At 42.9% G+C, this 243,793-nt stretch overlaps 3 protein-coding genes and 1 pseudogene across 7 annotated transcripts; 2 read left to right on the top strand and 2 right to left on the bottom strand.

Annotated features, from left to right (window-relative positions):
* Nucleotides 1–2,015: 2,015 nt before the first annotated feature.
* Nucleotides 2,016–39,816, bottom strand: slc15a4 (solute carrier family 15 member 4). 3 transcript variants are annotated; one of them, XM_046350547.1, is made up of 9 exons: nucleotides 39,699–39,816; nucleotides 37,702–38,308; nucleotides 36,247–36,539; nucleotides 35,280–35,421; nucleotides 35,044–35,130; nucleotides 32,006–32,186; nucleotides 19,045–19,203; nucleotides 10,097–10,255; nucleotides 2,016–2,560 (listed from the first exon to the last, which is right to left on the bottom strand). In XM_046350547.1, exons 2-9 carry the CDS (start codon nucleotides 38,275–38,277, stop codon nucleotides 2,406–2,408), a joined length of 1,752 nt encoding a protein of 583 aa, XP_046206503.1. In that variant the 5' UTR covers nucleotides 38,278–38,308; nucleotides 39,699–39,816; the 3' UTR covers nucleotides 2,016–2,405. The 3 variants fall into 3 exon arrangements, with proteins under 3 accessions (XP_046206503.1, XP_046206504.1, XP_046206502.1); XM_046350548.1 differs by lacking the exon at nucleotides 39,699–39,816 and adding an exon at nucleotides 38,708–38,796; XM_046350546.1 differs by lacking the exon at nucleotides 39,699–39,816 and adding an exon at nucleotides 38,557–38,701.
* On the top strand, nucleotides 39,043–82,751 carry glt1d1 (glycosyltransferase 1 domain containing 1). 3 transcript variants are annotated; one of them, XM_046350550.1, is made up of 12 exons: nucleotides 39,043–39,440; nucleotides 41,332–41,483; nucleotides 51,169–51,274; nucleotides 54,819–54,870; nucleotides 56,877–56,913; nucleotides 57,995–58,051; nucleotides 66,120–66,218; nucleotides 66,396–66,445; nucleotides 76,100–76,143; nucleotides 77,223–77,343; nucleotides 77,849–77,947; nucleotides 79,897–82,751. In XM_046350550.1, exons 1-12 carry the CDS (start codon nucleotides 39,373–39,375, stop codon nucleotides 80,041–80,043), a joined length of 1,032 nt encoding a protein of 343 aa, XP_046206506.1. In that variant the 5' UTR covers nucleotides 39,043–39,372; the 3' UTR covers nucleotides 80,044–82,751. The 3 variants fall into 3 exon arrangements, with proteins under 3 accessions (XP_046206506.1, XP_046206505.1, XP_046206507.1); XM_046350549.1 differs by having other exon boundaries at nucleotides 41,332–41,507; XM_046350551.1 differs by lacking the exon at nucleotides 57,995–58,051 and having other exon boundaries at nucleotides 41,332–41,507.
* A 5,241-nt stretch (nucleotides 82,752–87,992) lies between these two features.
* Nucleotides 87,993–146,603, bottom strand: LOC124036240 (transmembrane protein 132D-like). Its single transcript, XM_046350542.1, has 9 exons — nucleotides 146,066–146,603; nucleotides 136,956–137,841; nucleotides 112,225–112,362; nucleotides 99,876–100,065; nucleotides 96,691–96,834; nucleotides 91,430–91,635; nucleotides 90,834–91,101; nucleotides 90,514–90,705; nucleotides 87,993–90,411 (listed from the first exon to the last, which is right to left on the bottom strand). The coding sequence occupies exons 1-9, from the start codon at nucleotides 146,136–146,138 to the stop codon at nucleotides 89,029–89,031; spliced, it is 3,480 nt and encodes a 1,159-aa protein (XP_046206498.1). The 5' UTR covers nucleotides 146,139–146,603; the 3' UTR covers nucleotides 87,993–89,028.
* Nucleotides 146,604–170,975: 24,372 nt separating this feature from the next.
* LOC124035189 lies at nucleotides 170,976–173,589 on the top strand (annotated as a pseudogene).
* Nucleotides 173,590–243,793: the final 70,204 nt, after the last annotated feature.

Genomic DNA, 243,793 nt, shown 5'->3' with positions numbered 1-243,793 from the left:
ATATGCAATTGCTTTTTTTTCTGTAATCAGATTAAAATAGTGATTTAAAATCATTGCATAGTGAAAAGTCTAAGCCTTATTTATGGATTTAGCAGAGAAATGTAATTCAATAAATACCTTCAATATTTAAGCAACTCTAAATCTGAAAACAAAGTATGTATATGAGCAGCATGACATTGTATTCAGTCTCATAATTTTGAACATAGTACCATGGTTAGTAAAAGCCCGTTCTATTTAACCCATACATGTCAATCATAACCACAAGGTTAAAAAAAAGAAGCTGTATCGCAAATGTCAAACACCAAGGCCCTAATCACAATTTTGAGTAATGTTCAATACAGTCTGAACATGGCACAATTCCTCTACAAGAAGAAAGGCTTTAAGAGCAAACAAACAAGTACAAACCGGATCAGTCAATAACAAGTCAATGAAGCCTCTAAGGTTTTTGAAAGTGGTGTGTCTGGGAGAGTTTTAAATTGTTCATTGATCTATGATCAGAGTGAAAAGGCCACTCAGTTGTATAATGCCATACTTATCTGACAACAGGAGTGAGTTATTTGAGCAGCTTACATGAAATAATTGTTTTAAATGACTATAAATTACACCATTCGTATTTAAGGGCAACCAGACCTCTGCAGATAGAACAGGTTCAGACACAGTAATGATCACTTAAATAAAGGTTAATGTACAATAAATAAACATTAAGATGAACTTGATCTCATGTGAGGATGTGTGAGTGTACAGTAAATGTACAGTACCAGTCAAAAGTTTAGGTGTCCACTCATTCAAGGGTTTTTCTTCATGTTTTACATTGGATGTCTTCACTATAATTGTACAAACTATAAAGAAATAACACATAGAATCATGCAGTAACCCTACCAAAAAAGTGTTAAACAAACCAAATACATTTTATAAACAGATTCTTCAAAGTAGCCAAACATTGCCTTGATGACCGGTTTGCGCACTCTGGCATTCTCTCAACCAGCTTCAAGAGGTAGTCACCTGGAATGCATTTCAATTAAAAAGGTGTGCCTTGTTAGGTTCATTTGTCAAATTTATTTCCTTCTTAATCGGTTTCAGCCAATCAGTTGTGTTGTGACAAAGTATGTGTGGTATACAGAAGATAGCCACATTTGGTAAAAGATCTTGCCATTTTATGACAAGAACAGCTCAAATAAGCAAAGAGAAATGACAGTCCATCATTACTTTAAGACATGAAGGTCAGTCAATCCAGAACATTAAGAACTTTGAAAGATTCTTCAAGTACAGTCGCAAAAACCATTAAGCGCCACGATGAAACTGGCTCTCATGAGAACCACCACAGGAAAGGAAGACCCAAAATGACCTCTGCTGTTGAGGATAAGTTCATCAATTACCAGCCTCAGAAATTGCAGCCCAAATAAATGCTTCAGAGTTCAAGTAACAGACATCAACTGCGTGAATCAGGCCTTCATGGTCGAAGTGATGGAGAGAAAACACTACTGAAGGACGCCAATAAAAATAAGATACTTGCTTAGGCCAAGAAACACGAGCAATGGGCATTATATACCATTGGAAATCGGTCCTTTGGTCTGAGGAGTCCAAATTTGAGATGATTGATTCCAACCAGTGTCTTTATGTGACGCAGAGTAGGTGAACGGATGCTCTCCGCATGTGTGGTTCCCACCATGAAGCATGGAGGAGGTGGTGTGATGGTCTGTGATTTACTTAGAATTCAAGGCTCACTTAACCAGCATGGCTACCACAGCATTCTGCAGCGATTCGCCATCCCATCTGGTTTGCACTTAGTGAGACTATCATTTGTTCTACAACAGGACAATTAACCAACACACCTCCAGGCTGTGTAAATGCTATTTGACCAAGAAGAGGAGTGATTGAGTGCTGCATCAGATGACCTGGTCTCCACAATCACCCGACCTCAACCCAATTGAGATGGTTTGGGATGAGTTGGAACACAGAGTGAAGGAAAATCAGCCAACAGGTGCTCAGCAAATGTGGGAACTCCTTCAAGACTGTTGAAAAAGCATTCCAGGTGAAGCTGGTTGAGAGAATGCCAAGTGTGTGCAAAGCTGTCATCAAGGCGAAGGGTGGCTACTTTGAAGGATCTAAAATATTTGTTTAAACACTTGTTTGGTTACTCAATGAAATTATTTATTTGTAGTTTGGATGTCTTCACTATTCTATTCTACAAAGTTGAAAATAGTAAAAAATAAAGAAAAACCTTGAATGAGTAGGTGTGTCCAAACTTATTTTTTTTGCCTTAAAATGTAATAGTCTTAAAACTCATTGAGGAAAAATAAAATAAAAACTCTATCCCATACCAAATCACAGAGGTGTTTTGGCACGAACCACTATGCACTAAGGCAGGTAGGGTGAAGTCAGATGGACATGGGTCAGTCCTGGGGTCAAGAGGGAGTGATGCCCAGCCTTTGGCTTCCTGCTCTACTACTCTTCTGTTTGTCATATTTGACCGACACGATGAGGAAGACCAGCAGGGTGACACACTGGATCCCCGCTAGCAGGAAGAAGTAGTAGTTGAGCTGGGAGTCATTGATGTTACCTGGAAAGAGGGATGGAGAGAGGGAGGTGGTAGGAACAGTGCCATTGTTATGACAGAATTCAAGTGCAACACCTCAGAAAGAGACACCACAAGAAGCTGTAGGGAGGAAGAGATCAGGTCAAAATAAAGAGGCATATAGAAGTTATTAGAAAGGAAGGGTAAAAAAAGAAGAAGACAAACAGCAGTGGTTGATGCATCCTGCAGAGAGAAAAATAGGTAGAGGGGGATGGGAGCATGACACCAACATCACAAAGCAGCATTCCACATTAAAGGGATACATACAACTGTTCATTCGCATAACATGGCAGTGTCACATGGCAACGACAGTTGCTTTGTCTCCATGTTTAGCTCGTTCTTTTAAGAGAAATGAAATCTGTCTGAAGACAAGCTTATGCTTGAGAAAAAAAGACAGCTCTGTCAGTGCAACTGGAAGCATCTTATTTTCTTATTACTATGAGATGCTTAACGCAGTTTGACCCCACACTTCAATGATCATATGAATGGCATTATTGATAATCTGGGCATTATTGATAATCTCTTGAAGCATGAGAAAATAACAGATCATTCTGGACCCTCAGCTGTGAGGACAGGCAAGGAGTCTCAATACTATGAAAGGATTGTTTGTTTCCTTGGGGGAACGGATTCAATAAGAAGGCGTGAAAACACAATGATGCGCACTTAATTGTTTGCCTTAATTCTGGTTTAGCGGGATTGAAATAATGAGTGTGTGTCTCACGCTTGATATGGATTGGAGATACAGGCATCGTACGTCATAGAAAAGCTATTTGACCGTGTACAGTACAAGCATCATCTCCTTAACAAAGACCCGCATTAGAACAACTCCGTAACCTTAAGTCATATCACCACTTTATAATCTATAATACTGTACTGTGAAAAAAATCTATTCAAACTGTCCATGATTACCCTTCTGTCTTCATGAGATATAAAAATTGTCACCCTCCTTTCTCAGCTAACATCACCAGTCTCCGCAGTGCATTGTTACGAACAAGCCTCTTTCCGAGGTTTATGCTTGCACCCAGCTATTGCCATCTACATCTGAACGCTGGCACTGCTGATTGGAGTGGTTGTCCCTGTTCAAACACTGGAGGGCAATTCTAAACAAAATCTAGCCCCCCCCCGCTACAGTTTCGCATCAAGGGAAAAGCCGACAGCTGCACTAAATCAATGATTTTGCAAGGTAAAACAGTGCTTTGTCTGACAATTGTGTTGGCGTTAGAGAAGCCTTCCACCCCTGGCCATGTTAAGCAGTGGTTTACTGGCCTTAATGTTTAACCAGCAGCCCATCTGACACAAATCACAGCTATTCTTTTGAATTCCCAATTAGAGTACCCAGCATAGGGTTTCTCTCATGTTTATTACAAAAGGGTTTGAGTTTATACAATAGGCACACAGCATGGCACGGTTTCTTAGCCCGGAAGGATACATGGGAGAACGGACAGAGCTCAGCTAGCTAGCCTACATACTGTATCTTCAAATGAGGAAGTCCAAAGCTCCAGGACAGTGTGCTGTCAAAAGAATGCACCTATTAAGTTCTCCACGTTGGACTGTCACAGTGAATAACGACCTAGAGGAGCAGGCTTGATTTTAATTGGAGAAGGGGTTAATCCCACAGAGGTCTTGTCATTTCCCATGGTGAGGGCGGGCTGGGAGAGAGTGAACAGGGAGAGCGGTCTGACGGCCCTCCGGACCCTGGGGTTCAGAGACCGTCCAATTATACCGGTCCATCCAGAGCTGGGGGGAACACAAGGACTCACACAGCCACCATGTACACGACAGGGGGAATAGGTCAATCTCACACATGATACTGGTGCGGTCATCAACATGACCCCAATTAACCAAGTGCTTGAACTTTTGACTGGACACGCTTTGGAATTGGTTGAAATAATTTTGACAATCTGAGTCACGAGGCATGACCAAAATACAACACTAATACATATACCGTTGGATTGCATATATTTGTGTGCATAATTTTCACTAACAATTAAGTTATTGGTGACAATACGGCCAAATACGCGAACCAATCTATAAAAAGTTGTTCCTACCTGGTAGGGAAGACTCTGTATAGTCTACCATCTGACCAGAGCAGTAAAAAGGAGACACGATTTAAACAGTGCCAAGACCCCTGATATCTCATTCATTTCCAAAACACAAAACCTATAAACTATACTAAATCAAACCTGAAAATAAATCACACCTACAACTCAACGGATCGCTGCTAGCAGCACTTCACCAGGGGAGGCAGAAAATATGCAAGTTGGGATATTTTAACCATAAAGAACCTCCAAAACGTAAGGGAGGAGTCACTGTGCAGGCCGTCTAAATAGTGTCCTTTGCAGTTCATCATACGATTGTTTTCACCTTTATGAGTAGTGCAGTACTGTATATCCTGTCACTTGCACATCAGAATCCATATCATATTCAAACCCATAGATGTGTCTCACTGTGCTCTGTGCTCTTTATGGATAATTGGAAAAGGAGAAGACCGGCAGGATAATGTTCACATGGGGTGGGGGTTAATGCCGACAGAGTCTGCTGCTTGCGTTTCAAATCGATAATTCGCTTTAACCGACACGCAGACTGCAAGCACAGCCTTAATTAACACAGGGGAGTTGGCCTTAAGGAGAATGGGAGAGGAGAGAGGGCATGACAGAACTGCATGCTGAATAAATGCATATTGAGGGGAAAGAGCCACCGTTCATTGACCTTAATTGTGTAGTGTTTTATAGATTCAATAAACATCACCAGAGAATAAGTAATATAACTGGATCCTGAGAATTATCAGGGGACGACTGATGAAATCAAATCAAAACAAGTCTTTACATCTCAGTTTATGGGGTAGGTTTGAAAAACTGTGCAGGGTTGACATTTTTGTAATTTCATTATGTCTGCCTCTGCCTACCTCCTTCCCACTCATGCCTCCCCAGGGGTCACTTGGCTGGTAATTACAGCAGCAAAAACTAAACAAGGACTTGTTGTACAAACCATTAACGAACCCCATACATATTTGACAGGTATTTAGGGAATGCGATCGACACGGAGGAATGCAGCGCTATCCAGAGGTGGGACACTGAAGGGAACTACTATGTCTGTTTGCCTCTAACTGAATAATATTAGCCACCGTGATGCATTCATTTAGGCAGAGAGCTGCTGCAATAATTACAACAACAATTCTGAAACACACAGACCTCCAATGATCTTCAGCCCCAGCTGTGGACATTAACATACTTTGTCCGACTTCCCTTTCTTGTACTGTAAAACTTCTGGATGGACTAGAGACAAAATGGAAGCAGTTGATCAATAATGAGTGCAGGTAATTGTAAATACATTGATTACTGTATCTATCAATACCATTATTAACTTATCAATGGAGAAATCACAACCCTGAACTCTGACACAATTAAAAGGAAAGAACAAGCATCTGCTGTTAGCTAGATAGGCTGGAAATATCAGTCAGCCGAAAAGCTGCCGTTTACAGTATTTAAAATATATATCTCACATGGATTATTCTTTCACTTAAAGAAATACCTTCCCTTATACAGTGCATGTATTATATTAAGCAGGAAGACTTGAGCACCAATCTCAAGAAGAGCTCATGTGACCATTTGTCCTGCTTTGGCACCGTTGCCCTCTATTAAAAACAGTATTTTCATTGAGTATCATCAAATGAGTGTTGAGCAGGATATGTGGGTCTCAACCCAAACTGTGAATGTCTAAAATATCCCAACATCTGATCCTGGACCAGTCAGGACTTGAACCAATTAAAATAAAAAGGCCATTTCCTGGTCTGTGACTGCAGCTACCTACTCAGAGCTCAAGCATTGTGTTCCTTAAAGTCAATGGTGGATGAATACCTTGGGCAACAATTCAAAGGAGCACAGGTTTCAGCAGAACAAAACATATTTATGTATACAAGCCAACTCATGAGGCAGAAGGAAAGAAGGTTGACCTTTCATTGACTAACTGTGGGGTTAACTCAGCACAATGCAGTCTCTGTCAAAGCGGAGGTGAGATGGCCGCCTTTTCTAAGACCAAATAAAAGGATTGTGATGAATGACCAGTCAGATGTGATGTCAGCCTGACTGTGGAAAAAGCCCATTGGGATTTTAACCCTCCTGTTGTGTTCGTTTCATGTTAAATAATTCTGTGTTCCCGGTCCAAAATGACCGCCCCATTATAGCGGATTATAAATCCATAATAATACATATATGATCACCTAATGTTGTGTTAGATCTTTATATCAACTTAAGTTATTGTGGAAATCAAAAGTTTTGAACTTCTATTTGCTATTTATGGCCTGTAGGCTTCATTGACCTGAGCTCATACAACTTGTTTTTGAGTAAAAGCTTTTTTGTAAAAACATAATGTATGGATTATTTAGACTAACAAATACTCAAATGAAACATAGTGCTATTCATCACAGACTACTTTGTGTCAAAGTTTAACAAGGACTCTCTCCTCCTCACCAGTGTCATGATCAAAGATATGATCAAGAGCCTCACATACAGTATATCATTTGGTCATTGTGCTGCCACAGAATGAATTATGTGCAAGGCCTCAAAAAGCTTTATATACCAGAGCTGCAAGAAAAGTTGTATACATTGAAACAATGTTGTGATTTTTTTGTGAGAATGCCAAAAGGTGTGGTTCCCATGAGGGAAAGATTCTATTGGGGTAAGGTTCCTGTGGGGATTGCCATGGAAGCCAAGAAGGGGAGTGAGGCGTGTGTGTGCTCAAACACACATGCATGTGGGTGTCTGGGAGAGGTGTGCCCATCTGATGAATGGGCATGTGCCTGAACTCAATTTTATTACACTAAATTATAGTCTCACCCAGGGCGGCAGGGTAACCTAGTGGTTAGAGCGTTGGACTAGTAACCGGAAGGTTGCAAGTTCAAACCCTCGAGCTGACAAGGTACAAAATCTATCGTTCTGCCCCTGAACAGGCAGTTAACTCACTGTTCCTAGGCCGTCATTGAAAATAAGAATTTGTTCTTAACTGACTTGCCTAGTTAAATAAAAGGTCAAATATATATATATATTTGTAAAATTAATTTGTAATGACTGGTCATTTTTGACAGGGAACACCACAGGTGTACAAAAGTTAAAGAAAACAAGCAAAATGTATTGAAAATCATCAAAATGTATTTTGTGTGTTCAAATGCCCTGTGTGGACAAAGTCATGCAACCTTATGACAATCTGATTAAAGGAACTACATTTTTCAGAGAGAAAACTCAGTCCAATTTGACCGGAACACAGCAGGAGAGTTAAAAGTCACCAAGTCAAAAACATAATACAAATACAGTCACGACCAGAATAACTGACACCCTTGACAAAGATGAGCAAAAAAATACTGTATACAGTAAGATAATACAAATACTGAGCTATATTATATGCAAAATATATATTATACTGATACAATTGCCCAGAAAAAAAATGTTGTTTAACAAGTAATACTTATTTTAAAAATAATAATAATATTGGCACCAGTTTAATACTTCAGCACCCCTTGCGAGGAAAATGTCACAGACCTAAAACATTTTATGAGATTGGAGAACACATTGGGAGGGATGTTAGAATCTTCCCAGATCGTTGATATCCTTCGTTTGCGCTTATGGACTACCCTCTTCAATTCAAACCACAGGTTTTCAATGAGTTTTAAGTCCGGAGACAGATGGCCATTGCAAAGTGTTGATTTCTTGGTCAATTAACCATTTCTTTATGGATTTTGATATGTGTTTTGGGTCATTGTCTTGCTGGAAGATCCACAGCCAAGTTACAGCTTCCTGGTAGAGGCAACCAGGTTTTTGGCAAAAAAAGTCTTAAAAAGTATTACTTATTGTACTATTTTTCTTTTCTCATCTTTATCAAGGGTGCCAATAATTTTGGTTGCGACTGTACTACAGTTACCAAAGGCATATGTTTTTACATTTGGACAGATGGACTGTATCGTTGCATCCTACATTGCTTCTCTACCTGCGCATGCCTGCTGCTAGTTTGTGAGGACAAGACGAAGAGAGAAGGTGGTGTAGTGAGACAGAGAGGTGAGTAGTAGCCTCCAGCTGCCAAGGTAGGTAGCTAGCTAGCTGGCTGGCTGTGGCAGCTATATGGTGCACACTCCAGGGGCAGCTTTACTTAAGAGGAGAGAGCTGTGTAATCAGGCCCCCAGCTTGTCATTAATACTGGGTGTCTATCCCCAGGTCTGCACCACTCTGCTCACCAAACCTCCTGTTTACTCCACGCTTCGCTCTGCCTCCGCATCACACAGCCATGGAAATGAGGAGGATCCGCTTCCATCGCTCCTGCAGAGCGCTGAGCCAAGGGGGGTGGGGCAGATAGGTAAAGAAGCAATGTAGAGACAGGTAAAGCCCAGCAAAGTATGTGAAGGAAAGACAACAAGCAACTGCACAACAAACTGACAGGCTTTGAGGCAAAAGCTTTGGCCACCTGGATGTTTTATTCTGTTTGTTCGCCCACCTCTACTCGGTGTGTTTTTTCTTTAAAATTACTTTTTCAAAAAGCAGCACGAGATAGAGTGAGAGAAAGAAAGCTTGCAGGCAAACGAGGCTCTCGTTTAACAATCAAATTATGCTTACTAAACAAACGGCTCCTCGGGCGAGGCTAGGCAAGTCGCAGGATGGATTTATGAAGCCGTGCCAAGCATCTCCAAGTGCTAATGTCATCAAAAATACCTCCCAACCTGTCGGCACACTGTATTAATGAGCTATTAGGTGTTGGTGGTTAAACAATTTACAGTGCGGCGTATTTTCCGCATGCTCCCTGGAAAGTGCATCTGGGCCGGGGGGCTCCTTTCACCAGGGAACACATCCATCTGCTGCCACCGCCACACTATTTATTCTAGCACTACGACAGATTTACACAAACCTTTTGTCGTTAGTCTGACATCTCTATTTATTACAGGAAACACTTAAAATAAGACAATTGCACCAGGATAATTTTTTTCCTTCTTTGGTGCAACCAATTTGCAAACTTCTTAAGTGGATTTTTAAATCAGGACGACATTACAATTATTGTGACGCGTCCCCCCAGGAAATACATTTCTGTTGATGTGAAGGTAAATACTGCAGAGGGAATCCAAATGTCAATACTGTGTTCTTCTTTTCGAGGACAACAGTAAGCTATGACACACTGCTGATGTTTTTGTCACACCAATTTTACGGTAACATCTATAAAAACTCTAGACAGTGTGCATGAGTGGAGCCAGAACATTATACTATTCCTCATCCCTGGAAAACTGTGTTCATACAGATCAATGGCCAGGGAGTTGAAGGTAGTTTTCAGAGGCCATGTTTAAGGCTGATTGTGATGGCAGGCCTCCCTAGAGTCCATATACAGATCATTATGCAGGCTGAGGCAATACAATGCACCGTAATTCTCGCTCACATTTTTTCTCCCTGAAGAGCATGTCCAACTCCTATTATATGAGTAATGAACATTGTCTCAAAAGAAGAACCTACTTTAAGAACTTGTATTGGATGAGTGTTTTCTCGCTCTTACCAAAGTCCTTGTGGGAGGACATCCAGCCAATCCCCTTGAGGGAGACGATGGCCAGTAGGCCGGAGCCCACGAAGGAACCAATCCCAGAGAAGAAGAAGAACAGTCCCATGATGGCACTCTGCATGGACCTGGGGGCGGCTGAGTAGGCAAATTCCAGACCTTGGAGAGGAGACAGACACGGAACTCAGAGATCCATAGAATAAACAAGGAATAAACAAGAAATACTAACAAGTAAACAAACACAATCATGCAGTACATCCGGTCATACAGAGTAAACATTGACAGATGCTAACACTGATCCAAACACATTTCTAGACTCTGGGCAAACAATGCCCATGTTCCAACCATGGCACAACCGGCCTGGGGTGAGGAACAGTTCAAAGTGTTTTTAGATGCCTTTGGCAGAGGACAGTCCATTGGCTGTGTGGTGTGTGGATATGTAGTAGGCTTGGGAGTTATCCAGATTGTCTTAACGACCTTGTGCTATACCGGGGTATTCGATAATAACGGCACTGAAGAAAGGGTGCTGTTTTCAAACCCAATGATACTCTGAAATCCGAAGGTTAGCAATGCTAACAAGTACATGTAAAATCCCATGAGAATGCTAACTAAATACTAAGGAGCGCATTGCAAACATTTTGTACAGTTTGACCTAAACTATACAAGTAACTCAAAAATGCTACTCCCAGTTTGTTGCACGCACAAAACACATATTAGCCAGCAAAGGCTCTTGAACCAGCAGAAGATACGCTGCTGGTACCAAGCAAATGCTTGATTTTGGAAGAAGCTAACCACTTTTCTAGATAGCTAATTGGCTACTAAATTAGCAAACCAAATGCACAACTGCAGAGCAGTTAGCACATTTTGGACAGTTAACTTAGATATCTAGCTGGCAAACAGTTCCATACTGTAATTAGATCACCTGGCGTATGCTACACAACAGTGAGTGACTCACAAGGCTAACGGGTTCGTTGTGTGCTTTTAAACAAAGACCGCGTGACGGGGGACTTCCAGGTGAAATGAAGAAAGCAATTGTTCTTTATTTCCTAATGATTTGCACAAGTTAACTGCAGGTAACTATTTGTATCTACAAACATACAAATTGATTTAAAAACGTCAAACAAAATAGTTTCAACGGTATTGAAAAAACATCCCGTGGCTTTTTCCAAATACCCCGGTATATACGGTATATCGTCCAAGCCTAGTACGTAGCGCAGTGGTCAGCAGCAGACAGTGTGTTTTACAGTGAGGATGACTTATTACCCATGGGTCCCACCCAGATAAAGTAGCCAGGGGCGATCACTATGGAAACACCTCTCATGCGTCACTGTAGAACTCCACTTACAGGAGATTAGATTTGCATCAGAATAACAGGCCTTTCATCCATAACAACAATGTGATCAATTTATATACATGAGAGACTTGGCCTGCCGCTGCACTGTTTGACTGCTAAATATCAGTGAAACATAGGGCTGTTCTCCCCTCCTACACCCGCAGGCTACCTTACAGCAGCAGGGGACCATCTCAAGTACCTATTCAGCTGCAATTGTTTCTGGAAAAGGTCTCTCAATATTTTATGTGTCATGAGAGAGGATGGGGTTGAAGGGGGAAGGAGAACGGGAAAAAAAAGATAAAATCATTTTTATTTTGCCATAAGAGCTGCCTGCTAGCTGACATTGATAATTTCATGGTGCCTCAAACTTGTGATTTTTCAAATAAGGCCCTATAGCTGCAGCTGTCAGGAGAGATAAAGGAGCCTCTTAAGTACGGATGCCTTTTTAGGCATTCCTCCGAGGGGAACATTACAAGAAATCCATGTGACACACAACTCCTCGTACAGCTACCTGGTCTGAGACTAATGTAGCTTGTTATGATACAAAACACTTTCCTAAAAGAAAAAAATAATCTGCTGTGGAAACTTTATTACACTGTGTCAAACGCTCTGCCACAACACACCTGATCTTTCCATTTGTTTCCACCTGAAAACATTTAGTAATATCGTCAGGTAACCTTTTGACAGCAAATTAAAAAAGCCCTGCACAGCAGTACAATGGGACATGTCGTGAAGAGGAATTTGCAGGACTATTTTCAATAGGGGTGTGAACGTTTAAACAAAATCGGGATGGTTTAGAAAAAAATCCCTAACCATTGTATTTTTTAAAACTAAATGTACAATACCGTTCAAAAGTTTGTGGTTACTTAGAAATGTTGTTTCATTAAATAGTATCCGCAAAACACCAGTCTCAACGTCAACAGTGAAGAGGTGACTCCGGGATGCTGGCCTTCGAAGCAGAGTTCCTCTGTCCAGTGTCTGTGTTCTTTAGCCCATCTTAATATTTTCTTCTCATTGGCCAGTCTGAGATATGGCTTTTTCTTTGCATCCCGGAGTCAACTCTTCACTGTTGACGTTGAGACTGGTGTTTTGAGGGTACCATTTAATTAAGCTGCCAGTTGAGGACTTGTGAGGAGTCTGTCAAACTAGAACCTCGAATGTACTTGTCCTCTTGCTCAGTTGTGCACCGGGGATGCTCACTCCACTCTCTATCCTGGTTAGCGCCAGTTTGCACTGTTCTGTGAAGGGAGTAGTACACAGCGTTGTACGAGATCTTCAGTTTCTTGGCAATTTCTCGCATGGAATAGACTTCATTTCTCAGAACAAGAACAGACTGACGAGTTTCAGGAGAAAGTTATTTGTTTCTGGCCATTTTGAGCCTGCAATCGAACCCACAAATGCTGAAGCTCCAGATACTGAACTAGTCTAAAAAAGCACATAGTTTTATTGCTTCTGTTTTCAGCTGTGCTAATATAATTACAAAATGGTTTTCTAATGATCAATCAGCCTTTTAAAACGATCAACTTGGATTAGCTAACACAACGTGCCATTGGAACACAGGACTGATGGTCGCTGATAATAGGCGTCTGTACGCCTATGTAGACATTCCATTAAAATCAGCCGTTTCCAGCTACAATAGTCATTTACATTGTCTACACTGTATTTCTGATCAATCTGCTATTATTTTAAAAAGAGACATTTTCTTTGCTTTTCTTTCAAAAACAAGGACATTTCTTTCAAAAACAAGGACATTTCTAAGTGACCCCAAACTTTTGAATGGTAGTGTACATCGCAATACAGTTAACAAAGAAAAAAACGAATTCTACAAATACCTAAACGCAATAATTCCATAACGTTAGAAGATATCCTTTTTAAAAATGATTTGCCATGGATAAAGTGCTCTGAACGTCATCTTCATTAACAGTTGGGAAAATGGTGGAGAGTGAGACAGGAAAGTGACAGCAGCAAAGTCCAGTCTGCTTATATTTTGAGGTTAAAAGAGAAGGTGGTGACATGCAAACTTCACGAGGTGGAATTGAGCTACAGTGGCAGTACAGGTGCAATGCTTAACCATCTGAAAGGGAGGCACGGAGACCCCCAACCCGTTGCTGGCAACAGTGCAGTAAGGGACGGAGTGAGAAAATCACAGCGCTGACTACAAAAATGATTGCAGTTGATATGCAGCCATTGTCAATGGTAGAGGATGTTGGCTCGCTGCCCTGATGGCATATATAGAAGCAGACTACAGGATGCCATGTCGAAAAACCGTGACAGCCTGGATTAAGAAAATGTACAATGATCGCTCAAAAGTATAAAGCGCAAGCTCTCAAACACCATACGTAGCTTTATCAACTGATTGTCGGATGTCAAAGAACAGTCATACATCACTGCAAAGCGACATCACATTGATGAGAAGTGGGACATGAAGTCCCATGTACTGACAACTGAGAACATGCACACAGAGAACCTAAAAACGGCATTAACTACCATCATTGCTGAGTGGGTGGGGACAGCAGTAAGGTCAGCGCTGTCTGGTAGCCATGACTGCAGTAGATTGAACTGCATTGCCCCCTAGTGGTCATACGCAGGACCAAATCTGAAGTGTGAATTCACATGTCCTTATACAATTTTTTTTCTTAAAGTTTCAAAATAAACATTTTACATTTGTCACATCCCTAATTTTCAATCCCTTACTTGTCTATGTGGAGGTAGATAGAATGAGTTGAGATTTAATTATAATAATAATGTCCGCTTCCCAACCACACGCAAAACAAACAAAGTTAAAATAATTTATTTTGCCTTCTCCCGAGGGCTGTGTTGGAAGGGTAGATTTTTTTTTCTTGAAAAATAACATTAGCTTTAAAAAATTTCCAAAGATCAATCCCAGAGGGGATCATTTTGCATATCCTTAATGCCCAAAAGCAGGCAAACTGCAGGTGGTGCATAAGTAAAGAATTACCATAGTCCCTCCAAGGATAAAGGAATTGCAATATGGTAGGAGGTGGGCCCTAGACATATTAAAAAGGATGTATTCAAATAGAATAAGACCAGGGGAAAACTGTTTTTTCCAGACATATGTCACAATTCTGTCAACTAATTTTCATTGAAGATATCCCCAGTGGGGTGGTGTGGAAAAAGTGGAGGGGAAGTTTATTTAAGGGCTCCCCACAGCTTTATTCTGTCTGTATTTGAATTTCATGGGTGTACTAGTACAGTAATAAAGTATGACAGCCAGTTGTTTTTAATAGACACCTGGGCAAACCAGTGTGTACGCTGTTCCAAACATAACTTTATTATGTTCAATTGAACTGATAATGTGGATCTAAAAAAATTATTGTGAGTACATTACTTCACATGAATAAATGATCTGCCCTCAGCCACACAACAGCTACTGTACCTACAGTGTATTTTTCCCTGGTTAGGGGTTGTCCTGGTTGCAGTTGTTAGCAGTAATGCCTCCAGGGGCCATAGTGTGGAAGAGCTGCCATTGGTACCAATCCCTCCACAACAGTCAATATGGTTGGCTTGTGTCATGGTAGGGGATCCACAGAGATTATGACCATAACAAGACAGGGCACCTGATGAGAGGACATCAGCTGCAGACAGCCAGTCATATACACTTCCTTAGAATGAGTCAGTAGCTAAGAGTGCCAGGAGTGAGTGGCTAACTGGATGCTGGAGGTTTTACTCAAGACAGTCTTACATTTCAGTCTACTCGCCTAGGGACAATACAAAAGACTAAACACTAAGTTGCTAAGGGTCTCCTATGTGGCGACGCCATTGTTGGCCTGAGGAGGAGAAACACAATCTTCAGTAAGAACTAGCAATAACTTAGAGAAGTTACGCATGAAAGACATGTTGAAGAAAATGAGGATGCAATGTAAAATATAGTGAGGAAGTGACAGCAAGCCAAATAGACAGACGGGAGGATGGCTCAATCATGGGCCGAGGTCTCAACAACCCCAGTCATCCAGGTAATTGAAATCTTTCCAAAACAGAAGCCTTAGCATGGTAATGATCATGACTGCAGGAGAAATATAAATAAAATAATAATAATAATGAGGTAGGATTCTATTGATTTCAAATTGTGCTCTGCTCATAGAGCCAAGATGAACAGCTTATGTAATATCTCACAACAGCTTAACCTTGAAAGATTTGAGAGAGGAGAGATTATATGATAGACATGATTTGCTAATACTGGTCATGGTGCTACTACATACAGTATGTTGTTACAGCATAATCAGAGTGAGGACAATCAGCAAACTGCTGTATACTTATGCCCCATTGTAACACCTTTCCACTACTCCTCACAGCACCCCAAACTCTACCCTTACCATTAAAAAAAACAAGCTGTTTATCTATTAAAAATAATAATAATACAATTTTTTTTTAAATAGTGTCCAAAGAGAACAGATGAAATGGACATAGAAAGAAGCTGGCTCAATGAAAACTATGGTGCTACTCATTCCAAGGTTAGGACTAACCACCAGAGGACTTGAAAATGAGCCGAAGCTGAGAGGATCACCAAAACTAAAAAGGTATTTTGGTGCATTTAAAAAAATATATATATGGTATGGGTCTATGAATGTGTCGACAACCATCCGTGGAGATCAGTAGACAAATGGCTGGACAACGGGCTGCCCCGAAAAATGCATGGTCCCCAAGAAAGTGGATTCTTAAAAATACGTGTTTCTGTACGTAGCATGTGTGTTGGATTCACTTAATGGATCTACCGTTTCTATCATAGGCCACTGTAATGGATGGGGGCTCAGGACAGTACCATTCTGATCATCTGATGAAGGTGCACATGGATCAGAGTCAAACTTTGAAGACCGAGATAGAGTCATTGAAGGCAGACCAGCAGAAAGAAAAACATTCTCTGGGGGCAGAGATACAGGCGACAGCTGATGCATTGGTCCAGAGCCAGGCGGCATTGGCAGAGAGCCAGATGGCATTGGCAGAGAGCCAGGTGGAGAATGACGAGTTGAAGAGGGCGAGGAACGAGATGGAGTCACAATCCAGGCCAGTCTGGAATTCCACCTCCGACAGGCAGAGTCAACATACGTGGCAGGTTCGTCAGGTCGTCGGTTCACCTTGACATTTCCATTCCTCTTCTGACATTAGAACTTGATGAACTGCTCACCAGGCACAGAATGGGGACTGGTCTTGATAAAGAATTGAGATTTTTATTTTCACTGAATCTCAATCGGTTAGCCTACAATTAGGGTGTGGATTATTTTGCTCTTCACTTGCAGTCACTTAGTGTCCTAGGCCTATTCCCGACCAGCCATGTTATACAGCGCCATATTTTCCTAATATTAAAAACAGTCAAATGCATTCCTGAATTCAATCTCTTTATCCGACATGTTGACATTTATTCATTGTTTTAATAGTGAAGGCTCCCTTTGTTATTTAATTTTATAACTAAAATGCTTGAATGTATTTAGAAGACATGTACGACTTGTATGCTGTGTGATGACGTGCACAAATGAATGATTGAATGATTGATTTTCTGTAATTGAAGTAGGCCTGTATGCCAATAAGTAAATTAAACAGGACTCTTACTGTAGGTCTACAGATCCATGTCATTTCAATAACTTAACTTCTCAAAGATGCCCTCTGGTGGTCAAACTAGTATTAACGGCAACAATGGCTGACAAATAACCTGCCATATAATTATTTATTTTGAACCCTTCCTTAAACCGGACGATGCTGGGCCAATTGTGCACCACCCCATGGGTCTCCCAGTCTGCTGCGACAGAGCCTGGACATATAGTTGTGTAAATTGAAGTTCAAAGTTGGCATTTCACCACCAAAGTCCAATGCCGATGTTATCCCAATATCAAATCATTTCTGGGTAGCGATTACGTACCTTACTAACCACGTTTCCATCCACAGATTTTATGCAGGTAAAGTCATATCGTATATTTAAAAATAAATGACAGCTATAATTTTATACATTCCGATAGAAGATATTTTCATTCGACATGGTGGGATCTTTAAAAAAATATATTTTTAAAATATTAATGTTTTATACATTAAGTGTACAAATGCTTTCTGCACAACTGACAATTCATATCCACAATTCAAAGCATAATTTCCATTTACTTTCGATGAGCGGATCAGCATGAATTGGTTTAATTTCCAAACAACAAATATATGATTGTTGGCATAATAGTTATCTATAGATCCATATTGTTAGCTCTTATTTTAGCTTTGCCATGCCCATGCACAGAGCCCATGTATTTGTCTCATACTATTGTGTTACTGCTTTGACTCTTGTCATCAACCATATAATGGCTCTCTGCAATCACTGAGGGAGAGTAAAGACCTTATGCTAGAAATTGAGTGACACTTACCCGTTTACTATCAATCATCAAGATGAAAATGCTAACAGAAATCATAGGGTTCTATTTTCTCTCAGGGGGAAAAAAACACACAAAAAAATGGAAAATACAATTTGGACAGCATACCACAACAAGTTAAAACTATAACTTAATAATGTCCTTGGGAAGGGTAAAGAAAGGATAATTCACTGCAGGTCCAGTTCACTGTGTGAGGGTATGAACCACCTTCTGAGGAGAGCTCTTGCAGACATACAGAATTCTATGATTGCAGCCTACATGCTGTGTTCAAAATAGCAAAATCCTTGTTTAATACACAACGCATTCCATTCACTCAGAGAGCAATTCATGAGTGTATTTTTGCCATTTACTCAGACAGCACCATTCACTGCAGGTCCAATTCACTGTGTGAGGGTGTCAACTAGTGTGGGTGAACTTCTGAGAAGAGCTCTAGTAGCCTACATGCTGTGTGTTTAATGAAAAGACTTGAACCAAATGCACAATGTATTTTTGCCATTCACTTAGATGGCATTTCATGGACAAGGTCAATGTTATAGAATGTAATCTTACCCGTAGTATCTGTATAGGTACTAGATGTAGAACTAATGTAGCATGCCAGCACAGGCGGTGGTTACAGAGAACAATCAAACTATATGAATGTGGTTGTCCATTGTCTGTTGACGTACTGTACAGGCTGTATATCATGCTGCTCAGCAAAGTCCAATCCTAAATCTGACTTTAAAACCTGCGATAAAGTATCTCTTTGGCGCAAGCTCTATCCCTACTAAATGTATCCGTCCCTGGATTCCTTACCTAGCTATTACAACAATAGCACAGGCAACAGTTGTTATACATATGTAAGGATGCAGGAAGGGTTTTGTGTTTTAGAACAGAAAACCATTGATTAGGCATTAGGGCATAAGAATGAAGAGGAAAACAATGTCAGGTTGTTCAAAGGCTGGAGGAGAGGACTATTAATCACAACGCATACTAAAAGGTTACTTTACCATGACATAGACTACTTCCCCTTTAACAAAACATTATATAATTGGCTACTGGATAATAGTGGTGGTGCAATCAAGATACATTGTAACAATTAAATCAACATCTATTAGTACTGACTGTATGACCAAGACCAAATTATCACTTGTAACCAAATCTGTTAGACAAATCATTGTCATTATCAGATCTCTGCATCTCTTTATAATGATATATACGCTTCCTTTAGACATTTCTATATCCTCTGGGCAACAGAACATAATTCCACTCACCTGCGATGCTGGCAAAGATTTCGCTGATTCCGATGAGCACATACTGGGGCACCTGCCACCATATGGGCAGATCTGCTGCGTAGTAGATGACGTCGCCAAAGACCTGGTCGATGGTGCCATTAGATTTGATGATCTCAAGTCGTTTTGTCTCCAGTATACCTGTAGGGAAGGAGGCACAACATGTGTATATATGTTATTATGTGTATATATGTATATATGTTATTAGGCCTAGATGCTTGAATTATGTCAGTGCATGAACACCAATGGGAACAAAAACTTTAACAACTCTTGTTTTTATGGATTATGAAAATACGTAAATGGTTAATTTTGTCTGTAAACACTACAAGATAAAGCAATGGCTATCACCCATTGTTATTATTGATTGGCACCATCTAAAAGATGAGGACTTTCAACTTTTGAACTTTCTATGCCGAGATGCAACACCTTTTCCCTCAATATACAACAGTAATAAAAACATAATACTTGTAAAAGTCCATTAGGGCTTAAGTGTCAAGTCAAAGCCAGCGTTTAATTAAGATCACATCTGCATGCTCGCACTCAGACATTACAGCAGTTAGTAATGGAGGAGAGAGCCGACAACTCAACAATAACACCCCCAGCATTTGTCATGAGCAGCTGCTGCCGCTTCCTAAAAGCTTTAAATCGATAACCATTATCATGGAACCAGCAGCTATTTCCAGATAACACCCAGAGACAGCCTCCTATCATTGCCCCACACTTAATGCTGTATTTGAGAGGGGATGGGGCCATCTAATCCAGCTATCCTATAATACCTCGTCCATCCCAGACAAGGTGGTCGCGGACCTGCCCAGAGCAACTTCTTACACTCGCCATAAAACACACACATATATACTGCTTTTACAACATCATATCAGGCATTTAAGCTCTAGCCCTGGGTACTTAAAAAAAATATATTAAAAAATACAGCTAGAGCTACTTTTGCATATCTATTATAGAACACATTCAGCACTAGCTAAAGCAGATTAGAATTCAGTTTAACAGATTGTCAAAACTGATAAAAGGCAACGTCAATGGCCTTCAAAGGCAATGTCAACGCAGCTTTGCCATGTTTCCCACACCATGTGGTGAGGGCCAGCTTTGTGCTCCACCACTCAACAAGGGAAGGTCCGCATAGCCATAGATGTCAACCCTGTGAACTGAGGATAGCAGGCGTGCAAGACAGTGTTGATGCTAGCTGTGCCCGAGGCAACACTATGGCAGACGCACAGCTGCCAATCTGTGTCCTACAGGGTGTTCCCTATACACCATTAGGTCAGTTACTACGCAGCAGAGGATTAAGGCCTCTTTAATATAGTAGTTAGCAGGAGTAACAGAGTACAGACCATCAATTAACTATAAAGACACTCTCCAAAGTAGCCCATAGCACATTACATACACTGAAATGTATAGGACATAAAAGTGTTTCCAAAACAAATTATTATACTATAATAGCTGTGATTTGCTGCCTTACACATTAAAGAGAGCATTTCACAACTAAATCAGTGTGTGAAGAGGTGGGGACATGCAAGAGTAGAGTAAAGGAGTTATGCAGCATTCACCCCCTACCTGTCGTCTATGTGACCAATGGCCACAGTAGAGGCTGCTGTACTGCCATAAACCCTTTATCTTCATTACTGTGAATACAAATTGCTTAAAAAAATAAAATCAACCTTTTACCTCTCCCTACTTTCAAGTGCTGCAATTTTATTTTCAAATGTTCTTATGGTACATGGCAAATACATGGCAAGAAAAGTCTTTGACCATATGAAACAAACATACACTAAATACATTTCCTTTTGCAATAGTAGTGGCACGGTGAGCATCTAGACAGCACTGTCTGTGTCCAAAGAATAGCATCATTAGAGGTGGTTAATATAACGATACAATAGCAAAACATCTAGTGTATATAGGTTCTGTATCAGACAGATTTTTCATTTAGCCTTTCTTACACAAACACACATCTCCACCTACCTACAGTACCTAGTATAGATGCACACAAATACACACACACACCATGTTTAGACAGTAAGTTGGTAAGTAATTCCTTCTGCAGGGTGCCTGTGGTTGGCTGTGGTTTATTAATGACAGTGCTGCAGTAGTGAGCGGGATCCAGTCGAGCTGGTCTGTCCATGGGAGGGAGGGCTGTGTCTCTGGGGTCTTCGTTAGGCTCTGATGACATCCCCACACGGGGCACCAGCTAGCTAGAGCCTCTGGATCACTATCCCTCTATCACACAGTCATACGCCTCATACAGCAGAATGTAATACAATATCTATACACTGCATTCAGACCCCTTCACTTATTACACATTTTGTTACGTTGCAGCATTATCCTAAAATTGATTAAATAAAAAATTACAATCCTCATTAATCTACACACAATTATACACATTTCCACACAGAGGTTGGAATAATACTGTGAAAATGATAATGCCCTTTTAGTGTAAGATCGGTTTCAAAAGAACGCCTGCAATTTCAGCCTGTTTGGTGGGATGGAGTTTTGGCCTACCTTATGACATCAACAGGCGGTAAATTGGTTAATAAACCAATAAGAGTTCTAAACCTCTCTGCCAATAGTAGCTAATTTTCAGTTTTCTCCTCCCCAGTCATACCACTCCCAGACAGTCCAAACAAATGTCTTGCTTGAGAAATTGCTCTTTGCTTAGAAGCTATTTCTTTCTATATGTTTCAATTGGAAAAACATTTTTATGCAAATATACTATGCTATGAGCCTCGGAATTGAGCTCAGGTGCATCCCGTTTCCATTGATCCTCCTTGAGATGTTTCTACAACCTGATTGGAGTCCACTTGTGGTAAATTCAATTGATTGGACATGATTTGGAAAAGGCACATCTGTCTTATACAAGGTCCCACAGTTGACAGTGCATGTATGTCAGAGCAAAAACCAAGCCATTCCATTCTTAAAATGAAAGAAGTTTGGAAACATCAAGACTCTTCATAGAGCTGGCCGCACGGCAAATCTGAGCAATCGGGGGAGAAGGGCTTTGGTCAGGAAGGTGACCAAGAACCCAATGAACACTCTGAAAGAGGTCCAGAGTTCCTCTGTGGAGATGGGAGAACCTTCCAGAAGGACAACAATTTCTGCAGCATTCCACCAATCAGGCCTATATAGTAGAGTGGCCAGACGGAAGTCACACCTCAGTAAAAGGCACAACAGCTGACTTGGAGTTTGCTAAAAGGCATCTAAAGGACTCTCAAACCATGAGAAACAAGATTCTATGGTCTGATGAAACTAACATTGAACTCTTTGGCATAAATGCCAGGTGTCACGTCTGGAGGAAACCTCGCACCATCCCTAAGGTGAAGTATGGTGGAGGCAGCATCATGCTGTGGGGATGTTTTACAAGGGCAGGGACTGGGAGACCAAGGGAAAGATGAACAGAGCAAAGTACAGAGAGCAAGATCCTTGATGAAAACCTGCTCCAAAGCGCTCAGGACCTCTCCTAACAGAACAACAACTCCAAGCACACAACGACTCTAAGCATACAGCCAAGACAATGCAGGATTTGCTTCGGGACAAGTCTCTGAATGTCCTTGAGTGGCCCAGCCAGAGCCCGGACTTGAACCCGATCGAACATCACAGGGGAGACTCGAGGCTGTAATCACTGCCAAAGTTTTCAACAAAGTAGTGAGTAAAGAGTCTGAATACTTATGTAAAAAACATTTTTTTTTGTATATACACATTAGCAAAAATGTCTGAGCCTGTTTTTGCTTTGTCATTATGGTGTATTGTGTGTAGATCGATGAGGGGGAAAAAAAACAGTTATCAATTGTAGAATAAGGCTGTAACGTAACAAAATGTGAAAAGATTATAAGGGGTCTGAATATTTCAGAATGCACTAAGAATAAAGCAATGACTACTAGGACTGTGTGTGTGGGCATGTTTAAAGCAACTGTAAACAATATTTACGCCACACTAGATACGAATTATCCTCTACAAAAAGGCTGTTAACGGTGTTCAGCTGGGAATTAAAAAGCCATTGCCATCCAAGGTCATAGCGGACACCAGCACATTTAATGTGCTCATATGCTGGAGTGAAAATGTATGGAGGAAAGACATCCTGGTTGTGGTAAAAGTCTTAATCACATGAATTGTTATGATTGCGCCCGGAAGAGATGGCTGCTATTTTATGGGCTCCTAACCAATTGTGCCATTGTGTTTTCTTGCGATATTTCTAACTTATTTTGTACATAATGTTTCTGCCATTGTCTCTTATGATCGAAAACAGCTTCTGGAAATCAGGACAGTGATTACTCACATCATGCCGGGCAAAGATTTTTTCTTTAACGGGTCGGAGTCAGAGGATTTACTTCAGACACCTGACAAGGCCCAAATCCCTGTAATTCGCAGGAAGAAGAGATATTGGGGACCTAAATTGGGGTGCCTTTGTAACCCCCGAAGGCGAGTGAGTAATCCCCCTCTACCATCGGCCCCATTAGCCAGTGGAACCCAACAGTCATACTTGAGTAAAAATAAAGATACCTTAATAGAAAATCACTCCAGTAAAAGTCACCCAGTAATATTCTACTTAGTATATTTGGTCTAAAATAGCATCAAAAGTAATTGTAATTGCTAAAATATACAAGTATTAAAAATGAAAATCCTTATGTGATACGTTTCAGGAAACTAGGCGTATGTCACGGGTCACTACTTCACAGGAGAGCCATTAGAACAAACATTTTTAATTTTTTTAATCAAAATGTGTCTTTTGGCAGAAATGCCTTCTTGAACATGTGAACTTTCATGTGCCTTTAAAAACAAACTTGTATGCCTATATGTCTGTAAATATGAATAGAATTGTTCAATTACGAGCCTAGTTGGTTTAGCCAAAGAAAAATGGAGTAACCTTCCCACTTGCCATGATTGGCTGAGATGCCGAGAGATGAGTTTGGATTGGTCTACCACTTTGCACACTTGTCTATTTGAGCTGGTCAGTATGTCTAGGTAATCCTGTCTAACGCACAGAAAAACAAATGTATTGTGTATTAAAACTGCATAAGTGTTGCCCTCTTTCTCAGGTCTTTTTTCTGAAGGACTGAGTTTTGAAATCAGTGGAATTCGAGTATGATAGTTTACATTTACTTGGCCAGCTATAGTCTAATGTTAGCTAGCTAACATCGAACCTGGATGTTAGCTACCTGCAGATTCATGCAGGGTGTTAATCACATCTCATGGCGTTATGGTTCATTGTTTACCTAGCTAGCTCCACTATGCAAGCAACCATTTCGGGTGCATTCGTAAATTCAGTCTGGCCATCAACTCCGATTTCAGAGCACTCTCGTCCGAGTGTGCCAGAGAGCGCAGAATAACCAATGTATATACACTCAACACCGATTGAATATGGCCAGTGTCAGTAAACGTGAAACACTCTGAATTTACGAATGGCACAGTTGCAGTCACCAACGCTCTGGATAACATAGCAGCCTAACCAGCTCTGCTTGGGCGAGTAATGTTCAGTGAGCTGTTCTCTCTCATTTAGATGTCTGGAAGTAGCTAGCAAGTTAGCTTGGGCGCTTTACTGCTGCTGTTAGTACATTTGGATCAACTCTTAAAGAGTTGGGTGGGGCTAAAGCTTAAGAGGGTGTGAACGATGCTGAATGGATGTAGACAAAAGGCTCTCCAATAGTACCAAAACATTCAAAGGCCATTTCCTCAAAAGTGAATTTACCAAGTTTATCAACTTTCAAATCAAAATTACTTTCCCATTGTTCCTCAACTCTAGTGTATGATATACAATTTTGTAGCTAAGAGTCTCCACTTTTATCCAATGTAAAAAACACAATTTATAAAATGCTGCTACATAAGACCAATTTGAGCCGGTCGGTCACATATTAAGCAAACCAGATGGCACCATTTTATTGTTTTTTAAATTTATGGAAAGCCAGGGGCACACTCCAAAAGCATGCATGTTAAGTGAGTCCGTCAGATCTGAGGTAGTAGGGCTAACCAGGGATGTTCAGCTGATAAGTCTGTGAATTTGACTATTTTCCTGTCCTGCTAAGCATTCAAAGAAAATGTATGGAGTAAAAAGTAAAATATTTTCTTAAGGAATGTAGAAGTACAAGTAGTCAAATATAAATAGTAAAGTACAGCTAACCAAAACTACTTACGTAGTACTTGAAAGTATTTTTACTTAAGAACTTACACCACTGCTATTAGCCAATGTGCAATCATTGGATAACAAAATGGATGAGCTCTGATCAAGACTATCCTACCAACAGGACATTAAAAACTGTAATGTTATGTTTCACCAAGTCGTGGCTGAAACACAACATGGATAACATACAGCTGGGTTTTCAGTGCATCGGCAAGATAGAACAGCTGCCTCCGTTAAGACGAGGGGTGGTGGTCTGTGTCTATTTGTAAATAACAGCTGGTGCACAAAATCTAATACTCAGGCTGTCTCGAGGTTTGGCCCGCCTGAGGAAGAGCATCTCATGAGAAGCTGTAGACCACACTATTTACCAAGAGAGTTTATCCATTTCCCACCACAAACCGATGCCGGCACTAAGACACTCAACAAGCTGTATAACCCCATAACCCCATAAGCCAAGAAGAAAATGCTCATCCAAAGGCGGCGCTCCTAGTGGCCGGGGACTTCAATGCCCGGAAACGTATACATTTTGCCTCATTTCTACCACCATATTAACTTCTTAAGGTATAGGGGGCAGCATTTTCACTTTTGGATAAATAGCTTGCCCAAATTCAACTTCCTGATACTCATGCCAAGAATATAAGATATGCATATCATTAGTAGATTTAGATAGAAATCACTGAAGTTTCTAAAACTGCTTGAATCATGTCTGAGTATAACAGAACTTATGTAGCAGGCAAAACCCCGAGAACTAACCATTAGGATTTATTTTTTTGAGGTCTCTTGTCTGTTCAGTGTGTTCTCCTTGGGAAACGATATTTCTTAGGCACTTGTTTTCAGTTCGTACCGCTTCCACTGGATGTCACCAGTCTTTGGAATTTGGTTGAGGTTATTCCTTTGTGCAATGAAGAAGTAGTGCCAACTAGGAAATGGGTAACACTGTTGAGTGTTGCGCAAGACTTGAAAAGTAGAGTTAGTTTCCGCTCGTCCTCTATTGAAAACAGATAGACCAGTCTTCAATTTGATCGATTATTAACTTTTAAAAATACCTAAAGTTGTATTACAAAAGCAGTTTGAAATGTTTTGTCAAAGTTCACAGGTAACTCTTGAAATATTTTGTAGTTTCCCCAATTTGGAAGCATTTTTTTTCTCTGGATTAAACGCACCAAATAAATGGACATTTTGGATATATATGGAGGGAATTAATCGAACAAAAGGACCAATTGTGATGTTTATGGGACATATTGGAGTGCCAACAAAAGAAGCTTGTCAAACGTAAGGCATGTTTTATTTTTTATTTCTGCATTTTGTGTAGCACCTGCAGGGTTGAAATATGCTACTTTGTTTACTGTTGTGCCATCATCAGATAATAGCTTCTTATGCTTTCGCCGAAAAGCCTTTTTAAAATCTGACATGTTGGCTGGATTCACAACGAGTGTAGCTTTAATTTAGTATCTTACATGTGTGATTTAATGAATGTTTGATTTTATCATTTTATTTGAATTTGCCGCGCTGCATTTTCCCTGGCTTTTGGGCAAGTGGGACGCAAGTGTCCCCTATACCATAAGAAGTTAATGTGCAAACAGAGAAAAAATAACATTTAAATAAAAACTCTAGACCACCTTTACACAGAGATGCTTAGCGTAGAAGGCTCTCCCTCACCCTCCATTTGGCAAAAACACAACTAACTATCCTCCTGATGAAAAACTAAAGCAGGAAGTACCAGTGACTCGCTCAATAAGGAAGTGCCAGATGACGCAGATGCTAAGCTACAGGACTGTTTTGCTAGCACAGACTGGAACATGTTGAAGAGTACACCACATCAGTCACTGGCTTCATTGATAAGTGCATCGATGACATCATCCACAGTGACCATCCATACATCCAACAACCAGAAGCTATGGATTACAGGCAACATCTGCACTGAGCTAAAGGGTAGAGATGCGGCTTTCAAGGAGCGGGACTCTAACCTGGACGCTTATAAGAAGTCCTGCTATGCCCTCCGACAAACCATCACAGGCAAAGCGTCAATACAGGATGAAGATTGTAGTACGATTCACCAACTTTGACGCTTGTCGGATGTGGCAAACTATTACGGACTACAGAGGAAAGCGCAGCCGCAAGCTGCCCATTGACACAAGCCTACCAGACGAGTAAAATAACTTCTATGCTCGCATTGAGGCAAGCAACACTGAAGCATGCATGAGAGCGCATCAGCTGTTCCAGACAACTGTGATCATGCTCTCCATAGCCGATGTGAGTAAGACCTTAAAAAACAGGTCAACATTCACAAGGCCGCAGGGTCAGACAGATTACCAGGACGTGTACTCCGAGCATGCGCTGACCAACTGGTAAGTGTCTTCACTGACATTTTCAACCTCTCCCTGAACGAGTCTGTAATACCAACATGCTTCAAGCAGACCACCATGGTCCCTGTGCCCAAGAAAGCAAAGGTACCGTCCTGTAGCACTCACGTCAGTAGCCAAAAAGTGCTTTGAAAGGCTGGTCATGGCTCACAACACCATTATCCCAGAAACACTAGACCCACTCCAATTTGCATACCGCCCCAACAGATCCACAGATGATGCAATCTCTGTTGCACTCCACACTGCCCTTTCCCACCTGGACAAAAGGAACACCTATGTGAGAATGCTATTCGTTGACTACCGCTCAGCGTTCAACACCATAGTGCCATTAAAGCTCATTACTAAGCTAAGGACACTGGGACTTAACACCTCCCTCTGCAAGTGGATCCTGGACTTCCTGACGGGCCGCCCCCAGGTAGTAAGGGTAGGTGACAACACATCCACCATGCTGATCCTCAACACGGGGGGCCCCTCAGGGGTGTGTGCTCAGTCCCCTCCTGTACTCCCTGTTCACTCATGATTGCACGACTCCAACACCATCATTAAGATTGCCGGTGACACAAGTGGTAGGTCTGATCACCAACAACAGTGAGACAGCGTATAGGGCGGAGGTCAGATCAGAGACCTGGCAGTGTGGTGCCAGGATAACAACCTCTCCCTCACCGTGATCGAGACAAAAGGAGATGATTGTGGACTACAGAAAAAGGAGGAACGAGCACACTGCCATTCTCATTGACAGGGCTGTTGTGGAGCAGGTTGAGAGCTCAAGTTCCTTGGTGTCCACATCACCAACAAACTATAACGGTCCAAACACACCAAGACAGTCGTGAAGAGGGCACGACAATGCCTATTCCCCCTCAGGAGACAAAAAGATTTGGCAGATGTACCATCAAGAGCACTGGTTGCTTCATCGAGAGCACTGGTTGTTCTCTCTGCTACCACATGGCAAGCGTTACCGGAGAGCCAAGTCTAGGTCCAAAAGGCTTCTAAACAGCTTCTACCCCCAAGCCATAAGACTCCTGAACAGCACATCAAATGGCTACCCAGACTATTTGTCCCCACCCCCCAGTTTTACACTGTTGCTACTGTTTATTATCCATGCAGTCACTTTCGAACTACCTACATGTACATATTACCTCATCTAACCAGTTCCCCCGCACATTGACTCTGTACTGGTAGCCCCTGTATATAGCCTCGCTACCACTATTTTATTGCTACTACTTATTTTGTATTTTATTACTGTTATTTTAGTAAATAGTTAACTTTTTTTCTTTAACTGCATTGTTGGTTAAGGGCTTGTAAGTAAGCATTTCACTGTAAAGTTCTACACCTGTACTCTGCACATGTGACAAATAAAATTTGTGACATTAATACATGCATTGGTTCTCAAGTGTGCCACTGATTTGAGAAAAGGCTTGTCTCAAATCAAAATATTTTAGCCTGAATACATCAATGCAGCAGCCAGTGACAGACTAGGCTGGGTCTATTTCAAAGATAATCCACAGGCTGGAACTGGACTGAGCAGTGCTCTATGGGTGCAGTCAAACATGACCAGAGTAGAAGATGCATGGCATCCCATCTACTCCCTATGCTATATAAGGATGAGAAAACAAAGTACCTTTTTTTCTTCTCCCCCCCAAGTCTGTATGATACCATCTAACCATAGAGCTGTGTTTTGAGGCAAAGAATATGAATACCTTTGACAGACTGTTCTTCATGACACAGCAGGTAAACAGCCCTGTGAAGGTCAGGTCCCCTTTGTAGAGGACAGTGGGGCTGGTCAAATATACAATACCTTCAAAAAGTATTCAGACCCCTCAACTTTTTAAACATTTTGTTATGTTACAAAGTGAGAATAAAATGGATTTGTCCTATTGTCAACAATCCACACACAACTCTCAAAGTGGAAGAAAAATATTTATTAATGAAAAATTAACGCTCAAATCTTGATTAGATAAGTATTAAACACCGAGTCAATATGTGTTAATCACCTTTTGCAGCAATTACAGCTGTGAGTGTTTTTGGGTAAGTCTAACATGCTGACCAGACCGGACACATCGCGTGCGCGAGCGTTGCAAAATAAATGTAGAAATCCATGTTATTCAATTATTGCACCAACGATCGTCTGAGTTGCCAAGTGCTAAAATAGAAGTCATTCCCATTTCTGACGCAGATCGCGCTGCAAGTCCTGCCTCTTCCATCTCCTCATTGGTTTATAGAAGCAGGTACCCATGTGCCATCTCCTCATTGATTATACCCACGTGGGTGATTGAAAGACAATGGTTTTGCTGGCTGTTGTGGTAATACTATGAAAGTGTAGATACCAATCACAATATACTGTAAGTTCAAAGATGAAAAAGCCTGGAAGGAGGAGAGATGACTATTGTTCATTTGTCCATTTATTTCTTTTTTAAATTCTTCAAGCTCTGTCAAGTTGGTTGTCGATCATTGCTAGACAGCCATGTAAGTATTCCCATAGATTTAAGCTAATTTAAGTCAACTTTAACTAGGCCACTCAGGAACAATGTCTTAGTAAACTCCAGTGAAATTTGGCCTTGTGCTTTACGATATATTCCTGCTAAATGGTAAATATCTCCCAGTTTCCCCTCAAGGATTTTGCCTGTGCTTAGCTCTATTCTATATTTTTTTTTAATCCTAAACCCAAAACGTTTTCACTCAGGTCCCCCGTCCGGAATTGGGGAACATTGTACGCCGCCTTTTAAAAAAAACATTTAACCTTTAAGTCTGTTAAGAACAAATTCTTATTTACAATGATAGGTCTACCCCGGGCCAAACCCGGATGGCGCTGGGCAAATTGGGCCGCGCACAATCACGGCCGGCTGTGACGCCAGGGTAGTGGGTTCGATCCCCGGGACCACCCATCCGTAGAATGTATGCACACATGACTGTAAGTTGCTTTGGATAAAAGCGTCTGCTAAATGGCATATATTATTATTATTATTATATAGCCTGGATTCGAACCAGGGACTGTAGTGACACCTCTTGCACTGAGGTGCTGCGCCACCCGGGAGCAATATAGGAATACAAAGAGTGGTACTCAGTGATGTGTTGTATTCAGGACAAAAATATATTTTCTCTTTGCCACATTTTTGCAGTATTAGTTTAGTGGCTTATTGCAAACAAGATGCACATTTTGGATGATTTTATTCTGTTCTTTTATTATGTTTTTCCTCTGTCAGTTAGTATTGTGGAGTAACTACAATGTTGTTAATCCATCCTCAGTTCCCCTATCACAGCCATTCAACTCTGTTTTAAAGTCACCATTGGCCTCATGGTGAAATCTCTGAGCGGTTTCCTCCCAACAGAGTATTGATACATCATCCAAAGCATAATTGATAACTTCACCATGATCAGAGGGACATTCAGTGTCCTTTCAGCTTTTAATTTCAATTTAATGTTTTAACTAATCTACCAACAGGTCAAATCCAGTCTGGGAGGTATTGGAAAACATCCCTGGTCTTTGTGGTTGAATCTGTGTTTCAAATTCACTTCATGATTGAGGGACCTTACAATTATCTGTATGTGTAGGGTATAGAGATAGGGTAGTCATTCAAAATTCATGTTAATCACTATTGCACACAGTGAGTCCATGCAACTTATTTAGGCTTGCCATAATACAGTTGAATACTTGACTCAAGACATTTCAGCTTTAAATTGTTAAATAATTTGTACAAAAATAAATAATAATCTACATTATGGGCTATTGTGTGTAGATCAGTGACACAATCTCAATTTAATCCATTTTAAATTCAGGCTGCAAAAACAAAATGTGGAAAAAGTCAAGGGGTGTCAATCGTTCTTGAAGGATCGAATCCCCGAGCCAACAAGATAAAAATCTGTTGTTCTGCCCCTGAGCAGGGCATAATTAACCCCCAACAACAACTGCTCCCTGGGCACTGATGACATGGAGGTCGATTAAGGCAGCTCCGCGCACCACTCTGATTGAGGGGTTGGGTTTAATGCATTCAATTGTACAACTGACTAGGTATCCCACTTCCCTTTCACTCAAATTACATTTTAAAAAATTAAGTTGTACGAACGTTGAATTTTTACAAATGATCCCTGTCTTGCTATCCTTTCCCTTCTTAAAAGTCATTGAACATGTTAAACATGCGCGACATACTGCTTAAGCAAAGCAAAGCAACATTGGCTTGCTTGTCCTGTTTGCCTCGTGAGTCATGACTCCTCAGCGACAGAATAAGGAACAGCAACACATCTCATTGAGAGATGAGATCAAGGAGATGGGATTTTCCCTAACATGTGACATTTGAAATGTGTGACATTTATTAGGGTTAACAGTATGACTGTGACATTGTGAAACTGTGGGTTGAAGAGGATGCGGGGTGGTTTAAATGGAAGATTTACTAGCATGATCTACCATAACAGGCTCTCAAGACATGCCAGACACAGTAAGGATTAGCTGTTGCACTCCACTCACCAGCCGCCACAGCTGACCACATGACAAAGAACATCCCCACTGCGATCCTCTTGAGGGAGGAGGGCAGCAGGCCTCTGCGTTTGAGGATGGGGTCCACCACTTTGTCCTTAAGAGGGATCAGCATGAGAATAAGCACTGCGTCGAACATTGTCAGCCAGGCGGCAGGGAAGCGGAATGTGATCTGTCAGGAATCCAGAAGAAGACAAACATGAGAAACTATTTACAAGAAGTGCACAAGGCATGGAAAACAATAGAGAATGTCAGTGCACTCCTGTCCAGTTCCTCAGGTGTGAGGGAGTGATGTGCTGATGGCCTTGACACCGTGTTGGCGCCCTCAGCTGGACAGAACTAAAACTGAACCAAAACTCAAGTTAAATAAATATATTCAAATAAAAATGAAAGTATACTTTACATCTCAAATAAATGATAAACAATACTGTTGCAGTAGCAATTAGTGTTAGCAAAAGACCAGAGATGAAGAAATTATTATCATCATCATCAAAACATTCTATGAAATTATACATATGAATACACTGGATAACAAATTAATCAACATGGAAAACATGTTTTTTTAAATGTTTTATTTGAAACGTAGACACGACGTAAACAAGACGTACAATTGAAAGAAAATGCTACAGGAAACTGCAAGGCGTAGTCCTTATTTATTTTGCAATTCAAATGTTAAGTGCCTCCTGAACTCTCAAACCACCTAGTTTTAAAAACATTTGACGGTCCCGTTTATTCCCTGATTGAATTTACATTTCTTAGACTAACCTCTGGTAATTTATACATTGTGCGCGCCCCCTCATTATCATATCCAAAACATGAGTGTGCTAAGTATTTGCACCTGGGTGAGTCTAGTTTGATTGGCAGAGGTGCCCCAGTAGCGACCAGAGGGGAGCACATTAACATCGGTAAGTATTAATAAGCAGAAAAACTGCCCAGACAGTGGAATGGCTCTTCATCCTGCAGCTACTCTTCCCTTGGACTGAGTATGCAGAGAAGTGACCCTAAAAACACAGGTGGCCCAAACTTTTGAGAGTGTTGGTTTTTACTCAAGAAGTCTCTGCACTTTGGAAGACTAGGATTAATGAAATAATTACTTTACACTTTTGGACATTTCTGTCCATTACCTTACAATGTGCAATTGTCAAGAAAGTAATTGAACCAGAAGGAATACACAACTGCCTTTCTACTATACACATTTGGCCTTGCCTCAACACTTACACATTAAAACTAACTGGGAGGGGAAAAAAATACTATGAAACTAAATTATTGATTTATTATTCTGGCCAGTAATAGAAAACCTTCCATTTCCACTTTGATGTCTTCACTGCTTGCCTTTGCTTTGCCAAGCTTACCCTGGCTACCTGCTCTCAGCTATCATCAGAGTAGGATATGATTTAATGAAAAAAATATATTCTTTGTAAATTACAGCTCAAATGTATCTCCAGAATTAAAGGCGCACAACATCACTGTGGTAAAGATATCTGATCTCACTTCCATTTTCAATTTGATGACTGCTTAGAGTATGGTAAAAGCACTTCCTTTTTTTTGGAAACAAAATACTACATGCTAAGAATGAAAATAAACAACATTTCCTGTTTAAATGATACTTAAATGTAAAGACCATTTCATAAAATCACTTACTGAGAAATGGCCATGTCACCTGAAAGCTGTTTTGGCAGATAGTATTGAAATACAAATGAAAAACAGAATAAGTGGCATGTGTTGGCTCTTTTTAGATCTGTAAAAAAGAAAAAAAAGAAAGGGGGAAACCTGCAGTTGCTACATACATTGTTGGACATAAAAATGAATACGTACCCAGTGAATCTTGAAGAATATAACTTAGAAATGCCTCATGAGCTTAGTTCAACAGTCGTACCCAATCAGAACACAAAATATAGGACTATTTGTCTCCAATGTTTGTATACAAAGTCAAAGTAAACAAACACCATTGCCTCAAAACATGGTTAAAACTATAGTGTTTATCATGCACGGTCAATCCTTGCATCCATAGTTCTGTCTATGATTTTGAGAGTGGTTACATTTCTCAAGCCCCATCCCTCGACTTTTTATCGAAACAGTGGCAGGGACGGGTTTTGTTATTGTTTCAACTGGGGATTTCCCCCTTTAAGATGGTGGATGTTTTAACACCATAGAATGTGTGGTTAACGAGAAAGGGTTTCAGTTCACATTTTACTCTACATACTTCCCTTAACACCCTATGCATGTGTATGTTCAAATGCCTGACAGACTGAATCTAAAAGTAGAAACAAACGCAAACAGGTGCTAGTCTCTTAACCATTTCTAGTCAAAGTATGTGATGTGGATTAACCAAACACTTCACATAAGCTACTCCCTGGGAGATAATGGGACACACACTACAACAGAAGAGATATGGCCTAGTCTAGTTAGAGGCATCACCCAGGGGGAAAAAATGTCTGGACCGAAGCACGAGAGACAACGGAAAACCAGGGTGTTTATCTGTGATTAGGGAGTGGGTCAAACTTTTGATTTAATCCACAGGGGTTTAGCAACCTTGACTGCTTCCAGCTGTTGTCTATGATGCTTTATCACTGGCCTACTGACTCATCTCTACTCTATAGGGAAACTAATCCTACCCATTCTAAATCAGGTTAGACAGAGACAGCCAACTGGACCTGCGGGGCTGTCTGCCAACACACAAAACGTGATATTTAAACTTCAAGTTTGAGTAATGCCCAAAATGTGACAGACTATGCTTTCTAGCATTTGGTCAGAGCAACATTGCCTACCCACTGGGCAAAGACTGGTTGAATCAATGTTTTTCCACATTTCAACAAAACAATTAAATGTGATGCCGTTGAATCAACGTGGGAAAATGATTGGATTTGCAAAAAGTCGTCAACGGAAGGGATTCTGTCTTTTTTGATTTCACATTAGTTAACAATTCAACCAAGTGTAAATTAAAACTAGATTGAAATTACATCTCTGCCTAGTGGGAATAATCATAGCACACATGCAGGCAAATCAGCTGGGGTACAATTTGAGTTTACCTGGAGGGTGCCGTCACTGCTGTTGGTGCCTGTGCTGGTGTCAGGAATCCTTAGATGTAGGCTCTGGAGGAAATATGTTGTCTGCATCTACAGAACAGTGAAAAGAAAATTACTATTTCTTAACGGCCATTTTCCCTGCAAAAACACTGAAAAAAACATACTGTACTTGATCCTGATGTAATTCACGTTGCTTAGTTCTATGAAAACAAAAGGAGGGGAATAGATAAATCTCTCACCTGAAAGTAAACAGTCCAGTATGGGATAAGAGCAAAGAACACCGGGAGAACTTTAAGCATTGCTTTCACCTCCTCCACCTTCTCCTCAGGGAATCTCCCTCCATATGTCACCTTGGCACCGTCCAGTATAGTCGGTTTAGCCCTTTACAAGAGAAGAAATACAACACATTTTAACAACTTTAAAAGACATACAAAGTTGTTAGTCCATGTTTTGATAAGGGCCGTACAATTTAATAAATATCCCATAAACAAACTCAGCTACAATTCAACTAAATTCTGGAGTTAAGAGACTTAATTAAGACATTTTGTGAATGTCTCTCCTTTAAAATAACAGCACTTCTAGTGAAAGGGCAGAAACGATGTACTAAAGCCTATAATCCCCATCTCTGGATAAAAAGCCTTAACAAGGACTTCTTGAAAGGCTGCAGGATTGACCAACTTAAAATATTCAATGTCAAGCTTTTGGACTGATAGGTTCAAAGTCAAGCAACAGAACTTTGGAATAACTTTCCTCCACAACGAATGATGATGAATGCCAGGGGGAAAAAAAAACCTTCTACAGTACAGGCTGGGGATCAAAGACAAGTTTAACATGAAGGGCTACCAGCAAAACCTAGTGGTGAGATCTTGGACCAGAGAAGATACCATACACAGACACACATGCTTTTATCCAAAGCGACTTAGTCATTTTACATTTGGGGGGTGCTGGGAATCGAACCCACAACCCTGGCTTTGCAAGCGCAATACTCTACTAACTGAGCCAAACAGGAGCACATAGCCTTATTTTATTTTTTTATCCTAAAGAAGATTTGAAGATGTTTGCTATAAAGTTAAGAGTATTGGGTGTCCATTGAGATCAGAGAGAGCCCAGCCCTCATTCACACCCTTGATCTAGCCCACATCCAGCTACTGATATAGTACTACTAAGTAAGAGCAACACAATGGTGATATGGCTGGCCCCTCTTACCGTAGCAGGTTGGGCTCTTTGGGCTGTGCAGTGCAGAAGGCGTAACCCAGGATCTTGAACATATCAGTGAAGGCACTACCGTCAGCTGGCTTGTTGATGAAGACTGTACGCCCCAGCAGGAACACCAGGAAGGAGACACCCAGGCACACGGCTGGGATGATGTACCCCAACTGGAAGTTGATGTTCTGCTGGATGTAAGCCACGCCACCTAGGGACAAGATGGCCCCTAGGTTGATGCACCAGTAGAACCAGTTGAAGAACCTGCGAGTGGCCTCTGGGCCACGATCTTTTACCTGTGAGGCAAAAGGGCTTGTCATGGCAACCAATATCATCATTCAACCTCTGCAATCCATCAGCATCCTTTAGGAAAAAAACTGTATTGTAGTATAATCAAACTCAATAGGCTAGACCCAAAATGGGCATGCATGGCCATCTAAAACACAGTAGGCCTAATCATAGGAAACATGTTGTTGTAAATCTCATAATTCAATGGCTTTAAATAAGAATTTGTTCTTAACTGACTTGCCTAGTTAAATATAAATAAAATAAAATAAGAGTGTATAACTGCCATGTGATGCAGCATACAGTGCTAATATATTCCTTCTATTCCATGCTTCAAAAAAGGGGAAGTAACCTTGTGAAAAGCAATAAGACTGTCCACTAAACTCATGAATAGGTTAATCTAATAATGTTTTGAAGATGAACAACTAATTCTACTCAATGGCATGACCATTTTACCCCAGTATTACTTTTGTATCCCACATGAAACATTTAACAATCAAAATGAAAGTGTCTAAATCAATCAACCACTAAAAATGTGCCAAGCAAAAACAATTGAAAATCATATGACGATGGACTTGAAATCTGTGCTAATCAAAGTCACCACCTCTTTGAAAACGATTTTGGCCAGCCTGGTTTAGCTAGATTTGAATAACAATGACCCCTTTCAGAGATGTCCTACTGAAATGGGCTTTCCTCCTTCATGGCGGGTCTTATAGGTAGCCCTAATACTTAATTCCGATGAGAAAAAGAATGAGACACATGTGAGTTTCGCTTCCTATGTTGATGTAAAATTACTCATCTAGCATTCTTCTCAGCCTTAGAGGACTGGTGTGTTGACCTGATTGATGGCATTACCCAAATGTAAACCTCATGATGCAAATTGCCAATGGCTACAACTAGCAGGGGTCTTGCAAATTGAGTGATCGTGGTAAACCTAGAGAGATGACAGGCATAGTACATCAACATTTTTCCTATTCCACAATTACCCTTCCAGTCCATATACAAGGCTGACCAAAGTAAGATCATGTTAGAACCTTTCAGGTGTTATAAATTAGTCTGTGTTAGACGGGATCGCATTAGCAACATTGTTAAGCATAATACATTGAGCATTCATTAAGTTTCCATAACAGATCTTAGAGAGGTTGCTTTGTTCAGTCATAAGATATACTGTACCTGGTCTGCCCCAAATGGAGTGATGTTGGATTTCACTGTTCCCACACCAAGGGCAATGAGAACAAGGGCAGTGTAGATCACTGGCCCGCAGTAAGGTGCCCGTGTGGGGCAGGTCACATTGCTTGGAAGGGTACTGTTTGTGCTCAAACACTCAGCCGGTTGCACTGGAAATGCCATTTCATCACCACATAGGGTATTCTGGGAGTCTGTACTTGCGATAAATGGGAAAAACAGTATGCCAAGAAAGTACAGGATCAAACTGCCAGCAATTGTCCAGAACTTTCCCAGATATGCATCAGCCAGCCAGCCACCAAATGGTGAGATCAGGTATGTAACCCCCATGAACATCAGTGGTGCCTGGCTGGCCTGAGTTCCCTCCCAATAAAATGGGCTACTGTTGAGGAAAAGGACCAGGTTGGAAGTGATGCCATAGAATGCCACTCGTTCCAATGACTCTGCCAGCAGAATAGTCGCACATGCCAGTCTTCTGCCCTGGAACACTGACACAGGCCTGTTCACAGTCACAGAGCTGCTGTCCAAAAGAGGGGTGCTCTCACTGGCATTCCTGCTGGCCATCTTCAGCTGACTTGTTGACTTGAAATGTTCACTGGAAAAACAAAATGAACACGGGATGATAAAAATACAACAATACTAGGTGTTATGATGTCGTTAAGATGTTGGAGAGACTACAACGGGGTGGTCCAGTTCAGCTTAAGAGAGAATTGTTTTCTTAGATAGCTAAGTAAAGGCATGGAATATTAGCTAGCTTACAAAGTTTGGTGTGGTTCATGACATCGGCATGCTAGCTTTAGAAAGATGATTCGCATCATAACACTGAGAAGTAGCATACAGTACCTTTAATGAATGACACACGTTCCAACGTCTGCCATTTAGCCTCCTATCCTAAAAGTTTTCTTGCTCGACCTGACACTAAATCAATGTGTTCAGAAAAGAGAATATCTAGCAAGCTAACTACTCGCGTAACTGTAATGAAACTGACACTCACACTGCCTGTCACAGCACTGGCGCGTGACTGTAAGCTCCTTCAGCAGTCTAAATTGTGCTTTTTCTCGAATAACAGATTAAACGACTTCTGACAGTTTGAGCGACTGAGGCAGTCAATCCCTACATTTGACAAATTTGTGATTCGTGCAGTTGTTGCGCTGTTTTGATGCACATAGTTGAGTCATCTTAATTCCTCCCACTGTCGTATTTTAGCCTAGCTCCATTGGCTACAATGGTAACATGCTTATAATCTATTGGTCGAGAAGGAAGCCATTCAATGCTAACACTTCCTGCAGTGCTTGCAGTTCCTCTTTCTTTTGAGTAGAGTGTCATGAGTGAAGATCAGAGTACTCAAAATGGAATGAAACGAATTAATAAATATAGCCATATAAATAATTATATAGCTATATTGTTTTTTTTTAAAAGGTCGCTAGGCTTTTTCTGGAGGGGCCAGAGAGAGCGTTCCTCGTTTCCAGGGGAACATTACGAAAGACGGACTGTCATTTGTAAACAGTCCCACGTGTGCCAACGATGACGTAGCTCATGGTGTCAACAGGATGAGCTATAAACAGCCTGTAACTCAGGCATCTCTACACGAATTGAACATTCTTTTTACATCGAACCTCTATTCAAATTGTAAATATAGAGACAGCCCTGGGTGTAGCTATGAAATTGCTATTTCTTGCATGCCTCAGTCCAAAAACGGGAAACTGCACCACAGCCGAGAGAATAAGGTAACGTTAGCGAGGTAGTTTTTGGGTTGTCTTGAAAATAAGGAAGTAACGTTAACGTGCTAGCTAGCTCACTGTCAGGAAAATGTGGATCATTAAATATTGGAGACCGGAGCTCAATTTACCTAGCATACAATAAGGAATCATAGTATGTTGGATCTGCAATACATGCCCAGTATTGGCCAATGATTTCCATTCAATGGTCAGTGCCAGAGCCATGTATCTATCGAAATGCACGACTCTGGTTAGTACCCACCTCACCTGTCATTGGTTGTCAAATATATTGGCTAACATCTGCTGGATCAACACTCCCATCGGGGAATCAGTCGTGATCAATCAAAAACATTAACGCGTAGAGACTGATGTTAACATGAGGAGGTAGAGGGGGAGTCGTTTCCGGAGAAATGTCAGTGCCGAACTGCCGATGAAGCGAACATAACAGAATACAGGAATTAAAGTATTTTGTTAATATGAGATTGGAGGTGGAGTAAAATGGTGGAAGTAGATGCTGAGTTCAAATCAAACAGCGAGTCGAGTAAAGTTGGTGAAGATATTATTATTATATATTATGAATGTCCTGAATGGACAACCGTAGTTTTGAAAACTGTATCTAAAAGGAAATTCTCTCTAAAATGAGAGTGGGGGATACGTCTATGAATGATAATGATTAACATCTTCTTTGGATGCGTTTGTTGAGTAAGGATGCGTATGTGGGAAACCCGTTTGAGGTGTCAAATGGTGAAATATACGCTGGGAAAAGTGTCAGAGTGACTGTCAGAGTGACCAGGACTCTGTCAGAGTGACCAGGAGTGGTCTTATTTTGATTCATTGTATTTCTGAAGAACAGAGGAAGATTGCAGTGGGTCTCAAAATTATCACGACAACAGAAGTTTTGTGCTTTGAACTTCGGAGTAGAGCACCTGTCAAAGGAGTCATCTCAGGGGTGACCACAGATGTTCAGGTTGAATACCTGCAGAGAATTCCTGGTGTGGGTGTTGCCCGGCAACTGACCTGCTGGGTGACTGGAGAAAAAGAAGAAAGTCTCTGTTGGTCCTTATGTTTTTTGATAAAGAGCATCTACCTATGTATGTGAAGCTTGGTTATGTAAGATGCGTTGTAAGAGCTTTTGTTCCCAAACTACTGCAGTGTAAGAACTGTAAAGGTTTTGGCAATGTTTCAAGTGTGTGTAGACAGATGGAGTATACTGAAAACGTTGTGCAGAAGGACGAGTTGCAATTGTGGTGGGGATCATGATCCCGAGTTCCTGGGGTGAAGGAGTTTGAGGTGGCAAAAGTTAGAGTGACCAATCGAAATCTCCTATGCGGAGGCGATTAAAAGATTTGAGAAAACAAGTAATCCTAGTGAAGTAATCCTAGGTAGTGGATCCACCACAGCCTGTTGTAAATGTTTGCTGTCAGTCAAAAGATACCCTGTGTTAAAAAGGAAGATTTTTGTGGCATTCATTGCCACAGTTATAAACTGTATGGCTCAAGTCTCAAAGAAGTCTAAGAAACTGGACTTATTGTGGCTGTGGCGGAAATGTTTTTAGGACTTAAGAATTTTACATCTGAAGATTAGCAAGGGGTACTGGCGCCAGAATACGGCCTGCCCGCCCTTCCAGGCTCCCCTTGAGCCTCTAGGGAACAAATCTGTTTATTTTTATAACAGTGAAGTTGTTTTATTTATTTTAAGTCATTTTTTTGCTAGTATTTCTGTTTTTGGGGTGGGAATTCTGTTTCCATCCCGCACAGTAGGTGGCGGAATGCACATTTAAATGGTGCCAATATTCCATAGAAGAAGAAGTGCACCCACCTAGCTAGCTATCCAGTTAACCTACACATCGAGATATAGCTATAGTGCTAGCTAACTGTAAGCTACAATCTTTTCATTTCAGGGCACACATTGAATCAGCGGGTCACACCTGTGAGCTTCGAGATGCTGCGGATTTCAAGTCATCGGCGGAGGTGGCCAGTTTGATAGAACAGAAGCCACCCTTCGAGGGTGCTATTGCCATTCACCTGTTCAAAGGAGGCAGGCTCCTTCTAGGTGAAGCTACAGTACCTTCAGAAAGTATTCATTCCCATTGACTTATTCCACATTTTGTTGTGTTACAGCCTGAATTCAAACTTGATTAAATCTATTTTTTACACACAATACCCCATAATAACAGAGAGACAGCATGTTTTTAGAAATGTTTGCTTATTTATTGAAAATGAAATACAGAACCTTATTTACATCAGTATTCAAACCCCTTTGCTATGACACTTCAAATTGAGCTCAGATGCATCCCATGCATCCCATTTCCTTTGATCATCCTTGAGATATCACTACAATTTGATTGGAATCCACCTGTTACTAGGGATGCACATTTTGGGGAATATTCAGAGGTTGAAACTTTCTGTGGGAATATATGTGAATTAATGGAAATGTATGCAAATTAATGTTAATACCATTTTAAATGTAATGTTTTTTTTGCATTGGATACACAGTTGAAGTCAGAAGTTTACATACACCTTAGCCAATTACATTTAAACTCAGTTTTTCACAATTCCTGACATTTAATCCAAGTAAAAATTCCCTTTCTTGGGTCAGTTAGGATCACCACTTTATTTTAAGAATGCAAAATGTCAGAATAAAGTAGAATAAATTATTTATTTCAGCTTTTATTTCTTTCACCACATTCCCAGTGGGTCAGAAGTTTACATCCACTGAATTAGTATTTGGTAGCATTGCCTTTAAATTGTTTAACTTGTGTCAAATGTTTCGGGTAGCTTTCCACAAGGTTCCCACAATAAGTTGGGTGAATTTTGGCCCATTCCTCCTGACAGAGCTGGTGTAACTGAAACAGGTTGTAGGCCTCCTTGCTTGCACACACTTTTTCAGTTCTGCCCACAAATGTTCTATAGGATTGAGGTCAGGGCTTTGTGATGGCCACTCCAATACCTTGACTGTTGTCCTTAAGCCATGTTGCCACAACTTTGGAAGTATGCTTGGGGTCATTGTTCATTTGGAAGACCCATTTGCGACCAAGCTTTAACTTCCTGACTGATGTCTTGAGATGTTGCTTCAATATATCCACACAATTTTCTTTCCTCATGACGCCATCTATTTTGTGAAGTGCACCAGTCCCTCCTGCAGCAAAGCATCCCCAGAACATGATGCTGCCACCTCCGTGCTTCACGGTTGGTATGGTGTACTTCGGCTTGCAAGCCTCCCCCTTTTTCATTCAAACATTACAATGGTCTTTATGGCCAAACAGTTATATTTTTGTTTCATCAGACCAGAGGACATTTCTCCAAAAAGTACAATCTTTGTCCCCATGTGCAGTTGCAAACTGTAGTCTGACATTTTAATGGCGGTTTTGGAGCAGTGGCATCTTCCTTGCTGAGCATCCTTTTAAGTTATGTCGATATAGGACTTGTTTTACTGTGGATATAGATACTTTTGTGCCCGTTTCCTCCAGCATCTTCACAGGGTCCTTTGCTGTTGTTCAATGATTTGCACTTTTCGCAAGTATGTTAATCTCTAGGAGACAGGACGCGTCTCCATCCTGAGCGGTATGACGGCTGCGTGGTTCCATGGTGTTTATACTTGCGTATTATTGTTTGTACAGATTAACGTGGTACCTTCAGGCATTTGGAAATTGCTCCCAAGGATGAACCAGACTTGTGGGGGTCTACATTTTTTTTCTGAGGTCTTGGCTGATTTATTTTGATTTTCCCATTATATCAAGCCACAAGGCACTGAGTTTGAAGGTAGGCCTTGAAATACATCCACAGATACACCTCCAATTGACTCAAATTATGTCAGTTAGCCTATCAGAAGCTTCTAAAGCCATGACACAATTTTGGGGAATTTTCCAAGCTGTTTAAAGGCACAGTCAAGTTAGTGTATATAAACTTCTGACCTTCTGGATTGGTGATTTCAGTGAATTATAAGTGAAATCATCTGTAAACAATTGTTGGAAAAATTACTTGTGTCATGCACAAAGTAGATGTCAAAACTATAGTTTGTTAATAAGAAATGTGTGGAGTGGTTGAAACACTTAGGTTGGAGTCATTAAAACTAGTTTATGTAAACTTCCGACTTCAACTGTATTTACCATATCATATGGAGACAGAAACATAAACCTTTTACCTTATCATAAGTAGACATAATTGCAAATAACTATTTAGTTACGAATTGAACTTTAATTAAATGAGTTGACTCTTCACTGAACAACAAAAGTAAGGGAATATTGAATGATCCGCAATGATCCATTGCATCTCCCAAAAACGTTTTCAACATATATCTGTAAAATGATAGTCTAGAAACTAAAGCTTTGCTTGTCTTCCTCTCAGGCTTCCATGTCTTCTCCCTTGACCTCCTCAATGTCCACCTCTTGAACATCAGACTCTGAGGCCTCATCTTCACTATCACTTTCCAACCTTGTTGAGGATGGCTTGTTGTCAGGCTCCAAATGCCTCATTTGCCCAGCTGGCCACACGGTAGTGATGACACCATAGGCTTTGTTGATCTCTGCACCAGACAGGATGCTCTTTCCAGTGCCAGTTGTGGTCCAACACGTACGCTGTGGCATGTATGGACTTCAGGCAGAAGTTTTCACACTTTTCTATGTATTTCATAACTGCAGTTTCCTCTGCTTGGAGCAACAGTGAAGTGGGCAGGGCTATTCGGATTTCTTCTCTTACATCTGCAAGCAGAGTCTGAATATCAGACAGGATGGCATTGTCTCCCTCAATCCATGCAATGGCTACTGCTATAGGTTTCAGGGGGTTTTCAGGCTGCTTACCACTCTGTCCCAAAATCCATAATCCAGAAGGATCTTCTTGATGGAGCTGTCCATATCGGCAGACTGGGATATGGCCATTTCTTGGAGCGACTCCTACCCCTCCAGGAGACTGTCAAACATGACAACACCACCCCAATGGGTGTTGCTGGGCAGCTTCAATGTGGTGCTCTTATTCTTATCATTTTGCTTGGTGAGGTAAATTGCTGCTATAACTTGATGACCCTTCACATACCTAACCATTTCCTTGTCTATCTTGTAGAGTATATCCATTGTTTTCAGTGCCATGATGTCCTTGAGGAGCAGATTCAATGCATGAGCAGCACAGCCAATGGGTGTGATGTGAGGGTAGGACTCCCCACTTTAGTCCAAGCAGCCTTCATTTTTGCAGCATTGTCTGTCACCAGTGCAAATACCTTCTGTGGTCCAAGGTCATTGATAACTGCCTTCAGCTCATCTGCAATGGAGACCGGTGTGTCTGTTGTCCCTTTTGTCTTTGCTATTGTAGAATACTGTTTGAGGGGTGGAGATGATGTAGTTATTTTTTCCTTGCCCACAAACATTCGACCACCCATCAGAGATGATTGCAATAGTCTGCTTTCTCTATGATTTTCCTGACCTTCACTTGAACTCTGCATCCAGCAAATGAGTAGATAAAGCATGTCTGGTTGGAAGGGTGTATGCTGGGTGAAGAACATTCAGAAATCTCTTTCAATACACATTTCCTGTGAACATCAGAGGTGAACCAGTTGCATACACAGTTCGAGCAAGACATTCATCAGCATTTCTCTGACTACGTTCCTCCATTGAGTCAAAAAAACTTCTGATTCCAGGAGGACCATGAGCTGTTGCTATCGATAAGGTGTCTGATTCATCAGTTTCACTTCGAATAGAAGTAGAGGGACTTTTGTCCATAGTTGTTTGTTGTGTGCGCTGAGGGAACTTTATGCATTTTGCCAGATGATTCTGCATCTTTGTTGCATTCTTCACATATGATTTGGCACAGTATTTGCAAATGTACACCGCTTTTCATTCTACATTAGATGCAGTGAAATGTCTCCACACATCAGATAGTGGCCGTTGCATTTTCCTGTAAAGATTAGGAAAAAAACTACAATTCCAGGTACAGAAAAATAGTTAAGCGGTTAGATTATTATACAACTCCTTTGTAAGATAAATGTTTTAAAATGAAACATGTATGGAAACAGGTGAATTAACACTTATCAGTTAGCAGGCTCAAGCAAACTAAAATCCACATGGTAGCAAAAACTAAATTGTTAACAAGTTAGAAATGATTTAAACACACACACTGTAGGCTACTATTTACTAGTTAACAAAAAAAGAATGTATATCATTTAAAATATATTCACCCCACCCAGTATTCTATTCAAAACTTACCAGAAAGCATGTAGTCCTTGGCTCAGACAGTGTAGTAGTGTGGGCTCAATAGCATCTCACTAGTGTGCAAGATCTTGAGAATCAGCTGTGAAGTGAGAAATCTGAGGTTTGTAGTTTTTCCACTCTTTGCCTATCCAAGATGCAGTGTAAATTTGGTCCGATTACACTTCCTAAGGCTTCCATTAGATGTCAACAGTCTTTAGAACATTGTTTAGAACCACAGGCTTTAGAACCACAGGCTTTAGAACCACAGGCTTCTACTGTGAAAGGGGAGAGAATGAGAGCTGTTTCAATCAGGTCTCTAGCAGAAGGCCATGAACTGGTCACGCGCGTGGCCGTGAGAGCGACCTGCGTTCCATTGTATTTCTAAAGACAAAGGAATTGTCCAGTTGGAACATTATTGAAGATTTATGTTAAAAACATCCTAAAGATTGATTCTATACATCGTTTGACATGTTTCTACGAACTCTAACGGAACTTTTTACTTTTTGTGTGGACCTAGTACTCGCGCCTCATAAATTTGTAAACTAAACGTGCGAACAAAAAGGAGGTATTTGGACATGATGGACATTATCGAACAAAACAAACATTTATTATGGAACTGTGATTCCTGGGAGTGCATTCTGATGAATATCATCAAAGGTAAGTGAATATTTATAATGCTATTTCTGACTTCTGTTGTCTCCACAACATGGTGGGTATCTGTATGGCTTGTTCTGGTTCCTGAGCGCTGTACTCAGATTATTGCATGGTGTGCTTTTTCTGTAAAGCTTTTTTTGAAATCTGACACAGTGGTTGCATTAAGGAGAAGTGTATATATAATTCCATGCATAACACTTGTATCTTTTATCAATGTTTATTTTGAGTATTTCTGTAAATTGATGTGGCTCTCTGCAAAATCACCGGATGTTTTGGAATCAAAACATTACTGAACATAACGCACCAATGTAATCTGAGATTTTTGGATATAAATATGAACTGTATCGAACAAAACATACATGTCTTGTGTAACATGAAGTCCTATGAGTGTCATCTGATGAAGATCATCAAAGGTCAGTGATTAATTTTGTCTCTATTTCTGCTTTTTGTGACTCCTCACTTTGGCTGGATTTTTTTTTCTGTGACTAGGTGCTGACCTAACATAATCGCATGGTATGCTTTCGTCGTAAAGCCTTTTTGAAATCGGACACTGTGATGGGATTAACAAGTTTATCTTTAAAATGGTGTATAATACTTGTATGTTTGAGGAATTTTAATTATGAGATTTCTGTTGTTTGAATTTGGCGCCCTGCACTTTCACTGACTGTTATATCATATCGATCCCGATAACGGGATTCCAGCCGTAACTTCCCATGGAAAATTTCCGGACATTTCCAGGAAAGTTTCTGACCCTTTGTAACCCTATCTGTGATCAATTCAATTGTTTGGATATGATTTAGAAAGAAACACACCTGTCTATATAAGGTCCGACAGTTGACAGAGCCGAAACTAAACCAAACTATATCTCCATAAATCATCGAGATAGAATTGTGATGAAGGGTATAAAACCATTTCTAGAGTGTTGAAAGTTTCCAAGAGCACAGTGGTCTCCATCATTGGGAAATTGAAAAAATATGGAACTACACAGACTCTGCCTAAAGCTGGCCAACTAGGCAAGAAGGACCTTGGTCAGAGAACCCAATGACAACTCTGACAGAAATACAGAGTTCCTTGGCTGAGATGGGAGTACCTGCCAGAAGGATAACAGTCTCTACAGCACTTCACCAATCTGGATTTTATGGGAGAGTTACCAGACGGAAGCCATTCCTGAGAAAAAGGCACATGACGGCACAAGGGTGGTCCTTCTGTAGCTCAGTTGGTAGAGCATGGCGCTTGTAACGCCAGGGTAGTGGGTTCGATCCCCGGACCACCCATACGTAGAATGTATGCACACATGACTGTAAGTCGATTTGGATAAAAGCGTCTGCTAAATGGCATATATATATTATTATATATATTATATATTACCTGGACTTTGCAGAAAGACTCTGAGAGCATAAGGCAAAAGATTGCGTGGTCTGACGAGACATAAATTGAACTCTTTGTCCTGAATGCAAAGCACTATGTCTGGAGAACCAGGCACAGCTCATCACCCATCTAACACCATCCATACCTTGAATTATGGAGGTGGCAGCATCATGCTCAAATTAAATTTGTATTTGTCACCTTTGTAAGGTTGGAGCCGACCTTGTCACCTTTGTAAGGTTAGAGCCGAAATGACCTTACAGTGAAATGCTTACTTACAAGCCCTTAACCAACAATGCAGTTTTAAGAAAATCTCTAAAAAAGTAAGAGATAAGAATAACAAATTATTAAAGAGCAGCAGAAAATAACAGCAGTGGGGCTATATACAGGGAGTACCGACTGGTCTCCTGAGGGGGAATAGGTTTTGTCGGCCCTCTTCACGACAGTCTTGGTGTGCTTGGACCATGTTAGTTTGTTGGTGATGTGCACACCAAGGAACTTGAAGCTCTCAACCTGCTCCACTAAAGACTCCCTCAATGAGAATGGGGCCGTCCTCGGTCCTCCTTTTTCTGTAGTCCACAATTATCTCCTTTGTCTTGATCACATTGAGGGAGAGTTTGTTGTCCTTGCACCACATGGTCAGGCCTCTGACCTCCCTATAGGCTGTCTCGTAGTTGTCAGTAATCAAGCCAACCACTGTTGTGTCATCAGCAAATTTAATGATGGGGTTGGAGTCGTGCCTGGCCGTGCAGTCATGAGTGAACATGAAATACAGGAGGGGACTGAGCACGCACCCCTGAGGGGACCCCGTGTTGAGGATCAGCATGGCGGATGTGTTGTTACCTACCCTTACCACCTGGGGGTGGCCCGTCAGGAAGTCTAGGATCCAGATGCAGAGAGAGGTGTCTAGTCCCAGGGTCCTTAGCTTATTGATGAGCTTTGAGGGTACTATGGTGTTGAGCTGAGCTGTAGTCAATGAATAGCTTTCTCACATACAGTGGGGAGAACAAGTATTAGATACACTGCCGATTTTGCAGGTTTTCCTACTTACAAAGCATGTAGAGGTCTGTAATCTTTATCATAGGTACACTTCAAACATCAGAAAATCACATTTTATGATTTTTAAGTAATTAATTTGCATTTTATTGCACGACAAGTATTTGATTAATCAGAAAAGCAGAACTTAATATTTTGTACAGAAACCTTTGTTTGAAATTACAGAGATCATACGTTTCCTGTAGTTCTTGACCAGGTTTGCACACACTGCAGCAGGGATTTTGGCCCACTCCTCCATACAGACCTTCTCCAGATCCTTCAGGATTCGGGGCTATCCCTGGGCATTACGGACTTTCAGCTCCCTCCAAAGATGTTCTATTGGGTTCAGGTCTGGAGACTGGCTAGGCCACTCTAGGATCTTGAGATGCTTCTTACGGAGCCACTCCTTAGTTGCCCTGGCTGTGTGTTTCGGGCCATTGTCATGCTGGAAGACCCAGCCACGACCCATTTTCAATGCTCTTACTGAGGGAAGGAGGTTGTTGGTCAAGATCTCACGATACATGGCCCCATCCATCCTCCCCTCAATACGGTGCAGTCATCCTGTCCCCTTTGCAGAAAAGCATCCCCCCAAGAATGATGTTTCCACCTCCATGCTTCACGGTTGGGATGGTGTTCTTGGGGTTGTACTCATCGTTCTTCTTCCTCCAAACATGGCGAGTGGAGTTTAGACCAAAAAGCTCTATTTTTGTCTCATCAGACCACATGACTTTCTCCCATTCCTCCTCTGGATAATCCAGATGGTCATTGGCAAACTTCAGACAGGCCTGGACATGCGCTGGCTTGAGCAGGGGGACCTTGCGTGTGCTGCAGGATTTTAATCCATGATGGCGTAGTGTGTTACAAATGGTTGTCTTTGAGACTGTGGTCCCAGCTCTCTTCAGGTCATTGACCAGGTCCTGCCGTGTAGTTTTGGGCTGATCCCTCACCTTATGATCATTGATGCCCCACGAGGTGAGATCTTGCATGGAGCCCCAGACCCAGGGTGATTGACCGTCATCTTGAACTTCTTCCATTTTCTAATAATTGCGCCAACAGTTGTTGCCTTCTCACCAAGCTGCTTGCCTATTGTTCTGTAGCCCATCCCAGCCTTGTGCAGGTCGACAATTTTATCCCTGATGTCCTTACACAGCTCTCTGGTCTTGGCCATTGTGGAGAGGTTGGAGTCTGTTTGTTTGATTGAGTGTGTGGACATGTGTCGTTTATACAGGTAACAAGTTCAAACAGGTGCAGTTAATACAGGTAAAGAGTGGAGAACAGGAGGGCTTCTTAAAGAAAAACTAACAGGTCTATGAGAGCCGGAATTCTTACTGGTTGGTAGGTGATCAAATACTTATGTCATGCAATAAAATGTTAATGAATTAATAAAAAATCATACAATGTGATTTTCTGGATTTTTGTTTTAGATTCCGTCTCTCACAGTTGAAGTGTACCTATGATAAAAATGACAGACCTCTACATGCTTTGTAAGTAGGAAAACATGCAAAATCGGCAGTGTATCAAATACTTGTTCTCCCCACTGTAGGTGTTGCTTTTGTCCAGTTGGGAAAGGGCAGTGTGGAGTGCAATAGAGATTGCATCATCTGTGGATCTGTTGGTGCGGTATGCAAATTGGAGTGGGTCTAGGGTTTCTGGGATAATGGTGTTGATGTGAACCATGACCAGCCTTTCAAAACATTTCATGGCTACAGATGTGAGTGCTACGGGTCGGTAGTCTATGTGGATGCTTCTCAGCAGCAAGGTCTGGGAGACTGGTAAAGTTAGGGGAACAATGAATTAAGCCAAATACAGGCAAATCCTTGATGAGAACCTACTTCTGAGTGCAAACAACCTTAGACTGGGTGAAAATGTATGTTCCAACAGGACATTGACCCCAAGCATACAGCCAAAGCAATGCTGGAATGGCTTCAGAACAAGAATGGGAAAGTCCTTGAGTGGCCAAGTCAAAGCCTGGACTTGAATTCCATTGAAAATATTTGGAAAGATCGCTGTTCACCGCCGCTCCCCATCTAACTTATCAGAGCTTGAGAAAATCTGCAAGGACAAATGGGAGAAAATTCAAAATCCAGACATGCAAGGATGATACAGACATAGTCAATTTGGCTCAAAGCTCTAATCGTCGCCAAAGTTGCTTCTACAAAGTATGGACTCGGGTTTGAATGTAAATTAGATATTTATGTATTTCATTTGAAATACATTTGCAAAAATGTAAACAAAAACAAAAATATCTGTCATTATGGGGTATTGTGTGTGTTGAATGTTGAATTCTGTCTTTAACTACAAAATGTGGAATATGTCCGTGATGAATTCCTTCTGAAGCCACTGTATATTTGCATCTTATCACCTTTTCTTATTCCCTTTTTGATTCATCCTTTCTTTGAGGTGAATTGTACTGATCATGTCATTGATAGTAGCTTAACTAGCTAATAATAGAAGGATAAAGGTTCCAACTTGATCAACATCCCCCTTTTCTGCTCTTTATGCCAGATACTCAAGTGCCCTTTGGAGTCGTCTTTGGCGGAACAGACATTAATGAAGACGTGAAAGTGGAGCAGAAGCGTGCAGTTATGGAGCAGGTGTTGCTGAAAGCCAGGTGAAATCAAGCCTCTCAGACTCTAGATTTGGAAACCATTAATGTCCAGTTGAACCACAGACTTCAATCAAATCAAATGTATTTATAAAGCCCTTCTTACATCAGCTGATGTCACAAAGTGCTGTACTGAAACCCAGCCTAAAACCCAAACGGCAAGCAATGCAGGTGTAGAAGCACAGTGGCGAGGAAAAACTCCCTAGAAAGGCCAGAACCTAGGAAGAAACCTAGGGAGGAACCAGGCTATGAGGGGTGGCCAGTCCTCTTCTGGCTGTGCTGGGTGGAGATTATAACAGAAAATGGCCAAGATGTTCAAATGTTCATAGAGGACCAGCAGGGTCAAATAATAATAATCACAGTGGTTGTCGAGGGTGCAACAGGTCAGCATCTCAGGGGTAAATGTCAGTTTTCTTTTCATTGCCGATCATTCAGAGTATCTCTACCGCTCCTGCTTTCTCTAGAGAGTTGAAAACAGTAGGTCTGGGACAGGTAGCACGTCTGGTGAACAGGTCAAGGTTCCATAGCCGCAGGCAGAACAGTTGAAACTGGAGCAGTAGTACGGCCAGGTGACGGGACAGCAAGGAGTCATGAGGCCACGTAGTCCTGAGGCATTGTCCTAGGGCTCAGGTCCTCCGAGAAAAAAAGAGAAAGGTAGAATTAGAGAGAGCATACTTAAATTCTTGCTGGACACCAGATAAGACAGGAGAAATACTTCAGATATAACAGACGGACTCTAGCCCCCTGACACAAACTACTGCAGCATAAACACTGGAGGCTGAGACAGGGGTCAGGAGACACTGTGACCCCATCTCACGATACCTCCGGACAGGGCCAAACAGGCAGGATATAAACCCACCCACTTTGCCAAAGCACAGCCCCCACACCACTAGAGGGATATCTTCAACCACCAACTTACCATCCTGAGACAAGACTGAGTATAGCCCACAAAGATCTCCGCCACGGCACAACCCAAGGGGGGCCGCCAACCCAGACAGGAAGACCACGTCAGTGACTCAACCCACTCAAGTGATGCACCCCTCCTAGGGACGACATGGAAGAGCACCAGTAGGCCAGTGACTCAGCCCCTGTAATAGGGTTTAGAGGCAGAGAATCCTAGTGGAGAACCAGCCAGGCAGAGACAGCAAGGGCGGTTCGTTGCTCCAGTGCAATTCCGTTCACCTATACATTCCTGGGCCAGACTACACTCAATCATAGGACCTACTGAAGAGATGAGTCTTCAATAAAGACTTAAAGGTTGAGACCGAGTCTGCATCTCTCACATGGGTAGGCAGACCATTCCATAAAAATGGAGCTCTATAGGAGAAAGCTCTGCCTCCAGCTGTTTGGGACAGTAAGTAGGCCTGCGTCTTGTGACCGTAGGGTACGTGTAGATATGTACGGCAGGACCAAATCGGAAAGGTAGGTAGGAGCAAGCCCATGTAATGCTTTGTAGGTTAGCAGTAAAACCTTGAAATCAGCCCTTGCCTTAGCAGGAAGCCAGTGTAGAGAGACTAGCACTGGAGTAATATGATCAAATCTTTTGGTTCTAGTCAAGATTCTAGCAGCTGTCTTTAGCACTAACTGAAGTTTAATTTGTGCTTCATCCGGTGGCCGGAAAGTAGAGCATTGCAGTAGTCTAACCTAGAAGTGACAAAAGCGTGGATTAATTCTTCTGCATAACTTTTAGACAGAACGTTTCTGATTTTTGCAATGTTACGTAGATGGAAAAAAGCTGTCCTTGAAAATGTATTGATATGTTTGTCAAAAGAGAGATCAGGGTCCAGAGTAACGCCAAGGTCCTTCATAGTTTTCTTTGAGACGACTGTACAACCATCAAGATTAATTGTCAAATTCAACAGAAGATCTCTTTGTTTCTTGGGACCTAGAACAAGCATCTCTGTTTTGTCCGAGTTTAAAAGTAGAACATGTGCAGCCATCCACTTCCTTATGTCTGAAACACAGGCTTCCAGGGAGGGCAATTTTGGGGTTTCACCAAGTTTCATCGAAATGTACAGCTGTGTGTCATCCGAATAGCAGTGAAACTTAACATTATGTTTCCGAATGACATCACCAAGATGTAAAATATATAGTGAAAACAATAGTGGTCCTAAAACGGAACCTTGAGGAACACTGACATTTACAGTTGATTTGTCAGAGGACAAACCATCCACAGAGACAAACTGATATCTTTCCGATAGATAAGATCTAATCCAGGCCAGGACTTGACCATGCATACAGAATACATGCTAACACTTTTCAACTACTGTACTCTGGACAGTTCCCTTGCTTTTTTGCAATTTTAAATGTCTATCCCTGAACACATTACCAAAAAGCCCATGCAGATGATCTGAAAAATATAACACCAATAAACGTGCTATTGAATGAATACGTTATAATTTGCAGTATCACATTTTAAGACCACACACACACATGTAACAATTGTATAATTGCTGCCTTGACTGCACTATGTTTCTTTATATTGTCTCAGTAGTGGATAGTGCACCATAGAGGTTTGGCTGAAGTACAGTGAGAATGTGTGGGAAAATAAAGACAGGATTACTATGAGCTACCACTAGGAGAACTTCTGGGTCTGTATTACTGGCATGAAACAGTGAGGTTCAACTGTCTTACCAGTGAAGCTAACCCCAGCTGGGCTGGTTATGTGTTCTATCTTCGTGGGATCCTGCCCTGCCTCTAATGCTGCTGGCTAGTTGTGCATTGGCTCAGCATCTGAGCCTAGGCTATACGTCTTATTTCACAGAGAACTTTGTGTCTTTATTTTCAAGGGTGTTGTTTTGATTTTACAGCCTGTAAGACACCCATCTAGTATGAGTCTAAGGGATAATTGCTTCTGGGGAACACTGGTGTAATCTGGGTCACATGACTTCAAACGCCTCAGTCATGGCACCTCCTGCTGTTACCGCCTCTCCTCACAAACCTTGATCATGAAAATAATGTCACCCATAACTAGGCCTGTTGGCCCATTTCACAATCCTTACGAAATATAGCACATCACTGCCTTTTTGTTCAACATTTTCTTTGTATTCTTAGTAGGGCCCTACCGATATATTGTTTCACCGATGTTATCAGCCGATATTGGCCTTTTTAAAATCCTATTCCACGACATACATTAAATAGGGTGAGAAAAGGGAATGTCATGCTCCTCTGAACACTTGTGGGCATTCTCATATTGGACAATTGCTCCTTTGAAATGCTGTGTGGTAAATGTCACTTTTTCATGTCCCTGCTGTAAAACAGTATATCGGCAGATGTATCAGTTAGGTTTGTCTCCCCAAAAAATGTTAATTGCACAAATCCTTCCTCAAACCAGCAGCAGCAACTTCTCCACCCTTACCTACACATCCTCAGTTAGAAGGTTTGTGTGGAGTTCCTGTCATATGCCTTTGATTTCTGCTCTGATATTTTCTCAGCTGTTATTGTTTGGAAAGGAGTGACAGATGCTAACCCTGAAAGACTATTGTGTTATCATACTGTCCATGACCATTAACTGAAGTAATGGGTTTTCTTTTTATCTTTTTTTTTACAGATTTGCTGTTGCATTTACTGACAAACTGAAAGCAGAGGCTGAAGTATTTCTGGTAGCTATGATTCATTCATCAGTTTTAACTCTGCTTGTAGTAGTGCTCACATATGACCATTTTAAACCGAGCAAGCACACTTACTGTAAAGTGGGGGTTCAAAGATGCCTCATTCAAGTACATAGCCAGGTGTGTTTTATGTCTACCATAGTGTTTAATTATAGTATGTCTCTCAGTTATATAGTAACTGGTTCAATTAAATGTTCTTATGAAACCGTATTGAGAACATGGCAGTCGTAAAGGAAATTTCTGCTAATATTGTGCCAAATCATACGTGTGATATGTGTAATGATGGCAGTCTAAAGGGGCAAGCCATCTCAGATGGATTTACAGCACATCAAGAGACAGCATGCATCTGACAGCCACAGTAAATAAAACAGAATGGTTTTACTAACCAAAACACAATATCCTGGCCCGTCCCATAATAGTGTGGCAATATAACAATATCACAATGTTTTATTTCCAGATTAAGCGGAATGGCACGCTTTATCGCTGTCATCTATCAGTGACAGCATGCAATCAGGGCAGGCACAGGGAGACTGTGCTACGCTTTTTATTGAGACAGAAAACACACATGGGGGATAGATCAAGTCTAACTGTGTGATAGCATCCAGTCAATTACCTTTCCATCAACTGTGAATTATTGGCTTGGGCTCACCCCTTTCACTTGGTGATGACTGTTTATGCTTATTTTGCGGTGCTAATGCACAGTGCCTTCAGAAAGTTTTCACACCCCTTGACTTTTTCCATATTTTGTGTTACAACCTGAATTTAACATTTATCAAATTGATATTTTGTGTCACTGGCCTTTTAATACCCCATAATGTCAATATTTAGACATGTTTACTAATTAATAAAAAATGAAAAGCTTGTATCTTGATTCAATAAGTATTCAACCCCTTTGTTATGGCAAGCCTAAATACAGGAGTAAACATTTGCTTAACAAGTCAGGGCACATGTTGGTAGATGGGTAAAAAAATAAAAAATAAAGCAGACATTGAATATCCCTTTGAGCATGTTGAAGTTATTCATTACACTTTGGATGGTGTATCAATACACCCAGTCACTACAAAGATAAACGCGTCCTGACTAACTCAGTTTCCGGAGAGGAAAGAAACCGCTCAGGGATTTCACCATGAGACCAATGGTGACTTTAAAACAGTTACAATAACATTGTAGTTACTCCACAATACTAACCTAAATGACTTAGTGAAAAGAAGGAAGTCTGTACAGAATAAAGATATTCAAAAACATGCATCCTGTTTGCAATAGGTCACTAAAGTAAACCTGCAAAACATGTGGCAAATAAATGAACTTTATGTCCTGAATACAAAGCGTTATGTTTGGGGCAAATTGAAAAAAAAAAAAAACATCACTGAGTAGAAATTCACCTTTCAGCAGCACAATAACATAAAAAAGGACAAATATACACTGGAGTTGCTTACCAAGATAACATTCATTGAATGTTCCTGAGTGGCCTAGTTACAGTTTTGACTTAAATCGGCTTGAAAATCTATGGCAAGAGTTAAATGGCTGCCCAGCAATGATCAACAACAATTTAGGAAATTTGTTCCCAAATATTCCCACGCATAGAGCGGTATATGTGATCGTATCCCAATATAATCAAGGTTTGAAATTATTCTGTTTTTGTCAAATACTATATCTGTTTGTGATTATTGCGTTCAATTTTCAGTGAATAAATTATTAATAACTGCTGTATATTCCGGCCACCTGACCAGAACATACAGCACATAATTTGTACACTGCAAATTGACCGCAAAAAAAAAAATAAATAAAGATAACGTACACTTTATGTTAACACATTATTGCTTACAGTTATCTGTGGTAGAAAAAATATTCTGTTATGAAACTGCCTGTCACCATACTTGTTAGTTCTCCTTAATGGGGTGTGTCTTACCATGCAAATAATTTTGTATGTTTAAATTGCTGCATTAAACTTTCAGGATTTTTTTCCAATATCATATTCTCTGTTTTCATTCCCCCAGCTGTCCCAAAGCAGCAAAATCTACGTCCAGCCTCAAGGTAAGCTCTGTAGGATGAAATATTCACTGCCCGTAGTTGTGCTTCCCTGTGTGTCTGTGGCAGTATTTTCTGTTGCAATAAGCAGCTTTGGCAGTTCACCCACCACAACATGCTGCAGTAGAGTATTTTGAGTCGCTCTTGCCATTGGCTATCTGTCACACCACATGGGTCAGCACAAAGCAGCACAGAGAGGTGTACTGTAGGTCTCCAAGCCACATGTCTGCTGAGCCAATAGTGCCCAGCCCCAGCAAAACAGACCAGACTGCTGCCAGTGTCCTCAGCAAAGCCTGGTTACAGAGAGATGTGCTAACCAACTGTATTACCCACTAAACATGTCGGTGACAAAACCCCCCTGGAGAAGTACAGTAATGATGCATGTGAAAGATGTAACATGTCAGCATGTAGCATTCCCAGATGTGTAATCTTACCTCATATGTCACACAGTAGTGGCTCATTGTCATCACCCAATGTGGAGTATGTGTGATAAGTTGCACGGAGATGCAGAGCACATTAGCGTGTTCATATGGAGGAGGCCAGCCTAATGATAGATTTGACCTTTAAGAAAGTCAGGGTTGTCAGTAAATGATCATTAATCCTATGACCCCCGCACTTACCTCCCACAGATGACCTACTGTATGTACGTATTCGGTGCAGTGCAGTCAAAAAATATGATTTTTCTGTGTTTTATGTTTCTACACCATGAGGTTGGAATAATACTGTGAAATTGTGAAAATTATTATAATGCACTTTTAGTTTCTGAGCTATTTGAAATAACCGTGTGAGATTTCATCTTGTTTTGCTGGGTGGGGTTTTTGAACTGTCTGATCAAATCAAATTGTATTTGTCACATGCACCAAATAAAACCGGTGTAGACCTTACCGTGAAATGGTGTAAGAAAGTGAGTTTAGCCCTCTGTTTACATTCAAAATACTCACAGTAAGGTACTTAATTGTTACCCAGAAATGATTTGATATTGAGATAAAAAATGGCTGCATCGGACCATTAATATGACTTAACTCTTTCTTGGAAAATACAATGACCGATCTCACAGACACACTGTTTATTTTCTTTGGTTCTGAAGGGATCAAGACTGAGGCGGCTCAGAGTTTCTGCTGGAGTGAATTTCTAAGGCGCTCAGGTACTTTTTTACACAAAAGTTAACATGGAAAGAAATAAAGGAAATAAACCAGAGATTACAGGTTTTTAAGCAACAAACTGAAGAAGACCTGGAGGACATGCACATTAGCCCTTTTCTCTCTCTCGCTCTAACTCTCACCCTCTTCCCTCTCTCTTCGCTTGCTTGATCTACTCCTCTGTCCCTATCCCACCACCTCCATATTAAATGTATGTCATTACTCAAAGTAGCTTCCCCACACACAGCCCTGACTTGAAATGGAACATTGTAGGACGATTTCCATCCCAGGTACATCAGAGCTCAGGGCAGTTCAGGGATGCAACCCTATGATTAATAGCTCTCCCATACAGGGCCATTCCTAACCATGTTTCTACACTGGTGCCAGTAATACTGATTGCCAACATTCACTTCCCCATTCAGTATACATGAGATAAGAGTGACTGCTCAGCTGTTGTGTTTTCTATGTAATATAGCTTCTGTATGATTCTTTGTAGTTTACTACTTTCTATAATATAAAGACTGCCTGTGCTGTTTTTCTCTGCATGTCTGGGTGTGAGAAAGCATACAATAGCCTGGCTATCTGGATGTTGGACGGTGTATACTATGTGTATCCTGTACATCCATCTAGTACAACTTCAACTACCTTGTAACATGGAAACCAGAATTAATTAACAGTTACAAATTGTAGGCTCCTTTTTAGTATTTTAGAAAAATAATTTAATAATTTTCATGCAGTCTTACGGTTAATAGATTCTTGTTGGATGCCTTTGTTTCCATGTTGTTTACCAGATTAGTTGTTATATTCCCTCTTTTGTACTTTGACACATACTGAGGCCCTATTTCTACTCCCAGAATAATAATTATTCAATCTTCATAACTTTAATTCTCGGCTCTTCTCAGACACAACAAAACGCGCTGGCAGAATCAACGCCTCCAGCGTCAGAAAGAGATCAATCCTTTAGCCTTTCCTGTCAACACTTGTCCCCTCCATGTCTTCACACACACTCCGGCACAGTGGGGGACTCTTTCTCATCTGCCTGTTTTCCTTTTCAATATCACAGTCTTTTTCTTTCCTTTTGTTTTGTCTCAAAGTAAATCAGAACATGTTTGTTCTGCCAAACAAGGCTTGTTGTGCCCTCCCATGCAATTACACCATGACACACAGTGAGAATGGCAGATAACTAAAACTCTCCTCTTGTATGTAGGTTAGAGTAGGCCATTTTCAGCTCAAAATGTGTGTGTGGGGCTTTGAGGGTAGAATGTTAATCGAAGGGAGAGTCATGGCCCAGCGAGCGCACTCCAAGATACTTTTGTATATATAGTGTATGTGGACACCCCTTCAAATTAGTGGATTTGGCTATTTCAGCGACATCCGTTGCTGACCAGTATATAAAATCGAGCACACCGCCATGCAATCTCCATAGACAAACACTGGCAGAAGAATGGCCTTACTGAGGAGCTCTGACTTTCAACGTGGCACCGTCAAAGGATGCCACCTTTCCAGCAAGTCAGTTCGTGAAATGTCTGCCCTGCTAGAGCTTTCCCGGTCAACTGTAAGTGTTGTTGTTGTAAAATGGAAATGTCTAGGCGCAACAATAGCTCAGCCACAAAGTGGTAGGCCACACAATCTCACAGAATGGGCCCGCCGAATGCTGAAGTGTGTAGCATGTAAAAATTGTTTGTCCTCGGTTGCAACACTCACTACCGAGTTCTAAACTGCCTCTGGAAGCAATGTCCGTACAAGAACTGTTCGTTGGAAGCTTCACGAAATGTTTTGTTGACCGAGCAGCCGCACACAAGTCTAAGATCACCATGTGCAATGCCATGCCAAGTATCGGCTGGAGTGGTGTAAAGGTCATCACCGTTGAAAACTTGTTCTCTGGAGTGATTAATCACTTTTCTACATCTGGCAGTCTGACGGACTATCTGGATTTCGGGGATGCCAGGAGAACGCTACCTGCCCCAATGCATACTGCCAATTGTACATTTTGGTGGAGGAGGAATATTGGTCTGGAGCTGTTTTTATGGTTCGGGCTACGGAAATCTTAACGCTACAGCATACAATGACATTCTAGACCATTCTGTGCTTCCACCTTTGTGCCAACAGTTTGGGGAAGGCCCTTTCCTGTTCAGCATGACAATGCCCCCGTGCCCAAAGCATGGTCCATACAGAAATGGTTTATCGAGATAGGTGTGGAAGAACTTGACTGGTCTGCACAGAGCCCTGACCTCAACTCCATCGAACACCTTTGGGATGAATTGGAACACTGACTGTGAGCCAAGCCTAATCGCCCAACATCACTAATGCTCTTGTGGCTGAATGGAAGCAAGTCCCCACAGAAATGTTCCAACATCTAGTGGAAAGCATTTCCAGAGCCTGTTATAGCAGCAAAGGGGGGACCAACTCCATATTAATGCCCATGATTTTAGAATGAGATGTTCGCCGAGCATGACTTTTGGTCATGTAGTGTACCTCCTCAGTAGAACATGAGGCCCAGGCAACCCAGCTGCCTGATTGAAGTTGCTTCTCTCTCTGTATTACCCTTTGGTTGTGGTGAAACAGCCAAGGGCAGAGAGTGTAGTGTTAGGAAGATCCTGAGGCTGCAGCTCCATCAAAGGCAGAGTATCAGTAGAGTGTTGCCCCACTGCTGTGTGCGCTGTGGGGTTGAGGGTGTAGGCAGGTGCAGGGCAAATGACAGCAGGCTGGTGAGTGACAGACAGCCCTGGGGGATCACAGAGGGGGGATGGGGGCCGGGTATAGGCAGGGGTCTTCTGAGGAAGGGCAGGTTTTACACTGTAGGGAAGGGGGTTTCTGAGTCTGTCCAGGGGGAATACACTGGCACCAACCTCCTCTAGAGGCATAACTAAACTACACCGTCTCTTCTAGAAAGGCATGGGGTGTTAGTTAGTTAAGCTGAAAGGGGCCACAATTATAAACAATATTGTGTTTATTTTCTCTAGTGCTGCCAAAGTGTGTAGGAATAGTAGATTTCAATGCAGTCGTTAGGAATATTCTTGGTGGCAATGGCAGTCCCAAGTCTAACTCCCTATGGTTTTCCCTAAATTCCGTTTAAATTAAGTTAGAAAGCTGCAGTGTTTCAGAAGCTCTTATTTAGCCTCTGTGTTCAGTATGTTTTACACTGTGGCAGTCTCCAGACGTACTGACAGGAGCCACGGAACACACACACACAACAATGACAGGGAGCTATGCAATGTGCCCCTCAACATCAAAGGCAGAAGAACAAAAAAGTGTTTCTGCGATATAAGGGACAGGAGACAGGCAAAAAACAAATGCTGCTGGCAAAACAGACAATTTGTCCAATTCAGTTTCTCCCCTCAAGAAAGATGAATTGTTTCTAAGTCTCCAGAGGGTTTTATTTTCTCTATTTGTATTGGATCCTTTTGCCCACTTTGACAGGCCTGTGAACTATTTTTCCAGCACTCCTCCATTCTTCCTCTGTCTCCATTTAGATCTGAAGTCGTGATGAGGTTGTATCCTAAATGACACCCTTTGTCCGCCCCTGAATTGGTGCGAGGAAATTCAGTTTAAATTAAACATAATTGTATTATTTCTCTATTGCATCATAGACATGCGGACATTTCACAGGGCAGGTAAGGAAGTCACAAAAACAGGTTCCTTAGTTGGGGTGTTCCTCCAGGTCCCATAGGGCTGTTGGTAAAGAGAGGACGGAAGGGGAAATCAGGGAATGCTGAAGTATCAGGTTTCCATGGCTGCGCTGCAGAGTCTTATGCTGCATAGACTGTATGGGGTGGATGGGAGATTTTGCTGATCTCACAAAAGTAACCAATACCCCAAAGGGCTCCACATCTTTTTTACTGGTTTGTTTTATATTAATAGAAGCTGTGATACAGTCGGGCCCTGTTCCCTACCCCACCTGGTGCTGCTTATGTCTTTAATCATCCCTTTGTGAACAGTGCAGTGGTTTTGTATTTGATTTTGTATTGGTTTAGGCTGGGATTCAACAGTGCTTGCTTCCTCCCTACGCTCCAGCAGACCTGGGGTCAGTGGCCTGACTGTCACACACTCTGTGCGCTGTCATTTTAAGATGCCCTGTAATAGTATTAAAGGGCTGCCTTATCCTCCTGAGCTGGCCTTATCTGGCAGGAAGGGATTTCACTGTCTGTCACTGTAGCACAGTCACATGTTTACAGGCTCTGTGTGTGTGCAAGCAATTTTATTTGCTTGTGAGTGGGATTATATTTTCTTGTGAGTCCACGTCACGGGTGGGTATGTATAGTATGTGTAATTGAGGTAGAGATTTGTTCCCGAATTGATTGGTAGCTATTATTATCTAATATCCATATTATTATTATTATTATTTTCTAAATGACAAAATATAGACAAGTACATGATTTGAAGTCTTATTTACTGACCATGCCAATCAAACAATTAGACAATTAGACAATTAGACATAGGTAACAATAGTACACAACATTATCCTTCAGTGTGTAATGGCTGTCAGTCTGATTTTTCACGGTGTGCTGACCATACCTGTTAGGTCAATGACAATTTCACAAGTCAGAGACTAATGTGGATTTACAGACGCTTAAGTTAGAATTGCTGGCCGACCTAATGTGAGAAGGCTCTGGTTACTTTAATGCATCAGCTGCATGTTGGTCTAACATAGTCCTGGTTTGTTGACAACCTGTATTATTTCTTCCCTATGGTCAACACCTTTTATTTGCTGTAGTTGTCAGTTTACGAATGTATGTCATTTAATTGCTGGTTGGCCAGATTGCTAACACATCTCATAATTGTAGGCCTTTTTAAAGTAATTGTGTCACCCCTGTTTCATTCCAAAAGCTGTCTGTATATGTTATTGTTTACTTGAGCTCTTATATTAAGCAGCCATCATAGGATGAGTTTAAATCTGTGGTGCACAGCACATGAACCATCAGCTAAGGTAAGGGTCATTATTAAGCCTCCTATTCTTCTTAGAGGTTGGAAGGAGTTCAAGAATTCGAGAATAGTTTGACACAGACATGGAATTCTGTGAATTTCTATGGGTTGTCTCCGGTAAAGGCACTCTCAGTTGTATCCTGAGTCCCTGCAACAATAGATAGTGGTATAATCTTTCCACATGCCTCCATATTCGTTCACACCTTGACACAGCTGTAACCTCCTACCTACACCTTGACACAGCTGTAACCCCCTACCTACACCTTGACACAGCTGTAACCCCCTACCTACACCTTGACACAGCTGTAACCCCCTACCCACACCTTGACCCAGCTGTAGCCCCCTACCTACACCTTGACACAGCTGTAACCCATCTTGACAGAGCTGTAACCCCCTACCTACACACAGCTGAAACACACCTTGACACAGCTGTAACCCACCTTGACACAGCTGTAACTCCTTACTTACACCTTGACAGAGATGTAACCCCCTATCTACACCTTAACACAGCTGTAACTCCCTACTTACACCTTGACACAGCTGTAACCCCCTACCTACACCTTGACACAGCTGTAACCCCTTACCTACACCTTGACACAGCTGTAACCCCCTACCCACACCTTGACCCAGCTGTAGCCCCCTACCTACACCTTGACACAGCTGTAACCCCCTACCCACACCTTGACACAGCTGTAACCCCTACCTACACCTTGACACAGCTGTAACCCATCTTGACACAGCTGTAACCCCCTACCTACACACAGCTGAAACACACCTTGACACAGCTGTAACCCACCTTGACACAGCTGTAACTCCTTACTTACACCTTCACACAGCTGTAACCCCCTACCTACACCTTGACACAGCTGTAACCCCCTACCTACACCTTGACACAGCTGTAACCCCTACCTACACCTTGACACAGCTGTAACCCCCTACCTACACCTTGACACAGCTGTAACCCCCTACCTACACCCTGACACAGCTGTAACCCCCTACCTACAACTTGACACAGCTGTAACCCACCTTGACACAGCTGTAACTCCCTACTTACACCTTTACAGAGCTGTAACTCCCTACCTACACCTTGACACAGCTGTAACCCACCTTGACACAGCTGTAACTCCCTACTTACACCTTGACAGAGCTGTAACTCCCTACTTACACCTTGACACAGCTGTAACCCACCTTGACACAGCTGTAACCCCCTACCTACACACAGCTGTAACTCCCTACCTACACACAGCTGAATCCTACCTTGACACAGCTGTAACCCCCCTTGACACAGCTGTAACCCCCTACCTACACACAGCTGAAACCCAACTTGACACAGCTGTAACCCCTTACCTACACACAGCTGAAACCCACCTTGACACAGCTGTAACACCCTACCTACACACAGCTGAAACTCCCTACCCACACCTTGACACAGCTGTAACCCCCTACCTACACCTTGACACAGCTGTAACTCCCTACTTACACCTTGACACAGCTGTAACCCCCTACCTACACCTTGACACAGCTGTAACCCCCTACCTACACACAGTTGAAACTCCCTACCCACACCTTGACACAGCTGTAACCCCCTACCACGACACAGCTGTAACCCCCTACCTACACCTCGACACAGCTGAAACCCCCTACCTACACCTTGACACAGCTGTAACCCTCTACCTACACACAGCTGTAATCCACCTTGACACAGCTGTAACTCCCTACTTACACCTTGACAAAGCTGTAACTCCCTACCTACACACAGCTGTAACCCACCTTGACACAGCTGTAACTCCCTACTTACACCTTGACACAGCTGTAATTCCCTACCTACACACAGCTGTAACCCACCTTGACAAAACTGTAACTCCCTACCTACACACAGCTGTAACCCACCTTGACACAGCTGTAACTCCCTACTTACACCTTGACACAGCTGTAACCCACCTTGCCACAGCTGTAACTCCCTCCTTACACCTTGACAGAGCTGTAACTCCCTACTTACATCTTGACAGAGCTGTAACTCCCTACTTACACCTTGACAGAGCTGTAACTCCCTACTTACACCTTGACAGACCTGTAACTCCCTACTTACACCTTGACAGACCTGTAACTCCCTACTTACACCTTGACAGAGCTGTAACTCTCTACTTACACCTTGACAGAGCTGTAACTCCCTAACTAAACCTTGACAGACCTGTAACTCCCTACTTACACCTTGACAGACCTGTAACTCCCTGCTTACACCTTGACAGAGCTGTAACTCCCTACTTACACCTTGACAGACCTGTAACTCCCTACTTACACCTTGACAGAACTGTAACTCCCTACTTACACCTTGACAGAGCTGTCACTCCCTACTTACACCTTGACAGAGCTGTAACTCCCTAACTACACCTTGACAGACCTGTAACTCCCTACTTACACCTTGACAGAGCTGTAACTCCCTAACTACACCCCTGCAACCTTCTACTATCCTGCAGATCAGACTTACTGTAGCAGTATTTCCACCTCTGCTGGTCCCTTTTATTACGTTGAGTGACAGGTGGTTGATGCTACTAGGAGTGTCATACTGTTGACAGTGAGTCACACTGCTGTGCCTAGTAGGCCAAAGTGTGTTATTAGGGGCAGGGTTAGCTGGGGAGGTTGTGTTTTGATCTGCTTGGCAGGGCAGGTGTAGTTGTTGCTGGCAATGAGGTCCAGGCCCACTGCAGCCAGCCAGTTCCCCACTGATCTTGGGGGGGGGGGGCTTGGAAGGTGGATGATCTGAGAAAAGAACATATTTAGTTTGTCTGTCCCTTCAATTAATGTTGCTTCTACAGTATAAAAGCACCGATGTGGTTAGTCTGGTATGGAGTCAGTCAATTTCAATTTAGGAATGCACCCATGTGACTCCCAGCTGCTGTATTGCACATTTCTATGAAACTGATCTGTCTGTATGACATCTTCCCAATGCTCAATAAACCACTGCTTATGTTCTCTGTCAATGTTTCTGCTGTGATGTGAAAGATTTGTTAGAGCATTAGTCACTGCTGTATCTTCCTCATTCCCATTGGCTGATGAATGGCTGTCATTATCTGCTGTGGTAGTTTCGCTATTCATTATAATGGGTTGTGATGCACTGCTCTAGCTACCTGCCTATCTGTCTGTTCCCAGGTGTGAGTGGGGAGGATGTGGAGGACCTGCATGTGTTCCTACTAGTCTGTGGCCTGAGGAGAGTGAAGGATCCTCTCTATCTGCTGGAGGCATTCTCAGGTACAGGGATTACATCCTCTGCCATCACTTTCACTGGACACAAGCCCTGCTACAATTACATGCTCTGATCTTGTATTTGAGCTCATTTTACATTCGTATTGCCACACAGAAGCACTTGGAAAGTAAATTAAATTCTGGTTGGCTGTCAGTCACTGTCTCTGGTTTGATGTCTTTCAGAGTGGCACACTGAGAATCCCCTGGTAGTGCTCATCATCATCGGACCTAAGGTGAGTGACCATAATAGGATCAGGGTGATTGTACAGCTGAGAGGTCAAGCCTTCTTTACCTCCTTTACTGTCTGCATTTGTCTGTTAAAGCAGATCAGTGCATGGCAAGCAACCTGCCTCTGGAGGTAGGTCAAAGGTTGCTCTAATTGGATGTAGCAGAGATAACAGCATTAGCTGGCATAAGCTGGAATAACGAGCGGCTTGCGAGCCGCAGCCTTAGGAGCCAGGGGGAGTTACAGTTTCAGTGCTGGGCTGGCCCCACCCGCCTGACTCTCTGCCTTCCTGTTCTCTCAGAGCAGCCAGCCCACTGTGCTGCTGCAGTGCAGACGCTGGATGAGCCCCAGCACCAAGACATCTGCTGGGCTTGTCTGGGCCACCCAGGGGTTTCCACCCTGCCAGGTGTACGGTCACACTCCACTGGGCCCCGGTGTCATGGAGGGCAGCATGGGATCAGGCTACTGATGTCTCTCTCTCTGTCACATATTGTGTGTTAGCAGAGGGCAGTGGTTAGCTTGATTTCAAAACAATTATTAATTTCTATATTTTATTTACAATTATTATGACCAGCTTATGAAATAGCATTGATTTCAAAATGCACTTTCACTGTCGTGATTCTTTTGTTGCTATTTTTCCAAAGTCTCTGTGTTGCATTGACATGATAGTAAAACCTGGTCAAAAAGAGTAGTGACAGAATGCCCGATGACATCACCATTACTGCACAGTAGCAGGAGGTCTCACCTCTAGCACTAAAACACAAACGTTTTCCACTGATTTGATTGCAGTCTACTTTCCGTGGATGAGTATTGATCTTCTGAGAAGGGCTGCCAAACAGAGGCTGTATCTTAGCTGTCAATGGCCACCTTGTTGCTTTTACTCCTGCTCTCTTTTCCTGTGTGTTCTCCGCCATTGGCATTTTCCTATTGATTCTGTGTGGGCCTCCTCCCACAGACCGCTTTAATCACGCCATCAAATAATATCTTTTTTCTATTTTTTCTCTTACTCAAATGTTTTTTTTTTTAAATGATTAACTGTCTCTCAAACAGCAGTATCATAAAAAGGTATGTTGTGTTTTTGAGTGGAATTGGCCAGGGGCACACTGTCTCGACTGATGTTTCACATGTACTTCCTGCTCTGGTTTGTGTTGTTTGATAAGAAGATTCAGTGAAAGCAGAGCCTTTTAGTGATTTTAATGTAGACGACCTCAAAGGAAACAGTGGTGCCTGTGCTCAAATGGATTTGTGTTCGCTAAGATATGAAGGCAACAAAATATCCATCCTTCCTATGTTAAATGATGATGTATTGCTACTTATTAAATGCAAGATAATGTAGTTGTTTAAGGTCGATCGGGGAAGGTATGATGTTGTTAAATTGATTATATTACCAGTAATCCATTCATATATTGATCTCTGTATAAGTACTATATCAAGGACTAACAATCACTGATGTCATACTTATATTGTCTCCTTGACCCTTTTTTTTTATCTTTGTAAATCCTAGCTTTGTTTCTGGATGTTGAGTATTCTCAAGTAAGATTATTTGCATGTGAAACACAAATGCGCATTAAATATCACGTTTAAATTCTGAAAAGCGATAAGCATGACAATAAAACCCCAAAAAATGAAACCGCAACTTGCGTGCAGCATCTTTGACCTAAATTGCTATGATGCTAGGACTTTGCGGTGGGCCAGCTAATGCACGCAAATCCCACAGCGCAATTAATCAGATTGGGCACCCACCCCACCCTGACCCCAATCTCTGAAAATACAGGATTTTCAGATAATGATTTGGGCATGTTAGAAATGATAAGCTGTGACATTGTTGTATCTCTTATGGTCATGATTAAGGTATGGCTGCCGTGTGTCATGGAGGGTAGAGGTACAGAGCCGTCAGAAAATGTTCACACCACTTGAGAATTATCCCACATTTTGTTGTGTTACAGCCTGAATTCAAAATGGATTAAATAGATGTTCTCTCTCACCCATCTACACACACACACCGTAATGACAAAGTGAAAACGTGTTTTTAGACATTTTGACAAAGGTATTGAAATACATAAATATCTCATTTACATACAGTGCCTTCAGAAAGTGTTCACAGCCCTGGACTTTTTCCACATTTTGTTGTGTTAGGGATGGATCGAAATGTACAGAATGGTTACCTGGAGGAAAATGGGGGAGGGTCATGCTTTTTCAATTTCAGTCAAGGGGAGGGTTTAGTATTTTTTTTTATTTTTTTTAAATCTAGTTCAGTGGAAGGTCATGTAATTTGTAATTGATGAAATGTCTATATTTCTCCCTTTATAGCCTATATATCGATGTGTGCCCGATGCCACCCCTCATCTCTGATGCTCTGCTGGGGGTGCAATATCAAGTGCACCTATAGGCTATTTACCGTGGCAAGCAAAGGTATGTGAACCCTTTGGAATTACCTGGATGTCTGCATAAATTGGTCATCAAATTTGATCTGAATCTAAGTCACAACAATAAACAAACTTAGTGTTATTAAACTAATAACACACAAATGATTGTATTTTTCTTGTCTATATTGAATACATCATTTAAATATTCACAGTGTAGGTTGGGAAAAGTATGTGAACCCCTAGGCTAATGAACCCCTAGGCTACTTCTCCAAATGCTAATTGGAGTCAGGAGTCAGCTAATCTGGAGTCCAATCAATGAGACGAGATTGGAGATGTTGGTTAGAGCTGCCTTGCCCTATAAAAAAAACAGTCACAAAATTTGAGTTTGCTATTCACAAGAAGCATTGCCTGATGTGAACCATGCCTTGAGCAAGAGATCTCAGAAGACCTAAGATTAAGAATTGTTGACTTGCCTAAAGCTGGAAAGGGTTACAAAAGTATCTCTAAAAGCCTTGGTGTTCATCAGGCCACGGTAAGACAACTTGTCTATAATTGGAGAAAGTTCAGCACTGTTGCTACTCTCCCTAGGAGTGGCTGTCCTGCAACAATGACTGCAAGAGCACAGCGCAGAATGCACAATGAGGTTAAGAAGAATCCTAGAGTATCAGCTAAAGACTTACAGAAATCTCTGGAACATGCTAACATCTCTGTTGACGAGTCTACGATACGTAAAACACTAAACAAGAATGTTGTTCATGGGAGGACACCACGGAGGAAGCCACTGCTGCCCCAAAAAAAACATTGCTGCATGTCTGAAGTTCACAAAAGAGCACCTAGATGTTCCATAGCGCTTCTGGCAAAATATTCTGTGGACAGATTAAACTTAAGTTGAGTTGTTTGGAAGGAACACACAACACTATGTGTGGAGAAAAAAAGGCACAGCACACCAACATCAAAACCTCATCCCAACTGTAAAGTATGGTGGAGGGAGCATCATGGTTTGGGGCTGCTTTGCTGCCTCAGGGCCTGGACAGCTTGCTATCATCAATGGAAAAATTAATTCCCAAGTTTATCAAGACATTTTGCAGAAGAATGTAAGGCTATCTGTCCTCCAATTGAAGCTCAACAGAAGTTGGGTGATGCAACAGGACAACGACCCAAAACACAGAAGTAAATCAACAACAGAATGGCTTCAACAGAAGAAATTACGCCTTCTGGAGGGGCCCAGTCAGTCAATTTTAAAATGTTGTTGCATGACCTCGAGAGCTGTCCACACCAGTGATCCTAAGAATATTGCTGAACTGAAACAGTTTTTGTAAAGAGGAATGGTCCAAAATCCCTGCTGACCGTTGTGCAGGTCTGATCCAAACTACAGAAAACATTTGGTTGAAGTTATTGATGCCAAAGGAGGGTCAACGAGTTATTAAATCCAAGGGTTCACATACTTTTAACACCCTGCACTGTGAATGTTTACACGGTGTGTTCAATAAAGACATGAAAACGTAGAATTGTTTGTGTGTTATTAGTTTAAGCAGACTGTGTTTGTCTATTGTTATGACTTAGATGAAGATAAGATCAAATTGTATGACCAGTTTATGCAGAAAACAAGGTAATTCCAAAGGGTTCACATTTCTTGCCACTGTGGTGTGGTCTCAATCAATGCACTATAAAATATAGGCTACGAAGTGCATGCTCGGAGAAGCACACAGTAAAGTTATATTTCTAAGATAGCTGCTGGGATGGTGTAAATAAAACTAGGTTGCATTAAACACTGCAATGAATATTCGAATACTGAGCCCAGCCTGCTCTGCTCTTGCTGATCAAAAACGTTTGTTGCCTAACCAATGCTGTGTAGGCCTACAGTGGCATTTTCAGAAGGAGAGTCAAAGGTTTCTTCCGAATTATGTTTTGATTAGGCTTAGTCCCAAAAATTCACTATCTTGCACGCGGACGAGCCTATAGCCTATGTTCTGTTCCGTTTCCGCAGATGAAAAGGAGGACCGGAGGTCAACTTGGATAGCTTGCTATTACTATAATTGATTTGTTTACAAACCATGTTTCTTGCCCATGATGTGTATATATCAGAGTTTTTGACAATAAGCCAGATTCGAGTAACTTAAAATGTCATGCTGAAACTTGAAGCAGCAGCAATGCACCCACAATGCATCCTTTAAATAGCCTACCTCTGTGTCAGTGAATGTCTGTTAAGTTAAAACCAAGGCTCAAATTGAGGGAGCATGAGAGGGAATGCCATAGGCCTACCTTTTTATTGAAGAAAATTGCAAAAAGCACAGGTCTGCCCCTTGTAAGCTTAAGATTTGAAAGAAAATGAAAGGGATTCAATTATATAGAGTGATCTACAGTGTACCAGCGCTTTGGTCAGCGATGCTAGAAACAAGCTGTAAAATACCCAGGAAAATGTGACTCCGATATCCTTGTTTTTCTTCCTTGACTTTCAGAAGCTACAATCTTCTATAGCTGAGGATACTTTGCCTGGGAAGTAAATCAATTATATCAATTGAATAAGCTGTTCACTTTTGGAACAATAGAATATGTTTAAACCCAGACAGCTTTTAGGGAAACACTTGGGTTAAGCAACAGAAGAAGAGTAGCCAGCAGTTAAAGCTTACATTTCTTTGGGGGGGGGTGTTCAGGGGAGGTTTAGGTCCAATATATTTTGCTGGAAGGAGGGCCATCAATTTTCATTTCAGAAAGGTCTGATTTAAAAAATATATGTTTTTATTTGTTATTTAACTTGGCAAGTCAGTTAAGAACAAATTCTTATTTACAATGACTGCCTACTTCATGTAACCCTTATTGTAAATAATGTTCACTCCCTTACAGCCTGAATATTTTAAATATTTAGTCACTGGCCTACACACAATACCACTTAATGTCAAAGTGGAATAATGCTTTCAGAAATGTTTACAAATTAGTTTAAAAAAATCAAGAGTCAATGAGTGTTTGCCCCTTTGTTATGGCAAGCTCAAATAAATTCAGGAGTCAATACATTTTACAATCATGTAAAAGAATAAAGAACCCTGAGTCATTACATGTTACAAACACCTTTGGTAGTGAGTCTGTGAGTCTTTCTGGGTAAGTCTCCAAGAGCTTTGCACACCTAGATTGTACAATATTTGCCCATTTTATTCTTTAAATAATTATTCAAGCTCTGTCGAATTGGTTGTTAATCATTGCCATAGATTTTCAAGCATATTTAAGTCAACTGTAACTTGGCCACTTGGGAACAACTCCAGTGGAGATTTGGTCTTGTGTTTTGGGTTCTTGTCCTGCTGAAAGGTGAATTCATATCCCAGTGTAGATTTGGTCTTGTGTTTTGGGTTCTTGTCCTGCTGAAAGGTGAATTCATATCCCGGTGTAGATTTGGTCTTGTGTTTTGTGTTCTTGTCCTGCTGAAAGGTGAATTCATATCCCAGTGTAGATTTGGTCTTGTGTTTTGGGTTCTTGTCCTGCTGAAAGGTGAATTCATATCCCAGTGTAGATTTGGTCTTGTGTTTTGGGTTCTTGTCCTGCTGAAAGGTGAATTCATATCCCAGTGTAGATTTGGTCTTGTGTTTTGGGTTCTTGTCCTGCTGAAAGGTGAATTCATATCCCAGTGTCTGGTGGAAAGCAGACTGAACCAGGTTTTCCTCTAGGATTTTGCTTGTTCTTAGCTCCATTCTGTTTATTTTTACCCTGAAATTCACCAGACCATATCAATTACAAGCATAACAATAACATGATGCAGCCGCAACTCTGCTTGAATATATGAAGAGTGGGGCGGCAGGGTAGCCTAGTGGTTAGAGCGTTGGACTAGTAACCAGAAGGTTGCAAGTTCAAATCCCTGAGCTGACAAGGTACAAATCTGTCGTTCTGCCCCTGAACAGGCAGTTAACCCACTGTTCCTAGGCCGTCATTGAAAATAAGAATTTGTTTTTAACTGACTTGCTAGTTAAATAAAATAAAATAAAAAAGAGTGGTACTCAGTAATGCCCTTAACATAACCTTTTCATATTCAGGACATGTTTTGCAGTATTACTTTATTGCCTTGTTGCAAACAGGATGCATGTTTTGGAATATTTTTATTCTGTATATGATTTCTTCTTTTCAGTCTGTCAGTTAAGTTAGTATTGTGGAGTAACTACAGGACAATGTTCTTGATCCATCTTCAGTTTTCTCCTATCACAGCCATTAAACTCAGTTAAATCACATTAAACTGTTTTAAAATCACCATTGGCCTCATGGTGAAATCCCAGGGCAGTTTCCTTCCTCTCCAGCAACTAAGTTAGGAAGGTGACTATCTTTGTAGTGACTGTGTGTATTGATACACCATCTATAGTGTAATTAATAACTTCACCATGCTCAAAGGGATATTCAGTGTCTGCTTTATTTGTTTTTACCCATCTCCCAGTAGGTACCCTTCTTTGTGAGGCATGGGAAAAGGGAAAGGGGATACCTAGTCAGTTGTACAACTGAATGCCTTCAACTGAAATGTATATTCCACATTTAACCCAACCCCTCTGAATCAGAGAGGTGGGGAGTGCTGCCTTAATCGACAGCCACGTCTTCGGGACCCGGGGAACAGTGGATTAACTGTCTTGCTCAGGTGCAGAACGACAGATTTTTACCATGTCAGCTTGGGGATTCGAACCAGTAACCGAGCCAAAACCTCCCTGGTCTTTGTGGTTGAATATGTGTTTGAAATTTACTGCTCGACTGAGTGACCTTACAGATAATTGTATGTGTGGGGTAAAGAGATGAGGTAGTCATTCAAAATCATGTTAAACACTACTATTGCACACAGAGTGACAAATGGGTTGAATACTTATTTCAGCTTTTCATTATTTATTAATTTGTAAAATCTCTACTTTGACATTATGGGGTATTGTGTGTTGGCCAATTCAGGCTGTAACACAACACAATCTGGAAAAAGTCAAGGCGTGTGAATACTTTCTGGAAGCATTGTATATTTCAATACATTCTTGAAATAGAATCGAATGCTCAAGCTCATTAAATATACTGAACAAAAATATAAACACAACATGTAAAGGGTTGGTCCCATGTTTTATGAGCTGAAATAAAAGATCACAGAAATTGTCCATACGCACAAAAAGCTTATTTCTCTGAAATGTTGTGCACCAATATCCTTACATCCCTGTTGGTGAGCATTTCTCCTTTGCCAAGATAATCCATCCACCTGAAAGTTGTGGCATATCAAGAAGCATGATCATTAAACAGGTGCACCTTGAGCTGGGGACATAAAAGGCCACTCTAAAATGTGACGTTTTGTCACACAAAACAAAGCCACAGAGGGAGAGTGCAATTGACATGCTGACTGCAGGAATTTGGCAGTATGTCCAACCGGTCTCACAACCGCAGACCACGTGTAACCACGCCAGTACAGGACCTCTACATCCGGCTTCTTCACCTGCGGGATCAGCTGAGACCAGCCACCCGGACTCAGTAAAATCTTTTGTTGCATGTTGCGTTCATATTTTTGTTCAGTGTAGTTAAACAGCATAAAGTCTAATGCGCTTTGAGTGGAACAGACAGTTTTTACCAACAGATGTATATATTTTATATATGTATATATATTTGTGTATAAATTGATATTATATATGTATACAGTTGAACTCGGAAGGTTACAAACACTTAGGTTGGAGTCATTAAAACACGTTTTTCAACCACTCCACAAATTTCCTGATAACAAACTATAGTTTTGGCAAATCGGTTAGGACATCTACTTTGTGCATGATGCAAGTAATTTTTCCAATAGTTGTTTACAGACAGATTATTTCACTTATAATTTACAGTATCGCAATTTCAGTGGGTCAGAAGTTTACATACACTAAGTTTAAACAGCTTGGAAAATTCCCCAAAATTGTGTCATGGCTTTAGAAGCTTCTGATAGGCTAACTGACATAATTTGAGTAAATTGGAGGTGTATCTGTGGATGTATTTCAAGGCCTACCTTCAAACTCAGTGCCTTGTGGCTTGATATAATGGGAAAATCAAAATAAATCAGCCAAGACCTCAGAAAAAAAATGTAGACCCCCACAAGTCTGGTTCATCCTTGGGAGCAATTTCCAAATGCCTGAAGGTACCACGTTAATCTGTACAAACAATAGTATGCAAGTATAAACACCATGGGACCACGCAACCGTCATACCGCTCAGGAAGGAGACGCTTTCTGTCTCCTAGAGATGAACGTACATTAGTGCATTAAGTGCAACTCAATCCCAGAACAACAGCAAAGGACCTTGTGAAGATGCTGGAGGAAACAGCCACAAAAGTATATATCCACAGTAAAATGAGTCCTAAATCGACATAACCTGAAAGGCCGCTCAGCAAGGAAGAAGCCACTGCTCCAAAACCGCCATTAAAAAGCCAGACTACGGTTTGCAACTGCACATAGGGACAAAGATTGTACTTTTTGGAGAAATGTCCTCTTGTCTGATGAAACAAAAATAGAACTGTTTGGCCATAATGACCATCGTTATGTTTGGAGGAAAACGGGGGATGCTTGCAAGCCGAAGAACACCATCCCAACCGTGAAGCACGGGGGTGGCAGCATCATGTTATGGGGGTGGTTTGCTGCAAGAGGGACTGGTGAACTTCACAAAATAGATGGCAACATGAGGCAGGAAAAGCATTTGGATATATTGAAGCTAAATCTCAAGACATCCATCAGGAAGTTAAAGCTTGGATGCAAATGGGTCTTCCAAATGGACAATGACCCAAAGCATACTTCCAAAGTTGTGGCAAAATGGCTTAAGGACAACAAAGTCAAGGTATTGGAGTGGCCATCACAACGCCCTGACCTCAACCTTATAAAAAAATGTGTGGGCAGAACTGAAAAAGCATGTGCGAGCAAGGTTGCCTACAAACCTGACTCAGTCACACCAGCTCTATCTGGAGGAATGGGACAAAATTCACCCAACTTATTGTGGGAAGCTTGTGGAAAGCTACCTGAAACGTTTGACCCAAGTTAAACAATTTAAAGGCAATGCTACCAAATACTAATTGAGTGTTTTGTAAACTTCTGACCCACTTGGAATATGATGAAAGAAATAAAAACTGAAATCATTTATTCTAGTATTATTCTGGCATTTCACATTCTTAAAATAAAGTTGTGATCCTAACTGATCTAAGACAGGGAATATTTACTTGGATTAAATGTCAGGAATTGTGAAAAACTGAGTTTAAATATATTTGGCTAAGGTGTATGTAAACTTCCGACTTCAACTGTATGTGTGTGTATTTAAAGTAGTTGTTTTCACTGATTTTTCTCTTAGATTGATCCTGTGTTTACTGAAGAAGTAGAAGCAATCAGTAAAAGGTAAAACCTTTCAAACTTTTCTTTCATGGTTATCAGTTTAGTAGAACATTATCGCTGACTAAAGATCTGCCAAACTGATCTGGACCCTGCGTTATCGCTGACTAAAGATCTGCCAAACTGATCTGGACCCTGCGTTATCGCTGTCTGACTAAAGATCTGCCAAACTGATCTGGACCCTGCGTTATCGCTGACTAAAGATCTGCCAAACTGATCTGGACCCTGCGTTATCGCTGACTAAAGATCTGCCAAACTGATCTGGACCCTGCGTTATCGCTGACTAAAGATCTGCCAAACTGATCTGGACCCTGCGTTATCGCTGACTAAAGATCTGCCAAACTGATCTGGACCCTGCGTTATCGCTGACTAAAGATCTGCCCAACTGATCTGGACCCTGCGTTATCGCTGACTAAAGATCTGCCAAACTGATCTGGACCCTGCGTTATCGCTGACTAAAGATCTGCCAAACTGATCTGGACCCTGCGTTATCGCTGACTAAAGATCTGCCAAACTGATCTGGACCCTGCGTTATCGCTGACTAAAGATCTGCCCAACTGATCTGGACCCTGCGTTATCGCTGACTAAAGATCTGCCCAACTGATCTGGACCCTGCGTTATTGCTAATGAAAGCTCTGTCAAGCTGATCTGGACCCTGTCGCTCTTGTGAGAAATTCAACAGACACCCAGCTTATCTAACGCTTTATCCCATGTGGCTAAGAGAGCATGTAAACCAACTGTGCTTATATCTTCAGTAGAGTTAGCAGAATGTAAATTAAAAATTCATAGTCTAGCGTGTTATCTTTCCACCCCCAGATAGAGGCATGGCTCAGATCTGAGAGATAATAACCAAAGGGATTCACCTCCTGGTCAATGTGTTTTCAGACAGTCAGGAAACAGCCCTGTCTCTCTCTGTTTAGGACTTGTACTTTCAGAGCATGTCATGTCAATCATACTGCATCGTGGCGCCAGCGGACTGTGCATCATGCCCTGCACCTGTCACTCCTGCCCGTCATTCACAGCTGTGTGCGCCTTGTGGTGAGCCCTGTGTCACGCAGAGTGCTGCTACTGCTGTGTTTCTCAAGGTCAGCGGGGGTTTACCTGGCCCAGGAGAGAAGCCAAGAGGAGCTTCATGCTGCTATGAGGAGGTCAGCTGCCCTGGTGAACAGTTCAGTCTCCGAGGGGATGTCCGCTGCCATTTTAGAGGTGAGGGGTGAGGGATCACGAAATCTGGGCAAAGTCCGCAATCATCTTTTTATCATTACAGTCATCATTGTCATTATTTGCACTGGCATGCCCTGCCCACAAAATATATCACAATGTACATGTTTAATTCAGCTCAGAATATAGTATGTTGGTGTCACATGCAGCTCTTTCAAGGCACCAATATTCCACCCTGGGAACCTTTTTATTATTTGTACCAGAGCAATTATGAGAATGACTAGCTTGTCATACTATCTTTCCAGAATTGGGTGTAATCCTGTTAATCTGTTTTAAACACTGTAGATTAAAACAATCCACAGAAGGCTTAAACACTGATTAGCATGTTTCACTTCCACAACCTGCTGATGACGTATTACCTGAATGAATGACAATAAAGTCCCTAGGGGATACCAACAAGTAAAGTAAATTAAGGGCTAGAAGATGCCAGCTAGTCACATGTGTGTGTGGAGTTTGATGTAGCTATTTCTGTGTCATGTATTGTGTTCAGGCAATGGACCTGGAGGTACCGGTGGTGGCTCGTGACATCCCAGGCAACACAGCGGTGGTGCAACATGAGGTCACTGGTCTGCTCTACTCGAGCCCTCAGGTAAGAACCCTTCCTGTGGTTACCAGTCAAAGGTGTAAGATGGCTTTCATATGCACTGTGTAAGAGGTTGATGCAGAGGAAAGACAGCAACCAGCAGTAGCAACGTAACTGAGCCTACAACTGAGGTGTATTAGACCCACTTAAAATAATATAATAATATGCCATTTAGCAGACACTTTTATCTAAAGCAACGTAGTCGTGCGTGCATACATTTTACGTATGGGTGGTCCCGGGGATCAAACCCACTACCCTGGCACTGAAGGCGCCATAGAAGCACCATACTCTACCAACTGAGCTACAAAGGACCACGGAATGTGACTGTCTTTCCCCTGACACAGTCTGCTGTTTCTGAGTATTAACCTACTGTGCTAGACACACTCTTTATGCTATTGTTTTTTTGTAAGGCTTAAAATAACAACTGAAAATGACATAATAGTTTGGAGGTGCGTAAGTCGGTAAAAGGGATTCAACATGTCCTAGGGGCCTAGACTTTAGTGAGAATGTAGACCTCAGGGGAAGGAGTCAAGATACAACAGTATCCAGTGAACTGTATAATGGTACACGGCAGCAACCAGGCATGTGGAGAAAGCGAGAGGTCCTTGGAGGGTCACTTTAACTAACTGCTCAGAGAGGTTTTATGTGAGAGCAGCGGTAGGTGTTTGCCGGCAGGGGGTACGTCCTCGGCATGGTACGGTGGCAGGCAGGAGGGTGACATTAGCATAATGCTGCTATGATGCCAAGAGATAAGTCAGTCCTTTTCTCTCCAGGAGAGGTCGTGTCACGTGTGCTCAGCTGAGCCGTGGAAAAATCCCTCCAAGGGGGAACCTCACACAGTAGGCTGAAGAGACGAGGGTTAGCTAAACCATGGCTTCTAGCTAACAGCTTCAGCTGTTTCAACTGAAACTCTCTCTGGCTGACACAACTTTTTCACACAGGATAATGTACATGTTGCATAAGCCTTTCCCAGGGATGATAATGTGTTATTGGCCATTGATCTGTTTGTGGTGGTGACTTGTTCATTTGATACTGTACATAACTCCTCAAGAGTATTGAAAATTCAATGCAAAGGCTGTCAAACGATCAAGCACTTGAATGCCTGTAGCACTATAAACAGTATGGCATTTTCAGAACGACTGTAGTATATTTTTTATGGAGTCCATTGATTATAGAATAACTTGACTTTTAGTGGTTTTGCTGGGACTTCATGACTCTCTCATATGGCTTAATCTCAAATGAAGAGGCACTCCAAACATGGTCACATCACTTGAGTGAAGTGAAACGGCCTGATGCTCTGGCGTTGGCTGCGGCTCTGTTTACCCACAAGGCTCTCTGCTCCAGGAGATCTTGGATGCTGTGCTGGAGCCCTCACTGAAAGGCTGTGTGATTCTGCATTATTACAGCCCTGGTCACAGCCTCCCAGGACACTAAAAAAACTGCCAGAATTCAAGAAGGACCTTATGGGCTCCAAACATTTCCACCGGCGCTCAGGGAGAATGTCATTACTCATTTTGTAATTGCTTGATATATTTCTCCCCATCTCATCCTGACAGCTGGTGTGGCAGGGCCATTAAATAGCAGCAGACAGACACTGTTTGTGTTCCACTCCCTTCATAAGCAAATAGGAAGCAGCAGCCATCAGAGTAGGTTGGAAAGGGCCATTGCACCTGCCTATTTGAAACCGGTCACAGATGTCTCCATCAATTAGCAAGGCAGAGCACATTCAATGAGTGTTTACAAGTCAGAATAGCAACACTCCCTCATGTCATTCACTGCTGTGGTTGGTTACACCTCATTAACTCACTGCTTTAATGGGTTCTTAGAGGCTTGTTAAACGTCTAAAAAAAATGTTAACAAGTATAATTGTTCTTTTGGGGTAAAATACTAGTACAGATGTATGCTTCATTCAGTAACTTCTGAAGCATTGATTGTCCTTGCCCCACCTCTTCCAGGAATTTGTGCGTGTATCTCAGAGGCTGCTGGTAGACGGAGAGCTGCGGGAGCGTGTGGTGGTGAACGGGAAGCGCTATGTTGAGGAGCACCACAGCCTGGACCATGAGAGGGAGGCCTACCAGAGGCTGGTGGACACGCTTCGCTAAGGCTGTACAGAATAACCAGGTCCTCTGTCTCAACCTTACTTTCTCTCAGGAACAACTCCAAGGGCTCTATTCGATTCATCGATACAGATTCAATAGAGCCCTAAGTTAGTGACACAGGCGGAACTACACAAGCAGAAGATACAAATCCATATCCAGTTTGGGTTAGTGCTATCCTGGATCCTTGGGACATACAGTGGGGCAAAAAAGTATTTAGTCAGCCACCAATTGTGCAAGTTCTCCCACTTAAAAATATGAGAGAGGCCTGTAATTTTCATCATAGGTACACTTCAACTATGACAGACAAAATGGAGAAAAAAAAACAGAAAATCACATTGTAGGATTTTTTTATGAATTTATTTGCAAATTATGGTGGAAAATAAGTATTTGGTCAATAATGATCCTCATCCCTCATCATGAGACATTTCCTCAAAATCCCCAGAATGAATCTAAGATAACTCCAGAAATCTTTCATTAATTTTGATGTTTTTGCTGAGGAAGTTTTAGTTGTGCAATTTTACATTTAACTAAGGTGTTTGGTGCAGTCTAAAATCAAAAATCAAATGGGCACTGTGTTGTCTCATGCAAACAAAGTCGGAGCCGCTGGGCAGGTCTGCCTCACTGTCTATGCTATTGGATAGAGAGCGATCACCGCAGCTGTTCACCCCGTATTAATGGGAAAATGGGCATCGTCAAATCAAAACCCAACCTCCAACCGTTTTGACGGGCGGATGTTCCAGACTTTGTTTTAGACGAGACTGACTTAATGGCCAAAATGATCCAATTGATTATTTTTATTTGATTTTGACACTAGAATAACTGTTTCTGACTCATATCGATGCCATGTTTTTAAAGGGATTTGTTGCTTTTTAAAGGCAGTCGCTCTTTAACCATTTTACATTTCAACTTCAATGGAGTTGGGATGTTCCAAACATCCCGGATAGCAAAGACCATCCAGTTTGTCTACAAATTAATAATTGACATGTTGGCTTCACGTGTAGACATCAACAAAACATATATGTTTACAGAATGCTATTAAATCTAATCAAACTTGAAATGCACTTTAAACAAAATTTGATTTTATTTAGTCCTTTACATTTCAGTCATTTAGCAGATGCTCTTATCCAGAGTGACTTAGTTTGTGCATTCATCGTAAGATAGCTAGGTGGGACAACCATATTTCTCAGTCATAGTAAGTCGATTTTTGCTCAATAAAGTAGCTATCAGCAAAATAAGTGCTACTTTAAAATTTAAAAAAGGAAAACATTCAAACTTTTTAGTATTTTTGGTTGAGATGGAAGCGTGAATCCAAAATGTCAATGATTAACTTGAAGATTACTTTTGAAATCAACCAAAGCTTGAAACTCTAGGCCTTTATGTTTTGTCTATTTTTTGTTGAACCCTGAGTTGAATTGAAACAATATCTGTTGATGACTGCTGTACGTATTGGCCCAAATAGTATCATTGATGCATTTAATGTACTCTGTTAAACCTACCCTTTGGAAGGACTTTGATAACAACAGTGGATATATTTAATTATTAAGAGATCACAACAATCATTCTCACGATAGCATATTGGTAGTAGTCAGTGATACATTTACATTTAAGTCATTTAGCAGACGCTCTTATCCAGAGCGACTTACAAAGCTAAGCAGGGCTGAGCTTGGTTAAAACCCTGGATTGGAGACTAAATGAATAGCTATAGATAGATCAATTCTCCAGTAAGAGGTGCTGCCCAGCCTATAGTTATTTTTCTGATAGTTGATATAATGTTGAAGATCTGACGTTGTTTCAAAAAGACACAAATTCAACATATTTTATACATGGTTTTTGGATGTTGAAAATTGGTCACAATGATGACATAATCCTGTGGTTGAAATTCCACCCTCAAAACAACTGTTTACATATGACTTTTTTCAAATCTATTCCACACAGATTCCATGTCACAATACACATTACCTTGAAACAACATTGATGCAACCAGTTTGTGCCCAGTGGGAAAGGCCTAAAGAGGTGCTTGCATCCATAAAGGGATAAATAGCTTTAATGATCAGGTATCATTTCTGAAGTCTTTTCTGGCTCTCAAGCTTTAAAGGCAGACTCAGCGAAATGATGTTGCCACGAAAACACCGCAGATATTGAGATGAGCGATGCAAGACCTCGCTCTCACACAGTCACACCCCACTGGGCACACACTGGTTGAAATCAACGTTGTTTCCACGTACTTTAAATTAAATTACGTTATACAAACGTGGAATAGATGTTGAATTGACGTCTGTGCCCAGTGCGACACAGTATCTGCATGGGTGCGCTTCACGCTGTTGCACCTTGGTAGCTTAGTTGTTGAGGAAATTGACCCACTATGCTGTTTACTTTCGGCGTGTATGTCATATCGCTGAGTCTACCTTTAATTCTATGCGGACCAATCTACGCAGCACAATTGAACTTGATTAGCGAAATGTACTTTTAAGTGCTAGAGGTGGAGGTTACTTTATTTGAAAGCACATATGTAGTCTTATTGAATGAATGGTGAAATGGTGTCCAATAAAAGAAGTGCTGTGACTCTGTCATGTTTACTCTACTTATTATTTATTATTTCCAAACAGCCTACAGAAAACCTTTTTGAAATTGATTAATTACATTTTTGTAATGAAAGTTGATCAATGCTGTTTACTTATGTATCATTTTCAATAAAATATGGTTAAATGGTGTTTGGCTTCTGTTAAGGTTTCCTTCAAAATGAATCATCAAACAGAAAGTATACAACAGTACCGGAGAATCGCATGCTCCGATACACAACCCAACCAAGCCGCTATGCTTCTTAACACAGCACGCATCCAACCCGGAAGCCAACCGTGCACCTGGCAACCTTGGTTGGTGCACACTGTGCCCGGGCCCGCCACAGGAGTCGCTGGTGCGCAATGAGACAAGGATATCCCTACCGGCCAAACCCTCCCCAACCCGGACGACGCTAGGCCAATTGTGCGTCGCCCCACGGACCTATCGGTCAGGGCCGGTTACGACAGAGCCTGGGTGCGAATCCAGAGTCTCTGGTGGCACAGTTAGCCACTGCGCCACCCGGGAGGCACCCTAGGTACCCCAATTCTGACCTTTTTTTGTTGTTTTGACCAAATAGATCAGCTCTGAAAAAAGAGCTCTGCATGCGCTCTACTCATGGCTCTCTGAGCCTGAGTATCCATAGCAATGGCTCCACTTGGGCTACTCGGCTCAATGAAGAGACATGAGAGCAGTTAGCTAACTATATAACTGTAAAATCAAACAAAACTTAAGGAACACTTCTGACACCATGTTATGATCTTAGTCAGATATGACTGTACTGCGCAGCAGAACACGGGCAAATGGCTCAGCTTTAAAATGTAAATCAAGTTAGCAATAGCAGAGCCCTGCCCTTACAGTTATTGATAAAAAAAATAGGCCCTACCCATCCCTCAACTGATGTATAAGTTTGGGGCCTGTCATCTCCGGTTGTGTAGCAGAGCTCTATAACAGATTAGTCAAAATGTCTAGTCTAGAATCAAACATTTCACATGATCAGTACCATAGAACTACATATGCAACAGTGGAACTATTGAATACAAACATCATTCAGATGACAGTACCAGTCAAAATTTTGGACACCCCTACTTATTCAAGGGTTTTTCTTTATTTTTACTATTTTCTACATTGTAGAATAATAGTGAGGTCATCAAAACTATGAAATAACACATATGGAATCATGTACTAACCCAAAAAAAATATTCAGATTACAAATTTTCCAAATGTTCCTACTATAACTTTTCAGATATTTTCATATCTGATCAACAGTCTTCTGATTAATGAATTATTCTTTACCGCACATTAGTCTCATTCCAAACGTCATAAAATTGTTGGTTATCTGCACGAATCCAGTCTTCACTATGAGTCATCCATACATCAATTGATTTACTAACTAACTAATCACAGAAGTGCACACACAAACAAACAAAGTAAATATGGTTACAAGAAATGATAGGGGAATGTGCCCTAGTGGGCTAAACCGGCATGGCGGCTTGTTAGACAAAAGGGGAGTGGGGGTCAGCTGAGAAGTCACTACAGAGTTGCTAATTATAACAATTGAAATGCTAATCCTTTGCGCATGAACGCTCACTCATTCGGAAACAATTGCAATCAATATATTTACGCTCTGTGTGTCGTCGGGATCTCTGTTGAAAAGTTTGTTTCTCTCTGTCGTGGTTAGATTGGATCCTTCAGAGTGACATTCATTCATGTCGTTTCGGCGGTTGTCGGTCTTCGCGGTCAATGATACCGAATTCCTAGCTGTAGATTAATAATTAATATCAAAGACTTGTTCTTATTCTGTCGGTATCATTGACCGCGATGACCACGTGGGATGGTTAAAAGAATCAGCAGTCTGATCTCAAACATTGGCCCTCTCGTTATCGAGGTAAGCTGGTCTGCAACCTTTGTCCTCTCGTAATTGAGAGCAACATGGTCTGTTGAGAAATTCTCAAAGTGGGGGTTTTATTTGGGAGACTGTGCCCATGGGTGGTCCTCTGATTTAGTTCAACTCAAAGGGAATTGGAGTTTCCTTCATTAAACAGTCCAAAATCACATTACACAATTTTACAAACAGTATCATCTTCACTCATTCCTTATACAACAATTAGATGTAAACCTCATACCTGAGGCTATATAAACAGCGTTATGGTAATGTGGCCGTATTGTCTCCCATGAGTTTCACAAAATTTTACCAAACGGACCAGTTCGTAGCTGGATTCTTCACCGATCTTTTATACTTTCTCCAGAACATAAATGTTGTTAGCACCTCAAGTTCTGTGAGGTGGAAGAAATTCCTTTGTTCTCTTCTATGACAACTTTACTCTCTCTCTATACTGTGGCCATGAGGAGATAATCTCCTCCAGGAATGTATTACCTCTCTCTGACCACAGCAGCCTGGGTGTAGGAGACAGGGAGAGGGGGGTGGGGCTTGCTGTACCCAAAGAGGGCAACGTCATGACACACCCTTTCCCTTGATGACAGCTTTGCACACTCTTGGCATTCTCTCAACCAGCTTCATGAGGTAGCCTGGGATGCATTTAAATTATTTTGTGGAATTTCTTTCCTTCTTAATTCATTTGAGCCAGTCAGTTGTATTGTGACAAGATAGGGGTGGTAAACAGAAGTTAGCCCTATTTGGTAAAAGACCAAGTCTATATTATTGCAAGAACAGCTCAAATAAGCAAACGGACACGAGAGTCCATCATTACTTTAAGACATGAAGGTCAGTCACTACAAAACATTTCAAGAACTTGAAAGTTTCTTCAAATGCAGTTGCAAAAACCATCAAGCGCTATGATGAAACTGGATCTCAAGAGGACCGCCACAGGAAAGGAAGACCCAGAGTTACCTCTGCTGCAGAAGGTAAGTTCATTAGAGTTAACTGCACCTCTGATTGCAGCCCAAATAAATGCTCCGCAGAGTTCAAGTAACAGACACATCTCAACATTAACTGAAGGCTGGCCTTCATGGTCAAATTTATGCAAAGAAACCACTACTAAAGGACACCAATAAGAAGAAGATACTTGCTTGGGCCAAGGAACATGAGCAATGGACATTAGACCGATGGAAATCTGTCAATTTTAGATTCTTGGTTCCAACCGCTGTGTCTTTGTGAGACGCAGAGTAGGTGAATAGATGATCTCTGAATGTATGGTTCCCAACTTGAAGCATGGAGGAGGAGGTGTGGTTGATGCTTATTTATAAAACCCCTCTTAGGCCTCACTCCCCCCTATCTGAGATGTCTACTGCAGCCCCCATCCTCCATATACAACACCGTTCTGCCAGTCACATTCTGTTAAAGGTCCCCAAAGCACACACATCCCTGGGTCGCTCGTCTTTTCAGTTCAATTGCAGCTAGCGACTGGAACTAGCAGCAAAAACCACTGAAACTGGACAGTTTTATCTCAATCTCTTCATTCAAAGACTCAACCATGGACACTCTTACTGACAGTTGTGGCTGCTTTGCGTGATGTATTGTTGTCTCTACGTTCTTGCCCTTTGTGCTGTTGTCTGTGCCCAAAAATGTTTGTACCCTGTTTCGTGCTGCTACCATGTTGTGCTACTGCCATGTTATGTTGCTACCATGTTGTTGTCATGTTGTGTTGCTACCATGCTGTGTTGTCATGTGTTGCTGCCATGCTATGTTGTTGTCTTAGGTCTCGCTTCATGTCGTGTTGTGTTCTCTCTTGTTGTGATGTGTGTTTTGTCCTATATTTGATTTATTTTTAATCCCCATACCTGCAGTAGGCCTTTTGCCTTTTGGTAGGCCGTCATTGTAAATAAGAATTTGTTCTTAACTGACTTGCCTTGGTAAATTAAAAAAATGGTGTGGTGGTGCTTTGCTTGTGACACTGTCAGTAATTTATTTAGAATTCAAGGCACACTTAACCAGCATGGCTACCACAGCATTCTACAGCGATACACCATCCCATCTGGTTTTCGCTTAGTGGGATTATCATTTGTTTTTCAACAGTACAATGACCCAACACACCTCCAAGCTGTGTAAGTGCTATTTTACCAAGAAGGAGAGGAGTGCTGCATCAGATGACCTGGCCTCCACAATCACCCGACCTCAACCCAATTGAGATGGTTTGGGATGAGCTGGACTGATGGGTAAAGGGAAAGTAGCCAACAAGTTCTCAGCATATGTGGAGACTCCTTCAACTGTTGGAAAAGCATTCCTTATGAAGCTGGTTGAGAGAATGCAGAGTGTGCAAAGCTGTCATCAAGGCGAAGTGTGGCTTCTTTGAAGAATCTCAAATATAAAATATATTTATTTGTTTAACCCTTTTCGGTTACTGCATGACTCCATGTGTTATTTCATAGTTTTGATGTCTTCACTATTCTACAATGTAGAAAATAGTAAATAAATAAATAAGAAAAACCCTTGAATGAGTCCTGGTACTGTATGTTTAATGAAAAATCACATCCGACATTATAAAAAATCAAATCAAACAAATGTACACAATATAAAGACAAGCAGTGCATATACAAAAATTCCTTGTTGGGTTGCTTCGCTGTCGGATGAATCTCTCATATCCAACAGAAATGTTTCAGGAAATTGAAAAAAGTAATATTGTCCCATTAACAAACATACAGTCATGAAATGATAGAGGCTGTTTTGAATACATTTTATTGTTCATAGAGTATTTTCAGAATACATTGAAGGGAGTACTGCTTTCAATACATGTCAAATTGAGTTATGAGGTTTTCATCAGACAGCGATGTTATGTTTGTTTACTGGCAGCCCGCAGGGGATTTTTATTTCCAAAGTACTCCCACGCATTATAGATTGACACTATATATATACACAAAGGTATGTGGACACCCCTTAAAATTAGTGGTTTGGCTATTTCAGCCACACCCATTGCTGACAAGTGCATAAAATCGAGCACACAGCCATGCAATCTCCATAGATTTAACATTGGCAGTAGAATGGCCTTACTGAAGAGCTCAGTGAATTTCAAAGTGGCACCGTCATAGGATGCCACCTTTCCAACAAGTCAGTTCGTCTTTTTTCTGCCCTGCTAGAGCTGCCGCGGTCAACGGTAAGTGCAGTTATTGTGAAGTGGAAATGTCTAGGAGCAGGAACGACTCTGTTGCGAAGTGGTGGGCCACACAAGCTAACAGAATGGGCCCGCCGATTGCTGAAGCGAATAAAAATGGTCTGTCCTCAGTTGAAACACTCACTACCAAGTTCCAAACTGCCTCCGGAAGCAACGTCAGCACACAAACTGTTTGTTGGGATCTTCATGAAATGGGATTCCATGACCGAGCAGCTGCACACAAGCCTAAGATCACCATGTACAATGCCAAGCTGGAGTGGTGTAAAGCTCGCCGCCATTGGACTCTGGAGCAGTGAAAACACGTTCTCTGGAGTGATGAATCACGCTTCACCATCTGGCAGTCTGATGGACGAATCTGGGTTTGGCGGATGCCAGGAGAACGCTACCGGCCCCAATGCATAGTGCCAACTATAAAGTTTGATAGAGGTGGTCTGGGGCTGTTTTTCATGATTCGGGCTAGGCCCCAATGAAGGTAAATCTTAAGACTACAGCATACAATGACATTATAGACGATTCTGTGCTTCTTACAACTTTGTGGCAACAGTTTGGGGAAGGCCCTTTCATGTTTCCGCATGATAATGAATTAGAACGCCGACTGCGAGCCATGCATAATTGCCCAACATCAGTGCCTGACCTCACTAATGTTGTTGTGGCTGAATGGAAGCATGTCCCCACAGCAATGTTCCAACATCTAGTGGAAAGCCTTCCCAGAAGAGTGGAGGTTGTTATAGCAGCAAAAGGGGACCAACTCCATATTAATTCCCATGATTTTAGAATGAGATGTTCAACGAGTGGTCATGTAGTTTATGTGATTGTGTACAAATGTAAGCAAGGTTTGAAATGATTATTCTATAGTCAAATATTATATCCGTTTCGGCTTCTTGAAGTCAATTTGCATTCTACAAAGAAAAGAATTGGCCGGTGGCTGAATCTAGTTGAATATCCCTGCTTTAGGGGGTACCACCATGTGAGTGTAAAAGGTAAGACAATTACATTTTTCACATGCAACAAGACCCTCTGTTTTTTTGTTAAAAAAAAAGATATTTCAACTGGCCTGAGTCAAACGTTTTATCCTGTCCACCACACAAAGTGCCATTAGTCGGTTGATGAGAAGCATCCTCACACGTATTCACAGTGTTTTCTCTAATATCTAATACAAAAAATGTCTCTCACAAAGCATTTAAGATATTTACATGTAAGACGCCTTAACAGATATTTAAAACTAACCACAAATAATGAATAAGTATAACCACTTGCGGTGATGCTCCTTATGTTGTGTCTGCTTTTATCTATAAATAAAGGCATTGAGGCAATCAAAGCCACATACACACCCACAGTTGGGGTGAAACGGTCCCTTTGTGTATTATAAATGGTCCACGGGTTCTGTGATGGGCACTTGGGGTTCAACATAGTTCTCCTCCTTCCCCACCCAGTGGATGCCATGGCCGTTCTCTCTGGGGAGGTGTGGGGAGTGCTCACGGTCCAGAGAGGCAAAGGTGGTGAACTGGACCCTCTTCCTCTTGCTTGTGGGGGAGTGGAGGGACTCAGTGCGGTTCATGGGCTTGGCCCCGAGGGAGCCCCCACAGACCAAAGGAGAGGAGGGTCTAGAGGAGGCTAGGCAGCTGGGCTGCCTGGGCAGGGAGGCAGTCTTATCAGGCCCAATGTCTATGACTGTTGTGGTGCTGTGGTCGTCTTGCTGGAGGGGAGTGCCAGGCACATTCATCACCAGCTCTGCATCAGTGCCCAGCCACACCCAGTCGTGCCTGTGCCCTGTGGGCTCCTGGCCATGAGAGGAGGGATGTTTGTGCCTGAACTTTACTACGTAAGAGATGCAGTTCACCAAGAAGACCAGGATGGCCAGGCAGAAGACCCCCAGCAGAGCGTACATGCCGATCTCCAAGTCTGAGAGAGGCCGGTTAGACAGCATGTCCTCATTGCCCCTGTCCACCTCGACTCGCTCCTGGTCAGGCACCTCCACCTGAGAGGGGAAGTTATTGTAGTGGATCAGGTTACCAAGTGTCTTCACAGTGCTACTGACTGCAACACTACCTATACCTCCAATTAACCCATTGTCTGTCCCCTCAGCTGTACCATAGTCACTAGGGCTGCTAACATCACTGTCATTGATGGGGCTGGCAGGACTGTTGATGGTTGCAGCATTTAAGAAACTTCCTGATTCACTCGCCCTCCCCATTCCGCCGTGGCTGCTGCCACCGCTGGACAAGCTCCCCGGAGCGGCGTCTGGCTCACTGGATTTGGCGGTTGTGGTGACCTTGCGCATGGCGCTCTCCTCCCGCTCTGAGGCTGAGCTGCTGGGCAGGGGCTGCTGTGGCTGCTGTTGCTTCCTCTCACTGTCCACCTCCTCTCCATCATTCCCATAGTCACTGCTGCTGTCCTTACTACTGCCACTGCCAACCCCACCTCCACTACTGCTGCTACTGTTGCTGCTACTATTGCTGGAAAAGCGCCGGCTGTTGACCTGGAACTTGACCTTGAGGCTGCCGCTGCCAACGGCCAGCGAGCTCTTCCGTTTGGACTTCTGGCAAGCCTCACAGATGGCCATCTCCACCCTGACCAGCACACCCTGTCCCTCGCCCTCTGCCACCACTGCAGGCGGGGAGCCCTGCACCGACACCACGCCCTGGTCCAGAGAGGTCAGTGTCACGCGGTAGTAGGCCGGGTCATAAATGTCCAGAGGGGTCAGGGAGCCATCGCTGAACTGGACCCAGGAACTAACCACAGCCTTCTGAGGAGACAAAATAACAAACAATATTTAATATCATTAAACTCAATCTAAAGTATACCTGTGCCTGATCTGATTGTCATTCAAGAAGATCATAAACAGCACCTGTTTGGGGCTCTGCAGCACTTCCTGTATGGTTGCCGTGGCGAGGATGGCCCTGTTGCTTCCTGGGCTGAGCTGCAGGGACAGAGCCAGGCCGGTGACCAGTTGCACCCCCAGCTCTGTGATGGTCACTTTGTCATTCACTACCGTCACGGTCTTCTCTGCCAAGATTGAGTCTGAGAGGGGGGAGAACACCTTCGCGGGCACAAAACAGATATCACAATGTAAATATCAAGTCATGATAATATCCAATGTCGCCTCTATAATTAAAGGCCCATTTAAACATGCAGCCAGTCAGGCTTCCCACCAGGCCTGATGGTTACCTGGATGGAGGTGGTCCCCATGTCTTGTCCTGACAGCACCCTCCCTGCCTGCAGTCTGGCGATGCGAGTGTCCTCCACCTTGAGGAAATGGCGCACAAGCCTGGTGACGTCCACCTGCCAGTCTGAGCCCAGAAAGTAGACCTGGGGCTCCCGGGGGTCCGACTGCTCGGCGATGAAGTGTGTGATCACACGCACAAGGGCATGCTGGAACTGCAACATGCAGCCTTTACCCTTCTTATCCTCCTCCTCATCACTGTTCCAGCTGAGCCTAGGGAATTAATAGAAACACTCTGAATTAGGCTACAGCACACGTCACACCTGTCACAAAACACACACGCAAGCATGCACACACACATATCCTGTGCCCTGTCCCTAATCACTGTTTCCCATTTTAATTCTCTCACTCTGTAGATTGGATCACATTGAGTTATTTTAATACATTATGTAATGGTATTAAAACACAAGCCTGATCTCGTTGAGAAATATTATTTGTGATAAAAACATACACTAATTTTAGAGTTAGGGCTTCCTTTTAAGCCACTAGACTTCACTGTGTGCCAGGAATGGGGGTGGCTGGTGGGTGGGCTCTACTGTACCTCTTGCTGGTCATGATGGGCACCCTCCATCCCTTGATCTGGCTGAGCTCTGTGTCAGACACCTCGATCTGGAGGGGCAGCCGTGGGATCCATACATTCATCTCCAGCTGGGCACTCAGGTAGCTGTAGGTGAAGTTCACCATCATCCTCACCTTGCCCTTCATCTCCTTCCCATTCACAAACACGTAGTCACACCTGTCTGACACCTGGACAGGGGACGAGCACAAATAACAGCAATAGTTAAACATCAGGCCTTACCAAACAGGCCTTACCAAAACATACATTCCCTGTCATTTATGCTATTTATGGGTGAATATGTTATACAATATATTCAGATTAAGCATGTGACCAGCTTCTAAATTAAACTACCGTATGTACAGATTTGTTCTATTAAACATTAAATATAGTATTTATTTGTAAATCAGTGGTGTGAAAGTGGGACTCTCTTGGTCTTTAAATGAGAGATCTTATATGATGCTAAGTTACACCAATGAAAAGGAGAGATAATGAAACCAGACATTAAGTTATCCTTAACAGAGGACAAATAGTTCCCAGAGCTTTAATGAACTCAACTAATGGTTCTGCCGTATCTTAGCAGTGCATGCCCCACTATGGTAATATAGTCAAACAGCTGTAAGAAACTGCTACACTGAACACAAGGCGAAGGCCATAATAAGATATAACATTGAAATGTATGTTAATCCAATAACACACTGTGCTATATTGGACAGAAATCCTTCACAACCTTATCCAAGAACATAATCATTACATTTTAATTTCTTATGTATACCTCTGTTAGCAGTTTCTGTCAGCCCATTGAGAAATTTCATGCATTTTTTGAAACCATGGAAAACATACTGCAGGTTCTATCAAAGTTCCTTGCTTGAAGGAATTTGATCATTTATGGAGCATTGAAATTCCGTTATCATTGGCTCCCTCCCGTAAGTGCTCAGGGGGGTAAAGAAAAATGGCCTTGACTTTGACAGACTCAAGGGAGGAATGCAAATAGAAGAGATTCCTACTCTACCTCCATGCACTCAGCAGTTAGAAGATGCATCGTCAGAGTAATGTCCTGTTTGTTGTGGGGGATCCTGTGATATCATAGTCAGCAAGTAGCTGACAACAATTACCTTGCACACTAACTAAAACTCTGTTTTTGTTAAAAGACTATCGAATGTTCCACATGGCAAATTGAGTTGGAAGGGGAGTAAAAGTGTGTTGCTGCAGTTTCTCATCCAAGCAAATGTATGAACAATTGTACAACGGGTGGTTCTAATCCTGAATGCTGATTGGTTAAAACCATAATCCAGCAGGTGTCTATTACACAAGTTAACACCGGTTAACACCGGTTAACACCGGCTAACACCGGCTAAATCTATCAATTGTGACTTCCGGGTTGGAGCGAGCGGTCGCATCGGCAAGACGGAGCTGCTCTTCCTCCCGGGGAAGGACTGCCCATTCCATGATCTCGCCATCACGGTTGACAACTCCATTGTGTCCTCCTCCCAGAGCGCTAAGAACCTTGGCGTGATCCTGGACAACACCCTGTCATTCTCAACCAACATCAAGGCGGTGGCCTGTTCCTGTAGGTTCATGCTCTACAACATCTGCAGAGTACGACCCTGCCTCACACAGGAAGCGGCGCAGGTCCTAATCCAGGCACTTGTCATCTCCCGTCTGGATTACTGCAACTCGCTGTTGGCTGGGCTCCCTGCCTGTGCCATTAAACCCCTTCAACTCATCCAGAACGCCGCAGCCCGTCTGGTGTTCAACCTTCCCAAGTTCTCTCACGTCACCCCGCTCCTCCGTTCTCTCCATTGGCTTCCAGTTGAAGCTCGCATCCGCTACAAGACCATGGTGCTTGCCTACGGAGCTGTGAGGGGAACGGCACCTCAGTACCTCCAGGCTCTGATCAGGCCCTACACCCAAACAAGGGCACTGCGTTCATCCACCTCTGGCCTGCTCGCCTCCCTACCACTGAGGAAGTACAGCTCCCGCTCAGCCCAGTCAAAACTGTTCGCTGCTCTGGCCCCCCAATGGTGGAACAAACTCCCTCACGACGCCAGGACAGCGGAGTCAATCACCACCTTCCGGAGACACCTGAAACCCCACCTCTTTAAGGAATACCTAGGATAGGATAAGTAATCCCTCTCACCCCCCTTTAAGATTTAGATGCACTATTGTAAAGTGACTGTTCCACTGGATGTCATAAGGTGAATGCACCAATTTGTCAGTCGCTCTGGATAAGAGCGTCTGTTAAATGACTTAAATGTAACTGTAAATGTCTATGATGTTAAAATGTCTATTTACTCTGTTCCATCTGACGGAGCAATCCACTGTCTCATCAGCCCAGCCAAGCAATTTATCAACTTGATCTCCACTATAAAAAGCATCTAGACATAATCTCACATTTCTTTAAGACTAGCATTTAGTTTTCAACAGTGGAGATTTGCATAAACCTTGCTGTTTGTGTCTCTGACATTAGCAACATTGTTTCAATATTCAAATTCGATATCCAGCTGTCCCATAGTAATGAACGTGTCGGGACGAGACAGACAGCGTTTCTCGGCCAGTCGAAATCATGAATCAATTGCCATAATTTTTATGAATATATACAAAGAAATGTCAAAAAAAGGGTCAAACGAAACAAAGTGCAGCTAGATTGCAGTCTTTCCATCTTCAATTTGAAGTGATTATGTGTTGTTGGCTAGCTCTTCAGAACAACAGTGTCCTGAGGAGAGAGCACATTTTCTATGCCAGGCAAAATCACACCTCATTAGCTGATTGTTATGGATGTATCCAAATAAATGTCACTAGAAAACAGCTTAAACAAATGCAAAGGCAGCTACTGTTGTTATTCTGGCTGCACTGTTTGACTTGACCGTAAGTTAGCCATTGTTGGCTAGCTAGCAAGCAAGGGATAGGAACGTTGCCAGCCAGTATGGCAATCGAACATTTAGAACGAATGACTGGGTCACGTCCATAGATACAGAACAAAAAGACTGAACGACTGGTTTGTGTCCATAGATACAGAACAAAAAGACTGAACAACTGGTTTGCGTCCATAGATACAGAACAAAAAGACTGAATGACTGGTCGCGTTTCTGGCAACCGAACTGATAGAACGAACGACCAGCCAGCTTGGGTAGCATTCTTAGATTTGTGTCGGGACTATATCTCGTGGAAGGATGAAATCAATTCAGCAAAATAACATTTTGTATGAAAATGTCAATCATTATTTGAATATGTTGGTAACTTCGTTTTGGGCCTAACAACACCCGTGCTGATATATCCTCCAGACACCGTCTTTCCAGGCATTATCACTTAATTGCCCGTGCCAGTATGCACTGATCTTTTCCCAATGAGGTCATGAAGAGTTGTCATAAATAGTTTTCATCCAGAGACAGTAGACAAGGTCGGACAATCATCCCTAATCTAAGAGCCCAGTTACTTTCTTAGGTAAGAGCTCTCTTCCTCCCATCTCCAAGCTACTCCATGTTAGTTAAATCTCACTGACAGCCACAAGCTCTTCCATGTTTACGTGGCAACATAACCAAATCATTTTCCAAAGATATTGACTTCAAAAAGGTGTTTTGAAGTGCTGATCCAAGTCTCTTGCAAGTCTCCAAAGACATCATCTCAGCATGGAGCACATAATATCACTCAGTGTTCTACCATGAAACCATGTCTGAAATGTGCGTTTCATTTGATCTATGCCATTTGTCTTTCATCACTTCATGCAGTATCAAGGCAGAGTGGGAAAATCTCTCTTTCAGGTCAACAAGATTCATTTCGTTTGCATCTTTCTCTTGACTCACAAACATTTATCAGTAATTGTGCTGACAGAGTAAATACCAATTGCATGGATAAGTGATCTCCACCCCCAAAAAATTGAAGGTTGCAGTGAGTATACTGTATTCATTACACAAGAAGCCACAAATTGACAGAGAATATACTTTTTTAATACCCATTTTAAAGATAATATTTGACGTGCCAGATTCATCTTAATCTCAAGGCATTTCACACAAGTACCCAAGTGTCCATTACTCACAACTGACAAAGCAAATGTTTCTATACCTCTGAAAAGCCTTTTCATTATGGCAGATTTGACTTTGTTTTAGCATTTCAGACCAGATAAAATAAAATGGAATAAAGCCTTGCCATTTATCATCGGCAGATTTCATACTCTTTTCACATGCGTCATACGAGCAAAGATATCTGAGTGGAGCTGCTAAACTAAGAAGCTTAGGGAGAATTTTTGCTACTAAAGCTTACTTATACATCTGATCAGCAAACAAACACTATAAGCTTTAAGTCTAAGCTTGGGCCAACTATAAAGGGTCATTCATCTTTTAAATGCATGAATAGTGATTTACATTTTGTTGTCACTATCATAATCCCAATGATCTCATATCTATTCCATTACTTTACAAAACAGACATCACTTATTTCCTGTGGTCATGTACTAATGGATTTCTTCAAATACAAAACAACAGACAAATGGGTGGATAAGCCGTTGTTTATATTAAACTTATGTTAGTACACAGAGCAAGGTGCATAATTACACTTACATTGACCGAATGTAGATTAATGGCTGTAATAAAGGGATATTGTGCAACAACAACAACAACACGCACTGTGAAGTGTTTGTTCTTCCTTCGTTTCCCTGTCATGTCCTGTTGTGTTCAGTTCAGTTCAGCAGCTGATGGGCATGATGGAGGACGTCACTGGAGCGTCACTCACTGTTTCGTGATGTGGAAGAGAGCATGTGCAGAGGTGACTTTGGTACAACTTCTTTGCCTTTAGCAGTCACTCCCCCCCTCTTACACCCACACTAAATGGCCCTCCTCCTGTCTCATAGTCTTGGGGCAGCTAGACAGGACACACACTCTACCGGCACTCTAACCACAGTCAAAACAGGCTGGTAACCACATGACTAGAAATCTTCTCCTTGGTTGTTGGACATGTTTATTCACACCACAGATCTGCAAAGTATCCTGGCAGTGACACCTGTGTAAAGTAAGGAAGCTTTCAGTAAAAGAAGTGAAGGTGAATGTTAGAGTAGCCCCATAATCTCGGTGTTGCTCTGTGTTTAGCAACAGAGTCTGACAGCTTCATACCAACACCTTAGAGAAACACACTCACCTTATTTCTGTGTTAAAGTTCTAAGTACGTCCATCCCTAAGCCATGGTTTTAGCACACATACACCCTTTACCCAAGGATCAATACCAGGGGACAATGTGGCATCAACCGGCAGTACCTTCAGGATGTCCTCATCAGTGGAGCTGCAGTTGGTGAAGTCTGAGACGTCAGTGACTGACCCGTCCTCCTCCACAGCCACAGTCCTGACAGGCAACACCACCTTCTTCCCAGTCAGCACCGCCGTGTTCAGGATCTCTGTGTCCTAAAGGGAAGACATCATCAGTCTGGAAATAGGTTTAATAAGATATCAACCTAATGTAACCACTCATGGTTAAGATATAAACGTGTTGTAGGCAGGGGATTGTGAGTGGAAACAACATGACCTGAAGTTCTCAATTCCCATCGGTAGTACAAATACATATTTGATTAATTAAACGGTCAAATTAAATGCTATTAGTCACATGCTTCGTTAACAACAGGTGTGGATTAACAGTGAAATGCATTTCCCAACAATGCGGAGAGAAAGAAAATAGAGAAATAATAGAAGCAATAATCAATACACAGTGAGTCATGATATCTTGGCTATATACATGAGGTACAAGTACCGGGTTGATGTGCAGGGGTACGAGATAATTTAGGTAGATATGTACAGTAGCAGTCAAATGTTTGAACATACCTACTCATTCAAGGGTTTTTCTTTATTATTACTATTTTCTACGTTGTAGAATAATAGCGAGACATCAAAGCTATGACATAACACAGGTGACTACCTCATGATGCTGGTTGAGAGAATGCCAAGAGTGTGCAAAGCTGTCATCAAGGCAAAGAGTTGCTACTTTTAAGAATCTCAAATATAAAATATATTTTGATTTGTTTAACACGTTTTTGGTTACTACATGATTCCATATGTATTATTTCATAGTTGTGATGTCTTCACTATTATTCTACAATGTAGAAAATAGTACAAATATAAGAAAACCCCTTGAATGAGTAGGTGTGTCCAAACTTTTGACTGGTACTGTAAATATATATAATTCTTCTTTTATTGGCAATATAATTGTAGCTCCAACCAATATTTAACCATTTTCAGCAGCTCATAGTGCTGAGTGCTAGATCAGTACAGACCTAATGGCCCTCTTGCCAAACATCTATTATCCTCATGTTTGGCTCTCAGCCTGAGGTCACCATCTAATCCGTGATTGAGATGAAGGAAGTCAAAGTCCTGAAAAAAAATCACAGTACCAGTGCCTTCATATTTCAGTGGCTTTTATCTGTATTATATTTTCAGATACTGTTTATTGTATGATACAACAATATTTATTGAAAGACAATCAAGGTTTTTCCTGTTCGCAAACATTAATTTACATGAAGCCATCAAATACATTTATGAACAAAATGGCCAAAAGATGAATCACAAAATAAGATTATTTTTTGGGGGAAGATATGGTTTTGAAAAAAGTATTACTACACAGAAATGCTAAATCTCCCATGACAACAAACAATAGTGGTTTAAGAGGTCAGCAGGGCCTCTTGATTGCAGTAGCACAAAGGGCTAAGAGCAGATAGAGTATTGTAATGACAACTGCTCATAACATTTCTTTAGTTACGGTATAGAGATTATATGATGTATTAATTGCAGAGATCCTATATTAAGAGAAAGAAAACACACACAAAAAACAACAATAGTGAAGCATCGGTCAGAGACTGGTAACCTCCTTGTACATCATTATGACACAGAGGCATCAATGTCATCAGTGCACAGTGAATTAGGTCCCGTTACCAACAATAGATCTCATAGATACAATTGTTGTTGGAGGCCTCGTTCAAGGCAAACATAATTTACAATAGTACATTTCACAGGTGAAAATAATACATGCATATTCAAATCAGGTATAAAATCATTGGCACGCTTGATAAAGATGAGAAGGAAAAAAAAGTATAAAATTATACAAATACTGAGCTTTATTGTACGCTAAGGCTTCGAGTTCCTCCTTAACCTTATTTCATGGTGAGAAAGTGGAAAATATCTGTACCTTTTTTATGAAACACCATTTTCTACCACCAGTGGCTAAATGCTAAATACATCAAGGATTAGCATTTAGCCACTCTAGCATGGTGATGGAAAATGGTCTTCTCGCCTTGTCTTGTCTTCTTTTCTGTCTTCTGTCTTCTCGCTGCAGCTGTACATAGTCCATCGGTATATAGCCCACCCAATTTACCTACCTCATCCCCATACTGTTTTTATTTTATTTACTTTTCTGCTCTTTTGCACACCAGTATCTCTACCTGTACATGTTCATCTGATCATTTATCACTCCAGTGATACATTGTAATTATTCACTCCTATGGCCTATTTATTGCCTACCTCCTCATGCCTTTTGCACACAATGTATATAGATTTTTTTTTCCTACTATGTTATTGACTTGTTTATTGTTTATTGTTTACTCCATGTGTAACTCTGTGTTGTTGTCTGTTCACACTGCTATGCATTATCTTGGCCAGGTCGCAGTTGCAAATGAGAACTTGTTCTCAACTAGCCTACCTGGTTAAATAAAGGTGAAATTGAAAAATTTAAATTAAATAAAGTTAAGGAGGATATCAAGGCCTTTGCAGCCTGAATGGAGATTATTTTAAGTACGAACTGGTCGCCGGGGCAAACAAGTGTATTATTGGCTGGCCACATCAAGCCCAGACGATAGTTGAGATCCATGAAGCCCACTCGAGTCTGCCCAGGCTAATTGGGAGGGATCTTAGACCATTCCTTCATACAGAATCATACATATATATCGTCTGCACTTACGGACTACCCTCTTCAAATGAAACCACAGGTTTTCAATGGGGTTTAAGTCCAGAGACTGAGATGGTCAAAGCTAAATGTTTTGCAATGTCCTTTTCAGTCTCCGGACTTTGAAAGCCTTGGAAAGGGCAGTCCATAAGCACAGATGAAGGATATCAAGGATCTGGGAAGATGTATGAAGGAATGGTTTAATATCCCTCCCAACGTGTTCTCCAATCTCATAAAACCTTTTAGAAAAAAGTCTCAATAGCGTATTGAGAACAGGTGTGCCAATAATTCGGAACCCTATCTTTTTTAGATTTGTGTTACTTGTTAAACAAAATATATTTCTCTGAGCAATTGTATTAGTATTAAATAATATAATTTCTTCAATTGTCTTGCACACATTATACCTTACTATTTGAATAATTTATTTTATACAGTCTTTTTTGCAAATCTTTATCAATGGTGCCAATAATTTTTTGGCCTGACTGTAGATGCTAGAGAGTTGTCAGTCGGTGCTCACCATGACGAGTGTGGCCAGGCCCACAAAGTCTCTCTGGGTGGTGTAGATCTCCATGGAACCCTCCTTCCCCCCATCCCTGGTGTCTGCGGGAAACTCCAGGCGCCATGTGATGACCTGGCTGTCTGATTGGCTGCTCTGCTCCTCCACCTGAAAGTCCATCTGTAGGACCTCCAGTAGACTGCTGTCCAGCCTGAGAGAAGATAGAAGAAACAGGATCAGACTGGGACTGTCACTGCCAGAGGAACTCATTCAGCGCGTCTTAACTCAAGCTATTATATGTGGTTGTTTCGGTAAGAGGAGATAAACATTATTCATGGCCGGGAAGTAAACATTTTTAAAAGGAAAGGAGAAGTATGGTGCTACCATAAACAGTCAAGGTAGGACAGCAAAGCCTAAAGTAATTAAGATGACACAGCAGTGATCCTGACACAGCAGCCACAGTGTAAACAGAGACAAGAAAAGCAATAAAGAATTGATAGAGGGTGGGAGGATTTGGGTTCCTCAATCAAATATGCCCTGGGACACTAGGAGGCTGTTATCATTAGTGTATGGATAGCATTGTTTACGAGTGTAGAGAAAGAGAAATAAGGAAATACTCATTTGATTAATGTCTGTTTCATCATGCAATAATAATGATTTAATTCCTTGGTATTTTGCCCTTCATCAAAATAACAAAAACGTATCTTCCTTCCAAAGTCGTCAGAAGCATAAAACAAGATTATCCACACAAGGGGGTCATTTAATGTTCTTTCCCACATTCATTTCCTGTAGGGCATGACCAGCGTAGCATGACAAATGAGCATCAGGGATTTGATTGTGTGTGAGACACCAGATTAATGAGATGAACAATCCTCCTCCCCTGAAACCTATTACCTCTAAAAAGACACATGTGCCACTGCAGGCGCCAGGCAGAGGGTGGATGGACGCATGAGCTAAATAGGATAGATACTCAGCTCATACCTGTAAAGTTCTCTGATAGCCTGATGCTCGCAATGTACACTAGAATGCCTTGAATAGGACTAGGATAGGATCCCCTCTAATCTGATGAATCTGTCCAAAGTCTCTAAAGTGAAACATCTGTAAAGCATTACAGGGAGAGTGTTAGGCCTGTTTTAACTGAAAGTATGTTAGATCATCATCATTAACATGGGGATTGACAGTAATGGGTAAGTGCAGTGAATGGGTTTAGACAGCTTTTAACTATGGAGTTTGAACACAGAGTCAAGTGAGGTGTCATGAACTCATGAGATCTCACTTGACTCATAATATTGCGCAGCTGGAACTTTGACAATACAAAATACAAAGTGTCTATTCCTTTGCAACTCCCTATGAAACACACTACTGAATAGAACCTGCTCCACTCACTCTCAAGGCAGTCCTGTATCCAGCACACCCCCTTCTTCCCCACCTCAAGCCCTTACATTTGCACACAACCAACTGTCAAATCTTTTCAAATGTACCGTGCGTGTTGCCTTCAAAGTCGAATGCAAGCACAAAGCACCTTCTAATGAGTTCTCTAAGAGCTTTAAAAAAATTCTATACACCATATGTAAAGAGATAAAAAAAAATAGATTTACTGTAATTAAATAATCTTAGCAAATTAAACAAAAATAGAGACACAAACTACAACAGTATTTTAATGTGAATACTTTATGTAAATGAGATGTTTCTATATTTAATTTTCAATACAATTGCTACAATTCCTAAAAACATATTTTCACTCTGTCACCATGGGGGATTGTGTTTAATCAATTTTGAATTAGGGCTGTAACACAAAATGTGGAATAAGTCAATAGGTATGAATACTTTCTGAAAGCACTTTACGCCCCCCAAAAAAAAATATTATTATGGCTTGGGTGGCCAAATAAAATCACCTGTGGACCAAATTTCGCCCGTGGCCCGCCAGTTGGGGCACTCTGCTCTAAAGTATACATTAAAATGGATTACATTGAATTGTACACATTACAATAATTGTACCAATTACAGAAAAAAGATCAGCATTGTCCAAGTGTTTTCATACATATTGTTAAGAAACCATTAACTATCCTGTTCATATGGTTGCACTCGCAAAGTCTAGAGGTCTTTGTCCTATTTAACTGCTCTGTAACCTGATTTAAGATGTGCAGCTATGGGGGAAATCAGCGTATGTGCCTAGGTGTTCAATGTACATGTCCCCAGGGAAGCAGCAACCTTACATTGGTCCAGGGCCAGCCCTGTCTCTGTTGATCTCTTGGTCGGTCAGTCCAAGCGGATTATTATTTTTTCAGCTGGTGACAAAACATAAATACTGTATGTACAAAAATGAAAAATATCAAAAGGCATGCACAAACTAAAAAACAAACAAACTAGCAGCCTGAGGCTGTGGGATGCGATGGATCCCAAATGAATACAACCACTGACATCAAAAACACTTTTTACGCAATGTGGCTGAGGCAACAGATCAGAACGTTTAGATTAAAATGTTGATAAACTATTCAGTTATATCTTCACATTATAAGGGCAGCAATGCACACATAGTAAGTAGTAAGCTATAAGTGTGATTGTTTCATTAGCAGAAAACACCATTATCAAAAGTGAAAGCAAATGCAATTATACATGTAATGCTTCCAATATAAAGGTGCATTTTTATGGCAAATGATCTTCCTAAACTTGAACCTCACGCGCTGCTTATGTATGCTAGTTGGGCTCAACACCCCTTCTAAAGCCAATTAATGTGCTTATTTTTAAGAAGTTATTTGGCCACTTTTAGTTGTGATACAAACCTTATTAAAACATATAGGCCTATGGGCTAGGCTACATGAGGAGTGCGACTATGATTCATGAGGTGTGTGACTATGATTCGAAAAAGTTGCACAAAAAAAGGCATTGTTTCTTATGACGGGCATCATTCACAAGTGATAATATATAATTCACAAGTGATAGGCTAATATTTTCACCCATCAGACTATTCTTGATTCAGTCTTGTCTTTACATATACTAAATAATATGTTTCAAATTTGCCATTAACATGCACCTGTATCGAAACATGCGTGTCATTTCTGCACTTAAATAGCGAATGGAGTATGCTTTTCCCGTGGTTTATTTTCCTGCCATCCAGGTAGGCTATACTCCTGTTGTAAAGACAAGCAATGTGATTAATATTAGGAAAGTTGAGAAATAAATATAGTAGGCCTAGTCTATAGAAAGCTGATCCTTCTCTTTTTAGCAGAGGCCATCACCGTTTTCTCTTGCAATAGCATAGCCTATAGAAATGTAGCACAACATGAGCTCATGGGTTCTCATGAAGTGTTTGATTAGATTTTCAAATACATTTTCATTGATGTCATAGTGATAAGAGGGACAATAGAGTGCTGAGTACCAGGCAGTTATCAAGTTTGGTAGGCTACTAATGACCATCAGTAGCATCGAAGCTTGGAGATGCCTAATTACAGTGACTAAACGGTCACATGGAATTTGAATGCCTTCATGACTCATGACCACCAATGTGGTGGTAATACCGTCACCGCAACAGCCCTAGCAGGCTCATGGCTTGTAAGCTGGGACACTGCCTGACGATCACCTATTTGGCAGCACCTGATGTGCTTATCAACCAGGCTCACCACCTGGACAAGGTTGGAGCTGCCCCCTGGGGGAATGAAGTGTGGAAGTGGTTGTGAGCTGTAGTCTGCTGTCTAAACTACATATTCCTTAACAATATGGATCATAAAAAAACACTCATTTAATTGTTGTCTCGTTCGTCATGCAATAATAATAATGACTTAATTCCTTGGTCTTTTGTCCTTCATCCAAATAACAACAAAAGATGGGATTTTCCTTCCAAAGCCATCGGTAGCATGAAACAAGATTATCCACACCGAGGGTGTCAATTAATGCTCTAACATAAATGTCCTGCTACTCTAAAGTAATCACTTTGTTTGTGCACATGTAAGGTATGACCAGTCGAGCATGGCAATTGAGCATCGGGGATTTGATTGTGTGAGACAACAGATTAATGAGATGAGCAATCTCCCTCCACTGAAACCTATTAACTCTAAACAGACACACGTGCCACTGCAGGCGCAAGGCTAAAGGTGGATGTACGCATGGGCTAAATAGGATAGATACTCTGCTCATAGCAGTACAGTTTTCTGATAGCCTGATCCTCTCAATGTACAATAGAATGCCTTGAATAGGACTAGGATAGGATCCCCTCTAATCTGATGAATCTGTCCAAAGTCTCTAAAGTGAAACATCTGTAAAGCGTTACAGAGAGTGTTAGGCCTGTACTAACTGAAAGTATGTTAGATTATTATCATTAACAGGGATTGACAAGAATGGGTAAGTGCAGTGATGGTGTTAAGATAGCTTTTAACTATGGACTTTGAAATCAAGAGTCAAGCGAGCTGTCATGAACTCATGAGATCTCCCTAAACTCATAATATTGCCCAGCTGGAATATTGTGCTGCTGGAACTTCAACAATACAAAGTCTCAATTTTATTCTTTGTCATTGCAACTCCCTGTGAAACACACTACTGAATAGGAACAGGCCCACTTACTTTCAATTAAGGCAGTCCAGTAGAGATGTTGGATCTTAACTTGATCACTCTTGTCACAGAGAATTTTCCTGTTGCATCAGAAAATTCAAATGAGTCTCACAAATGAGCAGTTCTCTTTCTCTCAATGCAGGGGCAGTCAAGACATTGGGATCAGGCCTGATATCAAAATAATGTTCTCTCTCACACTCTCAAACGCTAGGCCTAGATTTACATTTAAGAATGTGAAATTTCAGAATAATAGTAGAGATAATTATTTATTTCAGCTTTTATTTCTTTCATCACATTCCCAGTGGATCAGAAGTTTACATACTCCATTAGTATTTGGTAGCATTGCCTTTAAATTGTTGAACTTGGGTCAAACGTTTCGGGTAGCCTTCCACAAGCTCCCCACAATAAGTTGGGTGAATTTTGGCCCATTCCTCCTGACAGAGCTGGTGTAACAGAGTCAGATCTGTAGGCCTCCTTGCTCGCACATGCTTTTTCAGTTCTGCCCACAAATGTTATTTGGGATTGAGGTCAGGGCTTTGTGATGGCCACTCCAATAGCTTGACTTTGTTGTCTTTAAGCCATTTTGCCACAACTTTGGAAGTATGCTTGGGGTCATTGTCCATTTGGAAGACCCATTTGCGACCAAGCTTTAACTTCCTGACTGATGTCTTGAGATGTTGCTTCAATATATCCACATAATTTTCCTGCCTCATGATGCCATCTATTTTGTGAAGTGCATCAGTCCCTCCTGCAGCAAAGCACCCCCACAGCATGACACTGCCACCCCTGTGTTTCACGGTTGGGATGGTGTTCTTCGGCTTGCAAGCCTCCCCCTTTTTCCTCCAAACATAACGGTCATTATGGCCAAACAGTTCTATTTTTGTTTCATCAGAGAAGAGAACATTTCTCCAAAAGTACGATCTTTGTCCCCATGTGCAGTTGCAAACTATAGTCTGGCTTTTTTAATGGTGGTTTTGGAGCAGTGGCTTCTTCCTTGCTGAGCGGCCTTTCAGGTTATATTGATATAAGACTCGTTTTACTGTGGATATAGATACTTTTGTACCCGTTTCCTGTTGTTCTAGGATTGATTTGCACTTTCCGCACCAAAGTACAATTGTTGGAAAAATTGTGTGTATATGTAAACTGTTTATGTAAACTTCAGACTTCAACTGTATATACTATTACAAAGGCAGACAGCCATTAAAGTGTAACTTACCTCTGATCGCATCTGACTACAAACACCCCCCAAAAAATTGTCAGGAGTGAAGACGTGCGCTTCACTTCAAGAGCGTTGGTGGAGATACAGGGTTCGAACACATTTCATTGGTCAAGGGGTCATGAAACATTTATAGAGACGTGAACCAATAATATCGATCCATGTTCAAAAATTAAATAATCCGACAGCGATGATATAATGATATAAATGTATTTAACTGAAGTGATTGGCAAAATGTAAGTCAGTTCCTTCAGAAATTACTTGAGTAACTTGCTGACCAAACTGCTCGTGCCATGAGCGTTGCAAAATAAACTTAAACCTACGTAATTTAATTATTGGACCCACACTCCTCGCGCGCGCCAATGAGTGTCTGCGTTGCCAAGCACTAAAATAGAAGTCAGTTCTACTTGTGACGCTGAACGCGGTGCAAGTCCTGCCTCTCCCATCTCCTCATTGGTTCATAGAAGCAGGTACCCACGTGCCATCTCCCCATTGGATATACCCACATGAGTGATTGAAAGATGAACTGAGTTCATTCAGTCGTCGTGGTAACTATGAAAGTTAAGAAAATGCCTGCAAGGAGGAGAGATGACAAGAAACGATTCGGTTGACCGTTTTGTGTGTGGACTAATTGTCAGAGTAGAGGACCTTGTGCATTTCAGGTAAAATAACAACTCAACGTTTAAATCCCAGAACAAATTAGCCAGCAACAGCAAGCTAGCTAAATAGGCCAAATTAGCGAGCAACTGCAAGCTAGCTAGCTAGCTAACTAAATTGCCATAAATGGTTAATGCTTTTCGACCTGCCCCCAAATTAATCTAATTGGTTCAGAGTTTGTTTTGAGATTTTAATCATTTGATCGCATTTGGTGTGGGGGGACAAAATTAATTTGTGCACGATGGCGCGTGACCGGTTTGGCTACGGTGTCAGTATGCGTACAAGTACAGCCCACGGAGAGTAACTAAAAAAGTACTAGTTCCTCCAAAAATTCATTATGTCATTATGGGGTATTGTGTGAAGATTGCTAGAAGGTGACATGGGAATTATGACTCGCACTTTGGTAGTCAACTCTTACCATGTCCATTATTAAAAAAGGATTTCCTGCATATAGAAATTACAGTTTTTGTTTTCAACATTCATCACAGATAACTTAAACTCTATTTTTATTCAAACAGTTGAGAGTATTTGTCTCCTAAGCAGACTCTTCAGTATTATTGTCACTTCAGAGCTGTGTGTGTGTTTTTACAGATGGCAGAGAAAAGCAGAACACCAGTGTGGGACTATTACATGGAATTGGCACCAGGGAAAGCAAGGTGTCTTATTTGTGATAAAGATGTAAGCATGTGGTCAGCAACGGCTAAATCAAAAAATACCACCAACCTGGGGAATCACCTTAACACCCATCTAAAAGCCAATATGTATTACATTAAGTTAAAATAAGTGGTCATTGTTCATTCAGTATTGTTGCAATTGTCATTATTACAAAAATGTGTGTATATATATATACACGTTAAAAATTGGCTGATTAATCGGTATCGGCTTTTTTGTCCTCCAATAATCAGTATCGGCGTTGAAAAATCATAAACTGGTCGACCTCTAATGTCAAGCCACATTGCTTCTTGACACACTGCTGGCTTAACCCGGAAGCCAGCCGCACCAATGTGTCGGAGGAAACAAAGTATAACTGGCGACCATGTCGAAATCCTCTTTAAAGCTGTATCCAAATCCATCAAATGTAGTGATCACAATATAGTAGCCATTTACAGGATAACCAAAGTTCCAAAGGCTGGGCCTAATATAGTGTAGAAGAGGTCATACAATATGTTTTGTAGTGATTCCTAAGTTGATGATATAAAGTAAATTTGCTAGTCGGTGGTGTGAATTGGGGAGCATTTGAAGATAAAATAAGCAGCCAGACACTGCACTTGACACATTTATGAATTAAATTAATTAAGAAAATTACTGTAAAAACTGTTAAATCCCCGAGGATTGATGAGGAAATAAACAATGGTATGGGTGAGAAGGATGAGGCAAAAAGGAATGGCAAATAAGTCTGGCTGCATGACTGATTGGCAAACGTACTGCAAACTGAGAAAACATGTGACTAAACTGAATGAAAATAAGAAACTATACTATGAAACAAAGATAAATGATATAAAGAATGATAGTAAAAAGCTTTGGAGCACCTTAATTGAAATTTTTGGTGAAAAAGACAAACTCAGCTCCATCATTCCTTGAATCATATGGCTCATTCATTCCAAATCCCACTGATATTGGCAACTAATTTAATGATTTTTTCATGGGCAAGACTAGCAAACTTAGGCATGATATGCCAGCAACAAATGCCGACACTACACATCCAAGTATAACTGACCAAATTCTGAAAGACAAGCATTGTAATTTTGATTTCCAAAATGTGAGTGTGGAAGAGGTGAAAACATTATTGTTAACAGTCCGTATGTAGCCAAACGTAGCTGCTGCTGATGTTGGTATCTGTACTGATGGAGCAAAACACATGACAGCGAGACATAGTGGGATGGTAACGCGCGTGCAAGCAATTGCTCCCGACGCCACTTGGGTACACTGCAGCATCCACTAAGAGGCTCTTGCTACCAAGGGAATGCCTGACAGCATGAAAGGCGTTTTGGACACTACAGTGAAAATGGTTAACTTTGTTAAAGCAAGCCCCTGAACTCTTGTGTATTTTCTGCACTATGCAATGATATGGGCGGTGACCATGTAACACTTTTACAACATACATAAGGGAGCTGGTTATCAACGGGCAAAGTATTGACACGTTTAAAAAAACATTTGAGATATGAGCTTAACGTTCTTTACTGACCATCATTTTCACTTGTCTGACCGCTTGGATGATGACGAGTTTCTCAAGTGACTGGCATATCTGGGTGATGTTTTTTCTCGCTTGAATGATCTGAATCTAGGATTACAGTAACTCTCCGCAACAATATACAATGTGCGGGACAAAATTGAGGCTATGATTAAGAAGTTGGACAACACACAGGTTTCCATCATTGTATGATTTTTTTGTGTGCAAATGAACTCAAGCTTACGGACAATGTCAAATGTGATATAGCGAAGCACCTGAGTGAGTTGGGTGCGCAATTACGTAGGTACTTTCCCGAAACGGACGACACAAACAACTGCCTCATCGAAATCGCAACAAGCGGTTCTGGGAAAATGTAATTTAATCAGAAGCCACTGCCATATTTCTGGATTGTGCTGCGCTCAGAGTATCCTGCTTGGGCAAATCGCGCTGTTAAGACACTGATGCCCTTTGCAAACACGTACCTATGTGAGAGTGGATTCTCGGCCCTCACTAGCATGAAAACTAAATACAGGCACAGACCGTTTGTGGAAATTTATTTAAGACCGAGACTTTCTCCAATAGAGTTATGTGCATCCTTTCAAGCACACCCTTCTCATTAACCTGTGGTGAGATATTCATTTTTCAAATAGCGTTTTATATGTAAGATGGTTAAATAAAGAGCAAAATTATTGATTATTATTCTATTATTATTTGTGCACTGGTCCTATAAGAGTTCTTTGTCACTTCCCACGAGCCGGGTCGTGACAAGAACTCACACTCATTCCTATGTTTAATAAATGTATTGTATAGTGTGTGCAGGCTTCCAATGATGGCAAAAAGTAACATTTGAGAGTGTGCTGACCCTGATGCTAGAGGGGGTACGCAGCTGGAGGTTAAATGTTTGAAGGGGTATGGGACTATAAAAAGTTTGGGAACCACTGGTCTAGTGAGTGTGCGTAGGGTCAGTGCAGATAGTTTGGTAGACTCTTTGAAAAAAGGGTTCTTCAGCTGTCTCCATAGATAACCTTTTTTTGTTTCAGGTGGAACCCATTTTAGGCATTTGCCAGAGTATAGCAGAGTGAACAGTCTATGGCTTGAATGGCTGGAGTCTTTGGCAATTTTTCGGGCCTTCCTCTGATACTGCTTGATATAGAGGTCCTGGATAGCAGGGAGCTCGGACCGTGTGATGTACTGGGCTGTCCGCACAACCTCCTGTAACGCTTTGCGGTCAAGAGTGGTGCATTTGCCATACCAAGCGGTGCTGTAGCCAGTCAAGATGCTCTTGACAGTGTAGCTGCAGAACATTTTGAGGATCCGAGGGCCCATGTCAAATCTTTACAGCCTCCTGAGGGGGAAGAGACGCTACTGTGCCCACTTCATGACTGTGTGTGTGAACCATGTTAATTCCTTAGTGATGTCAACGCCAAGGAACTTGAAGGTCTCAACCCGCTCCACGACAACCCTGTCGTTGTGGATGGGGGCGTGCTCTCCCCTCTTTCTCCTACAGTCCATGATCAGCTCCTTGGTCTTACTGACGTCGAGGGAGAGGTTATTGTCCTGGCACCACACTGTTAAGTCTCTGACCTCCTCCCTGTAGGCTGAGTCATCGGCGTCGGTGATCCGGCCTACCACCGTCGTGTTGTCAGCAAACTTCAAGATGGTGTTGGAGTCGAGCATAGCCACGCAGTTGTGGGTAAACAGGGAGTACAGGAGGGGACTAAGCACACAAAGTAAAATGCAAGCACAAAGCTAATCTGATGAGTTCTCTATCATTTATTCTTTGAGTTCTTCTTTAATTCTGCACACCATATGTAAAAGCACAAAAAAAGAGAGATTTACTTTAAATTAAATCATCTTCGTATATTGCACAAAAACACTGAAACACAAACAAACCATAAATGTGTTAGTCAAGTATCAAAACAAGATGTGCCCGATTAAAAGAGGGTCTCTATCCCACATTAAAACAGATTTTGCCGGTTTAATCTGGCATTACATTGAAAATGGGGGACACCATGGTAGCCTTCTGCCATTCTTGTGGGTGAAGCAGTGAAGTACTCCAACCCGCAGATCATTAAAGGGACAGCACTCTCACTAAGCAGCTGTTTTAAGTCGGAAGATCCATTGCAGTCTATTGTCAAACAGAGGCAAAAAATGTCTTAATATCCAGATAGCTGCATAAACACTCACGGTACTTACTGCCACTATAGGAAACTGAGAGACAAAGTCCATGAAATCCCCAAAGTGGTGTGACATTAGACAGCTCCTACAGGGGGTCTAGTAAATTATGACATTTTAAGATGGATTAGCCCTAACAAACGATTTTGCATCCACAAATATGTTCCCCAAAACGGGTTTGATAAACAATGAACTAATACCATCACATAGGGAAAACAGGAAAATGAGGTCAACCCAGCTCAATTCAATCATGGACACCAAAATGCTTCAATTAAAATTACAAATGACAAATGAAGTGCCACATTTGATTTCATGGGAACTTCTCATAGACTATAAATACCTGGAGCCACACCAGATCATCTAAAGGTCATCCTAGCCACAGAGTTGGCCAGTTACATGGAATGTCAACTGAAGGTCCTGTTCCAGCATGGACAGGTTCCTACATCTGGGGTATTGTCCTCAAGCAAGGAAAAGGTTACCCTTCAGAAAGAGGACCATGACTCTAGATATATTTGTGACAGCAGCAATGGTACCAGAATAATATCCCACAGACTTAAAAGGACATACAAGTTTTGCTTCTAGGAACGAAAGGAGTATTATCAACAAAGCCACATCTTCACATTGACTGGGGCTAGCTAATGTTTAATGTTAATCCTTGTTTAATTGTTTTCCAAAAGCACTAACATAATGTAAGGGATACAAAAAAACTTTAATATTCTAAATAGGGGACAGAAATACTTTTCAACGATTTCATGTGAACTAAGCAATTAGAAATTTCCAGAGATTGACGTAGCCCTTTCCTGCAGTCAAATGACCAAATTGCCCTCTGGTGGCCTCATTGGTGGAATGTTAATATTTTTCATAATTTCATAATTAATAAACATGACACATTTTTTTAACAACGGTGTTCCTATGTCAAATGGTTTTGTTATATTTCAGTCTTCTGTGATTCATATTATGTCTCATATTGAGATGCAAACTCAAAATGGAATAGACTTCAACTCTATATCTGACATTGTACAGGTGTCTTCTTTTTTCTAAGCCCATAACCCTGTGTGTGAGGTGTATACTTTTGTTTCAAAGTAGATTTGTTTAAGACTACCAAGAAACACTCTGCGTGACTCTGATTTAGCCCACTGCATAAAAGGTTAAGAGGTAGCTCTACTTAATAAGGTGTGAGGACAGTGGCCTTTTTAAAAGCAGATTTACTTAAGCTTTTCCCAGCAGCAGTTTTGTGCTTGGATAGCATACGGTGTCTTGTCAGGTCAGATAGGCTAAGCCTCGGTCAAAATGGCATCGTGTGTGGGTGGTATTTATTCTGAGGCATTATCCTACTCATACTACTTTGCAGAATATTTTTCACTCCCTCAGGCAAAATTGAAATCATTAAGCCCCAGTAGCATGTACACTATTATTACAATACATTATCTAACAACCCATGACATAATATCACTTCTTAACATTCAGAAGTGTGTTTAAATTTGTCTATGAGCAGCCAAACCCAGATGTGACTGGTCCATCCATGATCCAGTGGTTGAACACAGTGAGTTTAATGGAGTTCACTGATAGTAAATTGGGGGATTGTTGTGTATTTTCAGCAGACTTGCCTTTTTCCCTGTATGGCAGATTTCCTCTGACAAACAACAGTGATGGTGCCATCTGCTCCAGCGTCCAGAGTGATGTCCCACAGCAACGAGTTACTAGGTGTTGCTGTGCGAAACGACACTCCCTTCTTTACAATCGCTCTGTGAATGAAGACAAGAAAAATGTATAAGACAAAATACCGCCAACTCTAAATTGTACACCTAGCAGTAAGTCCATCTCCACTGGACCTAGCTAGTATGACGTTGGCCTCCCATAGCTTGGGGCCATGAAATGATTCATTCCCTAAGCCCTTCGGTCAATCAAAGACCACTTTGCTCGTAGCAAATCCCTATAATTTAAGAGGCTTGAGCAAACCCCATAGGATAGGTTTCAATAGCCAGAGGAAATAGGCATTTTGAGTGTTTAGTATTCCTCATATACTATGGGCATCTTTGGTCCTGTCTTGTACACAAATTATTCGTAGTGTACTAATGGCTTGTTGGCCTGCTGGCCTCTCATTTGTAAATGATAAGCATTATCTAATGCAGCTGAACACAGAGTACAACAACAGAGATCCTAATGCTAATTGAAAATATTACCCTGGTATTAATGGCTAGTGTAAAATTTCCTACCGGAAGTAGCATAGCGTATGAGTGGAAGAGGTCAGATATATACATGAAAACATCCATAGTGTTGTACCGGAGAGGCATCCTACTTTCCATCCTCTACCAATGTACAGGATAACAACACTGCACTCGTTGATCTCGTATTTCTTTAGAGCCACTCAAAGTATTTGTCAAATTCAATTCTTCCAGCTTAATGATCTATATAAACGGAGCACCACCAAGTTGTTTCTTCATAAAAAAATATTCCTAATAGTGCGTAACATCGTCCGTGTAGTATTATCATGTGCATGCATGTCATGTGTAGCCTAATGCTGCTCATGGGTTTATCCCTGACTCTTTCAGACATACATTCTGGCAGTAAAACAACAGTGAGCACATTATGTGTCTCTGGGGAGAGGTAATCTATGATATGAGCATCCATCTGATCCTCTCTACTGTCCCTCCTGTGGGACATTCAAGGTCATATGGACAGATGCTATACTCATGCTACTGCCATGCGTATGTACTCATCCCGTTTAAAAACGCATTTGTTTTAGTTAATGTTATTTGCCTATGTGTGTAGTTGTGGGTGTTTTGTAAGTGTGCATGTGTGGTGTGTGTTTGTATATGTGTGCTTGAACATCTGCACATACAGCTCTTCCAAGATGTAATCAGGAGTACTGGTTTGAAGGCTCAAGGGAGCACTAATCTTGGCATGGAGGTTGCTGAAATCGTCCTGTGATGCTGCCACATGGCGCACAGAAATGACCCAATGCCTTCGGCTCTCCCTCTGTCTCCTCTCCCTCTCCCTTCTCTCCCTCTCCCTCTCCCTCTCCCTCTGTCTCCTCTCCCTCCTTCTCTCTGTCAACATGAGGGGACATACTTGTGGCACGTGTGAGACAGGGACTCAGACATTTCAGTAAGATTTCACTGATCCTGCCATGTTACTGCTACAATCTCTATCCGACAAAAGTGCTAACAGTACTTACTAGACTGGCAAATGAAAGTTTGGCGATCACAGGAGAATTACACATCCCCAAAGGGGCTGAATGGATGTAAATCAGGAAATTTCTTGGGATAATCTAAAAAGAGTTGCAAGCAGTAGAAATTTCAATTTGGGGCAGTACAGTAGTACAGGCTGATAGTGGAGTAACTAACACCTGTTGTGTGTGTGTGTGTGTGTTTGTGTGAAGGTGAAGGTGACCTGCCTCTCTCTGTACTGTTAATCCATTAGAGTAAGTGGCACAGAGGGGACAGGGAGGGACCCTCACTATATTGTTAGCAACAACCAGCAGGTTCCCAGGGGGAAAGCAGGAGCAAATGCACAGGAGACGGACAGGCTCTGAGAGGAGCAGGACTGACAGGCTCTGAGGGGAGAGCGGGAGTAGAGCAGCAGCCACAGATTAACAGGGGGACAGGGACTGTGAGTGGGGGTGAAGGCGACTGGGTAGAAGGGGACATGCCTGTCACCACCCATCTCTCCTGACCACAACAACACTCCTAGAGCCAGGATGTCAGGTAACCTTGAGGCCTCTACAACCTGTCTCCTGTCTTCACATGAACTTCCATTAGTTCAGCAGTTACTATAGGGGCAGGTCACAGCATAATCCTTATTCTGACTCATAAGGATTTGCTGGGGTCATAGTGGTAAACAGAACAATGCTATTATTTGCCATCAACGAATTGGCATCTATAATGAAAAAAGGTGTAACCCTGATGACACGCTTCTTGTAATAAGTAATGAGAAAATATCTGAGAACGGTTCATCTGGTAATGGCATTCTAAATATACCCACTCATGCTAGTGTTGAGCCTGGTGGTGTGGGGTTTACCTAATCAAAACTAACTGTTACAAAAGTACCTATCTGCCTTTTCTCCCCAGGCCCTCTTGGATCTAAGGGGGAAACCCCACGGTGATGAGAGGGAGGAGGGATTTTTCTTAACAGTGGTTCAGAGCAAGAACCATAGCGGTCAGTGACTGTGCTTAGGCAGTGCTGGCTGGGGAGGCAGGAGGAGGTATCGAGGCACCAGGGCAGGGAAGATGGATTGGCCCAAAGACTGGAGCTGACAGTGTGTGAGAAAAGCAGCTCTCAGGTGCTGCACCTGCCATCCATCTCACTTCTCTCCAGGCAAGGTTTGAGTGTCGAACTAACGTGTATTTTGCATACCAATGCCCCACCACCTGACCACCTCCACAGGAAGCCATGGCCTCTCTTACTTTTGTCACACACACTCATGGCAGCCCTTGCCCCCTGGCCCGCTCCAGTCAGCAACCCCATCCCCTGTGCTTGTTTGATCTTCTCTCTAAGCCTTATTTTTTCAGTCATAACTGAGTGAGTGAATAATGGCAGACCCTAAAAATCAAGTAAACAGTGTTAAATGTAGCGTAGCCTGACTTTAATTCACCATATTAGTGCATTTTCTGTGATAATAAAATACTATTTGTGGACAAGTACCACTATGGTTGTTAAAATACATTTGAAAAATCATCCAATGTAAAGTGAATGATTGTATCGATGATTGTATGAAGATGAAAAATAATTCCACGGATAATAAAGGGATAACCAGCCATGTCATGGACCCAGAATATAAAGTGAAAACCAGCCACATCGAGGACACCAACACCTTGCTCCCGGACAAGCTAAACACCTTCTTCGTCCACTTTGAAGAAAACATAGCGCCGCCGACACGGGCCACCGCCGCCGACGCGGGCCACCGCCGCTCATGAGAACTGACCTCTCATTCTCCCGGGCCGACATGAGTAAGACATTTAAGTGTGTTAACCCTCACAAGGCTGCTGGCCCAGATGGCTTCCCTAACCGTGTCCTTAGAGTAGAGATCGACCGATTAATCGTAATGGCCGATTAATTAGGGCCGATTTCAAATTTTCATAACAATCGGAAATCGGTATTTTTGGACACCAATTTGGCCATTTTTTTCACCTTTATTTAACTAGGCAAGTCAGTTAAGAACACATTCTTATTTTCAATGACGGCCTAGGAACGGTGGGTTAATTGCCTTGTTCATGGCCAGAACGACAGATTTTTACCTTGTCAGCTCGGGGATTCGTTTTTGCAACCTGCCTTACATTGCACTCCACGAGGAGCCTGTGTGGCAGGCTGACTACCTGTTACACGAGGGCAGCAAGAAGCCAAGGTAAGTTCTAGCTAGCATTAAACTTATAAAAAACAATCAATCTTCACATAATCACTAGTTAACTACACATGGTTGATGATATTACTAGTTTATCTAGAGTGTCCTGCGTTGCATATAATCGATGCGGTGCCCGTTAATTTCTCATCGAATCACAGCCTACTTCGCAAAACGGGTGATGATTTAGCACTGTCGTTACACCAAACCTAACCATAAACATCAATTCCTTTCTTTAAAACCAATACACAACTACATATTTTTTTAAACCTGATAATTTAGTTAATATTGCCTGCTAACATGAATTTCTTAGAATTGGGGAAATTGTGTCACTTCTCTTGAGTTCCGTGCAAGCAATCAGGGTATATGCAGCAGTTTGGGCCGTCTGGCTCGTTGCGAACTGTGTGAAGTCCATTTATTCCTAACAAAGACCGTAATTAATTTGCCAGAATTGTACATAATTATGACAATGTAGCAGCAATATTTAGACTTAGGGATGCCACCCGTTGTCACGCCTTGGTCATTGTATCTTGTGTTTTTGTTATATGTTTGGGTAGGCCAGGGTGTGACATGGGTTTATATGTTGTATTTCGTATTAGGGTTTGTATTAATTGGGAGTGTGTATTATTAGGGGTGTGTCTAGTTAGGCTTGGCTGCCTGAGGCGATTCCTAATTGGAGTCAGCTGATTCTAGTTGTCTCGGATTGGGAACCGTATTTAGGCAGCCTGAGTGCGCGTTGTATTTCGTGGGTGATTGTACCTGTCTTTGTGTTAGTCACCAGATAGGCTGTAATTAGTTTCATTCGTTTGTTGTTTTCTTCTTCGTTATTTCATGTACTGTATTAGCTTTATTAAAGGTCATGAGTAACCTACACGCTGCATTTCGGTCTGCCTCTCTTCTAACAGCAGACGAAGATCATTACAGAATCACCCACCACGATTCACAGACCGAGCAGCGTGTGAACTGGCAGGAGCTAAAGGAGGACGATATGGACGGCAGAAGCAGGGATTATACGACGTGGGAAGAAATCGACAGGTGGGCAGCCGACCCAGTGCGTGTGCAGGAGCCCGCCTGGGATTCCCTACAGCAATGCGAAGAGGGCTACAGGCGAATCAAATCAACGAAAAAGACACGCCGGGAAAACGGAGAGGCGCTGGTTTAAACAGGCAGCGACAGCTGGAGCAGCAAAGGGAGGATGAATTATTTGGAGAATGGACATGGGAAGACGTATTGGATGGTAAAGGTTGTTACACTTGGGAGGAGATATTGGCCGGAAGAGATCGCCTCCCATGGGAACAGGTGGAGGCACTAAGGAGAGCAGAGGCAGCGGGAGATAGGAGCCGACGATACGAGGGAACACGGTTGGCAAGGAAACCGGAAAAACAGCCCAAAAAAATTATTGGGGGGAGCTAGAAGGGAGAATAGTTATGCCAGGTAGGAGACCTGCGCATACTCCCTGTGCTCACCGTTGGGCTAGAGAGACTGGGCAGGCACCGTGTTATGCTATGGAGCGCACGGTGTTTTCAGTGCGGGAGCATAGCCCGATGAGGCACATACCAGCTCTTCCTATTGACCGGGCTAGAGTGGGCATCGAGCCAGGGAAGCTTGGGCAGGCTCGGTGCTCAAGAGCTCCAGTGCGCCTGCACGGTCCGGTCTATCCAGAGCCACCTATACACACCAGTCCTCCGGTAGCAGCTCCCCGCACCAGGCTTCCTGTGCGTATCCTCGCGCCAGTACCACCAGTTCCAGCACCACGCACCAGGCCTCCAGTGCGCATCGCCTGTTCAGCACAGCCAGTGCTTTTCTCCCCTCCTGCGCTGCCGGAGTCTCCCGCTTGTTTAGCGCAACCAGAGCTGTTCTCCTCTCCTGCGCTGCCGGAGTCTCCTGTCTGTCCAGCGCCACCAGTGCTCCCAGTCGGCCCAGCGCTTCCAGTGCGCCTCGCCTGTTCAGCTCAGCCATAGCCTTTCTCCTCTCCTGCGCTGCCGGAGTCTCCTGTCTGCCCAGCGCCGCCAGTCGGCCCAGCGTCACCAGTCTGCCAGGATCCGCCAGAAGTGCCAGTCTGCCAAGATCTTCTAGATCGGCCAGACAACCTGAATCATCCAGGTCCACCAGCCAACCTGGATTTACCGGAGCCTACTACCTGCCTGAGCTTCCTCTCAGTACTGAGCTTCCTCTCAGTACTAGGCTCCCTCTCTGTACTGGGCTCCCTCTCTGTACTGGGCTCCCTCTCTGTACTGGGCTCCCTCTCTGTACCGGGCTCCCTCTCGGTACCGGGCTCCCTCTCGGTACCGGGCTTCCCCTCGGTACCGGGCTTCCCCTCGGTACCGGGCTTCCCCTCGGTACCGGGCTTCCCCTCGGTACCGGGCTTCCCCTCGGTACCGGGCTGCTTCGGTCCCGGGTTGCCCCTCTGTCCCGGGTTGCCCCTCTGTCCCGGGTTGCCCCTCTATCCTGAGTTGCCCCTCTATCCTGAGTTGCCCCTCTGTCCCGAGTTGCCCCTCTGTCCCGAGTTGCCCCTCTGTCCCGAGCTGCCCCTCTGTCCCGAGCTGCCCCTCTGTCCCGAGCTGCCCCTCTGTCCCGAGCTGCCCCTCTGTCCCGAGCTGCCCCTCTGTCCCGAGCTGCCCCTCTGTCCCGAGCTGCCCCTCTGTCCCGAGCTGACCCTCTGTCCCGAACTGCCCCACAGTTATGTGGGGATCAGGGTGAGGACTATTAGGCCATGGTCGGCGGAGAAGGTGGATTATCCTAGGACGCGAAGGGGAGGAACTAGGACATTTATGGAGTGGGGTCCACGTCCCGAGCCAGAACCGCCACCATGGACAGACGCCCACCCGGACCCTCCCTATGCTCTTGAGGTGCGTCCCGGAGTCCGCACCTTAGGGGGGAGGTTCTGTCACGCCTTGGTCATTGTATCTTGTGTTTTTGTTATATGTTTGGGTAGGCCAGGGTGTGACATGGGTTTATATGTTGTATTTCGTATTAGGGTTTGTATTAATTGGGAGTGTGTATTATTAGGGGTGTGTCTAGTTAGGCTTGGCTGCCTGAGGCGATTCCTAATTGGAGTCAGCTGATTCTAGTTGTCTCGGATTGGGAACCGTATTTAGGCAGCCTGAGTGCGCGTTGTATTTCGTGGGTGATTGTACCTGTCTTTGTGTTAGTCACCAGATAGGCTGTAATTAGTTTCATTCGTTTGTTGTTTTCTTCTTCGTTATTTCATGTACTGTATTAGCTTTATTAAAGGTCATGAGTAACCTACACGCTGCATTTCGGTCTGCCTCTCTTCTAACAGCAGACGAAGATCATTACACCCGTTAGATAAAATACAGAACGATTCCGCATTTCACTGAAAGAATAAACGTTTTGGTTTCGAAATGATACGTTTCCAGATTCGACCATATTAATGACCACATTTGATAGAGCAGTCTGACTGAGCAATGTAGGCAGCAGCAGGCTCGTATGCATTCATTCAAACAGCACTTCCGTGTGTTTTGCCAGCAGCTCTTCGCAATGATTCAAGCATTGAGCTGTTTATGACTTCAAGACTATCAACTCCCGAGATTAGGCTGGTTTAAACTATGTGAAATGGCTAGCTAGTTAGTGGGGTGCACGTTAATAGCGTTTCAATCGGTGACGTCACTCGCTCTGAGACTTGGAGTAGTTGCTCCCCTTGCTCTGCAAGGGCCGCGGCTTTTGTGGAGCGATGGGTAACGATGCTTCCAGGGTGGCTGTTGTCGATGTGTTCCTGGTTCGAGCCCAGGTAGGAGCGAGGAGAGGGACGGAAGCTATACTGTTACACTGGCAATACAAATGTGCCTATAAGAACATCCAATAGCCTGTAATTTCCATCATAGGTACACTTCAACTATGACAGACACAATGAGAAAAAAAAATTCAGATAATCACATTGTAGGATTTTTTATGAATTTATCTGCAAATTATGGTGGAAAATAAGTATTTGGTCACCTACAAACAAGCAAGATTTCTGGCTCTCACAGACCTGTAACTTCTTCTTTAAGAGGCTGTCCTCCACTCGTTACCTGTATTAATGGCACCTGTTTGAACTTTTTATCAGTATAAAATACACCTGTCCACAACCTCAAACAGTCACACTCCAAACTCCACTATGGCCAAGACCAAAGAGCTGTCAAAGGACACCAGAAACTAAATTGTAGACCTGTAGACCAGGCTGGGAAGACGGAATCTGCAATAGGTAAGCAGCTTGGTTTGAAGAAATCAACTGTGGGAGCAATTATTAGGAAATGGAAGACATACAAGACCACTAAAATTATCACAAGAACGGTGAGCAAAAATCACAGAACCACACGGGGGGACCTAGTGAATGACCTGCAGAGAGCTGGGACAAAAGTAACAAAGCCTACCATCAGTAACACACTATGCCGCCAGGGACTCAAATCCTGCAGTGCCAGACGTGTCCCCCTGCTTAAGCCAGTACATGTCCAGGCCCGTCTGAAGTTTGCTAGAGAGCATTTGGATGATCCAGAAGAAGATTGGGAGAATGTCATATGGTCAAATGAAACCAAAATATAACTTTTTGTTGTGTTTGGAGGACAGAGAATGCTGAGTTGCATCCAACGAACACCATACCTACTGTGAAGCATGGGGGTGGAAACATCATGCTTTGGGGCTGTTTTTCTGCAAAGGGACCAGGACGACTAATCCGTGTAAAAGAAAGAATGAATGGGGCCATGTATCGTGAGATTTTGAGTGAAAACCTCCTTCCATCAGCAAGGGCATTGAAGATGAAACATGGCTGGGTCTTTCAGCATGACAATAATCCCAAACACACCGCCCGGGCAATGAAAGAGTGGCTTCGTAAGAAGCATTTCAAGGTCCTGGAGTGGCCTAGCCAGTCTCCAGATCTCAACCCCATAGAAAATCTTACAAAACATCACTGCTCTAGAGGAGATCTGCATGGAGGAATGGGCTAAAATATCAGCAACAGTGTGTGAAAACCTTGTGAAGACTTACAGAAAACGTTTGACCTGTCATTGCCAACAAAGGGTATATAACAAAGTATTGAGGTAAACTTTTGTTATTGACCAAATACTTATTTTCCACCATAATTTGCAAATAAATTAATTAAAATCCTACAATGTGATTTTTTTTTTCCTAATTTTGTCTGTCATAGTTGAAGTGTACCTATGATGAAAATTATAGGCCTGTCTCATCTTTTAAGTGGGAGAACTTGCACAATTGGTAGCTGACTAAATACTTTTTTGCCCCACTGTATATGAAATACAAATTGTATAGAGAGAAATAACCTTATAATAACTACAACCTAAAACTTCTTACCTGGGAATATTGAAGACTTGTGTTAAAAGGAACCACCAGCTTTCATATGCTCTCATGTTCTGAGCAAGAAACTTAAACGTTTGCAATATGTGCCATGTAAAAAAATTATTTACATTCTTCTCCAGCACTTTGTGTCATGTTTTGTCTTATATTGTCTTGTCATTTTGCTTTTCCCTCTGTTCGTTTTCCCCCTGCTGGTCTTTTTAGGTTCGTTCCCCTTTTTCTCTCTCCCTTCCTCTCTCTCTTCTCTCTATCATTCCGTTCCTGCTCCCAGCTGTTCCTATTCCCCCAATCAATCATTTAGTCTTCCCACACCTGTTCCCTATCTTTTTCCCTGATTAGAGTCCCTATTTCTCCCCTTGTTTTCCGTTTCTGCCCTGTCGGATCATTGTCTATTGTTCACCGTGCTGTGTCTGTGTATCGCCCTGTCATGTCGTGTTTCCCTCAGATGCTGCGTGGTGAGCAGGTGTCTGAGTCTGCTACGTTCAAGTGCCTTCCCGAGGCAACCTGCAGTTCATGATCGAGTCTCCAGTCTGTTCTCGTCATTACGAGTGGAATTGTGCTTTATGATTGTATATTTACTTTACTGGATTAAAGACTCTGTTTTCGCCAAGTCGCTTTTGGGTCCTCATTCACCTGCATAACACTTTGTTTTTGCATTATTGAAACCAAATTGAACATGTTTCATTATTTATTTTATGCTAAATTGATTTTATTGATGTTTTATATTAAGTTAAAATAAGAGTTAATTCAGTATTGTTGTAATTGTCATTATTACAATTTTGTTATTATTTTTTATTATTATTATTTTAATCGGCCGATTAATCGGCATAGGCTTTTTTGGTCCTCCAATAATTGGTATCGGTATCGGCGTTAAAAAAATCATAATCAGTCGACCTCTAATATAAATATATATACACACACACACACATACATACATACATATGGTATAGACGGTAACACTTTACTTGACACCCAGCATCATACCATGTCATAAGAGTTCAAATAAGTGTTAATAATATATGGTCATAACACTGTCATGACACATTTGTTGAGACCTGTTGTGACATAGTGTTATTTTATGGCTGGTTATGACACTTACATAAGAGTGTCAAAACACACAAAACCTATTACACAAGGCTAAACATTCCATTATACCATAGTCTATGTGTCAATAGTACGTTTATGAAATAGATAATTTTATTGATCATGTTAAAGCATCATTGTAATTGTGCACACATTGATGTCAGACATTGTCCTACCCCAATGCTCTGTTGCTGATGACTGGGAGCAGATTTTAGGAGCGGGACAAGACACCCTCTTTGTGACTGATGACTGATATAAGTGCATGTACGTGATAGGCCTATCTGGCTTATATGATTATGGTGGTCATAATGCTTCTTGACAGTGTCATAAAGTGTATTTTCTTAGTCCAAGTAAAGTGACACAGTATGGTCATAATGCTTCATGACAGTGTCATAAAGAGTATTTTCTACAAGTTATTTAAAATATGCTGAAAATACAAAGGATTTAAGAGACAAACTTTCAAACAAAAGGAAACTTCTTGGCAAATTTGAATAAATGTGGGTTTTGACATGCTTATGTAGGTGTCATAACCAGCCATGAATTAGAGCAATATATGTCACAACAGGTGTAAGTATATGGGTCATGACAGTGTTATGACAATATTATGACAGGTTAGGACAAGTTATGTCAGCTGTTAAGACATATTATGACATGGTTATGACCAGGTGTCAAGTAAAGTGTTACTGTATTCTTTTTATTTGGGGGATTTGCGTGAATTTTAGGTATTACTGCACTGTTGGAGCAAGGAAGATAAGATTTTCACTACACTCGCGATAATATCTGCAAGCTATGTGTACGCGACAAATAAAATTGTATTTGATTTGATAATACAGCCGTCGGCATTGTCATGAGGCTCCCCATCCTAATTTGACCTGGTTTTGAGGGCAACCCAGTGCCCTATTCCCAGTAAGACCCACTCCACAGGCAGGCCCACCTGTTCAGGGGTTACAATCAGGCCCCTGATCCACTTTTCCTTCACATCTCTGGCTCCGTACAGACGAATCACTGCAGAGACATGGCACAAATACTGAAAACTGTAATACCATAAATGCAATCTCAAACAGATGCAATCTTTCATTATGTAAGCAAATAACCATCGTACAGCCAGTCTGATGTTCCGCCATTCATCAATGACATGCTTGTCATACTTATGTGTCAGTTTAGGGAGTTCTTTAGGGCAATGTTAACGCCAGATGTCCGCCCAGCAAACAGGAGATATCATGAGGACATTCAGTGACGTTCCCATTAGGTCTCTTAAGGATTTTGCGCAACGTTATCCCACTGAATTTCTGAGAACATTCTAAGAAGGCTGGGTGATTGTCCCAAGGGAATGTTCTCTAGGGGACCTTTGTCTTGTTCCCTGTACATTCCCAGGATACCACTGAGGACCATGTCAGGTAGGGATTCATATTTTCCAGAAAATCTACCAAGTTTCCATAGTGGGAATGATTCAGAATTATCCAGAGAGTGCCGGGAAATACAAAATTCGGAAGTGCCCATTTAAAGGGTTTAAAACCAAGGTCACTATGCCAGGGTTCTCCCAAAGTAAGATTGACGCTGCTCCACATTGCCTGTTTGTCTGTGCTACTATGTAAAGATTTCACAGCATGTGAAACTGATATTTAGTAATGACAGGAGGGGCGTTGTTGGGGCTGTGTTTCTGGACCTAAGGAAGGCTTTTGATACTGGTAACCATGAGGTTATCAGCACAAAATTGCCCAAGTTCAACTTTTCCCCCAATGCCCTGAGATGGATGAAGTCATATCTTGAAGGCCGAACTCAGTACGTCAGAGTGAGCAATGAGCTGTCACCTACTCTTAGCTATGATGTGGGCGTGCCCCAAGGGTCAATACTGGGGCCCCTCATGTTCAGCCTGAACATTAATGATCTGCCTTCTGTCTGTACTGGGTCTGAAGTTCAAATGTATGGGGATGACACAGTGATATATGTGAATGCAAAGAGCAAACAACAAGCTGCACAAGAACTCACTACTGTATTGGTCCATGGTTACAAAGTGGCTCAGTGACTCGCATCTCAATGTGAAAAAAACTGTCTGCGTGTCAGATGCTACTGAGCCAGATGTCTATGTGTCAGGGGAGAAGCTCCAGGTGGTATCTGATTTTAAGTACCTTCGCATCATACTTGATTGCAACCTCTCTTTTAAAAAGCAGGTGAAAAAGGTAATTCAAATAACCAAATTCAACCTAGATCATTTCCAATTTATATGAAATTGTTTGACTACAGAGGTAGCAAAACTATACTTCAAATCTATGATACTCCCCCACTTAACATACTGCTTGACTAGTTGGGCCCAAGCTTGCTGTACAACATTAAAACCTATTTAGTATGTCTTACAAACAGGCTCTCAAAGTGCTTGATAGGAAGACCAATAGCCATCATCACTGTTACATCCTCAGAAAGCATGAGCTCCTGAGTTTGGAAAATCTTGTGGAATACACCGATGCATGTCTTGTATTCAAGATCCTAAATGGCCTGGCTCCCCCTCCGCTGAGTACTTTTGTTAAACAGAAAACCCAAACATATGGCAGCAGATCCACAAGGTCTGCCATGAGAGGTGGCTCTATAGTTCCCATAAGGAAAAGCACCTTTAGTCAATCTGCTTTCTCTGTGAGAGCTTCCCATGTATGGAAAACACTGACATCAGACACACATAACTGCACCACCGATCACACTTTCACATGAAGACATGGCTAAAGGTCAATCAGATTTGTGAACATAATCCCTAGCTGTGTATTGCTGCTTTCCAATGTTGTCAGTTGTCTGTAGGAAAAGCTAAAAACATTTCTCATAAGAAACTAGCTCCCTGGTACACAGAAAATACCCGAGCTCTGAAGCAAGCTTCCAGAAAATTGGAACGGAAATGGCGCTACACCAAACTGGAGGTCTTCCGACAAGCTTGGAAAGACAGTACCGTGCAGTACAGAAGAGTCCTTACTGCTGCTCGTTCATCCTATTTTTCTAACTTAATTGAGGAAAATAAGAACAATCAGAACAATAAGAACAAACAATAAGAACAATTTTGATACTGTCGCAAAGCTAACTAAAAAGCAGCATTCCCCAAGAGAGGATGGCTTTCACTTCAGCAGTGATAAATTGATGAACATCTTTGAGGAAATGATCATGATTATTAGAAAGCAAATTACGGACTCCTCTTTAAATCTGCGTATTCCTTCAAAGCTCAGTTGTCCTGAGTCTGCACAACTCTCCCAGGACCTAGGATCAAGAGAGACTCTCAAGTGTTTTAGTACTATATCTCTTGACACAATGATGAAAATAATAATGGCCTCTAAACCTTCAAGCTGCATACTGGACCCTATTCCAACTAAACTACTGAAAGAGCTGCTTCCTGTGCTTGACCTCCTATGTTGAACATAATAAACGGCTCTCTATACACCGGATGTGTACCAAACTCACTAAAAGTGGCAGTAATAAAGCCTCTCTTGAAAAAGCCAAACCTTGACCCAGAAAATATAAAAAACTATCGGCCTATATCGAATCTTCCATTCCTCTCAACATTTTTAGAAAAGGCTGTTGCACAGCAACTCACTGCCTTCCTGAAGACGAACAATGTATATACGAAATGCTTCAGTCTGGTTTTAGACCCCATCATAGCACTGAGACGGCACTTGTGAAGGTGGTAAATTACCTTTTAATGGCATCAGACCGAGGCTCTGCATCTGTCCTCGTGCTCCTAGACCTTAGTGCTGCTTTTGATACCATCGATCACCACATTCTTTTGGAAAGATAGGAAACGCAAATTGGTCTACACGGCCTGGTTTAGATCTTATCTGTCGGAAAGATATCAGTTTGTCTCTGTGAATGGTTTGTCCTCTGACAAAACAACTGTAAATGTTGGTGTTCCTCAAGGTTCCATTTTAGGACCAGTATTGTTTTCACTATCAAAAACATAATGTTAACTTTCACTGCTATGCGGATGACACACAGCTGTACATTTCAATGAAACATGGTATAGCCCCAAAATTGCCTCGCTAGAAGCATGTGTTTCAGACAAACTTTCTACTTTTAAACTCGGACAAAACAGAGATACAGTGCCTTGCGAAAGTATTCGGCCCCCTTGAACATTGTGACCTTTTGCCACATTTCAGACTTCAAACATAAAGTTATAAAACTGTATTTTTTTGTGAAGAATCAACAACAAGTGGGACACAATCATGAAGTGGAACGACATTTATTGGATATTTCAAACTTTTTTAACAAATCAAAAACTGAAAAATTGGGCGTGGAAAGTTCAAGGGGGCCGAATACTTTCGCAAGGCACTGTACTTGTTCTAGGTCCCAAGAAACAAAGAGATCTTCTGTTGAATCTGACAATTAATCTGAATGGTTGTACAGTAGTCTCAAATAAAATGTGGGTAACGAAGCATCGTTACCCATCACTCCACAAAAGCCGCGGCCCTTGCAGAGCAAGGGGAACCACTATCTCAGAGTAAGTGATGTCACCGATTGAAACGCTATTAGCGCGCACCACCGCTGACTAGTTAGCCATTTCACATTGGTTACACTCACTGCTCATTAATTATCAGTAATGTAATTGTTTTTAATAGCCTGCCCAGGGACTGCGGTTGAAAAGTAGCCGGCTGGCTAAAACCGTCACTTTTACTGGTAAGTATTCAGACCGCTTGACTTTTTCCACATTTTGTTACGTTACAGCCTTATTCTAAAATTGATAAAATAGCTTTTTTCATCATAAATTTTTCGTCATGACATAGCAAAAAAAAGGATTTTAAATGTCTGCTAATTCAAAATAAAAAACAAAATATCACATTTACATAAGTATTCAGACACTTTACTCAGCACTTTGTTTAAGCACCTTTGGCAGCGATTAAATCCTTGAGTCTTCTTTGGTATGACTCTACAAGCTTGGCACACCTGATTTGGGGGAGTTTCTTCATTCTTCTCTGCAGATCCTCTCAAGCTCGGTCAGGTTGGATCGGAAGCATTGCTACACAGCTATTTTCAGGTCTCTCCAGAGATCGGTTTCAAATCCGGGCACTGGCTGGGCCACTCAAGGACATTCCAAGACCTGTATACAAGTTCTGTGTTGTCTTGGCTGTGTGCTTAGGGTCGTTGTCCCGTTGAAATGTGAGTCTTTGCCCCAGTCTGAGGTCCTGAGAATTCTGGAGCAGGTTTTCATCAAGGATCTCTCAGTACTTTGCTCCGTTCATCTTTCCCTAGATCCTGATCACTGAACAACATACCCACAGCATCATACTGCCACCACCACGCTTCATCAGAGAGATGGTGCCTGGTTTCCTTCAGACGTGACGCTTGGCATTCAGGCCAAAGAGTACAATCTTTGTTTCATCAGACCAGAGAATCTTTCTTGTTTCTCGTGGTCTGAGAATCCTTTAGGTGCCCTTTGGCAAACTACAAGTGGGCTGTCATGAGCCTTTTACTGAGGGGTGGCTTCCGTCTGGCCACTCTACCATAACAATCCTGATTGGTGGTGTGCTGCAGAGACTGTTGTTCTTCTGGAAGGTTCTTCCATCTCCACTGAGAAACTCTGGAGCTCGGTCATAGTGATCATCTGGTTCTTGGTCACCTCCCTGACCAAGGCCCTTCTCCGCAGATTGCTCCATTTGGCTGGGCAGCCAGCTCTAGGAAGAGTCTTGGGGGTTCCAAATTTCTTCCATTTAAGAATGATGGAGGACCTTCAATGCTGCAGACATTTTTTGGTATCCTTCTCCAGATTTGTGCCTCGACACAATCCTGTCTCGGAGCTCTACGGATATTTCCTTTGACCTCATGGCTTGGTTTTTGCTCTGACATGTACTGGCAACCGTGGGACCTTATATAGACAGGTGTATGCCTTTCCAAATCATTTCCAATCAATTGAATTTACCACAGTTGGACTCCAGTCAAGTTGTAGAAACATCAAGGATGGTCAATGGAAACAGGAGGCACCTGAGCTCAATTTTGAGTCTCATAGTGAAGGGTCTGAATACTTATGTAAATAAGGTATTTCTGTTTCCACTTTGTCATTATGTGGTATTGCATGTAGAGATTGATGAGGAAAATATAATTTAATCCATTTTAGAATAAGACTGATGTATGAAAATGTGGAAAAAGTCCATATATCTACTCTCATATCGTTTGTTGACGTCACACCCTGATCTGTTTCACCTGTCTTTGTGATGGTCTCCACCTCCCTCCAGGTGTTGCCCCTCTTCCCCATTATCCCCTGTGTATTTATACCTGGGTTCTCGGTTTGTCTGTTGCCAGTTCATCTTGTTTGCTCGAGTCAATCAGTGTTTTGCGTCTCAGCTCCTGCTTTTTCCAGTCTCTCTCCCTCTTGGTTTTGACCTTTGCCAGTCCTGACTCCGAGCCCGCATGCCTGACCACTCTGCCTGCCCCTGAGCTTGCCTGCCTGCCGACCTGTACCTTTGCCCCCTCTCTGGATTACCGACCTCTGCCTTACACTGACCCTGAGCCTGCCTGCCGTCCGGTACCATTGGCCCACCTGGTTTGCTGACCCATGCCTGCTTGGAACTGATTATTGCCTGCCCCTGTTGAGATATTAAACTATTGTTTATTTGACGTGGTCTGTATCTGGGTCTTACCTTCATACCTGATAATTGATCACACATTCTCTACCAAAGCTCTCAGATGGGCAGCAATACGAGACAGCGCAGAGAAGTGGGGTATATTTTATAGCGGTGTTTTGGCATGCATAGGCGAGGCGTGCTTTGATAATGCTACCAATAGATTACATAATAAAGTTAGGAATTTTCGTGAGTCAGGATTTGGAGTTTCAGTGGGATTGGGACATTATGAAAATAGCCTACACTCTATATAAAGCTACTACATGAGTCAATAGAACAAAGAATACACTTGATTTAGGCTCAATTATTGCACGCTAAATGTTTCTGATCAGTGATAGATGAGCAAGTGAATAAATGAGCTACCACTTCCACTTGTCCAGCTAGAGATCAATTAAACAAATATGCAGACAGAGATTCAGTGAAACAAAATCACATTGATTGATTAGGACAGGCTGAAGAGAAAACTCCACTTGTATAACATACTAGCAAAATGTTCTTATCTGCTAATGTATAAGCAAACTAAAATAAAAACGGTCATTAGCACTCACCTCAACTTAGCTAACATTTCCCCAGCCTAATTTTTGCCAAATATCCAAATGGAGATTCAGTGAAAACAAAAATCAGACATTGATAGACGCTTGTCTCAAAGCAGCACAATGGAGCTGTCCCAATCAAAACTGTGCTGAAATGATCATCTAGGTGACCACACACAACTATTGCTTTAACGGGTTTGATACATGCCTTGTATTGAAATAATGGTGCCGGATGGGATGGCTGCTGTTTTACGGGCTCCTAACCAATTGTGTATTGTTTGTAACTTATTTTGTACATAATGTTGCTGCTACTGTCTCTAATGACCGAAAAGAGCTTCTGGATATAACTGGATGAAGATGTTTCCTTTAATGAGACTGACGTGAAGGATATACTGTTTCTCGCGGACCAGGCCCAAATCCCCATCATTCACATGAAGAATAGATACAGCGGAGATCTGACACAGTATCCGGCGTATAGCAAAGCTTATTGGTTTTATTCATGATACTGTCTGTGATTAAAACAAATTGTTATCAGAGAGAATTGAATTAACTACAAATGGTGTTTGATCAGATATCATCACGATTTAATAATTTAATCGTTGCTTAAATACTGAGGCTGTGATCTGGGGTTTTGCAAACTCAATCTGTAACACTAGCCAGCTAATGGTGCACAGACTAAACACATTTTCTACAGCAATCTGATTCCCCCTCATGTAATTTACCATGCAGCAGACAGAGGTGATGGCACTACATTGTCAATATGAGCAGTAATACATCTGTAATAGAGAATGAAACCTGCAAAAACAATCTAATGGAAAGCTAATGAAACTATCAGGTGTGGCTTGACCATGTTATCACACTCTGACTGGATCTCTGGTCCCGAGCGATCACCACCACTTGGCTCATTATGTTGACGACTAAGCGTTAAGCCTAACTTAATGGTACACTTGAACAGTGATAAAACAGCCAGACAGCTGCTGAGGCCCAGACCAGAAGAGACACACAGGACCCCTTAATTAACTGGCCGCATGGTGCGGAAGAGGAGGGCTAGAACACCGGCTGTGTGTGTGGGCAGGGAGGTGAACAGTACACAGATACTGAACATACGCACAGATGTACTCCTCTGTTTATGAGAGGCAAGGTAATAACTTCTTGAGGAGAGGAGATCCTGCCATCAATCCTCTTCCTTTGCTCTCCTTGTTGTTATTATGTGGCCATTGACCCCATGAGGCAGAGCGACTGAGGAGAGACTGTGAGTGAGAGGCAATTTCAAATGGATTTAAAGCAACAGCGATTAAGATACATGGGCACTGGGGTGACAGATGAAGAGAGCCAAGGGAAAAGGCTTATTTTCAGCCCCACTGCTTAAGTAAACATAGATTCCAACACAGGGGAGTGGAACAGGAAGAGAGAAGGCTGCCAACTTGATTTAAATCAATCTCATTCAAATAAGTTGCTACATATTCTTGTACTTTATCAAAGTTTTATTGAAAACATGAAAACATTTACATTACTAAGACACAGCAAACACTGTGGGGTGAGAAGCTACTGTATAGACTGTTGACGGTGAGAAATCCCAGCTAAAGCATTAAATCAGAACAGTGCATGTGCCTGCCAGTGTGCTCTGGGAAAAGCAGTACTGTAAGCGCAGATGGCCCTATTGAGGTTGAGGGAGAGACCAGCTCCTTCAGCTAGACCTTCCATCTCCACTTAATTTGATATTCTCAAAAAAGGAGGTGAGGTTCATCCATGCAACGCTCACCACTGACTGACTTAATATTGGTCTCCTCCAGGTACCGTTATCATTTGGGTATACGAATGGCTGAACAAAGGACATGCTGAATAATGCATTCCGGCTGTCCTGCTTTTTGGGTCATCCCCTTTTTAGCCTATTGAAGCCCGCCTACAGAATAGACAAAGCCCCTGTGACTGTGGCACCTGTGTTTGCAGAGTTTACCTTTCAACTTCAGGGGGAATAAGATCTCTAGGTAAGAGATGTACAGTATGTCATAAAAACGATAAGCAATTTGATATACATTTCTTCCTGATACCATCAAATGGATAACAGAATACATGCAAGCCAAATAAATAATTGCGGCATATAGAGAAAATTGATTCTGGAACCCCAGACAGGACAATCATTCACCACATACAGTAGTTTGGAGGAAATATAGTAGCAGTAGAACAAGTATTATCTCTAAGCAAGACAACATAAATCTCCACCTGTCTATGTTGAAGGCAAAGGAAACACCAACCTAAACTTTCTTAATAGGGCATTGGGCCACGACGAGCTGCAAGAACTGCTTCAATGCTCATTGGCATAGATTCTAAAAGTGTCTGGATCTCTATTGGAGGAATGTGACACTATTCTTACACAAGAAATTCCATAATTTGGTGTTTTGTTGATGGAGGTGGAAAAAGCTGTTTCAGGCGCCGCTCTAGAATCTCCTATAAGTGTTAAATTAGGTTGAGATCTGGTGACTGACACACACACACACACACGCACACACACGCACACACACCCTTTAACCTCCCTATACTCCTTTTGGTTCAGCCCTAATTGATGTGCTCTTGATGTGTCACCTCCGGCAACATGACAAATGGCCCAAGAATATACCCAAGGACCAGTCAGCCCTTCCCCCATCAAGGGGTCAACATGCAGTATGCAGAGGACTGACTGTTAAATGTGTGATAGAATAACACTATTGCAGCCACGTTTGGTATTTATCTCAAACTTGTCCTCTGAATAGAACTCCTACGCTATCTATATGGATATATGAGCTCTGTGGTTACTTGTAGTTGTTCAGAGTGAACTATGATGACACTGTATGCAATTGCCCTACCCAGCCAACCCCCTAAGGCCATCACACATTGAGGTGACACCCTTCCAAGAGGATGTTTTCTGGTTTGATATGATTGGATATCTTAGTTTATCTATCTTTGGTTTGGTTTGCGGATTGGTCAAACATAGATTTTGAACACAAACAAATAAGTCAGATCTGGTATAATAGACTGATCTCATAGACTAGACATAACACAGTAAACATAAATCTAGGACTCTCAAATTAGTATGATATGTTACGTTTGGTATTGTTACATAAGATAGAAGGTTACTTAGGCAAACATGAAAGGAGGGTGGTTGGTTGGAGTGAATGGATAGGTATATAACATGAACGTCTAGTACCCAAATGTTGTGTGTTCAAATCTCATCAAAGACAACTTTAGCATTGCAGGAACTTTGAAACTACTTACTGATTTTTAGCTACTTTGCAACTACTTAGCATGTTAGTTAACCCTAACATTAACCCTTGAACCTAAGTCATAACCTTAACTATAACCGTAAATTGAAGGAGGGTAGGGCTGGAGGATAGGGCTGCAGTCTTATTGGCTCTCAACCAACCATGCTAATGTTTTTTTTTGCATTGTTCGTAACTTGTTTTGTACATAATGTTGCTGCTACCGTCTCTTATGACCGAAAAGAGCTTCTGGACATCAGAACTGGGATTATTCACCTCAAATTGGATGAGGAGTTGCTCTTCAATGAGTCAGACTCGATGGATATACTGCAGACACCCGACCAGGCCCGATCCCTGTGATTCGCTGGAGAAGGAAAAATAAATTGAGGCAAAATCAGGCGACGAGTGGCTAATCTGCCCTTACCCTCCGTTCTGCTAGCTAACATTCAATCATTGGAAAATAAATGGGACGAACTGAAAGCACATATATCCTACCAATGGGACATTAAAAACTGTAATATGTTATATTTGACTGAGTCGTGGCTGAACGACGACATTAAGAACATACAGTACAGCTGGCGGGTTAAACACTATCTGCAAGACAGAACAGCAGCCTCTGGTAAGACACGGGGCTGGGGCCTATGCATTTATGTAAACAACAGCTGGTGCACAATATCTAAGGAAGTCTCAAAGTTTTGCTCACCTGACGAAGAGCGTCTCATGATAAGCTGTAGACCACATTATCTACCAAGAGAGTTTATCTGTAATTTTTGTAGCGGTCTACATACCAACACAGAGCGAGGTTGGCACTAAAACCACACTCAATGAGCTGTATTACGCCATAAGCAAACAGGAAAACGCTCATCCAAAAGCGGTGCTCCTAGCGGCAGATGTCTTTAATGCAGGGAAACTGAATCTGCATGTTAAATGTGCAACAAGAGGGAAAATAATTCTAGACCACCTTTACTCCACACACAGAGACGCGTACAAAGCTCTCCCTCGCCCTCCATTTGGCAAATCTGACCATAACTCTATCCTCCAGATTCCTGCTTACATCAAAAATTAAAGCAGGAAGCACCAATGACTGGGTCGATAAAAAGTGGTCAGATGAAGCACATGTTAAACTACAGGACTGTTTTGCTAGCACAGACTGGGATATGTTCCGGGATTCCTCCGATGGCATTGAGGACTACACCACATCAGTCTTTGGCTTCATCAATAAGTGCATCGATGACGTCGTCCCCACAGTGACTGTATGTACATACCCCAACCAGAAGCCATGGATAACAGGCAACATACGCACTGAGCTAAAGGCTAGAGATGACACTTTCAATGAGCAGGACTCTAACCCGGAAGCTTATAAGAAATCCCGCTATGCCCTCCGACGAACCATCAAACAGACAAGCGTCAATACAGGACTAAGATCGAATCGTACTACACTGGCTCTGACGCTCAGAGGCAAAGAACACTGAAACATGCATGAGAGCGCCAGCTGCTCCGGACGGCTGTGTGGTCACGCTTTCCTCAGCCGATGTGAGTAAGACCTTTAAACAGGTCAATATTCACAAGGCTGCTGGGCCAGACGGATTACCAGGACGTGTACTCTGAGCATGCACTGACCAACTGGCAAGTGTCTTCACTGATATTTTCAACCTCTCCCTGTCTGAGTCTGTAATACCAACATGTTTTAAGCAGACCATCATAATCCCTGTGCCCTAGAAAACGAATGTAACCTGCCTAAATGACCTGTAGCACTCACGTCTCTAGCCATGAAATGCTTTGAAAGGCTGGTCATGTCTGTAGCCATGAAATGCTTTGAAAGGCTCACATCAACGGCATTATCCCAGAAACCCACTCCAATTTGCACACCGCACCAACAGATCCACAGATGATGCAATCTCTATTGCACTCCACACTGGCCTTTCCCACCGGGTCAAAAGGAACACCTACGGAGCGCCAAGTCTAAGTAGAAGAGGTTTCTAAACAGCTTCTTCCCACAAGTCATAAGACTCCTGAACACCTAATCAAATGTATACCCAGACTATTTGCATTGCTACTCTCTTTTGTTATCATCTATGCATAGTTCCTTTAATAACTCTACCTACATGTGCATATTAACTAACCGATGCCCCCGCACATTGACTCTGTACCGCTACCCCCCTGTATATAGTCTCGCTATTGTTATTTTACTGCTGCTCTTTAATTACTTGTTACTTTTACTTCTTATCTGTATTTTATTTTACTGCATTGTTGATTAGGGGCTCGTAAGTAATCATTTCACTGTAAGGTGAACCTGTTGGTACACCTGTTGTATTCGGCTCATGTGACTAATAGAATGGATTTGGATTTGTTTATTCTGATTTCAGAGCACTCGTCTTGAGTGTGCCAGAGTGCAGAATAAATGGCAAATTTACGAACACTAAACACATGTTGAATATGGCCAGTATTGGTAAACATTGCCAAAAAAGCTTAAATTGTTGCCAGCAGCACAGTTGCAGTCACCAACGCTCTGGATAACATATTAACAACCGAACCAGCTCTTCTAGGGCGAGTAAAATGGTCAGTGAACTGTTCTCTCACGTTAGCCAGTTAGCTTGAGTGCTTGACTGTTGTTGTTAGGACAGAACGCTCAGATCAACCCTAAAGCATAAGAGGGTGTGAACGATGCTGAATGGGTGTAGACAAAGAAGAGCTCTTCAGTAGGTACTGTACTAAAACATTCAAAGGCCATTTTCTCAAAAGTGAAGTTTATCAACTTTCAAAGCAGAATTACTTTCCAGTTGTTCCTCAAATGCTGTGTATGATATACCATTTTGTCACTCTGTGTCTCTGCTTTTATCCAATGTTAAACAAACACAATTTCAAATGTTCACATATGGACTTGGTCTTCTACCAAATAGGGCTAGCTTCTGTATACCACCCTTCCTGATTGCCTAAAAACACCTTGAGGAAAGAAATTCTACAAATGAACTTTTAACTAACACTTTAGTTAACACATCTGCTAATTGAAATTCATTCCAGGTGACTACCTCATGAAGCTAGTTGAGAGAATGCCAAGAGTGTGCAAAGCTGTCATCAAGGGAAAGAGTGGCTACTTAGAAGAATCTCAAATATAAAATATATTTTGATTTGTTTCACACTTTCTTGGTTACTACATGATTCCATATGTGTTATTTAATAGTTTTGATGTCTTCACTATTATTCTACAATGTAGAAAATAGTACAAATTAAGAAAAATACCAGAATGAGTAGGTGTGTCCAAACTTTGACTGGTACTGTATATACAGTTAAATATTACCGTAGGTGTAAAATTACCGGGAAATGACCAAATTTCCCCCCATTGTCGCACTAATGCAATTCCACAAAATACACAATATGTGCAGCAGAAAATTAGCCAAAAATAAAATAGCACTTTATCCAAATAGGTTGTCTCATGGAAGCCGTTGGCCTAGTGTATTTACTTCACACAAAGTCACCATGAATTCAAAGCACATGCATAATTGGCACTGCCTTTCTCAGTTCTCATCAGAACTTAACATTTGATCCCGGTCAAACCCAAGCCCGGTGAACTGAACCCCGAGCCCAGACCTGGTACGACATTAAAGAAGTTAAGCCCGAACCTGAAAATAGCCAGAGTGAGTGAGGAGAAGAGGAAATTGCCATTGGGCCTAGAAAAATCACAGAGAGAGGAAAACTCACCTTAAATTATGATTAACTGAATGATGAAAATACTGGAATATAGTAGGTTAATGCAAAAGCAATAGTTGCTTGATGACTGCAAGGGAAGTTGAAATAGCTCTGAATATCATTACTCTCCACTAGCAAAGACATGTATTTTTCAATTTAACATGAATAATCTGCCTCAATTCTCAGTAAGACTGCTAACATCTATAATATTTTCTGAGAAATGCTTTAATCCACATCAAATCTAATTTCCTCCAATATTCCCTTATTTCTAATGGACAGTTTGGGAACGTGTGGCTAAATGTAGAAGATAAGTTGGGCTACTGTGCAATACATCAAAAAATAGGGTTAGTTGTTAACCAATTAGAACCACAGTGTGCTACAGGACAGTTATTGGTCTGATAAAGCACTTCACTATAGTTGTTTCCTATATGTCATAGGGAAATAGTGGCATTTGGAATTATGCATTTTTAAGATAACTTATTGTTTTAGAATACGTGACTTGACATAATAAAAAGTAAAGTAGGTTAAGTATGAGTGAAAACATCAATCATGTCATATGAGACTCACCGCAGAGTGAAGTTCTTCAGGGAGGAGGAGCTGGCCGTGAGGATGTTGAAAGTGGCGATATCTTTCTTCAGGGGTTTGGAGGAGGTCTGAATGACAACGGCCTTTCCCAGCTTGAGTTGAGACACAGATGCAGCTCCCTTGGGCACCTGAAGGAGGCGTACACTGCCGATTCTTTGCATTGGAGTAACAGGGACGTACTCAGCCTGCTGCTGCTGCTCTGAGCTATCCCAGCGGCCCCCATCCCACTCCCTGCACTTCCCGTAGGCACTGGGCCGGGCCTGGTAGTACAGCTCTACTGTGTTGCCCTCTGTTAGGTACAGCCTCTCCCGGCTAGAGCTCTCTGCTGCGGGACTAAACCAGCTGGCTACAGGCTCCAGCTCAGCCATGCAGGTGCCCCTCTGACCTCCAAGGGCACAGGAGCCCCTTACCTCCTGGGTCTGCCAGAAGGCAAACAACATCACACAGGGCAACTCATCATTTAATCCCTCTGCTCCCCTGTCCCAGTCCCTCCCAGCCACATAGAACAACACCTGCACCTTGGGCATGGATGAGTAGACCCGGGGGGTCAGCACAAAGAACTGGACCTTCCAGTTATAGGTGAATACCCCCGGGGCCCGGAACAGCTGCACAGACTGGATCAGGTCTAGAGGGACAGGCTGCTCTTTGGACAGGGGCCCATAGCTGGCGTTGACAATAGGCGGCCGGCTGGCTCTCAGGATGACAAATGGCTGTGTCTGTGTCTGCAGGCTGGAGTTTCTCATGATGTCCTGACCGGTCTCCTTCAGGAAGAAGCAGTCTGCATCTCGCACCTGGTAGTTGACTGGAAGGAACACAGGGAATGGCAGAGAGCTCTTGGTGTTGTCTGACATCTCCTGACTGTTCAACTCTGTGGGAAAGCAAGAGACAAAACATTACCCCAGGTTAACAGACATTGTTGTTTTGAAGACATGTAGAGGAAATCAATGTTTATCATTTTGGATGGACTAGTGAGTCACTAGACCCTTAGCCTCTCCTAATAGCCTACGCCTTGGAATTTACAACCTTCTGGCTACTCTCCTGCTTCTCTAAACTCTATCTAACACCCCTTCATGATCAGGGTCAGGAGTTCTACAACATGGTCCATTGTTTCTTGGTTATATCAAGAGGTCAGGAATAATTCAAGGCCTTTATCATTATTAATCTGAACACAAAAATATCCTATAAAAATAGTGGTTCAACAGGAAATACTAAAAAGAAACCATGCAGAAAAGTCCAGGAACTAGACTTGAGGCAAGCTGATCAACTGGATGTGACCTCGTCATTAAAGTGAAAGGGCTAGCACTGACCTTTTACTTAATCTTTGAATTCCCATGACACAGTAGACAATAGGGCCTTTATATTACAAATTATAGCAGGAGCAGCTTAAGGTTATTACAGTGTGATGCAGTGGCCCGGCACACTGGTGGGACAGCATCAGAACAGACTCCATTGCCATTATATCATCCATCATCTAGATCAAGTCAATCCCATTATCAATGTGATTTCAGCTCAAACCATTAACGTAAAACAAGGTGGCAAAGTAGCAAGCAATAACATCTACATGATCTGATGACGTGAAAACAAAACAAATTATACTGAACAAAAATACAAATGCAATATGCAACAACTTCAACGATTTTACTGAGTTACAGTTCATATAAGGAAATCAGTCAATTGAAATAAATAAATAAAGTCCAAATCTATGTATTTCACATGACTGGGCAGGGGAGCAGCCATGGGTGGGACTGGGAAGGCATAGCCCCACCCACTTGTGAGCCCAGCCCAGCCAATCAGAATGGGTTTTATTACAGACAGAAATACTCCTCAGTTTCATCTGCTGTCCGGGTGGCTGGTCTCAAACAATCCCATAGGTATAAAAGCGGGATGTAGGGCTCCTGGGCTGGCGTGGTTACAAGTGATCTGCGGATGTGAGGCTGGTTGGATGTACTGCCAAATTCTCTAAAATGACATTGGAGATAACTGTGGTATTGTGTTGTGTAACAAAACTGCACATTTTATAGTGGCCTTTTATTGTTCCCAGCACAATGTGCACCTATGTAATGATCATGCTGTTTAATCAGCTTGTTGCTATGCCACACCCGTCAGGTGGATGGGTTATCTTGGCAAAGGTGAAATGTTCACTAACAGGGATGTAAACAAATTTGGCAATATTGTATTTCAGATCATGAAACATGGGACCAACACTTTACATGTTGTGTTTCTATTTTTGTTGAGTACAGTTACTGCTTTGTTTTCTGTATGTTATTGCCTTTGTTTCCCACACAGGGCAGAATTGTAATTTTGGGTGTTTGGAGTAGCGTGAGGATGTCGAAAGAGACAACAGCATGAGAGCCCTTTGATCCAGCCTAAAAGCATGAGGGTTGCGGCATGTCTGTCTCTCTGGAAGTGAACTGGGCACAGGTCCGCAGGCCAGCATCCACTCTCATTTTGCGGCCATTTTGATAGATTACACAGATTATGGCAGCTGACCTGAGGCTGCACTGTCAATGGGAGGCTAATTGGCCTACTTGGTGTGTGTGTGTGAGTGAGAGAGTGAGAGAGAGAGAGAGTGAGAGAGAAAAGCACCAACTGCCTGGTATATGCTCATTACCGGAAATTATCTCACAAACTGTCAGTTAATAATTAACTGTCTGTTCAAAAATAATGAAACCAAGTCTATTATCCTCTTAAGGGTAGGCCTATAGCTTGCATTGCAGAATAAAGTCAGATGCTTGTTCATGAAAACTGGGCACATTCGGTTCTGCCAACAGGAAAACCTCATCCAAAGACTAGCCTAAGAGCCCTGCAATGTAATGTGATTCTATTCATCATGAACTATGACAAACTAAGAATACACAATGCATGCATCACATACCACTGTGACAAGTCAACTATTTGTAGATATCATCAACAATGTCCCTCTTGACAACTATTCTTGATCCCATAACTGTCATAAACTTGTGCTTACCACAGAGTTGACTAAGATTACAGACAATTATCTGCATCTGTAGAGACACATATGTTTTAGTTCTATTTGTCAAATCATGACAAAAGATGACAGAGAGAACGGCACATCTGTCACTGGATTGTTGATGGCTTTTTTCCTGAGGAGGAGTGTCACGCCCTGATCGGTTTCACCGGTTTTTGTGATTGTTTCCATCCCCCTCCAGGTGTCACCCATCTTCCCCATTATCCCATGTGTATTTATACCCGTGTTCTCCGTTTGTATGTTACCAGTTCGTTTTGTTTGTCAAGTTTACCAGCGTTTGTCCTGTCAGCGCTTGTCTTTTCCAAGCCTCTGTTTTTCTCGCCCTCCTGGTTTTTGACCCTCGCCTGTCCTGACCCTGAACCCGCCCGCCTGACCACTCTGCCTGCCCCTGACCCTGAGCCTGCCTGCTGTCCTGTAACTTCGCTTCTGTTGAGATTTTCGTAAATTTAACTGAGTCTTGTCCCTCATGGTCTGTGGCGTGTGACATCCCTCCTTCGCCTGCTTTTATCACTGAGCAGCCATCGTACGGAGGCTGTGTACTCGTTGGAAAGCTTTACAAGGTCAGGGAAACACAACGGAGCCATGTCTACGTAGCAACAATCCAAAGAGAAACACAAATGGAGTTTTTTTTCTCTCCCACAGACATGTGTCTCAATCATTTTCTGTAGGAGAAGGCTGGGTCTGGGGCCTGGGCTTGGGCTGTCTCCACCAGTGGCCACTGACAGACAGATGTGCTGTTTAATACCAGAGCTGGCAACATCTCCCACCGCTGTGAATAAACACTCACTGGGCCTTTTCTGCTTCTTTGCAGGAGGGAGATGTGCTGCAACTATTCTTCCACACCGATCTTGACAAACCATTTCTGTATGGACATCGGTTAGCACACTGGGGCATTGTCATGCTCCAGAGCTCCCGAGTGGCACAGTGTTCTAAGGCACTGCATCTCAGTGATAGAGGCGTCACTACAGACCCTGGTTCGATTCCAGGCTGTATCACAACCGGACGTAATTGGGAGTCCCATAGGGCGGAGCACAATTGGCCCAGCGTCATGAGGGTTTGGCCAGGGTAGGCCGTCATTGTAAATAAGAATTTGTTCGTAACAGACTTGCCTAGTTAAATAAAACATTTGAAATATGAAAGAGCCTTCCCCAAACTGTTGCCACAAAGTTGGAAGCACAGAATCTTCTAGAATGTCATTGTATGCTGTGGCATTAAGATTTCCCTTCACTGGAACTAAGGGGCCTGGCCCAAACCATGGAAAACAGTCCAGACCATTATTCCTCCTCCACCAAACTTTACAGTTTGCATTATGCATTCTAGCAGGTAGCGTTCTCCTGGTATCCGCCAAACCCATATTCGTCCGTCAGACTGCCAGACGGTGAAATGTGATTCATCACTCCAGAGTATGCATTTCTACTGCTCCAGTGTCCAATGGCGATGAGCTTTACACCACTCCAGCCAACACTTGGCATTGTGCATGGTGATGTTAGGCTTGTGTGCGGCAACTCAGCAATGGAAACCCATTTCATGAAACTCTCGACAAACAGTTATTGTGCTGACGTTGCTTCCAGACGCAGTTTGGAACTCGGTAGTGAGTGTTGCAACCGAGGACAGACGTTTTTTACGCGCTACGCGCTTCTGCACTAGTCGGTCCCATTCTGTGAGTTTGTGTGGCTTAACACTTCGTGGCTGAGCCATTGTTGTTCCTAGACATTTCCAGTTCACAATAACAGCACTTACAGTTGATCGGGGAAGCTCTAACAGAGCAGAAATTGAAAAGCTGGCATCCTATGATGGTGCATGTTGAAAGTCACTGAGCACTTCATTCTACTGCCAATGTTTGTCTATGGGGATTGCATGGCTGTTTTCTCGATTTTACAGTATACACCTGTCAGCAACGGGTGTGGCTGAAATAGACGAATCCACTAATTTGAAGTGGTGTCCACATACTTCTGTATATATAGTGTATATGCTGCGCCTATACTGTATATCCATCCTCACTACCCATGATGAAAGCCAATGCACAACTGAATCCATATACCGAGCGCAGAATTATATGCTGTTAATCAAATCTATTTTCCAAATTCTCTAGGTGATTCCAAATGAAAATATCTGTGAATAGGTAGATGTGTACAGTGTGAGTTTATCTTTAGGGAATAAGCACTTGCATTAAGCAATAGTAATAACAATTTAATAATAATATATTAGATATGAAAAAGCAGAGAGAGAGATTTTCAGAACTGATGAAATAAGACGAAGGCAACTTTTAAACATAATGAGTCTCTTTTCTCAGAATAAGTTACTACTTGTGAGCCTGTTAGATAAAGCAAATAATGAGGGCATCAGAACGCTAGGAACAGGGAGCCTGACAGGACTACATATGGTCCTGTGTTCTAATGTTGGGGGTAAAAACAGTACCACAGTACCATTAGCATCAATGGACACAATGAAACATATAAGCTTGATTCAAAAAAAGTGAGGAGACTAAGGCAAAAGCTAATTAATGACATGGCTATAAGTGTCTTTAGGTCTTGGCATTGTTCCCAGTAGAGGTACAGCTGTCAGCTGACCAATTTCTGGACAGCACAGTACTGCTCAGGCATGAGAACAAGGTATCTTTACTTACAGTACTATTACAGTAGGCTATTGGTTGTTACTAGGAAACAAAACATTACCAATGCTGTCATTGTATGCTATTGTCAGTATTATATTGAGACAACTAGCATACAATACATTGTCTCTTTTAATACAGACTTACAAATCACGCTCTGACAAGTTATTCAACTTGAGTTTGTCTTGATGGAACCCACTGATTTGGGGTGACCACACACCAAACAAACCTTGCCTATGATGCATGGTGTTTGAATGACCAGTAACAGTTTGCCTGTTCCTTTTCTTCTGCAATAACATCTTGTTTGTATGCAGGTAAGTGTCTGTTCCTCCATCACTAAGTACATTGTGTGTGCAACCCCCATGCATTCTAATGTGCTAAAATACAATTCAGTAATTTAGCAGACACTCTTATCCAAAGTAACTTACAGTAGCAATTATGGTTAAGTGCCATGCTCAAGAGCACAAACAGGTTTTTAATCTAGTCAGTTTGGGGATTTGAACCAGCAACCTTTCGGTTACTGGTCCAACACTCTTAACCGCTAGGCTACCTGCCATTTCCATATATTCAGAACAGCCTGTAAGTGATCTGATTTCCAATGACTTGACGGAGCCATGACACAGACATCTCACTTATTCCACATGAAGTGGTGAAGAGAGCCTGTGTTTAGGTCAAGATGTTGTTTACTTCCATAATGGCAGTGTCCTCTCCCCAGGGCAAAGGTCAGGCATGACCTAAGCATTTCAGGGACAAAGCTCTCCTAATAGAAATGGTGGCTTACTCTTGAAAAGACCCTATGTCCCTGCAACTGCTACATAAACATACAAATGAGATAGAGCACTGATCAGATTTGTACAGAAAGAGAGGGGAGGGAGGGAGATGCTTAGGCCTGTGTTGGGATTGGTAGAGATTGCTATATCCAATGAGACTCTTAAAGCTGCTTTTAAAAATCTGTTTTATCAGGATTTCACCCTTTTTATTATCTCTTTATCCAGTCTGTTTATTATAATTCAGGAGGGCCACATCGCCTGGAAATAGCAGTCTTTGAGGCAGTTAAAAGCTTTTTAGCAAATGCCTTTGTGATGTGGAATATTGCTGGGTTTGTAATTAAAGTCCACAGGGTCTTGTCCATTTCCTTACTGAGGTGATGTGAATGAGCACTGAGTTCTGGACTAGCTCTGCTGGACACTGTCACTACACTTAGGGAATGAAAGCAATTTAAATGTTTCATGTGTGTCCGTTTCATGAGTGGAACGTGCCCCTCCCTTGCACTAACTCGTTTGACTTATCACATATGCTGCTACTGCTTATTATCTATCCTGTTGCCTCGTCACTTTAACCTTACACACACACACATACACACACACACACACACACACACACACACACACACACACACACACACACACACACACACACACACACACACACACACACACACACACACACACACACACACACACACACACACACACACACACATATATACATATATATATATATATATATACACCGCTATTACCTCGTAACCCCTGCACATTGACTATGTACTGGTACCCCATGTACATAGCCAATTATCATTACTCATTGTGTATTTATTTCTCATGTTATTGTCCTTCTATTATTATTCAATTGTTTTCTCTGCATTGTTAGGAAGGGCAATAAGTAAGAATGTCACTGTTATTCTACACCTGCTATTTATGAAGCATGTGACAAATAACATTTTATATGATTTAAAGTGCACAAACTGGTGATACTCCAATGTAACAGAAGTGCTGGTACACAGTACATCCAACACATACTCTAGTGCTCTATTTTAACAAGCCTAACATAATGGTATATCTCAGCGCTACTTAACGCAGTGGCAAGTCTTAGTGCTGGTGGTATAGGTGCCGGGGTGTGTCAGGCTTCAACATAGAAGCAATTGGTTTTAACATGAAAATATTCGTCTACACACATAGCATTCGCATTTCGAGAATGCACTGCATGTTAGAGCCATGGACAATTGGACATTGGCCAAACATTATAATAAGATTAGCTTACAGTACCATCGCCTGATATGGCCTGTTAGTGACTTTGCCACGTGAAAGATAAACAAATGAACAGGCAAATAGCCTAAACTACAAGAGGATTCAGCACCAAGGCCAGGGATCGGAATTCCCGCGATTTTACAGTTGGGTGCAACAGATGAACGCAGAAGATGCATTTTTTGTAAATGATAAAAAGGACAAACAATAAGCAGTCTATTGTTAAGTTTATGTTCCTAAAAGGCCTTCCTACAGTCACGGACACCTTTCATTCAATGTGCATCACAGATCGGCCTAATGAGTCCATACTTTGCACAGAAGCTGCATGGACAAATAATTACGTTCAACATAAAGAAAAAACATGAATGTCTGTTGACTGTTTTGCTGCTAATTATATTTGAATAAAACATTGGTTATATACTACTGATTAGGTTATTGTGCTCCTCTGTTGGCAAAATCGATGGCATAACTAATTGCATTACTGCTAAAAACCAGTTTAAATATCACCAGTAGCGCTGCTTGAAATTGGCACATTGGCGCATGTTTTTAAGGACACACCTTTCCAACCTAGCGCTATTGAGTTTATATTAAACAGGCAAATTAACCGACCCTGGCGCCACCATTGGAAAATAGCAGAGTGCTGGCTTTTACAAGTCGAAATTGCCAGAGCATGCATTTGGCGCTGCCATAACGCCAGACAGAAATTGAGGTTAGCGAAAAACAAAATTCACATCAGCAATGTTACATCAGCACAAATCAATAAGATCAACCCAAAATCAAATTTAAAAAACTGTGATTACCATGCTCTTTGGAGTAGGCTAATTAGGCTAAAGTGGACCTACTGTAACTTGGTAGGCCTACCGTATCTTGGTAGGCCATTTGACTGATGGCTTGGTCAGTGTGTATGTCAATTGCAGTCATAAAAGTACGGTATATAATTTAAGGAAACTATTAAGTTGAATACATTTTGAACCACAAGGGTAACAGTGGTTATTTCAACGTTTCACAAACTCGGTCCAGAGGACCCCAAGCGGTGCACGTTTTGGTTTTTGCCACAGCACTACACAGCTGATTCAAATCATCAACTCATCATCAAGCTTTGATTATTTGAATCAGCCGTGTAGTGCTGTGGCAAAAACCAAAACGCGAACTCCTTGGGGTCCCCAGGACCGAGTTGGTCTATGTTGTGTCATCAACATCTCGATCATAATTATATTATAAAGATACAACACAAACATTTAAGAAGCTACTAGTTTGATATTATTTTATAGGAAATAAACTAGAATACACGTCTAGACTACTCATTACATTTACATTTACATTTAAGTCATTTACCTCGAACAACACCATAAAGAGTCTATAATTAAAAACATCCATGGAATAGAGCAAAATATAATCTAAATGAATATAGGTATATGCAGACAATCACTCAGGCTAGTGTTCACTTACAATAAAAGGCACATACCTTGGGTGACAACTGTGACAATCGTCGCAAGGAATATCTGTAAAAACCTCCAGATATGAGAGTAAATGCTCATTTTGGCTGTCACTTTATTCCATGTAACTTCCAGTCTCGGAGTTTCGTGAGTTTCAACAACCCAAGAAGAGTAGCTTGACTAGTGCAGGCTACAAAATCGCACCTGTACGAATACAGCCTTGTCTTGTGCACTCCGTGCGTCACATAAACTATACATTGAGCTATCAGAAACTGTCTCGATGGTGGAAAGGTTTTGCTTAACGAACTTGGAGACGTCCCGTCCCGTTAATCAGATAGCGATCAGCCAAGTTTCGATGTGCTTTTCTTTTTTCTTGTATTCCTTATACCGCCATACCGAATACGATTATTTGATACAGCAACTCCATCTGATTCATTTTGAAGTCCTTGCATCAGCTCTCAGACATTTACCCAACTTTGACCATCGTTGGGACTGACTGCGCTGAAATGTTCCATGTGTGTTCACAGATCACCGACTGCCTTGTGCGCAACCCCTTGGGGCACTAAAGTAATCATCTGTCACAACTCAATCCGGCCAGAGCACGTCTCGTCCAGTAAATTAAGCAGGAGACCATCACGATTTCATGTGATTCTAAATCCAGTGTAAGAAAGAGATGATAAGAGGATGGTGTAAACAAACAGCCACTACTGTACATGCTGCTAATTATAGTGATTAGTTGGCTATAGCTTGTGTTATTCCAGAACATACGTAATTTATTTGAGGCTCTCACAATGTACATGGGGCATTTTAAAAGTGTTTAGGGGTAGTGTACCCGTTCATTTAAATATGCTCACGAATGTAACTTTTCTCCAGTTATTGTGGCTTATGCAGTGGAATGTATTTTTTGTAATTTCAATTGAGTTTAATCAAATCACAGCAAATATTGACGGTTACTCTTCCTGCTTTTACTTTGCTCTATGGGTACACTCGCACCCATTATGCCACCAATGACCACATCGACATGAACACCAATATCCCGTTATTATTCTAGATACCTAATTATTCTGTTTGAGTTGACACATATAAACATCATATCCAGTTTACAATAACACGGAAAAGCGCGTGTCCCGGATATAAGAAACCCAGATCAGATGCCTGGGTTATGGTGATTTAAGACAGGATACGTGTAAATATCTTATCTTATTTACAGTCTGTGCAAGCTCAGTTTCGCATATCATGGGTGTTGTGTGATTATGTTTGGTCCAGTGCAAAATATTTAAATGTCATCAGTTTGACCGATTTTAAGGAAATTAAAAGCTGAGAAAACATGTTTATGATAACACTTCAATTCGTCTTGGGTGCATATTTTGTGCGGTTGAAATACTGTCTGCTTGCACAAAAGTGTAAAAGATAACACATAACACAAAGCATTGCGTTTTGACAAGAGATGCTGAAAGAAAGAAATCATATCTCTCCACTCCTGTTCCCGAAACAAAATTGACATTTGTTGTATAATTTCACTGCAAGAAACGCGTAATTCTGCAGGAGTTCATATTAAATTACGCTACATGTCAGAAGTGATAGGCCTACAGTCAGTGTCCACATTTCAGTTACTATTCCTATTAAACGATATTAATTTAAATGTGGAATATTCTGTTTATTCATGAATACAGGGATACTCATGAGCGGGATATCAAAGGTGCATGATTTTGTAAGTGACAGCAAAAGGAATATGATGGGCATGGTGGATATGATGCTCTCCATCCGTGATTGGCGCAACTATAAATTATCATTAGGTAAATGAGGCTGAACCCTTGTTGTTATGAACACCTACTGTTAAAGTTAAAGGGGTGGAATTCTAGTGCCCCCTGGTGGCTAAAGATAAGGAATTATAAGAACTCTACTGTATGTTGGTTGATTAGGAGTCTTTTAACATCCATATATTTCTTGCAGCAAGTTTAATAAGAAATTATCAGTGTCTGTACCTCATTGTGAAAGGGGTTCTCATATCATTAGAATGAAAAGTTGTCAAGAGTAAGAAAATGTCATTGCCATAATAAATGGAATTTAAACATTTGTATCAACAACAGTAAATGTTAATATTCCCCCTTTAACACTTTCGAAAGTGTTTGACTCAAGCCCCAGAGTCCGGTCTGTAGCGTGAAGTCACGAGCTCTGCTGGTTGGCAACTGCTTAGCCACCCTACAATAGCCGTGCCAAAAGCCCCATCTACCATAGAAAGCCTATGTAAATTACAATGTGCACCTATGCCGCCTTTGGCTTTGTTTACAACCCGTAAACTAGCTAGCTCAAGCAGAACATATGTACAACCAAAAATAGGCTACTAGTAATCTTAGGTCTGTGCTGTGACTGTTAACTAACAAGCTACTTATCTGCATGCCAGAGAAAGGACACTTATGACCGAATACCATAGTGTATATTTTATTTTCCGAAGAGAAGACACCCGACAGCAGAGGCTGCTTTTCATTTTGAGTGGACAGGCTTCACTGAAATGTTTAACCATGTCACGCATGTGCAGTGGACATTTCAAGCAAAGTTGCTCTATTGGGGAGAACATTTGATGGGTCTTGCCAGAAAGCCAATACTGAAGATGGGTGTTGTACCATCATTGACAGTGGATCTTGCAAGCGCTGATCATAAAGTATGAAAGTTTGTTGAGTATGACACGCAGACAACATTTTGGGAAAATCAGGGGGCTAACATCAAATCAAATGTATTTATATAATCCTTCATACATCAGCTGATATCTCAAAGTGCTGTACAGAAACCCAGCCTAAAACACCAAACAGCAAGCAATGCAGGTGTGGAAGCATGGTGGCTAGGAAAAACTCCATAGAAAGGCCAAAATCTAGGAAGAAACCTAGAGAGGAACCAGGCTATGTGGGGTGGCCAGTCCTCTTCTGGCTGTGCCGGGTGGAGATTATAACAGAACATGGCCAAGATGTTCAAATGTTCATAAATGACCAGCATGGTCAAATAATAATAATCACAGGCAGAACAGTTGAAACTGGAGCAGCAGCACAGCCAGGTGGACTGGGGACAGCAAGGAGTCATCATGCCAGGTAGTCCTGAGGCATGGTCCTAGGGCTCAGGTCCTCCGAGAGAGAGAAAGAAAGCGAGAAAAAGAGAATTAGAGAGAGCATACTTAAATTCACACAGGACACCGGATAGGACAGGAGAAGTACTCCAAATATAACAAACTGACCCTAGCCCCCCGACACATAAACTACTGCAGCATAAATACTGGAGGCTGAGACAGGAGGGGACAGGAGACACTGTGGCCCCATCTGATGATACCCCCGGACAGGGCCAAACAGGAAGGGCATAACCCCACCCACCACACCACTATAGGGATATCTTCAACCACCAACTGGGGGAGGGGGGGGGGCGCCAACCCAGACAGGAAGATCACATCAGTGTCTCAACCCATTCAAGTGACGCACCCTTCCTAGAGACGGCATGAAATAGCACCAGTAAGCCAGTGACTCAGCCCCTGTAATAGGGTTATAGGCAGAGAATCCCAGTGGAAAGAGGGGAACCGGCCACGCAGAGACAGCAAGGACGGTTCGTTGCTCCAGAGACTTTCCCTTCACCTTCACACTCCTGGGCCAGACTACACGCAATCATATGACCCACGGAAGAGATGAGTCTTCAGTAATGACTTAAAGGTTGAGACCTAGTTTGCGTCTCTCACAGACCATTCCATAAAAATGGAGCTCTATAGGAGAAAGCCCTGCCTCCAGCTGTTTTCTTAGAAATTCTAGGGACAATTAGGAGGCCTGTGTCTTGTCACCGTAGCGTACGTGTAGGTATGTACGGCAGGACCAAATCAGAGAGATAGGTAGGAGCAAGCCCATGTAATGCTTTGTAGGTTAGCAGTAAAACCTTGAAATCAGCCCTTGCCTTGACAGGAAGCAAGTGTATATTACTGGAGTAATATGATCGATTTTTTTGGTTCTAGTCAGGATTCTAGCAGCCGTATTTAGCACTAACTGAAGTTTATTTAGTGCTTTATCCGGAAAGTAGAGCACTGCAGTAGTCTAACCTAGAAGTGACAAAAGCATGAATTAATTTTTCTGCATCATTTTTGGACAGAAAGTTTCTGATTTTTGCAATGTTACGTAGATGGAAAAAAGCTGTCCTTGAAACAGTCTTGATATGTTTGTCAAAAGAGAGATCTGGGTCCAGAGTAACGCCGAGGTCCTTCACAGTTTTATTTGAGACGACTGTACAACCATTAAGATTAATTGTCAGATTCAACAGAAGATCTCTTTGTTTCTTGGGACCTAGAACAAGCATCTCTGTTTTGTCCAAGTTTAAAAGTAGAAAGTTTGCAGCCATCCACTTCCTTATGTCTGAAACACAGGCTTCTAGCGAGGGCAATTTTGGGGCTTCACCATGTTTCATTGAAATGTACGGCTGTGTGTCATCCGCATAGCAGTGAAAGTTGACATTATGTTTTAGAATGACATCCCAAAGAGGTAAAATATATAGTGAAAACAATAGTGGTCCTAAAACGGAACCTTGAGGAACACTGAAATTTACAGTTGATTTGTCAGAGGACAAACCATTCACAGAAACAAACTGATATCTTTGCGACAGATAAGATCTAAACCAGGCCAGAACTTGTCCGTGTAGACCAATTTGGGTTTCCAATCTCTCCAAAAGAATGTGATGATCGATGGTATCAAAAGCAGCACTAAGGTCTAGGAGCACGAGGACAGATGCAGAGCCTCGGTCTGATGCCATTAAAAGGTAATTTACCACCTTTTCAAGTGCAGTCTCAGTGCTATGATGGGGTCTAAAACCAGACTGAAGCATTTCGTATACATTGTTTGTCTTCAGGAAGGCAGTGAGTTGCTGCGCAACAGCCTTTTCTAAAAATGTTGAGAGGAATGGAAGATTCGATATAGGCCGATAGTTTTTATATTTTCTGGGTCAAGGTTTGGCTTTTTCAAGAGAGGCTTTATTACTGCCACTTTTAGTGAGTTTGGTACACATCCGGTGGATAGAGAGCCGTTTATTATGTTCAACATAGGAGGGCCAAGCACAGGAAGCAGCTCTTTCAGTAGTTTAGTTGGAATCGGGTCCAGTATGCAGCTTGAAGGTTTAGAGGCCATGATTATTTTCATCATTATGTCAATAGATATAGTACTAAAACATGTGAGTGTCTCTCTTGATCCTAGGTCCTGGCAGAGTTGTGCAGACTCAGGACAACTGAGCTTTGAAGGAATACACAGATTTAAAGAGGAGTCCGTAATTTGCTTTCTAATAATCATGATCTTTTCCTCAAAGTTCATGAATTTATTACTGCTGAAGTGAAAGCCATCCTCTCTTGGAGAATGCTGCTTTTTAGTTAGCTTTGCGACAGTATCAAAAAGGAATTTCGGATTGTTCTTATTGTCCTCAATTAAGTTGGAAAAATAGGGTGAACGAGCAGCAGTAAGGGCTCTTCGATACTGCACGGTACTGTCTTTCCAAGCTAGTTGGAAGACTTCCAGTTTGGTGTGGCGCCATTTCCGTTCCAATTTTCTGGAAGCTTGCTTCAGTGCTCGGGTATTTTCTGTGTACCAGGGAGCTAGTTTCTTATGAGAAATGTTTAGTTTTTAGGGGTGCAACTGCATCTAGGGTATTGCGCAAATCTAGGGTATTGCGGTTAAATTGAGTTCCTCAGTTAAGTGGTTTACTGATTTTTGTCCTCTGACATCCTTGGGTAGACAGAGGGAGTTTGGAAGGACATCAAGGAATCGTTGTGTAGTCTGTGAATTTATAGCGTGACTTTTGATGTTCCTTGGTTAGGGTCTGAGCAGATTATTTGTTGCAATTGCAAACGTAATAAAATGGTGGTCCGATAGTCCAGGATTATGAGGAAAAATTAAGATCCACAACATTTATTCCATGGGACAAAACTAGGTCCAGAGTATGACTGTGACAGTGAGTAGGTCCAGAGACATGTTGGACAAAAACCCACTGAGTCGATGATGGCTCCGAAAGCCTTTTGGAGTGGGTCTGTGGACTTTTCCATGTGAATATTAAAGTCACCAAAAATTTGAATATTATCTGCTATGACTACAAGGTCCGATAGGAATTCAGGGAACTCAATGTGGAACGCTGTATATGGCCCAGGAGGCCTGTAAACAGTAGCTATAAAAATTGATATAGTAGGCTGCATAAATTTCATGACTAGAAGCTCAAATGACGAAAACGTCATTGTTTTTTGTAAATTGACATTTGCTATCGTAAATGTTAGCAACACTTCCGCCTTTGCGGGATGCACGAGGGATATGGTCACTAGTGTAGCCAGGAGGTGAGGCCTCATTTAACACAGTCAATTCATCAGGCTTAAGCCATGTTTCAGGCCAATCACATCAAGATTATGATCAGTGATTAGTTCATTGACTATAATTGCCTTTGAAGTGAGGGATCTAACATTAAGTAGCCCTATTTTGAGATGTGAGGTATCATAATCTCTTTCAATAATGTCAGGAATGGAGGAGGTCTTTATCCTAGTGAGATTGCTAAGGCGAACACCGCCATGTTTAGTTTTGCTCAACCTAGGTCGAGGCACAGACACGGTCTCACTGGGGATAGCTGAGCTGACTACATTGACTGTGCTAGTGGCAGACTCCACTATGCTGGCAGGCTGGCTAACAGCCTGCTGCCTGGCCTGCACCCTAATTAATTGTGGAGCTAGATGAGTTAGAGCCCTGTCTATGTTGGTAGATAAGATGAGAGCACCCCTCCAGCTAGGATGGAGTCCGTCACTCCTCAGCAGGTCAGGCTGGGTCCTGTTGGTGGGAGAGTCCCAGAAAGAGGGCCAATTATCTACAAATTATATTTTTTGGGAGGGGCAGAAAACAGTTTTCAACCAGCGATTGAGTTGTGAGACTGCTGTAGAGCTCATCACTCCCCCTAACTGGGAGGGGGCCAGAGACAATTACTCGATGCCGACACATCTTTCTAGCTGATTTACACGCTGAAGCTATGTTGCGCTTGGTGACTATTTCATCCTAACATCGTTGGTGTCGATGTGGATAACAATCTCTATACTCGACAGTTTTAGCTTTAGCCAGCACCATCTTCAGATTAGCCTTAACGTCGGTAGCCCTGCCCTCTGGTAAACAGTGTATGATCGCTGGATGATTCGTTTGAAGTCTAATACTGCGGGTAATGGAGTCACCAATGACTAGAGTTTTCAATTTGTCAGAGCTAATGATGGGAAGCTTCGGCATCTCAGATCCCGTAACGGGAGGAGTAGAGACGAGCTCCGACTCCTTGCTTAATGGGGAAAACCGGTTGAAAGTTTGTCGGCTAAATGAGCGACACCGGTTGAGCATTCCTACAGCATTTCCCTCCAGAAACCGTGAGAAAGTTGTCCGCCTGAGTGGACCGTGCTAGGGGGATTTATACTAACATTACTATCTGTACTTACTGGTGGCACAGACGCTGTTTCATCCCTTCCCACACTGAAATTACCCATGCCTAACGATTGCGTCTGAAGCTGGGCTTGTAGCACAGCTATCCTTGCCGTAAGGCGATCGTTCTCCTGTATATTATGAGTACAGCGACTGCAATTAGAAGACATCATGTTAATGTTACTACTTAGCTTCGGCTGTTGGAGGTCCTGACAAACCATGTCCAGATAAAGTGTCCGGAGTGAAAAAGTTTAATGAAAAAAAAAAAAAAAAATATATATATATATATATATATATATATATATATATATATAAACAGTAATTAAAAAGTAATTAAAAAGTAAAAACCGTAAAGTTGTCAGGTAGCAAAGTAAGGTTGGCAACAAAACGCACAGCAACACTTAAACAAGTCTGCAACATTAGGTAATGCAACTGTGGCTGCTTTGAATGCTACTTGGATCAAGCGCCAATTAAACAGTAATTTAATGTAGATCTTCATGGATGTGTACAGGATTGGGGAGTAATGGATTACATGTAAGGGATTACAAAAAACCAGTAACTGTAATCCGTTACGTTACCAACAAAAATATTGTAATCAGATAACTGATACTTTTGAAAAACTAGATGATTACTTTGAGGATTACTTTTAAATTCAGAAAGGATGTTTGCGAAAAATCTTTGACACTTCTCTGTTTTCTCAATAACATTCAAATCAGCATTGAAAAAAGGCGCAATTTCAATTTGTTCCACCTGAGCGAGTCTGACCACAACTCAGTGACAACTATGATGACACACCAAATGTGTTTGATGGATCGCAGGAAAATAGCAGGGATAGATTTTTGTAGGCAACAGTCCAAGCTATGTCTTCCAATGGTGCGACTGTTGTCGGCATCAAAAGATTATCCAACTTGAATAAACGCTTGGAGGTCAGGATAACAGTAGTGGTGTAGTAAACGGCGATACGGATATAACTTGTTATTGATATCTACGTTAGCGCATTGATGTGAATCACACTACTGCTCTCTCATTTAGCTATTTGTGCCTTACGGATTGTGGTTGGCTGTTCAAATATAAATGTGTATTTGAACCCAATAATGGTTGAATTCAAGAAATTTAGGCTGCCCATCAATCATTGTTTTTGAAACCAGTGGACTGTCATGTTTTGTCTTAGATTGTCTTGTCATTATGCTTTCCCTTCTGTTCGTTTCCCCCTGCTGGTCTTATTAGGTTCGTTCCCTTTTTCTATCCCTCTCTCTCCCCCTCCCTCTCTCTCCTCTCTCTATCGTTCCGTTCCTGCTCCCAGCTGTTCCTATTCCTCTAATCATCATTTAGTCTTCCCACACCTGTTCCTTATCTTTTCCCCTGATTAGAGTCCCTATTTCTTCTCTTGTTTTCCGTTCCTGTCCTGTTGGATCCTTGTCTATTGTTCACCGTGCTGTGTCTATGTATTGCCCTGTCGTGTCGTGTTTCCCTCAGATGCTGCGTGGTGAGCAGGTGTCTGAGTCTGCTACGTTCAAGTGCCTTCCCGAGGCAACCTGCAGTTCTTGATCAAGTCTCCAGTCTGTTCTCGTCATTACGAGTAGTATTATGCCTTTTGTTTGTAAAGTAACTTTACTGGATTAAAAACTCTGTTTTCGCCAAGTCGCTTTTGGGTCCTCATTCACCTGCATAACAGAAGGATCCGACCAAGGAATGGACCCAGCGACTACAGATGCTCGTAACACTGCCGTCGAGATCCAAGGAGCCATGCTCGGCAGACACGAGCAGGAATTGTCTGCTGCTCGCCATGCCGTGGAGAACCTGGCCGCTCAGGTTTCCGACCTCTCTGGACAGTTCCAGAGTCTTCGTCTCGTGCCACCTGTTACTTCCTGGCCTGCCGAGCCTCCGGAACCTAGGGTTAATAACCCACCTTGCTACTCCGGGCAGCCCACGGAGTGCCGCTCCTTTCTCACCCAGTGTGATATTGTGTTCTCTCTCCAACCCAACACATACTCTAGCGAGAGAGCTCGGGTTGCTTACGTCATTTCACTCCTTACTGGCCGGGCTCGAGAGTGGGGCACAGCTATCTGGGAGGCAAGGGCTGATTGTTCTAACAATTACCAGAACTTTAAAGAGGAGATGATTCGGGTTTTTGACCGTTCAGTTTTTGGTAGGGAGGCTTCTAGGGCCCTGGCTTCCCTATGCCAAGGTGATCGATCCATAACGGATTACTCTATAGAGTTTCGCACTCTTGCTGCCTCTAGTGACTGGAACGAGCCGGCGCTGCTCGCTCGTTTTCTGGAGGGACTCACGCAGTGGTCAAAGATGAGATTCTCTCTCGGGAGGTTCCTTCCAGTGTGGACTCTTTGATTGCTCTCGCCATCCGCATAGAACGACGGGTAGATCTTCGTCACCAAGCTCGTGGAAGAGAGCTCGCGTCAACGGTGTTTCCCTGCTCCGCATCGCAACCATCTCCCTCCTCTGGCTCAGAGACTGAGCCCATGCAGCTGGGAGGTATTCGCATCTCGACCAAGGAGAGGGAACGGAGGATCACCAACCGCCTGTGCCTCTATTGCGGATTTGATGGACATTTTGTCAATTCATGTCCAGTAAAGGCCAGAGCTCATCAGTAAGCGGAGGGCTACTGGTGAGCGCTACTACTCAGGTCTCTTCATCTAGATCCTGTACTACTATGTCGGTCCATCTACGCTGGACCGGTTCGGGTGCTACATGCAGTGCCTTGATTGACTCTGGGGCTGAGGGTTGTTTCATGGACGAAGCATGGGCTCGGAAACATGGCATTCCTTTCAGACAGTTAGACAAGCCTACGCCCATGTTTGCCTTAGATGGTAGTCATCTTCCCAGTATCAGATTTGAGACACTACCTTTAACTCTCACAGTATCTGGTAACCACAGTGAGACTATTTATTTTTTGATTTTTCGTTCACCTTTTACACCTGTTGTTTTGGGTCATCCCTGGCTAGTATGTCATAATCCTTCTATTAATTGGTCTAGTAATTCTATCCTATCCTGGAACGTTTCTTGTCATGTGAAGTGTTTAATGTCTGCCATCCCTCCCATTTCTTCTGTCCCCACTTCTCAGGAGGAACCTGGCGATTTGACAGGAGTGCCGGAGGAATATCATGATCTGCGCACGGTCTTCAGTCGGTCCCGAGCCAACTCCCTTCCTCCTCACCGGTCGTATGATTGTAGTATTGATCTCCTTCCGGGGACCACTCCTCCTCGGGGTAGACTATACTCTCTGTCGGCTCCCGAACGTAAGGCTCTCGAGGATTATTTATCTGTGTCTCTTGACGCCGGTACCATAGTGCCTTCTTCCTCTCCGGCCGGGGCGGGGTTCTTTTTGTTAAGAAGAAGGACGGTACTCTGCGCCCCTGCGTGGATTATCGAGGGCTGAATGACATAACGGTTAAGAATCGTTATCCGCTTCCCCTTATGTCATCAGCCTTCGAGATTCTGCAGGGAGCCAGGTGCTTTACTAAGTTGGACCTTCGTAACGCTTACCATCTCGTGCGCATCAGAGAGGGGGACGAGTGGAAAACGGCGTTTAACACTCCGTTAGGGCATTTTGAGTACCGGGTTCTGCCGTTTGGTCTCGCCAATGCGCCAGCTGTTTTTCAGGCATTAGTTAATGATGTTCTGAGAGACATGCTGAACATCTTTGTTTTTGTCTATCTTGACGATATCCTGATTTTTTCACCGTCACTCGAGATTCATGTTCAGCACGTTCGACGTGTTCTACAGCGCCTTTTAGAGAATTGTCTCTACGTAAAGGCTGAGAAGTGCTCTTTTCATGTCTCCTCCGTTACTTTTCTCGGTTCCGTTATTTCCGCTGAAGGCATTCAGATGGATTCCGCTAAGGTCCAAGCTGTCAGTGATTGGCCCGTTCCAAGGTCACGTGTCGAGTTGCAGCGCTTTTTAGGTTTCGCTAATTTCTATCGGCGTTTCATTCGTAATTTCGGTCAAGTTGCTGCCCCTCTCACAGCTCTTACTTCTGTCAAGACGTGTTTTAAGTGGTCCGCTTCCGCCCAGGGAGCTTTTGATCTTCTAAAATAACGTTTTACGTCCGCTCCTATCCTCGTTACTCCTGACGTCACTAGACAATTCATTGTCGAGGTTGACGCTTCAGAGGTAGGCGTGGGAGCCATTCTATCCCAGCGCTTCCAGTCTGACGATAAGGTTCATCCTTGCGCTTATTTTTCTCATCGCCTGTCGCCATCTGAGCGCAACTATGATGTGGGTAACCGTGAACTGCTCGCCATCCGCTTAGCCCTAGGCGAATGGCGACAGTGGTTGGAGGGGGCGACCGTTCCTTTTGTCGTTTGGACAGACCATAAGAACCTTGAGTACATCCGTTCTGCCAAACGACTTAATGCCCGTCAAGCTCGTTGGGCGTTGTTTTTCGCTCGTTTCGAGTTTGTGATTTCTTACCGTCCGGGTAGCAAAAACACCAAGCCTGATGCCTTATCCCGTCTGTTTAGTTCTTCTGTGGCTTCTACTGATCCCGAGGGGATTCTTCCTTATGGGCGTGTTGTCGGGTTGACAGTCTGGGGAATTGAAAGACAGGTTAAGCAAGCACTCACGCACACTGCGTCGCCGCGCGCTTGTCCTAGTAACCTCCTTTTCGTTCCTGTTTCCACTCGTCTGGCTGTTCTTCAGTGGGCTCACTCTGCCAAGTTAGCTGGTCATCCCGGTGTTCGAGGCACTCTTGCGTCTATTCGCCAGCGCTTTTGGTGGCCGACTCAGGAGCGTGACACGCGCCGTTTCGTGGCTGCTTGTTCGGACTGCGCGCAGACTAAGTCGGGTAACTCTCCTCCTGCCGGTCGTCTCAGACCGCTCCCCATTCCTTCTCGACCATGGTCTCACATCGCCCTAGACTTCATTACCGGTCTGCCTTTGTCTGCGGGGAAGACTGTGATTCTTACGGTTGTCGATAGGTTCTCTAAGGCGGCACATTTCATTCCCCTCGCTAAACTTCCTTCCGCTAAGGAGACGGCACAAATCATCATCGAGAATGTGTTCAGAATTCATGGCCTCCCGTTAGACGCCGTTTCAGACAGAGGCCCGCAATTCACGTCACAGTTTTGGAGGGAGTTCTGTCGTTTGATTGGTGCGTCCGTCAGTCTCTCTTCCGGGTTTCATCCCCAGTCTAACGGTCAAGCAGAGAGGGCCAATCAGACGATTGGTCGCATACTACGCAGCCTTTCTTTCAGAAACCCTGCGTCTTGGGCAGAACAGCTCCCCTGGGCAGAATACGCTCACAACTCGCTTCCTTCGTCTGCTACCGGGTTATCTCCGTTTCAGAGTAGTCTGGGTTACCAGCCTCCTCTGTTCTCATCCCAGCTTGCCGAGTCCAGCGTTCCCTCCGCTCAAGCGTTTGTCCAACGTTGTGAGCGCACCTGGAGGAGGGTGAGGTCTGCACTTTGCCGTTACAGGGCACAGACTGTGAGAGCCGCCAATAAACGCAGGATTAAGAGTCCAAGGTATTGTTGCGGCCAGAGAGTGTGGCTTTCCACTCGCAACCTTCCTCTTACGACAGCTTCTCGTAAGTTGACTCCGCGGTTCATTGGTCCGTTCCGTGTCTCCCAGGTCGTCAATCCTGTCGCTGTGCGACTGCTTCTTCCGCGACATCTTCGTCGCGTCCATCCTGTCTTCCATGTCTCCTGTGTCAAGCCCTTTCTTCGCACCCCCGTTCGTCTTCCCTCCCCCCCTCCCGTCCTTGTCGAGAGCGCACCTATTTACAAGGTACGTAAGATCATGGACATGCGTTCTCGGGGACGGGGTCACCAATACTTAGTGGATTGGGAGGGTTACGGTCCTGAGGAGAGGAGTTGGGTTCCGTCTCGGGACGTGCTGGACCGTTCACTTATTGATGATTTCCTCCTTCGCCGCCAGGATTCCTCCTCGAGTGCGCCAGGAGGCGCTCGGTGAGTGGGGGGGTACTGTCATGTTTTGTCTTAGATTGTCTTGTCATTATGCTTTCCCTTCTGTTCGTTTCCCCCTGCTGGTCTTATTAGGTTCGTTCCCTTTTTCTATCCCTCTCTCTCCCCCTCCCTCTCTCTCCTCTCTCTATCGTTCCGTTCCTGCTCCCAGCTGTTCCTATTCCCCTAATCATCATTTAGTCTTCCCACACCTGTTCCTTATCTTTTCCCCTGATTAGAGTCCCTATTTCTTCCCTTGTTTTCCGTTCCTGTCCTGTCGGATCCTTGTCTATTGTTCACCGTGCTGTGTCTATGTATTGCCCTGTCGTGTCGTGTTTCCCTCAGATGCTGCGTGGTGAGCAGGTGTCTGAGTCTGCTACGTTCAAGTGCCTTCCCGAGGCAACCTGCAGTTCTTGATCAAGTCTCCAGTCTGTTCTCGTCATTACGAGTAGTATTATGCCTTTTGTTTGTAAAGTAACTTTACTGGATTAAAAACTCTGTTTTCGCCAAGTCGCTTTTGGGTCCTCATTCACCTGCATAACAGTGGACAGCCAGTGAAAAATGCGCTCTTGCAACAGCAGCATAGTGCGGATCCAAGCAAATGGAATAAAAGTGAGCCTTTTATTGCTCAATCTAATTCATGCGGATTAAAACTTTTTTTTTTATCCATAAGCCTAATGGACACATGCTCAAACCTGCACACTTTTAATAGACTTAAAGCGGCAATCTATAGAAGCTACATATTGTTTTAACTTTTAAATTATATATACAGTACCAGTCAGAAGTTTTGGACACATCTACTCATTCAAGGGTTTGTCTTTATTTTTACTATTTTCTACATTATAGAATAATAGTGAAGACATCAAAACTATGAAATAACACATAAGGATCATGTAGTAACCAAAAAAGTGTTAAACAAATCAAAATATAATTTATATTATTCAAAGTAGCCACCCTTTGCCTTGATGAAAGGGGTGGCAGGTAGCCTAGTTGTTAGAACGTTGGGCCAGTAACTGAAAGGTTGCTGGATCGAATCCCCGAGCTGTCGTTCTGCCCCTGAACAAGGCAGTTAACCCACTGTTCCCCAGTAGGGGCCAGTCGTATATAGCCGTATCGGAAATGTTGGGATCATGCTTTGACTTTTTCTGCTGCTTTTCAGACACGGTTCAATCCCTCATTGGGGCACTACTTGTTGAGTAAATAAAACACTAAACAATCACAATACAGTGTAGAGGTCGACCGAATATGATTTTTCAACGCCGATACCGATTATTGGAGGACCAAAAAAAGCTGATACCAATTAAAATCGGCCATTTAAAAAAAATGTATTTGTAATAATGACAATTACAACAGTACTGAATGAACACTTATTAACTTAATATACAGTGGGGCAAAAAAAGTATTTAGTCAGCCACCAATTGTGCAAGTTCTCCCACTTAAAAGATGAGAGAGGCCTGTAATTTCCATCATAGGTACATTTCAACTATGACAGACAAAATGAGGGGGGAAAAATCACATTGTAGGATTTTTAATGAATTTATTTGCAAATTATGGTGGAAAATAAGTATTTGGTCACCTACAAACAAGCAAGATTTCTGGCTCTCACAGACCTGTAACTTCTTCTTTAAGAGGCTCCTCTGTCCTCCACTCGTTACCTGTGTTAATGGCACCTGTTTTAACTTGTTATCAGTATAAAAGACACCTGTCCACAACCTCAAACAGTCACACTCCAAACTCCACTATGGCCAAGACCAAAGAGCTGTCAAAGGACACCAGAAATTAAATTGTAGACCTGCACCAGGCTGGGAAGACTTCATCTGCAATAGGTAAACAGCTTGGTTTGAGGAAATCAATTGTGGGAGCAATTATTAGGAAATGGAAGACATACAAAACCACTGATAATCCCCCTCGAACTGGGGCTCCACGCAAGATCTCACCCCGTGGGGTCAAAATGATCACAAGAACGGTGAGCAAAAATCCCAGAACCACACGGGGGGGACCTAGTGAATGAACTGCAGAGAGCTGGGACCAAAGTAACAATGTCATGCAGGTGAAAGAGGACCCAAAAGCGACTTAACAGAAACAGAGTTTATTCAAGTCCAAACAGAAAACGACAAATCCTGAATCCTTAACAGGAAATGTCCAAACAGGGAATAACAGAAATCCTCTAGTCTGTAGAGGGGAATAACAGGAGAAGCGGCCACAGACTGCAGGTCGCTTCGGGTAGGCGCAGGCCGTAGCTGACAGAGACACCTGCTCACACGCAGCATCTGATGAAGGCAAAAACACGACAGGACAGGGCGATACACAATCACAGCACGGTGAATTCTAAACAAGGAACCGACAGGACAGGGACGGAACACAAAGGAAGAAATAGGGACTCTAATCAGGGGAAAGGATCGGGAACAGGTGTGGGAAGACTAAATGATGATTAGGGAATAGGAACAGCTGGGAGCAGGAACGGAACGATAGAGAGAAGAGAGAGCGAGAGAGTGAGAGAGGGAGGGGAGAGAGAGGGATAGAAAGAGGGAAAGAACCTAATAAGACCAGCAGAGGGAAACGAATAGAATGGGGAGCACAGGGACAAGACATGATAATAAATGACAAACATGACAGTACCCCCCACTCACCGAGCGCCTCCTGGCGCACTCGAGGAGGAATCCTGGCGGCAACGGAGGAAATCATCGATGAGTGAACGGTCCAGCACGTCCCGAGACGGAACCCAACTCCTCTCCTCAGGACCGTAACCCTCCCAATCCACTAAGTATTGGTGACCCCGTCCCCGAGAACGCATGTCCATGATCTTATGTACCTTGTAAATAGGTGCGCTCTCGACAAGGACGGGAGGGGGAGGGAAGACGAACGGGGGTGCGAAGAAAGGGCTTAACACAGGAGACATGGAAGACAGGATGGACGCGACGAAGATGTCGCGGAAGAAGCAGTCGCACAGCGACAGGATTGACGACCTGGGAGACACGGAACGGACCAATGAACCGCGGAGTCAACTTACGAGAAGCTGTCGTAAGAGGAAGGTTGCGAGTGGAAAGCCACACTCTCTGGCCGCAACAATACCTTGGACTCTTAATCCTGCGTTTATTGGCGGCTCTCACAGTCTTCCCCGCAGACAAAGGCAGACCGGTAATGAAGTCTAAGGCGATGTGAGACCATGGTCGAGAAGGAATGGGGAGCGGTCTGAGACGACCGGCAGGAGGAGAGTTACCCGACTTAGTCTGCGCGCAGTCCGAACAAGCAGCCACGAAACGGCGCGTGTCACGCTCCTGAGTCGGCCACCAAAAGCGCTGGCGAATAGACGCAAGAGTGCCTCGAACACCGGGATGACCAGCTAACTTGGCAGAGTGAGCCCACTGAAGAACAGCCAGACGAGTGGAAACAGGAACGAAAAGGAGGTTACTAGGACAAGCGCGCGGCGACGCAGTGTGCGTGAGTGCTTGCTTAACCTGTCTTTCAATTCCCCAGACTGTTAACCCGACAACACGCCCATAAGGAAGAATCCCCTCGGGATCAGTAGAAGCCACAGAAGAACTAAACAGACGGGATAAGGCATCAGGCTTGGTGTTCTTGCTACCCGGACGGTAAGAAATCACAAACTCGAAACGAGCGAAAAACAACGCCCCACGAGCTTGACGGGCATTAAGTCGTTTGGCAGAACGGATGTACTCAAGGTTCTTATGGTCTGTCCAAACGACAAAAGGAACGGTCGCCCCCCAACCACTGTCGCCATTCGCCTAGGGCTAAGCGGATGGCGAGCAGTTCACGGTTACCCACATCATAGTTGCGCTCAGATGGCGACAGGCGATGAGAAAAATAAGCGCAAGGATGAACCTTATCGTCAGACTGGAAGCGCTGGGATAGAATGGCTCCCACGCCTACCTCTGAAGCGTCAACCTCGACAATGAATTGTCTAGTGACGTCAGGAGTAACGAGGATAGGAGCGGACGTAAAACGTTCTTTTAGAAGATCAAAAGCTCCCTGGGCGGAACCGGACCACTTAAAACACGTCTTGACAGAAGTAAGAGCTGTGAGAGGGGCAGCAACTTGACCGAAATTACGAATGAAACGCCGATAGAAATTAGCGAAACCTAAAAAGCGCTGCAACTCGACACGTGACCTTGGAACGGGCCAATCACTGACAGCTTGGACCTTAGCGGAATCCATCTGAATGCCTTCAGCGGAAATAACGGAACCGAGAAAAGTAACGGAGGAGACATGAAAAGAGCACTTCTCAGCCTTTACGTAGAGACAATTCTCTAAAAGGCGCTGTAGAACACGTCGAACGTGCTGAACATGAATCTCGAGTGACGGAGAAAAAAATCAGGATATCGTCAAGATAGACAAAAACAAAGATGTTCAGCATGTCTCTCAGAACATCATTAACTAATGCCTGAAAAACAGCTGGCGCATTGGCGAGACCGAACGGCAGAACCCGGTACTCAAAATGCCCTAACGGAGTGTTAAACGCCGTTTTCCACTCGTCCCCCTCTCTGATGCGCACGAGATGGTAAGCGTTACGAAGGTCCAACTTAGTAAAGCACCTGGCTCCCTGCAGAATCTCGAAGGCTGATGACATAAGGGAAGCGGATAACGATTCTTAACCGTTATGTCATTCAGCCCTCGATAATCCACGCAGGGGCGCAGAGTACCGTCCTTCTTCTTAACAAAAGAACCCCGCCCCGGCCGGAGAAGAAGAAGGCACTATGGTACCGGCGTCAAGAGACACAGACAAATAATCCTCGAGAGCCTTACGTTCGGGAGCCGACAGAGAGTATAGTCTACCTCGAGGAGGAGTGGTCCCCGGAAGGAGATCAATACTACAATCATACGACCGGTGAGGAGGAAGGGAGTTGGCTCGGGACCGACTGAAGACCGTGCGCAGATCATGATATTCCTCCGGCACTCCTGTCAAATCGCCAGGTTCCTCCTGAGAAGTAGGGACAGAAGAAACGGGAGGGATGGCAGACATTAAACACTTCACATGACAAGAAACGTTCCAGGATAGGATAGAATTACTAGACCAATTAATAGAAGGATTATGACATACTAGCCAGGGATGACCCAAAACAACAGGTGTAAACGGTGAACGGAAAATCAAAAAAGAAATAGTCTCACTGTGGTTACCAGATACTGTGAGAGTTAAAGGTAGTGTCTCAAATTTGATACTGGGAAGATGACTACCATCTAAGGCAAACATGGGCGTAGGCTTGTCTAACGGTCTGAAAGGAATGTTATGTTTCCGAACCCATGCTTCGTCCATGAAACAACCCTCAGCCCCAGAGTCAATCAAGGCACTGCATGTAGCACCCGAACCGGTCCAGCGTAGATGGACCGACATAGTAGTACAAGATCTAGATGAAGAGACCTGAGTAGTAGCGCTCACCAGTAGCCCTCCGCTTACTGATGGGCTCTGGCCTCTTACTGGACATGAATTAACAAAATGTCCAGCAACTCCGCAATAGAGGCACAGGCGGTTGGTGATCCTCCGTTCCCTCTCCTTAGTCGAGATGCGAATCCCTCCCAGCTGCATGGGCTCAGTCTCAAAGCCAGAGGAGGGAGATGGTTGCGATGCGGAGCAGGGAAACACCGTTGATGCGAGCTCTCTTCCACGAGCCCGGTGACGAAGATCTACCCGTCGTTCTATGCGGATGGCGAGAGCAATCAAAGAGTCCACATCTGAAGGAACCTCCCGGGAGAGAATCTCATCCTTAACCACTGCGTGGAGTCCCTCCAGAAAACGAGCGAGCAGCGCCGGCTCGTTCCACTCACTAGAGGCAGCAAGAGTGCGAAACTCAATAGAATAATCCGTTATGGACCGTTCACCTTGGCATAAGGAAGCCAGGGCCCTAGAAGCCTCCCTACCAAAAACTGAACGGTCAAAAACCCGAATCATCTCCTCTTTAAAGTTCTGGAACTTGTTAGAGCAATCAGCCCTTGCCTCCCAGATAGCTGTGCCCCATTCTCGAGCCCGGCCAGTAAGGAGTGAAATGACGTAAGCAACCCGAGCTCTCTCTCTAGAGTATGTGTTGGGTTGGAGAGAGAACACAATCTCACACTGCGTGAGAAAGGAGCGGCACTCAGTGGGCTGCCCGGAGTAGCAAGGTGGGTTATTAACCCTAGGTTCTGGAGGCTCGACAGGCCAGGAAGTAACAGGTGGCACGAGACGTAGACTCTGGAACTGTCCAGAGAGGTCGGAAACCTGAGCGGCCAGGTTCTCCACGGCATGGCGAGTAGCAGACAATTCCTGCTCGTGTCTGCCGAGCATGGCTCCTTGGATCTCGACGGCAGTGTAACGAGCGTCTGAAGTCGCTGGGTCCATTCCTTGGTCGGTTCCTTCTGTCATGCAGGTGAAAGAGGACCCAAAAGCGACTTAACAGAAACAGAGTTTATTCAAGTCCAAACAGAAAACGACAAATCCTGAATCCTTAACAGGAAATGTCCAAACAGGGAATAACAGAAATCCTCTAGTCTGTAGAGGGGAATAACAGGAGAAGCGGCCACAGACTGCAGGTCGCCGGGTAGGCGCAGGCCGTAGCTGACAGAGACACCTGCTCACACGCAGCATCTGATGAAGGCAAAACACGACAGGACAGGGCGATACACAATCACAGCACGGTGAATTCTAAACAAGGAACCGACAGGACAGGGACGGAACACAAAGGAAGAAATAGGGACTCTAATCAGGGGAAAGGATCGGGAACAGGTGTGGGAAGACTAAATGATGATTAGGGGAATAGGAACAGCTGGGAGCAGGAACGGAACGATAGAGAGAAGAGAGAGCGAGAGAGTGAGAGAGGGAGGGGGAGAGAGAGGGATAGAAAGAGGGAAAGAACCTAATAAGACCAGCAGAGGGAAACGAATAGAATGGGGAGCACAGGGACAAGACATGATAATAAATGACAAACATGACAAACAAAGCCTACCATCAGTAACACACTACGCCGCCAGGGACTCAAATCCTGCAGTACCAGACATGTCCCCCTGCTTAAGCAAGTACATGTCCAGGCCCATCTGAAGTTTGCTAGAGAGCATTTGGATGATCCAGAAGAAGATTGCGAGAATGTCATATGGTCAGATGAAACCAAAAGAGCTTTTTTGGTTAAAAAAACTCAACTCGTCGTGTTTGGAGGACAAAGAATGCTGAGTTGCATCCAAAGAACACCAGACCTACTGTGAAGCATGGGGGTGGAAACATCATGCTTTGGGGCTGTTTTTCTGCAAAGGGACCAGGACGACTGATATGTGTAAAGGAAAGTATGAATGGGGCCATGTATCGTGAGATTTTGAGTGAAAACCTTCCATCAGCAAGGGCATTGAAGATGAAACGTGGCTGGGTCTTTCAGCATGACAATGATCCCAAACAAACCGCCCAAGCAAAGAAGGCGTGGCTTCGTAAGAAGCATTTCAAGGTCCTGGAGTGGCCTAGCCAGTCTCCAGATCTCAACCCTATAGAAAATCTTTGGAGGGAGTTGAAAGTCCGGGTTGCCCAGCAACAGCCCCAAAACATCACTGCTCTAGAGGAGATCTGCATGGAGGAATGGGCCAAAATACCAGCAACAGTGTGTGAAAATCTTGTGAAGACTTACAGAAAACGTTTGACCTCTGTTATATACCCTCTGTTGGCAATGACAAAGTATTGAGAGAAACATTTGTTATTGACCAAATACTTATTTTCCACCATAATTTGCAAATAATTTGCAAATAAATTCATTAAAAATCCTCCTTCATTGACTACAGCTCAGCACTCAACACCATAGTACCCTCCAAGCTCATCATCAAGCTGGAGGCCCTGGGTCCTGGACTTTTTGACGGGCCGCCCCCAGGTGGTGAAGGTAGGAAACAACATCTCCACTTCGCTGACCCTCAACACTGGGGCCCCACAAGAGTGCTTGCTCAGCCCTCTCCTGTGCTCCCTGTTCACCCACAACTGCGTGGCCATGCACGCCTCCAACTCAGTCATCAAGTTTGCAGACGACACAACAGTAGTGGGCTTGATTTACCAACAACAAGACAGCCTACAGGGAGGAGGTGTCAGGAAAACAATCTCACTCAACGTTACGAAACAAAGGAGATGATCATGGACTTCAGGAAACAGCAGAGGGAGCACCCCCCTATCCACATCGAAGGGACAGCAGTGGAGAATGTGGAAAGTTTTAAGTTCCTGGGTGTACACATCACAGACAAACTGACAGTGTGGTGAAGAAGGCGCAACAGTGCCTCAAGAGTCCTCAAGAGGCTGAAGAAATTTGTCTTGTCACCCAAAACCCTGACAAACTTTTACAGATGCACAATCGAGAGCATCCTGTCGGGCTGTATCCCAGCCTGGTACGGCAACTGCACCGCCCTCAACCACAAGGCTCTCCAGAGGGTGATGTGGTCTGCCCAACGCATCACCGGGGGCAAGCTACCTGCCCTCCATTACACCTACAGCATCCGATGTCACAGGAAGGCCAAAAAGATCATCAAGGACAACAACCATCTGAGCCACTGCCTGTTTACACCGCTACCATCCAGAAGGCGAGGTCAGTACAGGTGCATCAAAGCAGGGACCGAGAGACTGAAAAACAGCTTCTATCTCCAGGCCATCAGACTGGTAAACAGCCATCATTAACTCAGAGAGGTGCTGCCTACATTGAGACCCAATCACTGTCCACTTCAAGAAATTGATCACTTGTCACTTTAAACAATGCCACTTTAATAACGTTTACAAATCTTACATTGCTCATATCATATGTACAGTTGAAGTCTGAAGTTGACATACACCTTAGCCAAATACATTTAAACTCAGTTTCACAATTCCTGACATTTAATCCTAGTAGAAATTCCCTGTCTTATGTCAGTTATGATCACCACTTTATTTTAAGAATGTGAAATGTCAGAATAATAGTTGAGAGAATGATTTATTTCAGCTTATATTTCTTTCATCACATTCCCAGTGGGTCAGAACTTTACATACACTCAATTAGTATTTGGTAGCATTGCCTTCCTTTAAACTGTTTAACTTGGGTCAAACATTTCAGGTAGCCTTCCACAAGCTTCCCACAATAAGTTGGGTGACTTTTGGCCCATTCCTCCTGACAGAGCTGGTGACACTGAGTCAGGTTACTCGCACACACTTTTTCAGTTCTGCCCACAAATTTTCTATAGGATTGAGGTCAGGGCTTTGTGATGGCCCCTCCAATACCTTGACTTTATTGTCATTAAGCCATTTTGCAATATTGGAAGAATGCTTGGGGTAATTGCCCACTTGGAAGACCCATTTGCGACCAAACTTTAAATTCCTGACAGATGTCTTGAGATGTTTCTTCAATATATCCACATAATTTTTCCTCACTCATGATGTCATCCATTTTGTGAAGTGTTCCAGTCCCTCTTGCAGCAAAGCACTCCCACAACATGATGCTGCCACCTCCATGCTTCACAGTTGGGATGGTGTTTTTTGGCTTGCAATACCCTTTTTCCTCCAAACATAATGAAGGTCATTATAGCCAAACAGTTATATTTTTTTTCATCAGACAAGAGGACATTTCTCCAAAAAGTACTATATTTGTCCCCATGTGCAGATGCAAATCGTAGTCTGGCTTTTTTATGGCGGTTTTGGAGCAGTGGCTTCCTCCTCGCTGAGCAGCCTTTCAGCTTATGTCGATATAGGACTCGTTTTACTGTGGCTAAAGATACTTTTGTACCGGTTTCCTCCAGCATCCTTACAAGGGTCTTTGCTCTTTTTCTAGGATTGATTTGCACTTTTCGCACCAAGGTACGTTCATCTCTAGGAGACAGAACGCATCTCCTTCGTGAGTGGTATGACGGCCATGGTGTGTACATTTGCGTATTAATGTTTGTACAGATGAACGTGGTACCTTCAGGCGTTTGGAAATGGCTCCTGAGGATGAACCAGACTTGTGGAGGTCTACAATTGTTTTCTGAGGTTTTGGCTGATTTCCTTTGATTTTCCCATGATGTCAAGCAAAGAGGCACTGCATTTGAAGGTAGGCCTTGAAATACATCTACAGATACACCTCCAATTGACTCAAATGATGTCAATTAGCCTATCATAAGCTTCTAAAGCCATGATATCATTTTCTGGAATTGTCCAAGCTGTTTAAAGGCACAGTCAACTTAGTATATGTAAACTTCTGACCCACTGGAATTGTGATACAGTGAATTAAAGGTGAAATAATCTGTCTGTAAACATTGGTTGGAAAAATGACTTGTGTCATTCACAAAGTAGATGTCCTAAACGACAAACTATAGTTTGTTAACAAGAAATTTGTGGTTGAAAAACGAGTTTTAATGACTCCAACCTAAGTGTATGTAAACTTACGACTTCAACTGTATGTATATACAGTACCAGTCTGTTATACGCAATATACAGTGCCTTGCGAAAGTATTCGGCCCCCTTGAACTTTGCGACCTTTTGCCACATTTCAGATTTCAAACATAAAGATATAAAACTGTATTTTTTGTGAAGAATCAACAACAAGTGGGACAAAATCATGAAGTGGAACGACATTTCTTCTTCCACATGTTTGGTGTGTCTCCCAGGTGGCTTGTGGCAAACTTTAAACGACACTTTTTATGGATATCTTTAAGAAATGGCTTTCTTCTTGCCACTCTTCCATAAAGGCCAGATTTGTGCAATATACGACTGATTGTTGTCCTATGGACAGAGTCTCCCACCTCAGCTGTAGATCTCTGCAGTTTATCCAGAGTGATCATGGGCCTCTTGGCTGCATCTCTGATCAGTTTTCTCCTTGTATGAGCTGAAAGTTTAGAAGGACGGCCAGGTCTTGGTAGATTTGCAGTGGTCTGATACTCCTTCCATTTCAATATTATCGCTTGCACAGTGCTCCTTGGGATGTTTAAAGCTTGGGAAATCTTTTTGTATCCAAATCCAGCTTTAAACTTCTTCACAACAGTATCTCGGACCTGCCTGGTGTGTTCCTTGTTCTTCATGATGCTCTCTGCGCTTTTAATGGACCTCTGAGACTATCACAGTGCAGGTGCATTTATACGGAGACTTGATTACACACAGGTGGATTGTATTTATCATCATTAGTCATTTAGGTCAACATTGGATCATTCAGAGATCCTCACTGCACATTTGGAGAGAGTGTGCTGCACTGAAAGTAAAGGGGCTGAATAATTTTGCACGCCCTATTTTTCAGTTTTTGATTTGTTAAAAAAGTTTGAAATATCCAATAAATGTCGTTCCACTTCATGATTGTGTCCCACTTGTTGATTCTTCACAAACAAAATACAGTTTTATATCTTTATGTTTGAAGCCTGAAATGTGGCAAAAGGTCGCAAAGTTCAAGGGGGCCGAATACTTTCGCAAGGCACTGTATTTATGTCAACATTCATCAATGTGTGCCATGCTGATTGCAGCCTTGGCATGCCAATGTCCCACCTCTTATTTATCTGTCATTCAGAATGGGGAAGAAAACTGTACACCACTTTTATGTGACCTAGTTCCTGTAATTGTTATCCGAATACAGGAAGACAAGCGCGTCTCTCACAGGCGTCAGGTTTCGTTACGGTTGTTCATTCTTTCTGATACACAACACAAGACTGGGATTTACATTTTTAGTAGAAACAGATAGAAATTGGAAACGCCAGTAACGGACTGTTAGAAGGGAAGGTTATTAAAAAGCCAAGTAAATCATTCTGTAGTCCTGTATCTGCAGATCGATGATGGAAACACCCATTCCTGTTCCTGAACTGCTGTTAGCCATTTTAGAAGAGCTAATCACTGAAGACCTTAAGACATTCCAGTGGTACCTGACTCAGGTTGTGCTCAGCGATTTTCCTCCCTTCCCTAAGAGCAAGCTGGAGAACACGGACAGGCTAACCACTGTGGATAAGATGATCAAGACCTCAAGCTATGAGGGAGCTGTGAAGGTGTCACTAGAGATCCTGAGGAAGATGAACCACAACAATCTCGCTGAGAAACTACAGAGAGACAGCCAAATATCCTGTCCTGTGTGCCACGACATCCTCAGGGATCCTGTTATACTGTCATGCCACCACAAAGTCTGCACAGTCTGTCTACATGAATGCTGGAACCAGAAAGATTCTCGGCAATGCCCTGTGTGCAAGAAGAGGATCTTAATGGATACAGCAAGGTCTGAGGGTGCTCTGCAGTTTGCACAGTGAGAAATTCAAACTCTTCTGCCAGGAGGATAAAAAGCTAATCTGTGTGGTATGTCAGACTTCAAAAACACAAAAACCATAACTGTAGCCCCATAGATGAAGCTGCACAGGATCAGAAGGAAGAACTCCAGACAGCACTGAATTCCTTAAAGGAGAAGCTTGGGGTCTTTAGTAAAATTAGCCAAACCTGTGCTGAACACATCTTGAGCCAGGCCCAGCACACAGAGGGTCAAATTAAGGGGCAGTTTGAGAAGCTTCACCAGTTTCTACGAGAGGAAGAGGCAGCCAGGATAGCTGAACTAAAAGAGGAAGAAGAGCACAAGAATCAAGTGATGAAAGAAAATATTGAAGAAATGAGCAGAGAGATATCATCACTTGCAAACACAATCAGATTCTTAGAGGAGGAGCTGAAAGCTGAAGACCTCTCATTTCTGCAGAACTATGAGTCCACAAAGGAAAGAGCCCAATGCAAACTGCCAGATCCAATGCTGATCTCAGGAGTGCTGATAGACGTGGCTAAATACTTGGGCAACCTGCAATTTAGAGTCTGGGAGAAGATGCATGAGATTGTGAAATACACTCCTGTGATTCTGAACCCCAATACTTCCCAACCACATCTCATCCTGTCTGATGATCTGACCAGTGTGAGACAGCGTGATGAAGACAGCATCAATGACAGAGATGAAACACGGCAGCTTCCTGACAACCCAGAGAGGTTTGATACCGTTAGAATGGTCCTAGGCTCCGAAGGCTTTAATTCAGGGACACACAACTGGGACATTGAGGTTGGGGACAATACTCACTGGTCACTGGGTGTAATTACAGAATCTGTCCAGCGGAAGGGAGAAGTAAAGAATGGATACTGGCAAATCCAATTCACTGGTGGTAAATATGATACACATTCTCCATCAGGGTCAGACACTCTCCTTACTGTGAGACAGAAACCCCTGAGGATCAGAGTGCAGCTGGACTGGGATGGAGGTAAGCTGTCATTCTCTGACCCTGATAATAAGACAGTTCTACACACATTCACACACACTTTCACTGAGAAAGTATTTCCTTTTTGCCTTAATGGCTGTAAACTCCACCCTGTGAGGATTTTACCAGTGAAGGCCTGTGTGACAGTGGAAAAGCCCAATGAGACCTTCTTACAGGACACACGTGTCAGAGGCTTAACAGTGAACACCCACAATGATTATGATATGTTCGATGAGGACATTGATGAATTTGAGGAGGAATACGATGAATGTGCAGACCCTGAAGATGAAGATGGTGTAGATGATGTAGATGATGTATATGAAGAATATGAAGAAGCTGAAGACGAAGAAGATGATTATTAATAAGATGACAAATATGATACTGTCTCGATCTCCAACAGTGGAACAACAGTTAAACTATAGTATAAGTACAATATATGCAGGGTGTGGGAATGGATTTAGATGTTCTTATGAAAAAACTAAAATGACTGTTGGTCATTTTTTTATGTAACTGAATACTATTTCTGAAAATCAACAGCATGGAATATTCATATTTTTACTATGTTCTTTTTTTATATGACTCCAAATATGTTTTAACTGTAATATCAATGGCTGAGTCTATTCACTTTAATTGTTAATAAAAACATTGGTTTGGAAAAGTAAAATCTAACTCAGTGGCCAATTTAGTTAAGAACATACTTTACAGCCTATGGAAGCATTTAGCTGCTGAAACTCAATTGGTAATGCAAATGTTAAATCAATATGTTTGCAATTCCTTTGTGACAAAATTCAAATTGAAATGCAAAAAAATATATTGCATTTTCATGATTGAGTATGATCCATTAATTTCCATGGTACTATCCAGTACAACACTGACACATTTAAAAATAAAACGTAAAAGCTTATTACATTTCTGGGGTTGCAGGTAGCCTTGTTACATTTGGGGCGGCAGGTAGGCTAGTGGTTAGAGTTTTGGGCCAGTAACTGAAAGGTTGCTGGATTGAATCCCTGAGCTGACAAGGTAAAAATATGTTGTTCTGCCCCTGAACAAGGTAGTTAAGCAACTGTTCCCCCGGTAAACTGTCATTGTAAATAAGAATTTGTTCTTAACTTACTTGCCTAGTTAAATGACGGTAAAAAAAAATATATAAAAATGCTAATGATTAAGTTGTTGTAATACCAATAATGTGAAAGAAATAAAAAATAATCGGCAATTACTGTGTGGTTTAAAACTGTCAAATTTCAAATGATCAATCAAATTCAATAAATCTATCACGATGCTCCATTTTGCTATTTCGTTTCCTCATTGCACCGTGGCGTTTGACGTGTTAGACCTGTTTGGTAACATGAGGCGGAAGGGGTATAATAAGACCTGCTGGCAGCAGACTCTTTCGGTAGTAGCTGTATGGTGTCCTTCTGCTTTTCCCATGGGATAACCATTTTTGGTTCCAGGTATAATACTTAATACATGGAACCCAATAGGGTTCTACTTGGAACCTAAAAGGGATCTCCTATGGGGACAGCCAGAGAACCCTTTTAAGTAGATAGTACCATTCTTTCTAAGAGTAGAGTTGGCCTGGACTACAGTTTATTGATATAGTCATAGACTGAATTGTACTGATTCAAGGCATTGTTAATGATGGTTGATGATGGTTGATGAGTATTACAATATAATTAGAATAATTTTACTTTCATCTTGTTTTAGATCAGCAAATGTGTAGGGAAGAAATAAGCGGATTAAGTCTAAATGAGATATTAATAAACAACTGAAACAACTGACTATGAAAACATTATAATTTAATAAGTATTCAAGTACAGGAAAGAACATGACAGGTATGTGTGTTGTAAAAATGTTTAAAAAAAATAAAACTATTGAAAGAGGTGTGTGCGTTTTTTTTGTTTTGTTAAATGAATGTGTAACCTGTAATCTGTAAGAGAACAGCATGAGCATGTATTTTTGGCACAACTGCAGACCGATACAGGGACTACTCATAAAGCCTAGATGTAGTAGGGGAACTTCAGACATGGCCATAAAGAGAGAGAGGGCAGGGCACTGGAGATCTGAGGTACTAAGAGGTGTGTGTGTGTCTCTGTCTCTGAGAAAAAGGGAACAATATGTAGCCATAACACAGCTAAACAAACAAATGGCCCCTGGACGTCACGGACCAGTCGATGGAACATAACTTCACAAAAAGTTTCAACACCCTGGTTTTCAAGTGGTTTTAAATTAAATAAATATATTGGCATTTAGTCTCGTAAGAGACCAAGAGCATCTGAGAAAATTCCGTATGAGTTTCAATTCAGAAATCTATGTAACACTAATAATGAATCCTATCCTAATACTTTATAAACAAATGACTTTATGAATTGCCTGAATTTAAACGGAACTGACGTATGTGAAAAGAAAGGTACAATGAGGGAGGTCAAAACAACAACCAGACAACTCCTCTTCTTGTCCTTCCTGTGAGCTGGTCAGCCCCGGCAACTCCTCTCCTCTTCCTGTCCTTCCTGTGAGCTGGTCGGCCCCGGCAACTCCTCTCCTCTTCCTGTCCTTCCTGTGAGCTGGTCGGCCCCGGCAACTCCTCTCCTCTTCCTGTCCTTCCTGTGAGCTGGTCGGCCACTGCAACTCCTCTCCTCTTCCTGTCCTTCCTGTGAGCTGGTCGGCCCCTGGCAACTCCTCTCCTCTTCCTGTCCTTCCTGTGAGCTGGTCGGCCCCGGCAACTCCTCTCCTCTTCCTGTCCTTCCTGTGAGCTTGTTGGCAAAATTGACTCCATTTCTGAAAGGGAAGAGAAAAACAACACATACAAGCTTAACATAATATGAAACCATAAAAGGTGAGATTTATGTTAACTAAATACTGCTTGCTTAGTGTAGTTAGTGGCATAAATATAGGAATAGTGTGGTAAAGTTGGTAATACCTGCTGTTTACTCATGGAATTTGTATTTCAGATCTAAAGATGAACATGACAGGCAGATATTTCGAAAGCAAACTGTTTTAGCATATTTTCTAACCCAGAAACAACAGCTATACATTTGCCTCATATTAATACTTTGATCTGAAATACCAATTAACCTACATGTATATACTGTAAAAATGACCTACTTTACTTCACTGTCGCACACTTATGACACTATTTAGTCAGCCACCAATTGTGCAAGTTCTCCCACTTAAAAATATGAGAGGCCTGTAATTTTCATCATAGGTACACTTCAACTATGACAGACAAAATGAGAAATAAAAATCCAGAAAATCACATTGTAGGATTTTTAATGAATTTATTTGCAAATTATGATGGAAAATAAGTATTTGATCAATAACAAAAGTTTATCTCAATACTTTGTTATATACCGTTTGTTGGCAATGACAGAGGTCAAACGTTTTCTGTAAGTCTTCACAAGGTTTCCACACAATTGGTGGCTGACTAAATACTTTTTTTGCCCCACTGTACATTTTAACCTTGACTGCTGCTTTTCTTTGCTGAGGCAGCTTCTTCAGTGTTGGCACCAGGCTCATGGCAAAGAGGGTCCCTTCATCCTCCTTCCTGTGGGCATCAGGTTGGGCTGCATCCCTCTCGATGGCTTGTAGGAGCCTCTGCTGAAATGAGTTGAGTGGATCTGGTACCTCCGATGACGCCTGGTGTGACGTTGTTCCTCTTCGTTTCTCTCTCTGTTTCTCTCCACGGCCACATCCTGTTCAACGAGGTCCTCAGTGGTCACTTCCGTGAGGTTCAGAATAATCTCAGGTGGTCCTAGATCCAGAGGTGCTTCCTCCATTTCATCATCTTCCATGATCACCGGTAGTGGTCATACTCGTGGATGATGTTGTAGAGGGTCTCACTCCTCCGGTGGAGGTGATGGTCGCATTTGTATGTGACGTTGAGGGTCTTGATGCACCGGTGGCAACAACACATGTGGATGACGTAGTAGAGTGTCTGGCTGTAAAATTGCCACTCGTTGCCCGAGGTACAAAAAATGGAACCAGAAAATAAAGAATGTGGCAGAAGCGCCAAGGCTGCTGGCCTGAAGCTGCTGACCCAGACCTCTTCTTCTCTTTCTCTGTCCTTCTCTCTCTCTGATACCTGTCCCTGAGTCCTCTCCACTTCCTCCTACATTCTTCTTCTACATAGACATGAACATGATAAGCCAAACCATTACCTAGCATACCTATAGTTATTAGATAGCTATCATGGACATGTCACCTACTGTACACATAGACACACACACACACACACACACACACACACGGTTATCTGACCAAATTATCAGCGGTACAGTAGTATCTACCATTTCTATTGCTATTTATATAGCATACACACTCTCACTCTTTCAAACATTATTCTTTGGTAACGTTATCAGGGGTAGTAACTAGCATAATTTATTTGACTATATCTTTCACACACACCTCATTGGCTAGCTTAGCTAGCTAGCTAACGCTAACTAGCCACATCGAGCACAAGCTCACTACTAAATTGACCTGGCAATCCTACTATCGTGGACACTTGTCTCCAAGCAGCATTTTTTTGTGTTTATGTCCCTGTAGCTGTCAGCAGTTGTGTCAAAAGGACACGGTTTTGAGGATACTGCGAAAATTATTCTCTCCTCCATGTGTCCAACCGCATGCGACCATTTGCAAAAGGTAGCTGCATCAGTATAGTTGCCTAGCTGCGCAAAATGTTATGCAGCAGTGATGCCCCCCTTACACAGTCGGTGTGTTCCAAGCGTAAAATCAAAGAGAGCGCAGGTGACATGAATTTAGTGAAAAATAACACTTTTTTTTCGATTGATTTCAATTCTGAGGAAGTAAAAACTCGGAAGCAGCAGAACGCAACATTGAAAATTCAGGTTGCAAAGCAGGAGAAGAAGCTCACTGAAATGGAGTCCAAGGTAAATGAGAATGACCGGATAGTCGGAGATGGAATCTTTGAATTTATGGAATAGCAGAAAAATCTGACAAGAACATTGAAAGCAAGAGTGAAGGACATTTGCAGGGCAATAATGTTGTTGCAGGTTCTCTGGATGTAGTGCACCGCCTGGGTAGGCTGAGAGATGAGGAAAACGACCAGTGATCACGAGATTCATCTCCAGGACAGCGAGGGATATGACATGGAAAAGTTCAAAGAAAAATTACTATTTAAAAGAAGAACAACCTGAAGTTCAAGGATGATCTGACAGCATTTAACAAATAAGCTCAGAATCATCTGTGGTCGATGATTTGGGGGCAGAACAACATATTTGTACCTTGTCAGCTCGGGGGTTTGAACTTGCAACCTTCCGGTTACTAGACCAACGCTCTAACCACTAGGCTACTCTGCCGACTGCTGGACTTATCAAGTGAGTTGTGCAGGACTGGGTTTTATTTACATCTGATAAAACGTTATATTTCTTGAGGAATGAGCATTGTTTGTGTGAGCCAAACTCTTTATATATATATATATATTATGGCAGGGAAATTCGCACTGACACTTAATGAATGTTAGCTTGATGGCTATTCGTTTTTGCCAATATATGGTACAATGGTACAATATATATATATAATTTAGGTCAACCACTTGCGTGGTGCAAAGGACTGTTTTTATTTGCAACTAGTAAGAACTTTTCTTTTTGTGAGAACCCGATTCATGTGAACGTATACAAGTTTAATATTCTTCATATAGTCACTGATAGTAAATGTCCATTTATTTTTTTCTATTAATGCCAGGGGAATCCGTAATATTTTGAAAAGGAAATATTTCCTTTTGTATTGTAAGGGTAAGAGTGGCAACTTTTATTTTATTCAAGAAACTCATGTATGTTCCACAGATACTGAGTTTTGGAAGTGTCAATGGGGGAATGATATTTGGTTTTCATTTGGTACTAATCGGTCAGCAGGTGTCGCTATTTTGAATGTCAACTTTAAGGGTCATATATTGAGTCATGAAGCAGATAATACAGGGAGATGGATTATACTATTGGTAGATGTCAACCACTTTCAATTCATTGTTGTAAATACTTAGGATTCCAATAACAAGTCAAGTAACTGTATTTTATTTAGAGACATTGAGAGGAAAATAAGTAAAATTATGTCTACATTTCCATAGGCCAAAGTAATATGGGGTGGAGATTTTAATACAATATTACATGATAATCTAGGTAGATGGCCTCCTAAGGATAGCAATTATGTTTGTGAGATAAGGAATATATGTTTAAGGTTAGGTGTTCTAGATATTTGGAGACATAAGAACCCAGATAAGATTATGTTTACATGGAGTACCAACAATTTATCTATACAATCCCATATTGATTTCTGGATGATTTTTTTATATATATATTTTTTAACCTTTATTTCACTAGGCAAGTCAGTTAAGAACCGTCCCTAGGAGGGGTGCGTCACTTGAGTGGCTTGAGCCACTGACGTGATCTTCCTGTCCAGTTTTGTGCTTCCTCAGGCTCGTGTGGTGGAGAAGATCTTCGTGGGATATGCTCAACCTTGTCTCAGGGTAGTGCGTTTTTGGCAAAGTGGGTGAGGTTATATCCTGCCTGTTTGGCCCTGTCTGGTGGTATCATTGGACGGGGTCACAGTGTACCCTGACCCACCCTGTCTCAGCCTCCAGTATCTATGCTGCAATAGTCTGTGACAGGGGGCTAGGGTCAGTCTGTTTTAAGTATGCTCCCTCCCCTCCCAGAGGCCCTGAGCCCTAGGGCCATGCCTCAGGACTACCTGGCCTGATGACTCCTGGCTGTCCCCAGTCCACCTGGTCGTGCTGCTGCTCCAGTTTCAACTGTTCTGCCTTGCAGCTGTGGAACCCTGACCTGTTCACCGGACGTGCTACCTTGTCCTGGACATGCTGTTGTATAATAATAATAATATATGCCATTTAGCAGACGCTTTTATCCAAAGCGACTTACAGTCATGTGTGCATACATTCTACGTATGGGTGGTCCCGGGGATCGAACCCACTACCCTGGCGTTACAAGTGCCATGCTCTACCAACTGAGCTACAGAAGGTGCTGTCAACTCTCTATCTCTCTCCTCCATTTCTCCCTCTCTCTTTCTCTCTACCGCACCTGCTGTCTCGTCCTCTGAATGCTTGACTATGAAAAGCCAACTAACATTTACTCCTGAGGTACTGACCTGTTGCATCGTCAACAACTACTGTGATTATTTGACCCTACTGGTCATCTATGAACATTTTAACATCCTGAAGAACAATCTGGCCTTAATGGCCTTGTACTGTTATGATTTGCACCCGGCACAGCCAGAATAGGACTGGCCACCCCCCAGTCCGGTTCCTCTCTAGGATTCTTCCTAGGTTTGTCATGTTTTGTCTTATATTGTCTTGTCATTATGCTTTCCCTTCTGTTCGTTTCCCCCTGCTGGTCTTATTAGGTTCGTTCCCTTTTTCTATCCCTCTCTCTCTCCCTCCCTCTCTCTCCTCTCTCTATCGTTCCGTTCCTGCTCCCAGCTGTTCCTCATTCTCCTACTCACTCATTTAGTCTTTCCACACCTGTTCCCTATCTTGTCCTCTGATTAGAGTCCCTATTTCTCCCCTTGTTTTCCGTTTCTGTCCTGTCGGATCCTTGTATATTGTTTGCCGTGCTGTGTCTTTGTCTCGCCCTGTCGTGTCTTGTTTCCCTCAGATGCTGCGTGTGAGCAGGTGTCTGAGTCTGCTACGGTCGGTGCCTTCCCGAGGCAACCTACAGTTTATGGTCGAGTCTCCAGTCTGTCCTCGTCACTACGAGTGGAATTAGTTCTTTATGTTTTGTTTTCTGCTCTGATTTGTCTAGGAGTATTGCCTATTTCCTTTACTGGAATAAAGACTCTGTTTTCGCCAAGTCGCTTTTGGGTCCTCATTCACCTGCATAACAGAAGGATCCGACCAAAGAATGGACCCAGCGACTACAGATGCTCGTAACACTGCCGTCGAGATCCAAGGAGCCATGCTCGGCAGACACGAGCAGGAATTGTCTGCTGCTCGTCATGCCGTGGAGAACCTGGCCGCTCAGGTTTCCGACCTCTCTGGACAGTTCCAGAGTCTTCGTCTCGTGCCACCTGTTACTTCCTGGTCTGCCGAGCCTCCGGAACCTAGGGTTAATAACCCACCTTGTTACTCCGGGCAGCCCACGGAGTGCCGCTCCTTTCTCACCCAGTGTGATATTGTGTTCTCTCTCCAACCCAACACATACTCTAGAGAGAGAGCTCGGGTTGCTTACGTCATATCACTCCTTACTGGCCGGGCTCGAGAGTGGGGCACAGCTATCTGGGAGGCAAGGGCTGATTGTTCTAACAATTACCAGAACTTTAAAGAAGAGATGATTCGGGTTTTTGATCATTCAGTTTTTGGTAGGGAGGCTTCTAGGGCCCTGGCTTCCCTATGTCAAGGTGATCGATCCATAACGGATTACTCTATAGAGTTTCGCACTCTTGCTGCCTCTAGTGACTGGAACGAGCCGGCGCTGCTCGCTCGTTTTCTGGAGGGACTCCACGCAGAGGTTAAAGATGAGATTCTCTCCCGGGAGCTCCTTCCAGTGTGGACTCTTTGATTGCTTTCGCCATCCGCATAGAACGACGGGTAGATCTTCGTCACCAAGCTCGTGGAAGAGAGCTCGCGTTAACGGTGTTTCCCCGCTCCGCATCGCAACCATCTCCCTCCTCTGGCTCAGAGACTGAGCCCATGCAGCTGGGAGGTATTCGCATCTCGACTAAGGAGAGGGAACGGAGGATCACCAACCGCCTGTGCCTCTATTGCGGACTTGCTGGACATTTTGTCAATTCATGTCCAGTAAAAGCCAGAGCTCATCAGTAAGCGGAGGGCTACTGGTGAGCGCTACTACTCAGGTCTCTACATCAAGATCCTGTACTACTATGTCGGTCCATCTACGCTGGACCGGTTCGGGTGCTACATGCAGTGCCTTGATAGACTCTGGGGCTGAGTGTTGTTTTATGGACGAAGTATGGGCTCGGAAACATGACATTCCTTTCAGACAGTTAGAGAAGCCTACGCCCATGTTCGCCTTAGATGGTAGTCATCTCCCCAGTATCAGATATGAGACACTACCTTTAACCCTCACAGTATCTGGTAACCACAGTGAGACTATTTCCTTTTTGATTTTTCGTTCACCTTTTACACCTGTTGTTTTGGGTCATCCCTGGCTAGTATGTCATAATCCTTCTATTAATTGGTCTAGTAATTCTATCCTATCCTGGAACGTTTCTTGTCATGTGAAGTGTTTAATGTCTGCTATCCCTCCCGTTTCTTCTGTCCCCACTTCTCAGGAGGAACCTGGCGATTTGACAGGAGTGCCGGAGGAATATCATGATCTGCGCACGGTCTTCAGTCGGTCCAGAGCCAACTCCCTTCCTCCTCACCGATCGTATGATTGTAGTATTGATCTCCTTCCGGGGAACACTCCTCCTCGGGGTAGACTATACTCTCTGTCGGCTCCCGAACGTAAGGCTCTCGAGGATTATTTGTCTGTGTCTCTTGACGCCGGCACCGTTGTGCCTTCTTCCTCCCCTGCCGGGGCGGGGTTTTTTTTTGTTAAGAAGAAGGACGGTACTCTGCGCCCCTGCGTGGATTATCGAGGGCTGAATGACATAACGGTTAAGAATCGTTATCCGCTTCCCCTTATGTCATCAGCCTTCGAGATTCTGCAGGGAGCCAGGTTCTTTACTAAGTTGGACCTTCGTAACGCTTACCATCTCGTGCGCATCAGAGAGGGGGACGAGTGGAAAACGGCGTTTAACACTCCGTTAGGGCATTTTGAGTACCGGGTTCTGCCGTTTGGTCTCGCCAATGCGCCAGCTGTTTTTCAGGCATTAGTTAATGATGTTCTGAGAGACATGCTGAACATCTTTGTTTTTGTCTACCTTGACGATATCCTGATTTTTTCACCGTCACTCGAGATTCATGTTCAGCACGTTCGACGTGTACTCCAGCGCCTTTTAGAGAATTGTCTCTACGTGAAGGCTGAGAAGTGCTCTTTTCATGTCTCCTCCGTCACTTTTCTCGGTTCTGTTATTTCCGCTGAAGGCATTCAGATGGATCCCGCTAAGGTCCAAGCTGTCAGTGAGTGGCCCGTTCCAAGGTCACGTGTCGAGTTGCAGCGCTTTCTAGGTTTCGCTAATTTCTATCGGCGTTTCATTCGTAATTTCGGTCAAGTTGCTGCCCCTCTCACAGCTCTTACTTCTGTCAAGACGTGTTTTAAGTGGTCCGGTTCCGCCCAGGGAGCTTTTGATCTTCTCAAAGAACGTTTTACGTCCGCTCCTATCCTCGTTACTCCTGACGTCACTAAACAATTCATTGTCGAGGTTGACGCTTCAGAGGTAGGCGTGGGAGCCATTCTATCCCAGCGCTTCCAGTCTGATGATAAGGTTCATCCTTGCGCTTATTTTTCTCATCGCCTGTCGCCATCGGAACGCAACTATGATGTGGGTAACCGCGAACTGCTCGCCTTCCGCTTAGCCCTAGGCGAATGGCGACAGTGGTTGGAGGGGGCGACCGTTCCTTTTGTCGTTTGGACAGACCATAAGAACCTTGAGTACATCCGTTCTGCCAAACGACTTAATGCACGTCAAGCTCGTTGGGCGTTGTTTTTCGCTCGTTTTGAGTTTGTGATTTCTTACCGTCCGGGTAGTAAGAACACCAAGCCTGATGCCTTATCCCGTCTCTTTAGTTCTTCTGTGGCTTCTACTGATCCCGAGGGGATTCTTCCTTATGGGCGTGTTGTCGGGTTGACTGTCTGGGGAATTGAAAGACAGGTTAAGCAAGCACTCACGCACACTGCGTCGCCGCGCGCTTGTCCTAGTAACCTTCTTTTCGTTCCTGTTTCTACTCGTCTGGCTGTTCTTCAGTGGGCTCACTCTGCCAAGTTAGCTGGTCATCCCGGCGTTCGAGGTACTCTTGCTTCTATTCGCCAGCGCTTTTGGTGGCCTACTCAGGAGCGTGACACGCGCCCGTTTCGTGGCTGCTTGTTCGGACTGCGCGCAGACTAAGTCAGGTAACTCTCCTCCTGCCGGTCGTCTCAGACCGCTTCCCATTCCTTCTCGACCATGGTCTCACATCGCCTTAGACTTCATTACCGGTCTGCCTTTGTCTGCGGGGAAGACTGTGATTCTTACGGTTGTCGATAGGTTCTCTAAGGCGGCACACTTCATTCCCCTCGCTAAGCTTCCTTCCGCTAAGGAGACGGCACAAATCATCATCGAGAATGTGTTCAGAATTCATGGCCTTCCGTTAGACGCCGTTTCAGACAGAGGTCCGCAATTCACGTCACAGTTTTGGAGGGAGTTCTGTCGTTTGATTGGTGCGTCCGTCAGTCTCTCTTCCGGGTTTCATCCCCAGTCTAACGGTCAAGCAGAAAGGGCCAATCAGACGATTGGTCGCATACTACGCAGCCTTTCTTTTAGAAACCCTGCGTCTTGGGCAGAACAGCTCCCCTGGGCAGAATACGCTCACAACTCGCTTCCTTCGTCTGCTACCGGGTTATCTCCGTTTCAGAGTAGTCTGGGTTACCAGCCTCCTCTGTTCTCATCCCAGCTTGCCGAGTCCAGCGTTCCCTCCGCTCAAGCGTTTGTCCAACGTTGTGAGCGCACCTGGAGGAGGGTGAGGTCTGCACTTTGCCGTTACAGGGCACAGACTGTGAGAGCCGCCAATAAACGTAGGATTAAGAGTCCTAGGTATTGTTGCGGCCAGAGAGTGTGGCTTTCCACTCGTAACCTTCCCCTTACGACAGCTTCTCGTAAGTTGACTCCGCGGTTCATTGGTCCGTTCCGTGTCTCCCAGGTCGTCAATCCTGTCGCTGTGCGACTGCTTCTTCCGCGACATCTTCGTCGCGTCCATCCTGTCTTCCATGTCTCCTGTGTCAAGCCCTTTCTTCGCACCCCCGTTCGTCTCCCCCCCCGTCCTTGTCGAGAGCGCACCTATTTACAAGGTACGTAGGATCATGGGCATGCGTTCTCGGGGACGGGGTCACCAATACTTAGTGGATTGGGAGGGTTACGGTCCTGAGGAGAGGAGTTGGGTTCCGTCTCGGGACGTGCTGGACCGTTCGCTGATTGATGATTTCCTCCGTTGCCGCCAGGATTCCTCCTCGAGTGCGCCAGGAGGCGCTCGGTGAGTGGGGGGGTACTGTCATGTTTTGTCTTATATTGTCTTGTCATTATGCTTTCCCTTCTGTTCGTTTCCCCCTGCTGGTCTTATTAGGTTCGTTCCCTTTTTCTATCCCTCTCTCTCCCTCCCTCTCTCTCCTCTCTCTATCGTTCCGTTCCTGCTCCCAGCTGTTCCTCATTCTCCTACTCACTCATTTAGTCTTTCCACACCTGTTCCCTATCTTGTCCTCTGATTAGAGTCCCTATTTCTCCCCTTGTTTTCCGTTTCTGTCCTGTCGGATCCTTGTATATTGTTCGCCGTGCTGTGTCTTTGTCTCGCCCTGTCGTGTCTTGTTTCCCTCAGATGCTGCGTGTGAGCAGGTGTCTGAGTCTGCTACGGTCGGTGCCTTCCCGAGGCAACCTACAGTTTATGGTCGAGTCTCCGGTCTGTCCTCGTCACTACGAGTGGAATTAGTTCTTTATGTTTTGTTTTCTGCTCTGATTTGTCTAGGAGTATTGCCTATTTCCTTTACTGGAATAAAGACTCTGTTTTCGCCAAGTCGCTTTTGGGTCCTCATTCACCTGCATAACAAGGTTCCTGCCTTTCTAGGGAGTTTTTCCTAGCCACTGTGCTTCTACATCTGCATTGCTTGTTGTTTGGGGTTTTAGGCTGGGTTTCTGTATAAGCAGTTTGCAACATCTGCTGATGTAAAAATGGTTTTATAAATCCATTTGATTTCATCAGAGCACAGCAGGTAAAAAGTTTCAGAAATGTGGGTGTGGGTTTAATGACTTCAACACTGAGTAATGGTACTCATTTGCTCGATTTGGATTATAGCAGCGTTTCCCAAACTTAGTCCTCAGGACAACAAGGGGTGCATGTTTTGGTTTTTGTCGTAACACTACACAGCTGATTCAAATGATCAAAGCTTGATGATTAGTTGATCATTTTAATCAGTTGTGTAGTGCTAGGGCATTTTCAAAAATGTGCACCCCTTGGACCGTGTTTGAGTAACTGGAAAATAGGCACATTTTGTGAGAATTCAAGTCCTTTGGATCTCAAGCCTAAACCCCCTGTACCCTGCTCTTGGCCCCTACTAATTTGGGCTGCTCAGTATAGCTGGATCACAAAAATAATGCTACTGTACCACTCTTACATTCATACTGCTGATCACAACCATCAAAACATTTGCAATGCAAATGAAGTGCATTTCATTAATTTGGACATTTGCTCAGTACTTGAAGGGTGTCATTTCCAATGCCATTGAGTTGCCAACACCGATTGGACGGTGAGTGTTAAGCCAATATCTTCTCTGTATCTATCTGCAGATCCAGATGCATCAGGCAGTAGGACCTCTGTTATCCTGGTCAAATGAATTCTGGTAGAATATTTACGTGACATTCTGATTCATAATCTAGCTTTATTGTGGCCATGGATCCTTTGGGCCAGCATAGTGCCCACCAAAATTCTAATGACAAACACCATACAAGAGCTTTTATACCTAAGCCCTACTTTCAACGTTGTACACTTTTGTAATTACTATATCTATGGGAGCAGCCAAAACATGTTGGATACAGAAGTTATGACAAAAAAATATGAATGCGTTTCCAGACTAAGGAGCAAGATTTACTACAAAAAATACTATATTGGTACACATGGTTGAAATGACGACAGAGATTGTTAGGTTTTACTGAGCCAAAACCAATTGGAAAAGGAGCTTTATTCTTCATGTTACCCTTTGAAATGTCGAACTCTATAAAAGTGTCATCTGTCAACTTTCAGTTAAAAAACACTTGAAGCTATTTTAAACATTTAATGAAACCGATTTGATCAAAAGAGCAGTTGAGCAAAGTTTAGGATGAGGGGGATATAGTCATTAATGTTGTCTGGCAGCGTGGGATTGGTGCCAACAGCAAAGCAACTTCCCTCATTTATTATTTTATTTATACCTATATTTAACTAGGCAAGTCAGATAAGAACAAATTCTTATTTTCAATGACGGTCTAGGAATAGTGGGTTAATTGCCTTGTTCAGGGGCATCTAATACTACACAACATGAGAAAGAGACACACCTTGAGAGCATCATGCTTAACAGGAAGTGTAAAGAAGGGCTTTCCTTGAAAAGAAGGAGACAAGGGTCTCAGCTGAGGTCCAATAATTATGATATGTTCTGTCCAGTTGTCCCTCAAACAGGCCTGTAGGTGCCATCAACCAGCCTGCACATAGGCCGTACCGATCTGAGTGAGTGACGTGAGGATGGCAGAGAGAGAGAGATCAATAATCACTGTTGAACATTCCATTAAAAGAAATGGTGTAATACTGTTCTAGATTGTACTGTCAGATTGTCTCAACACTGTAGGGTATAGCAGGGTTAGAGAGATATGCAACCTTACAGTCATGGGACCATGTTTACATTGGTGATGTTACAGGATTTGTTTTTTCCATTTATGTTTTTAGGTTAGACTTTTTGAGGTAAGCACGATAAGCTCGTTAGCACATAGGCCGCACCGATTGGTGGCACCTCGTTTGATTTCTAGACAAACAATGTTTTATTGGATTTCCCTGATTTCGTTTTGCTCCACCTTTTTGGTTTGCTTCCTATCTTTCAGTTTGATGTGGGTTTTTCTTTTGTTTGCCTCTTCTTGGGCAAATGTAGTGGGCGCTCATGGTGGGTATTTTTCACGTTCCAGTTGTTGTTGTTGCTAGTCAACTTTCAGTTGACACCCCAATGAGTGTCTTTCAGAACCCCTCCTAAAACCCCACCGGTTTCGTTTTGGTTGATGGTCAGTGACTCTTTATTAGTTCCTTCTGTTTGAGCGACATGTCTGGTTTTCTTGCTGGGGAACGTAACAAAATGGGGGCTTGTCCGGGATCTATACTTAACAAAAATATAAAAGCAACATGTAAAGTGCTGGTCCCATGTTTTCATGAGCTGAAATTCTCCATACATACAAAAAGCTTATTTCTCTCAAATTTAACACAAATTTGTTTACATCCTTGTCAGTGAGCATTTCTCCTTTGCCAAGATAATCCATACATCTGACAGGTGTGGCAAATCAAGAAGCTTATTAAACAGCCTAATCATTAGAGGTGCACCTTGTGCCAGGGACAATAAAAGGCCAGTCTAAAATGTGCAGTTTTGTCACACAACACAATGCCACAGATGTCTCAAGTTGTAAGGGAGCGTGCAATTTGAATGCTGACTGCAGGAATGTCCACTGTTTGAGCGGATTGCCACATCCCTAAAATGAACGTGAGACATTGGGTCACTGCTCCTCCAAAGTGTTCTGGTGGGAAAAGCTCAGAAAGAGTTTGTTACTTTATCTCTTGACCAGAGCTCAAATTATGACCCGTCATGGTGAGCATCTCATCACGAGTCCACCTACGGATTTGTCTGCAATTGATGAACCACCCCACAACCAACAATTCCCATCCCTTATTAAAGTCTTGGACAGCTGCAGCCCTGACATTTCCCAAACATCAATAGACTACTAGGGTCATCATCAACCTTCCTATTACTTCATGGACTGTTGAGAAACGCCACAACAGTTGGTATCAAAACATCTGTCAGATCTTGCATGTTGACTGCAGGTCTCAACATTTAGCTCTGTTGTCCTTTGAAAGGGAACTCGGTGACTCTTGGACTATGAAATAAGCTCCATCTTAGACACTAAACCTAGGCATCTACGCTTTGTGCTGTAAAACATGAAACACACAAGGAAGGTAAGCCTGAATACTGTTTATTCATGATTTCATGCCTGCCTTGGTAGGCCAGGCCTATTGTGTGCGATTCAAAGTGAACTATTATGTATAATGATTTCATGTTTTCATGCCCGAATGCCTATACAGTAGCGTTTACTTGTTCAAAGTATTAATTTCATACAGTTCAAGATATAGGCCTAAAGTGTTTCCATTGTATTGTGTGTGGCTGTCATCATAATGAAAGCACTTCCAGGGCTTTCTATTCTTCCTTGCTTCTTTGTGCAGTATTGCAATAAGCTGTTTGTTTGTGCATATTGCAATCCAGTGCCAAGCTGGTGTCCGGCCGATACACTGACCATGGTCCTGAATCTACCTGCTGTGCCTGTACTGTGGATCAATCCTTTGAGTGGGAGGGGTCGATCTGATCTGATAATATGTTGATTATTTCATGAGGTTGGACTGTTGGAACAGTTCATCCATGATCTGTATTTTTGTGACAGTATAATTGTTCCCATTTTATCACTGCACTTGTCTGCTGCTGTAGAATATCTCTCTTTCTCATTCTCGCTCTCTTCCTCTCTGAATATTTAGATGATAGACATGTGTAGTTCAGTTGTTTGTTTACTGTCGGACAGTCAGCCTGTTATGTCATTGGTGTTGTTGTAAGCGGTTGTGTACTTGCGCACGTGCACACTTGCGCTACATACTTGTCAATAATAACGGACAAGTTTGTTGTGTTTTTTTGTCACATTTATCCTGTGTTATGTGTTAAATTATGCAATGTGATTGCACACATTTTCACATAAATATGTGGAGCAGTGGTGTATGGGAGGTTATACCCACTTTTTTCAGTGCGTATACTCACTGTGTATCAAAGTAGTGTAGTGGAGGTATACGCCATATCAGTTATGTATCAGTGGCAATTTTAGCATGTAAGTCTTGGTGGGGAAAACACAACACAACACTAAACAATACATTAATTGCACTATAACGGTGCCAAACAGTGCCCACAAACTGTTAGAGCCTATATAAAACTGTCCCAACAGCAGTCCCAAGACCTTACCACTGCTACACCTGCCAATCAGTGGAGCCTTGTCTGTCAGCGAAACAGTTCATTCAGCCTCATTTACTGCCTTTAAAAAAACATTGCTAATTTGGCTGATTTGCTTATAGAAATGTGGTTTCTACTAACAGTTGAGATATACAAACCATGGCATAAGGGGACTACAAGCGGATAAGAGGCAATCTGTCATTTCGATTAAGACGTTAATGAGTGAGCTGGGACGAATGTGGTCAATATAACTATTTCTTCAGTACTTTTTAAATGTACAGCGACAGAATTCGGAACATGGGCCGTTCTTAGTGTTCTCCCTGCACACCAAGTCAGAACCATAGGATTTATAAAGTGGGTATATAAGCAGACAATGAAAGCTCTTACAATATTCAATGATCACATTTCTCGCAAACAGGTTATAGGCTACATGTGCACCAAGTCGGAACAGTAGGATATATAAAGGGGGCATATAAGCAGACAATGAAAGCTCTTACAATATTCAGTGATCAGATTTCTCCAAAACAGGTTAATGTCACGACTTCTGCCGAAGACGGTCCCTCTGCTAGTTCGGGCTGCGTTCGACGGTCGACGTCAGCGGCCTTCTAGCCATCGCTGATCCACCTTTCATTTTCAATTGGTTTTGTCTTCTCTTCCCTCACACCTGGTTTCAATTCCATCAATTACATATGGTGTATTTAACCCGCTGTTCCCCCCATGTCCTTGTCCGGAATTGTTGATTGTAAGAGTTTGTGCACGTTATGTCTGGCGTGCGAAGGGTTTCGTCCTCCATTGTATTTATTTATTGATTTTGTTCACTGTGATTTTTATTATTAAACTGCACCGTTGTAACACAGTCTTTGCTCTCCTGCGCCCGACTTCTCTGCCGCCAGTACGCATGCCAGTACGCATGCATTACAGTTATAGGCTACAAGTGCACCAAGTCAGAACAGGAGGCAAAATTAAGAGGGAAAAATAGAAAAAAAAAATTATTAGGGTGAGGCACATTGGCTACAAATAACTTATTACACAACATACACTTAGTACTACTTTGTTAGCTACAGGATACATACGTAATTGAATGTAGCCTGTGCCTTTTTTTGTAACCCATAAATGTCCTCTAGCAAAACGCACAATAAATAGAGGAATCAGCAGCGTCTATAATCCAAGCCTTCAGCTTTTGTGAAGTGTAGGAGCTCCTTGAGTATCCTGTTCTCATGTAACGCACTACCACAGAAATCTGTTCCATTTCTTACCTGTGCCCTTATCTGGCCCCTTAGCCTAACATGTCAGCCACAAGGGCTTATTATTTCATTCTGAATATCATGGTGGATTTTGCATTGCCATGTCTAGGTATTTTTGCTCTATTCTTGCTGGAAAATGTTGGCCCAGTCACTTTTATTCAGGCCCAGCCACAAGTCAATTTCCGCCTATGTCTCTGGTTTGTGCTGTGCAGTTTATGACCAGTTCATGACCAATGCAATAAATGAGTCCATCTTTTTAAAATGTACCATGTCAGGATTCTGTTGGCGAGGAACATTTACTGGCATCACACATTCAACTACCATGATATCTTCAACGTGATCACCTTCTTCCATTATTCTCACTGCTTCCGGATAGGAGACAAGCTGGACAGCCCTCTTGCCACCTCTGTCTCCTTCACCCTAACAAGGAACTTCAGGAATTTGGGCGCATGTTCTCCAACACAAATACAGCATTTTGCCTCAACTGGAATACGATACTCCTTCCATCTACATACACTTGACACATATCCAAATATTTTACATTTATCACACTGCATGGGTTTGGGCATGAAGGCTCATACAGGGTATCTTACATAACCCAAATATACGTGTGAAGGGAGAGACTCTTCTTCAAAGAACAAAATAATGAATAGAGTTGGCTTCGTCACTCCATAAACCATACGGGTCAGTCGGTGTGCACCAACCACTCCATTAACCATATGGGTCAGTCGGTGTGCACCAACCACTCCATTAACCATACGGATCAGTCAGTGTGCACCAACCACTCCATTAACCATACGGGTTAGTTGGTGTGCACCAACCACTCCATTAAGTTACATCCTTTGCACCCCCTTCTAGTGCCACTCCAGAGATAACCCCCTTGTTAGGCGCCCTGCTTCGCAGATCCACACACAACATATTCCAATCCAATATTTTTTTCAGGTGCAAAGCACGCTCCTTCTGCTCCTTGGACAAGAAAATATATAAAAGGCCTGCTTCTTGTTATCTTCATTGACACAACCACATCCAATGCATCTACGATTTTTTTCATCGAGATGTCAAAAGGTTCTCCCAGGTAACTCCATCAGTCCAGAACCTTCACTCCAACTACAGTAACGAGTCAGAACTAGGCTTGAACTAGATTCCACGACCTCTTTACATCTCTTATTTCTTTTTTTCATCCATTCCCTCTCACTCTCATCTCCACTCTACCCATCAGTTTCAAACACAACCACAACATCCACTTCCGCCATCTTCCCACCGTGTGGATGTTTTTGTCTCTTCTACAACACTTTGTTGTTGTTCTTCTTCTATGGTATTATGGCGGTCCGAAAACAATCATTTGAGGTGCATGCCTCCACCTACTGTACAGGTAGGAAATTATAGAAAAAATATCCATTGTTGGAAAGGGGGAAAAATCTAGAAAATGCTGCGCTGCAGGGTGACACTGTAATGCTGCGGGTGTCGTGGGTGTGGAGTCAAACGCAGGAGACAGAGAGTGCAATGCTGTGCGTCTTTAATAGCACCAACGCACCACAGGGTGCTCACAAATAGTAACGGCCCCAAACACAGGGAATGAAAATGTACGACGGAAAAGTCACGACCAGGCACTAACACGTACCTCTACAACAGAGCCGAAGGTTACACTGAAATAATCCCGCACAACATCCAGGCGGGCCGGCTGTCTAATAAAGACAAACTAATCATATATAAACAGGTGCTACCAATCAACATACAAGGAGGGGGAGGAAAGACAATCAGTGGCAGCTAATAGGCCGGTGACGACGACCGCCGAGCGCCACTCGTGACAGACACACATTCTAAAGTGCAGTCGTACAGCAAAAAAACTTTGGTAGGGCTTTATAAAATCTTTTTTGTTGTTGTTGCCTACTTCCCCAAATTCCATTTCTTGGTTTCTTTTGACCAGGTTTTGGATTTCCCCATTTTTTTCTGATTTACCTCAGCTTTTTCACACTTTTTTAATAGAAAAACAACCAAATGTGTTCTCAACAATGCTTAAACCATATCAGGGGATGACTTTTGATGCCGGGGAAAAATCAAAGTGTTACGGTTTTCTTGCGGTGAAGGAGAGTCGGACCAAAATGCAGCGTGATACATGTTTAATGACGATGAAAAAACAAACAATACAAAAACAACAAACGTAACGTGAAAACCTATATAGCCTATCTTTTTTTTAAATATAAAATAATTTATTACCTTCAATACCATTCATTCTTTACAACTCATAATTTTCATACATACTCCAACAATGGTATTTTAATTTAACTAAACAAACCCCAAACAAAACCTCAGGGGAGCATCTTCCCTCCCCGTCACCCTACAAACTCCCTTTCCCTATCACCCCGTCCCTAATCTATCCCCTTACAAATCTAAATGACACCCAGCCCTAAACCCCCCTTCCACCTCTCCCGAGCAGCATGCTGCCCCCACTTCCTCTCCTCCCTCTTCATCCTCCCCCTCAAATCTCCTTCCACCCTCCTCACTATCCCTTCCACCCCCAAATCTCTCCCTGTCTTCACCATGTTCTGCCTGGCTTCCCACAGCCCCAGTTTAAAGAGACTCATGAGAAGCCAGAGCAGAAACCTGTCCCTATCCGTCCCTCTCGCTCTCCCTACACCTCTCTCTAACCTGGCCCACGTCAATACAAAATCCCCCCTTAACAAACCTAACAACACCCGTGCCCTTGCCCATACTACTCCGGCAAAGGCACAGTCCCAAAAGACATGGCGCACAGTCTCCTCCCTGCCACAAGAGGATCTTGGACAGGTGGGAGATTGCACCAAACTATACCGGTACATGATGGAACGTACCGGCAAGCACTTATGGAGGCTCAACCAATTCAGGTCCTTGAGCCTGTTGTCCAGACCCCGCGCCTGCACTCCCTCCCAGACCACTTCCGAGATGCCCACTACAGGCGCCGGACTCCCTGCCTTTCTGACCTCCTCGTACAGGTGCCTGTGATCTAAACCTACTCGGGCAACTTCAACTTCAGGGTGTGCACGCAGCCACTTGGCCACATGACCAAAGTGCCACGGCAGCTGTTCCGCCCGAGGACCCGTGTTAGACCACACCATTACGCTTCTCGCCTGATACGAGAAGAACACCCGCAGGTGGTAACCGGACGGGTGTATCACTGGATGAACAAGCTCCGTTAACAAGAAACAAACAAAAATTGCGTCCAGCTTGAGGGGGAAATGTGGTACCCCCCTACCCTTCCTGATGGGACAGAGCATGCGTGCCCTGGCGACCCACTCGCACCTGCCACTCCACATGAACTGAAACACAAGCCTCACTAGAGGCCTCCTCAGACAAGCCGGCAATGGGTAGATGTACGCCAAATACAAAAGAGACGGCAACACATCCACCTTTAGGACCAGGACTTTGCCCATAAAAGACAAATACCTAGCCTTCCACATTGCTAGCTTCCTCTGTACCACTGCAATGCGTCTCAAAATGGACCCCGAGAATCCTCAGGTCCCTCTCACAGAGAGATAACCCCCCGGGCACAAAAGTCGATGATAAACTTTCACAAAACACTTCAAAATACTTTTGTAATGCAACTTTAGGTATTAGTACACGTTAATAAGCGATCAAATTGATCACGAGGCGATGTATATTCTATATGGGGTACGTCTGGAAATAATGTCCGGGTAAATCTCAACCAAAATATCCGGTCGGAGACCTGAACAAATGGCTTGTCTCTTCTTCGTGTCACGCCTTGGTCATTGTATTTTGTGTTTTTGTTATATGTTTGGGTAGGCCAGGGTGTGACATGGGTTTATATGTTGTTTTCGTATTGGGGTTTGTATTATTTTGGGATCGCGGCTGATTAGGGGTGTTGTATAGGCTTGGCTGCCTGAGGCGATTCTCAATCAGAGTCAGGTGATCCTCGTTGTCTCTGATTGGGAACCGTATTTAGGGAGCCATAGTTTCGCTTTGTATTTTGTGGGTGATTGTTCCTGTCTTTGTGTAGTGTTGTCATGTATTGTCATATATTGTCATGTCTTGTCCCTGTGCTTTCTCTTCTATTCGTTTCCCCCTGCTGATCTTATTAGGTTTCTTTCCCTCTCTCTCTCTATCGTTCTGTTCCTGCTCCCAGCTGTTCCTCATTCTCCTAACGACCTCGTTTACTCTCTCACACCTGTCCCCTATTTTGCCCTCTGATTAGGTCTCTATTTCTCTCTCGGTTTCTGCCTCTGTCCTTGTCGGATTCTTGTTTGCTGTTTGCTGTGTTCTTGTTCCGTCCTGTCGTGTTTTGCCTTATCATCAGATGCTGCGTGTGAGCAGGTGTCTCTGTCCGCTACGGCCCGCGCCTACCCGAAGGGACCTGCAGTCTGTTGCCGCTTATCCTGCAATTCCCCTCAACAACTAGAGGATTTCTGTTTTCCCCGTTTGGACATTTCTTGTAAAGGATTGAGGATTATGTTATCTCTGTTTGGACTTAAATAAACTCAGTTTCTGTTAAGTCGCTTTTGGGCCCTCACTCACCTGCATAACAAGTGTTCATCAGATTAACCTTTGGATACGATCCACCTCCCTCCTCTCCTCCCTTTTTTTCCTCTTGCAATACCCTATTATAAAAGCCCTAATCCTCACCTTAACTAATTCCCACCACTCTAACACCCCCTCGCACATGGACCGGAGGCCTTCAAGCCTCCAAAAGAAACCATAAAACCCGTCAACGAAAGACTGCTCCTCCAGCACATCCCGATCTAACTTCCAGTACCCCCTACCAAAGAGGCAAACTAGCGACCCCACCTGCAGGAGCACCCCGTCGTGATCCGAAAAGAAAACAGGCAACAGCCGCCCAGACAACTTACCCAAAGACCTGGGTACAAAAATATAGTCGAGCCTCCGCTCAACCCCCCTGGAGTTGCGCCATGTAGGACCGGCCATTTTCAGAGTAGTGTGCAGACCACCATCTACCAGACCATGGCAAGCCATTAGCCCGGCAATGGCGCCTGCACTGCTATCGACACCCTATTCCTAAATCTGTATTAAAATCCCCCCTATCACTAATTTCCTATTTGTGACACACAGGGGTGTCAGACAGTCCACCATCTCCCTCCTCCATACCCAGCTCCTGCTCCCCCCCCCAACCACAGACGCATATGACCTCTGACGAGCCGGGCACCCCGCCACAGGTGTGCTGACGAGCCACACCCGTGGCACGCTTTAGGCTTGTCACAATCCCTCGCCTCGTGTTCCTCAGATCCACAAAATCTGCATTTTCTTGTGCTGCACGCAGCGAATATGTGGCCGTAGGCCATACAGCGCCTGCGTAATGGGGGCTGACGTGCATAAAACAACGTCCCCCTGTCAGCCCCTAGGGAGCACATAGCAGGAGGATGGAGGTAGCCACCATGTCCCTTTGGGTCCTCCCTGAGGAGTGCCTGGAAGCCTCTCCTCCCATTCCAAAACCCAAGGGAGTCTTTGAGGTGCCTTGCTGAGGAGACGTTATCCATGTATCTCCCCAGAAAGGCCCTCACCTCTTCGTCCTTAACGTATGGGTTGTAAATGTTGACAGTTACAACCCTAAAGTTGTTCTTCGCCAGGCTTGTTATTTCATAGTGGCTCATCGGCCTCTCACCTCCCACTGCTCTTGCCCTTCTCAGGACATCATCGTGTTTCTCCTCTGTATATAGTGCCAAGTCGTATGCTCCCTCCAACGAGTTGCCTTGGAAACAAAACACGTCCTTCACCGTCAGCTTTAGAATCCCTGTCAGAATTATCCTTCCAAAAGTTTCCCGTCCTAAAGGCTCCAACTCCGTTTCCTTCCAAGCAAACCGAATCGTGTTGGCCAGCCCAATCCCAGGGACCGACCGTGTTGATGGATTCTGCACCATCTCCGCAAGGAGAATGGCACTCGTTCTCTTCTCTTCCAAAACAAGGAAAAAGAAAAACCAAAGTGACTGAGCCTTATCTTGTGCAAACAAACACTGAGACAGGAACAATCACCCACGAAACACTCAAAGAATATGGCTGCCTAAATATAGTTCCCAATCAGAGACAACGATAAACACCTGCCTCTGATTGAGAACCACTCCAGACAGCCATAGACTATGCTAGAAAACCCCACTAAGCCACAATCCCAAAACCTACGAAAAACCCCAAGACAAAACACACCACATAATAAACCCATGTCACACCCTGGCCTGACCAAATAAAGAAAGAAAACACAAAATACTAAGACCAGGGCGTGACACTAAGAAACTGTTTTTTTTTGTGCACTTTCCCTTTAATTCAGTGAGCATGCCCTGGACTGTTGTTTGTTTAGCAAGTTTCCTATAGTGCAGTAAGCACACAAGTGATCTGATTCGGCCACCAATGGAATGGACGGAGTAAAAAGGCCAGGAACACAACCGTAATATTCGGATACCCATGAAATGACACCTCATATACAGTATCTTGTTTAAATGTAGTCTTCAATCTTACTTTAAACAAAGAGTGATCATCTGTTGCAGTATTGATGGTCAGGTTGTGTATGGATGTGTATCCATGGATATCACCATGGGGATGGCATGCCCTCATGGCTCACTCCACTATGGCTGAGTCTGTCCCTTGGAGTGCGAGGGAAAAGCTTCTAATTTGTCTTGACGCTTCACGCCCCACTGCAGTCTAATCTAATGCTGCACATTTAGGATGCACACACACATCACTTATGGAGCTACTGCCAGACAGACCATTATGGGCAGAAATGGCATACTGTCATACATCTATCATGAGAATTGATCATATACAAGTGTCCTATACATAGCCTATCCCCTTTGCCTTGATGGAAAACAACACCCTTGACAAACAACCCAGGCAAGATATATTTTACATTACTGCATTAGTAGTTGAGCTTTGTCAAATCACACCATATAATGGGAGAATGATTTAAACAGATGACCTTACTGTAACCTATAGGACCAGCTTACACTGTAGCAGCAGTCAGGAAGGCAGTTCTCTCTCCCGGTGAGAAGATTGCTCACATGTTTTAACGAATTCATGCCCCTGGCTTCACTCAGCTTTGGGTATGTGATTCCGATTCCCACCCGACAGTCCTTAATGTTCCCTTTATAACGTGTTCAGATTCTCTCAAACCCTCGCCCTTCAATGACCATATTCCACCACTTTCAGGATATAGCATAGTCTAGCATTTATATTTCAGCTGCATGTCCTGCTGATCCTTTCTAGGAATCAAACTGGTGTACACTCTCTGTTATTTGATCAACAGATTGGAGACAATGCCAAACATAATTGTATCCTCTGGTCTTATGGTCCCACTCATTTTGAGGGGGAGGGGGGGCAGTGTAGCTGCATCTTGTGTAGACTAAATGTGGGTCCTGACCTCAGTAGATCAGTAATGAGAGAACCTACTTACTGTATCATTGTCTGACTACTGACTGGAAGCATCTGAGTCTTGGTACTGTAGTCCACAACAGAGATCATTCACTGGTGTGATGTTGTCAATGTTCTGAGGAGGAACGAGGCCATGACCTCACTTGGCATCCACATGTAAATCATCGCTATAAGGAGTGAGAGTAACACTTCATTTTAATTACACTGTAACAAGTATTGTAATAACTCATAGTCACACTGTACTAACAACATGTAACTGGTGGAAATTACAGTCTGTAGTGACAGACATATAACAACGAAGGCTTGTTACCAGGCTTGTTAAAAATGTTCAAGTGTTCCATTTTTCAGCCTGCACAAACCACATTATAAGTGTTAGCCAATTGAAAACAAACCGCCTCGTTGACACAACTCTGCTATAAAGGGCTCTAGAGTCTGATGTCCAGGCCCAGCGTTCGTTTAAAATGCATGGAAGCTTATGAGCGCTATTGTTGACCTAATTGATCCCGCTTTAAATTACATTTAGCTTATAAATCCTTCATAAAGCCTTCATAATACCTTCATAAACACTACATAAATGTGTTACAAAGCATCTATAACCATATGGCATGCTTTATAAAGGGTTCATAAATGTGGCATAACTGTGTTACATAATAATCTATGTCAAATGTTACATAACCCAACTGTCAAATATGATTTAGACATATGCTTTATAAAGGGTGACATGTTGTACTGAAGGAGGGCATATGTCACAGTGTCTCCCAACCCCTCCGGTCTCAGCCTCCAGTATTTATGCTGCAGTAGTTTGTGTCGGGGGGCTACGGTCAGTCTGTTATATCTGGAGTATTTCTCCTGTCTTATCCGGTGTCCTGTGTGAATTTAAGTATGCTCTCTCTAATTCTTTCTTCTTCTCTCTCGGAGGACCTGAGCCCTAGGACCATGCCTCAGGACTACCTGGCCTGATGACTCATTGCTGTCCCCAGTCCACCTGGCCGTGCTGCTGCTCCAGTTTCAACTGTTCTCCCTGCGGCTATGGAACCCTGACCTGTTCACTGGACATGCGACCTGTCCCAGACCTGCTGTTTTCAACTCTCCAGAGACAGCAGGAGCGGTAGAGGTACTCTGAATGATCGGCTATGAAAAGCCAACTGACATTTACTCCTGAGGTGCTGACCTGTTGCACCCTCAACAACCACTGTGATTATTATTATTTGACCCTGCTGGTCATCTATGAACATTTGAACATATTGGCCATGTTCTGTTATAATCTCCACCCGGCACAGCCAGAAGGGGACTGGCCACCCCTCATAGCCTGGTTCCTCTCTAGGTTTCTTCCTAGGTTTTGGCCTTTCTAGGGAGTTTTTCCTAGCCACTGTGCTTCTACACCTGCATTGCTTTCTGTTTGGGGTTTTAGGCTGGGTTTCTGTACAGCACTTTGAGATATCAGCTGATGTAAGAAGGGCTTTGTAAGTCAATTTGATTTGATTTGAATTATCCTTCCTCATTATGCCATTTATTTTGTGATGCGCACCAGTCCCTCCGGCAGCAAAGCACCCCCACAACATGATGATGCCAACCCCGTGCTTCAGGGTTGGGATGGTGTTCTTCGGCTTGCAAGCCTCCCCCTTTATTCTGCAAACATAACGATGGTCATTATGGCCAAACAGTTCTGTTTTTATTTCATCAGACCAGAGGACATTTCTCCAAAAAGTATGATCTTTGTCCCCATGTGCAGTTGCAAACCATAGTCTGGCATTTTTATGGCAGTTTTCGAGCTGTGGCTTCTTCCTTGCTAAACGGTCTTTCAGGTTATGTCGATATAGGACTCGTTTTGCTGTAGATATAGATACTTTTGTACCTGTTTCCTCCAGCATCTTCACAAGGTCCTTTGCTGTTGTTCTGTGATTGATTTGCACTTTTCGCACCAAAGTACGTTCATCTCTAGGAGACAGAACCTGTCTCCTTCCTGAGCGGAATGACGGCTGCATGGTCCCATAGTGTTTATACTTGCATACAATTATTTGTACAGATGAACATTTACATTTAAGTCATTTAGCAGACGCTCTTATCCAGAGCGACTTACAAATTAAACATGGTTCCTTCAGGTGTTTGGAAATTGCTCCCAAGGATGAAACAGACTTATGGAGGTCTATAATTGTTTTTCTGAGGTCTTGGCTGATTTCTTTTGATTTTCCCATGATGTCAAACAAAGAGGCACTGAGTTTGAAGGTAGGCCTTGAAATACATCCACAGCTGCACCTCCAATTGACAGAAATGATGTCAATTAGTCTATCAGAAGCTTCTAAGGCCATTAAATAATTGTCTAGAATTTTGACCCACTGGAATTGTGATACAGTGAATTATAAGTGAAATAATCTGTCTGTAAACAATTGTTGGAAAAATTACTTGTGTCATGCACAAAGTAGATGTCCTAACCGACTTGCCAAAACTATAGTTTGTTATTAACAAGACATTTGTGGAGTGGTTGAAAAATTACTTTTAATGACTCCAACCTAAGTGTATGTAAACTGCCGACTTCAACTGTATATAAGACCTTGTTCTAGAGGGCTTACCAGTATTCTTCTGTCCTCCATGGACCCTGTTCTGTAGCTGTGATGTATATTCACAAACAGAGACTAGTGGAGCAGGGAGAGGCAATGGCCCACTGGTCATCACTGTTCCCTGGATGTCCAGGGAACAGAGATGCCCCTGAGCTGAGCCACACACTGTCTTCCATCCGTCAGCCAGGCAGCCACCCAGGTGAACCAGACAGGCAGGACAGAAGATGAGCAGGAGATTTAGAGCCCCCATCTCTTCTCCTCCCTTCACCTCCTTCCAGACCATCACTCAGGTTCTCTTGGGTGAAGAGTCATGGGCACAGACTTTAAGAACCTGTGAAAGGAAAAACAGTGAATGATGAGAACATGCCATGCAGCAGCCCATCTATGGTCAGTGTAGAGATAGATCCAACAACACAGTGTGGCACAAAACAGTATAGGACAAACCCCCGGGATAATCCAAGACCATGTGACCTTCCCATTGTTCTCATTAGTGCCTCAGATGCATTACAGGTTGTTGTTATTTTTCTGTTTTGCCAGTATCATCACTAGAACTATTTACTGTTGTTACGGTTTTGCTCTGGTGAAAGGGAGGCGGACCAAAACGCAGCGTGGTTATCTTTATACATCTTTAATGAAAGATGAAAAATAGAACAATATACAAAACAAGAAACGTGAAAAACCCGGAACAGCACTATCTGGTGCAACAAACACAAAGACAGGAAACAATCACCCACGAAATACCCAAAGAATATGGCTGCCCAAATATGGTTCCCAATCAGAGACAACGATAAACACCTGCCTCTGATTGAGAACCACTCTAGGCAAACATAGACTTACCTAGAATACTATACTAAACACAACCCCATCAATCTACAAAACCCTAAGACAAGACAAACACATAATCACCCATGTCACACCCTGGTCTATCCACAATAATAAAGAAAACACAAAATACTAAGGCCCGGGCGTGACAGTACCCCCCGCCGCACACCTAAACAGTACCCCCCCCCCCCCCCTGGTCTCCAGGCTGCACACCTAAACCCATAGGGAGGGTTTGGGTGGGCATCTGTCCACGGTGGCGGCTCTGACGCGGGACGTGGACCCCACTCCAACATAGTCTTAGTCTGCTTACTTAGCATCCTTTGAGTGGCGACCCTCGCCACCGACCTTGGCCTAAGAACCCTAACAGAGGCGGCTCTGGCTTGGTGGGGCAAGCTAGAAACTGCTTTATAAACAATTGTACCCTCACGCTGCAGGATAGATTTTAAATCTCTTTGAAACAATACCAAATGTGGCAAATACCTATTTTCATTTTGATGAATAATATGCTCATCTGGGTAAATGCAACACCCAGTTATGAGCAGTCGGGCAAGTCCATGGACCAGTGAACTGTACTGACATATTCTCTCTGGCCGGTGTATTCTCACACAACTCTGAGCACAGCTCATGACAGAGGGAGAGGGACGGAGGGCGGGGGATAGAGGAGGGTTGGTGTGTTGGTGCTGGACAGGTACATATGTCTGATGTGATTTATTTCCACAGTAGCTTGGATGTGGACGGTGCATGGGCAGGTCAATTTGAGAGAGGAAGAGCGGCCTCTCTAATTTATAAGAGTTGGGGCCCTACGTGTTCTCCACGCTCCACTCCCTCTCCATCACTGGTCCTGGAAGAGCCAATAAATCCACTGAACATAGAGAGGCACTGAGGGAAGAGCAGCCTGAGTTTGCTGCTGCAGTGTCAGACCAGCCAGCCAGAGACCGGGCCACTGCTGCTCATTGAGCCCAGGAGAGGCCTCACTCTCTGCCAGAAGATCAGCTGATGGAGTGAGACTTTGTGTGAACAATCATGTAAAGAAGGATACTCTTTTGTTTTAAACAAGTACAAGAAAAGTAATACATAATGGTCAATTTCATCCTGCAGTCCAGTAGGCTCCTGGCTTCTCCCATGACTGTACCTTTTGTCCTTATCTTACCGATAGAGCCAGTTTCCTGGCTGTAAGCCATATGTCACGCCCTGACCTTAGATATCCCTGTTTTTCTATATATTTTGGTTAGGTCAGGGTGTGACTAGAGTGGGTACTCTAGTTTCGATCATCTAGGTTTTTTGTATTTCTAGTTGGTCTGATATGGTTCCCAATCAGAGAGAGCTGTTTATCATTGTCTCTGATTGGGGATCATATTTAGGTAGCCATTTTTCCTCTTTTGGGTTTGTGGGATCTTGTCTATGACTAGTTGCCTATCGGCACTATTTGCATAGCGTCATGTTTCGGTTGGTTGTTTGTTGTTTTGTTAGTTGAGTTTCAGTTTCAGTTTATTAAAATGATGTGGAACTCTACTCACGCTGCACCTTGGTCCGATCCTTACGATGAACGTGACACCATGACCCTAACCATGGGTTTATGTCCACACCCCGGCTCAACCCTAACCCTAGCCATAGCACATCTTTTGTTTTATCATGATGATGTGGCAAGTGACACTTTGCTTCTTGAAAGTCCAATATCTTGAAAATTTGACTGCTGACATGCAAAACATTTTGGGACTGTATTAGCAGCGGACTAATACAAAAATAAAAATATTTTTTGAGGGAAATGTTGCTTTAATGTATACAACCAGACTAGACCCTAGCCGTAACCCTAGCCATAACCCTATCCCTAACCATAATAATATACACAGTTACAGTTGAAGTTGGAAGTTTAATACACTTAGGTTGGAGTCATTAAAACCCGTTTTTCAACCACTACACAAATGTCTTAACAAACTATAGTTTTGGCAAGGCAGTTAGGACATCTACTTTGTGCATGACACAAGTAATTGTTCCAACAACTGTTTACAGACAGATTATTTAATTTAAAATTCACTGTATCACAATTCCAGTGGGTCAGAAGTTTACATACACTAAGTTGATTGTGCCTTAAACAGCTTGGGAAATTCCAGAAAATGATGTCATGGCTTTAGAAGCTTCTGATAGGCTAATTGACATAATTTCAGTCAATTGGAGGTGTACCTGTGAATGTATTTCAAGTCCTAACTTCAAACTCAGTGCATCTTTGCTTGACAACATGGGAAAATCAAAAGAAATCAGCCAAGACCTCAGAAAATAAATTGTAGACCTCCACAAGTCTGGTTCATACTTGGGAGCAATTTCCAAATGCCTGAAGGTACCATGTTCATCTGTACAAACAATAGTACTCAAGTATAAACACCATGGGACCATGCAGCCTTCATACCACTCTGGAATGAGACGCGTCCTGTCTCCTAGAGATTGACGTCCTTTGGTGCGAAAAGTGCAAATCAAAAAGTCAGACTACGGTTTGCAACTGCACATGGGGACAAAGATTGTACTTTTTGGAGAAATGTCCTCTTGTCTGATGAAACAAAAATAGAACTGTTTGGCCATAATGACCAGGAGGAAAAAGGGGGAGGCTTGCTAGCCAGAGAACACCATCCCAACTGTGATGCACGGGGGTGGCAGCATCATGTTGTGGCGGTACTCTGCTGCAGGAGAGACTGGTGCACTTCACAAAATCGATGGCATCATGAGACAGGAAAATTGTGTGGATATATTGAAGCAACATCTCAAGACATCAGTCAGGAAGTTAAAGCTTGGTCGCAAATGGGTCTTCCAAATGGACAATGACCCCAAGCATACTTCCAAAGTTATGGCAAAATGGCCTAAGAACAACAAAGTCAAGGTATTGGAGTGGCCATCACAAAGCCCTGACCTCAATCTTATAGAGAATTTGTGGGCAGAACTGAAAAAGTGTGTGTGAGCAAGGAGGCCTACAATCCTGACTCAGTTCCACAAGCTCTGTTGGGAGGAATGGGACAAAATTAACCCAACTTATTGTGAAAGGCTACCTGAAATGTTTTACCCAAAAACCACTGAAGCTGGGTTCTTATATCTCCCTCTCTAACTTTAAGCATCATCTGTCAGAGCATCTTACCGATCACTGTACCTGTACACAGTCAATCTGTAAATAGCACACCCAACTACCTCATCCCCATATTGTTACTTATCCTCTTGCTCTTCTGCACCCCGGTATCTCTACTTGCACATCATCATCTGCACATCTATCACTCCAGTATTAATGCTAAATTGTAATGATTTTGCCTTTATGACCTATTTATTGCTTACCTCTCTACTCTTCTACATTTGCACACACTGTACATAGATTTATCTATTGTGTTATTGACTGTACGTTTGTTTATGTGTTGTTGTTTTTGTCTCACCACCTTGCTTTATCTTGGCCAGGTCACAGTTGTAAATGAGAACTTGTTCTCAACTTGCCTACCTGGTTAAATAAAGGTTAAATAAATGAAAAATAATAATAAGTTAAACCATTTTAAAGGCGATGCTACCAAATACTAATTGAGTGTATGTAAACTTCTGACCCACTGGGAATGTGATGAAAGAAATTATAGCTGAAATAAATGACTCGCTCTACCATTATTCTGACATTTCACATTCTTAAAATAAAGTGGGGAGCCTAACTGACCTAAGACAGGGAATTCTTACTAGGATTAAATGTCAGGAATTGTGAAAAACTGAGATTAAATGCATTTGGCTAAGGTGTATGTAAACTTCCGACTTCAACTGTATGTATACACCTAGCAACACGTACAGGGCTAAACCCTTACCCATTGCACTCGTATGTGCATAAGTAAGCACAGAGAGCTTGCAGTCATTTTTAGCCACCCGCCTATCATAAAATATGATAACTTAAATTTCATAGGGTAAAATGCCATGTAATTACATTTAAAATAAATATAAAATAAAATAAATATATTTGGAATGCAGTATTAAAGAATATTCAGTAGTGAGTGGTTTTGTATAAGAATGTAGTATTTCATGTGGAGCTCTTCATATGTTGTGTAATACATTATTAACACCACCAGATGGCAATAAGATCCAATGAACAGTGGAAGAAAAATAAAAGAGGGGCTGCATCATATAACACTTACCTGGAGATAAGTTTGAGACAGGTGTGGGTTCTTAGCATCAAATAAATGTGTGGGGGAAATGTATTCTGGCTTAATGATTTAACTTTACTCTTTGATTAGGATCACAATGGGGAGAGAAACATAAAAATAAACCAAATACAAGAAACAACATTGACAGATATGCATCATGAATCATATTTCACAGTTACAGTCACACAAACACCGTCTTTGATACCTCCTGGAATTGGACAGCCTCTGTCTAGTTTAAAGCCCTGTTCTCGGTGGTGGAAGGGTTGCACTTTTGAATCTCTCTTCATTATTTATTTTAAAAAATTAAACCTGCTGTCTGCTTAAAAAAACAAACACACTCAGAGCTCCTCCTTCCCATGCACACACTGTGCTCAGCCCAGCTCTATCAGATCAAGCCAAGCTAGTCCTCGCCTCGGCCCCTCAGAACTCCTGAGTTTGATCTGGTCAAAGTGCTGCCTGTTCAGAAATGCCCCAACCAGCCCAACCCACCTCCCAGCAGACCCCAACAAGGCCTCCCCATGTAAGGTCTCCGGTTCACCTCCCAGCTCACTTCAACCTTTTATCCCTTTACCCAGGCTCAGCATCAGGGTCAAGATTAGGATCAGTCCTATCTGGATTCAAACACTTCATCTCACATCTCCCTCCTCAAGTCCTCTAAAGATGTGTCATCTTATTTTGAGCCTAGACATTTTCGCTCATGTCGTGACTGATTCATCACATTGGACCTCTATCAGACCGCCACGTCCTTATGAACCCTCACCTTATGCTTTAATAGGAGGTTCTTATAAGGTTTTTGGCTTTCTTGTGCCAATCTTTGCCAAAATGATCGATAGGAAGGGCTGCAACATAACATAGATAGTCAATAATGCATTTTAATCAAGAAGTCATTGTGTAAGACTTGCTGCAGGAACCAGTAGATAAATGCACGTTGGCAACGTGCCATGTACAATACTTCACGGTCACTAGCTGGGTAGTTTCCCAAGCTTCCCCGAACCATTATATAACACTGGTCTAGTAAAGAGTCGTATGGGAGTTATAGATGTCACTAGCTGGGTAGTTTCCCAAGCTTCCCCGAACCATTATGTAACACTGGTCTAGTAAAGAGTCGTATGGGAGTTATAGATGTCACTAGCTGGGTAGTTTCCCAAGCTTCTCCGAACCATTATATAACACTGGTCTAGTAAAGAGTCGTATGGGAGTTATAGATGTCACTAGCTGGGTAGTTTCCCAAGCTTCCCCGAACCATTATATAACACTGGTCTAGTAAAGAGTCGTATGGGAGTTATAGATGTCACTAGCTGGGTAGTTTCCCAAGCTTCCCCGAACCATTATATAACACTGGTCTAGTAAAGAGTCGTATGGGAGTTATAGATGTCACTAGCTGGGTAGTTTCCCAAGCTTCCCCGAACCATTATATAACACTGGTCTAGTAAAGAGTCGTATGGGAGTTATAGATGTCACTAGCTGGGTAGTTTCCCAAGCTTCCCGAACCATTATATAACACTGGTCTAGTAAAGAGTCGTATGGGAGTTATAGATGTCACTAGCTGGGTAGTTTCCCAAGCTTCCCCGAACCATTATATAACACTGGTCTAGTAAAGAGTCGTATGGGAGTTATAGATGTCACTAGCTGGGTAGTTTCCCAAGGTCTTCCCACTAGAACCATTATGTAACACTGGTCTAGTAAAGAGTCGTATGGGAGTTATAGATGTCACTAGCTGGGTAAAGGGAGCAGTTATAGATGTCACTAGCTGGGTAGTTTCCCAAGCTTCCCTGAACCATTATGTAGTTTCCCAAGCTTCCCCGAACCATTATATAACACTGGTCTAGTAAATAGTCGTATGGGAGTTATAGATGTCACTAGCAGGCATCAGATTTACCAACTTTCATGTTAATTTCATATTCATTCATTCACCTACGTATTTCGCTATGATAATAATCTGGAGTTGTTATTTAAACTGAGCTTCTCAGGTGGATCAGATGGAATTGGACCCCTCCTATTTACTTTTCCTGGCTAAGTTCTGCTATGTTCTCATGTACTGTAGTTGAAAGGGAAATAATGTTTTATAGTTGGTCCTCAAGAGGGAGTGAGAGAGCCAATTTATTCATAGACAGAGCGGGGTCTCAGTCTAACAGAACAGTGGACTCCAGAGGGGGTGTGTAAAGAGGGAATCCATCCTCAGAGCAGTACCTGACCTCCCGTTCGACCCTATGTTGCACACACCTTGTCAGCAGGTAGGGCCTTATCTAGCACCGGCTGAATTGAGGCATTGAGTACACACTTGACCTTGTCATTATCCTGTACCTGGTTTTGTTTCTACACTCTTTTCTACCCTTTGTGTTTCCTGTCATGCACTATTTGAACAAAGATAAGCACACTCTCTTGTTCTCTGTCTCTCCACACACACACACACACACACACACACACACACACACACACACACACACACACACACACACACACACACACACACACACACACGCACGCACGCGCGCGCACACACACACACACACACACACTTTCTCTCCCTTTCTCTCTCACAACAGAACTTGTTCTCTTTGTCCATGAAAGAAACCTTGTAAATGTTATATAGGAAAGGCCCTTGACTTAACCATGACCCTCCTAGCACTGTTTAAACTGTACAAGTCAATAAGTGTTTCACTCAAATGTTTCTTCCTTTGTCAGGCAAGTCTGTCGAGAGGTTGACTCAGTTTTAAACTTATTTCCTTTCGGGAGTTTTTCCTGATGAGAAAAAAATACTAGACATTACCTGCAACCTGACTCTCATTGCTCACGATCAATACACTGGTGACCTTAAACTATCCAATCTCTATTCATGTGAAGCTCTCAAACATGGCATTTAAGCAGTTTGTTTTATTATACCTCTTGTCATTTAAAAATAATTTTAACATATTGAACTATATTCTCTACAGATGATGAGAATAAAGTGGTGTTGCCTGTGGTGGTTTGGGAACCTTTCTGGCTACTGAGTAATTTATCTAATAACAATCAGAACATTTGTGGTACATGCTATCCATACAGTAAGTGCATCTGTATCTGATCATCAAAAAGTTATTCTCACACAGCTCTAGGAGTGACGGTGTTGCCCTTTGATTTTAATGCTAAGAGCATAATTTATTTAAGACGTTTGAATGGCTTTTTGAGAGAGAATAGATTAAAGGAAGTTCTGTGTTTGAGGTCCAAATAGTGCAGGCAAAGCAGTGTTTTATTTTAAACTCTCCTGGGGCTGCGATTGGGTTGACAAACAGGGCGGCTGCAAACGGTGATTAGTTCATGCCACCTACTAAGTAATCAAAAAGTTTGCCAATCAAGGCCATCCCATGAGTTAAATGTTTTTGTAAATATGAAAGGCCTCATCACCATTGTCACTTGAAACGTGGCAGCCCCCATATCGGGCCACACTGTCTTGCTGAGCCCGGCCCTCTGCAGATCAAAACCCTCCTGACAAAAGGAGCTATAATTGGCATAATGAGATGCACTGCTCCTTTCAACTGTGTGTGGAGTGAGAGGCTCTCTGTCTCTTACTTGACACTCTCAGCCTCAGCTCAGCTCTGGGCCTGGAGCTGCCTGGACAGTAAAACAAAAGTGCTGATGAACCCCCTGCTCCATGGACAACACCCACTCTCTGCATTACTAACTTCTTCAGCACCAACTCCCCTGTGTAAGATAGCCCCCTCTCTCTCAGACAGGGGGACATGGGAGTAGCCTGTTGTTTATTTTAGGAGGTAATGAGGGCCCCTATCAGAGAATTAGTAAACAGTGAGATGCCAATGGCCTTGGAGCATGCTGCCCTATGTCACTCTTTCCTGTACCCCATGTAAGATCACCCTTCAAGGGGGAAACCGATAAGAGCACACAGTCGGTGTGTGGCCAGGCTGACATGGTACCGCCCTCCTCCACCTCTCCAAGATCAAAGATAGCCAAGATCAATGATGGAAAAAATGTTGGAGTACTTTAAATGAAATTATGGGCCAAAAGACAAATTCAACTCCATATTTTATCCAATCAGATGGCTTATTCATCACAAAACCATTTGATGTTGCCAATTATTTTAATGATTACTTCATTGGCAAAGTGGCCAACAATGAACAGTGAGCCATTGTATTCATGCATTTAAAAAAAATCATGAAAGAAAAGCATTGTAAGTTTGAATTTTGTAAAGTATTGTTATCTATCAATAATGACAAACCTCCTGGCATTGAAAACAAATGGAACCCAACTGAGTATGGTAGCTGACTCTATAGCCACTCCTGTCTATCATATCTTTAATCTGAGACAAGAGGAAAGTGTTTGTCTCAGGCCTGGAGGGAAGAAATTCCTCTACCCAACAATGGTAAACTGGGCTTTACTGGTTCTAGCAGCCCACCTATCAGCTTGCTGCCAGATCTTAACAAACTGTTGGAAAAAATTGTGTTTGGCCCAATGCTATTTCCTTGGAAACAAATTAACAACAGACTTTCATCATGCTTATAGAGAAGGACAATAATCATGTACTGCGCTTACACAAATGACTGAGGATTGGTTGAAAGAAATGTTTAATAAGAAGATTGTGGGAGCTGTTCTGTTAGATTTTAGTGCAGCCTTCGATGTTATTGACCATTACCTGATGTTGAACAAACTTACAGTATGTGTAATGGCTTTTCAACCTCCGCCATATTGTGGATTCAGAGCTATCTATCTTACAGAGCACAGAGGGTTTTCTTTAATGGAAGCTTCTCTAATGTTAAACATGTAAAGTGTGGTGTACCGCAGGGCATCTCTATTGACCCTGTACTCTTTTCAATTTTTGCCAATGACCTGCCACTGGCATTAAACAAAGCCTGTGTGTCCATGTATGCTGATGATTCAACTCTATATGCGTCAGCAACCACAGCAACCACAGCTAAACAAAGAGTTACAGTTGGTTTTAGAATAGGTGGCCAGTAACTGTGTGGCTGTTGATCCAGTTGAGGAGACTAAATTACCTGATGTTACCTTAGATTGTGTACTGTCATGGTCAAAACATATTAATTCAATGGTTGTAAAGATTGGGAGAGGTCTGTCTGTGATAAAGAGATGCTCTGCCCATTTGACGTCACACTCCACAAAGCAAGTCCTTCAGGCTTTAGTTTTGTCTTATTTGTCATATGATCATGTGCTGCAAAGAAGGACCTAGTTAAGCTGCAGCTGGACCAGAACAGAGCGGCACGTCTTGCTCTTCATTGTAATCAGAGGGCTAATATCAATACTATGCATGCCAGTCTCTCTTGACTAAAAGTTGAGGGGAATGGCTGCATCGCTTCTTGTTTTTATAAGAAACATTGTGTTGGAAATTCCAAATTGTTTGCACAGTCAACTTACACATAGCACTGACACACATACTTACCCCACCAGACATGCCACCAGGGGTCTTTCACAGTCCTCAGGTATTGGAAATTCCAAATGGTTTGCACAGTCAACTTACACATAGCACTGACACACATACTTACCCCACCAGACATGCTAGCAGGAGTCTTTTCACAGTCCCCAGGTCCAGAACAAATTCAAGGAAAAATACAATATTACACAGAGCCATGATTGCATGGGACTACCTTTTATCTCATATAGCACAACTAAACAGCAAACCTGGTTCCAAAAAACAAATAAAGCAACACCTCTCCCCCATGTGACCTACTTTTTGGGTATATGTATGGACGTACAGTATGTGTAACCAATAGATAGATGTACACATACTGTACGCACACTACATGTTGATGTTTTGAATGTAAACTGTAAAGTCTCTGTAAAGTATTCATACCCCTTGAATTATTCACAATTGTGTTGTGTTACAGCCTGAATTCAAAATGGATTTGAAAAATCTGCACACAATACCCCATAATGGCAAGGTGAAAACATGTTTTTAGAAATTTTTGCAAATTGAAATATCTCATCTACGTAAGTATTCACATCCCTGAGTCAAAACTTTGTAGAAGCACATATGGAAGCGATTACAGCTGAGTCTTTCCGTTAACTGTCTTCTTACTTAGCAACTCCAGTGTAGATTTGGCCTTGTGTTTTAGGTTACAGTCCTGCTGAAAGGAGAATTCATCTCCCAGCATACTGAACCAGATTTTTCCTGTGCTTAGCTAAATTCCGTTTCTTATTTATCCGGAAAAACTCCCCAGACCTTAACGATTACAAGCATACTTGTAACATGATGTAGCTACCACTATGCTTGAAAATATGTAGATTCATACTCAGTAATATGTAGTATTGGATTTGATCCAAACATAACTAAATGTGAATTGCTTTGACACATTTTTTTGCAGTAATAATTTAGTGCAAAAAGGATGCTTGTAGGGGCCCTCCCGGGTGGCGCAGTGGTTAAGGGTGCTGTACTGCAGCGCCAGCGCGTCCCTGGGTTCGCGCCCAGGGCGCGTCCCTGGGTTCGCGCCCAGGCTCTGTTGTAACCGGCCGCGACCGGGAGGTCTGTGGGGCGACGCACAATTGGCCTAGCGTCGCCCGGGTTAGGGAGGGCTTGGTCGGTAGCGGTGTCCTTGTCTCATCGCGCACCAGCGACTCCTGTGGCGGGCTGGGCGCAGTGTGCGCTAACCAAGGTGGCCAGGTGCACTGTGTTTCCTCCGGCGCATTGGTGCGGCTGGCTTCCGGGTTGGATGCGCACTGTGTTAAGAAGCAGTGCGGCTTGGTTGGGTTGTGTATCGGCGGACGCATGACTTTCAACCTTCGTCTCTCCCGAGCCCGTACGGTAGTTGTAGCGATGAGACAAGATAGTAGCAACTACAACAATTGGATACCATGAAATTGGGGAGAAAAAGGGGTAAAATGATGTATAGGTGGCAGGGAAGTCAGGCGTAGGAGAATCGAACTTGGTATGAAGTAGTTTAATCCAGTAAAAACAAACCTCCAAAACCAAAGTACATAATAAAAATAAAGATGGGTACAAGAACCCGTCGTGCACCAATACATAAATCACGAGCATGAAAACAAACAATCTCTGACAAGGACATGAGGGGAAACAGAGGGTTAAATACACAACATGTAATGAATGGGATTGGAACTATGTGAAACCAATGGAAAATTAAAAATTGATCAATGATGGCTAGAAGACCGGTGATGTCGACCGCCGAGCACAGCCTGAACAAGGAGAGGCATCGACTTCGGTAGAAGTCGTGACTTTGATTAGTTGTTCCGGAGTCTTATGGCTTGGGGGTAGAAGCTGTTTAGAAGCCTCTTGATCTATAAGTTCTGCTTTGTTCTCATGCACTGTATTTGAAGCCTCTTGGCGCTCCGGTACCGCTTGCCGTGAGGTAGCAAAGAGAACAGTCCACTAGGGTTGCTGGAGTCTTTGATAATTTTTAGGGCCTTCCTCTGACACCGCCTGGCATAGAGGTCCTGGAAGACAGGAAGCTTGGCCCCGGTGATGTTCTGGGCCATTCACACTACCCTCTGTAGTGCTTTGCGGTCGGAGGCCGAACAGTTGCCATACCAGGCAGTGATGCAACCCGTCAGGATGCTCTCGATGGTGCAGCTCTACAGGATCTGAGGACCCATGCCAAATCTTTTCAGTCTCCCGAGGGGAATAGGTTTTGTCGTGCCCTCTTCATGACTGTCTTGGTGTGCTTGGACCATGTTAGTTTGTTGGTGATGTGGACACCAAGGAACTTGAAGGTAGCTGCTCTTTAATAATGTGTTACTTTTAACTCTTACATTATTTTGTTATTTTCTTAAAACTGCATTGTTGGTACATAGCCCACCTATAATTAGCCCATCCAACTACCTCATCCCCATACTGTTATCTATTTTATTTATTTTGCTCCTTTGCACCCCAGTGTCTCTACTTGTACACTCATCTCCAGCACATCTATCACTCCAGTGTTTAATTGCTATATTGTAATTATTTTGCCACTATGGTCTATTTATTGCCTAACCTCCTTTATCCTACCTCATTTTCACATGCTTTATATAGACTTTTTCTATTGTATCATTGTCTGTATGTTTTTTCCATGTGTAACTCTGAGTTGTTGTTTGTGTTGCACTGCTTTGCTTTATCTTGGCCAGGTCGCAGTTGTAAATGAGAACTTGTTCTCAACTAGCCTACCTGGTTAAATAAATAAATAAAACATTTAAAGGTGCACTTCTTTGGGCTCCCTAGTGGCGCAGCAGTCTTAGGCACTGCATGTCAGTGCAAGAGGCGTCGCTACAGTCCCTGGTTTGATTCCAAGCGGTATCACATCCGGCTGTGATTGGGAGTCCCGTAGGGCGGCAATTGGCCCAGAGTTGTCCGGATTTGCCGTCATTGTAAATAAGAATTTGTTCTTAACTGACTTGATTAGTAAAATAAAGGTTAAATAAAAATAAACTCCCTGGTCTTTGTGGTTGATCCTGTGTTTGAAATTCACTGCTTGACTGAGGGACCTTACAGATAATTGTATGTGTGGGGTACAGGGATGAGGTAGCAATTCAAAAATAATGTTAAGCACTAGTCCAAGCAACTGTAACAGAATAATTTTAAACCGTTCCCTTCGCCCATACCCGGGCGCGTCCCAGGGACCTTCTGCACACATCAACAACAGTCACCCTCGAAGCATCGTTACCCATCGCTCCACAAAAGCCACGGCCCTTGCAGAGCAAGGGGAACTACTACTTCAAGGTCTCAGAGCAAGTGATGTAACCGATTGAAACGCTATTTAGCGCGCACCGCTAACTAAGCTAGCCGTTTCACATCCGTTACACAACTTAATTTGTGACTACTCCTGAACTTATTTAGGTTTGTCATAAGAAAGAGGTTGAATACTTATTGACTCAAGACATTTCAGCTTTTAATTTTTAATTAATTTGTTAACATTTCTTAAAATATAATTGTACTTTGACAGTGACCAAAAAATCTCATTTGAATCCCTTTGAAATTTAGGCCATAACACAACAAAATGTGGAAAAAGTCAAGGTTTGTTACCCCAGCCACATAAAGGCTCAACATTTCTGACACTGACAGAACTTCGTCGGCGCCTAAGACCGCACATAGTGTTACTTAATCGGCAGACCTAGACCCTGTCACACTAAATGAGCCAAGACGTCCGACAGTCGTTGTCGACCCAAGAATTTGCTCACGACGTGGAAATGTTTTCTAGGACGGCAAAATCATGGCATAAGACGGCTAAAATCTTCCAGCCCGTGCGGGCCTTAAGCCGTACAGAAGGTTAGACACAGCCAGTACAGCCAGTTTTGTCAAGGATATCATCCACAGGCACGCCTCAACACTCCACTTCCATAGACAGAACCTGGGAACTAGTATGCATGGAAGCATTCAAACAACATGTCACAAAACATGTCACAACGCAAAAACCCAAAGACTGTTCTCTCCCCTTAGTAAGCACACAAAGGGCCCATATTCACATCCCTCCACATTTTATTCACCATTCACTGCAAAACACAATTGGACAGGTGGATTGATAATCCAATGTGTTAGTTATTCTCATCCCATTCCTCTCACTTTTCAGACAGTTTACTTGGAGCCCGAGGGTGTGAGGCATCTTGTTTTCAATGGCTGCTACAGTACATTACCTCAGAGCCGTGCAGCGCCTAGCTGGCTGCCAGAGAGGGGCGGGTATTGTTTTCCTGACAGAGATCAATGGATGGGTGAATGTGCTTTAATTCTGCAGGAGCTCCTCTCCCAGGCTAATAAATGCAAGCCTCCCTGCTGACTCGGCTGTCGTGCTGAGCCCAGCGGGGGTCAGCCTTTTTGTGTTCCCTTGCCCAAATTTTGGAGCCATCAATACTCTCCCTGGAACCAGTCAATAGAACAGCGCTTTGTGGCTGAGGGGAGACCAACTTCAAGGCTAATCTGGAAGAAGAAAAAAACGGACACATTTACCAGATAAGATCAGCGTCTATAGATATATTGTGAAAGGAAACTGGTAGAAATAAAACAGTGTTATATGAACACATGTATTGTTAAAGCGTTTACTATATCAAAACAGCTCTACTGTAAGTGGAGGGAAGTTGGTACTTTGTTGTGGTTTCCTACGAGGGTTAGTGACCTGAAATGTGGATGAGAGTTCAGATTGAAAACATAATAAATACTCCGACAACTGAGCAGTATAGATTGTGAAGAAGAAGTAAAGAGTTACGGTATGATGTGGGGGAAGATGTGGAGTTCAATTTCAATTTTTTTGAATAATTTGTTTGTTTGAGCTAATTACTCTTAAAAGCATGACTATAAATTGTCATCATCCACAGTACCATGATGAGCTGAACTATTCCTTCAATTTAACCTTCATGCACTGGTGATCATGTATTCATGTGCACACCACACCGTAAATGGAGTAGATAATCCACTACTTGAAATGTAGAATGATTAACAGTCTGAAAGGCATGTAGAACGGTTCTGATTTATCTATTCCAATCTTTTTTTATTGATAACAAAAAAATGTTTAGTGTCATAACTGTAAAGTTTTAAACAACGGTGGTTTGTGGCAACTTTGAGGGCAGGCTATGATGGATCACATCACTCATGGCTGTGTTCCCATACTGCCTTGCTGCTAGCTTGTAGAATCAAGTGAATTATTAAGCATCCGGCTTCAAATAGCGTGTAAAACTCTGTCCTCCTCAAAGAATTGTGAAACTTTTTTCTTTCTCTCAGACTTTCTCTCTCTCCTTTTCTCTCCTCTTTTCTTTTCTTTTCGTCGGCTGCTCCAACATCAAGTTGTCTCCAGATTTTCAAACGGGTTGAAAAATAAGAGTTTCCTCAGCTTGGGAGCATATTCAAAGGCCTTCTTCTTCAGATGTGCCACCTTGCAGCGTGGTGGTGGCGGCGCAGGAGCAGGATAATTCAGATATGCTAATGTATCAGCAGGATAGCTCCGAGCATGGCTTACCCCGCTTTAAATAGACAGCTGCCTTCTCCCTTTCTTTTCATACCTCCCCTCTCACCCTCCCTCTCTCATTCCCACTCTACATTAATAGCAGGTTGAAATGTAATAACCATTTAATTTCTACTAATTAGATAGAGAGAGTAATTAGCTTGGTGCATGTAAAGCTAGGTTTTTAAGTATGTTGGACAAAAAGAGTGCAGTAGAGAGGTGTGGGACATGCTGAAATGGACTGTGGCTCAGGCCTGGCGTAGTGTAATGATATCACACTACAACACTGAGAGCTAGAGGTAATGGAGTCAGTCAGTGCCCACCACCCCTCCCTCAGTAAAGTGTCCCTCAGTCCCAGAGACTCTGTGTCCAAGCTGTTAGCATTGCCGCCCAAAGCCTCAGTCCCACACTCTCTTCGGGCTATCTATTATCTCCATCAAGAGCCATGCTGTGCAGGAATCCTGGGTGATTGGGTTTCTTTCACAGGCCTTGTAGTCAGTCATAAATTGGAGGGGATCCTGACCGGCCCCTCTCTCTCACCCCCTAACCCTGGCTCCAGCTGGCAGGGGACGATTGTTGAGGAGCCGAGGTCAATGCAGGGTCACTCTCTGTGGCGCTTCTTAACTCCCCTAGACTTTTTCTCTCCACTTCTTCTCTTTTTCTCTGTCTGTCCCCTGACTGGGGTTGCTAGGGCTTGGTATTTGGATTTTAAGACCATTTTGTAATTACAGAGGAGCCCTGGTCGGTCCCCCTGCTGCCTTTGGATTTCTCTCCTCTATTTTGTCACTCTTGATTGGTGGTAAGAAGCTATGCTGGGGCCATCTCACCCCCCCACAAAAGGCTTTTGTGCTTCTTGTTCCCTATGCTCTGTACACACAGAGCTGATTCATTTGCAAGGACTAACCTTTACAGAGGCAGAGGAGGATAGGGACAGACAGGGTGGCCACTGGAGCCCCTCAGGCTGGAGCTACGGGAGCTGAGGTAGATCTGGTAGATCTGCAGACAACGGGGTCACAAAAGTACAAGAAGAAGAAGAAGCTACTAGGTCCTCTTATGTTTGTGTAAGAAACAGAACAGAGGCCTTGTTGTTTATTGTGTGAGAGCCATAAACCACAGGGAACATCACAGAGAGATGGGTCTGATGCAGAGGTGTAAAGTACTTAAGTAAAAATACTTTAAACTACTACTTAAGTAGTTTTGGGGGGTATCCATACTTTACTACAGTATTTATATTTTTGACAAATTTTACTTTTGCTTCACTACATTCCTAAAGAAAATAATGTACTTTTTACTCCATACATTTTCCCTGAAACTCAAGAGTACACGTTACATTTTAAATGGCTAGCATGACAGGAAAATGGTCCAGTTCACGCACTTATCAAGAGATCATCTCTGGTCATCTCTACTGCCTCTGATCTGGCAGACTCATTAAACACAAATACTTTCTTTGTAAATTTGTGTTAGAGTGTGACCCTGGTTATCCGTTAAAAAAATAATTAATTAAATGGTGCCATCTGGTTTGTTTAATATAGGGAATTTGAAATGATCTACTTTCAATACTTTAGCAATTACATTTACTTTTGATACTTAAGTATATTTAAAACCAAATACTTTTAGACTTTAAATCAAGTAGTATATTAATGGGTGACAGTAATTTTCCATTAACTTCTTACGGCTGAAATCCCGTTAATGCGATCGATTTGACAACAGCCAGTGGAAGTGCAGGGCGCCAAATTCAAACAACAGAAATCTCATAATTAAAATTCCTCAAACATACAAGTATTATACACCATTTTAAAGATAAACTTGTTGTTAATCCCACCACAGTGTCCCATTTCAAAAAGGCTTTACAACAAAAGCCTACCATGTGATTATGTTAGGTCAGTGCCTAGTCACATCTAAACACAGCCATTTTTCCAGCTGAAGAGGAGTCACAAAAAGCAGAAATAGACAAAATGAATCACTAACCTTTGATGTATGTTTTGTTCGATAAATTTCATATTTATATCCAAAAAGCTCAGTTTACATCGGCGCATTATGTTCAGTAATGTTTTGCTTCCAAAACATCTGGTGATTTTGCAGAAAGCCACATACATTTACAGAAATACTCATCAGAAATGTTGATGAAAATGCAAGTGTTATGCATGGAATTAAAGATATACTTCTCCTTAATGCAACCGCTGTGTCATATTTCAAAAAAGCTTTACAGCAAAAGCACACCATGGAATAATCTGAGTACAGCGCTCAGAGACCAAAACAAGCCATACAGATACCCGCCATGTTGTGGAGTCAACAGAAGTCAGAAATAGCATTATAAATATTCACTTACCTTTGATGATCTGCATCGGAATGCACTCCCAGGAATCCCAGTTCCACAATAAATGTTTGTTTTGTTCGATAAAGTCCATAATTTATGTCCAAATACCTCCTTTTTGTTTGCGCGTTTAGTTCACAAATTCACAAGTTGCAAGCACTAGGTCCAGACAAAAAGTCAAAACAGTTCCACTACAGTTCGTATAAACATGTGAAACGATGTATATAATCAATCTTTAGGATGTTTTTATCATCAAATCTTCAATAATGTTCCAACCGGACAATTCCTTTGTCTGTAGAAATGAAAGGGAACGCAGCTCTCTCTCATGGTGGCGTGCGTGACTGGCATTCTGCCAGATCCCTTAGTCAAACAGCTCTTATTCACTCCCCCTTCATAGTAGAAGCCTGAAACAAGGTTCTAAAGACTGTCGACATCTAGTGGAAGTCTTGGGAAGTGCAATCGAACCAAATTTACCTTGTATCTTGGATAGGAAAAGACTTGAAAACCTACAAACCTCAGATTTCCCATCTCCTTGTTGGATTTTTTTCTCAGGTTTTTGCCTGCCATATGAGTATTGTTATACTCATAGACATCATTCAAACAGTTTTAGAAACTTCAGAGTGTTTCCTATCCAAATCTACTAATAATATGCATATCAGCTTCTGGACCTGAGTAGCAGGCAGTTTACTCTGGGCACCTTATTCATCCAAGGTACTCAATACTGACCCCCAGCCGTAAGAAGTTAAGGTATCTTTTTTTTAATGAAGACAATTGGGTACTTTTCCCACCACTGGTCTACTGAGGGAAAACATCTCTTCCAATATCTGGGGCCATAAAACACATGGAAGATCAAATAGTGACAATGAATACAGAACAATAATGATAACAAATAATTACCCCAAGAGACAGTAGATAAAAGTTCCCTCCACTCTTAAATCAAATCAAAGTTTATTTGTCACGTGCGCCGAATACAACAGGTGTAGATCTAACAGTGAAATGCTTACTTACAGGCTCTAACCAATAGTGCGAAAAAAAAGGTGTGTGTGTGTGTATGTGTAGGTAAGTAAATAAATAAATAAATCAACAGTAAAAATACATTTGAAAATAAGAGTAGCAAGGCTATATTCAGACACCGGTTAGTCAGGCTTATTGAGGTAGTATGTACATCAAATCAAATCAAATTTTATTTATATAGCCCTTCGTATATCAGCTGATATCTCAAAGTGCTGTACAGAAACCCAGCCTAAAACCCCAAACAGCAAGCAATGCAGGTGTAGAAGCACGGTGGCTAGGAAAAACTCCCTAGAAAGGCCAAAACCTAGGAAGAAACCTAGAGAAGAACCAGGCTATGTGGGGTGGCCAGTCCTCTTCTGGCTGTGCCGGGTGGAGATTATAACAGAACATGGCCAAGATGTTCAAATGTTCATAAATGACCAGCATGGTCGAATAATAATAAGGCAGAACAGTTGAAACTGGAGCAGCAGCACAGTCAGGTGGACTGGGGACAGGAAGGAGTCATAATGTCAGGTAGTCCTGGGGCACGGTCCTAGGGCTCAGGTCCTCCGAGAGAGAGAAAGAAAGAGAGAATTAGAGAGAGCATATGTGGGGTGGCCAGTCCTCTTCTGGCTGTGCTGGGTGGAGATTATAACAGAACATGGCCAAGATGTTCAAATGTTCATAAATGACCAGCATGGTCGAATAATAGTAAGGAAGAACAGTTGAAACTGGAGCAGCAGCATGGCCAGGTGGACTGGGGACAGCAAGGAGTCATCATTATTATTATTATTATATTATTATTATGTCAGGTAGTCCTGGGGCATGGTCCTAGGGCTCAGGTCAGTTAAAACTGGAGCAGCAGCATGGCCAGGTGGACTGTAGATATAGTTAAAGTGACTATGCATATGTGATGAACAGAGAGTAGCAGTAGCGTAAAAGGGGTTGGCTGGAGGTGGGACGCAATGCAGATAGCCCAGTTAGACAATGTGCGGGAACACTGGTTGGTTGGGCCAATTGAGGTAGTATGTACATGGATGTATGGTTAACGTGACTATGCATATAAGATAAACAGAGAGTAGCAGCAGCATTAAAGAGGGGTTGGGGGGGGCACACAATGCAAATAGTCCGGGTAAACATTGGTTACCTGTTCAGAAGTCTTATGGCTTGGGGGTAAAAACTGTTGAGAAGCCTTTTTGTACTAGACTTGGCACTCCGGTACCGCTTGCCATGCAGTGGTAGAGAGAACAGTCTATGACTGGGGTGGCTGGGGTCTTTGAACATTTTTAGGTCCTTCCTCTGACACTGCCTGGTGTAGAGGTCCTGGATGGCAGGCAGTTTTGCCCTAGTGATGTATGGGCCATACGCACTACCCTCTGAAGTGCCTTGCGGTCAGAGGCTGAGCAATTGCCGTACCAGGCAGTGATGCAACTGGTCAGCAGGCTCTCGATGTTGCAGCTGTAGAACCTTTTGAGGATCTCAGGACCCATGCCAAATCTTTTTAGTTTCCTGAGGGGGAATAGGCTTTGTCATGCCCTCTTCACAACTGTTTTGGTGTGTTTGGACCATTCTAGTTTGTTGTTGATGCTGACACCAAGGAATGTGAAGCTCTCAACCTGCTCCACTACAGCCCCGTCGATGAGAATGGGTACGTGCTTGGTGCTCCTTTTCCTGTAGTCCACAATCATCTCCTTAGTCTTGGTTACGTTGAGGGATAGGTTGTTATTCTGGCACCAGCTCGCCAGGTATCTGACCTCCTCCCTATAGGCTCTCTCGTCATTGTCGGTGATCAGGCCTACCACTGTTGTGTCGTCTGCAAACTTAATGACGGTGTTGGTCTCGTGCATGGCCATGCAGTCATGGGTGAACAAGGAGTACAGGAGGGGACTGAGCACGCACCCCTCGGGAGCTCCAGTGTTGAGGATCAGTAGTGCAGATGTGTTGCTACCTACCCTCACCACCTGGGGGCAACACGTCAGGAAGTCCAGGATCCAGTTGCAGAGGGAGGTGTTTAGTCCCAGGTTCCTTAGCTTAGTGATGAGCTTTGAGGGTACTATGGTGTTGAACGCTGAGCTGTAGTCAATGAATAGCATTCAGACAGGTGTTCCTTTTGTCTATGTGGGAAAGGGCAGTGTGGAGTGCAATAGAGATTGCATCATCTGTGGATCTGTTTGTGCGGTATGCAAGTTGGAGTAGGTCTAGGGTTTCAGGGATAAGGGTGTTGATGTGAGCCATTACCAGCCTTTCAAAGCACTTCATGCCTACAGACGTGAGTGCAACGGGTCTGTTGTCTTTTAGGCAGTTTGCCTTTGTGTTCTTGGGCACAGGGACTATGGTGGTCTGCTTGAAGCATGTTGGTATTACAGTCTCAATCAGGGACATGTTGAAAATGTCAAATGAAGACACCTGCCAGTTGGTCAGCACATGCCCAGAGCACATGTCCTGGTAATCCGTCTGGCCCCGTAGCCTTATGTAAGTTGACCTGTTTAAACGTCTTACTCACATCAGCTACGGAGAGCGTGATCACACAGTCGTCCGGAACAGCTGATGCTCTCATGCATGCCTCAGTGTTGCTTGCCTCGAAGCGAGCATAGAAGTGATTTAGCTCGTCTGGTAGGCTCGTGTCACTGGGCAGCTCGCGGCTGTGCTTCCCATTGTAGTCTGTAATAGTTTGCAAGCCCTGCCACATCCGACAAGCATCAGAGCCGGTGTAGTATGATTCAATCTTAGCCCTGTATTGACACTTTGCCTGTATGGTGGTTCGTCGCAGGTCATAGCGGGATTTCTTGTAAGCTTCCGGGTTAGAGTCCCGCACCCTGAAAGCAGCAGCTCCACCCTTTAGCTCAGCGCGAATGTTGCCTGTAATCCATGGCTTCTTGTTGGGGTATGTAGATTCAGTCATTGTGGGGACGACGTCCTCAATGCACTAATTGATAAAGTCAGTGACTGATGTGGTGTACTCCTCAATGCCATTGGAAGAATCCCGGAACATGTTCCAGTCTGTGATAGCAAAACTGTCCTGTAGTTTAGCATCTGCTTCATCTGACCATTTTTTTATAGACCGAGTCACTGGTGCTTCCTGCTTTAATTTTAGCTTGTAAGCAGGAATCAGGAGGATAGAGTTGTGGTCGGATTTACCAAATGGAGGGCGAGGGAGAGCTTTGTACACGTCTCTGTGCGTGGAGTACAGGTTATCTAGAATTTTTTCCCTCTGGTTGCACATTTAACATGTTGATAGAGATTTGGTAGAGCTGATTTAAGTTTCCCTGCATTAAAGTCTCCGGCCACTAAGAGCGCCACCTCTGGGTGAGTGGTTTCCTGTTTGCTTATTTCCTTATACAGCTGACTGAGTGTGGGCTTAGTGCCCGCATCTGATTGTGGTGGTAAATAAACAGCCATAAAAAGTATAGCTGAGAACTCTCCAGGCAAGTAGTGTGGCCTGCAATTTATCACAATATACTCTACTTTAGGCGAGCAAAATCTAGAGATTTCCTTAGATTTCGTTGTTTACAAATATGCACAGACCGCCCCCCCTCGTCTTACCAGAGTGTGCTGTTCTATCTTGCCGGTGCAGTGTGTATCCCGCTAGCTGAATATCCATGTCGTCATTCAGCCACGATTCCATGAAACATAGGATATTACAGTTTTTGATGTCCCGTTGGTAGGATATTCTCGACCGTACCTCGTCCAGTTTGTTGTCCAATGACTGCACGTTGGCGAGTAATATTGACGGTAACGGCAGCTTTCCTACTCGCCTTCTGCAGATCCGGACGAGGCATCCGGCTCTACTTCCTCTGCGTCGCTTCTTTATGTGAATAATTAGGATGTCTGCCATGCGGGGTGATTGGAGAATATCGTGTGAGTCCGGCTTGTTGTTGTTGTTGTTGAAAAAGTCTTTGTCTAATCCGAGGTGAGTGATCACTGTCCTGATATCCAGAAGCTCTTTTCTGCCATAAGATATGGTTGCAGAAACATTATGTACAAATATCGCAAAAACTCCCACATAATAGCACAATTGGTTAGGAGACCGTAAAACGGCGGCCATCTCCCACGGTGCCATTTTCACCATTTTCATCTTAGTTTGGCCGGTTAGGACATGCCTTCTGGATGATGAATGTATATGCTTGTAATGAAATGAAAGTCTCACGTGGAGTTTGGGTATGATAATGACTTTTGTATGAGAGTCCCAACAGCTTGTGTTTACTTCCACTCACGTGTTGAACTGAATGGAAACAACCAGAGTTCAGGGACCAACTAATCTATTTCAGATTGTAATGTCATCTTAAACTAACTGATAGGCCTTTACTACCGTTTTGGACACATCACAATGTCCTCCTTAGAGAAACATCTGATACTTTGTCCATATACCTGAGAATTTCACAGTTCAACCAAAATAATTTCCAAAATATCACAACAAAACGTGTGAAGTGTGTGGCCCTATAGGAGCAGGCCATGTCTTTCATTTGCATGGAAAAGTTCCACACTGAGCATTGTTCCCTATGAAATAAGACGCAGGCTTGGGAGAGGCATTGTTCTATTTCCGTTTGTTTGAGTCTCTTCTGTGTGTTGGCTCTCTCCAGAACCGTTCTTACTTCTGACAAACAGCATCTGCAACAGGGTTTCTGCTTCCTCCCATGGGATAAACCAGGGAACAAAATAAATATAATCTGTTCAAATAAACAGGATGGCATTCATTGTTGACCCCATCAATTGAAATATGTTCCTGGATATTCAATGAGAATTAAATGAATTGTTTTGTGGTTTTGACAAAATCGGTGCCAATGAAGACAGATGAATAGTCTGGCAGCGCTGAAATCACTGGTTTCAAGAAATACAACTTTTCAGAGCACAGGCTTATTGAACACCATAACACAGTACAGTAAACCATCCATTAACTAACTGGATAACCTCTTAAAGTAGTGTGCTGGATATACCAAGTATGAGTATTAAATCAAATGTGCATTGTTCAAGGGGGAGCTCCCGAGTGGCACAGCGGTCTAAGGCACTGCATCTCAGGTGCTAGAGGTGTCACTACAGACCCTGGTTTGATTCCAGACTGTATCATAACAGGCTTTGATTGGGAGTCCCATAGGAGGGTGCACAATTGGCCCAGCGTTGTTAGGGTTTGGCCGGGGGAGGCTGTCATTGTAAATAAGAATTTGTTCCTAACTGACTTGCCTAGTTAAATACAGGTTAAATAAGTAAACAACATATGTCTTACATTATACAGAGCCTAATGTAAGGCGGTTCTACACACCTTGACTACAGACTGGAGCCAGCATCCCAAGCCACAGGCCTGACTGAAGCTAAATATCAACTTTTTGTTAAAAAAACACAGGCAAACAGCAAACATAACAATTACAGCTGGGAATTTTTGTTCCCTGGGGACTTCCCCTTGGTGTTATTGGGCCTGTCTGCTTTGACATTGTCACAGTGGCACTTTAATAGACCTCCCTCAATAGATCACAGTGGTTGGCAGTGCAACATGAAAGGCCCTCACCAAAAGGTGTTAATGGAATCCTCCTGACCCTGAGACACCTTCCACCATGGTAAACCACCAACATAGGTGAGAGATAGAATACAGGGGAATAAGGAGTGTGTGTGTGTGTGTGTGTGTTTCTGTGTGTGTGTGAGAAAGAGAATGGGAGGGAGGGAGAAAGGAAGTGAAAGAGAGGAACATAGGGAGAGGGGATGTTTGCCCAGATACAGAGCAGAGAGCAGAGGGTTGTGGTGAAAACATGGCCTGTTCTTTGTAGTGAGGGGTGGAGGATAGGGGATGGTGGCGTCACTCGCCAGAGGGGAGAGGAGCTGCCAACAAGGCTGTGTCATCTCGCAGAGGAAACAAGGCTAGTGTTGTCTTTCACTCCTCACTCCTGCCGGCCTGTTTGAACTGCAGTGGGCCGCCCGCTGTCACCTTGCTTACACAGCTAACAGTCTGCTCAATCTATTCATACCTGGACCATCAACAGCACTTGACACACTGCCCAAAGGAGACAACAGAAGTTGTGTTTACTCCTTTTTTGTCTCTCTCCATCTCCGGAGCTTGAAAGCATAGATTTACTCAACATCTGTAGCAGAGATGAAACCGAATAGTAATTGGATGCATGCGAAAGTCTGCAGTCCTTCTTGTGAGGCACATGTACAACCGAACACAATTGTAGTTTGGCATCAAACGAGATAAAGAAGAAAGAACAGTCAGAGTGGGGTCCAAGTGGCTTCAAGGACACAAAGGGGCAACACTACTAAATATATATTTGCAAACTATTAATTCAATCATTAATCGTCTCTGGTGGAATAAGACCTCTAGATTTTGTCATACGCTCATAATCAGCTAAGACTACTTTATTTCTTCATCATGAGCTGTGTCTAACATGTACTATGAGCTAGTATTTCACAGTTTAGTTAGGTCATGTGGGAAACTGAAGATGTTCAAATCTCAGACATGCTTTTGGATTTGACTTCCACACAGATATACACTCAGACACAGAGAGTCAGACACAGCCACAGAGTTCCATACAAATGATATTTAAACATTCAATGCACCCATTTCCTTTTCTTTGCCTCAGTCAGTGACTTCATACAAGCGCTACCACCCTTAAAATTGCTTTCAAATCCCTCAACAAAAGATGTTTGTGTGTGTATAGTGTGTGCGCCCATATCAACATCCTCAAACTTTTGTGAGAAGAGGCAGCAATAATCATGTCTGCAGCAAAACATAAAGGAAGGAAGAGAAATGAAAGAACAGGAAGAGAAAGAGGAGTGCATATTGTTTCCTATGCTGTTTAATCAGAGGGAAAACAGCCATTCCCCTAAGATACCCTTTACTTCAGAGATAAAAACATGCATATCAAACAGGATGTATGAGACATGCATTTCAAACAGCTCTCAGTAGGATTGTTTTTGATACCGTGTCAAATGTCACTGCTTTTCCTGTGCCCTGGTTCAGAAACTGAACAACAAATACAAAGTATCAAATCATAAGCTATTTTCTTGGACCTAACACTTCTTGCAGCATATAATCAGAACAAAAAAACAAGTAATGATTGCACTCATTTGACAGTGTAATAATGACAAGCCCAAAGGAACATTCCTCTACGAGATTGCCAACAGCTGTCACATTGTCAATGGTTCAAATATGTGGAGTATTTCTGTCACCTCCCTCCCCGATAACTTATATCTAACCCTGTTTCTTCAAGTATCTTATTAACACTTTGATTTTCTTTCAAGTGACACACCCCAGAACCCAGAACAATCATAGTTCTCAAGTTGTAGCAAAGCTCAACATTCAGAAATTGTTTAAATGTCTTAAATGCTGTTTCGTCTCGAAGTAATAGCTATTGTTGCAGGGTATTCCCCCCCCCCCCAAAAAAAAAAAAAAAAAAAAATTGGGACCACAAGCTCCATCACGCACAAGCAGTCAGTTCTGGGGAGGAGAGTGACAGGTTATTTAGATCTGTTTTGATATTTGAGCCTGAGGAATGCCTAAAGATACAGTAATCCTTCTGTGTACGGAGAAAGCTTCGTAGGTTAGGTTGGACTGCTCACAGCTATGAAACAATATCTGAAACAGATTAAAAGGCATTTTCGTCTGCTTGATTCATGTTCCTTTCAGCTTGCCCAGGTGCTATATCTTACAAGAGAGCGCAAGAAAGAAAGGCTGTGCGTGTGTGCGAGCCTGCCTGCCTGCCTGCGTGCATGCATGTGTGTGCAATAGCGGGTGTGTGCAGTAGCGGGTGTGTGCTTACAGTATCTGTGTTTGGGTCTGTATTGTAGTGTATTCAGGCACACTGTGCTTCCTGGATTTTCGACTGGCCATGGTAAGCCTACAGCTAATATGCTTCGCACCCATAAGAACGGTTATTTCAGCTCTGTAAAGTATTTAAACAATTTTTCAAACGTCAAACCTCAGTGCTGCAGACACAGACAGACAGACAGACAGACAGACAGACAGACAGACAGACAGACAGACAGACAGACAGACAGACAGACAGACAGACAGACAGACAGACAGACAGACAGACAGACAGACAGACAGACAGACAGACAGACAGACAGACAGACAGACAGACAGACAGACAGACAGACAGACAGACAGACAGACAGACAGACAGACAGACAGACAGACAGACAGACAGACAGTTGGCTGTGAGCCTGTGGAAAGGCACAGCTTGAGGAAAAGGAAACAGAGAGTCTGAGATGTTCTCTGCTGATGATGATTAGAATCTAGACGCTGATTGTTCTGGCTTGTCTTCATACCTGCTCAGGTTTCACTGCAAGGCTAGTTCCCCCCCACCACCACCCCACGACTTCAAACGAACACTAGATTCCTTCACCTGCACCGCCAGTCATAACTTCACACCTCGCCGACAACCCGCAGCGCGAAGCAACGCACAGAGTGACCCATAATTATCCAGATTTGAGCCTCACACATAACAGAGGCTTTTTTTGTTTGGTGTTGTGTCATTTATTGGGACATCAAGTTCAAGTTTTCTTTTGAATTAAAACTGACATCTTTCTAAAAAATGGAATTATCTGCAACGGCACACCATTGGGAGGGTTTCATTCAAGCGGGGTTCTTTCTTAGTACCATGGCACAGTCATAATTACTGCCAAGGAAAATGTCTGGGAAAGAGCACAATAATGGCCTCTCAAATCTAAACGAACTTCAGAAAGAGAGGCTCCACATGCGGCTCCTTAAAAGAGAGCGCCATGCCTCCGGTGGAAATAAAACACGAGAAAACAGCTTTGTTCCCTTATTTAGTTTCTTTACAAAATCACAACTAATAACAGCAAAAGACAACTTCATCCCAATGCGTTTGTTTGTCCACTCATATGAACAGTTATTCAAATCTCAATGGCAAACAAATAAACAGAAAACAGTGCATTCAGATACATACATTTCTATTTTTTTAGAATATTATGGTTAAATAATACGGTCAAATTAGCTGATGTGAAGAAAAAAACTGTTTGAAGATCAATGAATAACTGAATCATTGGCACAGCGCTATCACTAACTATAGGGACACACATCCAACATATTGTAACCGATACACAATTATAACCAGATGAAGGAAAGATGTGTGCCATACATCTCACTTATAAATAGCACAGGCATTTCAATCAAGCATGATATCTATCTAGTCCTCATCATTACGGCTGTCGATACTCGTTTCCTCTCTCTCTGCACCAGGCAGCACAGGAGTCTCGAAGCCTCACATACAGTCAGCTCCGTCCCAGGGACTGCAGGCAAAGGAGGAAATCAATAGCGAAAAAATTGCTGCAGGCTCACACATTTTTATCTGGCTTTGAACGAGTCAGCTTTAATTTTGCTTTGATCTCAATTTGCTGCTTTTGGGATGGCTTTGGCTGCAAACAGGCTTTTCCTATGAAAGGCTCTCTAAAACCCAAACGTATATTTTGCTTGTGTGAGTGTCCCCAACTGACGAACACGGAAAGGAACACATCACAGAGGTGTGTAGAGGTACACGTTCATCAGTCACAAACAGCTCCGTTGTGGACAGATTGTAATGAATGAGCTGAATTCTATCTATGGGAGGATTTACAAGCAAGCAAAGCTAGTAAGACAATGTTAGCGAGGGGCTGGTATAAAGAGATCCTCAATGTTGGTGAAAAAAGGTGGCTCCTTGCTATTGTGAAATAACAGGTTGACATGCAGCACAGCTGGCCTTGTTCTCACTGCTCTACATATCATTCGAGCAGTGGAACGAATGGGGGAGTGATATTATGAAATCACCTAAGGTCGGTTTAAAGATGGCTGCCCTTCCCTGCCCCGTTTCTACACCAGTGCCTTCATAAGGGGGAATTGTTTGGGAATTTGTTTCTCTTTTTTGGAACAGAGACAAAAGGGTAAGATAAAGGTTTAACCCGAGAAAAGGCCAGTGCCTTGCTGGGGAGAAAGGGAATGGTCTAATCTAATTTGGTTGGAGCAGGATGTGTGTGTGTGGTGTGGTGTGTGTGTGTGTGCGCGCGGCTGTGCTGCACAGTGTGAGGGGACTGTGGGAATGGTACAGGAGGGCTGTGGCTCTGAATGGAACCTCCAGAGCCAGAAGCAGTGGGGAGTCTCCCCAAACGCGCTGATTCCAGGCCGGCCACTCAAAGGGGGATTAGAAAAGAGGCCTTCCTGATTAGCAATTCACACTCAAGTGCCCCCATAAGGACCCTGGCTAATATTTTCATCAATTATCTTCTCCAATGGGAGCCTTAAGTTGTTTACTCTGTTTTTAACCATTTTTCACCATGTTCATTGCTCCATCAAAACTGTTAACCTCTCTGGGTCCATACTTGTGAACATAAGCAACCATTTAAATTTAAACAGGTTCTCCGGCACAGAAATATGTATTAGCCAATTAAAATTGTAAATGTACTTTCACGTGACAGAATGCAAAATTGTTGCTGGTCCCATCAGATAACATGACAAATGTTAGCCCTATGCTAACCTCACCAAGTGGCACTGATTAGTGTTGCAAAACGATGGTATATTACTGGAAATATTAGAAGTTTATCTGTAAACTACCAGAATTTTGGTATCGTTAAAAGATTATATGTAACCTATCAAGAGACATCTAGTGGCCCTTTTGGGTACTTCAGAGTATCACAAACATCCTAAATATAAACCATCAATTTAGTGAATACCATTGGTCAGGGGTGTGAAACTCATTCCACGGAGGGCCGAGTGTCTGCGGGTTTTTGGTTTTTACTTTCAACTAAGACCTAGACAACCAGGTGATGAGAGTTCCTTAATAATTAGTGACCTTAATTCATCAATCACAAGGACAAGGGTGGAGTGAAAACCCGCCAACACTCGGCCCTCCGTGGAATGAGTTTGACACGTGCCATCGGCAAGATAGAACAGCTGCCTCTGGTAAGCCAAAGGGTGCAGTCTGTGTCTGTTTGTAAAATAACAGATGGTGCACACACTCTAGTATTAAGGAAGTCTCAAGGTTTTGCTCGCTTGAGGTAGAGTATCTCATGATAACCGGTAGACCACACTAGTTACCAAGAGAGTTTACATCTATATTTTTGTGGTTGTCTGTTTACCACAACAAACCAATGCTGGCACTAAGACCACACTCAATTCTGTATAAGGCCATAAGGCCATAAGCCAGCAAGAAAATTATCATCCAAAGGTGGCTCTCCTAGTGGCCGGGCACTTTAATGCAGGGAAACTTAAATCCGTTTTACCTCATTTACCTTCTACCAGCATGTTACAAGTGCAACCAGAGGGAAAAAAAACTCTGGACCACCTTTACTCCAAACAGAGACACATACAAAGCTCGCCCACGCCCTCCATTTGGCAAATCTGACCATAACTCTATCCTCATGATTCCTGCTTACAAGCAAAAACTAAAGCAGGAAGTACCAATGACTCCCTCAACACGGAAGTGGTCAGATGACGCAGATGCTAAACTACAGGACTGTTTTGCTAGCACAGACTGGAATAGGTTCCGGGATTGTGAGTATGGAATTGAGGAGTACACCACATCAGTCACTTGGCTTCAAGTGCATCGATGAGGTCGTCCCCACAGTGATTGCACATACATACCCCAACCAGAAGCCATGGATTACAGAGAACACCTGCACTGAGCTAAAGGGTAGAGCTGCCACTTTCAAGGAATGGGACTCTAACCCGGATGCTTATAAGAAATCCCGCTATGCACTCCGACGAACCATCAAACAGGCAAAACGTCAATACAGGACTAAGATTGAATCCTACTACACAGGCTCTGACGCTCGTTGGATGTGGCAGGGCTTGCAAACTATTACAGTCAACAAAGGGAAGTACAGACGCGAGCATCCCGGTGACACGAGCCTACCAGATGAGCTAAATGACTTCTATACTCGCTTCGAGACAAGCAACACTGAAACATGCATGAGAGCACCAGCTTTACCGGGCGACTGTGTGATCACGCTCTCCGTAGCCGATGTGAGTAAGACCTATAAACAGGTCTTAAACATTCACAAAGCCGCAGGGCCAGACGGATTACCAGGACATGTACGCCGAGCATGACCAACTGGCAAGTGTCTTCACTGACATTTTCAACCTGTCCCTGACCAAGTCTGTAATACCAACATGTTTCAAGCAGTCTGCACGTCTGCAGCCATGAAGTGCTTTGAAAGGCTGGTCACGGCTCACATCAACACCTATAAGGGCACAAGGCGAGACCCAGATGCAGACACAGAGGGCAGATGGTTGGAGTATTAGATGTTTATTAATCCAAAAAGAGGAAGGCAAGAGAATGGTTGCGTACAAACAAAAGGTCAAACCCAGTTCAGAGTCCAGTAAGTACCGAAGGGCAGGCAGGCTCAAGGTCAGGGCAGACAGAATGGTCAGGCAGGCAGGAATGGAGTCCAGTAAACAGGCAAGGGTCAAAACGCGGAGGACGAGCAAAGAGAAGAGAAAAAGGAGTATGGGAAAAACACGCTGGTTGACTTGACAAACATACAAGACTAACTGGCACAGAGAGACAGGAAAACAAGGGATAAATACACTGGAGAAAATTCCTAGAGACACCTAGAGAGGGTGGAGACAATCACAAGGACAGGTGAAACAGATCAGGGTGTGACAACACCATCATCCCAGAAGCCCAAGACCCAACCTAATTTGCATACCGCCCCAACAGACCCAAAGATGACCGAATCTCTATTGCACTCCACACTGCCCTTTCCCACCTGGACAAAAGGAACACCTACGTGATAATGTTATTCATTGACCACAGCTCAGCGTTCAACACCATAATGCCCTCAAAGCTATTCACTAAGCTTAGGACCCTGGGGCTAAACACCTCCCTTTGCAACTGGATCCTGGACTTCCTGTTGGGCCGCCCCCAGGTGGTAAGGGTAGGTAAAAAAAATCTGGCACCCCTCGGGGGTGCGTGCTCAGTCCCCTCCTGTACTTCCTGTTCACCCATGATTGCATGGCCAAGCACGACTCCAACACCATCATTAAGTTGCCAATTACACAACATTGTTAGGCCTGATCACCAATAACGATGAGACAGCCTATAAGGAGGAGGTCAGAGACCTGGCAGTGTGTTGCCAGTGTAACAACCTCTCCCTCAATGTGATCAAGAAAAAGGAGATGATCATGGACTACAGGAAAAGGAGGACTGAGCACGACCCCATTCTCATCGACGGGGCAGCTTCAAGTTGAGAGCTTCAAGTTCCTTGGTGTCCACATCACCAACTAACTATCATGGTCAAAACACACCAAGACAGTCATGAAGAGGGCACGACAACACCTATTCCCCCTCACGAGACTGAAAAATTTTGGCATGGGTCTTGAGATCCTCAAAAGGTTCTACAGCAAGACCATCTAGAGCATCATGAGTGATTACATCACAGCCCGGCCTCGGACCACAAGGTACTACAGAGGCTAGTGCAAATGGCCCAGTACATCACTGAGACCAAACTTCATGACATCCAGGACCTCTATACCAGGCGGTGTCAGAGGAAGGACATAAAAATTGCCAAAGACTCCAGCCACCCTAGTCCTAGACTGTTCTCTTTGCTACCACACGGCTTGCGGTACCGGAACACCAAGTCTAGGTCCAAAAGGCTTTTTAACAGCTTCTAATCCCAAGCCATAAGACAACTAAATAGCTAGTCAAATTAATACCTTGGACTATTTGCATTGATCCCTCCCCCCATTTTTACACTGCTGCTATTCTCCGTTTATTAACTATGCATAGTCACTTTACCTCTACCTACATGTACAGTTGGAAGTCGGAAGTGTACATACACTTAGGTTGGAGTCATTAAAACTCATTTTTCAACCACTCCACATATTTCTTGATAACAAACTGTAGTTTTGGCAAGTTGGTTCGGACATCTACTTTGTGCATGACACAAGTCATTTTTCCAACAATTGTTTACAGACAGAATATTTCACTTATGATTCACTGTATCACAATTCCAGTGGGTCAGAAGTTTACATACACTATGTTGACTGTGCCTTTGGAAAATTCCAGAAAAATATGTCATGGCTTTAGAAGCTTCTGATAGGCTCATTGACATCATTTGAGTCAATTGGAGGTGTACCTGTGGATGTATTTCAAGTCCTACCTTCAAACTCAGTGTCTCTTTGCTTGACATCGTGGGAAAATCAAAAGAAATCAGCCAAGACCTCAGAAAAAAAATTGTAGACCTCTACAAGCCTGGTTCATCCTCGGGAGCAATTTCCAAACACCTGAAGATACCATGTTCATCTGTATAAACAATAGTACGCAAGTATAAACACCATGGGACCACGCAGCCGTCATACCGCTCAGGAAGGAGACGTGTTCTGTCTCCTAGAGATGAACGTACTTTGGTGGGAAATGTGCAAATCAGACCCAGAATAACAGCAAAGGACCTTGTGAAGATTCCGTAGGAAACAGGTACAATGGTATCTATATCCACAGTAAAACAGCTATTTTTAAGAAATATCTTATGGTCTGATGAAACAAAAAGGGCCATAATGACCATCGTTATGTTCGGAGGAAAAATGGGGATTCTTGCAAGCCGAGGAACACCATCCCAACCGTGAAGCACGAGGGTGGCAGCATCATGTTGTGGGGGTACTTTGCTGCAGGAGGAACTGGTGCACTTCACAAAATAGATGGCATCATGAGAAGGACAATTATGTGGATACATTGAAGCAACATCTGAAGACATCAGTCAGGAAGTTAAAGCTTGGTCGCAAATGGGTCTTCCAAATGACAATGAGCCCAAGCATACCTCTAAAGTTGTGGCAAAATGGCTTAAGGACAACAAAGTCAAGGTATTGGAGTGGCCAACACAAAGCCCTGACCTCAATCCTATAGAAAATTTGTGGGCAGAACTGAAAAAGCGTGTGCGAGCAAGGAGGCCTACATACCTGACTCAGTTACACCAGCTCTGTCAGAAGGAATGGGACAAAATTCACCCAACTTATTGTGGGAAGCTTGTGGAAGGCTACCCGAAATGTTTGACTCACGTTAAACAATTTAACGGCAATGCTACCAAATACTAAGTGAGTGTATGTAAACTTCTGACCCACTGGGAATGTGATTAAAGAAATTATAGCTGAAATAAATAATTCGCTCTACTATTATTCTGACATTTCACATTCTTAAAATAAAGTGGGGAGCCTAACTGACCAAAGACAGGGAATTCTTACTAGGATTAATTGTCAGGAATTGTGAAAAACTGTTTTAATATATTTGGCTAAGGTGTATGTAAACTTCCAACTTCAACTATACATGCCTCTATTATCTTGACTAACCTGTGCCCCCGCACATTGACACTGTACTGGTAGCCCCTGTATATAGCCTCACTACTGTTATTTTATTGTTGCTATTTAATTATTTGTTATTTTTCTATTTCCTTCTTTTAAATACATTTATTTTTTGTTTAAGTTTATTTTAATAAATTCTTTCTTAAAACGTTTTAGGGCTGCAATCCCGTTAACGGGATGATATGACAACAGCCAGTGAAAGTGCAGGGCACCAAATTCAAAACAACAGAAATCTCATAATTAAAATTCCTCAAACATACATGAATCTTATACCCTTTTAAAGGTAATCTTGTTGTTAATCCCACCACAGTGTCCGATTTCAAATAGGCTTTACAGCGAAAGCACCACAAATGATTATGTTAGGTCACCACCAAGCCAAAGAGAGGAGTCATAAAAAGCACAAATAGAGATACAATTGATCAATAACATTTGATGATCTTCATCAGATGACACTCATAGGACTTCATGTTACACAATACATGTATGTTTTGTTTGATAAAGTTCATATTTATATCAAAGAATCTGAGTTTATATTGGCGCGTTACGTTCACTAGTTTCATAAACATCCAGTGATTTTGCATAGCCACATCGATTCAACAGAAATACTCATCATAAATGTAGATGATAATAAAAACTTATATATATGTAATTATAGATATACTTCTCCTTAATGCAACCGCTGTGTCAGATTTTTAAAAAAACTTTACGGAAAAAGCAAACCATGCAATAATCTGAGACGGCGCTCAGAAAATAAATACAATTTTCCCCCATGTTGGAGTCAACAGAAACCAGAAATCAAATTATAAATATTCCCTTACCTTTGATGATCTTCATTAGAATGCACTCCCAGGAATCCTAGTTCCACAATAAATGCTTGATATGTTCGATAATGTCCATTATTTATGTCCAAGTAGCTACTTTTGTTAGTGTGTTAGGTGCACGTATCCAAACGCTCATGCAGGTTCAGCCGAACTTTGGACAAAAACTTCAAAAAGTTATATTACAGGTCGAAGAAACATTTCAAACTAAGTATAGAATCAATCTTCAGGGTGTTGTTATCATAAATCTTCAATAAAGTTCCAACCGAAGAATTGCTTTCTGTCAAGAGAAGCAATATCATGTGGAATGTGCGTTACCAGGAAATGGCTCTCTGCCATTAACCTGACTCATTCAGCTCTTATTCAGGCCCACAACACAGTAGAAGCCTCATTCAAGTTTCTAAAGACGGTTGACATCTAGTGGAAGCCGTAGGAAGTGCAACTTCATCCATATCCCAATGTGAATTCAATAGGGCCTGGGTTGAAAATCGACCAACCTCAGATTTCTCACTTCCTGTTTTTCTGGATATCTTCTCAGGTTTTTGCCTGCCATTTGAGTTCTGTTATACTCACAGACATCATTCAAACAGTTTTAGAAACTTCAGAGTGTTGTCTATCCAATACAAATAATATGTATATATAAGCAACTGAGATTGAGGAGCAGGCCATTTACTCTGGGCACCTCTGGGCACCTTTCATCCAAGCTACTCAATACTGCCCCTGCAGCCATTTGTCTTAATTGCATTGTTGGCTAGGGCTTGTAAGTATGCATTTCACTGTAAGGTCATGTTGTTTCAGCGCATGTCACAAAAATTTGATTTGATTTTGATTTGATCCTTATCATATCTCAGTCCAACAGCAGGTTCTGATCATCAAGGCAACTATCATGTGTATTCGACTGACTGGTCAGATGGCTCTATGTGTAAAGTGCCTAATCCATGTTATTTTCGCAGATTGTGGCAAAGGTTTCGAGTCTCACATGAATGTAGATTTACAATGTAGATTTACATTTTGCTAGTGTGTTGAAAAGGGACGCCTACAGACAACAGCTTGAAAATGGATGATTAATTAATTTAATAAGGAGCTATCTTCAGCCTTGCACAAAACACACTATTGCTATGGACTAGTAATCATATAGCATAGGCTATATTACATGCACGTGTACACCTAAATGCAAGCCTACAACCTTTTACATGCATTTTTCTAATCATCTGCTTTGTCACATATGCATTATTTGACTCGAGGAGGATGAGTTATACAAAGTGTACAGTAGGAATGTAGTTTGCACCTTCGTTATCATCCTACAGATGGCAGTATTACAGTTCTTTAAAATAAGTTTACTCAAAATGACAGTCTTAATTTAGGAAGACACTGCTGTAATTAGTATATTCTTATGTATGCTACACTTACATGCAGGCTTCAACGTTTTATAAGCTATGCATTATAATGATCCACTTCGTCACAAGCGTTTTGAATTGAGCTTCAAGGACCGACAGTGAATTGGTTTTTCCTCAAATAAAAAGCTTAATGCAAGGGAAGCTCAAACCCAGGGGTACAACATTCGCTGGGGACGGTCCCCCCACATTCTGAAATCACATTTTTGCCCCCCCCAGTTTTATCCTTGGAATGGCAATGGTGTGCTTTAGGACCATGCAGACACTTTTGAGGGGTTGGGTAGGCTGTTTGGAGTGTTTATAATAAAACCACAGTTGCGCCCTTGCTCAAACCAACAGTTAAAGTGCACAATCGATTGCGAGTCAACCGCTTTAGCAGTGTGTGCCACCTATAAGCGACGCTCATAACGATAGCATACATCGTAGTTTATTAAAACTCGGTCCAGTTGGTTTTTGCAGTGGCACTATGAAGGTGATTCAAATAACCAACTCCTCGTCAAGCTTTGATGATTTTCATCAGCTGGGTAGTGATAGGGCAAACACAAAGACGTGCACCGAGGGAGTTAGAGAAACACTGGCCTACATGAATGCTATTTGACAAATCCATGAGGCACTTCAGGTTATTTTTCTTCGATGTACAATAAACTTGCATGTTGTAAGGACATAATATATATTTTTTCCATAAAAGCACATGGGTGTGTGTGAAACAAAGAAACAAAAACGTGGGATTTTGTCATATATGCAAAAACATAAAAGTGTTGTCTAATGTTAGTAGTAGCTAGTAGCATAAATTGTCTTTTATATTGACAAGACAGTAAAGTGACCACTCTAACAATGGAAATGTCCTCAAAGATAGAAGGCATGTGGGTGGAGGCGAGAGTCGGTGGGACCATTCTAGCCAATGAGGGCAGATATTAGGCCATAGAGATAGATGGAGGACTCATCTTTATATATGCGCCATTGTATCGTCTGTGACAGCATGGGCAGCGCTACTGAGGCTATCTACATTTTAAAGTAGTCAATTTCTTCTTCTTCATAGGCTAATTGCTCCTAACTCATAGGAATCCCCACCCAGTTGACTACTTAATGGTGGAATCCCTCAATCACAATGTCCATGCTAAAACTCTGCACAAAATAACTGCACTGAACTGCATTGCACTCTGTCCACCTCTCTGCATTTATATATATTCAGAATGATACTGTAAATATGTAAATCCACTGTATATCAACCGTATACACACTGTATATTTGCGTATGTGCTCAAACTCTTACAGCTCTATGCTCAATCTATCTAGTTGTATTTAATTCATGCAAACTTTGTATAAACTCTGTCTCTAAATATTGTCTATCACTAGCAGAACCATATCTCCAAGTACAATTGAGTATGTGTAAATGTACTTGGCGAATACTGGTGATTCTGAAATGGGTTACCTATCCATCTATCTCTATGACAACAAGTTCAACTCCGTTATTTTAAAAAATTCAAGTTTGCCGAAATGCCACAGGTGTCCACTTACATCTGTGCATTCGTAACAACATAACCATTACGAAACTTTTATTCAATCAAATAAACCTCACGTAGCAAATTAGCAATTATATTTTTTGTTGACCAAATTTGATATTTTGTTATTGACCTCCATACAAGAATTCCTCTCTTCGTGTACTTCTTTTCATGGACAGATTTTGTCCCAAAGTAAAACTTCTCGCTTCGCCTTTTCTTCTCTGCTAGTAGCGTAATGAAGAATGCATCAATGCAAATTGGCACTCTGCATTTTGTTACAGACCAACGGAACTTATTGGGTGGGGTTTATCGGCATTACCACCACCTACTGTACTGGAGTGTGGGCCAGAGACAGGGAGAAACTAAATCCTACCTGCCAGCCCCGTTGCTCTTAAAAATATATAACAAAATATTTGAGACTACATCGAATGAGGTTCTACTCAATATACTAAACTCTTTAAACTAAATTCCTGTCTCCCCTTCCCCCTCATATTAGATCTCAGCCTCTCTCTTTCCCTCTGATACTGCCCACACTGTAACAATACATGTTCCACAGTCTCTGTTTCCTGGCAATAATCACACTTTCCTGTTGGATGCTTTCCTATTACATGTAAGGACTTATTCAACTGGCCGTGTCTCACAATTAATCTACTGGCTGTGTCCCACCCTTATTCAACTGGCCGTGCCCCACAATTAATCTTGTAAAAATAGCCTCCTCTCTTCTATCCCTTCTTGCCGTCCTCCCCTCCTGGACTTTCCTCTGTACTTGAAATAAATGCCTGCCCTTAGTATCTCTATTCCACTGCTCCTGCCATCTCTGCACCATCACTGTCCATATCAGGCTTTTTCCCTCTGCCTTGCTCATTGAAACTACAACATCAACATCCCCACTTCTAAGTGTTTATTTAGCCAGTACATCAACTGCCTCGCTCCCATCCACCCCCACATGGGCTGGGACCCAAATTAATCTTATCTGTATACCCATCTGTCTAATCCTGCCATGGGTTTGTAGCACCTCATAAAGGAGGTCTTGTCTGCTACGCGAACTAAAGGACTGGAGACTCATTAACATTGCACATGAATCAGAGCAAATAACTACTGTCTGGCTTGACTTCCTCCATCCACTGCAATGCAAACAGTATGGCCATCAGCTCTGCCGTATATACAGCCAGATGATCTGTAATACGTTTCCTGAATGCCACCCCACATTCCTGCACTACAAATACTGACCCAGTGCGTCCTGTCCTTGGATCTTTGAACCATCTGTGTAAATGGCCACAAAATCCTGATACACAGTATCCAGACGTTGCTTAAACAAATCAGATGGTTCAACATCCACCCTATCTTTCTGTAGTCTGTCCAACGTTTCTAGATGAACTACTGGAGGTGGGAGTATCCATGGTGGGTTTACAGGAATAGCTACCCTTGGACTTAACTCCCTTCCATACAGTCCCATCTCCTTCGACTGGGTATTATCCACCCAAAGCTTGTGTTCTGTCCTCGCTCATGTTCCCAGCATGCCTGTAAAATCCCCAAGGGACCTGAAGGCCCCCAACCTCTCCAAATGTTTCCCCATATAACCTCAAGCGTACTTCACCTCCCACCTTCCTCCTGGTAAAGAACACTGTCTGAGTTTTCTACAGAGAATCTGAATCCCCACATGAATGCCCACTGCTCTACCTCATCAATTGCTTCCTGTACCTTCCTGACTATATTTGGCACATTTCTTCCCCTCTTCCATAAGGCCCCATCATCTGCAAATAACAACCTCCCAATATTATAATAATTTTTTAAAACCTTTTTTTAACTACATTTACATTACATTTAAGTCATTTAGCAGACGCTCTTATAGGCAAGTTAATTAAGAACAAATTCTTATTTACAATGACTGCCTCTGAACAGTATGTTCCTAGGCAGTCAGTGGAATGCTCTAACCACTAGGCTACCTGCCGCCCCATATCCGGCAATATCCGACTGTACCTGAGAGTAAACGTCATTGATCATGATTGAGAACAACAGAGAACTAAACACGCTCCTCTGGGGTGTATCGTTATCCACCAAGTTGCTGCCTGCCACCCTCGCCTAGATAGACAATCCAAACAGGAAATCCTTTATCCAGTTGTATGTTCTTCCACCTACCCCCATAATATCAAGCTTGATTAACAATCCCTCCTTACACATCATATCACACCTTCTCCACATCAAAAAAGACAGCTACAACAGCCTCCTTGTTCACCTGAGCCTTCCTGACATCTGCTTCTAAGCAGAGCACTGGGTCCATAGTTCCTCTTCCCTTCCTGAACCCACTCTGATGCGGCGATACTAGCCCCCTGCACTCCAGGAAGTAAGATAGCCTCTCCGTAATCATTCATTCCATAATCTTACATACTTTTTCTTGCTACTGTACATGTGATGTTAAAGCTATTGGCCTATAGCTTGTTGGCCTTGTTGGGTCCTTCCCTGGCTTCCAGATTGGTACCACTACTGCTTCCTTCCAACTGCCTGGTAGTTTCCCCTCCTCCCACACTGTGTTGTACAACACCAACATCTTATCCAGTGCCTCATCACTAAGATGGGCCAAGATAACATAGCACACCTCATCTCTCCCAGTTGAGGTTAACCCAGCATTATCTATTGCCCTTTCTACCTCTGCCATGGTAAATGGTATATTCAACCCATCATTTACATCCTCCCTCCTATCCAGCACTCCAGGATGCTCCTCTCTCGTTCTCTCTCTCCCCCTCTGCCCCAGCTCTGACAAATTTGCCGAGCTTTGCACTTTGACAAACGGTTTTGGCCATCATCTCTGCCTTCTCCTCATCTGTTACTGCCAAATCCATCCCACTCGTCAACATTGGATAATCCCACTCCCTTCTGACCCCACTCATCCTCTTAATCATCCCCCACATTTCTCCCGCAGGTGTCGCCCTTCCAATGGAGTCACAGAACCGACGCCAACATGACCTCTTTGCCTAACGGATAGCTCTCCTCACCTGGGCCTGGGCCTGCTTATACTGAATCAGATGTTGGAAGTTATGTGTCCTTTTCAGTGCTCTAAATGCCCTGTTCCTACTCCTCACCATTTCCCCCCACTCCTCCGTCCACTATGGGACTGCTTTCCTCTTCCTCCTCCCTGAACTCTTAGGTATAGCCTCAGTAGCTGACCCCACTAACGCTGTTCTCAACCAGTTATTCATCCAATCCACATCCCCTCTCATATCCACCTGAGCCATCACGTGCTCACTCAGCTTCACAAACTGATCCCACTTTGCACTTCCAAACACCCACCTGCCCAACTCCATCCACATCCACATACACTGGCACATTCTTCTCCCTTCGGCTTACTGTGCGTACTGAGGTAATGATCACTCCCTACTGTCGACAGAGCATGTTGTGGGCATTACAATCTCCTCACCACATTATCTACTTCTATCCTGCCCTCCACCCTCTCCAGGTCCAATATCTGACAAGGATTGAAGTAGTTCACTACCACTAGCACCCCTCCTCTCAACCACACCTCCACCACCACATATTACTGTTCAATACCTCTGCCTAGCATCCTGTAGGGAAGTTCTTGCTTTATGAAGGTGGGACACCCCCCCCCCCCTCCACCTACATCTCTGTCCCTACGAACCACTACATATCTCTGGATGATAAACTCTACGTTTGGTTTGAGCCATGTTTCCTGCACACAAATCACATCAGGCTTAGCTTGCATATCTACAATGAACTGCTTGAATTCCTGCCCATTAGCCAACAGGCTTCGAGCATTCCATTGTGGTACTACCACCATAACTAAGATCTAGTAATACATGACTCTACCCTCAAACCTCTTCCCATGTCAACCCTGTCACACTCAGATGTCTCCCAGCAGCTTTCACTATTAGCTGATTCCTCTCTGTTTTAGACTCTACTTTAGCAGTGCTATTGATAGCTCCTGCTATGAACGTCACCAGTTTTCTTTTGATCTATGTATACCATATTGCCTCAATCCTGCCCCGTAATCTCTGGTCTAGATGCTCCTACCCATCTCTCTCTTTAACCTGTATCTCCCTAGACTTGGACCACCCTCACTGCCTCAGCATATGACACCCTTCTCTCCACTCTCACTTGTTGCACCTCCACTGCCTGCTTCATAGCCTCACACCCACTACTTGCCACACTATGAGCACCCCCACAGCTGCAGCACTTTGGTTGTACAACATCCCCACACTTCCCATACTCACGCTCCCCTCCACACCTGGCACACCTCTTTTTCTCTTAACAGGCTGTTGCCACATGCCCACACCTCTGGCAGTTATAACATCTTAAAGGCTTTGGTACATAAGCCCTCACATAATAATGACTTTATTTGGCAGTACCCTGTCCTTGAAGTGTAACAGAATAGACAGACTATCTAACCTAACTCCACCCCTTGTTACTTGCAGTCTTTGAACATCCACTAGAACGCCTCCTCAAGTTGTCCCTTACCTCTTTAGTGCTAACACTCACAGGCACTCCTATTGTCACCCCTTTAATCCACTGCTTCCCTGCTTGATCAGTCCAGCTGCTCCACACCACCTTACACTTCCCTATTTGCGTCACTCTGAGAGCTTTTTCCCTCTGCGCCATGTCCTTACAGAACACCAACAAGTTCCCATCTCTTAACACACGCATTGACAACGTCCCCAATCAACTCTTTTATCACAGCCGCCAAGTTAATCAGACCCATCGCCCCAACTCCCCTTTTCTCCCTAAACTTCAGAATCACATTCTGCTCCTCCTCACCTCCATGCTCTCCTCACCTCCATGCTCTCCTCACCTCCATGCTCCTCCTCACCTCCATGCTCCTCCTCACCTCCATGCTCCTCCTCACCTCCATGCTCCTCCTCACCTCCATGCTCTCCTCACCTCCATGCTCCTCCTCACCTCCATGCTCTCCTCACCTCCATGCTCTCCTCACCACCATGCTCTCCTCACCTCCATGCTCCTCCTCACCTCCATGCTCCTCCTCACCTCCATGCTCCTCCTCACCTCCATGCTCCTCCTCACCTCCATGCTCCTCCTCACCTCCATGCTCCTCCTCACCTCCATGCTCCTCCTCACCTCCATGCTCCTCCTCACCTCCATGCTCTCCTCACGTCTGATCTTGCCCTTCCTCGGCACTT

This window comes from Oncorhynchus gorbuscha, linkage group LG05, assembly GCF_021184085.1.
Source record: "Oncorhynchus gorbuscha isolate QuinsamMale2020 ecotype Even-year linkage group LG05, OgorEven_v1.0, whole genome shotgun sequence".
Taxonomy (NCBI): domain Eukaryota; kingdom Metazoa; phylum Chordata; class Actinopteri; order Salmoniformes; family Salmonidae; genus Oncorhynchus; species Oncorhynchus gorbuscha.
The sequence above is the reverse complement of the archived record's forward strand: the minus strand, read 5'-3'. Positions and strand labels throughout refer to the sequence as shown.

Bases quoted from the DNA above. Each gene is read 5' to 3' on its own strand.
- slc15a4 (XM_046350547.1), bottom strand. From the start codon at position 38,277: ATGGCCAGCAGGAATGCCAGTGAGAGCACCCCTCTTTTGGACAGCAGC. The intron at 35,131-35,279 runs GTGAGAGATTTA...ACTGTTCTGTAG, and splicing joins ACTGGACTGTTTACTTTCAG to ATGCAGACAACATATTTCCT. The intron at 19,204-32,005 runs GTGAGTGGAGTG...CCTTCCCTACAG, and splicing joins GTGGTCAGCTGTGGCGGCTG to GTATACTGGAGACAAAACGA.
- glt1d1 (XM_046350549.1), top strand. From the start codon at position 39,373: ATGAAATTGCTATTTCTTGCATGCCTCAGTCCAAAAACGGGAAACTGC. The intron at 51,275-54,818 runs GTGAAATCAAGC...TTTTTTTTACAG, and splicing joins CAGGTGTTGCTGAAAGCCAG to ATTTGCTGTTGCATTTACTG. The intron at 66,219-66,395 runs GTACAGGGATTA...GATGTCTTTCAG, and splicing joins TCTGCTGGAGGCATTCTCAG to AGTGGCACACTGAGAATCCC.
- LOC124036240 (XM_046350542.1), bottom strand. From the start codon at position 146,138: ATGAGCATTTACTCTCATATCTGGAGGTTTTTACAGATATTCCTTGCG. The intron at 112,363-136,955 runs GTGAGTCTCATA...CTTCATTCACAG, and splicing joins CTGAAGAACTTCACTCTGCG to AGCGATTGTAAAGAAGGGAG. The intron at 90,706-90,833 runs GTAACCATCAGG...GTGCCCGCGAAG, and splicing joins TGGGGACCACCTCCATCCAG to GTGTTCTCCCCCCTCTCAGA.